This window comes from Stegodyphus dumicola, chromosome X2, assembly GCF_044657685.1.
Source record: "Stegodyphus dumicola isolate Sdum_Otavi_A_Nest chromosome X2, ASM4465768v1".
Lineage (NCBI taxonomy): Eukaryota > Metazoa > Arthropoda > Arachnida > Araneae > Eresidae > Stegodyphus > Stegodyphus dumicola.
In genome coordinates, this window is record NC_140781.1 from 171,545,291 (window position 1) to 171,765,741 (window position 220,451).

General features: G+C 33.1%; 1 protein-coding gene across 2 annotated transcripts; it reads right to left on the minus strand.

Annotated features, from left to right (window-relative positions):
• Positions 1-35,571: 35,571 nt before the first annotated feature.
• Positions 35,572-160,764, minus strand: LOC118184938 (two pore calcium channel protein 1-like). 2 transcript variants are annotated; one of them, XM_085809102.1, is made up of 18 exons: positions 160,660-160,764; positions 102,713-102,795; positions 98,995-99,115; positions 98,527-98,778; positions 84,234-84,352; positions 81,181-81,282; positions 80,959-81,085; positions 71,954-72,155; positions 64,680-64,824; positions 63,918-64,082; positions 60,798-60,865; positions 49,452-49,533; positions 49,188-49,257; positions 48,866-49,088; positions 44,126-44,216; positions 38,139-38,252; positions 37,875-38,032; positions 35,572-37,352 (listed from the first exon to the last, which is right to left on the minus strand). In XM_085809102.1, exons 1-18 carry the CDS (start codon positions 160,747-160,749, stop codon positions 37,267-37,269), a joined length of 2,298 nt encoding a protein of 765 aa, XP_085665228.1. In that variant the 5' UTR covers positions 160,750-160,764; the 3' UTR covers positions 35,572-37,266. The 2 variants fall into 2 exon arrangements, with proteins under 2 accessions (XP_085665228.1, XP_035210578.2); XM_035354687.2 differs by lacking the exon at positions 160,660-160,764 and adding an exon at positions 118,608-119,176.
• Positions 160,765-220,451: the final 59,687 nt, after the last annotated feature.

Below are 220,451 nucleotides of genomic sequence, written 5' to 3' on the forward strand. Positions count from 1 at the left end.
AGAGTGACAATAATAGTGAAGTTGAAACAGAATTAGATGATGTGCCTGAAGATATAACGGTAGATAAACATGACGTCATATTATCCGATAATGAAAATTTTAATTTCGTAAGGTATGTCATTTTTTAAAAATAAACAGCGTTTAGAAACATGTAAAAATATAATTTTCTATGCTGATTTGTCCTTATTTGTAATCTATCATTTTTATATTCGGTGTATAACGTGCACCTGTAATTTTGTATCTTATTTTTTGCATTAAAAGTGCGCGTCATACGCCGGAATACTGCATATTAAACTGATTTCGTTAGCTTGTAGAAAATAATTATAATGAAACCTCTCATGTGTTATTTATACTGCTATTTGTGTTACACAGACACAGTACTTAATTACTTAATAATAATATTTATTAAATAACATAATTCATTAGTAGCCACGACACATTGGCCTTCATCCACGCAGCACATGGACTACAACTACTGCATATATACAATTATAGTTACAACCCAGTTAATTGTATTTTAATCTAGTATATGACACCACATACAGATGCTAATATCTTATGCTTTGTCAACAAATTGGCCAACTGTTGAGAAAAAATTTAATATTTCAAATACTACATCGCATCTCGGAATGCGATAATTCGTAAACATATCTATAACATCATCAAATTTGCTTATATCTTCCTCTGATTTCAATATATCCATACCTTCATCACCTTAACAAAATGGCTATCTTTATCGTATTCGGCTTGGTGTCTTCTGTTGTAATCAGATAGTTTTTAAGTATTTGTTCTCATTTTTTCCATGTTTCAGCTATGTTGCTGCATGTAAATTTGATTTCACTTAGAGGCCGAAATACTTTCATTAGTAAAAATCCCATGATGCAAATTAATGCTCAATTAATAACACGGGAAAATTAACCACACAGGCACAATAATTAATTACTAAATAATAATATTTACTTGATCACGCAATTACTCAACAGGCATGACACATTACCCTTCAGCCACACTGAATATGGCACAGTGCCCAATGCACAACAGAAACAACCGCTTTGTAGATAGTTACAATACAGTTAATTATACTAATTTAATTTATATTATAATCGCCTTTCTAAGACGATCACTGCCACAAAGCTTCGTAATCATGCTGAACGGTGGGCATGCCTTTAGAGAGGGTCAACTATACTTTCAACAGTTTTAACTACATACTCACAAACCTTCAACAGTTTTAATTACGTGCGTACGGGTTCATGATAGACTGGATGCAGACATGTCCGATGATAGGCTGATAAAATTAATTTTATCAAAGGAAATCTTCAAAGTTCTGGAACTTTCCACAAAAGTAGTTGTATAACTCTTCATAGCATCACAGAGTACAATCAGTAGTTACAGTTCAAACTATAAGGAACGTTAAACACAACGCAAAGCATAGCTAAAGTGCTAAGCTAACCTGGAGATGCAAAGCATAGCTAAAGTGCAAAGCATAGCTAAAGTGCTAAGCTAACCTGGAGATTCTCAGTACTCCGAACTCATTCTGAACTAGCAGCTAACAAGTGAGAGCAGATACTTACTCTCTTCGGCATTATAGAGTTTTCACTCGGCCGCTGAGAAATGTCTAGTATTTCTCGAAACTATAGAAGGCATATGAGGGCTGGATACGGTTACAGTTGCATATGAAGTCAATTACAGTTATTCAGTTATAATATCTATTACGGTGAGGCGTGACCTATATTATGACTATAGGACCAACTTGTTTGGTCAGGCGGGTCGGGCTGCTCCCACTTCTGGTATCGATTACGGTGATAGAGGGACTTTGGGGACATTTTTGGTCGACTCTTTTGGCGATTTCTCGCCGAATTTGGCGACAAAAATTAGTCTCCAAAACGGTTGCCAGCTTGGCGATATCTAGCTAAATAGCTCAATGATCAATAGAACTGCCCCTGTATTCTTATTTTTCCATCACAGCACGTTCTCTCGATATTTTAATGCTACATTATACGGAAAAAATGTAACAGTTTCACATATAATTTCACTAAAATTACCTATCTATGTACAAAATTCGCAACAATATATTTGTTATGCTTTTTATTTCTTTCAAAAGGCAGGAACGACAGGAAAGTAGAAATGGATATTATACTGCATGTATCTATTTATGTAAGATATAAAATATGAAAGCAAATTAATTTTTCAATAGCTCCTTTATTCTTCATTTTAATTTGGGTTCTCCCCTTTTTGTCCTAAAAATTGTAACTTTTCGTAACATATTAATTTAAAGTACGTCATTTCAAAATTAATCCGCATCATAGAATCTTACGTAACGCGCAGCAGTGCTGATATTTTCTATCCAAACAATGGATACATTTTCAGTTTGAGAACTGAAACTTTTTTAACATTTTCTCACGCCTCTTCTGAATGCGTCGTCCTTTTTCCTTCATTACCTCGCTCTTGCTAAAATGCGTCGCTCGTTTCTCTGTATCGTTCATTGTTTAATGATATCCTGCGAATCAGATATTATGTCTAAATAAGTTTCTTTATCCAGTAATAAAAATTATGAGGTGAATCTACGGCTACGTCTCTCTCTACAAGTGTTCATCTTTCCATCTACGCAGTAAATGAAACCTTACCAATACATCTACGCAATAAACCATCTCATTCTCCAATCTGTTACACACACACACACACACACACATATATATATATATAATAATTTATTTCCTAAACAGTATATATATATATATATATAATAATTTATTTCCTAAACAGTATTGATTAATTGATTATATTATCTCCTAAGTTTAATTAAAGTAGAATTATTTTAAAAGTGTGCATCCATACTGGTAAGTTATATTTTGAAAGATGTTTTGAAGTAATTTGAAAGCAAAATGTTAATAATGTTTTAACGGGGACTGGAGTTAAATCATCACGAAGAATAATATTACAATTGTAAAAGTAAAAATTAAAACATGTAATTATTGTCATTGATCGGAAATTAGTTGACTTTTCAAGGGGAACAAACCAACTCCCGTTCAATGATCAATAATTGATAAAAATACGTAAATATGAAAGTGTTTCGTCTTTACTCGAGTTATAAGTTAAAGCCAAACCGGCAATTCTAGTCAGGCCAAATATTTCCGCGAATAGTTGTTACTCAAAGAACTTATTCTCATGAAGCATTTTAGTCAATTCAATTTGGAGTAAAATTCAATTACTGTAGAGAAATCCTGTAAAACTCGAGTAATCGTCCCCGACACTATCATCTTTATGTATTTGAGTACTATATTATTTGTAGAAATTAAACATTGGAAATTGTCATCATGCAATCGAAATCAAAGTAAAGTTGAAATAAACATAGAAGATTATAAAAAAGATAAATAATGCAAACTTTGTAAAAACAAATCAAAGAGAACATAAAAATAATATAAAAATAATATAAAAATAAAATAGAAAATAATATAAATAAGATCAGTGAATGTACATGAAGATATAAAGGCCAGAAAGGTATTAAGTAACTTACATTCTTTCTAGTGGGGGAGTTGGCAATGTGTTCTCTTCGTGTCTGACTCAGAAGTGTAGGGTGTCCGAAAATTCCTAGCGGCAGAAGGGGCTTTGAATTATATCAGTCGGTAAGACTTGGGTGAAGAAATTTATGGTAGTGGGTGGGACTTGGAATTCTTGAGGGATGTATTTTGTGGAGTTCTTATCTGAGAGAGACCGTCTGTTAAGATTTTTTTAAAAATACTAGTGAATGGAAATTAATTAATTTCTGGCTAATTGTCGTGTCGCAATGATTAAGAATTTAAGAAAGGAAAAAGGCATTTTCGCTGTCCAAGAGCTAGTAGACAGTCTAAAGGCAGGAAATAGGCCCATTTTTTTAGTAACAGTATAGTAACAGTATATGTCTGAAGACAATAAGCTTTTTACAATATATACAATTGAGTAATTACACTATATACAAATCTTTCAACTGACAGTCATCCAACTTATACCGCCTTCTCAGGTTTAGGAATAAATTATCATATCCCTATCAGTTAAATGATTTAGAGTGAGTATTTAACGCCTGCTCTTTTAAGGCAATGGTTGATAAATTGAAAGGGAATTAGATTATTTTTGAGAATTTTGATAAGGATCAAAATTTCGCGTTGTAAATCTATTGTATTTGTGCATATAGTTTTAATTCGTTGTATTTGATTAATTATAGTATTGTTAATTACTTTTTTGGATATGTTGGAGTTCCAATTTATTAATTTGTTAGTATTGAAATTGAAGTTCCTTGTTTTGTCAAAAAGTAAAATTTTTTTGTAGTTAATGATTTGAAGATCTAGAAAGTCTATGCTATTTTGTGAATTATTAGTTTTATTAAGTTTAAGACAATTCGGATAAATGTCGGAGTTTTCAATTTTACCAAAATTATTAATTGTAATAAGGTCATCAATAAATCTGTAGGTGTGTTTGTAGTAATTTAACTCTTGTGGTTGTAGATTTTTTTGGAAGTTAAATTCTTTGACAAATAAAAAGATATTACAGATCGAGGTGCTGGAATGTAAGCCCATTGGCAATCCTCTGACTTGTTTATAAAGTTGATTTTGAAACTTGATGTAGTTATGAAAAAGTGTGCATTTTAGGTAGGTTTTCCATTTGTCAAGAGTCATGATATTGAGTATATTAGGGAAAAGTTTTGGTAGATCAAGTAGGCTGGTATAGATTTCTTCTAGAGGAAGTGAGGTATATAAGTTTTCAAAATCATAGCAGTTAATGTTTTGGATGTTAATGGTATGAATGGTATTAATGACAGGAGTGTTATTATGAATGATCCAGCAATAGTTATGATTAGTGTTACAATCATTGAAAATAAATTTACAGATTTTATTAAGTTGAATTGAAAAATAATAGTCTATATTTTTTTTGTAATTATTAGTTCCATTAGCTATAAATCTAAATTTTAATGGTGTTTTATGGAATTTGGGAATCGCATAAAGATTAGTAAATCTGTTGTAGTTTGCATTGAAAGTAATATTGAGTTTCTTATGAAAAGTTTTAATCCTGTTTATTATAGATGTTTCTGTAAGGTTGGCTGATTGATAAGTAGTTGCGTTGAGAAGTTCTTTATGAATAATCTCAGTGTAGAATTGTTTTCATATAATGCTAAAGTTATTAGTTGCTTTATCTATTTTTGTAATAGTAAAAAGCTGTTTTAATTTACTAATATCAGATGTAAGTTGCGACCAGTTCAGTGTACTTTTAAATTTGAGGTGACTGATTTTTGTGGATATGCGTTGAAGAATTTTAGCTTTCCATTTTAAGAAGGTATCTATGGGAAAATTCAGTTGATAGCTTGCTTTAACTATAAATTCGTTGATGTTGTTTTCGAAAGTCTTGTAACAGTAATTTGTAGTCATGTTTCTGACTGGTCTAAATTTTGTACCATAACTCATAAGTGTTTTTAGTTGATGGTTTTGTATGATATTCAGGTTGCCAGTAATTATGTGCTGGTGATGAGAATCTACGTAATTGCTGTAAATTGGTGTCTTACAATGTCATTCTGCAGTTTCATCTATTTCATGGTGGTTAGTAAGCAAGTTGCTTAAGGTCCTTTGATATTTAAATGGAATCATTGGTATAGTGTCAACTGCGGGGAAGTAATCTTTACAATCTCTGATGATTCTTGAGAAATGAATATTGTGAAACTGCGGATGCAGAAAATTGACTTTAAAATAAATTTTGCGTTGAGTGAGACTATTAGAGAGTCTGAAAAGACTAAAATCAAGAATCATGTCTTTAATGATTTGTATGTCGTCGTAGCTTTCTTGAATGAATTTTTTTAGTTGGATAAGGAATTTATTAGTACAGGAGTGTAACCGGTTGAGAAGTTTCTTGGGAAAGCAGTCTGAGTCAAAAAAATATTTCAATTGTTTTTTCAATGCAAGTGTATCCAAAGTGGATAAAAATCTCGCATTATTTTTTTATTTTGCTTCCTCTTTTTCCTCTCTGCGTTTTGATGCTGTAGAGTTTAAATTGGCTGAAAATAGACTTCTTAGAAGTATCTCTATGACTATGTATATAAGTGTTAAGTCCATATGGATAAAGTGAACGTTGTTTTAGTATATAGAGAGATTCCTGAAAAATTCGTGTTTTGTGATTGGGTATTATATCTAGTATCTGAAGTTGAATAGAGTTGAAGTCATGGTGTTTAAAGTGTTCTAATTCTGCTGTATTAAGTTGTGATGGTGTATTTATTTTAATGTTATTTTTTTGTGCGTTGAATTTTTTGATTTGAGCTCTATGGTTATTGATTCGAAAGTTAAGATTGTTTTTAGTCTGTCCTATATATTTAATATGTCAAGTACCGCATGTAATCATGTAAATACAGTTAAATGTTTTTCATAGAAATTGTTTTTTGGGTTTACCTGTAGCAGGCATGGCGTTAAATTTTCAAGTTTGTCATCTAGTGGAATGACATTTAGTGATTTCAATATGAGTTAAACTAGCAAGATATAAAAGTAAGGAGGCTGCTAACCTTCAATACAGTAAAGTTTTTGTATAAGAACTTTAAAACTTAAAAAGGTTAGAGATAATATATAAAGTGGGTACATTAGGTAAGAGATAAATAGCGCTAATAGCTGCTATTTAGCATATCAAATGTTGTATGAACTTAAATCCATTTAGTGTGAATACAAGTTATTATTACTTGCGCAATTGCTGCAAAGTTAGTTAATAATAATTTATTTCCTAAACAGTATTGATTAATTGATTATATTATCTCCTAAGTTTAATTAAAGTAGAATTATTTTAAAAGTGTGCATCCATACTGGTAAGTTATATTTTGAAAGATGTTTTGAAGTAATTTGAAAGCAAAATGTTAATAATGTTTTAACGGGGACTGGAGTTAAATCATCACGAAGAATAATATTACAATTGTAAAAGTAAAAATTAAAACATGTAATTATTGTCATTGATCGGAAATTAGTTGACTTTTCAAGGGGAACAAACCAACTCCCGTTCAATGATCAATAATTGATAAAAATACGTAAATATGAAAGTGTTTCGTCTTTACTCGAGTTATAAGTTAAAGCCAAACCGGCAATTCTAGTCAGGCCAAATATTTCCGCGAATAGTTGTTACTCAAAGAACTTATTCTCATGAAGCATTTTAGTCAATTCAATTTGGAGTAAAATTCAATTACTGTAGAGAAATCCTGTAAAACTCGAGTAATCGTCCCCGACACTATCATCTTTATGTATTTGAGTACAATATTATTTGTAGAAATTAAACATTGGAAATTGTCATTATGCAATCGAAATCAAAGTAAAGTTGAAATAAACATAGAAGATTATAAAAAAGATAAATAATGCAAACTTTGTAAAAACAAATCAAAGAGAACATAAAAATAATATAAAAATAAAATAGAAAATAATATAAATAAGATCAGTGAATGTACATGAAGATATAAAGGCCAGAAAGGTATTAAGTAACTTACATTCTTTCTAGTGGGGGAGTTGGCAATGTGTTCTCTTCGTGTCTGACTCAGAAGTGTAGGGTGTCCGAAAATTCTTAGCGGCAGTAGGGGCTTTGAATTATATCAGTCGGTAAGACTTGGGTGAAGAAATTTATGGTAGTGGGTGGGACTTGGAATTCTTGAGGGATGTATTTTGTGGAGTTCTTATCTGAGAGAGACCGTCTGTTAAGATTTTTTTAAAAATACTAGTGAATGGAAATTAATTAATTTCTGGCTAATTGTCGTGTCGCAATGATTAAGAATTTAAGAAAGGAAAAAGGCATTTTCGCTGTCCAAGAGCTAGTAGACAGTCTAAAGGCAGGAAATAGGCCCATTTTTTTAGTAACAGTATAGTAACAGTATATGTCTGAAGACAATAAGCTTTTTACAATATATACAATTGAGTAATTACACTATATACAAATCTTTCAACTGACAGTCATCCAACTTATACCGCCTTCTCAGGTTTAGGAATAAATTATCATATCCCTATCAGTTAAATGATTTAGAGTGAGTATTTAACGCCTGCTCTTTTAAGGCAATGGTTGATAAATTGAAAGGGAATTAGATTATTTTTGAGAATTTTGATAAGGATCAAAATTTCGCGTTGTAAATCTATTGTATCTGTGCATATAGTTTTAATTCGTTGTATTTGATTAATTATAGTATTGTTAATTACTTTTTTGGATATGTTGGAGTTCCAATTTATTAATTTGTTAGTATTGAAATTAAAGTTCCTTGTTTTGTCAAAAAGTAAAATTTTTTTGTAGTTAATGATTTGAAGATCTAGAAAGTCTATGCTATTTTGTGAATTATTAGTTTTATTAAGTTTAAGACAATTCGGATAAATGTCGGAGTTTTCAATTTTACCAAAATTATTAATTGTAATAAGGTCATCAATAAATCTGTAGGTGTGTTTGTAGTAATTTAACTCTTGTGGTTGTAGATTTTTTTGGAAGTTAAATTCTTTGACAAATAAAAAGATATTACAGATCGAGGTGCTGGAATGTAAGCCCATTGGCAATCCTCTGACTTGTTTATAAAGTTGATTTTGAAACTTGATGTAGTTATGAAAAAGTGTGCATTTTAGGTAGGTTTTCCATTTGTCAAGAGTCATGATATTGAGTATATTAGGGAAAAGTTTTGGTAGATCAAGTAGGCTGGTATAGATTTCTTCTAGAGGAAGTGAGGTATATAAGTTTTCAAAATCATAGCAGTTAATGTTTTGGATGTTAATGGTATGAATGGTATTAATGACAGGAGTGTTATTATGAATGATCCAGCAATAGTTATGATTAGTGTTACAATCATTGAAAATAAATTTACAGATTTTATTAAGTTGAATTGAAAAATAATAGTCTATATTTTTTTTGTAATTATTAGTTCCATTAGCTATAAATCTAAATTTTAATGGTGTTTTATGGAATTTGGGAATCGCATAAAGATTAGTAAATCTGTTGTAGTTTGCATTGAAAGTAATATTGAGTTTCTTATGAAAAGTTTTAATCCTGTTTATTATAGATGTTTCTGTAAGGTTGGCTGATTGATAAGTAGTTGCGTTGAGAAGTTCTTTATGAATAATCTCAGTGTAGAATTGTTTTCATATAATGCTAAAGTTATTAGTTGCTTTATCTATTTTTGTAATAGTAAAAAGCTGTTTTAATTTACTAATATCAGATGTAAGTTGCGACCAGTTCAGTGTACTTTTAAATTTGAGGTGACTGATTTCTGTGGATATGCGTTGAAGAATTTTAGCTTTCCATTTTAAGAAGGTATCTATGGGAAAATTCAGTTGATAGCTTGCTTTAACTATAAATTCGTTGATGTTGTTTTCGAAAGTCTTGTAACAGTAATTTGTAGTCATGTTTCTGACTGGTCTAAATTTTGTACCATAACTCATAAGTGTTTTTAGTTGATGGTTTTGTATGATATTCAGGTTGCCAGTAATTATGTGCTGGTGATGAGAATCTACGTAATTGCTGTAAATTGGTGTCTTACAATGTCATTCTGCAGTTTCATCTATTTCATGGTGGTTAGTAAGCAAGTTGCTTAAGGTCCTTTGATATTTAAATGCAATCATTGGTATAGTGTCAACTGCGGGGAAGTAATCTTTACAATCTCTGATGATTCTTGAGAAATGAATATTGTGAAACTGCGGATGCAGAAAATTGACTTTAAAATAAATTTTGCGTTGAGTGAGACTATTAGAGAGTCTGAAAAGACTAAAATCAAGAATCATGTCTTTAATGATTTGTATGTCGTCATAGCTTTCTTGAATGAATTTTTTTAGTTGGATAAGGAATTTATTAGTACAGGAGTGTAACCGGTTGAGAAGTTTCTTGGGAAAGCAGTCTGAGTCAAAAAAATATTTCAATTGTTTTTTCAATGCAAGTGTATCCAAAGTGGATAAAAATCTCGCATTATTTTTTTATTTTGCTTCCTCTTTTTCCTCTCTGCGTTTTGATGCTGTAGAGTTTAAATTGGCTGAAAATAGACTTCTTAGAAGTATCTCTATGACTATGTATATAAGTGTTAAGTCCATATGGATAAAGTGAACGTTGTTTTAGTATATAGAGAGATTCCTGAAAAATTCGTGTTTTGTGATTGGGTATTATATCTAGTATCTGAAGTTGAATAGAGTTGAAGTCATGGTGTTTAAAGTGTTCTAATTCTGCTGTATTAAGTTGTGATGGTGTACTTATTTTAATGTTATTTTTTTGTGCGTTGAATTTTTTGATTTGAGCTGTATGGTTATTGATTCGAAAGTTAAGATTGTTTTTAGTCTGTCCTATATATTTAATATGTCAAGTACGCATGTAATCATGTAAATACAGTTAAATGTTTTTCATAGAAATTGTTTTTTGGGTTTACCTGTAGCAGGCATGGCGTTAAATTTTCAAGTTTGTCATCTAGTGGAATGACATTTAGTGATTTCAATATGAGTTAAACTACCAAGATATAAAAGTAAGGAGGCTGCTAACCTTCAATACAGTAAAGTTTTTGTATAAGAACTTTAAAACTTAAAAAGGTTGGAGATAATATATAAAGTGGGTACATTAGGTAAGAGATAAATAGCGCTAATAGCTGCTATTTAGCATATCAAATGTTGTATGAACTTAAATCCATTTAGTGTGAATACAAGTTATTATTACTTGCGCAATTGCTGCAAAGTTAGTTAATAATAATTTATTTCCTAAACAGTATTGATTAATTGATTATATTATCTCCTAAGTTTAATTAAAGTAGAATTATTTTAAAAGTGTGCATCCATACTGGTAAGTTATATTTTGAAAGATGTTTTGAAGTAATTTGAAAGCAAAATGTTAATAATGTTTTAACGGGGACTGGAGTTAAATCATCACGAAGAATAATATTACAATTGTAAAAGTAAAAATTAAAACATGTAATTATTGTCATTGATCGGAAATTAGTTGACTTTTCAAGGGGAACAAACCAACTCCCGTTCAATGATCAATAATTGATAAAAATACGTAAATATGAAAGTGTTTCGTCTTTACTCGAGTTATAAGTTAAAGCCAAACCGGCAATTCTAGTCAGGCCAAATATTTCCGCGAATAGTTGTTACTCAAAGAACTTATTCTCATGAAGCATTTTAGTCAATTCAATTTGGAGTAAAATTCAATTACTGTAGAGAAATCCTGTAAAACTCGAGTAATCGTCCCCGACACTATCATCTTTATGTATTTGAGTACTATATTATTTGTAGAAATTAAACATTGGAAATTGTCATCATGCAATCGAAATCAAAGTAAAGTTGAAATAAACATAGAAGATTATAAAAAAGATAAATAATGCAAACTTTGTAAAAACAAATCAAAGAGAACATAAAAATAATATAAAAATAATATAAAAATAAAATAGAAAATAATATAAATAAGATCAGTGAATGTACATGAAGATATAAAGGCCAGAAAGGTATTAAGTAACTTACATTCTTTCTAGTGGGGGAGTTGGCAATGTGTTCTCTTCGTGTCTGACTCAGAAGTGTAGGGTGTCCGAAAATTCTTAGCGGCAGTAGGGGCTTTGAATTATATCAGTCGGTAAGACTTGGGTGAAGAAATTTATGGTAGTGGGTGGGACTTGGAATTCTTGAGGGATGTATTTTGTGGAGTTCTTATCTGAGAGAGACCGTCTGTTAAGATTTTTTTAAAAATACTAGTGAATGGAAATTAATTAATTTCTGGCTAATTGTCGTGTCGCAATGATTAAGAATTTAAGAAAGGAAAAAGGCATTTTCGCTGTCCAAGAGCTAGTAGACAGTCTAAAGGCAGGAAATAGGCCCATTTTTTTAGTAACAGTATATGTCTGAAGACAATTAGCTTTTTACAATATATACAATTGAGTAATTACACTATATACAAATCTTTCAACTGACAGTCATCCAACTTATACCGCCTTCTCAGGTTTAGGAATAAATTATTATATCCCTATCAGTTAAATGATTTAGAGTGAGTATTTAACGCCTGCTCTTTTAAGGCAATGGTTGATAAATTGAAAGGGAATTAGATTATTTTTGAGAATTTTGATAAGGATCAAAATTTCGCGTTGTAAATCTATTGTATCTGTGCATATAGTTTTAATTCGTTGTATTTGATTAATTATAGTATTGTTAATTACTTTTTTGGATATGTTGGAGTTCCAATTTATTAATTTGTTAGTATTGAAATTAAAGTTCCTTGTTTTGTCAAAAAGTAAAATTTTTTTGTAGTTAATGATTTGAAGATCTAGAAAGTCTATGCTATTTTGTGAATTATTAGTTTTATTAAGTTTAAGACAATTCGGATAAATGTCGGAGTTTTCAATTTTACCAAAATTATTAATTGTAATAAGGTCATCAATAAATCTGTAGGTGTGTTTGTAGTAATTTAACTCTTGTGGTTGTAGATTTTTTTGGAAGTTAAATTCTTTGACAAATAAAAAGATATTACAGATCGAGGTGCTGGAATGTAAGCCCATTGGCAATCCTCTGACTTGTTTATAAAGTTGATTTTGAAACTTGATGTAGTTATGAAAAAGTGTGCATTTTAGGTAGGTTTTCCATTTGTCAAGAGTCATGATATTGAGTATATTAGGGAAAAGTTTTGGTAGATCAAGTAGGCTGGTATAGATTTCTTCTAGAGGAAGTGAGGTATATAAGTTTTCAAAATCATAGCAGTTAATGTTTTGGATGTTAATGGTATGAATGGTATTAATGACAGGAGTGTTATTATGAATGATCCAGCAATAGTTATGATTAGTGTTACAATCATTGAAAATAAATTTACAGATTTTATTAAGTTGAATTGAAAAATAATAGTCTATATTTTTTTTGTAATTATTAGTTCCATTAGCTATAAATCTAAATTTTAATGGTGTTTTATGGAATTTGGGAATCGCATAAAGATTAGTAAATCTGTTGTAGTTTGCATTGAAAGTAATATTGAGTTTCTTATGAAAAGTTTTAATCCTGTTTATTATAGATGTTTCTGTAAGGTTGGCTGATTGATAAGTAGTTGCGTTGAGAAGTTCTTTATGAATAATCTCAGTGTAGAATTGTTTTCATATAATGCTAAAGTTATTAGTTGCTTTATCTATTTTTGTAATAGTAAAAAGCTGTTTTAATTTACTAATATCAGATGTAAGTTGCGACCAGTTCAGTGTACTTTTAAATTTGAGGTGACTGATTTTTGTGGATATGCGTTGAAGAATTTTAGCTTTCCATTTTAAGAAGGTATCTATGGGAAAATTCAGTTGATAGCTTGCTTTAACTATAAATTCGTTGATGTTGTTTTCGAAAGTCTTGTAACAGTAATTTGTAGTCATGTTTCTGACTGGTCTAAATTTTGTACCATAACTCATAAGTGTTTTTAGTTGATGGTTTTGTATGATATTCAGGTTGCCAGTAATTATGTGCTGGTGATGAGAATCTACGTAATTGCTGTAAATTGGTGTCTTACAATGTCATTCTGCAGTTTCATCTATTTCATGGTGGTTAGTAAGCAAGTTGCTTAAGGTCCTTTGATATTTAAATGCAATCATTGGTATAGTGTCAACTGCGGGGAAGTAATCTTTACAATCTCTGATGATTCTTGAGAAATGAATATTGTGAAACTGCGGATGCAGAAAATTGACTTTAAAATAAATTTTGCGTTGAGTGAGACTATTAGAGAGTCTGAAAAGACTAAAATCAAGAATCATGTCTTTAATGATTTGTATGTCGTCGTAGCTTTCTTGAATGAATTTTTTTAGTTGGATAAGGAATTTATTAGTACAGGAGTGTAACCGGTTGAGAAGTTTCTTGGGAAAGCAGTCTGAGTCAAAAAAATATTTCAATTGTTTTTTCAATGCAAGTGTATCCAAAGTGGATAAAAATCTCGCATTATTTTTTTATTTTGCTTCCTCTTTTTCCTCTCTGCGTTTTGATGCTGTAGAGTTTAAATTGGCTGAAAATAGACTTCTTAGAAGTATCTCTATGACTATGTATATAAGTGTTAAGTCCATATGGATAAAGTGAACGTTGTTTTAGTATATAGAGAGATTCCTGAAAAATTCGTGTTTTGTGATTGGGTATTATATCTAGTATCTGAAGTTGAATAGAGTTGAAGTCATGGTGTTTAAAGTGTTCTAATTCTGCTGTATTAAGTTGTGATGGTGTACTTATTTTAATGTTATTTTTTTGTGCGTTGAATTTTTTGATTTGAGCTCTATGGTTATTGATTCGAAAGTTAAGATTGTTTTTAGTCTGTCCTATATATTTAATATGTCAAGTACCGCATGTAATCATGTAAATACAGTTAAATGTTTTTCATAGAAATTGTTTTTTGGGTTTACCTGTAGCAGGCATGGCGTTAAATTTTCAAGTTTGTCATCTAGTGGAATGACATTTAGTGATTTCAATATGAGTTAAACTAGCAAGATATAAAAGTAAGGAGGCTGCTAACCTTCAATACAGTAAAGTTTTTGTATAAGAACTTTAAAACTTAAAAAGGTTGGAGATAATATATAAAGTGGGTACATTAGGTAAGAGATAAATAGCGCTAATAGCTGCTATTTAGCATATCAAATGTTGTATGAACTTAAATCCATTTAGTGTGAATACAAGTTATTATTACTTGCGCAATTGCTGCAAAGTTAGTTAATAATAATTTATTTCCTAAACAGTATTGATTAATTGATTATATTATCTCCTAAGTTTAATTAAAGTAGAATTATTTTAAAAGTGTGCATCCATACTGGTAAGTTATATTTTGAAAGATGTTTTGAAGTAATTTGAAAGCAAAATGTTAATAATGTTTTAACGGGGACTGGAGTTAAATCATCACGAAGAATAATATTACAATTGTAAAAGTAAAAATTAAAACATGTAATTATTGTCATTGATCGGAAATTAGTTGACTTTTCAAGGGGAACAAACCAACTCCCGTTCAATGATCAATAATTGATAAAAATACGTAAATATGAAAGTGTTTCGTCTTTACTCGAGTTATAAGTTAAAGCCAAACCGGCAATTCTAGTCAGGCCAAATATTTCCGCGAATAGTTGTTACTCAAAGAACTTATTCTCATGAAGCATTTTAGTCAATTCAATTTGGAGTAAAATTCAATTACTGTAGAGAAATCCTGTAAAACTCGAGTAATCGTCCCCGACACTATCATCTTTATGTATTTGAGTACAATATTATTTGTAGAAATTAAACATTGGAAATTGTCATTATGCAATCGAAATCAAAGTAAAGTTGAAATAAACATAGAAGATTATAAAAAAGATAAATAATGCAAACTTTGTAAAAACAAATCAAAGAGAACATAAAAATAATATAAAAATAAAATAGAAAATAATATAAATAAGATCAGTGAATGTACATGAAGATATAAAGGCCAGAAAGGTATTAAGTAACTTACATTCTTTCTAGTGGGGGAGTTGGCAATGTGTTCTCTTCGTGTCTGACTCAGAAGTGTAGGGTGTCCGAAAATTCTTAGCGGCAGTAGGGGCTTTGAATTATATCAGTCGGTAAGACTTGGGTGAAGAAATTTATGGTAGTGGGTGGGACTTGGAATTCTTGAGGGATGTATTTTGTGGAGTTCTTATCTGAGAGAGACCGTCTGTTAAGATTTTTTTAAAAATACTAGTGAATGGAAATTAATTAATTTCTGGCTAATTGTCGTGTCGCAATGATTAAGAATTTAAGAAAGGAAAAAGGCATTTTCGCTGTCCAAGAGCTAGTAGACAGTCTAAAGGCAGGAAATAGGCCCATTTTTTTAGTAACAGTATAGTAACAGTATATGTCTGAAGACAATTAGCTTTTTACAATATATACAATTGAGTAATTACACTATATACAAATCTTTCAACTGACAGTCATCCAACTTATACCGCCTTCTCAGGTTTAGGAATAAATTATCATATCCCTATCAGTTAAATGATTTAGAGTGAGTATTTAACGCCTGCTCTTTTAAGGCAATGGTTGATAAATTGAAAGGGAATTAGATTATTTTTGAGAATTTTGATAAGGATCAAAATTTCGCGTTGTAAATCTATTGTATCTGTGCATATAGTTTTAATTCGTTGTATTTGATTAATTATAGTATTGTTAATTACTTTTTTGGATATGTTGGAGTTCCAATTTATTAATTTGTTAGTATTGAAATTAAAGTTCCTTGTTTTGTCAAAAAGTAAAATTTTTTTGTAGTTAATGATTTGAAGATCTAGAAAGTCTATGCTATTTTGTGAATTATTAGTTTTATTAAGTTTAAGACAATTCGGATAAATGTCGGAGTTTTCAATTTTACCAAAATTATTAATTGTAATAAGGTCATCAATAAATCTGTAGGTGTGTTTGTAGTAATTTAACTCTTGTGGTTGTAGATTTTTTTGGAAGTTAAATTCTTTGACAAATAAAAAGATATTACAGATCGAGGTGCTGCAATGTAAGCCCATTGGCAATCCTCTGACTTGTTTAAAAAGTTGATTTTGAAACTTGATGTAGTTATGAAAAAGTGTGCATTTTAGGTAGGTTTTCCATTTGTCAAGAGTCATGATATTGAGTATATTAGGGAAAAGTTTTGGTATATCAGGTAGGCTGGTATAGATTTCTTCTAGAGGAAGTGAGGTATATAAGTTTTCAAAATCATAGCAGTTAATGTTTTGGATGTTAATGGTATGAATGGTATTAATGACAGGAGTGTTATTATGAATGATCCAGCAATAGTTATGATTAGTGTTACAATCATTGAAAATAAATTTACAGATTTTATTAAGTTGAATTGAAAAATAATAGTCTATATTTTTTTTGTAATTATTAGTTCCATTAGCTATAAATCTAAATTTTAATGGTGTTTTATGGAATTTGGGAATCGCATAAAGATTAGTAAATCTGTTGTAGTTTGCATTGAAAGTAATATTGAGTTTCTTATGAAAAGTTTTAATCCTGTTTATTATAGATGTTTATGTAAGTTTGGCTGATTGATAAGTAGTTGCGTTGAGAAGTTCTTTATGAATAATCTCAGTGTAGAATTGTTTTCATATAATGCTAAAGTTATTAGTTGCTTTATCTATTTTTGTAATAGTAAAAAGCTGTTTTAATTTACTAATATCAGATGTAAGTTGCGACCAGTTCAGTGTACTTTTAAATTTGAGGTGACTGATTTCTGTGGATATGCGTTGAAGAATTTTAGCTTTCCATTTTAAGAAGGTATCTATGGGAAAATTCAGTTGATAGCTTGCTTTAACTATAAATTCGTTGATGTTGTTTTCGAAAGTCTTGTAACAGTAATTTGTAGTCATGTTTCTGACTGGTCTAAATTTTGTACCATAACTCATAAGTGTTTTTAGTTGATGGTTTTGTATGATATTCAGGTTGCCAGTAATTATGTGCTGGTGATGAGAATCTACGTAATTGCTGTAAATTGGTGTCTTACAATGTCATTCTGCAGTTTCATCTATTTCATGGTGGTTAGTAAGCAAGTTGCTTAAGGTCCTTTGATATTTAAATGCAATCATTGGTATAGTGTCAACTGCGGGGAAGTAATCTTTACAATCTCTGATGATTCTTGAGAAATGAATATTGTGAAACTGCGGATGCAGAAAATTGACTTTAAAATAAATTTTGCGTTGAGTGAGACTATTAGAGAGTCTGAAAAGACTAAAATCAAGAATCATGTCTTTAATGATTTGTATGTCGTCATAGCTTTCTTGAATGAATTTTTTTAGTTGGATAAGGAATTTATTAGTACAGGAGTGTAACCGGTTGAGAAGTTTCTTGGGAAAGCAGTCTGAGTCAAAAAAATATTTCAATTGTTTTTTCAATGCAAGTGTATCCAAAGTGGATAAAAATCTCGCATTATTTTTTTATTTTGCTTCCTCTTTTTCCTCTCTGCGTTTTGATGCTGTAGAGTTTAAATTGGCTGAAAATAGACTTCTTAGAAGTATCTCTATGACTATGTATATAAGTGTTAAGTCCATATGGATAAAGTGAACGTTGTTTTAGTATATAGAGAGATTCCTGAAAAATTCGTGTTTTGTGATTGGGTATTATATCTAGTATCTGAAGTTGAATAGAGTTGAAGTCATGGTGTTTAAAGTGTTCTAATTCTGCTGTATTAAGTTGTGATGGTGTACTTATTTTAATGTTATTTTTTTGTGCGTTGAATTTTTTGATTTGAGCTCTATGGTTATTGATTCGAAAGTTAAGATTGTTTTTAGTCTGTCCTATATATTTAATATGTCATGATTTGGATGTTCGAAAGAGTAAAGTTTCTTGCCTTTTTCATTCCATCTGAGATGAAATGCAGCTTCCCGTACTTGATGAAATAAAGTAAAAATTAGGTTCTTTTTAATGTAAATCCACCTTTGACAGCCTTAATACATTTTACTTAGAGAGAAATTTTAATAAAATTTTACTTGGAAAGAACAAATATACAGTTCTTCACGTTAAAGAAAACTACTAGCACCATTTTTTATATCCCAAATCCTTAAAAACCTTTTAATATTGTCATTTCGTAATAACTGTTTTATCGTCTGCAAAGTCATTTTAATATTAAATTCACAGAACTATACAGTAAAAAGTAAGTGCGTAGATGCCAACGACTTCATATAACAGGTAGACGGCTCACCCACAGAGAATTCGTCTGCTAGGGTGTCTCCAACATATACCACGTGACTAATGCTCTTGATGCTCTTGGGGAGTTATAGCTTAGGCTGTTCATCGCCAGTTTGGCCCGCTTTTGATATGGCAGGTAGTGCTTTTTATTTCCGTCTGCTAGCAGTCAGCAGACAACGGCCTCAAATTAGGTTGTTCGATTTTTTACAATTATATTTAGATATAACTTAACCCCTTTTTTCCTGAATATTTTATCTATATCTTTAATAATCGCTTTAAATTATTTGCACCATTCTTTAAGATGTTTAGGTTAAATAATTTTAGGAAGAAAATCTAAAATAAATAATAAAAAATTGAGATGGAAACTTTAATTTTGAATAACGTTAAAAAATTAATTGCACTACTGTTATAATATTTGAGAAGGTAAAAAAAATCTCGTTTAATTTTAATGCATTGCAAAAAGAAAATCACATTGTATTATATGTACTTATGCCATTGATTGCCTCTCTTTTCTTGAGATTATATTACTGGAACAAATAATGCACTCTCTTTTCTTGAGATTATATTACTGGGACAAAATAATGCAATCTTAATTACTGATTTCCACACTCATGTGTATGTCATGGCGGGGATCAATACATCTTATTAAATATGACAAATATTTTATATTGAATATGTATCAAACGGTAACAAACTTCAACTCAGTATTTATTATTAGGATCAAAACGATATTACAGTTAAAAATTCTCTCACTCTCCTTTTTTTTTTAAATACTATTTAAAATATGGTAAGTTTTTCACATCACATTTTTTCAATTATAATAAATTTCTAACAGCATCGTAGATGAGACAGAATTATAATCCAGATTATTTTTATTTTAATTGATTTTATAGAAAATAATGATAAAGCATTGAGCTTTATAAAAGTAATCTGATTTTTAAAATAATGCTGTTTAACTGTTCATGTTCAATGTTGCATGAATCAAGATCTTCAGCTTTTTTTTTTTTTTTTTAACAAAGTAAACATATCGCACAATCTTTTCTCAATAATTTAATGCTAATAATAGCATTTTTCTTTTTTTTATCGCAGGCAGTAATTGTTTATGAAATCAAAACGCGTACGACTTGGCGAAAAAAGGTTAACGCCAATTGGCGCAGCTTTCTATTTCAACGGAATACACGGAAAAAACATATAAAATTCAATTATTTGTAAAGGGTGATTCCAGTAAATAGTGTCACAGTATTTAATACATTTTGATGCTAATAATACATGCTGAAAATGTCATATACAGCGGCAATTTTCTTATACAATATGGCTGAAACTTTCCAACCAATTCAACAGAGATAGTAAAATGACAAAAATACTGAAAATAAAATAATAAATCATGCAGTTTTAACTTACCTATGAAAGGTTACAAGTCCTCCTTTCACGATACTTTCTTTACATCCGTAGGCGCTGCAGCGAATAACCATTTTTACTTAAATTTTATGTGACCAAGCAGAGCAGCAGTCTTTCGTTCCATAGAAAGCAATGTAAAGTATTTCCGGACTTTCGGAATTCGCGCAGCAGTCACGTGACACTAATGTTGGAACCTCTACCAGTATACTATCTCGTTGGTAGATGCATAGAAAGGAGGGTTGCAGTCATGTCCGCTTTTAATTAATTTATTATTTTTATTTTCGTCGCCAACACAGATAAAATAGCGCAGTAAGCGCTTGTCTTAAAACTTTTATATGTTTGAAGAAGAAAGCAGCGAATAGCTAGCAAGAGAAGCAGAAAGCGAATGCAACAATGATTTAGCTTCGGTTTAGATGTATTTGGATTGATTTATTATTTAAGAACATAAAATTATAGCTGTTTAAAGCCTTTATGTAAGAGCTGCGTCATTAGCGTTATGCCAGAATCATTGACAGACCTAAGTTCTGAAAGGAAGCAATTTGATATACAATTACTATATTTAGGACAGAAAGGGGAAATAATCAACTGCATTTTGTACGCCCGAAATTCGCTATTCTGCTCCGCTAATTTGCCGAAAAAGAAAATTATTATAAAATATTAGAAATCATAAGATAAGCTAGGTGAAAGCAGTAAGGTCCACCTCGCCTACATTATTTCAGTTTATGAAGCTCTCTGTCTCAGAAAGCTGACTTTTCGAAGAGAAGATGAAACAAGAAGAGGGAATCGAGGGTGAACGATAGCGGACGATTCGGTATGGAATTGAACAAAGGATGACTGGACATAAAGAGGAATCTGTACAATGTAAGCCTCGAAGAAACATCGTTTCGGACTTGTATTTGTAACGGCTTCGTGGTTAATAAGGCACCCTTGACAAGACGAAACAGACCAAACAAACATTCAAGGCATATAATTTTACTCGGAGCGCTACATTGCTCCTACAACACACAAATTCGAGCACCTCACGCCTCCGAGGCGAATTCTAAATATGGCTCAACTCTTCTCAATATGGCAACACTAGTGTTTACATCCCAAAACAGCGGATTCGAACCTCGGACCGAACTACCAGTGTTCAGCAACTTTACCGCTCGGCCGCTGGTAGGCTCGGAGAACTTTCTAAGGGAAACTGTTTCATATACACGAGAAAAATCATTACTGGTGGAAGAGTCATTATAAAATCGGACGTGACTTCAGAGTGTGCGAACCCTGGAATTTTGAAACTAATGTGGTACTGATTTAGGGAGGGAATGCTTGGGAAGTAAATATTGTTGATTAATAACATAGCACCTCTGAAATTTCTGAAAAATGTTCAAACGAAATCATAAAATCATCAGTATCCATAAGCAGTACAAAAGTATTCAAATGTAGCAACTAATTTGGGACAGAAGGAGAATAATTGTTTGTTTCGTAAAATGCTATTTTATTAATAATGCAACAAATTTTTTTAATCACGTGATTAAAATCATGATTTAAATGGCTCAATTTTAAACAATTGTTTCAAATCAGATACACCCTATCTACATTAAACATATACAAGTTGTTATAAACAGAAAAAAAAAAAAAAAAAAAAAAAAAAACCCACTTATTATTACAAACTTTAAATGATGTGACTCAAGTAACTCAAATGATAATCTTCAGAAAGAAAAAAAAAGTGTGAAGTGTAAATACGTTTCGCGTATGCGAATATAAATTTTTTCGTTGCTTAAACGTTCTGTGGACGTTTTCACGAACAATCAGATACGAGCCAGTGTATCCGATTGTTTCGAGAAGAGCCGTTTAGTTGGCCCTGAAAAGGATCGTTGCATTGAAAATTTTTGAGACATTAGCGATGGAAAAATAGCCGGGAAAATCGCGTTTTTTTTCCACTCCTAGGGAAAGAGCGCATGTCCAAGAATTCTAATTTCTCTACTCCCCGATGAAAATAATAGAATCGCCCATCTCGTAGGCTGCCGTTTTGGGATGTAGACGCATATTATATGGCAACCCTCTCGGGAGAAAAGGTGAAACGCGCCAAGCGCACTTTGTTGATCGCCAAACAGTCGCCAGATACTAGAGTATTAAATTGTACTAAATTTGAAGGTAAACAAGGAACGTTTCTATCATTTCGCATCAACTTAACCCTTCAAAACTGGAAAAAATTCGCTCTTTTCACATATTGCGGAAGGGACAAGGCCCTTTTACCTGTGAATAAAATATTTTAGTTGCTGCAGTACACTAGACAACATGCACAGATTTCCTGTGAAGGGCAGGAAGAGAGATTGCATGGCAGTGCGCATCTCTTTTCATTTTTAATTTCTAACTCTAAAATCGATCATTTATAGACTAACCACATATTAAAAGTAGTTAATAAAAAGTCTGCTCAACAACTGAGGTTTTTTTTTTTTTTTTTTTTTTTTTAACAGTTTTAGATTTAAAGCATCAGAGCCGGAATGAGATCTCAGCACTTAAAAGAGGCCCTTAAAAGATAAAAAAGCACTTAAAAGATTGTGGTCCATCTACGTCAGGAGTGGGCAAAGTCGATCGCGATTGACCGATGGACCACAAGACAATTTGGGGGGACCACCTTTACTAACTCTATGACGCGCATACTAAAAGAAACATGTTTATCAGCTAGACTGGAGAATCGACTTTTCGCAGTCGATGCGCCTGTGTTTTACTAAGCAAATAATTCGATGAATGTGTAGACGACACATGTACTTTCATTGGAAGCGCACGATGACGCTTTACGTTCGTTACAGATTTATTGGTTCACGTATGTTCACTGCTCGCTGCATCGAATACGTCTACGCTGCACAGTCTAGTAGTCGCTGAAGTTCTTTAAACATTCAACTTGACAATTTTGCATTACTTGTGTTTTTGTAGTAAAAAGAGTAATCTGTTATATTTTAAAAGAGGAGTACAATGTCGAAAACAAGTGTTAAGAAAACAAACAATTTTAATACAGAATGGGAAGAACAGTTTTTCTTTACAATGGTGAATGCAAAATGTGTGTGCTATGTATGTCATGCAAGTGTGTGCTATGTATGTCATGCAAGTGTGTGCTATATATGTGTGTGCTTTGTATGTCATGTGGCACTTCCAAAAAATGGAAACTCTGAAAGGTATTTCAAAAGTATGCATGAAAGTTTTGATACAGACTTTCCGTTAAAACGCGAATTGCGTTAAATTGCGAATGGAAAAAAATTTAAATCACTATTAATCGTACAACAATCATTTTATTTTATTAAATCCAATACTATATCTAAGTATTGTATTGCAACAGTTGCACCTTTTCGTGTGCGTCATGTGTTAGCAAAACATAAGAAACCTTTCGCAAATGGCGAAATGATTAAAAAAAAAAAAAAAAAAAAAAAAAAAAAAGCGTTTTTGGAAGCCAGTGATTCATTATTTGATTAATTCAAGAACAAAAAATGAAATTGTTTCTGCAATTAAAGACGTAGAACTTTCGCGCCGTACAGAAATGAATTCTAATCTGGTTGATCAGCTGGCCGAAGACATTACAAACTGTACTTACTTTTCCTAGCAATTTGATGAATCTACGGGCATGGTTGATAATTTCTCAACTCTGCATTTTTATAAAAATTATTTTTAAGGATATGAGTGTAAAAGAAGAATTCTTAACAATATCACCTGTAAAGAAGAAAACAGGAAGTGAAGATGTTTACTGCGCCTTCAAGAAATACATCGAGGAGAAAAAATTTCCAGTTTATAAAGTTGTATGGATGACAACTGATGGGGCACTATCAATGACCGGCACAGTCAATGGATTTTTAACTATGTGTATCAGAGACGATGACTTACCGCATTTCCTTTCTTATCATTGCATGATTCACCAACAGGCCATTTGTTCTAAATATGCATCGTGTTATGGGAATCTGCATGAAAATTGTGAACTCAATTGGACGAAAAAGTTATTAGAGAAGAATGTTTTCGGGTCAAACTAGAAGAAAAAAAAAAAAAAAAAAAAAGACTGATTACAGGGAATTGTTATATCATGGAAATGTTCGTTGGTTAAGTCGGAGTATAATTTTGCAAAGATTCAGAGACCTACTACAAGAGGTAAAAGATTTTTTGGAATCAAATGATAAAGCATACGTTGAACTTGCTGATGAGGCTCAGACGGTGTAGTGGTTCGGGGAGTCTGTGATATCGAAGGGCCCAGGCTCGAATCCCGGAGAAGAAATGGATATAAAATTGTCTGTTCCTTCATAGGAGATAGCGGTGGCCGCCTATGAGGTGCCTTCACAATAAAATGGCCGCCATAACTTAGTGATGACGTTTGGTTGATGGACTTAGCTTTTGTTGTTGGTAATAACAAGCCATCTTAACGAATTTAATTTACAATTGCAAGGTTAAAATCAAACATTAGTAGAATTGATTGGATTTGTTAATATTTTCAAAACCAAGTCAAAGCTAATATCTTTCCAGTTGATAAAGAACGAAATAAATTTTAAAACAAAAATATTTCTGATGAGTTGTTTAAAAACGGAGGTACATTAAACAAAGAGAAATATTATGATGAAATAATAAAACTTCACTCCGAATTAGAGAGACGTTTTCAAGAATTCACTATACTAGATAGAACCAATTGTTACATTCATGTGTTTCCCATTTGGCAATGTTGATGTGGAAGAAGTAACTGAAAATATAAATGATATATTCTCTTTAGCTCTTGAGGAAAACATTCTCCTTCAAAATGATATAATTTTAAAAACACGCAGTTCAGAACCTAAGTATATCTTTCGGAATCTAATGGACGAAGTAAAGTAAAAAAGTTGCATTTCAATTAATAACCTTCTTTGGCTCAACCTACTGTGTGAATCTGCATTTTCAATGATGAATATAATTAAGACAACACATCGTTCCCGTCTCACAGACGACCACTTAGAATCCAATGTAATTAGCAGTTAGTAATTACATACTATAATATTTAAGTTTGGCGGACAGTATGCAGACTAAATCTTCTACAAACTATAACTACGAGAACTAACTTTAGATAAAAATGATTTATTTTTAATATATTTTGAATTGTTTCATAATAAATGCATCAATTGAAATTATTATATTTGTGGCTATTTTTATTATGTGTGTACTTTGCATTTTGCTTTAAACGCGGTTTTGAAAGAGTAATCTTTTTTAAAGGTAGGGTTAGATAGATAAGTATATATTCCGCATTTATTATTAAGTGATAATAAATACTGTAGATCTTTTTTTTAGCTCATCACACCTACGCCATTGGGTGGACCGCAACACCTTGAAAAAATTATAAGTAGCCCGTACCCTGGAAAAGTCTGCCCACTGTAACGTCTGATCACCCGTGATGGATGATGGAAAAAGAGCTGTTTTCTTTTAAATTTTTGTTTTTAAACTTAACAAGATTTCGTGAATTATAAAAAAAGTAAATAATCAAAACAGTACAGCCATAATACAAAAACCGTTCACTCAAGTCTTTCTCTGCATTAAGAAATCACACACAAAAGCCCCTTTCTTTCTTTCCTTTTAAGTTAAACGTCTTTGGGAACGCTTCAGAAGGGGAACGCTTCTTTTACGACAACCTTGGCCATTTAGCAGTACAGAAAATGACAGTTTCACCCGGAAACTGCCCAGGGGATTGCCTTAATTCATTTCCGCAGATACGTCTCTGTAAATTAGTCTCTGGACAAACAGGAAGTTCTCTAATTAAGTAAATGTTTATCCAGAGGTGTGAATATTGTTACAATCCCCTCCCCGATTTAGATCGATGCGGAACACTTTTGCACAACGTTATATTCGAAAAACGGTCTTGCTCTTAAATTTTATACATCACTGTGCACACACACACACACACACACACATATATATACAGGTATTCCAAAACGACCGCATAAACTCTGCTCAGCTAGATTCCTCGTTGGGAGTACATAAAAACTGCCCATAGAAGCGTTCCTGTACGATCCATAGTTTACGAGAAAAATACGAAAAACAAAGTATGACGTCACTGCCGGTACAAGACAAAAACACTTTATTGGACATATCAACAACAGTATTGGGATATCTTTTCCAGACGATAATGTTTAAAACGACAGCAGAAACATCAGGAACGTTGGTCTCTTAACGTGTGGGCCGGCATACTCGGGGATCGCCCGCTTGGACCATATCTGTTGCCTGAACGGCTCTCGGGACAGTCGTACTTGGTGTTTCTCAATGAGGTCTTAATCGAGTTCCTTGATGACATACCATTAACGGCAATACCGGGACTTTGGTTCCAGCATGATGGGGCTCCGGCGCATTTCTGTGCTCCTGTACGTAGTTGGCTGGATATGAAATACCACGGTCGCTGGATCGAACGTGGGGGTCCGGTTCTATGGCCGCCATGTTCACCAGATCTTACAACGTTGGATTTTTTTCCTATGGCGCCATCTCAAGGAACTGGTGTATCGAGACGTAGTGACAACACCAATGGACTTGGTTGCTCATCTGCATGCTGCTTGTACTTCGGTGGACCCCGCAATGCTGCAACGTGTGATGACAGCCATTCCACGGCGTGCTCAAGCCTGCCTCGACTTGCACTGCGGACACTTTGAACATCTGCTTTAAATTGTGCATGTACTGCTGTTGATATGTTCAATAAAGTGTTTTTTCTTGCACCGGCAGTGACGTCATACTTCGTTTTTCGTATTTTTCTCGTAAACTATGGATCGTACAGGAACGCTTCTTTGGGTAGTTTTTATGTACTGCCAACGAGGAATCTAGCTGTGCAGAGTTTATGCGGTCGTTTTGGGACACCCTGTACATACAGGACACTATATATACATACAGGTAGTAAGTATATATACATACAGTGGTGCCCAAAAGTTAAGCATAATTGATGTTTATGCGAATATTTAAGAAAATCTAAGTCAGAATGGCGGGACACTTGGTGTGCGAGTGTAATACAGTTATACCATAATAATAATAATAATAATAATAATAATAATAAAAACTTTTATTATCCAAAGAAACAGTTTGAAAGAAAACAGAGCAAACTAATAGTTTGTTCTGTAGTGAAAAAATTAAAATAAAAAGGTTATTTGCCGGTTTAATTAGGTGTATTGTCGCCACTGCAGTCACGCCTACTGCACAAGGATTGCCCATATGTGCTTTGAGAGTGTAGATAAGTTGTCGCCTCAAACAGTTTTAAGCATTGAGGAGTCCCAACAGGATTTGTTCAATAGGATTAAGATCAGGAGAGTGAATGGGCCACTGCATGCGCTGGATATTTTCACTTTCAAGAAGGTTGTCGACCAGGATCGCACGGTGACAAGGCGCGTTATCATTGAATTTTGTATATATGTAAATAATTTTAGTGACATTGTAGTAGCTTTTGTATAATGTAACATGAATGAAAAGGCGAAGTTTTGCCGGAAAAATAAGGTTACAGGGGAAAGTCTATTTAACTTTGAGGTAAAAGGCTTTCTCGCTAAATTGGCGAGATATCAAAAGCTAGTGATGGTTTTGGTGACTAACTATTGTCGTCAAATTTGGTGAGAAATCTCAATAAAAATTTTTAAATTGTTAATATAACAAAAATATTACTTTAGTACATACAAATTTTGCTTTTGAAAATGATTAGTGTTGATAAATTACGTAATAGTCCGACTGTGCCATAGAAAGCATAATAGTAAAGGACATCCTTATGTGGGGCCCATAAGTCTTGGTTTGCAGGGTTCACCAAAATTCCTTAAAACAACCCTTATGATGCTTATTTTAAAGATACATTTAAATCGGGCACTTATGAACTGCTGAATATTTCTTTCTAACATGTTTTAAAATAACAGTTGTGAAAGCCAAAGTAACACAGAAGCAGAAAATAGGTTTTATATAACAATTTAAGGTAATTTTTTTTTTCCATATTCTCAGTGAATTTCAATAGCGTACCCAGGGAATATGCAAACTGCCATATGCGCTGCTCCCCCTCTGAATTTTATCTGCCATTAAAAATTTATAAAAACTACAGACGGCATAATTAGTCCAAAGGGGCTTTGTCTCTGAAGGACTATTGTTTTCATTTTGCGATTTTGCGTTGAATCATTATAAATGTACGTTTCACTTTTCAAACTGTTGCCACCAAATTTTAGAGTCCTGCATTTTAAATAATGAAAAATCTGCATAAATGTATGTATATTTCTCGCATTGTGATAAAACAATGGTACATAGAGCCATCGAATTTTGAACGACGTAATCCTACTACGAATATGAGCATGTGGAAGACCAAATTTGAAATTTGCAATTTGTCTTATTATAGATTTAATATTTTGTAAAACTTTAACGAATTTTTGAGGAACAAACTGAATGATTTAAAAGCGAGCAATGGCAACACTCTACGGGGAAGGGGGAACTTTTTATCTCCAGCGCGTCGAACTGTGTATCGGAAATTCTAAAGATATGCTCATTTTAAAATTATTTTGCGACATTGCTATTGGACTGAATTTTATGGTTTAAGTGCAAAGGACATGATATTTAATAAATAAAGGTAACACACAAAACGTTAAAAAAAAACGCCCCTTTGGACGTAATTTAAAATCTGAAACCTTTCAGATTTTTTGTTCTTTTTTAGTTTCAATTATGTACATATTTCAATTATGTTATATTAATTTGTACAGGTCTCAATAATTTTCTCATTGGAAGAGGTCTCTTTAGATAGCCTTATCCTCTAGTTTCTCTGTTATTAGAAGAGATCACAAATACCTGTTTTTGTTGTGACTTATATCGCCGGTTCGAAATCAGACCAAGCCCACGAAATTCATCGTGGCAAGAAATCAAGACTGCGCCTATCATTGGAATAAAATGCCTTAATACAGGTGACAGTACGACTTTGCTCAGTTCCGCCCCAAATTATAAAGGAGAGCACCCGGGGTAACTGGACTGAGGGTCTCCCTTCCCTCTTTCCCTACCCTCGACCTCTCGAGAGGACTCGGCATATTTTTAGTGCTCCCATGCCGCACGTATACTATACATTTACAAACATCCATGCCTTCTCCGGGATTTGAACACGGGCCCTTCAGTATGGTAGTCACAATCACTAACCACTATCCCGATTGGGTGGGTCACATACATGTATTTTCTAACTTTGCTTATCCCTATTATTCACTAAACATGTAGTGATTGTTTGCAGAAACGAACAAATTCATTTTATTTTTTCTATAGTTAGTTTCGATTTAACTTACTTTTAAATCGAAACTAACTATTTACTTGCCTTTTTGCATTATTGTAGGTTGTATTTATTTTATATAATATTTTATTTATTATTTTTGAAATTTTTATGATGTTTAGAATTAGTTTTTTTTAGTTTAGTTTATTTTGTTTTGCATGCATAATTCGTGTCGGAGAAGTACCTATATAGGTTTGGGATTCTAAAATTACTCTGGCTATGTACTAAAATTTATTTAATTTATAATAATTTTTTCCTATAGCGGATTAGTTTTCTAAATTTCTGGAAAATTCCTTAAATTTTAAATTTCTCATTTTAACATATCACTACTTTTGGTTTTGTGTATTTCTTAACCTATACCTATATAGATGACGAAACACGAATTGAGTAATTGAAGAGTTAAGTTTGGGGGCAACTTCCCTTGAAAAGATCTGTCTCCTGCCTGCTCAACAATTATTCACTTTATGCAAATTAAAATTTTTTTTACAAAATTTTAAAGTTTTTAAGATAAAAATTTTAGGATTGTATTTTTTTTTTTTTTTTCTTGTACTTACATGCTTGCGCGTTTTTTGAATTTAATGATATTGCAAATTAGTTGGCAGCAACAATTTAACAATTTATTTTGTTAGCAATTGAATTTGCGGAATAAAATTTTAATTTACCTTATATGAATGACTTTATAATGTATTTATTAAATTCATATATACAGGATGCCCATTAAAGTCCGGTACCATCCGTTAACTTCCGAACGGCTAGAGTGGTGTCCATTCATAAAAGTGGTGTAGTAAATATAGTGTAGTAAATAGTGGTGTAGTGTAAATGTAGTGTAATGTAGTAAAGTGGTGTAGTAAATAGTAAAGTGGCTACGCGCTAGTACGTGAGATAGCTTTCAGCGCCACCTGATGGAAAACAGCGGAATTAGCGTCCCTATCTCGAAAACGATACGAGCTAGGAAGAAAAAGTGAATTACATAGTTGTAGAGCATCGTCGATTTAGTGCCAAAAGACACCTTGTGAATATGAATGCTAAAAACAAAACTCTGAAAACGATTGTTTCTTCACGATTTCCGAAACTTGAACGAAAGGAGAAAAAGATTATCTTTTGGGTGAAAAACATGTCTGTATCGCGTGACATTGATGTCGCTTGTAATTCACAGTCGAGAGGACCGTGGTTCAAACTGCACGGTGTGTGTCCTTGTACTGATTGTCTTTACAAAATGAGTAGACAACATACAGTTCGCGCATAATCGTGTCGCAAAAACGCATCAACTCAACGCAACTTGAGCTTGGTGTGCGAATTTATGCATTATGTAAATAGTATATCAAACGTCCCACCTGCTCACCTGAGACAGCTATAAAATGGATATTTCCTCGTGGTTGTATGTTGAAGCTCATGGTCATGAAGCGATTATCAAAAAATGATTATTGTGAGACGGTTCTACTTACGGTGAATGTGAGCGCAAGGAACGATCGGCAGCGCGGTTGCATTGGCAACGTTTTCCTGCAGGCCCGCATCCTTCATACAAAACCATCCTACAGGTTTTGAAACGTTTAAGAGCGAGAGGCTGCGTAACTAACCGACTTCGATCCGGCAGACCAGCTAAGGTAGGGCAGAAAGTGCAACCGGAAGATGTCTTATCATACTGCCTCACATATCCAAACAGCAGCACAACAGAGATAAGTGAAAAGTGTGGCCTATCAAAAAGTCGCTTTTGGAAAATACTAAATGAATTAATTGCTCATCCATACCGACCAATACCCAATCAGGTATTACCAAACGGGGATGCAGAAAGACGTTCTGCATGGTGCAACTTCCTCATGAACCAGATAGAGGTCCAGCCAACATTCTTGGCAGGTACAGTGTGGACGGATGAGGCACGCTTTTCGCGGAATGAAATGTTCGATAGGCAGGACACCCATTACTGGGCACTGGGAAAATCAATCATGTTCTGCCGAAGTTTGGCATCAAATACGGTTTTCGATTAGTGTTTGGTGTGGAATTTACAATAAAAGACTAATCAGCTCAATATTTTACCAAGGTCGCTAACGGCCGCATAATATTTAGAACTTCTTCGGATTTTGTGGAGAACCTGCCGTTGCTTCAACTCCCGAATGGATGGTTCCAACATGACGTCGCAAGTGAAGCAATACCTGATGGAGGAATTCGGAGAATAAAAAATCGAGTACGGTGGTTTCGAAGAATGGCTTCCACATTCACCTGACCTGATTCCAACAGAATTTTCCCGTGCGGATACCTCAAACATCAGATGTAAGCGACCCCTCCCCAAACATTGCAAGATCTTCGACGACGTATTACAGATGCTTGTGCAAACGTGCCACCCGCTATGCTACAGCGTGAAACATGAAGTTCTAACAAGGGTCCAGATGTGCATTTCAGCTGATGGAGAGAAGTTTAAAACATCGAAAATAAAGGTAGCTTGTGATAACTAGTTGTTTTTTTTTTCTTCCTAAGATCGTTTCGTGACGTCATAGTTTTGGAAATCGCGACCAAACAGATGTGCATTTACAGCATTCTATTCATGTCCGCGAAGTGTCTTTTCGTTTTCGTACTAAATCGACGATGCTGTACAACTGTGTAATTCCCTTTATCTTCCTATCTCGTATCGTTTTCGAGATAGAAAGGCTAACTCCGCTGTTTTCCACTAGGTAGCGCTGAAAGCTATCGCGCCTAGTAGCCCATAGCCACTTTACTGTACCTGGACACCACTTTTATAAACTATTAGCCGCACACGTTCGGCAGTTAAACGGGTGGTACCGGACTTTAGTGGGTATGCTGTATATACAAGGTGTCCATAATTAAACTTAAAATTTGCGACCAGTCTGTAGCAAAAACTATACAGCGGAATTGCATGAAAATTGTGTAATGGCAAAATGGAAATTTTATCGAGGAAATAAAAAACAATGAGTTTGAAAAACCACCCCTAGGTGGCGTATGATAGCTTTATTAAGAACATATAAACAATCTACAAAACTTTACAAAACATGCTCGATATGATGTTCACCATTGTCTGTTACCATCTGGAAGTGTAAAATCACATGTTCGACTGTTAAAAGCAGCATGAACTGGGGAATGTTATGCATATGGCATTCTATGCTTTCTTTAAGGTCGGATTGAGATGTCATGGCATCACGGTAGACCATGGCTTTCAGATATCTCCACAGCCAAAAGTCGCGAGACCTAGGAGGCCAAGCTATAGGAAATTGCCGGCTGATGATTCTGTCGTCATCGAAATGGCGGAGCACACGTTTTACAAAACGGGCGATGTGTTGAGGAGCACCAGCCTGCATAAACACTGTAGTTATATCACATCGTCTTCCCTGAAGAGCCGGAATAACGGATTGTTCTAACAATGCATCGTTGACCGATGGCGGTGCATGTCACAGGCCCTGCGGCACTGTGCTCTTTGAAAAAAAAACGGACCCACAGTCGCATCAAACCGTTATATGCGAAGAGTGTAATGGAATTTGTCGGAATTGATGTGAGTTTATGGTAGCCCAAATACAACAATTGTGCGTGTTAACTGCATCTTCCATATGAAAGTGGGCCTTGTCGGTCCACAAAATGTTCCATGGCCATTCATCCTGGAGCTCAACTCGCGCAAGAAACCGCAACGCAAAAGTGTGTCAACTATCCAGATCAACTGGTAAGAGCTGCTGCAATCGCAACAGTTTATAGGGATAGTAGCGTAAGACCTTTTGAAGAATCTTATGAACCGTCCAATGAGGTTGGTCAACCAGAGGTTGCAATACACCGAACACTAGTGCTGCCGATGGTTTGCGATCTGTCTTCCTCCACTTGCATCGCTACATCATCCACTACCTGTGCTGCAACACATTTTCGTCCCCTTCCTGGCTGAACCCCAGTGTTCTCGTTGCTTCAAATTTCCTAACCATGTTTGTTAGTCCTTGACCAGTGAGTGGACATTTTCATAACCGCTTCAAAGACCGAAATTTCCACAAAGCTTCTGTAGCAGAGTCTTCATTTTGGTGAAACAATTTCATCAGTAAAGCACATTCCTGGACCGTCAACGTCAACTTTCTTTCTTGGAAATGAGTACGACTGCGGTTCGCCTCTCATATCTTTATAGGGTTGCTGTGCGCGCACAGGATTACTATGGTTACGATATTTGCATATGCCAAAAGTTTACATTGCACAACGCCAGTGGTGGTGATTTTTGAAACTCATTTTTTTTCTTCTTCGATAAAATTCCCATTATTTCATTCTGCCATTACCCAATTTTCATGCAATTCTGCTGCAACTGCTCGCAAATTTCAAGTTTAATTACGGACACCCTGTATATACACGTTTGGCACAGCTAATTGCCGGAAAAAAAGGGAGCTGCACAACTAGATGTCATAGCAGTCTCATATACAAAATTTCAACGTCTACGGCTAACCTTTTTTGAGTTATGCGAGACATATACATACCTACGTACATACAAACGTCATTAAAAATATCCCTTTTAAATCCATTTTGGAGAAAGAAGCCCTTTATTCTGTCTGTATGCAGAGATGTCATGGAAAAAGAATTGTCCAAGTGGATTCGGGAACGGTCAGAATGGATATTTCTATTGAAATAATATAACTGAAATGCAATATTTCCTTTATTTCGTACCAGAGAGTAAAATAAGCATTCCTTATTATCCACTCAACAATATATTTTTTTAAATTTTGTTCTTTGCCACAAACATTCTATGGCTGATGATGCAACTGACATCACCAGATTTGATTCTGTGCAAATGAACGTAAATGATGACAGTATTGAATCTTATGAGAATGAAGGAAACTTTGCCAGTTCTTCAGATTTCGAAGAGGTGCAGAAGGTGATGTAGTTAAAAAAAAGAATTCTGCAGCAAAAAGGCAGTGCATATTTCACTCAAAACACAAAAGGAAATCGTAAATGCTTGTAATAATATTATTTTGGAAAAGATTGTTGAAAAGTGAATGCAAATAAATGTTTTTGAATCATAACTGATGAAACTACAAATATTTTTCAAAACAGCAAGTATATATTTGACAGATATGTGGAATAATGTGCAAGAAAAATATTTTAACAGAACTTTTTACAACTCATAGGTGTAACATCAACATGCAGAGAAGATTTGGCTACTGGTTTTAATAGATAAATTACCATCAATAGGTTTGCATCTGAAGTATATGAGACATTAAGGCCATGATGTTGCCACAGCCATGCCCAGTATATTCAAGGACATGCATGCTAAATATTTTCAGCCCTGCCCTCTATGTGCATCATGCTTTTCATTCCCTCAGTGTAGCAGTTTCTGATGAACGTCACATAAAAGTTATTTGCAACTGTATAGGAGTGATAGCAATAGAATGAGTGACAGCAGCCATTGTGCAAGATGTTATTCTTTTACTAAAAACTCCCAAAAAGAAATTGTTTTTCAAGAAAAGTATATCAGATTTGTACCTGTCTTCAAGAACAGAATCTCTGAACAAAATTTTGTTCCATCCATTTGAAAGACAGAGACAAATCTGTTATGGCTATGGTGGAAATTCTATCATATTTGGGCTCATCCACTGGATAAATAATAGAGAATTGGCATGATAACTAATAATCTCCTGAAGTTTAAATACTCTTGAATTCACTAAAATGTTCTGCTTTTGTGACTGCATTAATTGCAAAAATATATTCATGTATGTTGCCATTAAGTAGATTTTACAATGGATACTGATGGATGTTAGTGCACCATTTGATGTTAGTACACCATTCTCTTAGAATGTATGTGATGATATTCTAAGAGAACTGCAAGATATTCAGAGAAGCTCAGAAAATTTTTCCTCAGCAATTTATTCAGATGCAGGCACGTTCTGAAGCAAATAAATGAAGAACCGTTTGAAATTTCTCTCATGCAGCTGGTAAACTATCAACCATGAATCCATCAAATCCAGTTTTCAAATACCAATTGTTTTATCAGTTTTGGATGGCGCAATCTTGCACTTAAAAGACCATTTTATTACACATAAATATTAAATTTCTTTAATATTTTAGTTCCCCAAAAGAATAAATTCTCCCTTCCAATCCCAATATGAAGGAAAACTCAAAATTCTTTTAATATTCTTCTGATTTGTGGGCTTGTTATATCGGTATTTAAAATGTTGGAAATCAAGTTTAGCAAAGAAAATTGCATCCAGTGTGAATTACTTAATCTGCAATAAAAGTTTAAGAAAGAGATCTGCAATAAAGAGATATTTTTTCTAATATTTCCAACTTTTTGAGAATCTTAACATTATCAATAACCAATTACCTGTAGAAAGATAATTTTTTATGTTTAAATATCTAAAAAAATTGTTTACAAAATAATACACGTAAAGCAGCACGTTTAAAAGGATTATATTGTTGTATATATATATATATATGCATGTGTGCAAGATAAAAAGATATGTAAATCAGCTTTATATTTTAATTTTGTAATAGCATCTTAATTCTTCATTTTTAATTTGAGTATTTCCTCTCTGTATTCTAATAAGATTAATAACTTCTCTGGAATGCGTCATTTCTAGATCAGTCTATGTCATATGGCTTGCATAACGCTGATGACGTAGCTAATTCGGAACCTGAACTCAAAGTTGAGAATTGAAACCTTCTTTTAATAAGCAACCTAAACCAAAATCTTCTCTTGGTGAGTCTCCATATTGGATAATTGTGCACTTTTGCTTCAGCTCTCTTGCTAGTAAGATGCTACTTGCTCGCTGGCTTACTGCTCTTCTTGTCACAATAGTATAAAAAATGTAAATATTCTTGAATAGCCACAATTAGAATGCCAAGTAAATGTGTCTGCAAATGTCAATTAAAATAAAAATGAATATTTAATCTGCCTCGGACTTCCAAGTTTGCTGTTCATTATGGATTCAACATTCTACGTTCTATACTATCAGCATTACAAGCTACCTTCTACACTATCAGCATTAATAAGCTACATTTTACACTATCAGCATTACAAGTTCTTTTTCATCACATATAATACATATATAATAATACTTATAAATATACCTTAAAAGGTTTCACATATTCCTCAAAAAACAATATGCAAAATAAATGTTAAAACATGATATGGTTTAAATTAAAAACTGCTTTTAATGCAGGAATAACTGCAGGAATACTTTTGACCTGATAAAATAATGCATGTACTTTTGTATTGTTGATTGGTATTTTATTAAAATTTCAACATTAATAACATAATAATAATACAAATGCAATTGAATGAATTCAATGAATGTTAAATAACTTGACATAATTGTAGATAAATAATTTTAGATTAAAGTCAATTTTTAAATTTCAAAATTACAAATAAGAAAATTTGCACAACAGCAGTTTAGACAATATAATGGCGATTATACCGCCAAAAATTAAATTCAAAGTACGCCACTGAGGTGCTTCTGAGTTATTTAACTGAAATAAAGATAAATGTACATGGAGATTCTAATGCATTAAAACAGAAGTCACAAAAATGTGAACAACATAAAAAAGAGAATATGCTTGTAAAGTTCAATAATCGCGTATACATGTAAATCTCAAATTTAACAAGGAATGGTAACAATCTAAAATATATATTCGCTATTAAAATACTTTGTACTCTTACATTTTGATTTTAAATATAAGCTCTTTGGTAAATGAATATTTTGATCAAACAATTTTAGTATTTAGTCTAAAATAATTTTTTTTCTGAATTATATTTAAATAAATTCTGTCAAATGGACTAGAGAAAAAGGCCCAACATGAATCAAATCATAATTCATGTACAATAAATATCTTAATAATTTACACAATTTAAAATATAGATGGACAAATTTTCAGCTAAGTTGTAAATATTTGTATTAGCACAATTTTTTAAAAATATTTAACAGTATATATTTCTTTACAATTTCATGTTATATAAGCATCTGTTAAATATCTCCCAGACATTACATTCGGAACTTTTTGAAACAAAACTAAACTTGAAAAACTGAATTTAGTTATTTTGATCAAAACAGCACAGAAGATTGCACGGAATGCTTATTTTTCACATCTTCAAGATGTATCCTCTAGTACTCCATCATCATCTACGTCTAGTTCATTTTCAAACATTCTTTGAAGCAAGTTTTCAACATTTTTGCCTAAAATATTAAAATAAAGAATGTTAAAAACACAAGTTCATTCAACAAACATATATTATTTTACATATGCCCCATTTGTGATATCATGGCCACAATAAATTACCAAAACTGAAATTAAAACTGCATGTATGTGGTGTGACAAAATATTTATTATGGACATAATTTGTACCAAAATGTCAGAAACTTGCTTTTTGATAAAAACTGAATAATGGTCTTTCATGATATATCAGGATACAAATTTTTATTGTCCAAATTTCAGTATAAAATCTTAAAATTTAAAATTAAACAAATTTCTGCAGCACATGTATTATGTCATATTTTTAAGACACTGCAAGAAAACAAATATATTTATGTTCCAGTAAAGTTCATTCATTCAACAGCCATATATTATTTATATATGTCTTAACTCATGATTAAAATGAATTTCCGAAATTGAAGCAAAAGAATATACGAATTTATTATGACTGAAAAAAATTACTGTCATACACATCATAAAGTAGCAATAAAATAACACAAACTTACTTTTCGTTAAATGAAATCGAATATCGGTTTTTCCTGATAAATCGGGATAAACAGCCTCATTTTTATTTTCCACGTTTTCATCATCAGATTCAATCATATCCTCTGAATCAACAACCAGCCGATCATCATCTGTACCTTTAGTATGCTGCGAAGGTCTCCTGAAAAGCGAAAAAAACGTAAATATGAATAAAAATACAGGCTTTTGATATATTCAAGTATTTCAGTTCAGCATTCATCAAGAAGTTAAAGCAAGTAAACACTGACCTCCCTAACTGAAGTCCCATTTCAATAATCTTTTTCTCCATTGCACTTTCTAATTTGCTTTTACAAAAAGAATACTCCAAAATGAAAGCTTCAAGGACGAAGGCCGTGAAAATGCTAAAATCAAAATTAAATAAATAAGTAAGTATCTTTTACATTTACAAAATTTCTACTTCAAAGCTAACAAATACAATAATATTTGAAATATAAAAATTAAACTTGATCTGTAATAGAAGCATTCCGATAAGGGTGTTTATTTTAAATGGTCTAAAAATTTATTTCATTACTTTTGACTGTGAAATAATAATGGTAATTAGTAATGTACTAGCAGTTAAAAAAATTAATAAACTTAGGTCCTAATTTATGAAGAGAATAATTAAATATTCTTTCACATAAACAAATCTTCACTTACACTGAAGGATTTCATTTCGCAAGATCCATAAACATATTATTATGCATTAAAATTTATAACGAATACAAATACCACGATGCTAACTGCAATATTTTAATATTATATATGCAAATACGCACATAATTCTACTGCTAAATTAATCTATTAATGAATAACAGTGGCAGCATAACCATGGGAGGTTCTTACATAAACGTTATATATCCTGTTATGTTCATTCATCTGTAAAGATATTAAGTATTTTTGGAAAGCAGGAAAGACGAAAAATTAGCAGTGCCCTCGCCGGCACTCGAACCACGGAGCTCTCAAATACGTGCCGAGTGTGCTGAATACTACACCACGAAGGCATACTAAGAAGGCGGAAGAAATACCTTATAAATCTCTCTCTATATATATTGTTTCATAAGAATAAATTGAATTTAATTAAAAATTAAATTTAAATACAAATTTAATTAAAAATTAAAATAAATTAAAATTTAATTTTTAACAAACATGTATAAAAGTAAAAAAGCAAATTTAAATCCTAAAAAAAGCTAAAATAATTTTTAAAAAAATTTAAAAAAAAAAAAGTGCAAACATATAAAAGATTTAATTCTCGAACTAATCTACAATATCATTTAAATTCAGAAGCATAAGCAAATCAAGTGCAAAATCAATCCATGAAAATAAATTCATTAATTTAGCAAATTAAAATTAAACTAAATTTTTTTTTAAAATGCATAAGTGAATGACATAAGTAGGCAGGAGACAGACTTATCAAGGGGAAGTTGCCTCCAAACCTAACTCTCCAATCATTCAATTCGTGTTTCGTCATTCATGTAGGCAAGGGTAAAAGTCAAAACCAAAAGTAATACCAATAAAGTGGTATCCTTAGAAATTAACATTTAAGAATTAAATTTAAGAAAAGTTTTAAAAGGAAAATACTAATGAAGTCTTTTGAGAAACTAGCAAGTAAAGTCAAGTCTCTCTCTCTATATATCTATATATCTCTCTATACATACACACGCTTGTGTGCAAAATTAAGAGAATTTGCATATTATGTTGAATTTCTGAAAAACTATAATGAAATTTGGTATGAATGTACTTTTTTAACAGAGAAAGAGCTGTACCATTCAAAAGTCATTTCATATGCACATGATTATCAGTGAAGCTCATAATGCACGAATGTCCAAAATCCACATTGTGATAATCTGAAAATGAGTCGAATATGGGGTATGATTCCCTCTCACAGCCAGACAAGACACACAGCATGACGGCATACTAGATAGGAGTTAGTTGAGGAGTTCTTGTCGATCCCATTCCTAGAGCAATGGAGTTTCCAACTTCGGGATGGTTCTCAGAGTGGGATGGTGAGATGAAATTACCCTCCTAAGAGCTTCTCAGATGTGCTCTGTATGGTTAAAATCAGAAGATCTGGCTGGCCAATCCGTGCGGGGAATATCCTCACTTTCCGGGGAATCGTCGACCAGCTGAACCCTACGTGGACGACTGTTGTCGTCCATTAACAGAAAACCAAGACCAACTGTTCCCACGAAACATTGAACGCAGGCTCTACAATCTCCTCGCTGTATCTCATAGCAGTCAGGAAGCCTTTGCTAAACACATGTAGGGGGTGGTGGGGCTGTCCAACATAATGCCCGCCCAAACACCTCCACATTGTAATGATCCTCTTCCCTGATGAGGGAGGGATGGTATCTTATTCCAAATTCTCCTCATATAGGTACGCCCGGAATCAGTGTCCAGGCTGAATATCAACTCCTCTGAAATAAGCACAGCCCTCACTAAAGTCCACTGGTGCAAGGTGCATACTGCACTATGCTAAATTCGCTATCTTGTGTACTGCAGTGAATGAGACGCGAACAGCTGGTCTTCTGACATACAGTTCTATCTCATGAGGTTCGGGCAACTGTAGATTGTGAAACATAAGTTCCAGTTGCAGCATACAGCTTAGTAGTCCCGTATCGCCACGATAAAGTGCCAAATAACGAACTTCATTCGTCGTTGTGGATCTTAGTCGACCTTGTCCAAGTCTTCTCGATATAGATCCAGTGTCTTGAAACTGTTTCCACGAATTGCAGACGACAATGGGCATTATATTGAGCTCTGTAGCCACCTACACTTTTCATTGGGCTGCCTCTAATCTACCGACAATTCTCCATCTCATTCAGTCCTCCTTACGTTCATGGCTACTCATCTTACCTGATATATTATAAAATTTACCTAACTCCTGCAAGAAATGCGGCAAATGTTCTGAAGGAGTATGAGCACACAAATCGCCGAAAATACCTAGTGCGCTTATATCTGCTCTACAATCACAGATCCACAGACATGCATATGAACGCTCCCGTATTCGACTCTGAATAGTTGCATAATTCTTCGGCGGCATAATTAGTACCTTCAACTCAATACTTTTCGTAAAAATGGACATAATTTGCAAATTCTCTTAATTTTGCACCCAAGTGCGTATACACAAACACACGCAGACAAATAAAATGAAATATTTTAAGTCAAAATCATCTCAACTTTTTAATCCATGACTTTTCCCTACTTAATCACTTTACTTTCACATACTTTTCTTAACGTGCCATTCCCCGAATCCACTTCCTACCCAGAAAATTACATAACACTTGCCTACATATTCATGGAGTAATTTCCATAATACTAATCCTACAATTATTTCTAATTTATAAAAACTGTTGAGTCGAATTTTCTGCTTAGACACAATTAATTTATGGCATCCAAATTACCAAGCATGTGTATATGTAAGTATCAGGAAGGCAGCAGCACAACACGACTGACCAGAAAAAGCGAGGTAAGAGGCATGATACTATATAGAAGAGAGAAAGTATGAATGACGAAATACTTAATTACATTAAATTAATTATTTTAATTAAATAATTAAATAACTTAGTGTTAGCTGTGTACTCATCACCTAGAAATCAAGTCACACGGGCGCTAGGCAGGTTTTTTCTCATGTAAATAAATTATTTAATCTTGGTCATTGATTGAGAGTTAATTTAAGAAACTTTTTAACTGAATGTCAATGAAATATTACTGAACTGCTATTATGTTTTTTTTAAAAAAAATTTTACTGTGCTACTGCAAACGAAAAACACGTTCTCGGAAACTAGTTTAACTAGTTCTTCATGTATTCTTGGAATTTGTTCTTATGCCTGTTTTGCTTTCGAAATATTTAAATCCCGTTGATGTACACTCTAAATGATATACCAAATATAGTTAGATCTTTAAAATCTTCATCAACCAAAGCAGTTAAGTTACTACAAAAATTTGTGTTTGATAAGAAAGGTGACCGCGCAAATCGCAAACTACTTCGTGAATTCACTGGACTAGATGGTTCTTTTCAATCCCCAGAAACTATTCATTTTTCTAGATCTATCTTAATGTCTTAGATTTAGATTGTTCCACTTCCGCTGAAGAATGTTATAATACAGTCGTGAACGCTTTAATTTCGATCAGAAACTACTATTTCTGATTCTTATTCCAATAGTGAATTAGAAAACCTATAACAACACATAATACTCGAAAATAAAATGCCTTTTAAAATCAGTTACATCGTAAGCGCGCAGTAAAGAAATTTTTCGAATTTGGCAGCTATCCAAATTCAGTGGCTTGTTTACATAAACATCAAATAAACAATACGAATGGAAATTAATCGGTTGGGAACAAAAATATTGGTTTAATATTTCCTTTAATATTACAGTTCCAAGTCTCTTCCCAACAGATTTCAGCTGGAACCATGCACAGAGGATTGGCATGCATAGTCGGGTGCCTGTGAGAAAACCACTCATTTCTGCTCAACATGCAAGAATTCGTTTGCAGTGATGTGTCAGGAAAGATGACACTGGACATCTGAAGGATTAGAAATGGGTAATGTGGCCAGATGAATCATGCTACACCGTATTTTGTACTGATGGAAGACGTTGAATAAGGCGAGAACCCTATGAAGGCATGAAACCCATCTTGCCTTATTCACACTGTGCAAGGATCTGGTGGGAGTATTATGATATGGGACATGTCCTGCTGGCATGGATGTGGTGCCCTGGTGTTCCTTGAGGGTAAACAAACAGCCATGAGATACCTAGATATATTGGAAGATCAAGTGCACCCTGCAATGCTGCATTTTTACCCTGATGGCGACAAATATTTTATGAACTATAAGGCAATATACATAGTGCCAGAAGTATTCAAAATTGGTTCGCTGAACATTACTCTGACTTCCAACACCTTACCCTGGCCATCGCATAGCTCGGATCTTAACCCCACAGAAAATGTATGGGATATGGTGGAAAGATGCATCCGACAGCACTCCCCTCTTCCATCTAATTTACAAGATCTAAAATGCTGCATAGCCAATGCATGGTATTCTCTGGATGTAAACACACTTTAGAAGCATGTAGACTTGATGCCCAAATGAATCGGAGCGGTTATCCGTGCAAAAGGTGGTCCAATAAAATACTGATAATGGTTTTCTAATTCATTGGCCAGTCTGTGTATATTCAATGAATCATTATCAACACAGTCAAAAAATAATCATTGTTAATGCATATTTAGTACACAGCCATGTTGTCCAACACAGCGACATGGAGGAAATGAATATTTGAGATATGAGTGCTGGGATATTTTTGCTGCTGACTGCTGGATATTTTTAATTAATTAAATCTTTATAAAGACAAATGTTTTACAATACACATACTTGACATTTTAGTACTTTAAAACATTGTATCCTTTCTGGATGCATGTGTTTTGTTTTTAGATATTTAAATGCTTAAATGGACTGAGTTTTTAATATTACCCCTTTCAATAATTTGCTCTACTTGTAACAAAAATCTTTCCATGCATGCGAGTTTGATTCTAAAAGGGTTCTCAATCAACAATAACGAAAGAGGGGGAAAAAATGAAAAACCAACATTTCATGCAAAGCTCTAAGTTACAAACATAATGGCCATTATATTAACCATCTCTCACACATATCAGATGAGTGGGTTTACTAGTATGCAAATATTATTAGCTCTGAGAAGTTATTTTTAAGATAAAAACTGATTAAAAATTAACCAAGATTTATGCATAAGTATTATTTAGTTGCATTTATGAAATTTCATCATACTGTGTGTGAAAGTGAATATAGAAATAGGGATGCTTTTATAATGATGCCTGGTCATAGAAGTGATAGCATGTTTACATCTTTATGCAGGTTGACCACCATTCACTAAGGCAGCAGCCTTCCATAGGTGCCAGCAATAAAAGTACCCACACTCTTATGAGGTTGATTCCTATTTGAAAAGGCAAAACAAGCTACTGCTATGCCACTGTTCATGATGCTTACAGAAATAATTCTACTGCATGACTGCATTATGAATTTTCTAAATTCTGCTAGCATAAAAGATGTGCACATTGCCCAACTTCAGAGTTATTTAAAATCGTCTCCAGTACATTTCTTATCAATCAATTCTTACAAATTTAAGTTTTCAACTTTTTTTACTGAAATTTTAATTAAAAAACATTTTTAAAGTTTAAAACATCTTATTTAAAAATTAAACTAGGAAGAAATAAAGATACTTACTTCAGAACAATGATAACACAGATCAAGTGAAAAGCAAAAAAGTACAGTCTTGCTACTTTACTGGTGACTAATACAAAACCATTGGCTATCAGTACAAAAGTTAAGAAACAATTCTTAATGGAATGCATTTTATGTTACAACAAAGACAATATACTGGCCATCAAAATTAAAGGATAATGACATAAATAAAACCTAACTGAAACTTCATGAAATACTATTAATAAAAATTTGTACAGAAGCATCAGTTAACATAATTACAATGATTGACAGTTGATTATTTGCAAAATATTGGATTTAAAACAAAATTTAAGGAAATTGGAAAATGAAGAAAAAATTAAGTCACCTCTTACAGAAAACACTTCGGACAGATATGCATACCTGATGTCTTGATTTCATAGACTTACCAAAGAGTTGATCAAATCTTGTGGAATTGCCCGCCACTTTTCTAAATGTGCACTTTTCAGCTCTTGGAGGGTCTGGGGCTGAAATTCCGCACCCTAAGGCATCTCTAACATGCTCAGTCAGGTGTGTAAGGCGGCCGATCCATTCGAATATCTTCTGTTCGCAAGTATTCTGACACCACATATACTCGATGAGGCCGAGCATAGTCAACCATTAGCAAAAACTCTGGCCAACAGCACTCCTAACAGTCTAACATGGAGTTCCAATATCTCGTCTACATATCTCCGAGCGCTTACACAACCTCCTTGAAAGCTATGCAGCTTGGTGCGGCCATTTTCACGATTCCTTCCCAAACCACGGATGCGGAAATGTGATATTTCATGGACACGGGAAGGCAAGCAGCATATTCCTTCCTTTCTCCAGGCCAAAACACCTCTAGCATCATTGTTCAGACTATATCTGGATTCATCAGTAAACAATACTCGGGCCCAGTCATCTTGAAGCCATCAGACATGACGACGGCACCAGTTTAAATGGGCCCCTCTGGAAATTGGAGTGAGGACGGACACAACCATCGATTTTCTCGCATACAGTCCAGCCTCGTTAAGCATTCGTGCAGCAGAACACCCAGACCTACCAAGCTCAAGGCTGCCTTAACACGATTTATTATTGGCTCAACCTCCAGAGATGATCCGATGTAGCACCACCACCCAAGGTCAATCCAGAGGGATTTTAAATGTTTCACTCGCTATCAAAGTACTGTGGGGGATGGCTAGCAACCATCTAAAATAAAGTCACAAGGTTGACATCGCCGTTCCCTCTGTACTGACCGAGGGGAGTCCATCCCACCTCGAATAGAACGGCTAATTCGAGTTCCTCTGACTGCCTGAAAGTCTAAAATCAAATCTCTTGTAGTCGTTTCGCGGTTACTTCGAGCCGCCAACAACAGAAAACGGTGTTCTGATGCAGTTGTTGCTCTTTGTCGTTCTTGACCAGGCTGTCTGTCAACTGATCCAGTGCTCCAAACGCGGCTCCAAATTCTTGATATCACTCTTTGAGCGATATTCAAATCTTTAGCTAGCTCCATTTGTGTTTGACCTCCCTCGATTCTACCAATTATTCGCCACTTTTGACCTTCACTTAAATGATGGCTTTGAGCAAGAACTACTGAATACTATCACTCTCAGAAACCACATTCACTATAAACAATACTAAAAGACCGGAATTCCAACATGTGTCCATTGCGCACAAATATCGTCAATCACTGAATTTGCATGTTTCCGGAGCAAATTTAGCGCGAAAGTGAAATTTTGTGTTCAATTGTAATTTAAACAACATGAATAATTACAGCATTGGTTGCAACATTAACGTAGTCAGAATATTTTTCTCATTATCCTTTAATTTTGATGATCATTGTATATATTAATCTGAATGATCCAGAATTACAAAAAACCAGCATGCTTATAAAGAATTTAAAAACAAAATAATTTTACGATTTAGAAAAGCTTTTCTTGAAAAGTTGCATAAATATTAACATAATGTGAAAAGAAATGATCATATATATTAAAAAAATATATATATTATTTGCATTTTTGCACTAAGTTACTTTTTTTATTTAGTATACATAAAAAATTAGGAATTAAACTGCAAAAAGTGATGAAACAAAATGATAAATTTGTTGGAGCTATTTATAATGGATCTAGCCCAGACAAGGGAGGGATAATACCATGGGCTTAATATTTTATACTCAGCCAATTATTAATTAATAATATAGTACTTAATACTGCAAGCTAAAATATTTTATAATCAGCCAATTATTAACTATAATTTCCTAATCTAGCAATTATCAATGAGAAACTTAATAACAAGTTGAAATTTTAAATTATTTTTCATTAATGAGTTATAAAATTCCATCATTTTTCAAGTTAAGTATACTAATTTGCTAAGCAAATGCTGAACGAATTGGTTAACTTTTTTAAATATTAGAGTTTTAAAAATTCCTCAAAGTAATGGCATTTACTTTTTTTAAAATAAGTATTTGCGAATTCAGAGAAATTATTAGATTTCACCATAATGCCTTTAGGTCAGTAAAAGTTCCTCATGAACTCTATATCATTTCATGCAGCTAAATTCGGAAAGGAGAGAAAAGTACTATGGAACATAAAATTCACACACTACAGGCTTTCAATCATAACAGAATTCCTCAAAATTCCTACTCCTACAACAATTTGTATTTTTTTTCTGTTTTACAATACTTTAATAATGCACTGTTTTATTCAGTTAATAACAATAACAATATTACACACATATAATATCCCAGTACAGGACCACCGTTCCTAGGCCATTAGCTGCCCGCATACTTTCCTAAAATTGCCTCACCCAAATTTAGAAAAAATTACTCAGTGATTAATAAAATTTTTATTTCATACTCAGTAATACTTACACATAACAAATTGTATAAAAAGTAGTTACATATGACAAGTACTCAAAATGAATTAAAAATATTTAGGCATGGTATAGCGAGAGTCCTGCCGCCCCTCGATTTTGTCTGCCCCCGTACTTTTATGCGTTGCACCTCTGCTAGGAACGGCCCTGTTTTAATATGCACCAAATGTCCAGCATACATATTAATGCTGAAGATAGAAGGGGAAAAAAAGCTAGTAAATGGGGATATAATGTATAGGTTATAGCATATTGATTTAATGGTTTTATTTGATTATGGAAAGCACACAAGGGTTATCTGTCTAAGGGAAGGGATGCCTTTGTTGAGTACGTTTTAAGAGGAGTGGATTGTATTCACATTACACAAGAGAAAAACAATGAAAATGTGCAGGCAGCCACCCCGTTCGCCTGGAATCAAATCTAGGTAAAACTACCAGTATTGAGCGATTTTGCCGTTTGGCTGCTAGTTTGCTATAGCACATTGAACATTAATGAAAAAAAATTCAGAGGTTAGCAGCCTTCTCCATTCTGAGGTTTTCATGATTAAAATGTGTGAGGTTTTTCATTGAGTATTAATTTAATGCTAATACTCTGATAAGCTACCAAACTTCATGCACAGCTTCATTTTGGAACATTTTTAATGGCAAGAAGGAAAAATTACATTAGACATCAAAATAAACAACTGAAATGTCATCAGCCCTATGCAAGCATCACACTGTTGCTTTTGAATAACTTCTTAATATGCTGATGGTATTTGTTTATAGAAGCAACTGGATAAGCATAAATGTCAGCTTTCAATTATCTTCATACAGTATAATCCAATGGCTTCAAATCAAGAGATACGACAAGCCACTAAATGGAGCCACTACATCTAAAACACCTTTTGCTATACATGTAGAGATGCCTGAAAACCCCATGCAAAATGGACTGATACTTTATCTTGCATAAACCATGTGCTTCAAACCCAGAAATAAAAAGAAAATAAGAGTCATTATGAGAACCCTCACTATATAACTGGTTGAAGCCTTTCCATTGAAAAGGTTTCCTACCCTGCTCATTTTTATCAGCCCAATCAGGCTGCTGTTTGCACCCTACAAATAATCGTACAAGTTGTTTTTCTGTTTTAAACATGCCAAGTTTATTCAAAATTTCCGAAGATATATGTGAATTTATTATATTGGCACGTTTTTAAATTTGGCATATTTGTTTAAAATGATAATATCATCGTATGTGGTTTAGGCACTTTGTTAAAATTATTTGAAAGTAGAAACGATGTGACTTTTTTCCCGCTTATGCACAATGTAAAAAGCTAGGAACACTGTGACTTTTTTCCTGCTCCTCCACAATGACTGGGAAATAGGTTGTCATATATTAAGAAGTTCGCCAAGTAAATTATTCTTGGTGCAAACTGAAAAAAGTACACCAAATTAAATTTTTAAATTTCTCTGTAAATTTTACAAAATTTAATATTTAAGCATAATTTAAGTTGTAGAATCAAAATATGGAAAAAAATTGGTATGTTATTCCAGAAAAAGTTCCATTTTGTGTAAAAATACCTATGTTAGAACAATGCTATATATAAATATAATCTATATCCTATGTCGCACTTTTGAGATATGAAAAACTCAATTTGAATTTCATCATTAGGCCCAGTAGAACGGGAGATATGGAACTGCTCTCCCTTTTTCTTGCACAGTGTATTTAGTGAGTATGAAATAAAAATTTTACTAATCATTAAGCATTTTTTTTTTTGGTTTAATTTGGAGGCGGCAATCTTAGGAAAATATGCGGGCAACTAATAGCCTAAAAACGGCCCTAACCCTATATCCAACCTATATATATATACATTAGTATAAGAGAAATGAGAAAATGATTATCCATATCACTAAAGGATATCATGCCACTGATTAACAACCATGAGTTCAAATAACACGACCAGTGTATTCAAGATGTTATTAAAATTGTTGCTGCAGTATTGGCTTTGATAGAAAACTGATCCATTTAATAACATATTACCACAATACAGATCAGACATGTTATTCCCATTCTGGTATCCGTAGTACTTTATTTTGTTATGAAAAATTTCCATGCCTATTATTGCAAAGACATAATATACAACCTGGAAAGAAAATTTTAAAATATTAATGAATTGTAAAAGAGTAACATAACAATTAACACTTGCAGCAAAAATAAGTTTTTCAAATTTGATGAAACTCACTAAAAGGACACCTCCATAAGTTAAGATTGAAGGCCCAAGATTCATGATTGTTGTAACAATAACCTGAAATCTATTAAAAAAAGTATATTTTTCAAAAAAAAAAAAAAAAAAAAAAAAAAAAAAAAAAAAAAAAACATGATCTTTGAACTTAGGATATACTTATTACAGAAAATAAATAGACAAAATTAAATCATATAACATATAATCAAAGTTTATTCTAATTTTAACCTAGCGGAAATACACTAAAAATATATATCTAGTTACCTTTCGATTCCGCCAATAATTTTAACAAGTCTAAGCACTCTCAATACAAGCAAGATATCCAAAGTACGTGTTTTGTCATCAACTACGCAAAGAGAAAAACAGCATTACACTATAGAAGAGTAAAGAAAGATTAAGGTCCAAGAATTCTGAAAGTCAACTTTATCAACAAAACCAGATCACATTATCAACAAAATTCAAATTTACAATAATTTAAAAAAAAATTTATATCCAAATTAAATATGTTTTATTATTGATTAAAATGCACAGTGAAAAATTTGCTGCAGTCTAATTAATATCTTAAATTATACAACCAAAGTATTATACTTAGAACTTCATATTTATGATAATTTAAAATGCTTGAACAGTAAAATAACATATTACACACAAGAAAAAATTTGCTTATATACACATTTTTCAAACACTTTTCTTTTTTCTTTTTAAAGAAGCAGTAACATATCCACATTATAGTATAATTATTCTTTAGTCATGATGATTAGGAAAACATATTTCAGATACTATATTAAAGACATTTTAATGCATCTAAAGATCTCCCATTAACTTGGATATACACCATGTTCCATGGTTTATCAGCAGTTTTACTGTTATACAAGATAATTTCAAAGCAAAGCATACCCACGGTACAAAATAATTCTTATTTAAGAAATCAAACATGTCTTTAGCACATGTTTGATTTAATTAATAAATTATTAAATATAAAAAATATTGCCAAGAGCACATAAAATATTAATAAAAGTTTTTAGATAGATACAATTAATGAAAATATTATCAACAATAAGATAAAAATATTAAATGCGCTTGGATATGGATACAGGTTCAAGATACTTGTCTATGAAAAAAATCAATTATCTACTAAAAGTAATGACTGCTTCTTGAATGATGGTCAAATTACAGTTATTGAATTTGTTTATCTCCAAACCAGTCTCGAGAGTACGTGGAGTTCCAAGAACGACCAAGCAGAGTTGGGAGCTATACTCGAGTGCTTTACAGTGAGGCTGTCTCCACCATTATTGCCTGACAGTGTGAAGGCTGTGTCGCTGAATGTGTCAGCGTGTTTATAACAGTTCGACGACAGTAAAAGTGATTTTGGAGCTATCTGATTAATATTTTGTAAATAAAGTGTGTTTTGATACTTCGTCAAGTGTCGTCGTTATTCACTCTAAATCTACGAACCCCATACAAACGTGAAGGAAGAAAATAACATAACAATATAAAGAAAATGTTTTGTGAGTCTAAATTAGTAAAAGCGTGTTAGTACGAAATAAAACATTTAGTTTAGGACTATAAGAATATTTTTTGTTCCTTCTCTTGAGAAGTTGCAAATTAAGTGGACTCCGTGATAGAATTTGAAGTAACTGCAAAATAAGCATGGTACAATTTGAATTTAAACGTTAAATATTTGTGCTTTATTTTACTCATAAGCTATGATATTATGGTGCTTTAAAGTTAGAACTTTACGTACAACATTTAGGAATACATCAAAGCTATTGCCGAAGAAATTACAAAAACGAAAAAAAATATTTCCAGACTTCACGAATTGAATTCACAGTTACATGATAAATTCCAGCGGCTAGAAAGTATTTAACATGCAATTTCTGAATTATTGCTTGATGAGGGCTACGTAAAACAAGAAAAGGGGGATGTTAAGGATTTCAGCAAAGCTGAAAATCATAGAGAACAGCATTTTAAGTAAAAGGTTGAAATTTTTGAAAAAAAAAAAAAAAAAAAAAAAAAAACCTGATGATGAGATCAATTCAGTCGCCATGTAACCAAAAACTATGGGTTGCCAAATTTAGAGATTCAGAGATTTAATGGAGATATGAAAGCCTTTTTGGGATTTTGGGGATTTAGTGTTACTGCGGTTGATACTCTTCCTTGGCGAGCAAGATCACCAGACCTTTCACCAATCGAACATGTCTGAGACATGATAGGCCACCAGATTCGGGCACCACAAAATATCGCAGATCTGGAGCAACAACTGATGAATGCCTAGCAGAATGTGCCGCAGAATGACATCAGGAACCTCTAGAACTTCTTGCCTCACAAATTCACGAATTCATTGCCGCCAGGGGCAGTTCGACCAACTACTAATTTGAACACTCAATGGGTGATTGTGAGCCGTGAACAGGTACTATGAACTTGATTTTTTAATCATTTTATTATCTGTGTATGAGCTATACACATATTCAATTTCATCAAAAACAACCATTTCCTTCATGGTGCTTTGATTTTTTTTCCCCTAAGAGTGTATTTGCAAATAATCGGGTAATCCCGATGAACCGGCCTACTACACTCTACCTAGAATGAAACTTCTTGGAACTGCCATTGTGTCACTATTAACAAAGTCTATTTTGGAAAATATAAATTTACCATTAAAAACGTATTTTTGGACAGATTCTCTGGTGATGCTGGCATGTACAGCTAAGAAGGAGGCCTGCAATAACTTTGTTGGTAACAGAGTTAAAGAAAATCGACAGCTGGAGAAATCTATCTGGTGAACTTAATCCAGCCGATTTACCATCTCGATCTTGTACTTGGCACACATTGCTGAAAACGAGATGGTGGGAGGCTCCTTCATGGTTAAAGAAACCTGGAATTCCGTGTCCTGTAATGAACATAGTTCGCTCAGAAGATTTACAAGAGCGAATAAAACCGTATCGTGTGCCTCAAGTATTCAAGGAACTGAAAAATTTAGTTATAAATTGGTGTATTTACCGAAAAATTCTAAACCAGCGATTCTCAACCGGTGGTATGCAAGAGAAAAATAGGTGATACGCAAAGAAAAAAGGTATTTTTAACTTTTAAATTAAAAAAATTAAATACCCTAACATCCTGTTTAAATTTTTTCTCTAACGCTCGAAATGTTATGTGATCTGAGCTTTGTTTACGTCAATAGGTGCTCACAGACATTAGCAAAATCATCCCGTTTTTATTTTCACAAATATTTTTTTACCCATAGACATAACAAAATTTGTCATAAATGATGTTTTTAAAAGGATTAATAGAAATACATGTTGTATTTAATAGGAAATAAGTTCCTATAAAATGATAATAGTATCTTATAATTCTTTTATAGTTAATCGATTTATTAACATGTTTACATTTCATGTCGAAAACATTTCCGGGCTCATAGTGCTCTATTTTCAATTAGAATCATTTTTAAGGTCGATTTGCTGTTTCTAACAGCAGGTATTTTGAATTCTTGTTGCTCTGTATTCCTTACTTTTCTAAGTGGTTTGAAAATAGCGTTGTTTGTTTTTGAAGAACTCGTAATATATTGTGCATTTAAATATTTGTGAAAAAAATAATAAAACAAACCTAGATTTTCAAAATGGAAAAATGGCTAGGACTGCCTAAGTGGAAAAGTGATGATTCACAAGTGATGGATGCAGGACAATGTACTAGCACTAAGAATATTGAAAAGAAAAGAAAAATTGTTTATAGAAAATATAATAAAAGTTCTTTATCAGTTTTGCTTTACTTGGAATGGAGATGAAATGGACCCTCAACTACAATATGTTGTTTGTGCTGAACTGTTGTCCAATCAAAGTATGAAACCATCGTTTCCTAAAAGACATCTTGAATCTAAGCATGCCAATTTAAAGGATAAATCTTAAGAATATTTTAAGAGAAAATTATCGGAGTTCAAAAATAGTAAACAAGTAATGAAAGGTTTGGTTATTTCAAGATAAAAAGTTTTGGAAGCTATTTAACTTGTCAGCCTACAAACTGCCAAGACTGGCAGGCTCACACCTATTGGTGAAAACCTTATATAACCAGCAGGTGAAGATATCGTTTAAACATAATTCAGCGAAAAGGCGGCTAATGAACTTAATAAAATTCTGTTATCAAATGATACAGTAAGTCAACGAATTCATGAAATTGTAAATTCCATGAGACACTTATTCACAAGTAAAACACAATGAGTATTTCTCATTGCAACTGAATGAAAGTACTTTGTTCAATTATTACTTTATCATTGCAATTGGATGAAAGTACTTTGTTCAATTATTACTTTACATACATTTCCAAGAAGATAAACGGATCATCAAAGAGTATTTATTTTGTGAACCTTTTCGTGATAGATCAACTGCAAACAAATGAAATTTTCAAATTAGCAATTTTACGTCTGAAAATCACATTCCTTGGAATAAGTGTATTCCCGTATGCAGCGACGGGATCGGGCTTTAATAGGAAAATATTCCAAGATTATTTCTCAAATAAAGAAATTTCACACCTGTAACTAAATTTACTCATTGCTCTATTGTGTCTGCCGAAAACATAGTGGCAAAAATATCGTGGACGAAAATGTAGTGGAGAAAACATCGTGTAACAAAAGATCATCGGTGAAAATAAAGCTAAAAGAAAATATAGCAGTTCTAAAACATTGTGGTACAAAATATCGCCGTCGAAAATAAAGTGTTTAAAAAACTTCACAGTTTAAAAACATCGTCGTAAAAAATAAAGTACCTACAAATCATCGCATGCCGATAACATAGCAGACATGCATTTTTTCCGGCTTTAATAATGGTAAAAGGATACTCGCATAATGATTAGTGAGCGCAAGATGGAAAGGAGGATAATTTTTACTTTTATATTTTTATTAACTAATAAATATTTGTTGAAAATGTAAAATGGAAACTTAAGTACAGAAGATTAAAGCAACTTATAACACTTAATAGATTTTTCAACTCACATAGTTAAATAACAAAGGTCATTAATAAATTATTTTTTATAAAGTTTTACTGGTAACTTTTCATGAAATGTATAATCTAAAAAAGAATAGAAAAAGGAAGATAAGTAACTGCATGACTTTATCTATAAAAAAATTGCTAAGTTTATTACGAGATTATTTTCTTCACTTTTGTTAACCTGATACTCTTATAGTGAAAATTATTTCTTGTTCTGTTTTTTAAAAATGTATTAGTTAATAAAAATATGAAAGTAAAAATTATCCTTCTTAGGATCCTGCCCTCACAAATCATTATGGGAATATCCATTTACAATTATTAAAGGTCTGAAAAATGCAAGTCTGCGATGTTATCGCCAAGTGATGATTTGTAGGCACTTTATTTTTTACTACGATATTTCCGACGACGATATCTTGTACCACAATGTTTTAGAACTGCAATGTTTTCTCTTTGCTTTACTTTCTCCCATGATGTTTTGTTCCACAACGTTTTTGCCTTGCATTGTTTTCTCCGTGACGTTTTCATCTGTGATGTTTTCGGTTGTAACCGCTCCATACATCGTGAAGCTTTAGTAGCCAAAACAATTTCTGAAAGCCTGAAAATCGTTTTAAACCAAGCTATGAAAATTGTTAATTTTATTAAAAGCTAAGCCTTAAATTCAAGAAAATTTACAGTTTTATGTCAAGAGATGGACAGTGAACATGAAACGCTTTTGTTACATTCAGAAGTAAGGTGGTTATCCGGTTTTAGATCGTCCTTTTCCAACTTGGGTCAGAAATTCAAATTTTTGCTCTGTGATTCAAAATTTGAATTGCAAAAATGTTTATTTAGTGAATTATGGTTGGAGTAGAATATTTAGCTGATATTTTTGGAAAGTTAAATGAATTAAATTTTAGATTACATGGACAAAGCGTAAATTTGTTTACCATTACAGATAAAATAAATGCAATGATAAAAATACTTGAGCTCATAATCAGAGAATTGGATAATATTTTAAGCTTTTTATCATTATTAGAAAGTTTTTCTAACCGAAAATAATTTGAAAATAAAGGAATTAGCATATGACATTAGAAATCATTGTTTCCATTGATAAATAATTTCAATATGTTTTTTCCCCAGGATTAAGAAAAAGAAAATTGGATTAGAAATCTATTTTGTTCAAATGCACCTGAAATTTTTATCCGGAAGAAAAAGAACAATTGATAGACACTTCCTGTGATCAAACTCTTAACTAAAAATTTAAAAAATAATGCACTTGACTTTGGCTGAACTGAAAAAAAGAATACAAAGTCATTTCAATAAGCCCCTTTATTCACAATACAATAAGCACAGAATAGCCCCTTTTCAAGTTGCAGATGAGGATCTAGCTGGTCCTATTTTTCTTTGAAGAGGGGCGAAGACCTAGATCGCCCTATTCATCTGTGCTGTGTATCATGCAGTGCATTCGGAGTTAATAACTGCATTGACCAAAGAAACTTTTATTCTGTTTATGCAAAGATTTATGGCTAGAATAATCAGAGTTTCGATCATCTACACTGATAATGGAACAAACTTCATGGGCACATCAAAGTCAAACAATAGATTGAAATGCCATTCAAGAAGAAAGTGCACTAAAGAAGACAAAATGGAATTTTAATTCACCAACTGCACTGTGGTTCAGTGGATGATGGGAGCATAAGATACACAGTATGAAAGATCTAACTGAAAAAAATTCTTGGCACATCTAGTCTAAATTACAAGATATGTCAACAGTTTTATGTGATTGCAAGAATACAATCAATAAGAGACTATTAACTTATTTGTCAGAGAATCCAGAAGAACCATTACCATTAACACCGGAACATTTCCTATGTGAAACTCCAAATTCTACTAATTGTGATACTTTGAATTTGACACAAATGATGGAAGTCATTTGAAGAAAAGGTTATGATACTTACAAAGTGTTCCAGATTGTTTTTGACAGAGATTCTGAAAAGAATATTTGTCTGAGCTTGTAAGGAATTTGACCATTATGGCAGGAAATAATATTCAAGTAGGAAATGTGCTTGTGGGATCTGATAGCTCCAAAAGAATTAACTGGCCTTTCTTTAGAATGATGGGACTACTTACAGGATAAAATGGTAAACTGCGACTGACATTAACAAATGTAAAAATTATTAGTCCCCTTCAGTAATTATATCCTTTAGAGATTGCATTATCAGACTTAATCCTTCAGGATAAAGCTGGAAGCTCAATTACACCCTCAAAGAAATGGAGGAGATTTGTCACCCAGTTGTGATGATTCAAAACTGCATTCTTCAGGCTTTACTATATGCAAAGACAGAATTACTTCTGGAATCTGATAGCTCCAAAACAATTAACTGGCCTTTTCCTAGAATGATGAAATTATTTACAGGATGAAATGGTAAACAGCGACTGAAATTGGCAAATGTAGAAACTATTCGTCCCCTTCAGTGATTATATCTCTTAGAGATTGCATCATCAGATTTAACCCTTCAGGAGAAAGCTGGAAGCTCAAGCCCCAGATTACACCCTCAAAGAAATGGAGGAGATTTGTTACCCAGTTATGATGATTCAAAACCGCATCTTTCAGGCTTTATTATTTGCTGTGACAGAATTGTTTCAAGGTCATGAAATAATACATACTCGAAGGGGATGATAGGTAAAGCTACCTAAAAAATTGAATTTATTAGTTACATTTATGAACATTGACTAAAATGTCTATGTTAAATTGCAGTTTTTAAGGAATACATTAGTTTTATCTTGTAATATTTAGATGCACAAAACAAAAGGTGCGAGGATGTTGCATACTGATATTCATTGTTATCGGTTTTAAAATTGGGTTTTTATTTTGATTGAATCCATAACAATGGGTTATAATATACAGAAAATGTTTTGTGAGAAACTTGCATAAGGTTTCTAAGTTAGTAAAAGTGTCTTAGTAGGAAATGAAATATTTAGTTTACAACTATAAGAATGTTCTTTGTTCCTTCTCTTGGGGAGTTATAACACACAACTACCAGTATGAAACTCTAATTCGCACCTATCTTCAACTTTGAAAATCTGCTAAAAGACAATGTTAAGTGTTCAGAATGTTGAAAATTACTCTCAAATTTATATGAAGCTTTTTATTCACATCTATTCCAAATTCAAGTCTTTTACAAAATTTGTCTCCATCAAAAGTTTCACTTGTATAGACGTAAGATCATAAAATATTTGACTCGGAAATTTTTAAAAATATACAGGTAATAGCATATTCTAAATATTGTATTACTTTGGGGGGGGGATACAATGTTTCTCCGGTAGTCTCATCCATCACTAAATGTAACACACTTAATACAGAAACATGACATGTTATGGAAATGGCTCATGACACTTGGATGACAAGACATCTAGCTGATTCAGACTTTTAGCCAATATGTTCATTTAGCTGACACACGCATTCAGCTGATACCGACATTTAGTCAACATGACATTTAGCCAACATGGACATTTAACCAAGAGGACATTTAGCTGACTAGACTTTTAGCCAATAGCATGTTTAGCTGACAGCACATTTAACTGAAAATGAGTACATTTAGGCAAAAATGTGACAATGCTTTAGTAAAATTTGTCCATATTTATCCGACAACTATTTAATCTTTATTAATTACAAATATTCTCATAGTCTCCATAAATTCAACCTTTATTAACTCAAGTTTCTCATCTACTAGAAAAATTCACTGTTTGATTCTTAAAGCTTCATCTTTGATTTTAATTCTTGTAGAATTTCAGCATATCACGTCAAAGTGGTTTGGCATATAAAGGGCAAACTGAAAGAGAATTGAATTTGTCATGAAACATGAACTGCATGTTCAAAAAAGAGAAATAATCAAATTTTTTGCTAATCTCAATTAGACAATCATAATTTTAACAGTGAATTTATAAAAATTATTCATAAAGCTTCCTCATTTTGAAAACCGGATTTCTTTGAACCTTTTTACATTAAAAATATTTTTCTTTAGTTAATGAGACTAATTTTCCAATCTAGCTCTTTTCAACATTTTCAAAATTCTAACAGTTTAGCTGTTTTACATTTCAGTACTCTCTGCCTTGACAAATGACACTAGATTAATTTTTCATCCCTTTCTTGAAATAGACAGACCTATGACTGATCACTCACAAAATTTATTTTAAAATCTGTGCCAACCTAAGGTTGCTTTTCTGTCCAATTTTAAAAAGTACGCTCAGCATAACTTTAAAAAGACAAAAATGTGGCACTTGTAAACCCCGTAGTATACCAGATTAATGGCCTTTTATAGGAAAAATATGGACAAATTTTATTAAAACATTGTGGCATGTTTTTCTAAATATACATGCAGTTAGGTTAACATGCTGTTGGAGTTTGTATTGTTGGCTATGTATCCTGTTGTCTAAACTACCATATTGGCTACATGTTCTGTTGGCTAAATGTATATGTTACCTAAATGTATGTGTCAGTTAAATGTTCATGCTAGCTAATGCTCTGTTCGCAAAGTTTCTGTCAGCTAAGTATCAATGACCAGTGTGAAATAGATAGTTTACAATGTCTCACCCTTTCCCCCCAAAAAAATCCCAGAAATGTCCCCACCGACAACTGGATACTTTGAAATGAGATGCTTCATATTATCACAGCCTTTTTTCAATTATGTCCTCATTAACAGTTCAAATTGTTTCTTTCTCTCCTAACTAGCAAAGATTATTTTTAAAAGGATAATATTAAAAGTTACCCCTATAAGAAAACCTTTGTGTTTTCAAGTAAAATACACTTTTGATTAATTTTAGCAGATTACGATAATACATTACACAACACATATTAAACATATTATTCAGATTTTGAAAATTCTACTTGAAAGATTGCTGGCCACCTAAAGACCAGCTTTAAATATTTAAATTTAAAAAAAACCTTAAATTTTAAAAAGAGTCTACATTAAATAAAAAAGTGCTTTTTAAAAAACATTGGGGTATCTGCCCCAATTAAATTATTTCAATTAAATTATTCACATTCAATTAAATTATTTGAAATCAATGTATTTATATTATTCAAACAAAAATTAATACAATTAATTTAAAAGTTAGCAATATCAGTGTTTGAGAGTCAAACAGAGAAAAAACTAAATTGGTTACAATTAAAAAAGAGTTTGACTTTATAACTTTTGAACTTAAAGAACAACTTCAAGAGCACCATCTTAAATAACATATACATATTATCTTACATACACCATAAAAGAAATTATAAGATTTATAACAAGAAATTAAAACTTCAGTTAATGTATTTTAATAAATTTATGGCTCTCATAGTTCATGATCAGTAATAGAAATTCAAAAATATAAGCTAAAGTCAATAGGTTTCAGATGGAGCCTAAATAAATAAATAACTGAATATTAGCCTGCAGCTAGTTTGGTTAACCCTTTAACTGTCAAGTTATTTTGATGATTTGGGTACACAAATTGTCAAATTTTTTTATTGGAAAAACCAAATGTAGACGAAATAAATATCTCCCGATATATATTCGGGTATGACAATACGATGCACTCAAAAAAAAACATTACCCCGAGAAATACTCGGGCGTGACATTTTCGAACACCAATGCTGTGCCCGAGATAATCTCGGGCATGACAGTTAAAAGGTTAAAAACATATGATTTGCATTCAGGTTTTAAAAAAATTGCTACTATGAAATAACTTAAATCACTAAAACAGTTGAAGAAAACAGAAACAGCTTTTACCAATGTAATTTCATGAAAAGAGAAATCCGCCTTGTTTCTATCAATACTTAACACTAGCAACACTTAAAATAAAATAGAACACTGAAAATGTATTTCTGTTTTGTAAATTTTAATTTCAACTGACGTAGCTACATATATAAAAGTTATCCCCAATGTAAATTTTGTTAGATACCATTTAAGCTAATACAGCTAGTATTAGACTAAGTTATAGATTCCTATATTTTTCTCTATTGCATTTGAAGACTGCCTTTATTCAGATTTCTCTTTTCTGGAAGTGAGAGAAATATTTACCACTTAATGTTTTGGTTCTCTTCACAAGGATGCTTATGTTTTCCCCATTTAGCTTATTACTCTTCATAAATAATTTGTTTTGAAAGAACAGATTATAATCACAACAAAATTTGCTTCTAATATACTGCAATTATCAGGAGTCATTCAGAAAGGAATTAAAATTTTTTTGCCTTGTAAGATTTTGGCATGCATAAAATGCTTATTGTTAAAATTAAAACAATCCATAATTTCAAATAGAATGATTTAAAAAAAGGTAGAAGTTAGTTAATTAAAACTACTGAAATTATATATTGATGAATTTCTGCTATTGAGAAATGAATCCAGGATAACATAAAATGTTTCACAGTTTTAATTACTTGGCAACTACTGAAATAATAAAAATTATAGGTAAATACTTATAACACTGGGTAAAGAAAAATTTAGTTCAACAGACATATGATACAGCCATAATTAATAAAATTTTAAGTGGATATAGATACAAGAAACGAATGAAAAATAAATTTCAGTCATAATATATTGCGTAAAATTATTTGTATACTTAAGTCAAAGCACAGGTAAAAATATCTGATGTTTGCAGCATGTGCCTGGAAAAAACATACCATCTGAATCCATGAATGTCTCAATAATAGTTCCAACAATAGCCCCTCCTATCACTATGAAGTCGAAGCTTAAAAAGGAAAAGTTAAATATTAAATAAACAGCTGCATTCATAAATATAAGGCACTTAGAATAAAAAAAAAATAATTTATTGTTTTTAAGTGATAATATCACTCAAACACTGCTTAACTCTTAAAAGAAAGCATTTTTCATTTATAATTAGTTGATCAGAATTTGAGCTAGGCTGCTTCAAAGCAAAATTAGTAACTGCTGTTCTGCTTTCAAACACTGGTTATAGTATTCTGAAATCAATAACCGGGTTCTGCGACACTGTGCACTTACCCCTTTTAAAACTTAAGCCCTGATATTAGTATAACTACAGTTTAGCTTGCTCTTACGAATATATAATAAAGATATTTACATTCCTGAGATGCATACTGCATTGGTCTAACATTAACAAGGTTGATAAGAAAATCTCTAAATAACTGAGAGCAGAGCTTGCAACACCAGGAAATCTAATATCTACCTACAGTAAAGCATCCATTCCTATACAGAGAGATTAAATGCAGCACCCCTGCCTGCAGAATTCAGAATTTATCAATTGTGTATGAGCGAGTCGCTAACCAATGAAATCTCAGACATGCTCAAGGGATGACATATCAGGGGAATAAGCATGTAGCGTCTGGAGAATAAGCATTAATTGCATGTAGTAAACTAAAACTTTTTATGAGATTCTTAATTTGTCTGCTAATTATACTAAACTTATTCGTGTTGTAAGTTTCATTTTCTGGTTTATCCATAATTACAAGATTCCCAAAGTAAGGAGGTATGGAGTACCATCTTTACAAGAGATAAAAACAGCTGAGGTGTGGATTTTATTAGAGGCCCAAAAAAGTGAGTTTGGAAAAGAAATAAATCAGCTAAGAAGGCGTAAGCATGTTCATCCGTCAATCTCTTTCACGATAACATGGGACTAATTAGAGTGGGCTGTAATACGATTGTTCCATTTGGACTACCTGCTAATAACAAAACACCCTGTTGTTTTACCAGGTAAGCACAATTCAACAATTAATGGCTGAGTTGCCCAAAAAGAACGTTACACCATCATACCCATTTAACACCACTGGTGTTGATTTCTGCGGCCCATTTGCTATAAAGTTTAAGAATCAATGTATGGGAATTTTGAACAAAATGAATGTCATAGTATGCATATGTATGAGTAGAAAAGCCACACTTTGTAACAGACCAAACTAGCCAATATTTTATTTGTAAGCTTAAACGTTTTTTTCTCTAGAAGGGGAAAATATTCTACAATAATGAGTGATAATTCTAAAACTTTTATGGGAACTAATACAGAAATAAAAAAATTGCAAAAATTGGTTGCCTGTCCAAATGAGAATTTAGCAAATTTTATATACCACTAAAGATATGGAGTGTAATTCATTTCTCCCAGGTCACCAAATTTCAGCAGAATTTCGAAAACCAAGGTTAAATTATTAAAGAGTCATTTGAAAAGAGTTGCTGGTAATCAGCGCTAAACTTTAGAAGAATTCTTAACTATTTTAACAGAAATTGAAGGAGTACTGAACTCAAGACCTCTCACTCCGATTTCAGCTGATTACAACAATTTTGAAACTTTGACTCCAGGTCACTTTTTAGTTGGCAGACCACTCACAACTCTTTCTGAGGCAGATTTATCCAACATGAATGAAAACAGACTTCCTAAATGGCAAATAATTACTAAGTACACTCAGAAAATTTGGAAATTATGGAAACGTGATAATCTTAATAATTTACAAGAATGTCACAAGTGGAAATTTTTAAAAGAAGACATTTAGTTGGGAACTGTTGTATAAATAAAAGATGAAAATTGACCTTCAACCAAATGGTTAGTGGGGAGAATAGCTGAGGTTTTTCATGATAGGAGTAACAAGGCAAGAGCAGTAACTGTAATATTGTTTCTCAAATTTTCTTAAAACAAAATGTTCGAGATATTTTTCTACTTCCAGTAGAATGATTTTGTATATCTCTACTATAAACACTTATTTATTGCTAAAATTTGAGTAAATGTTAACAGATAATCACTGAAAATCTTTACTGAAATGATCTAAATATATATTCTTCAGTATTATAATTTGTTCTTGTTAGTATTTTATTGTAGTGTCTTTATATTTAGTCCTTTGTAATAATAGTTTTGAAACTGTTAATTTCAAAGACAGGAGTACCATGAAGTAGCAGACAAAAATACTGTCACCAGTCTGTCTCAGAGAGAGGAGAATGTTTAGGAGCGGCACATGCAAGTTAATTGTAAGCGACGCTGTTCATCTGTGAAAAACTGTTCTTTTTTTTGTTTAATTTCTGTAACATATCTTTTTAATTTTATTATAGTATTTGTATTAAATATGTGGCAACAATTTGATAATTCATCAGATAATGTATTTTACTGTGCATTCTTTTTCTGTAATGGTAAAATTGAGATGTTAGATTTTTGAGAGTAACATATGAGTGTTGCTATGGTAAATAAACAGTAAATTTCAAAGAGTGATTGCATTTATTCTAATAATTCGTTCATGTGTATATCTATCGACACAGCGAATTCAATCACTTACAGACAAACAGATTTCCCCCCTTTATCCTGTATAAAGATATATACATTGGACTCTGTGTACAATCATACCAGAGATATAAAAATGGATAATGAGCATCTATTTCAGACTCCACCCAACACACACACACACACAAACAAAAAAAAAAAAAACAAAAAAAAAAAAAAAAAAAAGTAGGAAGCTTAAAATGCTGGAACACTTCTAAGATTTAATTTGGTATAATATCTCAACAATGTTCTTGGATTTTGATTGAATTCGGTCATTTAATATGCCAAAGCATTTAGTGCCACCTGATGCGCAAGACCACTGTAATGGACCACGTTTTTTTGGAGCACAGAAGAGAATAAACTCTCTCTCTCTCAAATGTGTGTATGTCAAATGCATGCATGCAGACACACACACACAAGAGAGACAGAGTCTTACAGTTTCACAATTAACAAAAGAGCTAATATAGTTACTTTGAATACATGGCCTTAAAATTCAACTATAAAAATTGTTAAAGATAGATTCACTTACATATTCCAAAATCTTCTGAAGAAATACAGCAGACCAAATGTATACATCTTCATTAAAATTTCTGCAGTAAAGAGCACCAAAAAGGCCCATTCAGCATCACCAATATCAAGGGCAATTAAAAAAGCATTCAGAAGTATCATAAGGTCAAAGAAATAACGGAAGTACCTAACACATAAAAAATTGAAATTAGTATACCTAGAACTAAAATTATTTAAGCCAGTTTAGTGTACTTCCTCAAAACAACATTACATAACTTACATGATTAAAATATCTGATTAGATTTAGCATTTGTTTAAGACATATTATTTAAAAGTAAACTGCCTTAAGAGAGAGGCATCTTAAGAAAGGAGAAGGGAGATGCTCCTTGAAAAGGGAAGGGGAAAAAAAGAGAATGGTCTAAAATTGTTTCTCAGACAGAAAGGAAAAGAAACTTTTGATCCATTTTGATTTTCTCTTTCTTCCTTCCCCTCCCTTCAGATTTTAGGGAAGACAGGCTCATAGTACATCACATGTAAGGGACATAAAAATACTCAAGCAGCTTACTGATTCAAACTAACAGTTAAATTATCAGTTTTTAATGGCTTTAATCATTTTATGAGGAAATCAGATTTATTAATGACATTCAAGAAATTTACTTGCAGGAACATATTTTACATTAGCTTTCAACTAAATACAAAATTCTGATTTGATTGTGCAATTCCAGATATTTTACTTAGAGTAAAATTACAATGTTATGCTTGATTAATGACATTACATACATACTTATGAGCAACAGCTTTCCGAAACATTTTTGATGGTTTACTTTGATAACAATCTGGCAGTAAACGATCAAATACACTCCGTCTATCTTTAATTTCTGATACAGTGACATTTAGTAAATCAGCAAGCTGTAAGAAGTCAGCTTTTCCTGAAATAGAAAAAGAGTTCAGAAATTAAAATAAAACAGTACAGAATTACTATAGTATTATAACCAAGACTCATTCACAGATACAGATATATGAACCTAATTTAGTGGCAACAGAGAATTAAGAAAAGAAATTAAGTTAAAATATACTAACTTGTGAAAAACAATAATATATGGGGCTTAGCATAATGAGTCTCACAATTCGTAACATTACTGGACAAGCATTTAAAATAAATGTTATGCATGTAATTTTAATCTTAACCATTAGAAGCTCTAATTATACCCACATATATAACATATACTACTACTTTCATTTCTTATGTTTTTCTGCATGTATATTACTGTTGATGTGTGCTCGCATATTTTTAGACTTGGTAATATTTTACTGAGTAAATAACTTTTTTTATCCTTACACATCTAATTTTTTACTTACTTCAACTATGCAAGTTTAACAACATACGTAACACTGAAACTGCTAATAATTGTACTGCTTTCAGCTGTGAAAGTTAGTTTGAATTCTATTTCTCTTAATACTAAATCTACCAATGAGGAAACTGCACATTTCAACTAAATGTGGAAAATTGGCCATTTTCCCCCTTGAATACTAACATTCTGACAGGACTACAATAAGTAAATTTTTTCCCCAATTTCCTCTAAAATCACATGATATAAAGCTTGTCCCATTAAATCTTGACTCCTTACTTATAAAGAACAATATTCTTATTGAATGGCAACAGTATTGTGATAACTGTATTGATGAGCTGTATATTATTCTTACACTGCTTACTAACAGACCTTTCTACTTTTCAATCTGTGTGGTGCATGTTCAATCCAAAATGCAGAAATAATAGTTTTTTTATCTATTAATGTTTGTATATGTTTTCTGTAAATAAGTTAAAATTATTATGTGTAGTATTTCATCTCATACATTAAGAAATAATAATGTATTTTTTAATATTTTTTTTAAATTAAAGTTCATAATATCCCACTGCGTTTCAAACGGACAGAATTAAATCAAACTTATCCTTCTGTCACAGTCTGGGTTTGCAGCTGTTCCATTAAATTCAAAACAAACAATGTCAAATGGAAGTTTTATTTTGACACTAAATTGTTCTTTCTACAAGATAATTACAGTTTATTACACATATAACCAGTCCTCAGAAAAAATTCTCCAGCACTTATACGTTATGATTCAAAACTGTATAAATTTGCTTACTGGTTACTGCACAGCTGTAGCTACGGTTTTAGTACACTGGCAAAACTGAAGATTTCATGCCCCCTTTGGTTTGCCACAAATGGTAAACATTCAATCTAAAAATTTTTAACATCAATTTGGTGCCCCCTGGATGCTGCCATCGGAGACAGATGTCTCTCTTTGCTCCTCCCACCTATGAAGAAGTCTCAGTGGAGAAGAAAAAAATGTGTTAAATCTTAATGAGTGTTCAGTTGGAAAATATAAACTAATATTATAGTCATTTCTCAAAGTACATTTGTGCAGTGATAGGTTGGTTTTGATGTTACAATTCAAGAATAGTCTAATTACAAAAGATCAACATCTATAATTTATAGCGACGATGAAAATAATTTTGCAAGAGCAGCAGCTAGTATTTAAACCAGGGGTCGCCAAACTTTTTTGATCATCGCCCCCTATATAATTTTTCGAAATCTCCATAGACCCCCACAAAGGTAATTTTCAGGTAATTAAAATAAAACTATATATTAGTCTAAATATTTAATAAATCAGAAATAGTAAGTAAAGTAGCTACAGATTTTTTACTTTTTAATGAGTGTGCCTGGTGTTTCTTGGCAAGGTTCGCTATATTGGGTTCGAAATTAGTCAATTTTAACCGTAAATCCCCTCGAAGCTCCACATTTGATTTATTTCTGTTTTTAGTTAAAATTGAATTAACGTGACTGAAACCGGCTTCAACCATATACGAACTTGGAAACGCCAGCATAAATGGCTGAGCCATTTCTAAAGTTTCACATATTTTTGCTTTATATTTATATTAGTCCAAAATTTATGTATTGCCAATTTTTTAATAAGCATTTTTGCTTCAAGATCGGACAATAGTTCAGCAAGCTCATCTTGTATGTTGATGTCAACGTTATCAATTTGCGCCGAAAATGGCGCAATAATCCAATCAGGGATGTCGATGTTTTCCAAATCAACAAAGCGCAGTTTAAAATCGTCGCTTAATTTTTGAAGATGATTTGTATATATTTCCAAGTCTTCTTTTATTTTTAATTGTTGCAGATTTGAAAAATACTTATAATCCTTATGTAGCAATGAAGATCTAAATAAATTTAATTTTACTTGGAAGCCTAACAGTATTGTCTGAGCTTGGATAATTGTTACATCTTTTCCTTGCAGTTTTGTTTGAATGTCATTAAATTTTCCAAATAAGTCTGCTAAATAAAAAATATGGTTCTTATTGTTTTGGAGTACATTGCTTAGAACAGGATTTATTTCGTTCAGAAATTCTGTCGTGGAGTCAAATAAATTGACGAGCCGTTGCAAGCATACACCTCTAGACAACCATCTAACCTCAGTGTGCAGAAGTAATTGGTTAAATAACACATTGTTTTCCTCACAAAGTTTGGCAAATAATCTTGATTTAAGAGGTTGAGCTTTAATTTGATTAATAGATTTAATACAAAACTGTAAAGCTTCATGTAACTCTGAACTCAGATATTTTGCTACTAAGTTGTGTCTATGCAACACACAATGAATACAGTCAAAAGTCGTTAATCCGGACTCGTCGGGACTTCGGCGATTCCGGATTATAGATCATCAGTTTAAATCTGGTAAGATGGCATGCAGAAATTATAAAATTAAAAATATGAAACCGTAATTTTAGAATAAAGAACAATTATGATCTAAAGGGTATCAAAATTTACAAAAAAAAAAAAACAAAAAAAAAAAAAAAAAAAAAAAACTTAATATTTATTTGTTTACATTATTAAACATTTCTTTCAATGTAAGTTGTTTAAGTTGCTTTGTTTTATGTGATAATACTTTCTCTTTAATTCTATAAACAGACATAATTTCTTGTTCAGTTACAAAGTTCCGCTGTTCAAGTCCTGTAATTGCTGTGTTGAGAATACCAACTAATTTGTCAATCGAAATTATTTTGTTTTCAATAACCTCTGTGTCACTTTCTTCACTATCGGAAGCGAATTATAATGATGAGGAATTTGATTTAAATCATATCAAAGACGGAGTACATTGAGATGAAATACTACATTGAGTAAGGAATTATAAGCTGAATAAAATAAAAACATCTGCCCTGAAGATAAGGATAGTGCTGACAGATCAACTTCCAATTCATTGCGTGCCGCGGTAGTAAAAAACACTTAGACTGGCCACTAGCGAAAGTGATAGAGCTTATCCAGGGCTAGAACTAAGAGTAAAAAATTTCAGAAGTCAGAAAGAAAAATAACTTTTAGCTATTATTTTTGGATGTTCTAGATTTCATGAGCATATGTATGGCAAACATATCATGGTTGAAACTGATCATTGAGCATTAAAAAGCATAACTAAAAAACCTTTGTAAGGCACCTCAGCAATTAAAAAAAAATGTTAAACATACAAAAGTATGATCTAGATTTGAGATTCCAAACTCTTTTCTTGCATCAACTCCTTTTAAAAGAAAGATTTTTTTTTTCATGGTCCCTTTATATTTTTCTCTATGATATATAACATATTCATAATACAAATAAGTGCACATAAATGACTTAAAGATAACAAGCGGATTAAGAATGTGAATGAAAGTTTTGAAGCAAAAAATAGCTTATTAGATATATCTCTTATTACTATTTTTAATTTTACATATATTAAACAAATTTTCAGAAACAAAATCACAGCTTCTAATTGCACAAAACTTCAATTTTACTTAATAATAGCAGACATTTTAAGTAGAGGACGTATGAATACAACAGAAAAAGATAATAATGACTCAAACATTTATACTCTAATTCCAACCTCTAATTACAAAATTGAAGAATTGAGGGAAAAAAGAAAGATTAAACGTTATGTTCAAGGATAAACTACTGAACTTCATGAACTCAAAAATAGTGGACACAAAGTGGAAGGGTCAAAAAAGAAGTGGAAGGGTGCTTAAATAGCCGGCCAGATACTTGCAGATTATCTTTTAAATGCTTAAAAAAGGAAGACATAACATTTAGAATGTAATAACTTATGAATGGCAACTAATTAAACGCATGCAGAAAACTTAGCAGTTCTGTATCATGCTTTAAAACTATGCATACTGTCGCATGCATGCAGATTTGTAATGGATTGAATGCACACAGAACTGATGATAATTTGATAAATTTTACCAAATAAAATACTTCCCAGTTCTGGAACTTTCCACAAAAATAGTTGTACAATCCTTCACAGTATCAGAGAGTACAATCAGAAGTTACACTTCAAACTATTAAGAATGTTTAAACACAATGCAATCCAAAGCGGATCTAAAGAGCGATGCTAACCCAATTAGTACTCTGAACTCATACTAAACTAACAACCAAGAAACTCATGCTCTCCCTGATATTATATAATTCTCTCCCAGGGCGCTGAGAGGTTTTTACTATTTTCTGCTTCTTGAAATTACTGGATGGCATATGAAATCGATTACAGTTATTCAATTACAATAACTATTACGGTGATACAGGAACCGAACCAAAATGTCGCAGGTTTGGTGACTTTCACTGATTTATCGCCAAATTTGTCGATAAAAATTAGTAGCTAAAACCATCGCCACCTTGGCAATATCTCGCGAATTTAGGAAGATAGCCATTTACTCAATGTTAAATAGATTTGCACTTGCCTTAGTATTCTTATTTTGCCGACAGAACATTGTACCTTCAGATTTTTCATGTTACATTATACAGAAAAAAATGCTATTTCACACATAATTTAACCAAAATTATTTATCTATGTACAAAATTCGTAACAATATAAACAAATAAATTTAGATATTTTAAAGTGCATTTTTATTTTACAACTTATATCTATTAATTTAGCGACTGAATATTATGACTTGCAGGCTGGCTAGGATTCAATAGTTAAAATAAGAGAGATTTGTAGATGTAAGAACTGAATTTATCCATATATTCATCTAAATTGGCTTCCATAAATTCCAGAAAGGAAAAATCCATGCAATTTTAAGCATGGAATTCAGAAATACATGAAGCAATGCACATTGTGTAAAATGATCTATTGAATTAATCTGAATGCATTTAAAAGTAATTTACCACTCCCTGAAATACTAAAGAACTTGGACAGAATTTACAGCAGGGACGGTTTATGAAGTTATCTCATACATGTTCCTGTAAACCATATTGAATATCATTATAAATTGAGCTTGGATATGAAAAGTGAAGACAAAGTTCAGCTATTTGATTTTGATATGTCTTACCATTTATATAGGAAATGAAAGTTCCATGTGAAAGTTTCGGATACAGTACACAGAGTATCCATAAAAAGTAAGTGCACACTTACTTTTTATGGATAAATCCTTTATGGATATATCCTTTAACTATTTTCCCTAGGTCGGAAGTTACCGTGCCTCTCTAAATAAAGCAGAGAATTTTATGAGTCTTGTTTCAGCACTGGGAAGTGTTCAATATTTTTTAAAATATAAAAGTAAAGTTTTTATGTACTTCCCGTACGGTGAAAAAATTAATTTGCTGACTTTAGAGAATTACTTACTTATTTAACTAACTTAGTCTCTACTGATATTGTCAGACAACTTATTACCCCATCTATTAAAGCAAATTATAAAGCCAGAAGAAGGTTAAAACAAACCTTTTTGTTTAAAACTTAAATGTTAACAAATGCACAGCTTGTGCTTACAGAATCATCTTTGAAGCTTGCAGTATTCAGCTAAAACAAAATGAACTTAAATTTAAAGTAATTTAATTCTGGAAATTATAAACACCTAAATCCTATAAAACCATTGTCTTAACCTAATTTGTGGGAGTAACTCGGCTAGTAAAAGGCTACACAGAAGTCTAAAACAATTTTTTTACAGCTGGCTATGCAAAAAGCATAATGGTCAGCATCACTGCCACAGCTTTCTTTCTACCTTTCAAGAATTCTGTTCTGATACACACGTAAGTTAATTTGCAACCTAGTAAGGGATGATGAAAGTAGAAGCAATAGTATTGGTAAAATGATAAACTAGCAGGTTAATTAATATAAACCTTTGACCACCTTTCAATTTTCAGCTAAAACGAAATGTTCCTTTACATTTTCCTTAAATAATTAAGTTTTCCCCCAAACAGTTTTCCTACGCAGATGAAAACTACTTTTTAAACCAAGTGTTTTGTTGAGCCACTCAAACAAAGGAAATGAATGAAAACGCATTAGGTAAAACAGCACTAGCACTTTGCCCCTAGATATTATTAACTGCTTGTATCTCATTGAGTTTTGCACGCAAAAACAGCAAATTTTTTATATTTAACTTTTTTACAACACAACGAATATTTACAATCAAGGTTTTTGTTCTGCAGTGGTTATATAAAAAGTTAAAGTTTGGTAATTTTCATCAGGTTTTAAATTTGTTACTGCATTCATCAGATTTTATGTGACAAATATATCTAAAGCATAGAATAGAAATAGCAATACGAAAACAAAATTTTATATTTTAAACAATCAGCTTGATGAAATGCATAAAAAACTTTAATATAATCCTGGGATTCCTAGGAATCAGTTTAGTTATTAGATTATCCATGCAAACTTATACACTACACTTTTGAAAACTTATTTAAGGTACTAAACACTTGTTAGCATAAAAATTTTAATACTTCTAAAGTACACTGAATCTTGTTATATGAATGTTAAAATATAAAAAGGGAGAAACACTCAAAAGAGCTACAATACAATTCAGCGTACTTAAGTGAATTAATGATAAGTCGATATTTTCATGAAATCTACGCTGATAAAATTAAGATAAAATGCAATCTCTCTCTGTGGCAAATGAAATCAAATAGCTAAACCAAAAAAAACAGTAAAAAAAATTAACTGTTTTTCTATTTTTCACAACTTAAATGAATATTTCACCTTCTGTTACAAAATTATTAATTAAAAATCATAATGGTATAATAAGATATAATATTCAATCACCTATAGTGTTATCTCCATCACTGTCCAAAACATACCACAATATATTAACCATCATAGGACTCCGAACAGGAGGGATCATCTTGAGTAATACATTAAATCTTTTAAAATCCAGAATAAATTTGCCATCTATTTTAACTTTCAGCAGATCAAATGCTCTAGAAAGACTTTGCCTTTTCATGTAGACTAGTTTGCGCACTTCATTCTACAGCAAAACAAAATGCAATCAGCAACCACCATATGCAACTAATAACAATGCTGCAAATAATGAACAACAAAAAGCATGAAATTTTTTCTAGGAAAACAAAACACTGATGCAAATTACACATGCATTTTAATGAAGAAAGCATGCTGAAAAACAATGAATTAAAATCTATGCACACATTACTGCAGCAAACGAATACAAAAAATGCTAAAAAATAAAACAGACAGAAACATGCACTAAAATCCATAACACTAAAAACATCTCACCTAGTTAAAACCGGATCTGTATCTATCAAATAGTACATCCTATAAAAAAACACTTGCATTGTCAGAAGTATTAACACTAATGACAAGTAATGTACATAAAAGTGTAGGTCTAATTTTGAAACCTCTGAAAAGACGTAACATAGAACATATGAAATCATATAATGAACAATAAACTGCAAATAAACCTGATTTTTGTAACAAATAGAGTAACTTAAATATAAAAATTTTCTTATAACCTGAACGAATACTGGTTAACAGTTATCTTTAAGATTAAAACTGTATAAAATCTTAGATGACAAAAATTATAAAAAAATAATAATTGATTTACAGAAAGTATAGGATTGTTAAACTTAAAATCAGCCAGATCCTGTCTCTAGTACTTCTCAGCTTCTGAGTCAAACTGCAGTTTGAGAGGGAGCCTTAACCCTTTGCGGCACAGTGTGTCCGGTCTGGACACACCTAAAAATTTCTTTCTCTACGCACAGAAAAAGTGAATGAAAAAGGATTTATAGGTTACTCTGAACCTTCTTTATTTCTTTCAGCTCAACACAAACCAGTCCATATATTTTAGCCATGTTTAGTTTTTTAAGACCCTCATTTTTCAAAAAAATCTTCCAGATTTGTTTCAGGGTATAAAAGGAATTATTTGAAAAGAAATTTCTATGTTATTTTTTGGCTGTATGCTAATCTCCTTATTCTATATTAGTTTTAAATTTTGTCCTTGACATCTTGCTTAAAATCAAACGGCGAACCCTAGGTGTGCCCAGATCGGGCTCACCAATAACGTAGGACAACTGAGAGTCTGTATTCTTTGTTTCTCCGCATCTCATCAGTCAGTTCATTGACAACAATGCTCGTTTCAGCATTCTTTTCGAAGCTCTATTCAATCAGTGTGCCACTTTGGGCACACCCACAGAATTAAAACGATAAGTGCTATCTTCACAAAATTTTACTTGTGTTCTTCTCTAGGCCTAATTGGACTGCCTACCTTTTATTTTTTTTATCGAAACTCCGACGTTAAAAGGTAGCGTGCCGAAAAGGGTTAAACAAGATAAGGCTGGGTATTTTAAGTTATTATTTAACAATTTGTTATTAACTTATTACTTTATATTTCTTCACTTTAATTATATATTATTTTATTTACTTTTATTAATTAGCTTTGCTGCCACCTTCTTCAGGGATATGCCACTTCTAACATAAAAAATTAACCCTTGGTTACTGTAAGAAAGTTAAACTTTCATAAATAATCAAATGTGCTTTATCAAGATTTTATGTGGAATTATGTATTTTCAAACTTCTCTTCATTATAACATTCCCATTCAGGAGTTTAGAGTGTTGCATGATATGGCCAAAGGTACTGAGCTTCCAGCTGAATAGATATAAAACTTCTGGCACATTCCATAAGATACCAAACTGCATTATCAACACTGCAAAATAACTAAATATGATATTTCTGGTTTGCTGATTCTGGTTTTGTGCAGAAACAGTGTACTTAAAATTGGCTACATTACAGCTTGACCCAACATATCCAAGAAAGATATAAAAAATATTTACTTCCTAATTCATGTAATAAGAATTAATAGCAAATTTCAATAGTTCATGTATCATTTTATTTTGATGACCTTTATGAGATCTATAGATTCTTCAAGAATTTTACAAAAACAGTTAAGACATTCCATGCATTTGTTGCTAACAGATATAAAATACAAATATGTAATTTAAATAAAACTTGTAATCTTATTTTTCAAGGTCACACTTTTATTCCAGTAGAGTTTTCTCTTTATCCTAAATTCTCCCTAGCCCTTCTTAAAATTTTTTCATATAATGTTCTGTATCAGTTGTGCATTACTTTCACAAATGCTACAGCTGATATATGTTGAAAACACAGCAACTGCAAACATCTATTAAAATAGGCTACAAATACGGCTATTTCTTAATTAAATGAAGATTTTAAAAACAGCACTTTTTGGTGAGATGGTAAAGCACTGGCATTTAGAAATTCCTCATTTTCATCATGAAGTGGTCATTAGATATCTTTCATCTCTTAGAAGATTTGATGGCATGAGTCCCAGGCTGGCCACCAACATCCCTAGCTCATATATACACAAGCCTAAATGATCTTAAAAACGACATTGCTACTACCAAAAAGACAGTAACAAAGGATAGACTGAAAGATGAATAGCAAGTAATTACCATGTTGATGATCTTCTTGGAACTAAAGGTAGTCATACTTGTAAGTAAATCTTGGTCAGTGCTCCTTCTATTTAATTTATTACTTATTAATATATTTGTTAATTTTGAAAACAAAGCCATTTGAAATCGATTCAGTTACTTGGAATAACCTGGTGCATTATATAATAAATTATTCATTTCCCAGTAAGACGACATATTACAGGGAAAATAATACACAAAAAATTATAAGAAAAACAATTTTCAAGTACAAAAATTTCAATTTAAAATTCCACTAGCAGTACATTCATTAACAATCACAGTCTTATATAATACTTATTTTTATTAGGGCAAATTATATGAAAAATTTTAAAATATTTAAACATTCAAAATTTCTCTAACAATTAACAAATTAACAGATTAAAAAAGTTCTGATGAATACACATGTGCAATAATATTGTAGTATGCTTCTAACACTCAACTGTATTTTGTTTTGAAAGCAATCACCTTTTAATCAAAATACACTGGTTTCAAAATGTTAAGCAACAAACGGAAAAATAATGATAACTCAAAAAGTATGCAAGCAAAGTGGACGAAATTTGGTTCAAATATTTATTATGCCTTTCATAACTTAAAAACACAAGAAAATGCTACATACAATATTTACATTTTAGAATACCAACAGGAATATAAAATCTCCTAAATATAGACAAAAAAATTAAATAAAAAAACTTTCAATAGTGACTATAATCACAAACAGCAATACAGGCCTAGCAGAGATATCTCACGCTGTTTATGATGTTCTCAATAAATTGAATGGTAGCATTGCCCATTGATCAAGTAAAGTAATTCTAATCCCATTTAGGGTTTAGAGAGGAGGTTGAAAGCCCCCGATAGCATTCCACACATGATCAATGGGATTACGGTCAGGAAAGCATGCTGGCTTTCCATTTGGACTACAGAGTCTACAAGAATTTGGAGCATAAGGAGAGCAGTGTGACAGAGGATATTATCTGCTTGTAAAATGAAGGTATCGCCAATTGCAGCAGCATACGGATGAAAATACGATCCAGTATGTCATTTCTATACCTCAAAACATTCATAGTTCCGTACAGCAACACATCCAAGTCTGCATGCCAACTTAAAGATGTTCCTCTCCATACAAGAACACTACCTCCTGCATAAGTATCCCTTTCCCATATGTTAGGTGGAAGATATCAAGTGTTTGTTTTTCTTCATATGTAAACATGCCAAGAATCACTCTGTAAAGCAAAGCCGGACTAATTAGTGAACAGAATAGACTTACAGTGATATGCAGTCCAATTTACATAATTTCATCCCCAATTCATATGTTCCATCTGGTGGCAGAAAGTGGGATGTAAAGTGCCGGTCCCCTAGCATACAGACCTCCTTCATACAGCATTCTGTGCATTTTCATGGCTGATGCTGTCCTTGAAGATGCAGTTCTGTTGCGATATGCACAAAGTCACAAATATATGCATCTGCAGATGTCGTAACTCTTGGCTTACCTCTGTTATTTCTTCAAGAGAATGAACCAGTAAGTAGAAATTGGATCCATGACCAGCTTACCATGGTACAGTCAACATCTTCTTAAACACAAGCCTCCCTACTGAAGGCTCGTAGTTTAGTAACATCACAAACAGTTGGCTATCTCGATGGGGTGCGAAAAATAGCCCCTTTGGCCCAAGGCCATCCAGAAGGCACGAGCAAATTAGGGAAATCATGAGAGGATGCATTAATGAAACAAACCGTTTTTTAGTAGGTTTACTGTCTGCTTAATTTAAGTATTGATAATTTTTTTTCATTTTTCATTATGCCTTTAAAGTGTTGTGTGCCATTATACCAAGGATATTATAGTGATGGCCCTAAAGTGTCAGTATATACATTTCCTAAACAAAAAGATGTATACCATAAGAAAATTTTACCATTTCCAAAGTATTCTAGGATAAGTTAAGCCTAACTTGAAATTTAAATTTATTAAGGTATTTGTTTCCGTATTTATTTAAAAGAATGGATGCGGTAATATTAAGGAATTTCATTTGAATATACCATTGTGTATAATATTGTGTAAAGTAATCACGCAGTATTAATCACGTAGTATTATTTAGTATAATTATGTATCGAATTGTATGGTTAATAATTATGTATCGAATTGTATGCTAAATAGTCACTTCATTTTTAAAATCGCCAATTTTTTACTTTTTGATTAATTTTATAACTTGGAACTTATTACAGCAGAAAATTAAAGTATATAATTTAACATTTAATATATTTTTGTACTATAAGTTTTTGTAAAGAGACTGTGAAGGGAATAAATATGCTTATTTTTTTTTTAAATTGTAATATAAAGTACATAGTTTTTCATAAAATAAGTAATAAATTAAATTCTTTATACAGTACAAAGTGTGATATCCGGACGTCCATTATCCGGAATGATCTATAATCCGGACCTCAAAGCCACAAACTTACGCATGCGCGTTTAAAAAATGAAGCAACTTAAACAACTTACATTGAAAGAAATGGTTAATAAAGTAAAAAAATAAATATTAAGCTTTTTTTTTTTGGTAAATTTTGATACCCTTTAGATTATAATTGCTCTTTATTTCATATTTTTAATTGTATAATTTCTGCATGCCATCTTACCAGATTTAAATTGATGATCTATAATCCGGAAAAAACCTTAATCCGGAATCGCGATGAGTCCGGATTACGGACTTTGTACTGTACATGAAAATCGAAATATTATTAAATCTTATGCCACTAAGAATCCTTCCCCTCCCCCCCCCGAGTGGGAAATAAAGACACATATGCTTGATATTACCTGTTTTGTTAAAAAATAAATTGCATTACAAGAAATCTTACATTTATTACTTTATAAAATTAATTTAATTAGGCCTATTTTTACATTTTCCGGATTTAGGTCTGTGAATTACATTTCCATGAGAAAGATTTTCAGCATGTTTCTGAGAAATATGATGAAAAAAATGGGGAAGAAAATAGAAGTTCCATTAAAACAAGTATGATTGAAAGGAAATGCTGTTTCCTCAATATTCAGTGCTTGCCCCAAATATTTGTCTTCAACAAAATTATTTCATAAAGAACCGCTGAAGAGAGAAGGGAAAATGAGCAACTATTTTTATTTAATGTTAATTTATATGAAAAATCTACAATTTGAATGTAATAAAAAAAAGCACATTTTGAAAAATACTTGTTAAAATGACAGCAGAAGGGGAAAAAATGTGAATTTCATTAAGGGAGGAGGGAAGGATGGAGTGTTAATGCAAGCAGAAACGTGAAAAGCAGAAAACCTCAGGGTAAAATTTACTTCTAAATTCTCATTGAAAATTCAAGGGAAGTTTAAAGGAAGGAAGACACATTCAGAAAATTTTAGACGATAATTCCAAACTGAGATACTGAAGAGATATAGAAGTTTCAGCACTTTAGACAATCTGCCAAATTTTTCCATCACTATTGAAAAATAATTAAATGTGATATTTCTGGTTTCATTAAAGCCCTTCACATGGAAAAATATAATCTACATTAAAATTTTCTATATTTAAACGTGACTCAGTATTATATGATAATTATGATTATTACATCAGAATTCATGAAAGATGACAAAGAAATTGCACTTCTCTACAAAAAATGTTTCTGTCTTCTGATGATTACATGTATGCAGTGTAGACTCAATAATTTTATGAAATTAGCTAAAATATTCCATACATTTACTGCCAACAGGGTTAGAATATAAATATTTAATTTAAATAAAACTTATAATTTCATTCATCAGATCACAGACTTATGTTTTCTCTTCATTCTTAATGCTCTCTTATCTGAATGTTTAAGGAACAGAATTTATAGTCAGCTTTCTTAAAAACCTTGTATAGCTTTTTTATATCTTTAATTCCATGAAAGTTCTGAAGGGTCTTCATGACAGATTTTGTTACCTTTTCTAAATCTCACATTAAAAATCTGTGATGAGGTTTATTTTATATCATTCTAATCATAGCCTATTATGTAAACCACAGCATAAAATGCATTTTTAAGCACAAAATCTGCATACCAGTATTCTGAATTTAACGCAGTAGGATATTCAAATGCCTAATATTCAATTTATGGGGAATTAAAATACGATTAATTTTAGAAGATTTTAGACATTACAAACGTCCATTATCCGGAATGATCTAAAATCCGGACCTCAAAACTACCAACAACGTTTTCCTCACAGGCTTTACACATGTACATTTGATTCCCCCTCCACGCATAATAAAACATCCAGAAAGTCCCAATTCTTAATCTCACTTCGACACTAAATAAAATACCTTGTTATTGAAGAAATAATCATTTTCGCATAAATCTATACGATCAGTATTTTGGCTCCGTTGCTGCAGATCTGCTTTGACACACATCTCAAACCAAAACATTCCATATAGATACGTTGTTGATCTAATGCCAACCGAGCGAATCATTATTTATTATACTTTCCTTTCACAACTGCATGTTTATCAAAACATGACAATTTGAGTAATGATTCATGTAACAATGCCTAAACACTTTTTTTATGTTAGTAATTGAATAATAAAGGAGTATGGTAACCTTTTATGTTGACATTATGCTTGGCGATGATTACAGATTTAAGTTAAATGTGCTAAAAATGTTGACGAGGAAAATTTCTCCAAAAATTTCTTTCCGTATGCTAAAAATATATTTTGTTGATGATACCCATAGACCCAAAGCTTACATTTAGGCTATTTGAATTACGAATAACTGATTTGTTATTCACATAAACCCAGAACCAGCAAGCGCCAGGGCTCGTATGGCCACACCAAGTCGCAGAATTTAGGACCCACAGAGACTGCATCAGGCGAGAAGATATCTAGCGCCGGCCCTCAATAAGGCTTAAGTATATGTGGAAATTTATTTATTCAGAACTCTGATAAGCCTTAAGCATATGCAAGAAATAGACATAAGTATAATAAATAACTAAACTAACCAAATTCAGGCTTAATTGTCTCAGTGCGCGATAGAAGCAAGATAAAATTTAACAGAACAACTTGTCGTTAGTCACCAAGCTCATGATGCATAGCCAAATATGTAGTGAAGTATAGCTAATTTTAAAGTTTTTTTATGATGATAGACACTAATTTTAAAGGTTTTCATCAGATATCGCAAAACAAAGGTGAAATTTTTTAATTAATGGACTTTGTAAAGAAATATGGAGAAGAGGTAATAAATGAAGATGCTATAAAAGAAGTTTTTCATTGTGATAACAATGCTTCTCAATCATCAATGAATTAATGAATCGCGAAATCCGTAGTATGGTTCTAAATCCAGAAAATACCGCTACCAATAGTGAAAAAAGTGACAGAGAAGTTACTGTAAATGAGAAAATTTCGATTTACAAGTTAGTCGGAATTCTCGAAACAGCACTTACAGGACTTCAAAAAAGTAACTAAACAAAAGATTATGTCTGTCTACAGAAATAAAGAGAAAGCACAAAAAATGTAGCAACTTAAATAACTTAAATTGAAAGAAATGTTTAATAAGGTAAACAAACAAATATTAAGCTTTTTCTTTGTAAGTTTTGATACTCTTTAGATCATAAATACTTCATTATTTCATAAATCACGATTTCATATTTTTAATTTTATAATTTCTACATACCTACATATATAGATTTAAACTAATGATCTAATATCCAGAAAAATCCCAAATCCGAATCGCCTAAGTCCCGATGAGTCCGGATTTCGGACTTTGTACTGTAGTATGAGTAATGAGAAAATGCAAACTGTTTATCAAATAAATGAAAGGTTAGCATAAATTTACCACTACTTTTCTACTCAGTTGTTGAAAGTAATTATTTACAATATGTTTTATGGAATTATTTACAATACCTTTTGTCATGATACAGTGTTAATTTGAAAAACAATTCTGTACTGGAACTTTATTTCCTCCACAATACTCCCAGTGATAAAAGTGCACATACTATGGAGCTTAACCAGTAACATGTAATTTCTATTATGCTGATAAATATATGCATATCTAATGACATTTATGCATGACATTTACAATATTTGCATGCTAGCTATTTCAAATTTTAATGGAATATTAATAAAGAAACATTTCATTGGCATAAAATGAAAATTATTAAACTTTTTTTGAACAAATGCAGCAAAAACTTGAAGGAGGTAAAATTTAGCTTGCAGAATTGACATATATCAAAACTAATAACGTGGTAACAGTTGAATGTTCTGAACAAAATGCCATAACTTATTAAACTATAAACGTCCACATTTTATGAAATAAAGTTGAAAATATTTTACAAAGAAAACACTACGATTACATACTTTTAAATGCTTGCGGTAATTATTATATACAACAGCAAGGAAGATATTCATGAATATATACAGACAGATGATGAGATAGGCTATAAAAAACAATGCAAACCATCTGCTTGAATCATATGCTGGCATCCTAAAAAATATTTTTAATTAAGAAATATGCATTGGAGGTTACACCTTTCAAATAAAATTAAGACCCAAAATCAAAAACGAACCAAGAGTACTTACATAACATCTGGGTTATTAGCAGTTGTGACAAGCACATACAGCTGAAAATATATATCAAGATAATTAACAAAATATGGAGTATTATCAGGATACTTCAGAGACCTGAAAGAAAGAATAATATCCTAAATAAGCAAAAACTCTGAAGGGAAACATCTGTAGAATAAAAGCAGCATTTATTTCAACCATCATTTTAATTAAAACCATTGATAGGTTATCAGTTTAACAAAATATAATGTATTATTCAGAAGTATAAATACATAATATCCTAAATAAGCAAAAACTCTGAAGGGAAACATCTGTAGAATAAAAGCAGCATTTATTTCAACCATCATTTTAATTAAAACCATTGATAGGTTATCAGTTTAACAAAATATAATGTATTATTCAGAAGTATAAATACAGGGTGTTTCATACTGAATGGGACAAAAAGAATACCATAAAACAAATTCTGTAATTCATTTATTAAGCTGAAACAAATTAATTCTGAAAAATTACACAAGTTTTAGATTGCTGCTAGAAGCACTGCTAATCAAAATGGGGCCCTCCATGCAGAAGCAAACAATGTTTTGGAATATGCCAACACATCATTTTTATTGTCATTAAAAACATTTTTGCATGACATTTGGTAAAGTACCACCATATCATCATAACAGCAAATGGTGGGTGAAGTAGTTCTACAAAGAACTATGCTCTATTAAATAAAATTCTGTTCTCTGTGATGAAATATATTTCATTCTCTAAAGTTGTCTATTCTATGAACAACTATGTTCTATATCTTAGAATTCAGTGTTCTAGGAATATATTTCTATTCCCTGATATTCAACTCATTATAAGAATTAAGTTCTTTTTCCTGAAATTTTATGTCTAACTCCATGTTATATGAAGAGCTATGTTTTATTTCTGAAGTTCTATGTTCTATTCCCTGATGTTATATATTCTGTGAAGAACTATATTCTATTCCCTGATGTTATATATTCTGTGAAGAACTATGTTCTATACGTGGAAGTTCTGTGAAGAACTATGTTCCATTCCCTGAAGTTCTATGTTCTAGTTACTGAAGCTCAATGTTCTATGAAGAACTGTGTTCTATTCCTTGAAATTCTATGCTCTGGGTTCTACAAGGCATTATTCCTTTTTCAGGGTCATGTTCTATTGCTTTCATCTTAAAGTAAGGGACAAAATTTCAACAGCCTTCTCTATTACTGTGAGAAATAGAGGAACTGAAGACATGAAGAAAATCTTGGTGGACCAAAGGGTGCCCGATGAAAAAGTCACAGCAAAAACATCGTGGACGAAAATGTCGTGCAAAAAACAACGCAAGGAGAAAACATCATAGCACAAAGCATCGTCAGAGAAAAGAAAGCAAAGAGAAAACGTAGCAGTTCTAAAACATCGCCGTCGAAAATAAAGCGGTTCAGTAATTTCGCAGTTTAAAAACATCGCCATCGAAAATATCGTGGCAAAAAATAAAGCACTTACAAATAATCGCATGATGATAACATCGGAGACATGCGTTTTTTCAGACTTTACAAGTTGTAAATACATTCATATAATGATTTGTGAGCACAAGAATGAAAGAGGAACATTTTTATTTTTATATTTCAGAATTTTGAATTAACTAATAAAGTTTTGTTGAAAAGGGAAGAAAGAAACTTAACCTTTTAAAAGCTGAAAATGAGCGAAAAGTTAGTGCAATTTATAGCACTTAATAGAATTTTAAACTTGCATAATTAACTAATGAAGGTCAGAAGTAAAGTAAATTATTTTTTTGGCAAAGTTTTACTGATAAATTAACAAACGTGAAAGAAAATAATTTGATAATTCATTAAACAATTCTTATGTAATCTCATGCAGTTACTTATCTTCCTTTTTCTAAACTTTTTCAGGATATATTTTTCATGAAAAACTGTTAGTAAAACTTTATTAAGAAAAAGGTTAACTTATTTATATGCTTTATTAGTTAACTGTGTATTTTTAAAATTCTATTAAGTGCTAGAAGTTGCATCAAGTTTCTATTTATTTTCAGTTTTTAAATGCTAAGTTCTTTTTCAGCAAAACTTCGTTAGTTTAATTCAAAATTCTGAAATATAAAAATAAAAAATGTTCTCCTTTTCCTTCTTGCACTCACAAATCATTATGCGAATAACACCGCAGACCTGCGTTTTTCAGGCTTTACATTTACAGCATATGCCTGAAAAACGCAGACCTGCGGTGTTATTGTGCTTCAATGATCTGTAAAAGATTTACTTTTTACCACGATATTTTCGAAGACTATGGTTTTAAACTGTGAAGTTATTGTTTTATTTCCGGCGACGATATTTTATATCACGATGTTTTAGGAACAAGGATGTTTTCTCTTTGCTTTCTTTGATCCCACGATGTTTTGTACCGTGACGTTTTTGCCTTGCGTTGTTTACTCCGCGACGTTTTCGTCCGTGATGTTTTTGCAGTGACGTTTTCGACTGTAACCGGACCAAAGACTTAGTATGAAGAAGCTTACAGCCAAATGTGATAGAACACCCCAGAGACTGATAAAAACTTTAAAACGTTCCATTTGGGTTAAGCTGTGGGAGGATGTCACATCTAAAGTTTGAATTAACTCTACGTTTTAATGATTTTCTTTTCCTAGCAGTTTTTTTTACTTTGTGAGTGGTAATGTGTGTAATTTTACTTTTTTTTTTTTTTTTTTTTGCTTTATGTTTGAAAATAAAAGATTGGAATTCCTTTTGCTGTATGAAAAGGCTGTTTTTCTTTGAATTAAATACACTGCACGTTCATTTTCCGGAATCGCATGAATACTGGTATCATATTTTATTCCCTACGTTAACAACATGATTAGGATTTTCCGTATGAAATCCTCTATCTTAATCCCATTATAAAAGATTCTATATACACTGCCAGCTAAAAAAAGTATAAGGAAAAGGCATTACTTCTTTCCAACCCAATGTATCCCGAAACACTTCAGACTATGAGTACACACATAAATAATAAAAGGAAGAGCAAAATGCTTACTAATTCATTTGAAATTTTATAACTGAAAGAAAGCAATTAACCTTTTCTGAAACAATTTCTGTGCCATCAAGGAAAATAATGATATACTTAAGAAAAACAGTATTAGCACATTCAAAATGTCAGGAAGCGTCTTCCTTATATTCCTGAAAGCTCGTCGAACCTAAAAAGAAAGACCATGCTTAAATACTGAAGCTTTTCTATTACACAATAACATGTGCCAAACAATTTCCTCTAGGAAGATATATGTACAAATTTCATACTCAGTTTTGACAGAGATCAAATTTCCCTAAACATAAGAAATATATTTCTTTGGTAGTTGCTTCAATTAAAAAGAAAATAATAAGAATGAAATGGAATGACACACTTGAAAACCGTTTTATTGTCAGTTCTTACTCTGAAAACATGAGTAGTGTTAGAAGAGATTTGAACAACACATTTAATTTGAGGTAGTACATTGCAGCATTAGCACACATATCTTCCTCCCATAAAAGATCGTTTGGTGCATGTTGTCTTGTAACAGAAAAGATAAGATCAGTTAAATATTTTGTAAAGTACTTCGTAGGTTTTATATAGAAAATAAAACTGGGAACAAACCAATATCGGTACTTAAGTATTAACACAACCCCCTTAGCACAATTTGGTGCCATTTTAACAAAAATATTTTGCTGCACAGTTGAAACATTCCTGCGCCCATAAAAACGAAAGGAAAAATGAGCTCAGACAGATTATAATATTAATAAACATTTTAATTAAATAGATGGACATGGACAGCATATGCATAGGAGAGAAAACGAAGCATAACATACACACATCTATACATACAGCAGAAGAGAGAGAGATGGCATCATCACGGTATGCTTGATAAGGGTGAACTACACATGCATCAAGAGAATCCAATCTCTAAGCTAAATGGCTAAATAAAGATTAATCGTTTACAGTCATTCCAATTAATTTACAGCACGTAGAATGTTTTGAAGTAGTCAATATTTTTGTCAGTACATCAGCAGGTATTTTCCCTGTTGGCAGATATTTGACATCTATTTCATTTGTCTCATTAATCTCATGTATGAAGCGATGTCTAATATTTATATATTTAGTGAGTGGTAAACTGTACTTTTCATAAGCTTATGTGCACCTTGAACATGACAATATATAATGGTCAGGTAGTCAGCATTAAAATTTGATTCTTTGAGAAAACAATGTAAATAAATTACTTCTTTAACACTGTCTGAAAGACTGATATACTCTGCCTCAGTATTTGATAATGCAACAGTTTGTTACTTTCGTGATTCCAGGAAGTCTGAATAGATGAGCTGTATAGGATTTTCTAATATGAACATCAGCTGCCAAGTCGACATCCCCAGTATATCCAATAAATGTATTTCCAGTGTTTTGAAATTTCATACAATAATTCTTAGTTATTTTCAAGTATTTAATAACATGTTTTGCAGCCAAAAGTGTAATTTTCCAGGATTGTTATTAAAATGGCTCACGTGACTGATAGCATATGTAATATCCAACCTAGTAATTACGGAAAGATTCATAAATGAACGAATTAGATGGCGGTAAGGTACATTGTTCATTTCTTCTTTTCCACTTTTAGAAGCGCAATTTCTTTACTTAATTTTACACTAGGATCTAAAGGAGCTGTTATTGGTTCTGCATCTTGCATATTAAACCTTTGTAAAATGTTATGAACATATTTCTCCTGGGATAAACTGACAGAATTTTTATTTACGTCTTGATCAAATTCTATTCCAAGTCAATAATGAAGTTTGCCTAAGTCTTTAACATGAAATTTTTTAGAAAGATAATCTTTAAGTTCAGAATATAAATCACAGTTATTTGTTGCTATTATTAAGCCATCTATACACAAATTAGAATTGATTCACTTTGAGATGTTATCTTGCAAACACACTTATCTGATTGTAATGGTTGTAATCCAAAATTTTTGAGTTTTGGGTCTAATTTTTCATATCATTGTCTTCCACTTTGTTTCAAACCATAAAGAGACTTTTGCAGAGCATAATCATAGTCACAATTATTTTGGTCTTCAAAAACCTTTAGCTTGTTCTATGAAAATTTCTTCTTTTAAATCTCTGTTGACAATAGTATTACAAAATCTAGTTGACACAGAATAAGTTCTCCTTCAGCATTGTATGCAATCCCTGTTTTTATAGAGCTTGCTCTGGCTACTGGAGGAAAAGTTTCATTGAAGTCAACTCCAGGTTGTGTAAATCCTCTAGCAACAAATCGAGCTTTTCTCTTTTGAACTGTGCCATCTGCATTATATTTCACCCTAAGTATCCAACAACATCCTACTACCTTTTTGTTTTGTGGCCGTTTTACTAATTTCTATGTACCATTTTTAACAAATGCTTCATATTCATTTTGCATAACCTTATGCCTTCAGCATAATTTCCATTTAATATTAATCAATTATATATATGATTAATATAATATTAATCAACATTTTAATTAGATGGACATGGACAGCATATGCACATGAGAGAAAACAAAGCACACACACACACACACACACACACACATATGTAAAATATAAAATATCTATCTTTTAAATAATAATGGCTCTTTAAATCCTGTCTTCATTCTAAAAATAACAGAGCAAAATTTTTTCTAACTTAACTCCCTGCAATTCTTCTAATGTCATATTTGTACCATCTTCAATAATTTATGCTTCCTTATTTATGTTTATATTGGGTTGCTCCTTCTTTGGTCTTCTAGGATTCCCAGTCTTGATTTTCTCTGGACACCTCGTGCCCTTTTAATCTGCATTTGATGTATTGCTTCAAAATCAGAATCTTCATTATCAGATTACTCAGACGATGCTTCTGCCACATTCGAGAGGTCTTTTGTTATTTCATAAGCCTATATTTGCTCTAGATTCAAAGATTCTTCCTTCTTTATATCAGGAGTATTTTCAAGAAATAAAACTACTAAATCTTTATCAGAGATGGTATCGTTTTCAAATTCATCAAAGAGTCTAACATCTCAGCTTATAACGATTTTTCTGTAATTTTTATTCCACAGCCTGCAATGCTTTCCATTCATTTGACTGTCCTATAAAAATACATTCTTCTGATGGATCGAATTTCCCTTTAGAGCTTTTATTTCGTACGAAACTTTTCTAACTGAATACTTTGAAGTAAGATACAGTTGGCTTAATGCCCCAAAATAACTCTACTCCCATGTGTCGAGTCAGGCAAGGACTATGTATATAAACAGCAATGGTTAATTAAAGGTTTCAGCCGAAAAGGATTGTGGGAGATTATGGTGTAATAACAACAGACATTTGGCTATTTCAGTTAAAGTACTACTCACATTTTAACCGGTTTTGAGAGCTGAACGCATTATTCATGCTTTCAACTCGAATTCTGTTGCGGAGTCATGGATGAGAATTTTCGTTTAATCCCACATTCTTGAAGATATTTATCAAATTCTTCTCTGCGATATTCGAGACCGTTACCAGTATGAAAGATTTTTATTTTCTTTCCTAGACGATTTCCGACTGCAGCTTTGTATCTAATGAACACTTCTTTTACTTCGACTTGAGTTTTAAGAAAACTAACTTCGACATTACGTGACTTATCATCTACGAAGGTAGCAAAATAATGTGAATGTAGCATGGGATGGGACTCTCACTGATCCACGCAAATCTGAGAGAATAAAATTCAGTAATTCATCACTTTGAAATTTTGATTCCTTTGGAATTTAATTCCGGGACACATAGCACATTTCTGAGTGTGCGGGTAGTTGTCTCATTTCCATTAGGTAGGGATATAAGGACAGTCCCAATTCCTCTAAATGTTGCTGTTTTGTCAATTACTAGCTTTATCTGGGAATATGTTCGAGGATGAAATTCTGAAAATGACTTTCTGTCATTGTGCAAGTGAGATGTACAGCCACTATCTAAGTACCATGAGAAAGTCTGTTGAAAATCATAGTTTACTGTCAGACTAGTCAGTTCTTCATAACTGATAGCCATCATAGAATCTTGATTTCCCTTATTTGACTGCGCATCTTTTGTATCAGCTATTTTCTTTCTACATTCATATGCCTCGTGCCCAATTTTTGAACAATAATTACACTTCAAGTTGCGATAATTTTTTTTCAGGAGGAAAAATTTGTTTGAATTTACCCTCCATTTTTCTTATGTTTTTGACAGCTTCTTTTATTTTCAGCACAGAATGCATTTTGTGAATTTTGAGACGTTTTCCTTTTCTTGCTTTCCATTCTTCTAGCACTTTGATTTTCAAAGATTCGGGACTAGGTAATTCATCTCTTGATTCGATGGCACATTTAAAATTTTCATTAACACTATACTGCAGAAGAATCATCAGCTATGTCAATTTCCCTTTCATTAGCTTATCAGTTATTTCAAAGAAACTGCAAATATTCAGATATAATTTCAATTTAAAAAAAAAGCTGTTTTAATATGTTAGCCTTCTTCATGGGACCCTTCGATTCATACACAGCTTTGAGTTTATTCCCTGCAGCATTTGATGTCACACAAAGCTTTATATGACACAGTTCACTAGGATCAATGGCAAGAATTATTTCTATGTAAGTTTTTTTTTATCAGATTGGAGTTATTTCTTTTAATCTTCAGTTCCTTAGCAGGTTTCAGTTCTTTACCAGTCACATAATCTCTCACGTCATTTTCAACTAATATAGCTTCTATCTGTAGCTTCCGACAGTTAAAATTGTCTTTTCCAAACTTTTCTTTAGTATTAAAATGCGACATAATGTAATACAGTCTCACACAGTCGAGCGATTAAAAATAAAGCTTAACACAATGCTGATCAGTTCTTACCTTCAGTTAGGATTATCATTTCTTTCACTGGATTAGGCTTAAAAGTTCAAAGCACTGGATTAGGCTTAAGAGTTCAAAGCTCAAAACTTAAAAAATGTCCACTTTAAAGAAAATATTTTGCAGCACAGTTGAAATGTTCCTGGACCGATAAAAATTGAAGGTAAAATGAGCCCAGGTAGATTATAATATTAATCAACATTTTAATTAGATGGACATGGACAGCATATGCACATGAGAGAAAACGAAGCACACACACACACATATATGTAAAATATAAAATATCTATCTTTTAAATAATAATGGCTCTTTAAATCCTGTCTTCATTCTAAAAATAACAGAGCAAAATTTTTTCTAACTTAACTCCCTGCAATTCTGATGAGCACTTATTGATGAAACCTTAACCCAACATCTGGACATTAATTGTGGGGTGCATAGCGCACCCACAGTGATGATGTGCATTATCATGGAATAAAAATTATGTTTCCAAACGGCCACATACGGATGCTTTTAGGTTCATGCATCCATCTTTCGAACTATGCTGTAAAACCTATTCAACACCAATCGGTTGCAACTTTCTTCTACCAAATCATCTTATTACAATAATGGCACAGTCTTACTACATTATATATATATATATATATATATATATATATATATATATAAGACATAAAAAAATATGATAGCTGCCTTAAAAATAATTGGTGACCTCAAAATTAAAGATTCTAGATTTCTTGCTCTCCCCCCAAGTCCAAATGTTCTCCCAAATTCAAGATCTTTCTATGTTATGTAACAACCTAAGATTAACCAATCATAGCTTGTCTTTAAAGTTACATCAGACTTAGTATAAATACACTTGGCACAAAAAAACTACATTCCTTTCCTTAGCTTCCACATTGCTAATGTTATCTCCTACACTCTGCTTGTCCGTCTAAAACGATCTTGTCCCCGTTAACCTGCGTATATAAGAAATTATCGTAATTGTTATGATTAAAGAGTATGTTGTCTATGAGGAATTATTCTTGTGTTCCTGAAATAAAGATGATAACTGGCTAAACTGGGTTTTGTATCAACTTCTTCCTCACGACTGCCAGCTTTTAAAGTACCTGGATTCCTCCTACGCATTTAAATCATTACATATATACTTACTTAAATCATATATATAATTACTTATATATATATATATGTAGTATCCGTAAGTGCGACACAACCACCAGAGGGCCTCACCGATGCGCCAGCAGCGAGGTGAAAGAGGAGTATGACAGAGACTCTTCTGCTATCCCAAGTGAAGGTGGTGAGATGTCTGTCTGCACGTGAAGGTGTAGAATAAGGAACTGTAGCTTTCCATGCGAAGGTGGTAAATTGACTGTATAATACATCAGCAAGTGCGAGTAGGCACTAATCCGTTATGTGATAAGACTGGTAAAACTGTACAGAATCCTGTTTGTATCAAACGGCACTTGTATTTAATCTAATTTGTACCTTTTCCTGATTATCTTTATTAAATGTTCTGTGTTGTGGAAAACAACGTTGGAATTGTTATTTAGCATCTTCAACTCCCCCACTACAGAAAATCTGGGGGCCTGTCCGAGATATTTGGATAATTCATACTTGGATACTTCAGAGAAGGTACTGTGAAAACTTTGCTTTATTTCTTTCTTGAAGATAGTGATACTTTTGTTTCGTTTTTAAAATGAGTTTCCTAAATAATTTAAAGTAAAAGTGATTTAATAGTAATTGCGGAACAAATTGGACAGACTGTTCCAGAAAGTGCTAAAAAAGCTGACATTAAAAAAATTATTGAAAATTCTGATGTTTTCAAAACGAACGTTGAATTTGTTCGTGGCATCGTCAAGTCGATCACAGAGGACCGGACGCCTAAAACAAGTAATGAACACTATCTGTTAGAGATCGAACGTCTTAAATTAGCTCAACTTGAGAAGCAGATTGAATTAGAAAGTTTAAAATCACAATCATTATCGAGTGATAGAAGAAACGCGCAGACTAGTGTTGAAGATATTATTAAAAGCATCAAAACACTAACTATAGCTGTACCTCAGAAACCGGAAGCTATGCATTTGTTTTTTCAGTCACTTGAGAAAGCTTTTACTACTAAAAGTGTACCAGTGGAGTTAAAATCAGAAGTGTTGATTAATATATTAGGTGATAAATGTAATAATGTTCTAACGTCGGGTTGAACAAGAAATCGCGGATTATGATAAATTAAAAACTCTAATCTTGAAAGAATTTCAGCCCACACCGCATGAGTGTTTGAACAATTTTAAAAATGCGCAGAGATATTCATCTGAATCGCATGTTCAGTTCGCGTCTTGACTCAGTGCAACTTTCAATTATTATTGCAAGTTAAGAGAGGTAGATGACTTTAAGAAATTGTGTGATCTCATTGCATCTGATAAGTTGTATGAAACTCTGGATTCTAAAACAAAGGAACATATTAGTGGTCGGGAGGGTCATAGTTGGTACCCACCTAATCAATTGGGAAGAGAATGTGATTTATTTTATTCATCCAGGGGTAAATCTTTAGTTGATACCAGTAACACACGAATCGAAACTCCAGAAAATAAAAAGCTTAATTTTTCCAAAAACAATCTTAGAAAAGCTCAGAACAATCTCAAAGGTTCAGGGAAGCTTGTAAATCATAATAATCAGAATAGTAGTAAACCAGAATGTATTTGCTATGTTTGTGGGAGTAAAGGGGAATTACTTCACTTTGCGAGAAATTGTCCTAAACGGTTAGGAAAGGAGGAAAGTTTGTCTCCAAAAAAGGTATCTGGGTTAGAGATTGAATCGAATAATGCAGCTAGGAATAAGTTAGAATTTATTGAACTGTTGATTGATGGTAAGAAAGTTAAATGTTTAATAGATTCTGGAAGTGAATTGATAGTTGTAAAGAAATCCCTTTTTCTGAATAAATTATCAACTGGATGTATAGAACTCAAAAGTTCGTTTGGTCACTTGGTTAAAGCGGAAAAGACTAAGTTTATTTTTTCTTTATGCGAAAGCAAAAAACAAAAAGAGATAGGAGCAGCGATGGTTGATGAATTGATAACAGACTGTATTTCCCCCCCTTCCTGTCTAAAAATGATCTGTTGTGACCAGGTGATGATTACGCAATATGAAAATGATTCCGTCTCTTCGGAAAGGAATTTTTTGTCTTTTATTTCTGCAGCCATTCAGGCAGACAGCGAAACAGATTTATGGCATATTAAAGATGAAGGATTACGCAATACTGTTTCCACTCTTATAAATGAGTATAAACCGTTAGAAAAGCCACGCAGTACAGACTTAAAAATGAAAGTAATATTAAAAGATGATATTCCAGTTTCTCAGCATTCGAGGAGAATTCCTTTTGCTGATCAAAAAATTGTTGATAATCAAATAGATGAATGGTTAAAGGATGGGATTATAAAGCCGTCGTGTTCAGAATATGCTTCGCCAATTGTTTTGTGTAGCAAAAAATCGGGGAAGACACGGATTTGTGTTGACTTCAGGCAGTTAAATAAAAAAATAGTTAAGGATTCTTTTCCTATGGCATAAGTAGAAGAGGTTTTAGATCGTTTGGGTGAAGCAAAGGTTTTTTTCGACATTAGACTTAAAAAATGGTTTTTTCCATGTTCCAGTTGAGGAAAACTGCACTAAATATTTGGCATTTATTACTCAAGCAAGCTTGTACAAATTTCTAAAAGCACCTTTTGGTTTGTGCACGTCCCCTAGTGTATTCCAAAGATTTATTTATAATGTGTTTAGAGATTTAATTTGGGATGACACTATTGTTACTTACATGGACGATTTTATTATTCCAGCACGAAATGAGAAAGAAGGCATAGAAAAGTTGAAACGCGTTTTAGAAGTAGCCAAAGAATATGGTTTGGAGATTAATTTTAAGAAATGCCAATTTTTGAAAAGAAAAATAGAATTTCTCGGGTATGTTATTGAGGATGGTACAATTCGCCCCTCTACTGAAAAAACCAGGGCTGTTGAAAATTTCCTGGAACCCAAAAACCTTAAGCAGATTCAAAGTTTCTTGGGCCTTACTGGGTATTTTAGGAAATTTATTGCCAACTATTCAAAAATAGCGAAACCACTAAGTGATCTTCTTCGTAACGGAGCAGAATTCAAATTTGGGCCTGAGCAAAAAGATGCATTTAATAAATTGAAAGAACTTTTATCCACAAGTCCGGTTCTTCATATTTTTAAACAAGGAGCACTATTAGAATTGCATACAGACGCAAGCAGTCATGGTTTCGGCGCTGTATTGCTACAAAAGTCAGATGATGGACAGTTACACCCCATTTACTTCATGAGTAAAAAAACGAGTCTCCAACAAGAGAAGCTATTTAGTTATGAGCTTGAAGTTTTAGCTATAGTAGAAGCTCTAAAGAAATTCAGGAATTACCTTTTAGGATCTAAGTTCAGGATAGTTACGGATTGCGATGCTTTCCAGAAGACTATGTTTAAGAAAGATCTAACCCCTAAAGTGGCGAGATGGGCATTACTTCTAGAAGAATTTGACTATGAAATTGTTCACAGATCTGGGCAACAAATGGAGCACGTGGATTCATTAAGTAGAAACGCTGTTATGATGGTTACTTGGTCTCAGGGAGAAATTGCAGCTGCGCAAAGAAGTGATGAGCGTCTCCAGTTGCTAAAATCCTTAGTCGAGAAAGGACTAAAGAAAGATTTTTTAGTGAAAAATAGAGTATTATACAAGTTCGACAGTGATCGTGAGCTACTTGTGGTACCCGAAGCATTAGAGTTAGAAACCATACGTAGTATCCACATCAAGGGACATTTCACAGTGTCTAAAACAGAAGATCTGCTAAAAAACGACTTTTATATTCCTAACCTTAGAAAACGAATTGAACAAGTTATTTCAAATTGTGTAGAATGTATTTTGTGCGACAGAAAACGAGGTAAGAGCGAAGGATTGCTGAATCCCATACCAAAAGATAGTATCCCTTTGAGCACTTTTCCTATCGATTTTATAGGACCATTACTGTCGACAAATAAGAACTACAATCACATCTTAACCGTGGTTGATGCATTCACAAAGTTCGTGTGGCTCTATCCAGTAAAGTCTACATCAGCTCAAGAGGCATTGCAGAAGCTGAAACTGCAACAAGCAACTTTCGGTAGTCCTTTGAGAATTATAAGTGATAAAGGTACGGCATTTACCTCTAAAGATTTTGAAGATTACTGTAGTCAAGAGAAGATCCAGCACATATTTACAACTACAGGCGTTCCTAGAGGAAATGGGCAAGTGGAAAGAATTCATCTCACTCTGATTCCAGTCCTATCTAAATTATCCATAGATGATCCAACCAAGTGGTACAAATATGATGGAGATGTACAAAGGATCTTAAACAGTACTAAGAGCAGAAGCACAAAGAGTTCTCCATTTGAGCTTCTCACTGGTGTTAAAATGAGAAATCGAGAAGACTTAAAGATTATGAAAATTCTTGAAGAAGAAGAAAGAAATATTATGATGAAATATTTCTTTCTTTCTTCTTCGAGAAGATATGAGAGAGGAAGCAAGAAAAAACATTCTAAAAATTCAGGAAGAGAATAGAAAAACATACAACAAGAAGAGAAAAGAGGCACAAGTATACAATGTGAACGACCTAGTTGCCATACAAAGAACGCAATATGGAGGTGGACTAAAGTTAAGGCCAAAGTTCTTCGGCCCATATCGTGTAATAGCGAGGAAAGGCAAAGATCGTTACCAGGTGGAAACAGTGGGACACCATGAATGTCCTGGATGTACCACTACAGCAGCTGATCTCATGAAGCCGTGAACTTCTACTATATAGGACTATGTGTGGTTCTTCCACACTTCTTTCTTTTTTTTTTTTTTTCTTTTCTTTTGTTTTTTTAAAATTTATTTTCAGGTGCTGTCTTGATGTTCCAGTGTTGCTGATCCGTGTTTTCGTGGACGAAAAAGTGTCAGGATGGCCGAGTTGTAGTATCCGTAAGTGCGACACAACCACCAGAGGGCCTCACCAATGCGCCAGCAGCGAGGTGAAAGAGGAGTATGACAGAGACTCTTCTGCTATCCCAAGTGAAGGTGGTGAGATGTCTGTCTGCACGTGAAGGTGTAGAATAAGGAACTGTAGTTTTCCACGCGAAGGTGGTAAATTGACTGTATAATACATCAGCAAGTGTGAGTAGGCACTAATTCGTTATGTGATAAGACTGGTAAAACTATACAGAATCCTGTTTGTATCAAACGGCACTTGTATTTAATCTAATTTGTACCTTTTCCTGATTATCTTTATTAAATGTTCTGTGTTGTGGAAAACAACGTTGGAATTGTTATTTAGCATCTTCAACTCCCCCACTACATACATATATAAAAAAAATTATGAGTAATTTAGAAAGCTGAAGACGACTTGCACTTAAGCTGCCAAGTAATAAATCAATAATTTAAAATTAGAAAAGGCTTTTCATGTATTATCTCCAAGGAACAGAAATTTAATTAAAGTGATGAATTATTGGACTAAATTTTAGTCAATACTTTAAATATAAGTTATTTAGATTCCTATTGTAGTAAAACTTCTTTAAAACTATTGCAAAAACTGGAAAGAAATAATATTTTAAACCGTAAAAATTCTGCAAAGTAAAATTTAAATTTAAAGTACTGAAATCATTGACCACAGATTAATTGACTTATCAAGGGAAACAAACCATCCACTATCAATTAACAATAACCAAATTAAGTGAGAATGTTTTGTCTTTTTTCCAAGCAAGGATCAAATCAGTAATTTTGCTAGAGTTAAGTCATAAGCTACGAACAACTATATAAGCTACTTAAAGCTACTTAGAACATACAACATAAGCTACTTAAAACTTAGAAAGATATTAGTCTGCTTGAGCTGAAAGACTTGTCATACACAAAAACTAAAATAAAAAGGAGTAAGAAATTCTTAATTTAAGGCACTCGTTAAGAACAGAATTAAATTAGTAAAACAAGAACCTCACTTCAGAAAAAACATTCCCCGACACTTTCACAGCATTGTAAAAACAAAAAACTATTAAAACCTGTACAAATTAATATACACAAAAGAAGATGTTAGAAAACAATAGAAAAAAGTTCAAATTAATACATTATTTTAGATAAAATGTAGTCATTTAATACCAATTAATATATTCTTTTAGATCCAAATGCAAAATCAAAGTAAAGCTTTTAATAACAAATTTATACATTCTTTTACATTACTATGTTAAATCGAAAACAGTGATTTATATACAATTTTAGGTTTAATGCCAGAAACAAATTAAAATTAACTTACTTGTTTGCAAATTTTAAATGTAATGGCTGGACTGTAAATGTACTCAGTGATGGAATGTAATAGGGTTGTTATAATTAGTGTGAGAAACGCAAGTGGTTGGTGATGTGTTGTACTCTATTTAAGATATGATAGCCTAAAGTAGACGAGATAATCTTACTGTTAGTTAAAGTTGTCATCAGAGACTAGTTTCTTATTCAAAATTTTTTTATCAAACAGAAGAAATTAATATATTTCTGGCTAATTGTCTAAAAAGCAAAAAGAATAAGGAGGTACCTTCAATGATAAAGGGCTGTTTACCTGACTGAAAATATGAAATAGGAATGATGAAAATATGAATGAGTTAAATAAAAGAATAGTATGCCAGAAAAAACTTGTAAATTATATTATATACAAAAATTAATTACAAAGTTTACAAATCTTTAACTAACAGACATCCAACTTATTCTACCTTTTGAAGGTTTAGGAACAAATTATCATGACCTTATTAGTTAAGAGATTTAAACTGAGTATTTAACGCCTGCTTTTTTAAGACAGTAATTAATAAATTTATCTGGTGCCAAATCATTTTTAAGAGTTTGAATAAGTATTAATATCTCATTTTAATTACATTACTGCTCCTAGGAGATGATATCTGAAAATTTTCTAATAATAAATTATATATATATATATATATATATATATATATATACACACACACACACACACACATACAGTGGAACAGAGAGAAGGTGTCATCGCAGCATTCCCTAATAAGGGTGAACTCCTCATGCATCAGGAGAATTCAAACTCAAAGCTAAAAAACAGATATTATAATCCAACAATTTCCCTTTCGATGTTTTGCAGGAAAAAAAAAATCATTTACAGTCATTCCAATTAATTTACAGCACTTAAAAAGCTGCAAAGTACATGAGCAGGCATTTTCTCTCCTGTCTGTACACTCTCGATATCTAGCTATCTAATTAAAATACAGATTAATATTATAATCCATCTGGGATCATTTTCCTTCAAAAACATCAATGTATTTCCTCGTTGCTCCCTTTAGAAAATTTTCAGCGAAATTATGTATTCCTGCTCAATTTTGTGGAAGTTTACTACAATTTTCCCCATTGTTGGCAAATTTTACAAACTCATATTTTAAAATTAAGTTTAAAGGAAAAATTATCATGATTTGTTTATAAAAACTGTTGGAACTTGGAATACAACAAAAAAGAACGCATACGAAAATAGCAACATCGCTTGACTGAAGGATTGTTAAAAGCATGGTTTCCAGAGTTTAGCACATTCTGAAAACTTGGCAACTTCTACTAAAGTGGTTGCATTAATACCCCAATACCTGAACATTTGCTATTAAATTTCAAATATTAAAAATATAATATACATAAATCAAGCTTACTATAAACTTGATAATTATTATAAATCTGCTGCAGCTCATTCTTATGAGCACTGAATGAGCTAATTGCAGAAGCTTACAAGGTCTTTATATATAATGAGCATTAATAGAAGTTAAGTTTTAAACTGTTTTTTTACTTTGTATTTATTCAGATATATATCAGAAAAATACTGTTAAAATAGGTAACATTAATTCAGAAGTCAAATTAGGTAGGTCTTAATTAGGTAACATTAGTTAATTAAATTTAGTGGAACTCAAAATTCAATATTTATATAAGAATTTTTAATTAATTTTGATTACATAATGAATGACATTTAAAACCATGAAATTGTGTGAATCATTGTGCAATAAACATCAAGGAAGAAGGGTTTAGGAACTAACATGAGGGAGAGGTTAGAGAAATAAGTATAAATATTAATAGAACAGAAATACTAACACAAATTGAAAATAGTGTGCATAATCAGTACTGTTGGATCCAGTACAATTAGATAAGTTTCATTCTTATGAGCAACTTTAAAACACATAATCAATTATTTACAAAAAGGATTAATAAATTTCTTAAGATATTAATTAAGATAAATTCAAAATTTTCATTAAAATCATTAAAGATATCAAAATACATGCCATAATCTAGGTAAATAACAGTTCTTAGCATGAAAAGTAATGTTCCTAGGGCTAATATCATACCAGTTAAAGGCTAATACACTTAAAATAAAAAAACATATTGAAAAATGTCTCTTAGCAAATAATAAAATGGAAAATAATTAGGGGGAAGGTTAAAATTTAAGTAAAAAGCAACTAACCTGTTTATTTTCACTGAAGTTTACCATAAATATAGGTCTTAAAGGTCTTGACCATCGATAGGCAAACTTTTCATAACCTGTGTTTACTAATCCTATGTAACAAGCCATATCAACAGCTGTCAGTAGAATAGCAGCAAGCACAAGAATATGTTTCTTATCCCTAATAAATGTTTCAGGAGGTAAAAAAGAAGCACAATGTAAAAGTCGGAAAAGATAGAACAACATGCAGGCAAATTCGACAGACATGGTCACCTAAAAAATTAAATACTGCATTAACTTTCAAAATTATTAAAAACTTAATTTGATAAATTACCATTTAAATTTTACTTTAAGAATAGATGTTCAAACAAGGTGGAAAAATTTTCACATATTATGCAAATTTATATGCAAGAGAAGAAAAAAATTAAGTTAAACTTATCTTTCTTTATTCGAAAATAAAAAACAATGCAAAGACAGTTTCTTACTAACCCAATAAGGAAGAAGAAAGCCATCTACTGCTGGCTCCTCACAAATAGCTATCGCATGATGAATTATAATAAAGAAGTACAGCATATAACTCAGGCCCCAGTGATGATAAATAAGGTACAGTCTAAAGAAATAGAATTTATTATTAACATGGATCATGAAAATTTGAAACATTATTAAATTAATATTTAAATTACACATTTAGCACAGTTTAACAACTCGAAATGAAACTTAAAATGGAAGGGTTGCATTGTATACACTTGAAAATGATACTGAGCTCTCGTGATTAGCCACAGCAAATTTTTTTTTTAAATTTCCACCAGTATTACTTACTTTTCTGTATCATAGTAAGTAGTTTTAACTTAAGGAGTTAGTTTTAGCTTAAGGAACACTGGCAAAGAAGGGAAGTGAGAACAGCAAACGAAGAAAAAAAGGTAATACAAAAGTAATTGGTTTGATGCATTCAAAATGGCAACAAACAGATTATTCTCTCCAGTTCGTGCCTGCCATCATATAAATTTCTGATAAATAAGATAATACAACTGATGACGACTTGTAACCATGTTCCTGCTTATTCCTCCAATTCTGCTGATTTTCACATGCATTCCACTGTTTGCATGTGGATGCCAGTCTCGGGATCAAAAGTAACACTAAAATATGAAAAAAAAAAAAAGTTCTTCCCGCCCTCCTTTGTTTCCTTAAATGGCAGAGACAGAACATTAAGAAGGGAAGATTTTGAAAATGTTCATCTTTTTAGAAGAAACAGCTTCTAGAGTAGCCAAATTGCAAAAATCTAAATTACAGATGGTAATTTTGGTAACATGTGAATAGGTACCAGAAAACCTGCTTTTAAAACAAACAGCAATATTTACATATGCACACTTATCTCTGCTAGAATACTCAATAAAACTATTTTGTCTCAAAAGAACTATTGCAAGCTTTATAAGATTGAATTATACAGTTTTGGGCATACTTGTTGCTTGGAATCAAACTAAAAACACCTTTCAGAAACCTGTGCAAGCTATTAGTTAAGATTCTATCCATTAAAGTACATTAATTTTCATTAGATAATTGTTCAGAATATTCTCAACTATTTGCCAACTGCATTCATTCTGTCCATATTATTATGGTTTTAAAGTTAATTAGATTTGTGGATTTATTACCTAAATAGTAAACTCTGAATTTAAAATAATTTTGGTATTTTTCAGTTAAAAGGTGCTCATTGTAATTGTATGCCAAAGCACCAAATATGGTAACCTATTTATTTCACCTCGTGATATAATGAAATTTTTAAATAGGGAGAAGAAGGAACACTAATCCAATAATCTTCCAAGATTTTTCAATTGCTTTTTTGTGGAAATGCTTTTGTGTGTGTGTGTTTTCCTAAAGAATTAACGTGAATTATATAATTTGGCAGTTGCCGAATGATGAACAGTTACCATTAAATTATTTCAGCATAAAAAATATTATCCACATTAAAAAATGCTAAAAAAAAAAAAAAAAAAAAAAAAAAAAAAAAAAAAAACACCGCAGAATGAGATCGTATTTTTTTACTGTCAAAGAACCAAAATGGCATAGCAATGAAAGATCATAATTATATGTATTCTTACTTGTGAATTGATACATTTGTCTTTATATATATGTAATTTTTAAATTTAATTAAATAGCCATTCATTTCATGAAGCTGTTTATATCATTATAGGTCCTATTCTACATTTAATAAGATTTTGAAGCAACATTTACATTTGGCATCGAGCAAAAAGTACCCAATTTTTAAAGGTGTCTCCTCTTTTTTTTTTTTTTTTTTTTTTTTTTTTTTTTTTTTAAATTCAAAAGATTAAGCTTTTGCATATAATATCTATGTAAGTGAGGGATTCTACATTTTTCTCACAATAATGCAAAACATATCAGTTTTCACAAGAAACATGTTAAAGATTTTATTTATAAATATTTTCAATTTTTAACATTACATGATTAAACATGATCTGCAACAAAAGATCAACAGCTACAAATAATTCACGGGACAAATCTCAAACAAATTAAAATAAAAAAAATGGCAAGAAGACATACTGGAAAAATAAATACTGCAAATATATTACAGGCATGTTGACACTATTAGCATCATGTTTTATTATACTTCAAAATATTACACTTTAATTACTAACACAATAATAAAGAAATATACATCAGTTTCCATAAATTAGAGAGCAGGAAAATTGAAACAATTCATTTTGAATGATATTGAATAAAAATTCTTTCTATAATATGCTGATACACATTTCAAATAAAATTTAAAGCCATTCTTTAATACGGAGTAGATCTAACTTTCACCCCAATGGAAGATTACAGAGATATTTCATGTAACTAATAAGTTAGCTGGTAGTGAATCTTGTCTCTGCAACTTTCTCTAAATCCCTCCAGAGTTTTGAATATAAGACTGAAGGCAGGAATGTAACTTTCTACAGCAACACTTATATTCTTGATAATATAAATATCAGACTTTTTGAAAGGTCAGCCCGTACTTTCCACTACTCTAATAGATTATAAATGAGCAATATACTAAATCTAATATATGATAAATGAACATTACACTCTTGCAAGAGAAATGAATCTTCTAACGAACCTTCATAAATACAAACATAGGAAGTCAAAAATCTCATTTTTATACCTGCTTGCAGTTGTATATGGTTTGGGAAACAAAAGACTATGTCAAGGAAGCTACCACAAAATGCAAGATGCTACTTCCAAAATAACTGCCCATTTTATTAAAATTGAATACATTCTGTCTACACCCATTATTCTTTTTCAGTTATAATATCAAGGATCAGCTTTAAATAGCTCATATGAAATTAAGAGTATACAATAGAATGGCTTTCAAGCATGTGTGAAATGTTACCATTTTACTCAATTGGATATGAACGGTGCAATGAATTGCATATAATGATAACTACTTTCAATAATATAAACTCTTTCACAGAGCCTTTTTTTTTTTTTTTTTTTTTTTTTACACAGGGAAATTATGCGAATCACATCTTTTATTTTGCACACAGGAATCATTTAAAAAGATACTAAATGAGAAATAATTAATTGAGATAACTGTACTGTTACTGGTGGTACTTAAATTGTTCTAAGGAGAGATTTTAGCCAGGTTTACACTGCTGTTCCATTTATTTCAAGCAGATAATCTAAGGTGCTATAAATAAATTATAAGCACAGTATAACATTTCATAATGTACTGATATAATTGATTTTGCTTCCATTGCTTGTAATGCCTTAGTATTTCCTCCTCCATGGCTTTAAAGAATACTGAAATTGCTGATAAAATTCTGTAAATTACTGAATGGCAAACTCAGTAATCTAGTTACATTCACTTGACTTCTTGATCTGCTTTTAATGTAACAACAGCTTTCCACGAGTGTTCATCTAGAAACAATGTTTCATAACCATTTACAGCAAAATTTTTCTCTTGAAAGTAATTTTGCTCATTTTGGATGTGATCTAAAAGCAAATGAATAAGCCACTATTATATATATATATATAAAAAAAAAAAATTATTTGCACATACCAATAACTTTGCAGTACTTTTGCATGATATAAACTAACACAATATTTATTATATAGTAACTACAAATTTTTTGAATTAAAAAATAATTCAATTTTATTTGCTTTCTTAATTTATGGAAACTCTTTTTTAATGAAAGAAAACCACAAAAGATATTACCTAACACACTGATCATTTGGTATGAAATCAGAATGACGACCATTTTTAGCATCACACACTAGAGTAGAAGCTAACAAAAGTTTCTGTAACAGAAGTTTAACAATTATTTAAGTTCTAAGAAGATACTAGAAAAGACATTCTATAGTTTTAGTGCAAATTACATGATTTAGAAAATTTAATATTCAAATATCCAGACTAAAATAACATTTCCTTCCAGAAAATCTAAAAACATTTGCCCTGATAAAGAAAAGAAATGTACAGGTTACAATTCATTTGGGTTTCATTAAATTACATAAAATATACCTTCATTTTTCCCCTCTATCATCCACCTTTTCTTATTAAATTTAAAAGGCAGCTTTATACCTCTACTTTTAAAAATTTTATACAAAGCTTCATAAAAATATGTGACTTAAATAAGCATTAAATAAAAAAAAATCTTAAAAAAAGGTAACTTAACATAAAAAAATGTAAACATACATTCAGGCATTTTTAATGTTTTTCAGCAAAAATTTATTCTTCAGACTGCAATTTTTATCACTTGCAAAAGAACATAAAATCTTTTACTTATCAATTTAACTCAAATTGTGTATAATTATACAAGACCTTCAATTACATAGCTGCAGGCTCTTAAAGCACAATTCTTATAAATCATCGAGAAAATTGAGACTGTGGCACAAAGTTCATATTAAAACTCCCTATAGTTCCCAAAATTGCTTTATTTTTTTTATGTGATTATGTGTTTTCAAAACAAAAGTATAATATAGAAAACTGCAGGTTTATGCAAAGTTCTGAATGATACATGGTAAAGATTTTTATATATGTTAATAAACAGGGCACTTTCTTTGAGATATTAAATGAGAAACAATTAATTGAGATAATTGTTTATTCAACATGACTAATAATAGTTTTTTATGTTCTGAATATTTTTATAATAAATATCATCTAACAGTCATAAATTTCATGATAAATACTGGAAGTTAGAACAAAATAAATAATTTATTTTTTCTTAAAATTTTTGCATCATTCCCTTGAAATGCTTTTCATGGAGTAGTTTCCTTTCAATATAAAATAACAAACGAATTCAAAACACCAATAAAAAAAAAGGAACTATCAACACCAAAATTCTAACTTAAGATTTTTTTGTTAGCAGAGTCCAATGTATAATGAACTTAGGATAACAGAAGATGATTAGGTTAATTGATTGAGGCAAAGACCACTGAGAGCTATCATGGATGACTCATGACTTCATAGATGAGACGATTTGTTTCTCTGCTTTCCAGTTATCCTTTAAAAGGGGGAGTACATAAGGTCTTTCTCTTTCCTTGCTGCGTGCCCTCATGATGTAATTGAATAGCACGTATGGCTAGCCTCAGGGAAATCTGGTATTCAAATCCTGGCTAAGGCACTGCACAATTTTCATGCTCCAACTATGAAAAAAAAACTTTACTACTCTAGAACCATAAATGCAGCCCAGTGAAACTGACTCATAGGAAAACTATGAAAATTTCCAATTGTAAAAATGTGAATTGAACTAGCATTATTCAGTGATCCTATCTTTTGAACAATAGCTGAGTGTCTGGAAAATGGATTTAATTAATATATATGCCATTAACAACTTTAGTCTTGATTTTTACACTAATATTAGAGAGGTATGTGACAGGCATTAGCAAATATATTCAGATTAAAGTTCTCAGTAATTATGCACAGTTTAGTAAAACCAACGGGTCTAAGATTCTACACTGCTCTCATAAACTTAATTTAAAACAAAATTATTTACTGCTATACATTTTTATTTTCAGACACTGACTTCAAAGGGACAGAACTTTGATGAAATTATGAAAAGCAGAAATTAAACATAGCAAAAAGCTACAAGGTATATACAACTCATATTTCCTGAGACTACAATGGGTTACTGTTATTCAGTTAACAAATCTTCTATTACTATCATTTGAAGTAGATTCTCTAATAAGTTCTGGTAAACAATTACAAGAATTTATTTTGTACCTTGTTGGCAAATAGTCGAGTGCATCTGGCAGGTAATTGATGCACCAGCTGATCAAGAAGCTTGGTGTGATTATGTACAATTAACCTTTCCCACCTATATTAAATTATTATTTAAACTGCAAAGCAACCGATTTTGCTCTAAAAAATTGCTTTGTCATGATGAACAAGAGAAGTCTTGCTTTAAACCAGGGTTTCTTACACTTTTTTCCGTGACCCCTTTTTATCACTAGGATTTTTTCGTGACCCCCAGGTGCTCATAATATTTACAAAAATTTTGTGGGACCCCATAAGTATTGTGCAAATCCTACACACTCGTGAGTGAAACTGTCAATTCTTCACTTGCACTGTAATATGCTATTGCAGTTTTAAGTCATTAACTTAAATTTATAATTTTAAGACATACAACAATGGGGAAATTTTAAATAACTAACAGACAAAATGACAGCGCCTGTATTATCTTATCTTTATCTATTTTCAGATACATTGTGTAAAAATATTTGGTAATTGTAAAATTATTATAATAAGTTAAGAAATATCAAAACTGTTAAAATTTTTAGCAACTCCCTGCTGCAGGTCTGGGGGTAGCAACCCACAATTTAAGAAACCCTGCTTTAAACTAATGCCATGCTGTCAGTCCGAAAACTCTCTATATATGCTAGACTTAAAGCCTTGGATTTAAAACTAGGCTAAGCCATTATAAGGTGTTTTCTCCCTCCTAATTGCATGCCTTCATGGTGCAAATGGATAACATGCTAGCTACCATCAGAATGTCTAATGTTCAAATCCCACCCAGTGAGGGCAAACTGCACTATTTTCCTGTTTCCTGCTTTAACAAACAAAAAAAAAAAAAAAAAAGACTTTACAAGTGGTGATAGAACTAAAAAAAAAGTGGTGGGGACAATAATTCATCAGCACCAGGATTTGTACGATTTGGTTCTCTGCTTTCCAGTTACCCTTTAAAAGGGGAAGTACATAAGGTCTTTCTCTCTCCTTGCTGTGTGCTCTCAGGATGTAATTGAATAGTACATATGGCTAGCCTCGGGGAAATCTGGTACTCAAATCCTAGCTAAGGCACTGCACAATTTTCATGTCTCCAACTATGAAAAAAAAACTTTAATACTCTAGAACCATAAATGCAGCCCAATGCTATTATGCAACTACCTTAAGGCAGTACTGTCAACAAAACTCAAACCTGAACATAGTTCTGGCAAGACATCTACCAGGTTATAAATAAAAATACCAGTTCATAGATTTTATCTCATTACTCCATAAAAAGTTCATCCATTGAACAATGTTTAAGGATCTGTAGAGCTTTTAATGTGTGATATGTGGCTTCTCTGACCAGCTGTGTAACTGTGAAAACAAAAGAAACATTTAAAAAAAAAAAAAAAAAAAAAGAATTATTGTCAGACATAAATGTAATTTATAATTTTATTTAATGGTGCACTTCGCACTTCAACATTCCAGATTTGTCATTTTTATGGGCTTAACTACATTGATAGCTAGTGGTTCTTTGATGTTTACAGTTCCAAATAATATGTCCCAGTATATCATTCCCAATTCACTTGTATGGAAATAAAGTCAATGTAGAAACCTGATGGCTATATTATCAGGTTCCACTTTAATGAGCTCTTTGCATTACTCATTATGATGGCAAATCAACTGCATAATATTAATATATTTGTGATTTTACTTTAACAATGCTGATGAAATGAAGCTATATCACATGAGTGAGTCTGCTCAGAATTAAAGCATGCCTGATAACTTTACCTATGGCATACTTTTACATTGTTTTTTAATAGAAGAATTAATGGACTCAAATATGTTATTTATTCCTGAATTATTATTATTATTCTTACTAAATTATTCTTCATACCTATAAACCTTTTCCAATGAAATAAACAATGAAAAAATGAAAATTATCTATAAAGTTAGCCAAATTCTTTACAAGATTGTTTTTAAATACTTAAACCAGGGTAACTGAATTAAATTATGAGAATAAACAGTTATCTACCTTCTGAAAGAATGTTTTGAAAGTTTATAATTGTGGTGAACCTCATAACAGACAATTTACAATAAAGACCAAATTTTAAATCATGCCACTTTTTCTTTCAACAAGATTTTCTAAAATTTTTCATTTTGATTTCCAAAAATAAATATGTAAATATTATTGTTAACATTTTTAATAAATGTTTTTATTACAAGCTATTTTTTCCCCTTCATTTAAACAAATGAGATACGTAATAATAGTACAAGATTTAATTTCATTACAAAATTATTCATTAAAAACCTACTTGGTTTGGTTTGCTTTATTATTTATTGGTTATGCTAAAGCAGGGCTATCTGCCTAAGGAAAGAGGTGCCTTCGCAGAGCACCTTCTAAGAGAAATTTCCCTGTAGCCATGTTATAAATGGAAGAAACCATGAAAATGCCCATGCAGCCAGTCTGTTCACTATACTTGAACTAAGGTTGAACTGCCAGCATTCAGTGATTTTAGCAACCAGCTGCTGTTAAGACAAAAAAAAAAAAAAAAAAAAAAAAAAAAAAAAAAAAAAAAAAACTGGAACAAAACAAACTCAAAATTTGAGCAAATTGTGAACATCCAATTTCTTAAATACATTTTAATGAAGACTTTTTTTTTTTTTTTTTTTTTTTTCTCTTTTAAAGAACATTAGTGCTTTTGTGAGAGGCCTATAACATTATCAGCCACTGAACAACCATGCCAGATTTTGATAAACAAAAGATCCATGAGGGAAGCATTAGGACTTAGCACTAAATACTAAAGGGATTTGTTCTAGCCTTTAAATGCAAACTAACAGCCGAGTGGTAAAACTACTGAGCATTGGTAATTCGACCTGAGCTCAAATCTCGATGATTGGACTGCATGGGGATTTTCACGGTTTTTCCCATATAATGTGAACACAAGTCAGTTTCCTTTAAAAAGTCATCCATGAAGGCATTTGAACCCTTTAGGCAGATAAGCATCTTATGCTTTGAAATAATCAAAATAAACTAAAACCAATATTTCAGTATGGCTAATTTTCCCATTTTCCTTTTTGTCAGCATCACTACAATTTTTACTATTCTTTACATCTAATCTGCAAATGATTTCTTCAGTATTCAAAACTTAAAAACTTGGTTTCTTGTTTTCTATGTTTATCCATTCTGAAATGCCACTTTTAAATATGTCTATAAATTGAGGGCTAGTTAATGATGCTTTCATCTTTAATACACATCTTTTACTGAATGCTTACACAAGATGAAATCCATCAGTTATGATAACAGAATTTGCAAATACTGCGATTTTTGCTGTACTCTTTCTAACGTTATAATACAAATTTAATATCTACATTTTCACGATTTCTTTAAATTTATTGCCGGAACGGAGAGCAAAGATTTCAGAGGGAAAGTTAACAGAGCACTTGTCAGCAGCCAAAATGCACATTTAAGGGTAGGGGGAGGAAATCTTGTTAAATATAAAAGGGTACTTTTGTATTAATGCAACTATTATAGTAAAAGTCGCCAAATTTTCAGAATGTGACAAACTATGGTAAACATGAACATAACCTTCCTTCTGGCAATCATGCTCATAACAGTCCTTCAGTCAAGTAACGCCACCATTTAGGTATACATTCTTTTTTGTTGTATTCCAAGCTCCAATGATATTTTAATGATATTTTTTGCCTTAAACTTAGTCTTAAAATATCAGCTGGTGAAATTTTCCAGCAATGGAAGAAACTGCAGTAAAATTTCACAAAATGCAGCACTAATACAGAATTTTGCTGAAAATTTTCTAAAGGGAACAAGGTGGAAATGCATTTCCTAGATAGCCGCTGTTGCCGAGGTTAGCATGAAGCCGAGTCTCCAGAATACTGTGATGATTTTTAAGTGAAAACCGATCACTTTGTACTTTGGGAGAAGAATAGAGAAAAAAATATTACAGAACGATTTTAATAAAAATGTACATATTTTACTTTTTAATGTATCACATAACCCTTATTTAATAATTAAAATTTGTATTTTAAACTGCTAGAGTATTTTTTTTTCATATGAAAATAATATTTACCAACTAACTATAAATATCGATAGTTTGGGAATCTTTCTCTCTCTCTCTCTCTCTCTCTATATATATATATATAAAAAGGTGCAAAAATTACCAACTCGCACCAAGGTGATTTGGTTGCATGAACTTTTGCAAAGTTCCACTACAAGCCAATGAGATCTTACATTCTTGTAATAAAATTAACTCCTTTCTATCATTTTAAGCAGCTGTTAAGACTCTAAAGTAACGAAAAAAGAACAACAAATATACAAAATGTTGCATAATCCACATTCTTCTAAATGATATTGTTTCTCTTTTACCACTTCTTCAAATCAAAGAACTTTTGTTGACATTTTTCAGCAAATCCTTGGTGAGAATGAACTAAAAATATAGTCCTCCAACAAGTTGCAACCAGTTTCTTTGAATATAGGAGGGCAGACAATTATAAAAACAGTACTTTCTATTATCATCTGCACCATCCCAGAAAGTCACCAACCAACAGCAATTAATTTTTCACCAACCTAAGATGCAAACGACAACAGCCATTTCCAAAAATGGTGGTGCACTAAGAATTACATACAACAGTAACCAATTTACAAAATAAAAACATCCAAAATAAAAGACTTACAACTTACCTTTTTTTCAGAACAAAAGTACTGTTCTTCCTAGACATACATTGATCGATTTCACAGTGATTAAAAAACATCAGCGAATTGCACAAAGTTGGCATTACATAAAACCTGGCCCTGCTCACACTGTCGTTTTCCCAAGTACTTTCACTTAGAAGACAGAGAACTACATAAATTCTGACCCAAAAAAGTTGATTGCATAAGAATGTAAATTCATGGAACGTGAATTATTGCTATGTTAAACAAAATGCCGTATTTCTGAAGAAATGCGGCAATTTCTTTTTTATCAGTTGACAATCTATAGGCGGAAATCAACTTGTCTGCTGCACACACACATACCTGGGTTGCCACATAAATATATTTGAGGGACATCATGGATTGCCTGTTTTGATGACATAGATGACACTGATGACTTCATGAATACTTTTCAACAGGGTACAGATGATCAGAAGGAATGTAAAGAACTTGTGAAAAATCTGTTGCTTTCATACCAAGCACTAGGATGGAGCAAGTCACTCAAGATTTGCTTCCTTCACTCTCATTTGGATTTCTTTGCAGACAACTACATTGTGATGAGCATATAGAAAAGTTGATTAATCTTCGGATTATGGTAACTTGGTGATTTTTTGGCGAAAATTTGGCAACCAACCCTGCTACAGCAACCTGCTAGTTTTTTTTTTTTTTTTTTTGGACACCATTTTGTTTTCACGAAGGAAAGGAATTTTTTTTTTTATTCAAAATTTTTTTTCCAACATTATGATAATAATAAAAACAACGTTAAGAATAATTTGCCTTTTAAATTTTGTGCGCAAATTTTACCTCAGCTAAACAGCACATTACGTAGCCAGATACAGCAAAAAAAAAAAAAAAAAAGTTTTATAAAAAAAGCTACTGAAAGCTTCAGGCGATAAGTTTACTGCAAAGGGTTGAAGTAATTACTCAGCATTCTTATCGAGAAGTTTTTACACAAAAGAACACCTCGATTTTATACATTATGAGCAGAACTCAAACGTTCATACTTATAAAATTTCTGTATTACCTACTTAATCAAAGATAAAGCTTGACACAGAACAGACCAAAGCAGAACCGTCAAATGATAATAGCATTATACAAACAAAAATGTTGTGCTTCTAAACCCGTTCAATTATTGCACAAGTTACCAAATCAACCTCTCGGCCATTAGTAAAGGCTATGAAAGCTACAAATAGGAAAACCCTAAAAAGGCCTCAGTATAGGGAGAAAATCTAAACGAATTAAAATTATTAATATTCTTGTGCACACACACGTTACTTATACCCAGCTTAGAGATAATGCTTGATGCCAATAAGGTAGTTTTGGAGACAAAATATCAATAGTGATATTTTGATAAACATTATCTGTTTGCCTTTGTACTCCAACCACAGAAAATTACATCAGCTATATTTCTTTTCATTATTAATTAGGGTTAATCTTTGAATTATGGTAACTCAGCGAAAATTTGGCGACCAACCCTGCTACAGCAACCTGCTAGTTTTTATTTGGACGCCATTTTGTTTTCACAAAGTAACGGCATGTTTTTTTCTTTTTTTTTACTCAATATTTTTTTCCAACAATCTGCTAGCCGAATTATGCTTATGCTAGAACTTTTATGGAACAAAAAGAGCTTAATCATGACGAAGATTAGGTGCAAAATTGGGAGAAAGTGAAAAATCGCCCACTGCTTGCCGCGTTTTTAAGAATTGTACATACACAGTATCCATGTACACGTCGACCTATTTTCACTAAAAAAAACATATCAGAATTGCACACAAATGGCATTGCGCACACTCTTGACATTATCCATGTACACTGCTAAAGTCCTAGCAAGTAACCTTTATAGCCTTACCAAAATGTCGCCAAACTACCTGTTACCATATTCCAAAGATTAGCCAAAAAGTTTTATCATTTCAGTGTTTGAGAGGCCAGTCCAATGCAATTATGCTTGTGATGCAACTATGTTCGCAGATTACTGCTGGATGATAAGAGCACCATGCACAAAAAAAAAAAAAAAAAGGGACAGTTCTATTTCTCCCGTTCTACTAGACCCATTGTTGAAATCTAACTTGTGCTTATCATGTCTTCAAAACATGACTTAGGATATATATTAGACTTACATATAGCATTGTTTTAACGTAGGTATTTTGACACAAAAATTGGACTTTTCCTGAAATAACATACCAATTTTATTTTCCATATTTCAATTCTACGACTGAAATTATGTCAAAGTGTTAAGTTCTGCAAAAATCACACATGTAGTTTTTAAAAAATTAGCTCTTAAAATTTTAGCTCCTCTATGTTATATGAATTTGGTATATATTTATTAATATCTCTTTTTTCATTAAACTTATTTGATTCTTCCTTTCATATTTCGAAATTTAGGTTAATTCCAAATAAAATTTTCTCATGTTTTACGTTTTATTTTTAAAATTTGCATTTCTAAATAATTTTTATAAATTGAAATTAAAAAAAAATTGAATTATAACCTAGAAAATTTTTACCATCATCTTAAGCAGATGTATATTTAATCATACCTGCAAAAAATGAGAGTTATTTATAAAAAATTTTCTAAGATACATGTGAATTTACCTGGTACTTACATATTAACACCACCGCAGCTACATATTTGGCAATTTTTAAGTGCCGCCAATCTACACCTAAAATTTTTGCGACAAATAATAAATTAAAACACTTTATTTAAAATCAAAACACGTTATTTAAAATCAAAGTAGTCAATCGGATTTCGGTGGAAAATGGGTCGATTTAGAGTTTAACATATATTCAAAACAGTCTCTATTTTCTTTGACCTTAAGCTGTCGCCATATGAACTCTGCTAAATAAGATTTTAAATGTTGTCTCGTTGTCTCCCCCCCCCCCATCTCTTGTTTCTCCATTTAGCACTGCCCTGTGTATGAGCTCCTGTATCAGAAACAATAAAATTGTAATTACATTTCCAAAACGTACATTTACCAAAATAAATTTTCATATCATGCAAACTAGTACTTTTTTTTTTTTGGTAAAATATTTCGCTCCTGAAAAAATAAAATTGCATCTTCGTTTGTGTTTGGCAAATCCCAAAGACACATTTTCGCAACACTAAAAAATGGCATAAAAAATCTGCAAACAAGACAAAAAGGAATCCAAAAGATTAACTGCGTGCGAACAACAAGATTGCTCTTTATTGGTGCATCAGCACAACTTCTGCTGGGATGGCATTAATATGTAAGTACCATTTACATATTGGCATGTTTTGAAATATGGCATATTTGTTAATAGTGATAATAATGCCAAATGTGGTTTATGCACTTTGTTAAAAATATCTGAAAGCATGAATGAATACCTTTTTAACTGCTCATGTAAAATGAAAACCAGGAAAGGAAAATAGATTGCTATAAATTAAGAGGTTCAACAAATGAATTATTCTTGGCGCAACTTCATTTTGCTGCAGTGGTTTTCTTTGTTGGTTGGTTTGGTGGGCATTTTGAAATGTCTTATGTTGCAAAGAAAGACATTGTGGCAAAATTTCAGTCACGTGTTTTGGATTGTGTGCAAGTTAAATTTAGTATTAAAATGTACGATGTTGGAGTTGTTAATGAGTCTTTTGTTGATGGGTGTGTTTATGTGGATTTTATTCACAAATGTATGCTGGATTTTGTATGCTGTGTGTCTCAGAAGATAGGATGGAAGGATAAAGTGGTGGAAATTGATATTTCTGCTGTTTGAAGAAGCGTTCACAATGGTAAGCGCATTTTATTTCATTGTTCTTATTTCGTAGAATGTTACGTTCATTGTTTTTTTGCTATGAATTTCTTTCGCTCTTTTGAACTGTCTGTAATTCATTTTAGTTTATTTTGTTGATTTGTGCGCTATGCCTAGATTGTGCAATTTGCTGATGTTTTTCTTAAGTTAAAACAGAATGCTGTGTACATGGTATTGTTTGAAATTTATTGTTGTTATGTTAGTTTATTTTAGCAAGGTGTCCATAATTCCTAGATATGCTGCATAGATTGTGCAATTCTCTGATGTTTTTTTAAGTTAAAACAAATCCCAGTGCACGTGGATTCTTGTCAAATATTTTTGGTTAGAAACTTTGTTTTTGTTTCGGATTTTTGGCATAAACTGCTTGTTAAAAACATGGTTTTTACATGTGCAAAAACACCGTTTTTGCAGACATTTTAGGCTTAAAGTTCAAAATGTAGACAAAAAAATTAGGGTACTTATGTATTATCGTAACCAGGTTGACGCGATTTGTAAGTTTGAGAAAAAAAGTATGAATAGAAAGAAAATGTACATTTATTAATTACAGATAATTTTTAATACAGTTTTTTTATATTATTTTGTTTTAAAATATAAAATAGCAATTAAACCCTTCTGGTTTCGAATTTGAATAAGTTGCAGAATTACTTTTTCGGCGGAAATCTTTTGGCTATTGCTTTTAGCACTGATTGAAAACCGTCTTCGCCATTAACAGCTTGAGCTTGGCGCCATATAAATTCGATAAGGTATGAGTAAAGATGATAACGGGCTGTTCCTCTCTGTTTTTTGTTGCGCCATTTGGCTGAGCCCCACATGCGCTCTACATGTTGTGTGTGAACGCCCGTGTTGGGATCCACAAAGTTATATTTATGATCAACAGTTCCATGCAGAAATCCAGCATTTTCGAACTCACTTATATGGTATCCTTTCCAGCAATCCGAATAAATGATGCTTCCTTCCTTGATATTTTCACAAATTTTTTCCATGAGGGTAACGGCACTTCTGTTAGGTACAGTAACCAAAATAGTCTCTTTCTTTTCTCGGCAAATTCCGACGAAAACCCATTGCTGTGGTAGTACATGCCCAGTGTTATTTTTTCTTTTTACAAATAAACTTTCGTCTAAACAGGTAGGGTTGCCATAAGTAGGGTCGCCAAATTTGGCGATTTATGCGAATTTTGGCCTGGTTGCGTTAATTCGTAAGTACCAAATTTAGATAGTAATATAGTGCCGTGGAGTTTAAACATTTTTGGAGAGAAATTTGTCACCAACCAAGTGTATGTATAAGAGCAGATCCTGTAGTCAATTTGAATGATGGGAAAAGATTTGTAAGAGCGGCTCTACTCTTATATGCGCCCCAAGATCACCAAATGTGGCGATATGTGTTCTGCGTTGGTTTTTGGTGCGGTTGCCTGTTGTATGACAACCCTTTTGACGTTGAAAACTCTTTTGCTCGTTGGTTCGTGTCATGCATGTTTTGAAATGGCCTATGTTGCAATGATAGACGTGGTGGCAAGATTTCAGTCGCGTATTTTAGATTGTGTGGAAAAAAAACTTAGTATTAAAAGGTATGATGTTGGAGTTGTTAACGAGTCTTTTGTTCATGGGTGTGTTTATGAGGATCTAAGTGTATTTTTGGAATTTCTGTGGGACTTTTAAAACGGTGTTTGAAATGCAGAGCTGCTATGAGAACTTGGACAAAGAAGGGCATTTCTGATAGTTCTTGTGTAGATTTGCAGTCAAATCCTTGCTGGTAAAGTATGTGGCTGTCAGTGGAGTTTAAGATTTAGATCGTGGTTTTCATGTAGTAAGTTAACTTTCGGGGATGTTTTTATCGTTATTTTCGAAATTTTGAATTGCAGAAAGACATGTGATATAGCAAATCGAGGCACTTTTTGTTCACAGACGTTGTGTGACTGGCGAAATTTTATTAATGAATGTATTATGGTAAGTACATTTTATTTTACTGTTTTTATTTTGTAGAATGTTATGTTCATTGCTTTTTTATTATGAATTTCTGTTGTTATTGTTGTTTTTTGAACTGTTTATAATTTTAGTTATTTTAGCTTATTTTGTTGATTTGTGCGCAATGCCTGGATTGTGCAATTCGTAGATTTTTTTTTTAAGTTTAAACAGGATGGTGTGTACATGGTATTCTTTGAAATTTACTGTTGTTATGTTAATTTATTATTAAAGCAAGGTGCGCGTTGTTGATAAATTTCTTCGCTGCCTAGATTGTGCAATTCGTAGATTTTTTTTTTTTTTTAAAGTTAAAACATATCGCTGTGTACATAGATTCTTGTCAAATATTTTTGGTTAGAAACTTTATGTTTTTGCTATCTAAATTTCTTGTTTCTGTTTCGGATTTTTAGCTTAAATTGTGTGTTTGAAACGTGGTTTCTGCATGTGTGAAAACAGTGTTTTTGGAGACATTTCAGTCCTAAAGTTTGAAATGTAGACAAAAAATTTAGATAGTAATATGGCAGCGTGGAGTTTCTCACTAAAAATGTTTGGCGAGAAATTTGGCGACCTGAGGGCGCATATAAGAATAGTTCCGTAAGGGCTTGTGGTGTGTGTTGGTTAGGATGTTCGTTGCTTGTTTTGATGTTTAGACAGTAAAATGGCTGAAGGTAGTAAGAGAGCAATTTGAAGTTTCTGTACAATTTGGAATGAAAGGGGAAATAAGCATTAATTGATTGGTATGTAAATGAATGTTTACTTAGTAGCCATTATTAGTGTCCTTGTTTGTAGAAAGGAAATTTATATGATCGAACGTCGGAGGATACCGGCACTACGGAGGATATTTTTGACTCTTATCTCTGTGAATTTATGTGACAACTTCGGCATACGCATTCTAGTTCAGTTAATTTTAACAAGTTTTTGGATGCTGTTAAGGAATTTTGTTTGATTGAAATTCGTAAATAAGGTAAGTATATATTTCCTTCATGTAGTGCTAAGATGAATTTCCTTTTTTATGTTATTTTAGTGTTTGATTTAAAATGTAGTTTATTGAGATTATATATTTTTTGTCATCTGCTTCTTTGACCTTGTTAAGTGAATATAGATCGATGTATACATGGAAAAAGGGAGTGCACAATGCCTAATTTGTGCAATTCTCCGATTTTCTTTTAAAAGTGAAAATAGGTCGATGTGTACACGGATACCGAGTTTGTGCAATCCTTTGACATGTTATTTTGGATTTGTGTAGTGGCGATTTTTAGCGCAAAAATCACCGCTACACAAAGTCAAAATAATGAGTTGAAGAATTGCACAATTTCAGTGTCCATGTACCGCCAAGAATCGCCAATTATCGCTAAGGGGCACCCATAAATATATTTTTACCAAACAACATTATCAATTCTGCCTTTTCTCAATTACACATATTTATTCCATATACTTTTAGTTCCATACCGTAAAAGATATCCAAATTACTTAAAAGCATACTGGATTTCTAAAGTCATTCAAATAAATTAAAATATATCTAGCAATTATATATATTGAATTAAGCTCGAGTCTAAAACCCACTTCAGATTTGAAATTATAATCTCTAAACATTAATAAAAAAACTGGAAGAGTTGAAACCTTTAGGAGCCCTTTAAGAACCCAGTTATTCTTTCCAAGAGGTCTCATATTTTCAGCTACTATATTACTTTGCTATGAAACACTACTGAACAAACATTTCACAACTTAATCACAAAATAACTGGGTTACTCTTTGAATTATGGTAACTTGGCAATTTTTTGACGACCAACCCTGCTACAGCAACCTGCTAGTTTTTTTTGAAGCCATTTTGTTTTCACGAAGTAAAGGCTTTTTTTTTTTACTCAACATTTTTTACTAACAATCTGCTACCCGAATTAAGCTTATGCTAGAACTTTTATGGAACAAAAGTGCTTAATCATGACGATGATTAGGTGCGAAATTGGGAGAAAGTGAAGAATCACCCTCTGCTTGCCGCGTTTTTAAGAATTGACAATACACGGTATCATCCATGTACATGTCGACCTATTTTCACTTAAAAAAACATCCCAGAACTTCACAAAAATGGCATTGCGCACACTCTTGACTTTATCCATGTACACTGCTAAAGTCCTAGCTAGTAACCTTTATTGCCTTACCAAAATGTCGCCAAACTACCTGTTAACATATTCCAAAGATTAGCCAATAACTGTTGCCACACACAAATTAGTCATAAATGCTGTATATCTTGATAATCGCATATAGTTTGTCGCCAAAAAATATACTACAATACATTTGTAAGTGACTATATCTATGACTGGTTTATTGTAGTTCACTCTGAGACCTGGCTGGTCTCGATTCAGCAATTCATAATGAATAAATTTCAAATTCACAGTCCAATCAAAAACAGCCTTTTGATTTTGAAATGAAAATTTGATTTATACTATAAAGAGGGGGAAAAAGTGATTTTTATGGAAGAACTTAAGAAACGTCTTGCTTACTGAGCAGCTTACAAAACATATGCTGCACAACAAACTTTAATAAAATTCACTGTCTAAAAAATTGAGTATATGATAAGGAAAAAAGAAAGTTATCTACATCCAAAAAAACACAGAAATTAATACGCTTAAATATAGAGTTAAAATATCAAAATTTAAACAGACTTCATTTAGATTTCATATATACAATGTTTATTCAGACTACATTAATTTTCAAGTTGAACAATAAGAAGGTTCAGCTTGAAAATTAATGTAGTCTGATAACTTTAAAGTCTGTCAAATTGAAAATCAAGGTAGCCTTTTACAGGAAAAATAATTTTTTGGAGAACAGACGTTTTAATAATTATAAACAGAAATCCCAAATGAAAACTCTAAATCTTTACTTACTAAATAACATAGGATATAAATGTGAAGCAACAACCTGCGTTAGGCATAGATTTTTAACCCAGAAACTATCGATTTCGATGGCAAACAAAGTCCCTCTTCATCATGAGCAAAGAAATCTGCAACTGAAAAACCATATTATGGGTATAAATATATTTGTAACTTGGTTTTTGTGTTGCAAATTTCTTTGCTCCTGATGAAGAGGGATGTTGTTCGCCCTCGCAATCGATAGAATTTCTATGCTAAAAATCTATGCCTAACACAGATTGTTGCTTCACTTTTATATCTTATTTGAGGCATCTTTCTCTTATGAGCATAGGATATATTTCTTGAGCATAGGATATATTTCACTTCACTATTAATGTGGGGAATAAAGATAAAATCTTATTGAAATTACGTGTGTTTTTCTTTGAATGAAATTTAAAGTGTTTATTTCCCATTCTTAAACATATACAAATACACATAAAATATATATATGAATGAGAATAAAGAGAAGGGAAAACTTGAATGACCGAAAACCATTCATGATAAACAAATCATACTTACAAAAGGAATGTACAGTACACAATTTTAAGTTACGTTTATTCATAAACAAAATAAGTACTTACGGTTTGCGAAATAGAATCATCCGGACTATTAGCCGATTCATGATCAAGTTCAATAACTACATTATCAGATTCTTTCGAAAATGTTACGTATCTCTCTCTTATAACATTAGGGATTTCGTCAGTACAAGTTTTAAAATTATCCGAAAGATCTGATATATCTGAGTTTTTATTTTCCTTTAATTTAGCAGGTTCCTGCATTTCTGAGATCATCTACTATAATAGAATATTTTAATAGTCATGAAGGAAACACACCAACTGAACCGTCATAAAAGATATTTTATCAGAAACAAACTGACAGCAACTAGGTTTCTGTTTTTTCTGCTTTCTGTAACGGGCAATGATCGACATTCAAAATTACGGTGATGTTTATTAAAAGCATGCATTCAGAAAATTATCAGCTAGATATTATTCAAATTTTAAAATGTTGAGGAAAAATGGATGAGGAAAACAAGCTACACACGAAGGAACATCGCGAACACATCCGAAACCTTCGTGTTACTTTACAACCAGTATTTAGAGCAGACAGCAAGATGTTTTTACCCAACTCAAAAACGCCCCCGCCAAAATTCATCTTCTTAATAACAAAAGTTTCGCTTATTAATGGGCTGTGTCTTCAAATACTCAAAGATAATGATACAATTTTAATTTCCTGTGGTTAATGTTTTATCCTATTAACAAGAAATTTTCTTTACTTAAGATATTTATTTAGTCGTATTCCCATTCCTAAATATCACGGTGCATTTAGCTGACCATATGCATAATTAGGGTTCACTGACCACTCGGTACCATGCTGAACGGACAGTATTATATATTTTTTCGGACCGCTTCATGGATTTAATAAATATAATAGTTTTGCTCAATTTTTAATAAAAGCTATAAATATGGTTGTTGTTTCATAACCCATAGAATGTCTGATGGGTTCAGTTCATATTTTCTTTCTCAAAGATGTTAGTTACGTTCCTCGTTTCTGAAGAAAATTGTTCGAGTCAAAGCAACACCTTCAAACCAAAGCCAATTTAGTCAAAGCAACACCGTTGTTGTATCGGGGGCTTTTCCTTCGTGGTAGATTTCTTTGCTCCCAATGAAGAGGGACCTGTACATTTTGCCCTCGAAATCGATAGTCTTGACTAAAATCTACGCTAAACACAAAGTTGTTGCCTTGTCTAATGTTATGTTGTAATTTGGCATGTTTATCTTCTCTCATGGTTGGAGATGCTTGCATGGCATTACGGTAGTAGTTTTAAAGAAATCAATAATGTACATTTCAGACATATGGAAGCTGTTCTGAAATTTCATGAATAGAGATTATTATTCATTGTGTGGCTCGGTAAGAGGTTTAGAGCAGATTTCGGTATAGAAATAGGTGTTTTCTCACTCTTCACACTTTTCTAAGAGACATATCAGTTTTCAGAGAGTCGGAATAGGAAATTATAAAAATTAAGTATATGGCAGCTTTCGCCTCTTAACCAGTGCAGGATTTACATATAAGCTATACAAGCTATAGCTTAGGTCACCCCCCAAAACCTCTAGGTATCCGAAAATCATATTTGGCACTAACATATAATATCTGGACTTATAAAGGGTCCCGTATCTCAAATAGCTTAGGGCCTCATCAAGTCTAAATACAGCCTTGCTCTTAACCCGTCTGAAGATTACTTCATCTTAATTCTTTCTCAAGTGTTTTAAAAGCCGTAGAAATCTCAAGCTGAGAGGCATAGGCCACATGGAGGAAGGTTTAGAGACCCCCCATAGATTTTATTCGCGGCTTCCATAGCCTGTGCCCAGTGCCGGTGCAACTGGTGCCTCTGCACCGGGGCAACAAAAAGGCCTACTGCCGACTCTGCCTGTACCATATGTAGTCTGGGATTATCCTCGCGGATAAACTGGTCTCGCGAAGCAGTCGAAGCAATTTGTTTTTCACGAATTACTCTTCGCCAAACATTAGCATAATAATCTTCATTTGCAGATTTTTTCCTTTGGAATCGAACACGAAGGACCAGCGCTAGAGTCTTAACAAGCGAGGGACAACGGGGGGAGGAGAAAATGTTTAGAACCTAAGCATGGCTGAATTTAGAAGAGACAGAGATTGCAACGTGGAGGAACCCTAGAGCCGGACCTGATTCCATGTATATCAAAAAATTAAATTAACAGTAACATTTTGATGAACCAGATAACCTGAATTTCTTTGGAGAGGATGAGTCGCTGTATTGCCACACTCAGACTGCTAATTTTGAGTCATAAATGACTGAACTAGGACTCATCAAGAGTGATTATTCTATTCAGGAAATTAGGTATGTTTAACTGCACAATAAAGACTGGGCTTACTGAGTGACATAAAATTGTGTTCTTGACTCAGAGACTGTGACACTTGTCTTGCACAATCACGAGACATTTTAGGACCAAGGACCAAGGAAGGGTTCTATTACGGGGCTCTTAGACATGTAGCCTTTATCCCCACATAGTCAAAGAATTATCTTTATCGCCAAAAAGAGGGTTCCGCAAAGAGGTAAATTTAGTGCCAAAATGTTAATTTAACAAAAAGAGTAACTGCCTGCCACAGTGAAAAAAGGTAAAAACACTGAAGGAATAAATTTAGTAATTTTGGTGTCGAATAAGGGCCAGAATCAATATGGAGGGATTACATCGTGAATTTTGAAAAGCATTTATGTTTCCTTGATCAATGGTCATGTGGTGTTAACAACACGAGAGCGGAAACACTCGCGAAAAACTTCATGCCGCAAGGGCTTCGGGTGTAGGGGAGGGGAAAAGCGAGAACTCGTTAGGGGAGTTTGAATTAAAGAGACACGGCCAGCAATACCTCTGAGGAGAAACTTTTATAAATATAATAAGATTGCGTTAAATTTAAGTGTTATGATAACTAATGAAAAGCATTAAGTTTTCTTAAAGAGATTAAATTAAGTAATCCTTGCACTAGAACCCTTTTAAGAAGGGAACAAAGATGTGCTTAGAACCTGATAACAACCGCTTACGGTTGAAAGAAGTAAGATTGCCCAATTACGGGACAAAGAGAGAGTGACCCGCTTATTCACAAAGCCTACAGACCGTTTCTTCTGCTGTTTGCTCCGATTGGTTAAAAGAGGTAGGGTTACAGAATCTAGTGCTTGGCGACTCTTGGTTCATCGCCTTTACAATTTGTATCTGAGCGTCGTGTACCAAAAAGTGAGCATAACCCACCGGAGAAACCGCAGCCCAGTGGTAACGAGCGCGAGAATAATTATCAGACTTCTAGGTTGCCGATTCTATCCCCGCTCGTAACTTTCATAAACTCTGCTTTATACGGATTTATTTTTATTTTAACTTTATTCAATGACTTTGTCATTATTTGTCTTTTCGCCTTTGGGTACGGTGTTAAAAATTAAACGCCTTTATTTTCTCTATTTTTGTTAATGTTAATTTTTCTTATTTTTATTTACTGGTTTGTACTCTTTGTAGTAGGTACCAGTAAGCAAGATTACGATCCAAGATCCCGAAAAGCGTTTCAATAGATATAGCGCATAATGGAATAAAATATAATTTTAGTTATACTTACTAGTAAAAAGAATAGGTATCCGACACCCTTAAATGTTTACTGAATGTTTTCATTAGGTTAATTTTTTAATATTCCTTTATTTGTATAAATTAATGCGCTATGAAAATTTACACAATAGACTCTTCCTAAGTGAAATAACGGAAAAGTGCATATGCTGTCTCAATATAAACACCTTTTCTTGTAAAACAATTACGTACTTTTAAAAGTTTAAATTCAAATACAAATAAACTATTAATAAGATCAGTAGGTTATTTAAGATATATTCCCCACAATTCCTCTAAGCTTTCATTCATAAACTAAAAAAAATATTGAATGAAATAAACGCTGTTTCCGTTTGTTTGCTGTTAATTACCACTCCTACAGGGCGATAACTCGCCATTCCAAATATGACCGCCAAGCAGATGTTTCCTCCAATGAGAGCAGCCCGTAACGAAATTGTCTGTAGGTTTTGTGAATATGCGAGTGACCCTGAGGGAAGCTGAAAGATCAGCGAATTCACTCAGGCGGGGGGGGGGGAGAGAACGAGTGTATTTAAATTTTCGAGGCGCCTCGTCTCCATAGTAACACCTCTTGGGAAAGGAAGCGCATTATATGCGTTCTCCAGAATAGCTCTGGGTCTCTTTTTTGACGATGCAATTCCCGGATGATAAACAGGGAGGCTGTTGAGTACGGGGTTTCCGATCGAAGGAATCTTTTGGAAAAAACTATCCGAAAGTCGCTGTATAAAGCGATTTATGGGGAGAATTTTGGCTGCATTATGAATGTTCTCGTTCGTAACAAACCAAGGAGCTTTATAAATTTGCCGTAGCATAATGTTCTGAAAAATTTGGATATGTTTCCTGTTAGTAATTGCTGCTGCACCCCAAACCGGGCTAGCATATGTCAAAATTGGCCTTATCATTGATTTATAGAGCAAAATCCTGTTTTTCGTGTACAGGTCGCTATTTCTAGCGAAAAAAAGGCAGTTATTTGGTTTTGAAAACCTTCGCATTGGAAATTGTTTTTTGAATGGGAGGTTGCCAAGTTAATTTTGAATCAAGTATCACTCCTAGATACTTATAGGTAGGAACTCAGGGAACTGGTTCTCCGAAGAACTGTAAGTTAGGTAAATTTGGGAAAGTACTTCGGATAAATAAAGTGGCAGCACATTTAGCGACATTAATTTTGATCTTTTGAAAGATAATTCTGCAGTGCAGAAATTACCGTGGAGGTGTTGGAATGTTGGTTCATGATGGCTGTGTCGTCCGCATATAAAGCTAGATCGACATTAGGTGACTTAGGTATGTCATTTACGTAGATGTTGAACATTTGAGGTCCGAGCAAACTTCCTTGTGGGACCCCAGCACAGATCGGGCGGGGAGTTGAGTATTCATGGCGAACTGGCACCTGAAAGGATCTCTGAGTACGAGTTGATAGTTTTAATGAGTTGTGCCGAAAAATCAAGCCGCATGAACTTGTAAATAAGCCCATCATGCCTTTGATAGTCCTGTCAAAGGCCTTGGCAATGTCAAGATCCACAATTCCAGTTTTCTCTCGTTTACGAAAACCCTCGTGAATGAATTCCACTACACGGAGTAACTGGTGTACCGTGGAGTGTTCAGGCCGGAAGCCAAATTGTTCCGGGATTATTAAATTTCGATCACGGCAGAATTCATTCAGGCGTTTAAGTAAAACAAATTCATATATTTTTGAGAGAGATGATAAGAGGCTAATAGGCCTGTAGTTGACGGGGAGATTTAAATTTTGACCCGGTTTTGGAATAGGAATGACTGCGGCAATTTTCCAACAATCAAGGAAGTAACACCTTTTAAGCATAACGTTAATCAAGACCGTTATCCATACAATATACATAATGGGGAAGTTTTTAATCATGCGATTCGAAATTTGATCTATGCCAGGGGCCTTCTTCAGCTTCATTTTTTCGATGAACTCCAGCACTTCAGTTGGATCAGTCGGCCTGAGATCAGGCGTGATGGGTTGTGTTAAGAAATGTTTAACACGTGAGTGTATGCGCCCCTGTGTAACCGGACGGTTATAGTAGACGTCGCTATTTGGACTGAATTGTGTAGCAAGGCTGTCAGCAATAACTTCAGTCGTCAGTCGTTAGGGATTCAATGTAGTGTTTCCACTCCGCTTGTTTTTGCAAGCGGGTTTCAGACCTAATCTCGTTCTGTAGTCTGCGAAATTGAGCACGGATACTAGGATCACGTGTTATCTGCCAAATTTTTCGCAGGTAGTTGCGTCGCTTAATTTTGGATTTAGTATCCGGCGGGAGGCTAGCGCTCGGATGTGCGATAGGTTTCGAAGCCGCGGCTCTCGCTTCTTTCAGTAAAGACTCCATGTTTTCCATACACCTGTCAAAGTCCGCATTGCTGTAAATTTTGATAGGGGGTAGCTGTACGTTCCAAAATAAACCGAAAATCGTTCCAATTTGTTGAGACTTGCTCCTCTAATTTTGAGTATCAATTTTGAATATCTAGGGTAATCAAAACAGGGTAGTGATCAGAATCACTTTAATTTCATGCCGAAAGTAAACATTATAAAAAGCAGCCAGATCAAGAACTGCGGGGGACCCTCTTATAGGGTAGTAAGTCGGGGCAGTAGGAGCTATGATCTGTACACGAGAGCTCTCAACCCATGAATTTAGACTAATGCCAAACCTGTTCTTATTAGGACAGAACCAAGCGGTATGGCTTGAATTTAGATCACCAGCAATAATTAGGTGATTTGGGATTGTGAGAAGTTCATCAAAATCACTGACAGGAAAAACATACCTTCCACGAGCAGCTCCTTTTGGGGGAAAGTATGCCGAAACAATTGTAAGGGGGAAGAATTTTGTATAAAAATTTTGATAATAGTCGCTTCCACATGTTCCAGATTTGGGGGGGGGATATCTTGTGATGTTTAATCGAATGCTTCACATAGATACAGGTGCCACCACTTGCATGTCTGCCATATGACACCCTGTCAGTCGAGTATATGTCATAGTTCCCAATTCTGGAAATTCGCCCTGGGATAAAATGGGTCTCTTGGACCAACAGTACATCAAGATCTTGCTCTGCAATGAAATCTCTCACTTCATGGATTTTATTATAGATACCATTTGCATTCCAAGTGCAAATGGAGAGAGAGCTTTTTGTGACAGGTCTTATATCACGTTGGGAGTTGAATTTTAGGCCATAAATTGTAGGTTCTGCAAATATAACAGGAGACATAGGACGAAAGTTTAGCAGAATCAGTCTGAAAGTTCAATATAACTTTCATATATATAGAATGCTCTCATTAAGGCGTCAGCCTGCCTAAGTTTTGGCATAGCCTTTTTGAAAGCAAGAAGCAGAATATGCTTGTCTACCGCTGGGTCGCGGGAGATGTCAATCAAGCATTTTAGAGTGGAAGCGAAAATATCGTCTGCACTCTCTGCTGAAGAGACTGCTGGGGTTACAGCTTTAGGTTTTGCAGTAACCGGCAGTATTGGATGTCTGGAATCACATCCTGGCTCTATGGTAGCATTCCCTATTGCCGCTGCATAACTCAGCGGGTTAACACCACTGGGGGGATCATGGGCGGGATGTCTTGGTGGTTCGGCGTTTGCCGTAGTGCCCTGAGATAGAGCTGCCGAGGCAGCGGCCCTATTCATAGGCGTGGATTTGTTACCACGAGTCCGTTGATTGCCTGGAAAACGAGGGCAAGATCTAAAATTGGCCGGGTGATCTCCTCCGCAGTTGCAGCAAGTAGCAGGAATATCCATGGGGCTGGTACATTCAGAAGCCCAGTGTGGCCCAGAGCATCTCACACAACGGATTTGTAAGGTGCAAACTTCCAAAGAGTGGAAGAAACCCTGACACCGAAAGCATTGAGTAGGGCCCTTGCGGCCGCGATAACGCTCAGTGCTGACCTCTGTGCCTCACATGTCATGGGCAGCAAACAGATGGTCGATGAAGGGGTGTGAGAGTACTTGTAAATAAACAAGTGGCATTGAATGTTTGGAACGTGGCTGAGTAAACCGAACGCACCGATGCACTTTAAAGCACATCGCCTCCACTTCATCTTTCACGTCCTCGATTTCGGTTTCAACCGGGAGGCCTCTAATAACAATTTTGATCGGCCGGTCCTGCTGCAGGTCTAAAGTCTTATACTGGATTCCAGCCTTTTTCATCCAGCGGGTAACCTCCCGGAACTCAAGTTCGGTTTAAACGAACAATTTTAGATAAGGTCCAGTGAACTTGCTCTGAATATTGTGGGCAATCTCACGCAAAAAATTTGATTGCGTCTTCCACTGCTTGCTCGATTTAACGTGAATTGCCGGAATAGAAGGTTGCTGCGAAAGGGGGGGAACGCTCCTCACATGCTCGCTGGAACTTGTTTCTCCGCTTTCTACGTCCTGGCTGCCAGGAGTGGTAGAAACAGGAGTGGTACTAAAAAAGTACGCTGATCTTTCTTCGAGCCTAACAAAGATTCTTTGATAGCTTCATACTTGTTTTTTGTAAGGTTTACCTTTGACATTTTCTTGGTGACCATCGTAACCTCTGACCCTTCGGTTGAAATGTTGCTACAGCGCGCCATTTTGGCGGCCATATTGAATTTTGAAGCATTATCAGAATTATTTTCATTGCTAATTTCGTTTAATATTACATTTTCACTAGCCTTTGCACTTGATTTACTACTCTTATTGACTATAACATTAGAATTCGCATTAGATTCAATACATACAATTTCAACATCAAATAGTCACTTTCAGAATTTACGACGGGTTTACCTTGCTTACGAGAAATGGGGTTAATGAAATCGTCCTCATCAATACTTTGCCCTTTACGCTTACGCGCTAATTTGGACTTGCCTACGCTAATAGCTTTATTTAATTTCTCCTTATGGAGAGCTTCTTTCTCTTTAGCTTCGTTAATTTTATCTAGCTTCTTCTGCTCGATCATTTTCATAAAGTCATCCCTGGTCGGGGGAAGGTGGAAAATTTGTACGTCAAGGCTATTAGCAATTTCATTAATTTTTAGAAATAATGTTTTACCCGATCGGTCAAGTTGCTCGTATATATTAGAGTCCAGCGGCGTTGAAGATCGCTTCGTGAATCTCTTTTGCCGTTGAATTTCTTCATATTGCTGTATCAGCTCATAGAAAGTCACAATCAGCTTTGTTTTATTATCCATTTGCACAGGTGAAGTCTCCGCACAAGTATCCACACTGTTCACACTCACATTACTCTCAATATTCGATATATCCATGATATTATTCTCATTATTATCGCTAAAATCCCCAGAAATCGGCTGCGCTGACGCGGTCCTACCTCCTCGGCGTTCCTCCTCGGAATCCCGAGACATTTTAGCACTTCTTTATACAATGATATTTTGCTATACCAATATTATGTTTATGTGAGGATTAATGAACCGAACAATATGTACCTCTTCAGGGCCGATCTTGGCAGGGGACAAGATCAGTGGCGTAAATAAAGGTATGCAAAGAATGCCGTCGTATAGGAGCCCGAAGGCTTAGGGGGGCCTTGAATGTTCTGCTGAACTACATTCACATGATTAAGCTTAAAAGAAGACGCATTCTTTTATAAATACTATGACCAAGGGCAAGTTACCCCCAAAAAAGTTGAATTCATACCCGACATATACCAAAATATCGGGTATCATATTTCAACGGATATCCATTCCCAAATCCATTTGAACGGTCTTTTTTCGTGATGTCTGTACGTACGGATAGAATAAAAAGCTCTTCCTTTCAAAAAGGATTATGAAATGGGTTTAAAATGGATTCAAAAGGGATTTTCTTCGTGACATCTGTACGTTCGCATATACGTATATACGTATGTACACAGAGAGATAGAAATATATATCTCGCATAACTCAAAGACGATTACCCGTAGAGCGTTGAAATTTCGTATATGGGAGTGCTATAATAGCTAGTTGTGCATTTCACTTTTTTATTGCAATTGGCAGAATATGTATTCACCCCCTTACCCGACCTTTATTTTCGCAGTCGTTGGTCGTAGCCATAGCTTTCCATTCAGAAGTCTCCTAGGGCGAAAAATGTTTTGTCACTGTCAAATTAAAAAAAAAAAAAAAAAAAAAGGGGGAAAAGAAAAGAAACATAATTTTCGACGTATAACCAAATTTAAATTTTCCTCCGGTCTTATATTTGAGAAAGTGTTATACTCATGGAAAAAAATAAATTACAAGAAGTTTGACTTCTGTGCAACAAAAACTGACCGGGATATTTAGTTCAAAATTAAAAATTTTTCATGTTATTTTCTTCTTGCCTTCAGAGATCGATTCATTAAATTACATTCATTCAAGGAAGTAAGTTTCGATGAAGCGCAGCAGAAAATGTGTATAATTTGAGTTCCATATAAGATTTTTTAATTATTTTCTGATCATCATCAAAATCATCATTAAAATTTTGGCTCCTGGAATCATCGAATTTGTGTGAGGGGGAGAATACTGTAAATTTAATAGGGGGCTCAAAAAAATTTTTTTTCATAGGAGCCCAAGAGTTCTAGTTACGCCACTGGGCAAGATGGTGTACAGCACGTGAGCGCCGGTCTAGGATCAGCACTGTACCAAAATACATACTCTTTTTAACTTTACTCTGTACAGTTAAAAAGAGTGTACCCTTTTCAACAATGTCTCCGCTTTCGAAAAGCTTTTAATTGATTCTAGGAGTCAATGTTAAGTGAAAGCTTAAAAACAACTGCGCTATAATATAAAACTTCATTCCACCTAGCAGGTAATTTAATCACAGTTACTTGTTGACAGCCTATAGATTCTATTGCCCCCAAATACTGGTAGTGATTAACGTCAGTTTGTTTCAAGAATCCCGTATAAAAGTTGAAGGCTATTTTTAAGGAGGCAAATTGTCCCCACCAACGTTGTTCTCCGAACTTTACTCGTCATTTCTACTCTGGTTGTTGCTGAGTGAATGTTATTTTGTACTTCGTGTGATTTTCTGTGATATTTCGTTTTTCTCTACACGATGTCTATTAAGCGAACTTATTTCACATCTGCATCCAATTTAAGTATTTTTTTGGCTTCAATCCGATTTTTGTTTTAAAAATTCTCCCTGCATTAAATTTTTTACAGGTTATATTTAATACCTAAATTTAACAAAAACTGTCCACTGGTATATTTGAAACAATTTTAAAACTATTTTTTAAATCAAAATAAATTTTTACCATGAATATAGCATGAATCCACAAGTTTGCTAGACACATTAAATAAACAAATAGGAAAATCCACAAAGTAAAATTACGATTTTAAAAATGCCATTAAATGTACAGATGAAATTTAAGTATAAAGCTAATATTTAAAAGGAGAAAGATTTTGCAGTTTGTTGAGACAAAAATAACGACCTACCTGGTTCAGATTATCAGAAGAAAGACCTGCAATTTTGAAAGCTAGATGGCCTTCCAGTACGCCGATTTCTGGAAATGTGCAAATTCCTAGGGACACATTAGAGGAAATATGGCTCAAAAGCTATGACGATTTTCCCTGGCACTGTAGGTGGTGGTATCCTTATTCAAACGTGCCAAGGCATAAGCAATTGCAGTCCTTTGTAGTCGTATGAAATAAACAAAACGGACTTTCCATTCAGTCTCTCATGCGAGAGGTTACGGGTTTGAATCTCAGCTTTTTAAATTTATAGTAAAGGTATTGTTATTAAAATAAATAATGAGATTTTAAATTAAAAATAATTACAGATTAAATAATTCAAAATAATTACATATTAAATAACTAAAGATACTAAAGCAAAATTAATTAAAATTGATGTCATTCCGAATATGGGGTTCAAGAAGTCATTGCCACAGAAATAAAACTTGGAAAATATTGTTGCCACAAAATAAAACTATCATGCATGACGTTATTCAAATCCGTCTACGCCATTTCCGGGTGTCACATGATTCCAAGATGGCAGCAAATATGCCCCTTTTTCTGTGACGTCACTTCCCTCTCCGGGAATACGGCCGCTTACTACTCATGTATTTCTTTGGTCAAGAAGGCTTTAAGCTGTACGCTTTGGTAAGGGAAAGAAAGCCGAAGTAAAGATGCTACTTCATCTGACTGCGAAGAATGCTGTTCAATTTTTTTCTTTAATCCCTTGTATCATGTTTAGTTACTATTAATTTAATCACCTTTTATTTATTTTATCATTTTACTTGACTTTAAGTTATTTGATTTTAATTTATTATTAATTTATTTTCTATATATTTTAACATTTCATTTAACTTCTGTGGCACTTAAATATGTTATTTACTTATTTGCCGTTAATTTAATTTAATTTATTAATATTTTAATTTATAATTTTATGTTTCGTTTAATAGTAATGTTAATTATTGTTTTTTTTTAATTATTATTATTTTATTAGATAAAAAAGGGCTTTTAAGTCTCGAAACGCAATTTTTCTTTGTAAATTGAAACAGGATTTCGTCCTTTGTAAATGCTTTGTTTCACTTTTCATTCGAGTTTGTTGCCACCAGGAAAAATATACCTATCTTTCCAAATTTAATCTGTTACTTGATTAACAAGGCTCTTTAAAAACAAAAAATTTAATTTAATTTAATTAATAAAATTAAAATTTCTTAAAAAGAGTATTATTTTTAACTATTATTACTTATTATATTTACTTATATTATATTTACCATATAAACTTTAAGAGAGCCGTTTTCGGTGAATGTTAAAATCTGAAAAACCTTTCAGATTTTTTTAAACAACTTTTACTTATTTATTTAATTGCTTACCACTCCTGCCATCCAGCACCGGCACTTGTAATTTTAGAAAGTAAGCTCTGCTTTAAAGCAGAGAATATTTTAGCCGAAGAATTTAAAATGGATGAACAATATATAATCTCTCATTAATAAATTCTTTGTTTTATCTCTGCTGTAGACAGCGCCAAGATTTGAGAACAAAGAGTAAAAGTAATTAGTTGGGTTTTTCACCGCTAGATGGGGGAATGGTTCCTTAAATTTCTGAATCTTGTAAAGAGAGATGAGTGCATTGCGGTTTTCTGGTCTAATTGGTGTCAGGGTAAAATTATTCTTATGTAATGTCAATTAATTTTTTTTTTAATCTTCTGGGTCTGCATTTATAATATCATTTATAATTCACAGAAAATTTCATTTCATATTTGTAGTTATTTACCTAAATCAACATTTAAAAATTAAAATTAAAATAGAAATGAGTCAGTCATTCCTTAAAGGACAAAAGCTGAAAAATCAAAAAAAGAAAAAAAAAAAAAAAAAACTTTGCAGTTCAAATTATCTAATAAAAACTAATAAAACACATCCACATTTCTTTTATGAAATTTTCATATTTGTTATTTTTTGTCCACAGTGGCTGAGTGATTAAAAACTACTAGACTCTGGTAGTTCGACCTGCAATTGAATTTTGGAGAACAGGTTGTCTGTATGAATGTTGTTAGGGTTTTTCCTGTGCGTAATGTGATACTAGTGTTTTTCTTAGAATGTTCGTCATAAAAGTAGCCCTCAGCCTAGGCAGATAGCCTCGTGTGCTTTGCCGCATTCAATTAACCTAACCTACTTCTTTGTTTTTGTTTAGCATTAGCTACTGAATTATCATTTCACTACATTTTATCATTACTTTTATGGTTTAAGTTTTAAATTACCTTTTTCAGTTGTGTAAACGACATTGTTTATTTATTTGATTGTTATATGAGAGTATGTTAAAAACATATTCTTTAATTATTTTACTCATAAATTGTTTACTGCATTTTCCTCCAATTAACCTAACTTACTTCTTCGTTTTGGTTGCTTAAATACGATTTAGTCTTATGAGTGTTTTCACATTTCTAGGCATAAGTACTAACTGAGTAGAGTTACTATATCAATAGCTGAATTAAAAGCTCTTTTATATTGCACTTTAGCTGCAGGTACATGTAATATTTTTGAGACACGTTTCGCTCTCACTATAATAAAGCAGTCTTGCAATTCATCGTCTAGCCTCTTAAAGCTTTTATAAAAATTAGTTTCTTCTTCAATTTTATTATCCAAAGAGAAAAAAAGTGTTAGCTTGAAGTTTTATTTGCATCAAAAAATAACTTACCTTTTTCCTTTTAACTTGTATCTGATTGTAATCAGAGATGATGTTTCACCTTGTTTGTCTTGTGTAATATGTTGCAAGAATTTCAATCTTTGGTTTAGTATTGTTATTTCTTCGCATAATTGATAAAACAACCAGGTTGCGAAATGTTCATTTAATTAAATATCCGCAAGAAAGATTTTAAAAAGGCCTGTACGTACTGTGTCTTTGCGAATTGCTGTTTGGCTAAAACGTTTCACCCGAGATTTGAACAGTATATCACGAGAAGTTCGAAAATATATATGTTTTCAAACCGATTAAAATTTCGAACACTTGACAAAGAATTATTCAGCCAGTAGTCTTAATCGATTAAGTAGATGAGTTATCCGTCTCACCACTAATGTTAATTGTATAGTTATAGACAGCAGTAGTCACAAACTCAAATTGCATGCGGGCCGAATGTGCAAACTGAAAGCAGTTGAAGGACCTTTTTTTAAACAAAAAGAAAAAGTTTTTTTAAGAGAATAAAAAAAATTTTAAATAAATTTTGAATTATCAAATTATGTAATTTATCAGAACTTATGTAAACAATACTAATAATAACGTGAAAGGAAAAAATCAAATTTATATTTATCTTCTAGCTTAATTATAAATTTTGGTACCTGCAAGAAATTTATGTTAGTTACATTTTGTAACTGAAACTGATAACTTGTACTGACAGCTAAATATTAAATTTTCAAACTGACATTCATTTCAGATAATTGTAATGTATTCAAAACTAACTGCTAAGTAACTTACATTTAACTCGAGAATAAACAATGATAACCTAATTTCTATTTTTCTTCGACATATACAGAAAAGATACATATGATTATGTAGAGACATTAATTTTTTTTTTTTTTTTTTTTTTTTTTTTAAGCAGAAGATGTGAAAAATGAGCAATCCTCTCGCCGGTATTCGAACCACGGACTTCTCGAATTAGCGTCGAGCGTGCTGACCACTATAGCACGAAAGCATGCTAAGAAGGCGGGAGAAATACCTTATACACTCCCCCTTTTAAAGGGCGACTGGGGATTTGGGGACACGATTGCCAAATCCTGGGGGTGGAGAATCATCACCCACATCCCTTTTAGTTAGGGCGCCACTGTAGAGATATTAGGTATTTTTTAAAGGAGGAAAAATGAAAAATGAGCAGTTCCCTCGCCGGGACACGGACCTCTCGAATACGTGTCGAGCGTGCTTATATACTCTCCCCTTTTAAAGGGCGACTGGGGTTTAGGGGACCAAATCGCCAAATCCTGGTGGTGAATAATCATCATCCACCACCTTTTTTAGTTCGCGTGCCACTGTAGTGACATTAGGTATTTTTTTTATTTTATTTATTTATTTTTTTTAAGGAGATGTGAAAAATGAGCAATGCCCTCGCTGGAACTCAAACCACGGACCTCTCGAATTCGCGCCCAGGGTGCTGACCACTACATCACGAAGGCATGGTAAGAAGGCGGGAGAAATATCTTATAATTGTAGGTAAATAATTACAAACTTGATTTCTTGATTACAAATTGACATTGATTGATTACAAATTGACACTTAAATCGCACTTCAAATTCGTGTCATAATAATGCTATTTTTCTTGCACACTGAGAATTTTCTTCGAAATAATACGTCAGGATTTAGGATGTAGGAAATGTACAAAAGTTTCTTTATTTTAGTCGTATTTCTGATAACTGCGCTTTAACTTTAAAACTTTAATGCAATAATACAAGTCTATTCTTTCTTTGCAATTCTTTACTGATGATATTTAAATGGCCACTCAAGACAACAAGAAATATTAAATCACAGTCGCATGACCGAGCATACAAGCATTCTCAGCCAAAATCAAAACTTCAACCAGTTCATTTCATCGTTTTTCCTTCAATTGCAGAACACGATTGGTGTAGAATCTCAGTTCAAATGTATGGGCACCGCAATATTGAAATGCATTCTCGGGCAGTGTCAAATTGCTTCGGGGGCCGCCAGTTTGAGACCACTGGTTTATCCTAAGTTTTTAACAGTTATTTTTAAGTTAAAGCTCCTTTCCTATCCATCCTAATTGCAGCTTACAGTTTCTTACCAGAATGAGTTTTTAGAATCGCGTTTAATGCAAATGAGTAGGAGTAGTATTTAAATCGAAGTTCCACTGACTTGGAGAGAGAGAAACAGATTTTCTGACTAGCGCGTGTTTGCCTTTTGGCCACGTTTCTCTAAGCTGTTACTACGCTCGGCCGTATTATGGGCCCTTGATAGCTTCGCTAGCTAATTCGATATTTAGGGGCCAACTAGTTAGATTTGTGTTGGCTTCGGCTACATCTCTTTAGTTAAGCATTATTTAAGCTCTTACTTCTTTCACTTTTAAGCCCAAGTAGAGGCTTTGCTGTACGCCCTGAGAAAGGGGCCTACTGTATATCTTTATTTTCAGCAATAAAGGGAAATTAACCCTTCTTGAGCTTTATGTTTCTGTAACTGAACTTAAGCGCTTATTCGCTTAGCTGTTCAATAGGTTCTTCCACACTTAAGCTGTTAGATTAAAGAATGAAACCCCGCAAGCTCATAGGTGAAAATTAATTCCTTAAAAATATATGATATTTTATTCAAAAGATTAAACACTATGTCAAATAAAAATTTAAAAAAGTAATAATAAATAAAAACGAAATGCAAAAGTTAGAACTGCATATTATTCTTGCTTTTCTGCATTTCATCAATGATATCTACCAACTTCAAATTTTTAGTAAATTCCTTTTCTGTATGTTACAAGCCTAGAAGTTCTAAACCGTTTTTGAGTCATTGATATTTCCTGTTGGTTGAAATACGTTCCTATTAGTCTACGTTCCAAAAAACTGATTTTTGTATTTCGATGCGGATTTACTTAGCGCTTCCGACCACGTCCGCATCTATGAGCGGAGTTAAACTTATTAAATTATAACAAATTAAAACTTATTAAAAACTATCTGTGATTATTGATGAACCAATAGCGCTCTCGTGATTCTTTCAATCGAAAGTCAAATCGCACATCAAATTAATTATGACGATGCCACAGATTTATTTGAGAAACACAAGGCACACAAAGTAAAATTTAAATTTTTGTTATTAACTCCGTAATCTTTTAATTGCGTTAGAGAACCGCTAAGTACTTAAAATAGGAAGTATGAAGAAGACTAATGAAATAGGAAGTATGAAAACAAGATAGGAAGTACGTACCTTTTCCTTTCAGCGACAGCCAGCATTCTGTATGTAATGGCTCCACCAGCGGCCGAGAGGTAAAAGCCGTTGAACACTGGTAGTTCGGTCCGAGGTTCGATTCCCAGCTGCAGGGGCGTTTTCGTGGTTTTCCCCATGTGTAACGTGGGTACGAGCTAGTTGCTTTTAAAAAACTTCCACGAGGCGTCTCTCCCTTTACCTGTAGTGTTTAATGGCAGAACACATAATAAATAAATAAATGGCTCACCAGTGTGTAAGACAACAGAGTACTGGTAGTTCGACCTCGCTTAGGTTCAAACACAGACGAACAGGCTGGCTGCGTGGTTAGTTTCCGAGTTATTTCCCCCAAGTATGCGTGAAAATACGGGCCACTTTCTCTTAAAATGTCCTCCACAAATGCATTCCTTCTCTTAGGCAGATAGTTCTTGTGGCTTTGTCATATTCAAATAATCTAAAATAAACTACCCTGTATGCAATGAATAAGGAGTTGTGAGAAGCTTAGGATATAGCCGATTCCCCTACACGGGAAAAACGAGTGGTGGCGAGGACTGTTGGATTAGAAGCACTATTGCCTAATTATGTAAGTAAACTCACCAGGGAGGGACCCTAGAAAAGCTCGCGCGGGTTTTTAGTTATGTTACTTTTGATACATATTTGTCCTTTGTAGCAAAGAATGGTACAAAAAAAAATTCTTAGTATGAAGGGGATTTTATGTTTTATTTCAAATCCTATCCTACTTCTGGGTTTATTTAAAAAATTTCAAGCTTGTCAGAAAAATTTAAATGCGGACGAGTGAGGGCAGCAGTTTTAAGTTTCTGCCCAACTTGGGGAAAATCCAAGATCCAGTGCTGATTGTAACTAGCGATACTATAGTCGAACATATTAGGGATTTGCTCGAAGTGTTTTCGCTTCTAAACGAAGCAGAATTAAAAATAAATGCATCAAAATGTGAATTCGCGGCCAAGGAACTTCGTTACTTAAGCTGTAAGATATCTCAGAAAGGAATTCATGCAGAAGATTCCACAATAGTTGCAATAAAAAAAATCCCCTCCCCACATAACAGCAAAAATTTGTCTTCAGTTTTGGGCTGTGTTCTTATTGTAGGACTTTTACCAAAGATTTTACTAAAATAACTGACCCCCACTGTTAAAATTAAGAGTAAGAAAGCCAGATTTACTTGGTCGGCTGAAGAAAATACACCGTTTGAACAGCTTAAAAAAGCGTTGATTCAGCTTTGATTAAAATTTGCTGAAGGTGATGAGAACTTAGAAATCGAAGCATATGCCTGAGATTACGCGGTTGGCACCGCCCTGACTGAAAATGGACAGCTGATTGCATATTTCAGTAAACTCTTAATCCTATGCAGAGGATTTACATATGAATCTTTAATCCTAAGCAGAGGATACGAAAAAAACAGCTGGAAAAGAAACTTTATGGACTGGAGCATAGACTGGAGATGTTCTATTACGTAATGACTTCAAGGAAGACATCTTTTGACCGCACGAGTACGCCCGCTTACTACTGACTGATCAGTGACAAAATTACCTACTTTTTTTCACTTCTTCTAGAAGGGCGAAATTTCTTTTTGTTCTGTAAGTTACCTCTGTATTGGTAAAGATTTTTTGTGTCAAAAATTTATCCGTATGGCGAGCTGTAAAACTGAAGTGTTTTCCTTTGAAGATAAGGAAAAATTAATCGAAATATACAGAATGGATGTAGTTAAATCGATATGTGCAGGGAAGACAGTTTGTCCGAATCTACAGTTGGTACCATGTGGAAAAACTGTGTCATGATAAATTTTTATCTGAGGAAGTGCTTTAATGAGGACAGAGGCCGAGCATAAGGATGTTGATGAAGCATTGCTGAAATGGTTTGCCATTTAGAGAAGCTGCAATCTACCCTTGTCTGGAAAATGCTAACTATACAGGTATATTTTAGATGGAGATGTGTAATTGGAGAAACGAGTCTAAACCATGATTTTTATGCTATGTAATTTATGGGGTAAAATTATTAACGTATTATGAAACTGGAAAGCTATGGAAAAAGAAATTTAGTAATTGCACGTAATAATACCTGTAATTAAAATTTAATAAGTTTCTTAAATTATGAATATTGTTAACTTCTTTTGGGAGATATGGCAATGCTAATCAGTCTTTTTTGTAATTCATCAATCAGTTTTTATATTGTTTCGTGAGGTGATCTCTATCAGACCGAATGTAGCGAACCAAACTTTCGGTGTCATAAAGTTTGTTATAGCGAGGTTTGACTGCGATTGTTTACAGTTTTGAAATGGAAAAATCTAAGAAATAATACTTTTTTGATTTTCTTTGTCAAAATTTTTAAAAATGCACTGAAATAGAATATAAATAATATAAAAATATTTCTCTTTTCAAATTTATATTACAATTATTTGTGAATGTAACGAAGCAAAATCGCAAATAATTTTCTCAAATTATTTTTTCGTACTTTAACAACTTTTGATTATAGAGGAAATAATCATATCGGGCAGCTTTTCTTGGTGAAGTGAAACTTTCGATAAACTGCTTCTTCACCAGACGTTACAGCAATGGATAATGTGAGAACTATTTGCAACGCAGTTAAACTCATATTCGATGCATTATTATTATTTAATAAATATAACTTTTAGAAGGTTCATATTTATTACTGCTTTAATGCCTGGAGTAAATTGAAACTGCATGAATCATATTGCATATTGTAGAGTCATTAGATTATTTTAAGCAGGAGTGATGAAAAATGAGCAATACCCTCACCGGGACTCGAAGCTAGACTTCTCGAATGCACGCCGAGTGTGCTAACCGCTACATCACGAAGACATGCTAGAAGGAAGGAGAAAATACCTTATAATACTTCTGATGATATTTTTAGAACATTTACACGATTTGGACATCTAATAAAGTTGGACTCTGCTGCTTTTTTTATCGTGAAGTCCAATGACATAAAACTTTCATCAGACAAAAATTGAAAATTGGAAGGTATCTCGTTTAATTTCCATACCTATAATTATTGGTTAAGCGAATTAAACATTTATCAGTTTTTTTTTCTGCTATAAAAGAGCTATTCTCTGAAAAGCTAGCTCTTTTATCATTTGATTCTTGATAATCTAATTATCTTTATTTTCCACTACAGCAAAAATTTTGTTGATATATTTCCATGCGTAAAACTAAATTTTTAAACAAAATGACAATCCCAGGAAGCAAATCGATGTAGAGTTACGGATTTTGATAGCAAGCCTTTATTTGCTTTTCTGTTTCTTGCAGTTTTAGTTTCATGCAGATAACATGCATAAAAATTTAAAACTGATTTCTTTCAAGATGCTGTTATTCCAGCTCATTGCTATGATTTAGCAATTGATAACATATCTTTAAAGAACCGATACATTTCAGTTATCTCTAGGTTTAATTTTTTGATTAAGTTTGCATTTGATACGTCCGTACGAGCTTTTAATGCTAGTTTAAAAAGAGACACAAGCAAATTTCTTCTGTTTGTTGAAGTATAGGATTTAAAAAAATTATAGATCCTCTGTGAAATTAAAAATAGAAAAATTACCCTAGTTTAGTTCGTAAAAGCAATATTTTGTTATATCAAATATAAACAATAAGTAGAACATGAAATGTATTTGGAAATCAATAATTTTCGGCGAGCAATATAATATATAAGCTGCGCGATTTCAGAAAAGAAAAATTAGATAGCTTAATCAACCAAACATCTAATTGTGTCCCAGTCTGCAATTAACGTTATTCATATAGCATTATTTATTAGGAAGATAATAAGTATCGCATTCTTATGCTGTTATCTAGTTTAATTGACAAAGACACGTTTTAGTACTCGAAACTAGGCGAAAGCCTAATCCGTGGCAATAAGTCGTCGTTTAAGAAACTTAAATACCTCTCTTCTAATTAAAATAAAACATGGCAAGTTTATTACTGCCCTGTGGGCACTAAACACTCCTTAACACGGAAAATTTTTCAGATGGAGTAATAGTTGTAAGCTGTAATTTTGAAGCCCCGAAAAGCCTAAAACTATTCTGCTTAGCATCATAAAGAGATTCTAAAAGCTGATCAAACTACTTTTCCATAACTGTATGCCGTTCCGAGGCAAACAAAATATGGAAATATCTGGACATAGAATATAAAATTCAGTGGAACATTTATACAAAGTATGGAGCAAGAAATTGATTATATGATGCACTCCACTTCAAGACACCGCTCCAGATGGTATTTGTGTCTTTGGTCTTCTGAAAAGAATGATGGAGGTGGGCAATGGAAAACCATCGTCTTCGCTCAAAGAACGGCTATTGAATTTAGATTTAGATTATAGCAAAGAACTCTTAATTAACTACTTAGATTATGGCAAAGAAGTTATTTACTTAATGATAAGAATGCCTTCATGAAAGTCTTTTTAAGGAAAACTGGGTTGTATTCGCGTTGCCTATGAGGAAAACTATAGTCTTTGGATATCTTGTTTAGGTGAATGCAGTTAAGTTGGACTAGTCTTCACTTCAGTGTGCCTTTTTTCATAGGATCCTGAAGTAAAGAGTTACGTTCCAGACTAAGGCGAAACAAGTAAAGAATCAATCATACTGGTGGAGTTTGTTAGGTACTTTTTGTTTATGCTTCCTTACCATAACGTAAATCGATCTAACAATAAAATTTTCTTATTATAATTATTGCAAACCGATTATTTTTGAAAACGAACCACAATCTTCCTGAGTATAAACCAGAGTCATTAATTCAGCTTCCCTCAATTTATTTGGAGTTGTTTCTGATACAGAATTTCTCTTCATTTCTTTCATTTATTGTTTATTATGTTGAAACTAATCTGACCAGACGTGAAATGAGAAGTTATAGGTTAACAAGAAGATAACTGTAACAAAAGATTAATGAAAAACAGAAGGTCGCTCATCTAACATTGAAAGTGAAACAATTAAATATTTAATTAAAATTTAAAATTTAGCATCAAGAAATAAACTTACGTCCTAAAAGTGTTGGAAACTTAATCGCAATTTTAACTTCAGATATGGAAAAATTATCCATAAACCTTCTTCAGCTGGTATCGATTTCCTTGAGAGTTTTCGCATTCCAAAAATTTATCTTCTTTAGTAAATGACATTAACTCCGGTCCAGTCCTCCCTAATGCTTTTAAAATTCTTATTTCTTAATGTTTCTAGTTTCATTACTATTTTTCTCGACAGATGGCGTTACGTTCGTGTTCATTGTGCAACACCTATTGCTTTTGATTTAAATACATTCGTTGCTCCTCCCTTCTTTGCATATTTTTCGGATAATGCATTTATTTTCTACATTATTTTTATATAGTACTTGTATTACTTTATTTGTACTGAAATGCATACTTAGGACTTTGCTACTTTTGACGATTGCATAGCAGGAATCATATGACTATTTTTCTCGCTCCTGACTGGACTTCAGCTTATCTCACTCTCACCCGCCAGTGAGTTTTGCAGAGACAAAATGTCTCGTTTTATTAATCTGATGTGTTCGCATCTTTATGGTGAAACAATTATGAAGAGCCGTTATGCGTGAGGCCCCTAGCGGGATTCCGCGATAAGCTCTGGTAAGACAAGATAAATTCCTGCTGAACACCAGAAAAAGCAACCGGCCGATCATTCGAAGGTGTTCGGCATAATTCTCGTTTGCGTCTCGATTGAGTAAACATTTCATCTTGGCTATTCTCGCTTTTTTTTTTAGAACTTGTATTTTATCTGTTTCTGCTGTTAAGGTACTATAGTAGGTTGGTGCCTGAACTTCGGTTCTTGGAACTGTAAAAGGGCCTAGCATGCCTTAAGGGCTGCATTCTTCGATTGTTACTGCTAGTAACGTTGCTTACTTTTGGAATCTGCTATCATGGATTTTATCCGGAAATTATTTGCTGACTGCCAGAGGCTTAGCGAGCTTAGAAAAACCTTTGCACTGACTAAAGAAGACTCCTTCGCCTATCGGACCCTTAACTACATGATCTTGTTCAAGTTCTTGCTAAGGATTTTCCGCAAAAAATCAAGCATTTCTCTGGACTAACGGACTCGGTAAACAACGATCCCAGAAATGATGCCGCGCAAGCTATTTCCACCAATGCTATTATTGAGGACACTACTGATAATTCGATGGAAAACATGGATTTTCAGGAACAACGCAGCAAGCGTAAATTTCGTCCAGTTTCCTCTCCAGTTCCAGTAATCACAGCCAGCAACCGCTTCTCTGCACTGCAAGACGAAATCGAGGAGCCCAATCCTATCGATGATGAATTTTCCCCTCTGAAAGAGACTGTTCCTCGAAAAAGGATACAAAGCAGTAAGTCGAAAATTGCAAAATACATGGATCTACACCCACTACCACAAGAATTAATTTCTGTTGGCAACAAGCCGTGTAAAACACAGGAAGAAATCCCAACCCAACCAATCAACCTCCTCGGGGGGCTGTGCCCGCCCCCGAGGAGGAGCCAAGCACAGCCATCGCCCAGCCAGCCAGTCAGGAAGCTGCACAAGATTCGTGGGAATCACGTAATGACAACTTTGAATTTCCGAAGCAAAGCTCGAAGCTTCCTCCAGTTGTGATTAAGGATTCCACATTCATATGGAGTCAAATCTCAAGAATTGTAGATGATGCAAAGCTGCAAGACTTCAAAGCACAAATTAAAGCGGATAATGAGTTTCACTTCAACGTTTTCGCCATTACCGCTCATCGTCAAGTGACTGCCCTACTTGACAGTAAAGCAATTAAGTACCACACCTATCAACTATCTTGTGACAAAGATATTAAGGCCGTAATCAGAAGCCTACCCAGTTCCACCAATACAGTGGAAATTCAGGAAGAGCTGATATCGCTTGGTTATCAGGTAAACAAAGTCATCAGATCCGGTTATCAGGTAAACAAGGTCATCTTGGTTATCAGGTCCGGAAATATTCAAGATGTCGCTCTTTTTACTACTAAAACGAACTGAAAAATCGAGGGAGATATTTAATCTAGAATTTCTGGTGCGACTCAGGATCAAAGTCGAAAGATACAAAGGCAGACGGGGACCAATGCAATGTTTCCGCTGTCAAAAATTTTTCCATGCGCAGGCCAGCTGCAAACACACACCCCGTTGTGTTAAATGCGGAGGGGAACGTGATTCTAGGGGTTGTTTAAAACCTTCCTCGGAGCCCCCATGCTGCGCTAGCTGTGGAAAAGAAGCTTCAAAGGTTGTATGTCCTATCCGAAAATGCGATCTGACAAAGTCATCCCTGGGGTCACCTACACAGATAGAGTTATGCAGAACAGCACCATGCCCAAGCAAACTGTGACGTCTCCAGAAGTGACTGTGTTAACACAGAGACTGTATTAACACAGAAACTGGAAGAAAGCCGGGATCGTAATCGGTCAACTCACGGCGGCTTTAGCCATGCTAAAGGACATTATGCAAGCTCTTTCGATCTCTAAGCCAAAAGAAAATTCAGCCAAAAGCGTGACAATAAATCATGGATAATTGCACTAACTTCGTGTGCACCTCATTGAAAATTGTTCTGTGGAAAGCGAACAACCTCACCATAAACTTGCACGAGTTACACGATTTTGTAACTGTGCACGAGATGGACGTTTGCATGATCACGGAATCTCATGCTACGTTCTCACACAGCCTAAGACTAGCGAACTTTGCCTCATACAAAAGCGACAGACTTCATCATCGTGGTGGCGGTGCTCTGATGGATGTGAAACGAACTCTGGATGCTTGCTTTATTTCAGCGGACAATTCTAGTGGTTATGAAACCTTAAAAGGGTGTATTACTCTCCCTAGACTAGGACCCACCGTCTGCTGCACAATCTACAATCCCCTCTGGAAATGTTCTCGGTGCAACTCATATGGATACTCTTTTAAATTCTTCTATGCCAACAATTTTCGGCGGAGATATCAACGCTAAGCACTCTGACTGGGGTTGCTATAACACTAACAGAAACGGTCACATGATCCATCATAACGTCACCAGTTATCCAGTATTTCTCTACGTTCCTGATGAGCCTACTTATCGGCCGAATGTAAGAAACAGAAGGCATGATATTTTGGACTTCTTTATCACCACTGTAAATATTCTCATAGCTATCTCTGTTCATAATAAACTCTCATCTGACCATGTTCCGGTCACAGCATATCTGGGCATCCAGAATAGCAAGGATCTTCCTTCAATTAAAATCACGGACTGGGATTTGTTCTATAACACCGTAGCCACCGCCAAGTTCAACATTGGCTCCTTAAAGTCAGAAGCAGATATCGATGTAGCATATGCGATGTAACGATGCAGCAGATGTTTTGTAATTTCACGAACTTTCTTACTAAGTTCAGAGAGGAAGCTACCAGAACAGTTGACGGCAACCTCGAAGCTCCCGGCCCACAGCAAAGAAGTCATCAAATCTTGGAATAGGCTGCGCAAAGTGCTTAATAGGACATGGGACCCTTCAATTTAAACCTAAATCAATAGGCTAAACAGAAAAATCAAGACCCTTATTCAAGGACATAAAACGGCCACATGTAACGACAAAATCTTTAATATTAACTTGGACTCCGATTCTGTATGGGAAATCATTAAAAACTTGAAGAAGCCTTGAATCCAAAATCGGCCCCTCAAGGATGCACAAGGATTGGCGTGTTCAAACTCTGAGAAGGCAAATCTTTCTGCCAACCACCTATCCGAACAGTTCAAACCCAACACTCAGCAGTCTAATCTGGGATCGGAGAATGAAATTGCCGAATTTGTGGAAAAAGGGATTATATCGCCGGCTTCCCGCAATGCTCCCAAATTTGCTTCTCCACTGGCATTAAAAGTATTATTAGATCATTAAATTAGAAGAAAGCACACGAAATTGATTGCATTAATAACAAAATGCTGAGGAAGCTACCTGACAGTTGTATTAGTAAGATAACAAACACCCTGAATGACTGCCTGCAAAATTCGCATTTTCCCAATACATGGAAACACGCACTTATTTTCCTAACTCAAAAACCTGAAAAACCACATAACAACCTTGCAAGCTACCGACTCATAAGCATACTGTCTGCTCTCAGTAAAATCCTAGAAAGAATCATCTATAATCGCATTAAGGATTACCTCAGCGTAATAACTTCAAAACAGCATGGATTCTGCAATGGACTAGTGACAGGTGACGGAGGACGGGGACGCCTGGTGTCTAACATAGGTAAGCAGGCACGTGTCCTGCGTCCTCCCCTATTTAGAAGCTACGACTTCCTGGAGCCATAGTAGGCTCCACCGGGAGTTTATAATGATTTGAAACATAGAGGTTACAGTGTCATACTGGAGCAGTTTCAGCTTTACATTGGTGATAGAATAACATAATGCTGTGATTGTACATAGATGCATATAAATATAAATAAATATAGGAGAGTAACAGAGAGAGAAGGCAGGAGAAAGGATGACAAAAAAACACAAAAATCGTGCACTACACCGATGCGGTACTTACAGTACTTACAAGTGCACAAGACTGGAACAGATACACGATATTTACAGATACGCTGATGGTAGTTATTACAAGTACACAATTCCTACAATAGCAAATACGTAATACAATCGCTAACACACTAGTATACATGCGCAAATACATGATATTTACAAATATGCTGGCACTAATACTTACAACTGCATGATACAAGAAAAAAAAAAAAAAAAAGGGCAATTTCGCAATACAAAAGCAAGTAAGCAATTACACATATACAAATACTCTAATATAGATACATTAAAAGCAGATACACATTACAGTTACATCGATTGCATTATTGTAAAGAAATCGTAAATAGGGGAACAATACTTATGCATGTTGATATATAAATTGAAATATAAATTCCTATTATGTAAATAATAATGATACTATAGAAATGTTTGTGTTGTGGATTATTCTGGTAATACACCGATATAAGTGCTTGCAATACAATACTTACAGGTGTCAATACTGGAGTAAATGCATGATTTTTACAGATACACTGATATTAATATCTACAGGTACACAGTTGTGCGGAAACAAATACACAATACAATCGAGAATACGCAAAAACAAGATATTAACAAATGCGTTGTCACCAGCACTAACAGGTACATGATACAGAAACAGATTCGCATTATAAACGAAAATACGCAGTTACACATATACAAGTATGCAGTTACACATATACAAGTTTGCAGATACACATGCTCTTTATAAATCAATGGTCTAATCACAACAACATGACTTGTGAGAATCACAAAATTCATTGGGAGCGCGCTGCACAATAAAATGAGTACTGTCATCCTGATGCTAGACGTGGCCAAAGCTTTTGTCCCCGTTTGACATACAGGTCTTATTTACAAGCTCACTCAAATGGACTTCCTTCGCGAGACCATTCTCATATTCCGCTCTTTTCTGCAAAATCGTACCTTCTGTCCGGAAAGGAAACATCATCTCAAGTGGCAGAAACATCCTTTGCGGTGTTCCCCAGGGAAGCGTTATCAGTCCTATTTTGTACATTTTATACGTAAATGTTTTCCCAGACTTCAATGATCACAACACCTTGTTCGCCTGCTATGCAGACGACACGGCACTCCCGATACAGTGTCGTCGGCCGAACCACGCTCTTGTCAAGTTACTAGAAAAAATCCCTGTTATCGAGGACTGGTGCGCCAAATGGAAGACCCGCGTTCTTCCAGAGAAGTCGCAAGTCTTTATCAGAAAATTTCGTACCAGAGGCAACATCACTAATAGCATCACTCTCTTCAGACATCAAAGTTCCAAAAGTCACCCAAGCTGTCTACCTTGGAATCATATTAAATCGCTCATTCAAATGGTCTTCTCATATCAAACAAGTGCACAGCAAGGCGTGGAGAGTAGCCTTGAGATTATATCTCCTTCTAAAGGATCAGCTCCTGTCACTAGATCGTAAAAGGCAAATTTACGCCTCAGTCATCCGGCCTATTCTTACATATGCCTCGTCTACCTGGGCAAGAGCCAGCGTAAGTAACATCTATTCCTTACAAAAAATTCAAAACAAGATTCTCAGGATAATCACCGGAGCTCCATACTACGTTAGGAACAAAAATCTGCATGCTGACCTGAAACTGGAACTTATTTCTGATTTTCTGCCCAGAATAAATGTTAAATTTTTTGATAAAGCTACGTAAAACACTTCCGCCGGCTTTGCAGATATTCTCGCTCACGAAATACTGGCAGAAGAAAGGAATAATAGGCCATTTGCAGCTTTTCTCTTAGCGCAGAGACAAGATCAACATGTGTAACCTTCGTATTAACTTTAGTGCAAATTTTAGACATAAAAACTTTCAGTAGTTCAGCTGGAGTCATAGGACTGCCGCCACACCCCTGATAGGACAATGCTAGTCGTTTATCATCGCATCCTCACCCGCCAGTGAGATTTCAGAGACAATGCCTCTCACTGTTTTCTTATTTTTATTGTATTTTATCTTAAGATATACACGTTTATGGTGGAATAATTTGATGAGCCCTTATGTGTGAGGCACCTCGTGGGATTCCGTGATAAGCTCTGGTAAGAGAGGAATTAATTCCCGCTGAAAACCAGAATATGCAATCAAAGCATCCTTCTTTGCAGAATTATTTTTGCTCCTGAAGAAGGGGAATCTGCGTCTGATCCCTCTCGAAATCATCAGAGTTATAACTCTGTGCGAAAGTAAAAAAGCTGTTTTGCCAAATTTAAAATATTTTCTGTGACTTGAGATTATCTAGATTCCAAGACTGTCAGACAAATTGCATTTTGATCCAGCACTTTTTTCAAGTTATTGAATTTTCATCATTAAACATGTTATTGTAAATTAAGTGTTTGCTTTTAAGGAAAGAATTACAAATAAATACTTCAGAGTCCAGATAGGCAGAATTCTTGAATATGCTCATGGGAGATCATGACACCATTGAAAGGGTAGATAGTTTGTTTTGCCATGGGAGTGTAGACGTCGCATCAGACCAGGAAAACTGTAAATCTTTGTTTTATAATGATGTTAATCATTTTTAGTATTTCTTTAAGCTCTCTGTCTCGACCATATTTACTAATGCATCCCCCAAACACCCCTCTTATAAACCAATACGTATATCAGAGTAGATGAAATTATTAAATTTGATTAGAAATATTAAGCTCGAGTCCTTCTTTTGAGACTTTTAATTTGTCTTTGATAGACTAAAAATTTTTCTCTATCAAACAGATAAATTTAATTTAATTTTGCCTTAGTTCAAACAATCAATGCTTCAGTTAAAAAAACTGCGCACGTTTATTTCAGCATTGCATTTTTTATGCGGCAATCTAGTACATCGAAAAGCTTCAAAACTGATAAATGTAAATTATCTTCCTTCAAATGTAATAAGTTGTACGTGAAAACCCACAGTCTGACGCGGAAACCAACAAGATGGGAAAACCCATAACTGCCAGATAATATTTCTGATACCGGATACGGAGAAATGCATCACAAACTGAACTATTTTTCAACGGAAAATGAACTATTTTGTGCATTCAACCAACAAATTTTGTAAAAGATTTAATCTGAGCAAAATTTACAGTATACATTCATTTGAGGTAGGTGAGTATGACAGTTTTTGGCTTAATATACTAGAACGTTTGAGTTTCCTTCCTTCTTTGAATACTATATAATTATTCGGCTTTTGTTATTTATGAAATGCAGTTAATATTTCACACGTGTTACCTCATTTTTGATGTCACTTGATTTCAATTAATAGGACAATAATTAAAATCTTTTTGTTGTGATCAATTATTGAGCCTTAACTATGGTATAAAAGTAAAAAGAACCGTTATTCTTTGAAGAAATGATTAATTAACAGAGTATTTTATCGCTGAGAATGACACTACAAAATATTCTGCTAATTTATTCTTTCAAGGAAAGAAATGTTTCTCAAACATTTTGCTTCATTATACATCTCATCGATTATCTATGCATGGCTATCTACGGCATGTATTAACATTCTAAGAAACTTATTATTGTTATTTATGAATGATAAAGAATTAACAGATCATATAGTCGAAACCTGGAAGTTTTTAAATTGCTGAGAAGCGTTTTATAGCTGCAATTTCTACGATGACTATCTCTGAAAATGACTGGTATTTTTTTTAGAACAAGCTTAAATAACGGTACCGAATATCATTGATGGTGATATTCTATAAGGCAATCACCTCCACAAAGACAAAATACCTAGAACCGTAGGTGGTCATTCTAGAAAGGTTTCACAATATAACATTTTAAATTATTTAATAAAATATTTGCGAAATGAGTTTAATCAGGTAATTGATAAATGGAAGTAAATATAAACGCCAGATGATATTAGTTCGATGTTTTTTTACCTTAATATAATCTCCTTCATACTGATATTATCTAAATGTCTAACTACCTCAGGTGTTTAAAATTAAATTTCAACATTTACTTTGAATTCAAAACGCAATTATTTTCAGTTAAAAACTTTGCACTTTACGTTTCGAGCCTGTAATTTTAATAAATAAATAAATATTTATATATATATATATAATTAAAAAAAGTAATGATGCTACGTTGCTAATAAATCTTATGATTAAGCGTATTCAAATGGTTCTTAGAGCAAAATCCGTACTTCCTTTTGCGATCGATGGAAGAGCGACCTTCTAAATTTCCAGCATCCACTAAAATTATTACACTTTTCCCAAGGATCCTAGAAACGGTCGTTTCATTGTGTTTATTTTGGCGATTTTGAGTCCTTGCTCGTCATAACGACAGCGCGACCTTCCTTTGAGTTCCCCTTCTTTACTGGAGGTCCGTTCTTGAGGTTCAGCTATTGAGCGTCTGTCGCCGTTTCAAAGCAGTGAATAGCAGCGCACCGGCCTAGTTATTTGACCTAGTTTGGTCGCCGTATTCTATTTTACTGGGAAAAGGTACACAAAAAAGAATAATTGGCTCTAAATCGGAGGTAGAATAGCTTTTTTAAAGATTTAGATCTTTACTTATCTCAGAAATATTTTAATACTAGAGTCACTAGTCTCTTGTTCCGTTTCTGCAGTTTCGAGAAGCTGTAAACGATTTCGCTCATTTTCCATTTTAAATGAGGAGGATAATTTCCTTTTGAATGCCGAAATAAACTGTTCTATACATCCACGTCAGATGTATCACGTAGAAAACTCTGCTTCGAGATTAGTGATGACATAATAATTATTAAGTATTAAAAAAGTATTTAAAGACTTAGATGAAAATTAGTTTCGAGATTATTGCATTTTATTGTAATAGTTAATCAAGAATAAAACCAAGCTTTTACTGCTTTTTATTGCATCAGAGGTTCGTGCAGCAGCCCTATTCTTCTGCAAGATAAATCTGCTTTTATTTTTTTCCTTCCTATCTACCTTTCCCCTTCTATCATATACCGACTAATTTTCTCCTGAATTATGTGCTCATTATTTTATGTGAAATGTGTTAGCGAAGAAATAAGTAATAAATTCCATTTGTTTTATTTTATGTTATTCTGTTTGCAAAGATCTGGTATGCGGTATTTCTCCCGCCTTCTTAACGAGCCTTGGTGGTGTAGTGGTCTGCACGTTCAACGAGAACTTGAGAGGTCCGCGGTTCGATTCCCGGCGAAGGCTTTGCTAATTTTTCATCTTTCCTGCTTCCAAAAAATATCTAATGTCTCTACAGTGGCGCCCGAACTAAAAGGGTTTTGGATGATGATTCTCTTCACCCAGGATTTGGCGATTGGGTCCCCTAAAAACCCCAGTCGTCCTTTAAAAGGGGGAGTATATGGGTATTTCTCCCGCCTTCTTAACGGGCCTTCGTGGTGTAGCGGTCTGCACATTCAGCGTGTAATTGAGAGGTCCATGGTTTGATTCCCGGCGAAGGAGTTGCTAATTTTTTATCTTTCCTGCTTCCAAAAAAATACCCAATGTTTCTACACTGGAAGATTACGATAAAAGCCTGACATAGATAAAATCAGTCTACGAACATGCACAGCTATCTAAACATACGAAAGCGATACATGAATTCAGATACCTCTTTAAGTTTTATATTTATTTATTATTATTATTACTTTGAATAACTATCTGGTTTATCATTCCATATAACAAAGTCGATAAATGCATTTCCTATAGTTCGAAGTTAATACAACATTTTAATTAATTATAAGTCACGCGTACAGGTTGGCCAGTCTTTAGGCGATGTAGCTTATTTGCTAAAGAAATAAGCCAAATAAAACTTCAGAACTGAATACGGTGAAGACAGACATCTACTAGATTATCTCTTGCAGTGCATTGATAATTTTCGATTCAGATTAATGTCAAATTAAAATTTAACTCTGCTTCTTTGAAAAGAGAGCTAGAAGTTTATCTGCTGCCCTGTTCCACACTGGATTTATTTTTTCAGAATAATATCACTTTAAATGGCTATTAATCTACGAATAATTACTTTCGGTAATTTTAAATTCTAGAATCAACGAATCATTCAACAAGTGCTTATTTCGATTCTAACAAAATGCCCGTAGTAGTCTAAAATGAATGGGAACCTGAAAGTCGCATTTGATCAACTTTCGTGAACAAAAAATTGATGCATAGATCGAGAAAGGAAGCGTTTAGTGATATCATTTTTAATGCAATTATAAACCTGATGTAACTAAGAAAGTTAAATCTTTAATTATTATTCATTTCCTTATATTTTCTGAATACCATTACATCAGAAGAAATAGTATTTAGGTGAAGGTGGATTTACATCTTTCAAGTAACCGGTTGTCATGTTCTTTGTTTAAGAGGCATTTACTTATGTTTGCTGGATACAGCAGTATCAAAAGACTGAAATGAAAAAGCTAACCGTATTTGCTTAGAAGAGATAGCCATAATACGTAAACGGCAGATAAAGACAAATGCAGATTATCTTATGGCAATCCATCGAAAACGGAAAGCAAAACATCGTATTAAAATCATATTATGCTTCTCAGTTAGTTAAGGACTCTACAATGATTAACTTTAAAACTCAGCTGTTTTTTCTTTTTTAATTTAAAAGTGAATTTCATAGTGCTGTACCAGATAAATACTTATCATTATTATTTACCATTTTTGTTGCTATTATTGCTGACTATACCTTACTTGTGTTTTAATGTTTTTTTAAAAATTTACAGAATTGTAATAATACCATACTAAAATTTCATAAATAAGTTAACGTCAAAACTGTTCTTTACATTTGGATCCGTAATTTGGTCCTAAATTAGTTACATATTTGGGCCATAATTTTGAAACCTGAAATCTCAGAGCTATGCTGTGCCATTGTGCATAATAATGTTAAGTAGTCCTAAAATATCATATCAACAGGTAGGTCTAAAAGGCTGCGGTTATCTATTCTTAGGGTGTGAAAGTAGTATTATATATAATGGTGTCTGGTCAAATTATTAAATGAACTTGATACTTCGGTGGGATGATGGTCAGATATCAGCCTGCTGATCGTAACTGGTCTCGCAGCCTTTTCATTATGGCCTTCATATTATTCTTATCGGTTCAATAAATTTTATTCGTTTCTGGATTAAGCACGCTTCAAGAAGAAATCGAATCTGCTTACGGAGTTTACAAAATATATTTCATCCCATTTCCCTTACTGAAATTTGTGTGCAATAAAATAATCATTTCAAACATAATGTAAATTTCGTAACAAACCATTAATTTCGTAATAACCAACTCAAATGAAGTGTGATGCATTAGTTAGAAGACATATAATCAGAGATATGTGAAATTTAGAAGTTGATTTGATTTACGGAAGTTACTCAGTTTGCAAAATATAACAAGAGGGGATTACAAATCAGCCAAGATCAAATCAGCAAATCAGGCAAGAACTCAGAAATTCCAGAAATTCATTCTAAAACCAAATCTAAATAAATAATAGCCAAAGGCTGCGCAGAATAATTTAAACTTCAATAGGCAAAACACTCTCTGTCTAAACCTTCTCAAACACCTCACTTAAATACACGCGAGCTAATTTGCATTCTGGCAGCAAAACGGAAAGACAAAAGTGAAAGTGAGGGTTCTTAACGTAAAATAACTGGTTGAACAAATTAAATAAACTCTACGCAGTATTAAAAATAAATTAAAATACATTTCCATTGCTTTTAAACTGCTGAAATAAGTTAAGCTAAATAAATAGCTAAATAATTGATTTGAAAAGTAAATTAAAGAGCTTATTCCATATCTAATGTTTCAACGATAAATCAACGATAAATTAGATCTATACCAGATAGGATCAAACTGCGGCTTGCTATTGGCTGGAGGCTTTTTGGCCATTTAAATGCGTTACTCACCTGCATTAAATGTTATTTTTACTTCTGAAATACAGTTGCATTTTGAAACAGATGTCATGCAACGACATGATTTTTTATCAGTTAGTAATTTTATGAATTATCTTAAATTGCATGTGCATAATAATTTAATCGAATTTAAACTGCCCTAATCGTCAGAGTAACAAATAAAATGGAAAAATCCTTCTGTTTCTACAAGTTGCTACTGACTACTTGTTTTCAGAGCATGTAATAGTCATTGGAATAGCACAAAAGATAAATTCTCAGGTCATTTAAAAAATAATACCTTCTCCTTCCCCTCAGGTAGACAGCCTTTGTGTGTTTTGTCATATTCAACTAAACAGTCTTTCTTGAATAACAATTTCTCCATTGTGCACACTGTCTTGTTTCACTTATTTTATGATTTCCCGCATATAACGTGTAAGTTAAAGAAAATCGTGGAATCTGTTTTTCAAATTAGATGATTTAGTTCTCATGCAAATGAAAAGATTTCATCTTACTGTACTTGCAAAAATTATTATAATTCCTTCTTATGATTTCAGTCTACTACTGAAACCAGACAGCAGTTATCAACGAAAGGGAGTTTTTGTCTGAAAAAGAATGCTCGCTTGCATTTTATATCGAAAAAAGTATGAAATCTGTATATCGAAAGAAAAATTAATGTAGATTTCCTGACTACAGTAAGTAGGAGAATAAAACTTCCTATTTATATGTGACTATAGTAGTTACTTAAAAAACACAAAATTCTCTATTTATTTACTTCAAACACATCTTTTCATCAAAATCTATTTCATCACTTTAAATAAAATTTAAAAACGAAATTGCGGCTCTTGGTAAATCTACATCATACATCTCGAAACTTCCTGAATCTTAAATGCGGCTATTAACATCATGAAAGTTTGACCACTCCTGATCTGTAACACTTAAAATGGCAATGCTTTGCCAGGCACCATGAATAATAAATGCCATTGTAAGCAAAAGTAACTGAACCATAGTGCAAAAGTCGAAGACTAAACTATAAACACTTTAATGCTAGAGACAAATATTTCTAATATTGTTAAAAATGTAAAGCTTTTAATAAAATTAAACAGCATTAAGGGGGGAAAATTAAAATGCAAATAAAGCCTTAACATGAAATCTTTTTTTTTTTTTTTTTATTGTAACGATATTATTATGTGTTTCGAATTATTTACGCGTAATCATAAATTTTAAATAAATTTAAGTGATTATACACTAAGAAATTTTTTCTAAAACTTATCTAGAAAGGAAAGATAATGTAAAACCGAGGTACAAGTTAATATGCCTTCTCTCAATAATTCGGGTCCATTAATCCTATTCTTGGTGTAAACCCATTTTTACCAAATAAAAAAAAAAAAAAAAAAAAAAAAGAAAAGAAAAGAAACTTTACTTGCAAAAATTTTTATTAATTTATTTAAAATTTTCTTTTAATTTTTGGTTTCAAACTTATGTTTACTTTTCAATGAAACAGAAATCTTTTTAATAAGGCATTCTTAATAGGCGCATAAAGTTAAACGCTTGAATTATGGAATTTACATTCTAGAATTAACATGCTAAGTAAATCAGATAGAACTAATCCATATTTTAACATTATCCATACGACTGAAAAAACTTCCAGGTAGATTGCGACGAGGTATCAGTCGTACAAATTGAGTTAATTTCTGTGCGTACCTTTTTTATTGTTAAAGGGATATGCAAAGGGATAAGTTAAGATAAACGTGAAAAATTACCAATGCATAAAATTTTGAATTTAATAAGTGTTTTTATGATTTTTCGTAGCAACTTTCTTTTCTTGAGAATTCAGGCTCTTAGAAAGAGAGGAAAGGAAAAGCAAAGCCCCGCATTTCGTGGTTTTTTCGTTGTTCTGTTTGTTCACCTCAGCGTAACATGGAGATAGGAAAGGGACACATGGAGGTAGGACTTCCTACCTCCATGGTATATTAAGGGGGAAGATGGAAAAGTTGGCTATTGTTTGTTGGTGTCAGGGAGTTGGCATAGAGATAAGGCCCCCCTTCAATTAGATTTCGGTCACTTGGTCAACTACTTTTTTTTTTTTTTTTTTTTTCAGTAGTTTTTTTTGCGCATTTTCTGTTGTTACCTTGCTGAAAGCCGAAAATGTTGAAAGAGAAATAAAATTTTCAAAAAGATAAAGTTTCACACCCTTAACGGTGGAAGGTTATTTATTTCGATCACTTTTACGATTATTATTTGTGAATGTATAATTCGATCCCAAGGAGAGGTAAATGCAATATCCACCTCCTCCTGTGTACATTTATCAGGCTATTAATATTTCATTCTTTCTAATGGAGTGAGTAAAAATTATATTCGGATTTGCAAATGAGTGCGATCTAGAGGCGTCTGGGGTGATTTTTGAATTTACCGCCTGGTGTGGCACCAGAATTCGCCGTCTGTCTCGATACACAAGCAGACAGTTAAAAATGTTGAAGTAACGAAAATGGGAAATAAAATTAAAACCTAATATTTATTTTTGAAGTAGAATATTAATTCAAAAGTTTTAAAATTATATTACTATTTTGCTTGTTTTTCTTTTTGCAAAACCATCGCTCACATTGTAAAGGTCCACTTCACTGCTCCAGTTGCTGCTATGTAGACAGTATAGAGAGATATCTTAAATGCAAAATATTCACCTGTAGGTTTTAAACACTTCTTAAATATTTTTTATTTAGAAAATGCTTCTAACGGCTACCAAGACGTACTGTAACTGTGAATAAAATTCCCTCTAATATTACGATATTTGGTATTTTGTTCTGGAGATTGTATTTTGGAATAAACTGTAAAGTTGAAAAGGATTGTCTTTCCATTTTCCCTCAATTCCTTGTATTCAGTTTTCCCTAGTAATAACGGAAATAAAACTCTGAAATATTTATCTCTTAACGAGGAATTCTATTTCATTAATGTCATCGTGAACATAATGTATATTCGTATTTTTCATTCAAATTTTTCGACGAGTGTAGAAGGTATAACAAGAGTATATAGCTGTTAAAATCTCATACTAGTTTTATTAAATACTTTTTCTAGAGTAAAGATCAGTTGTTTTTTGTCATTCCTTATGGCAATTCAGAATCTCGTTATTCTTCATCTGCCTCGACGATCTACATGAAAAATGCTTTATAAAATAATTTCTCATCTAGAAAATGCCGCCCCCAAAATGTACCGTCTGGAGCAGTTCGCGCTCCTCTAGCTACGTCACTGGATGTTAGAGTCCTAACCTTTCGTAATTCAAGGGTCAACTGCAATGGAAATGATGAGGGAAACGTACAGAGGCGACACGGAAGTGGTGATGTACAAAAGCAATGCTTCTATTTTTAGCTAACTTTCTCATAGGAGGAGGACTAGGGACAATATTTTCCTCCCTCCCTCTTGACATTATATCTTTAAAACCAGAGAAATAACTGTCTTTTTTTCCCTATCCTAGGCTACAGGGGGTAGACGCAGTTATCCCATTTAAAAAAATTTTTTTTTTATTTTTATTTATTTTCTGACTCTCAATACTAGAGAAAATAACCGCTTTTCTGTAATTCATGTTAACAGAGACTTCTAGATCTAATATGATTTACGCTTCTGTTTTGCTTCTACAAATATACTTAGTTATAATTTTAAGCTTGAGAAAATTTACGAAACAAATTAAAAGGAACAGAAATACATTTTAGAAAAACTTTGGTGCGGATTTAAAAAAGATTTTTGAATACTTTTTGCACATCATAAAATTAGAACACATATCGGATTTGCAAAAAAAAATTTCTGGAGGTTTAGGCTGAACTTATATTCTTTAGATTTAAAAAAAAAAAAAAAAAAAAAAAAACTGTTTCAGATTTTAGACTCTGGAATCTAAAGATCAGACTGCAGTTTACTATTTATGGGTAAGAGTTTTCCACTCATTGTACTGCAAACAATTCCGTTTACTTGAATCAGCAAATTGACGGAGGCAAACAGGAATTTTGTTTCTGCCTAAATGGGCGAACCTATCTAAAATATCTTTGCCCACTACAGATATTTTTCCGCAATGGGAAGAGCAACTCGCATTTGTTTCAAATAAGGGAAACGCATGCCTTTGGATCTTCGAGCAATCAGCCAGCGCTGGATTATCTGTCTAGCTACATGGGACGGCCACCCAAGGCGCTAGGTACAATAAGGCTCAAAATGTGTCAGAAAATTAATTTGAACAAACTGTTCACATGTGTTAATACTACACTGGTTTCCAAAAGTTAAGCAACAAGTGGAAAACTGATGACAACTAAAAAAGTATGCAAGCAAATTTAAGGAAACTTGGTGATAATATTTATTATAGCATTTACAAGTTAAAAACACAAAATATTATAAACAGTATTTACTTTTAGAATATCAACATGAACATAAAATCTTCTAGATTCAGACAAAAAATTTTAAATACAAAAAAACTTCTCAATAGTGCTTATGATAAAACAGCAATACAGGTCTGACAGTGCCGTGTCATGCTGTTTATAATGCTCTCAATAAGTTGCATGGGTAACATTGCCCATTGATCAAGTAAAGCATTTCTAATCCCATCTAGGGTTTAGGAGGAGGCTGGAGGCCAGCAAAAGTCTCTCAGGAGCGTCTTATAGATGTTTAGAGGGATTAAGTTCGGGAAAGCGTGTTTGCCTTTACATTTGGATTTAAGTCTCTTCAAGAAATTGAAGCACGAGAAGAGTAGTGTCACAAGGATATTATCTGCTTGCAAAATGAAGGTATCGCCAAGTGCGGCAGCGTACAGGCGAAAGTAGTATCCAGTATGTCGTCTCTGTATCTCTGCGCATTCAAAAAACGAATTCCATGTAGCAACACATATAGTTCTGCATGCCCACATAAATATGCTCTTCTCCATACAAGAACACTACTTTCTGCATAGGTATAACAGACATCCACTGATTTGTAGTCCAGTTTACATGACCAGTTCAAAAGCTAAAGTTAAGCGGGACTCACAGTGCCGGTCGCCCAGCCATACAAACCTTTTCCGAACTACCGTGGCTGATACTGTTCTTTCTGCAGCAGAAATAAGCGAGGATCTAAGCTGAGATAGAGTTCAGTCCTGTTGTGACGTGTACTAAGTCGTCGCAAATACCAGTCATCTGCAGAAGTGATAATTCTTGGCCTACCTTCGTTAGGTCTTCGAGAGGCTGAATAAGTAGTCAGAAATTGGTTCTACAACCGGCTTGCCACGAAACGGTCGGCATTTTACCCATCTTGTAACGTCACAGTGTCACTGACTTGCTTCTAATCGGCTTATGGCTCTACAACGTAATTCTGTTCACAAATGTCGCTTCGAAATCATTTTTACGCTTTGGTTATCTCGAAATCGTTTAGTATACCGTCGTTCATTGAATAGCGATTCCCTCCTAAACACTTGGTTTTCAGTTATATAGCATTTACGTAAAGCGATGGAAGTGCTACACTTTTGTTTACTTTTATATGTAACATATCCATATTTCAAGAATTTTGAACTACTTTTAGCCGATGTATCGCGATTTTCCAATTTGTAGCTTGCCTTTTGTAAAGCAGTGTATATTAAACGACGCCTGAGACGCTTTGTGCCCAGTGCACGTAAATATCTTTGTGGGGCACTGTAATCAACTTGTATGTGAGAAAATATTTCCTGTCTTAAATGATACTCATCTAGTGGGCTAGGGCCAGTATCAAAGATAGTTCAAGCGGTACGGCTGCGGAATTTTGAGATAGCAAAATTTTTGGAATCTGGAGAAGGATAGCACTAAAATTTAGGAACAGGAACATTTTTATAACATAGAATTTTTATAACTAGAATAGGAAAGGCACTATGTAGCAGAACTTAGGGGCAGGAAAATATTTAGAATTTAGGGAAGCACTGGGCAGGAGAATCTAAGACACACAGAGATTGTATCAGGCAGCAAAATGCATAGCACCGGCCCTTAATAGCGTCAGTAAACGTTCTCTCAAATAATATACGCATTCAAAATCAGAAATTTTGCTATAAGAAATCCCGCATGCTTCAGCTGCACATTTTATAAGCAGCTGCTGACTGAAAGAATAAACATATGGTGCACCTGTGCATGTCATTAACGCGATTTATTTTGGATCCTCTACGTATAAATTATATGTAGACATTTTTATGGATGAGGAAGTGCAAACATTTTCTTTGATGTTTCTTTTAGGCTTATTGACATGTTCTTTGTTTTCCCTTCCCCCCTTTTTTTAAAGTAAGAGGAAACACAAATATTTCAGTTTCAAAATCTCGGCAAAGTTGAAAAGGTGGCAAAAGCTAACCCCAGTTACTCGTTTAAAAAGTTTAATTAAAATTTATTAAAATCCCATGTTAAATGAACCAACATTAAAAAGTACAAATAAAGATAATTCATCCCTATATTTGCCAAAATTTCATAAACACATACATAAAATTGTTTTTAAAGAATTTTAAAATTTCTTATAATAATTTCTTTAAAATTATATCCTCTGCAGCTCAAGCGCAGGAATTATTTAAATTATCTTTCTACTTTCTTAACCCAATGTGTGTATGTATATGTTACCGTGAAAGACCGAAATTGGAGAATGTAGACTTTCACCGGAGAATATCAACATTCACCAAATATGTCGGTGAAAGACCGAATATTTCACTACATTCTTGTATATTCGGACCCTCACCGGTGTATGTCGACAATCACAGATATGCTCTGGTGAAAGTCGAAAAGAGAGGTCATAAAGTGCCATAAAGTTTAAGTTGTTGCAATAAATAAGATTTGAATCACATAATTTAGTAAGTTTTTTATTACTGTTATTTTATTTTCTCATTTAGAACGTACTGTATAATTAAGTAAATTTTTAACTTCTATTATTTTCCTTTCTCATTTTGAATGTATTGTGTGTTTTAGGTTCTCATGTTCTTAAGTTCTTATTTCAAGTCTCAAGTGCGTTTATTCGCGACTGAATTACGGAGAAGAAAATATAATGTTATATGTTCAACATTCACCATTAATACATGGTGATTGTCGACATTGACCGGTGTAAGTCAGAAATAAGAGTAGTTGGAAAATATTTCGGACATACACCAAGAGACTATGTGAATGTTGACATTCACCGGTGAAAGTCGACATTCTCCAGATTTCGGTGTTTCACCGTAACATATATATATATATACGTAGGGTTTAATGTTTTCTAAGGGAAAAAAAAAAAAAATCAGCTTTATAATTTTAACTAACAATATAACACCTCACTACCAATTAAAACGAGGGAATATTAACAACCAAAACAATTTTCCCTAGGATGGAATAAGCTTTCTTCGGTCTGGGTTTCGAATTCTGGCGAACGGGCTGGCTGCATGGGCGTTTCGTGGTTTTCCCCATTGGTAACGTGTATACGAACCAGTTTTCATTAGAAAGACCTCCACGAAAGCATCCGTTCCCTTAGGCAGATAGTCCTCGTGTGTTTTGGCAGAATTAAATAAACCAAACCAATAAATTGAAAGAAAGCAAAATAAAGTGTTAGAAATTATAAATATTTTTATAGTAAAATTCAGTGTAATTTTCCTTTGAAAAAATATCATCTTCGATAAAGTGGACTGATTTTTCCATTATAGGACCACACGTGCCAAACAAATTCGTCCCGAAAAATTATGATCTGTAATTGCCTGTTTACAACAGTTAAATTAAATGTATTATTCTTATTTCTGAGAAGTATTCTGTTATAAGAAATAAGGATAATACATTAGTAATTTAATAATAATTAATATACGTGTAATTCAGTATAATAGTGATTTAACATAATAATGAAATAAATATAATAGAATAATTATGCAAAATAATTTTGTCCACGAATATTTTTTAAGGTTTCTTTCTTTTTTTAATTGAAATATTTAAACTAAGAGACATGTTTCTTACCATCAGAAGTCCGCCAGCATCTGAGTGGTAAAGTCCTTGAACGCTATTAATTGGCCCAGGTTCAAATCCCGGCAAATGGGCTGGTAGCATGGAAGATTTCGTGGTTTTCACTTTCTGTGATATGAATATGGTCCAGTTTCATCAAACATTGCTCCTTGAAGGCAATTCCATTCCTTAGGCTTTACGTCGTCATGTGCTTTACAATGATCCTAATCCTTACGCTAAAAAAACTTTTACGGCTTTAGAAATGAACCGATGACGAAATTATATTTTCCTCGAAGTCACGAGAAGTATCAAGTTCGCGCATATATTTTTCTGGAGAAAACTGTTGGCACTTTTTTCCCTATAATGGAAAAAATTCAAATGAACACTTCAGATAATTATCATTCATTCAGTGATAGTGGAGTACAGCAGATCCAGCTAATTTCCAATTTAGCCTTGGAAGTTTTATTCCAATTTAGAGGGAAAGATTCAGTAATTTTATTTCCAGTTCAGCCCGATCGAGAAATGTCTCCTCATTTCGTTTATAACACAGCTTTCAGATTCCTTTATTATATTATTAAGATTATTGCGGTTTATCTTGTTAGGATATGATGGCATATATAAACAATATATTGTGTAAATATTTTGCTTTCCGTTTTTTGTATGAATTGAAACATAAAACTTCATTTTACGAATTCCTAAAACATACCACAAGAAGGCAGTTTATTATGACTCTAAAAGCTTTTAGCCATTAGTAATATTTCAACATACAGTAAGACCCCGCTTAACGCGGGGGATACGTTCCATCGAAGTAGAGCGTAATGCGAAACAGCGCTAAGCGAGGCTATCTTAACATGTAAATAATGGGGTTAGGGGAGGACTGATAAAAAATGGTTAGGCATTAAATTTAATAATGTTTTTTTTAATAAAAATAAAATCAAACATTTATTTCTTACAAAAATAAAAACAATATAAACGCATATACTTTTAAAAACAAATAAAATTCTCAGTCAGATCATTCAGTCTATTCTGGGTTTCCAATTTTCTGCCTTTTTGTTAAGAAGGCATTATGATAGATTGGCTTAATGGCATATTGCGTTCAATTTCGTCGTCAATCCATATAGACAGTCGTTTTTCCATTTCCTCTATAATGTTATTTCTAGAACGGGTAATTCTAGTTGCAGAGCTTGACGTAGTTGCAGTTGCCGATGACAGTATTTTTTCTTTATTCTTAAGAATTGTCCTTATTGTTGAAGTTGCCAAAATCAATGCAGCGCTAATTTGAGATTGACGTTCACCAGAATCTAATCTTCTAATCACTTGCATTTGAGTTTCCAGTGAAATGCTTTTTCTGGTTGCTTTCTTTTCTTGTTTTTTATTATCACCCATGATAAAAACTAAAGATCATAATATTTGTCACTGTATTAATCGTTATAGTATTATACAAATTTAAACTTACAATAATGTCAGCAAATGTTTCAAATGATAAAAATGCGTCCACCAAGCAAGAAACACAACTGCACTGTTTCGGATATGTTATTTGGAAACCTAGCGCTGCGCACAATTTCGGAGAATCCCCGGGTTGAAATAAAAGAGCGTTAAACCGAAACAGCGCTAAACGAAACAGCGTTAAGCGGGGTCTTACTGTAGTTTTGAAGCTATAAAATAGCTAAGTTTAATTTCAAAATTAAAATTTCTTTTTCAAAATTAAAATGTCAAGTTTCTGGAATATTTCCGCGCTAAGTTCCACATTATTAGAAATCCACATTTAGGTCGCTATAACCTAAAAAGGACATTGTCCAAAAAAAAAAAAAAAAAAAAAAAAAAAAAATCCAATAGATGCACATCCTTTCTAATTTTTTTTTTTTTTTTTTCCATTTTTGTACATGCATCCGTTTTCGGGTCATTTACTTTCTCGTTTATATTTATGAGAATAATTCCATTTAAACTGTTAGATCGGCAAGTCCATTACTAATTTCCACTTTTAGATATGTTTCAGTCTAAAGCACTCTCATAGACTAGGGCTTTTCAGCCTTTCTGAGTTTCACTACAATCCATCATTTTTCCAAGTTTTTTTTTTCTTTATAACCAGTGTGCTACAAGCTAACGAATGAAAAAGAAGAGAGAGAACAACCTTGATACTTTGATACTTAGTTGGTAGACTGGACTGCAGGTAATAATTTTCTGTACTCTTAGCAGATACAGAGGGAGTCCCATTAGGGCCTGACTTGTGATGCGATCGTAAAGAAAATTCTCCGTAAGAGATAGGTACCTGACGAGATAAAATCTTACTTCTTGAAACTGGTTCTTAAGGAAATTCAAAAGCGAAGCTAGGTTATTACGAATAACGTAATTTATTTGATATAAAAATTGCAAAATGAAATACATAAACTCAATAATTTTATACTGGCAAGGGGATGGAAACTGAAGTCTGAAATGAGAGTGATACTTAAAGAATATTTCCGGTTCGAAGCTGATCTGGGAATAAAATTGTCACGGAAATTTTGGCAAAAGCCTCATTTGGGACAATACCGCCGAAAGTACAAGCTTCTTTTGGTTTGAATTGAAGTCTCAAACATGTTGCTTCTACTTTACAGCAGCCTGAACATTTTGTGAAACCTGAAAATTCACTTCGAACTTTACGTGCTCTTTCTTACACTCGGTGAAGTCATTGTCATGTTCATATGGTTGTTACCGGTCGATGTCAACTACACCGCGATCGTCGAGAAACGAGGTCACGGTTATAGCCGATAAGATCTTTGGAATGTGAGAACAGTAATTCCTGCAGATTTTCTACGTGCATTTTATTGAAGCTAATTCAGTGTGCTTATTTGCTGGCTAATCCTATAAGATCACTTGGGTGATAAGAAATAGCTCTTTAAGTAAAAGAGAAGCACTATTTGACGCAACTTGAATCGTGTTCAGTGAAATTCACCCTGTTTAAAAACAGATGTCGATTAGTAAAGCATGTTAATTCGAAAATAAATCGGTGTTGAGCAAAGGGTGATATTCAGTTGACGGCTGTTAGCAAGTCGAACTATAATATAAATGTTTATGAAGTAACACAAGCTGTGTTCAGCGTTTTCATTTAAATTTGAACTTATCTCGGATAGCTTCTGAATCAAATGAGCGATGCAGTTTCGAACGTTCTTTCAAGAAAAGCTTGACAATATAAATGCATCTTGTTTCACTACATTACTTCATGAGCTACACATTTTTCATTCGCTACTCAGTGTTAAAATCCTCTCAGCGTTACGGCCGGAAAATTCCGCATAGAAGGCTGCCTTCTATATTCATTATACATGAAAATTTCTGCTAGATTTTAATGCATCTGATTTCGGTTTGGATGTATATTGGAAGAAGGGAATCAAGGTACAAAAAGAGAGTCATTTTTTAATTAAAATCAAGAAAATACAGCTTATTCATGACACTTTGAGGAACTTTGAAATTTCAGGGATAAACCCGTAACGCTCGGAGGGAAACAAAAGCAGATAAACCACTAGAGGGAAGAAAGTTAAGAAATCGCTGAACTTTTTCTCATTGAGAATACCAAGTAGGTACTCGATTTTGTAAACAAGCCTTTTATTACATTCTTCAGTAAGAATGATCATAATTCATGCTACATTCCTGCAAGAAACAATTGTATCAATTTTTAAAAAGACCAAATGCACCTTTAATCTGCTCTTTGTGAATAAGCTAGTAAGACCGTTTAACCATAAATGAAAGTTCTTTATAAGGCAAAGTCTATTCATTCTTTAAAATTCTTAGACAGTTAAAGACTTTGCAGAGCCATTAGGGTTTTTTATTTATTTATTTATTTATTTATTTTATGCTGGAATCGTGAAAAACGTGCCCTACCCTCGCCAAGACTCGAACCATGGACTTCTCGAATACGTATCGAGTGTGCTTCCAGTTACAACACGAGGGCATGAGAAAAGGAGAGAGCAAATCCCTTATATACTCTCCCATTTTAAAGGGAGCCTGGGGATTAGAGATCCTAATTGCCAAATCCTAGTGGTGAAGAGTTATCGTCCACCATCTTTTAGTTCGGGCGAAACTGTAGAGTCATAAGGTTATTTTGAAGCAGGAGTAATGAAAAATGAGCAATGCTCCCATCGGCCCTCTAACCTGGACCTCTCGAATATTCACCGAGTGTGCTACCTTTACTCCACGAAGGTATTCTGGAAGGAGGGAGAAAATGCCTAATATACTCGCCCTTTTAAAGGCCAGTAGTATCAAAGTGACAGTTCACGGGCAGGAGGCGGTGCGCGGTGCATGCTTGCGGGCAGTGCGCGTAGGCGGAGCGCGGAGCAAGGCCACACGCGGAGGCGCAGCAGGTAAGAAGGAGGCTTTCGGGATTCATGATTTAACTGATAAGATGACGTCACACTTTGATAAGAGTTTAGCTTTGTTTGATTTTCCCAAAGTTTTTATTAATCGATGTTTAGCCTTTGTATTTCTTCTTCGTGTTCCAGCTATTTTAGGACGAATACAATGCTTATTTCCTTAACGGCGCTTATTTTCGAATTTAATGACTGATACAGAAGACCTTAACTTTAGATGTAAATTTTGAATTTTCTGTATATTTTAAGATTCAGTATTTCCTATAGACTCAAAATTTTACTTCATTTCTTAAATCTTCTGTTCATAATACCAGTTTTACTTTCCGTAATCTTAATTACATGACTCATTTTCATTATTAAATTCATTTTACCCAGAGTCTTTTCATAATTGTTAGCCAATACTTTTAACTTATTTCTTATATTTTACGACTGTAATTCCTAAATCACGCGTTTTTGTGCATTATATTATTCAAAGTTAATTTTAAACTATTTTCGTTCTTTTTAACGTTAGTGATCTTCTACATATTTTATATTTTAACTTCTTTCATGTATTTTCTGATCATATAGATGACCTTTACTTAATTTTAGATGTAAAATTTAGCTTATTTTATACATTTTAACCTTCATAATATTTAATATACTTTATAATTTTTAACTAATTTAACTATATTTTTACACTATATACATGACTTTTACTTGATTTCTTTCATACATTTTAGCCATCATAATTTCTATTATAGTCTTAATTTTAGCATAATTCCTATATTTTCAGATAATATTTCAGATAATACAATTTTGGAAGTAAATTTTAACTCCTTTTCAACTTTTTAACGTTTTTAGTTACCAATATACTCTGAATTTTAACTAATTTCATACGTTTTAGCGTTCATAATTTCAAACAGGCTCTTAAGTTTAGCTTAATTCCTATATTTTCTGACCATATATATGAGCTTTATTTAATCTTAGAGGTAATTTTTAACTTGTTTCGTACATTTCAAACCTTCATAATTTCTAAAGTACTCTAATTTTACCACAATTCCTATAATTTCCTACCATATACCTAACTTTTATTTAATTTTTTAGGTAAATTTTAACTTCTTTTCTATTTTTTTTAACGTTTCTAGTTTCCAACATACTCTGAATTTTAACTAATTTTCTATATTTTCGGAATATGTGCATAACTTTCATTTAATTTTTAACTACTTTAATACGTTTTAATCTTCGCAATTTTTAACATACTCCTAATTTTAACTTAATTCCTATATTTTCTGATCATATACAGGGTGTTTATTTAATTTTAGATGCTATTTTTAACTTGTTTCGTACTTAAAGTACTCTAATTTTGAACTTATCTATAACATTTTCCTACCGTATACATGCACTTTAATTAATTTTAGATGTAATTTTTATACTTTTCTGACACTTTTTCTTTCTAATTCCCAACATACTCTACATTTTAACTCTCTTTTTTTTTTCTTTTTTTTAATAATTTTCGACTGTAATCACGATTTAGATTTTACTATTTCAGCTAAATGTACATGTTTAAATGTCTTAAACATAGAGATAGTTTACAATTAAGCATTTTATTTTACAACAGTTAACTACTATTCACATCCAGTTTGTTGAATAACCCTTGCCTAGTCTATATTTTATAGTACAATTTTAAATTCCCAGTTCTACAATTTATCTTTTTATAGCAGTCTTACCATAACTGATTCTACTATTTTACTTCATTATTAATTTCATGGGCATATCTAAACTTTGTTATTTTCTGCATATTCAGATATTTTCATATACTTTTAATAGACTTTACATTTAAAAGCATGTTTTTAAACTCTTTGATGTTACCATTGTTTAGGGTTGAGCCCCAATTATTTTTAAGCTAGCTTAATAGATTCCGAATTTTGGAATGAAGTGCAAAATTTCATGTATAATTTTAGGACACATTTACTATTTCATGTCCTCATCCGAAAATCTTTCCCAGTATTTTTAACATATAATACCTTTTAGTTCAATACAGTTTGCCAATTGCATACACTCATGCCGTTATGTTTTAAATTTTAGGTGTCCTGAATATACTAATTTTTTCTTACTACTTTTTCCTTCGCTAGATAATTAAGAATATTTCTACCTTCATAGGAAACTCTCTGAAAAAGAAAAGCCCTTATTTACATTATATATCTAATGAAATAACTAAATACTAATGCTTTTAGAATTAGCCTTTTACTGTGGAAAATCTACTAAATACTATTAAATTCACAAGTATATCACATAAAAATGATTTAAAATTTCATGAGTGATATTTTTAGTAATGCTTCAGACTGCATAAAAGTCAGCATTCACTATCTTAATACATGTATCATCACTTATTTACATTAATCAATGTAATATCATCGTTCGATACATGCATATATTTTTTTGACTTCTTTTATTTTCAATTTAGTATTCTTACTTTACGTGAATAATTAACTATTTTAAGAAAAGGATCTATATGTGACCATATTTAGTTCACATTTACCACCCAGAGCCATTTTTAATAAACTCATCATAGCTCTTTTTTATTTTAACAGTAACAACTGCATACCATTTCAGACACCGATACGTTGCTACATTATCACTAAATCTGTCTACAAGTTGTGATTTTATGTACTCAAGAAACACATCTAGGTCTTGATCATTCTCTGTATTAGAGAAAATCGACTCAGTAGCGAACATATCCTTGAGACTTGTGATTTTACCACCCGAACATACACTGACAGGGTCAGCATTTCTTCGTTTTTCTATCCACTTGAATATGATGTAAAAGATCGCTTTTTCTTTTAAAAGCTTGTGAACATTGGGTGCAATTTCTAACATGAGAAGCTTCATGCTGTTCCAAAGCATCATTACTAGTGAAACTCTTTGAGCAACTATAGTTTTTTGAGCAACTATAGTTTCCATTTAAAAACAACTTCGTGTATTTTCATGTGTCTTCTTAAATCCCTTTGGTTCATAAAACCTTCCGAACATTCAATGCAAATTTTAAGATGGGAAACTTCATGCTGTTTTAAATTATCTAGTTCATCAAATACCTTTGAGCAGGATTTACACTTAAAAGTATCTATATGAAATTTCATATGTCTTCTTAAATCCCTCTGATTTGTAAAATCTTCCTAACATTTAGTACATCTTTTAAGATGGGAAGCTTCATGATGTTCCAAATGATCAAGTTCACTAAATTTCTTAGGGCATTTACTACATTTGTAGCTCCTTTCATGAGATTTCGGATGTCTATTCAAATCACTTGTTTTCTGGAAAACTTGTAAACATATCACACAAGTAAAATTTCGAAGATGAATCGCTTCATGAACTCTTAGATTATCAATGCGAGTGAATCGCTTGAAACACATACCACATTGAAGAGGTGTTTTTTCAGTATGTATTCCCATATGCCTATTTAAATCACTTTGTCGAGCAAAAAACATTTCACATTCTACACAATGAAAAAATTTCTCTCCGGAATGAATATTTAGATGTCGAGTTAAGTTCCTTTTTAAAGAGAATATTTTACCACAGGTGGGACATACCAAAGAGAAAACTCGTAAGTATTAGAACAGCTTAATACATATACATAAACTTATCTTATGCACAAACACTCGCATATCAAAAATGGAATTTATTAGAATACTAATAATATGTACTCATTTTTAGGCTGTAATGGCTGAATTCATCGTAAATCTTAAACATTAACACCATAATATTTTCATCTCAACCCATTTTTTTCACAGATTTAGTTTCATTTAGAACATCATGTCCCAATAACATAAACATTATGCGTGTAATAAACCTTAAACACGTTAAAATTATATTTCATAAAACATAGTAAAACCTACCTTTTTAGGTATAAATGCATCAGCAGTAGTATCATTGGAGATTGAAGAAACTGAAGTATTATCCATTTTAAACATAAAAATGGAAGCAAGAAAACAACGCACAATCGTAAAATTAGTTTACAAGGCACTGTAATATTAATTTCGGAAGATATGAATTTATATATGCTATAACTACGGATCTTGAAATCCCTTAAATCACCAATCAGATAATATGGATCAAAAATCAATATTGTTTAACAAATCAAATGCTTTCCATTTACTAATACATATGGAACATTCTAGAACATTCATTATCATGTGATTTCATCCTTCTGTAATTAGCTTATCAAATCTATTTGGATAACATCCTGTTTTCTGGATGACGTCAATCACCTTAGCAAAATTACTCAATTAAGATTAAACAAGCTAACGACACTTACTAAGATAATAAACACATAATTAAGCAAGGAATGGTCTTTCATTTAGAATTAAACATATGCATGTTATTAATCGCTAAGTTCTCAAACGGAAATTTAACGCGTTTTATAGCTTTAAACACTGTTTCAAAACAGAAAAGCACTCAAAAATATTTATACAAAATCACATTACCGCATATAGTCTTCAAAACTTTAACCCAATTCCTGTTAGCAGGTTTATCAACAACAGATTGTTTTAACCAATGAGGAAAGGTATTTTAACGTTTTCCTAAATTTACCACATTTACCCAGTTCCCTAATTTATAAAATAGTAAGAGTAGAAACATTACTATTTCAGAATTTTGGAAGAGATATTTAATAATGAGAGCGAAAATATACTGAACTTTATGCAAGATTTTTATCATTTCATAGCAAACATTTCACTGTTTCATCTATTCTTAGAATATATCTCAATTCTTTTTCAAAAAATATATACGATTTCGCATTGATTAGGGAGTGCCATGAGAGTTTAACTGCAGACGTTTACTGAATGACATTAAAACTTTCAAGAAAAAAATCAAATATTTTTCATCTTTCATAAAAATTTGCGAATAATATCGACATGTCATAAAGTTTGAAGACTTTACATGCTACGAAGCAGCTTCAAAAATATAAAAATATTTTCAAAATCTCAGTTCCCATAAAACATTTTAAGATATTCTCATATAAAATTATATTACTTCAGTCCAACTTGAAAACATGTTAACCAACCAGATTTATCACATGATTTGACACATTTTTACTACTTTTCCGAAAGGTGCGTGTGTTCACTATCGTTACTAGGATATGCATATATCCTAGTAACGATAGTTTATGGTAATAATGGTAGTTTTGCTACTAGTAACTAGTAATGGTAGTTTTGCAGGGCAGTAAGAATACTAACTTGAAAATAAAAAAAGTCAACAAAAATATATGCATGTATCGAATGATGATATTACATTGATGAATGTAAATAACTGATGATACATGTATTAAGATAGTGAATGCTGACTTTTATGCAGTCTGAAGCATTACTAAAAATATCATTCATGAAACTTTGAATTATTTTTATGTGATATACTTGTGAATTTAATAGTATTTAGTAGGTTTTACATAGTAAAAGGCTAATTCTAAAAGCATTAGTATTTAGTTATTTCATTAGATATATAATGTAAATAAGAGCTTTTTTTTCAGAGAGTTTCCTATGAAGGTAGAAATATTCTTAATTATCTAGCGTAGGAAAAAGTAGTAAGAAAAAATTAGTATATTCAGGACACCTAAAATTTAAAACATAACGGCATGAGTGTATGCAATTGTCAAACAATATTGAACTAAAAGGTATTATAAGTTAAAAATATTGGAAAGATTTTCGGATGAGGACGTGAAATAGTGAATGTGTCCTAAAATTACACATGAAATTTGGCACTTCATTCCAAAAATTCGGAATCTATCAAGCTAGCTTTAAAAATAATTGGGACTCAAACCTAAACAATGGTAACATCAAAGAGTTAAAAACATGCTTTTAAATGTAAGGACTATTAAAATTATATGAAAATACCTGAATATACAGAAAATAACAAAGGTTAGAAATGCCCATGAAATTAATAATGAAGTAAGATAGAAGAATCAGTTATGGTAAGACTACTATAAAAAGATAAATTGTAGAACTGGGAATTTAAAATTTTACTATAAAATATAGACTAAGCAAGGGTTATTCAACAAACTAGATGTGAATAGTAGTTAACTGTTGTAAAATAAAATGCTTAATTGTAAACTATCTCTATGTTTAAGACATTTAAACATGTAAATTTAGCTGAAATAGTAAAATTTAAATTGTGATTACAGTCGAAAATTATTTAAAAAAAAAAAAAAAGAGAGAGAGAGTTAAAATATAGAGTATGTTGGGAATTAGAAAGAAAAAGTGTCAGAAAAGTATAAAAATTACATCTAAAATTAATTAAAGTGCATGTATACGGTAGGAAAATGTTATAGATAAGTTCAAAATTAGAGTACTTTAAGTACGAAACAAGTTAAAAATAGCATCTAAAATTAAATAAACACCCTGTATATGATCAGAAAATATAGGAATTAAGTTAAAATTAGGAGTATGTTAAAAATTGCGAAGATTAAAACGTATTAAAGTAGTTAAAAATTAAATGAAAGTTATGCACATATTCCGAAAATATAGAAAATTAGTTAAAATTCAGAGTATGTTGGAAACTAGAAACGTTAAAAAAAATAGAAAAGAAGTTAAAATTTACCTAAAAAATTAAATAAAAGTTAGGTATATGGTAGGAAATTATAGGAATTGTGGTAAAATTAGAGTACTTTAGAAATTATGAAGGTTTGAAATGTACGAAACAAGTTAAAAATTACCTCTAAGATTAAATAAAGCTCATATATATGGTTAGAAAATAGAGGAATTAAAGCTTATAACTTAATAAACAGCTCTTAAGTTATAAGCTTTAATTCCTCTATTTTCTAACCATATATATGTAGAATCGGTACTTACTGTCTAGGAATATGATGTTCGTAAACTTACTTCCGATGTGGCTGTCTAGGGGCTAATAAACTAGTCCGATTTACAAATAACTTGAATATTTAATGAAACATGAATAGTTGCAACAAACTACAAAGTAATTACATACGTAGAAGGAAATAGGTGAGATTATTTACAGATGAAGAGAAGGAATCATCTTTACATTCAAACATCTTTTAATCGCGTCATCGTCTTAATGGCGGAATCGTCTGAATTCTCTCATCGGAAAAGTAAAAGATTTATTTTCACAGCTTGTCGCGTCATCTGATTATAATGAACGATGCCATCCCACAACTGCTCGTCCATCCTGATGGAATGCGGCCTCGCATCTAGGGATCTGAAAAATAAAACTAAACAAACAAAAAATAAATAAAAAAAATTAAAAAAATTAAAAAATAAATAAATAAATAAATAAAAATAAAAATAAAAAATAAAAAATAAAAAAAATAAAAATAAAAAAAAATAAAAATCGCGATTAAAAGATGTTTGAATGTAAAGATGATTCCTTCTCTTCATCTGTAAATAATCTCACCTATTTCCTTCTACGTATGTAATTACTTTGTAGTTTGTTGCAACTATTCATGTTTCATTAAATATTCAAGTTATTTGTAAATCGGACTAGTTTATTAGCCCCTAGACAGCCACATCGGAAGTAAGTTTACGAACATCATATTCCTAGACAGTAAGTACCGATTCTACAGATTTGGGCGCTTGGGCCGCGATGAGCCTAGGAAGAAGCATTATGAATATTACAAAATAAGAGAAGTAAGTTTTGTTTCGATTATTTCCACATTGTTACTTCTAAGAATAGTATTCTATGATACTGTGAATTAAGATGACTACCTTAAATTCTATTCCTAGAATTTCAAATTCTTTAAAGACTGGGCCTACTAAGTCAATTAAACTTTTACATCAAATTGTGTTTGGAACTTTGGGTGATCGAAAAAATAGAGCTAAATTGCGTAACTTTTGTGGTTTTCCATCTGATTTTAATATTGAAGAAACAACACAAAAATTACTTAAAACTCTTACTGCAAATGATTTTATTTCTGTGTGTAATTTGTTACATCTTAATTATGATTCAAATCCTGATAAAAACTGTGATTTAATATTGAATAGTCTTTGTGATTTTAAGCTTTTAAAATCCGAAAGTGATGACGATGATGAGTTATCTGAAAACGAAAGTGTTTATGATTCTGATAAAAATGATGATATTAATTCTGTTCGGTCAGAATCACCTCCGATAAATAACTCAATGAATGAAAACATTATAATGCCTAGCAATATTTCCTTACATTTTCGTGATATTTTAGAAACTGTTTCTGAATTTAATGGCACTGATACATATCCAGTTGAATCCTTCATTGGTGATTTAGAAGAATCTTTTAAATTATTTAAGTTATCGGAATTACAGAAAATTGTGTTTGCTAAAAAATTGCTTACTGGTTCTGCTAAAGTATTTATTAGGTCTTTGAAGGGTATAATATCATGGGACAAATTAAAAGAAAATCTTTTATCTGAATTTGGTTCTAAAATAAACAGTGCACAACTTCATAATTTGTTACAGAAACGACACTTAAAACCTGGTGAATCACTTTCCGAATATTTAATTGCCATGCGTGAAATAGCCAGTCGCGGTTCTGTTGATGATTCATCAATTCTTGATTACGTAATCAATGGGATACCAGATCAGAGTAGTAACAAAATTATTTTGTACGGTTGTAAAACTATTTCTGAATTCAAAGAGAAATTAAAAATTTATGAGAAAATTCGCGTTCCAGATACGAAAAATAAGGATTATTCAAGTACTAACACACAAAGTAAAACACACGCTATACCTAGTAAAATTAAAGAGCCAAGGTGTTATAATTTCGGAAGTTTAGGTCATAAATCGAATTCATGTCACAATAAGAGTAAAGGATTTAAGTGTTTTAAATGCGATTTATTTGGACACAAAGCCGCAGATTGTTCCAAAGCATCATTTAAAAATATCCAAGAGGCCAAAGTTGTTACTCTAATAACTCAGACTTGTCAGAAAAAAATGCATAAAACTGTTAATTTGGGTAATTTGCAAATTGATCCTTTAATAGATACTGGTAGTCAAGTAACACTAATCCGAGAAGATATACATAAGAAGATAGGTTCTCTTGAACTTAAGTCGGCAGATCTACAGTTAACGGAATTTGGCAACAAACCTATAGAGAGATTTGAAGGTAAATTCCAAATTGATGGTTCTTTATTTAAATCAAATATTTGCGTTATCGCAGAAAATAAGAAATCTGATAGTGATTCCGAAGGGCATAAAAATGCTAATTGCAATGGAAATGGATCCGAAGAAGGATATGGAAAAGTTGTTAATTATGCTTTTTTACTTCCAAAACCAGAAACTGATCCTGTTAGTATAGTTCCTGTTACAGTACAGAATGTGATCAAACTGGATACCTCATCCACAATCAAAGCAAGTGGCAATAATTTCCTGATTGTGAATTCTGACGACGTCAAGAGTGATGCAGATTCTGATATAAATGAAAACGATGCTATTAAAGATGAATTTGAATTAGTGCAAAAAGGAAACTCAAGCACTATACAATTAGCTTCGAAGCCAACGAGGAGAAACGCCACTGCAGAAGGAGATTCTGAAGAGAAGCATTTTCTCGAAGAAGAGTCAGTTGCTAAAGATGATGAATCAAATGCGAATTCCACTAGAACAATTTCAGTGCAATACCTTACAACAAAGAAGGAAAAGAAGCCGATGGAGATGAAGAATCTACAGAAACCAAAGAAGAGGAGAAGATTGAAAAGGAGAAGTCGATCAGAAAACCTGATGACAACGACGCTGATACAGAAAGCAAAGGCGGAACAAAAGAAACTGAAGAAGGTGAGAAAAAAGAAGAGAAAAAGCAGATTCAAAAGATCCAGGAAGAGAAGGAATCATCTTTACATTCAAACATCTTTTAATCGCGTCATCGTCTTAATGGCGGAATCGTCTGAATTTTCTCATCGGAAAAGTAAAAGATTTATTTTCACAGCTTGTCGCGTCATCTGATTATAATGAACGATGCCATCCCACATATATGAACTTTATTTAATCTTAGATCATAAATTAACTTAAGAGCCTGTTTGAAATTATGAACGTTAAAACGTATGAAATTAGTTACAATTTAGAGTATATTGGTAACTAAAAACGTTAAAAAGTAGAAAAGAAGTTAAAATTTACATCTAAAATTGAATAAAATTCAGGTATATTATCTGAAAATATAGGAATCATGTTAAAATTAAGACTATATTAGAAATTATGATGGCTAAAATGTATGAAAAAATCAAGTAAAAGTCATGTATATAGTGTAAAAATATAGTTAAATTAGTTAAAAATTAAAGTATATTAAATATTATGAAGGTTAAAATGTATAAAATAAGCTAAATTTCACATCTAAAATTAAGTAAAGGTCATCTATATGATCAGAAAATACATGAAATAATTTAAAATATAAAATATGTTGAAGATCACTAACGTTAAAAAGAACGAAAAAAGTTTAAAATTAACTTTGAATAATGTAATGCACAAAAACGCGTGATTTAGGAATTACAGTCGTAAAATATAAGAAATAAGTTAAAAGTATTGGCTAACAAGTATGAAAAGACTCTGGGTAAAATGAATTTAATAATGAAAATGAGTCATGTAATTAAGATTACAGAAAGTAAAACTGGTATTATGAACAGAAGATTTAAGGAATAAAGTAAAATTTTGAGTCTATAGGAAATACTGAAGCCTTAAAATATACAGACAAATTCAAAATTTACATCTAAAGTTAAGGTCTTCTGTATCAATCATTAAATTCGAAAATAAGCGCCGTTAAGGAAATAAGCATTGTATACGTCCTAAAATAGCTGGAACACGAAGAAGAAATACAAACATCGATCGAACATTTTGATTTAAACATCGATTAATAAAAACTTTGGGAAAATCAAACAAAGCTAATCTCTTATCAAAGTGTGACGTCATCTTATCAGTTAAATCATGAATCCCGAAAGCCTCCTTCTTACCTGCTGCGCCTCCACGTGTGGCCTTGCTCCGCGCTCCGCCTACGCGCACTGCCCGCAAGCATGCACCGCGCAACGCCTCCTGCCCGTGAACTGTCACTTTGCTACTACTGCCCTTTAAAAGGGCGAGTATATTAGGCATTTTCTCCCTCCTTCCAGAATACCTTCGTGGAGTAAAGGTAGCACACTCGGCGAATATTCGAGAGGTCCAGGTTAGAGGGCTGATGGGAGCATTGCTCATTTTCATTACTCCTGCTTCAAAATAACCTGATGACTTTACAGAGGCGAGAGAACTAAAAGATGTGGACGATAACTCTTCACCACTAGGATTTGGCAATTAGGATCTCTAATCCCCAGTCTCCCTTTAAAATGGGAGAGTATATAAGGGATTTGCTCTCTCCTTTTCTCATGCCCTCGTGTTGTAACTGGAAGCACACTCGACGCGTATTCGAGAAGTCCATTGTTCGAGTCTTGGCGAGGGTAGTGCACATTTTTCACGACTCCAGCATAAAAAAATTAATTAAAAAAAAAAAAACCCTAATGGCTCTGCTAAGCCATTAGGTCTGCTAAGCCATGCTAACTCTCTAAGAATTTAAAAGAATGAATAGACTTTGTCTTATAAAGAAGTTTCATTTAGGTTAAACGGTTTTAATAGCTTATTCACAAAGAGCAGATTAAAGGTGCATTTGATCTTTTTAAAAATTGATATAATTGTTTTGTTTTTTTAAAAAAATGATATTATTGCAGGAATGTAGCATGAATTATAGCCCCGTTCACATGCAACGCTCCTTCGCACAGCTGCCGTTAGCAAGGGGAGAAAAAGGAGACATGAAAGAGTTTCGTCTTTAGGACCCGTTCAGAAGACCACCGTCTTCCTTCCCCTTTACACCTAAAGCCTCTATGAACAATCACGTCTCCGAATTGGCAGATTTCTAATACTGTTCACACATTTTTAACGTGGTTTACCGTTGTTAATTTTGTAATTTGTATTTGTAATTTTATAATTTGTATTTCGTAACTGATACCTGAACTTTCGTAATGGTTCCTGAAAAATATATGCTTTTTAATTATTATTATTATTATATAAGCTATTATTTAGTTCACTCTTGGTGCTTGTCGCTATGGTTAAAAGATGGTAATGAATTTTTAAACTGCTTCCCGATATGATATAGAACTCAAACTTTGTACATACACTGCTTGTGGATGTGGTGTCACGCTTTTGATTTTTAGAGGATTAGATTTTTTTTCAAATTTAAAGTTGAAACGACTTTTTGCAAATATTAACAAATAAACTGAGAATCTCAGAATATTATAGTTTTCACCATAACACACTGTGAAAGAAAAAAAATTAAATGAAATTTTTAGCGTAATTTTTTTTTAAAATATTTTGGGAGAATTTTTGAAAATCGTTCATATTTTTAGACTTTTTGACGCCCATTAATTTTAAAATTTCATATCTAAAAATATATCGGTTACAAACTTCCGACATTTTCACAGTTTATAAAACAAACTTTTCGCATTAAAAAAAATGATAAAGGAAATTAAATGGATGATTTTGTACTTTTTTGAAAGATATGCAATGAAGCAGAATGGAAAATATTGGTTCTTCTTGGGCATCAATTCGAAACATCGGTTTCAAAGTAATAATCTCATTATACCACACTATTTTTATGACATTATTTACGCTATATAAGTTGTTATTGTTACCAGTTGTTAGTTCAGCGTGAGATTGGAGATATTTCTGAGTTAACTTTCTCTTAAGATGCGTTGTGTTTAACGTTCTTTAGATTGAAGCATAACTACTGATTATACTTAGTGATATGCTAAACACTTGTACGAGTATTTCTGTGGAAAATTCCAGAACTTTGAAGTGTTTATGTTGATAAAATAAAATTAATTAAGCTATCATCGGATTTGAGTGCAATGACAACTATTAAAAACTATTATCAATCTATTACAAACCCGTACGCACGCAGCAATATTACAAGTAATTAATGTATTAAAATTGTTTTGAACGTGTTTTACAAAACAAAAACAGGTAAAGAAAAATTCTGCTTGCGTTTTATGAGTTTTTGCAATTTTTCTGGCCACATAAGGTTTTAAAAAAAGGATTGTAATTTATGTTTATATTTACCAATTGAATAAATAGCACCAGGTTTGATTTATATACATGTGTGTATATTGAAATTCAGTAATAAAATTTTAAAGATTTGAAATGATTAAATGTCTATTTAGACAGTTTGAATTCTTTAAACTGCAAATGCAAACTGAGAAACTTTTGCACTTTTTCCAATAAATCCTTTTACTCCTAAAACATATACAGGTATGGATTAAATTTTTTATTATTTTTACTGCTTATATAAAATTATATACTTTATAGAAACAAGGATGGATTTTGCAAAATACTTTCGGAAAAAATTATTTGAAATGAAAATGTGACTGAGATCATATTTGTTTTAAAGATTTTAGATAAAAGTGTATTTTTCCCCCCTCAGAAACTAATTCATTAATTGCAAAATCATTCCTTGAAGTTATTAAGAACACTCTAATAAATACAATAAAAAACTGGGGGGGGGAGACACTGAAATTTGTAGGAGAAGAAAGACATTTTAATCGTAAAATTTTTCTTCAAAAATTTAAATTAAAAAAAATGCTAGCAAAAACTTTTTTTCAGCTCAAAATTATTTTGTCTCACAAAACCATTTAATAATATTCATAATTATTAAATGGATGATTCATAATTATTAAGTAGATGAAAATGCTTAAATTTAAAAAAAAAAATCATTCAAAAGGTACCGAGTCCCTTTTTGCGTTGAAGCCGATATGCACTTGTTTTAACTTTAGTTTTAATTTGAACGATATTTTTGGATTACCTAGCATCAGATAAACCTTGTCTGTATTTGCCTATAATTTCCGTATCTTGAACAGTTCTGTCTAATTTTTGGGGGGGGGGATGCTATCACATCCCCAGACATCTATCAGCGCGATTGTTTCGCTGACAGTCCAGCGAGCAGTAACTAAAATTAAGTGAACCGCGCAGTATAGTACGGGAAATCTCCCCATTTGCCCTGCTCCCGAGAGGTAAGAAACATTCAACCAAGTTCTACCTCCAATTCGGCGAGGCAGTTAATGCTTGTCCCATGTGAACGGGACACGTTGGAAGAACCGGTTTTCGCTACCGGTCGAATCTGCTCTTGTGAACGGGGCATTCTTACTGAAGAATGTGATAAAAGGCTTGTTTACAAAATCGGGTACCTACTTGGTATTCTCAATGAGAAGAAGTTCAGCGACTTCTAACTTTCTTCCCTCTAGTGGTTTATCTGCTTTTGTTTTTAACACTGAGTAGCGAATGAAAAATGTGTAGCTCATGAAGTAATGCAGTGCAACAAGATGCATTTATATTGTCAAGCTTTTTTTGAAATCACTTTCGAAACTGCATCGCTCGTTTGATTGAGGCTATCCGAGATAAGTTCAAATTTAAATGAAAACGCTTAACACAGCTTGTGTTACTTCATAAACATTTATATTATAGTTCGACTTGCTAACAGCCTTCAACTGAATATCACCCTTTGCTCATCACGGATTTTATTTTCGAATTAACATGCTTTATTAATCGTCATATGTTTTTAAACAAGGTGGTTTTCACTGAACACGATTCAAATTGCGTCAAATAGTGCTTCTCTTTTACTTAAAGAGCTATTTTTTGTCACGCAAATGATCCTATAGTATTAGCCAGCAAATAAGCACACTGAATTAGCTTCAATAAAATGCAAGTATAAAATCTGCAGGAATTACTGTTCTCACATTCCAAAGATCTTACCGGCTAAGGAGTTATAGAGCATTACTTTTTTTTTAACAGATTTCAATTTTTAATTGCATTTTAAATTTTATTACACTTATTTAGATTCTTAAATCATTAATAAATTTTTTTTTATATTCATTAAATTTAAGTCATAGTTTCTAATATTAGCTACGTGAATGCTCAAAAACACAATTTTTATACCCAAATACAAAATTACTTCATTCATCTTTTATATTTACCTCATTCTCAAAATAATTCAACAATTATTAAAAATCATAATTATTGTTGCATTTAATTTTAATAACTTTCCCTAATTTAAATATTTGAAAAAAATCAAAAATTTGTTACTAAATTTATTCGACATAATTATAAAAAACTGAATTTGTAATACCGTAAAATTTTAGTTTAAGTAATAATTTTCAAGAATCTCTTTCCTAACTAAAATGCTTAACAAATCTTAAAACTTGTTACTTAATTTGTTCAACATGAATACTGAAAATTAAATTTCCAACAGCCTAAAATTTCAATCGTATATATCTTTCATAAAAACAGCATTACATATCTAATTTTCAAAATGATTAGTATCATGAGCCATCAAATATTTGATGATTATAAAACTACTTTAGTGGCTCCTGTTAAACACTTCATTGCTCTGAGAAACTTTAAACATAACGCTGTTAAGAAGAGAATAAAATTAAATGAACAAAAAAAAAAAAAAAAAAAAAAAAAAAAAAAATTAATAATCATAAAATGAAAGTATCAGAATAGTTTCATAAATTTTTTTAAAACAATTTATATATTCAACCAAAATGATGGAACGCAAATTTTTAGAAATTTAAACAGAAGCACTTATCAATAAATTTAAACAGAAGCACTTATCAATAAATTTAAAACCTATTGCAGCAAGAGCAGTTTTGTTTCGCTGAAGTAGCTGTAATATGATACCCGTTGACTGAAAGAAAATAATTAAGAATAATGCCACGCCGTTAACCAAAACGTAGTCATCTGAAGGGCATTTCGTATACAGTTGAGCAAACTGCGAGGAATTTTTTTTCCCTGTTTCCGTAAGATTGACCTCTGGATTACCGGCATGTTGTAGTTTAATGACACACGAATACAGTACACGATGCGGCTCCGAACACGAGCGATATTTCATTATGCATGATGAGCAGAAGAAAATAAAGCCTATGGCGAGGGCGTATCTAAGCTTTCTCCAAACAGCATAACATGTTGGCTATATATATTATTTGCGTATAAACTTTGTTGAGTATTTCATAGCATATAAAATAATGAAACATACATGATAAAACTTTAAAATTTACCAATTTTAAGGACTGAAGTGGAAATATTTATAATATTTTAAAATTAGTTGAGATTGTTAACCGGGTTGTATTGTAATCTCAATTCGGTTTTGCTTGATTTACAAAGAGCGCCGTTAGGGTATACCTTCAGATATAATCAATTCAAGACAGTTAAAAAAGTTGTTCCATTGCTATAGCTGATACTGACAATGGCAGAATTAGTGAAGTAGACATTTCACTCAGAATGTTTTGGTATTTACCATCGTAATAATTAATGCATAGGTTCATTTTCTATTTGAAGGGAAAAATAATTTCGTAATACAGATTAATTGTAAGTTAATTCAATAATCGTTCGAAGTCCAATTTTCTCTAATTTTTTTTCGAAAACGTTTCAGGAAAATTAAATTTGCAGAAGAAAATTTCTCTTTATTTAGGAAGCTCACGAATTCAAATTTATTGCAAAAACCAGACTTTTCGCATTTCTGCTTGGACGTGTTAAAATTTCATAATACGGGTACCTGATTTCCGATTTTTCAATGCACATCCTTCTATTCCTTTAAAGAAAGAAGGTACCTTTACCATTGCGTACTAGCTGACCATGCATTTCGATCGAACAAACTGTGAAACAGCTTTTTTGTTTCTATGGTATTTATTCATAAAAACTTTTATATCATTCGGAACAGCCGGAAAAATCCGCTTAGTCTTTTTTCTTGCAATTCTGTGTGTCTTCGCTTCTAAATAGCATTGTTTTTCTAAGAAATTTCAGAACATAGCAGTGGATTTAAAAGTTCAATACTTTTTGGATTAGGATTACTCAATTATGACAAAGCACACGAGGGCTATCTACCTAAAGGAATGGATGCCTTCGTGGAGGACTTCCTAAGAGAAACTGGCTCGTATACACGTTACACATGGGGAAAACCAGGAAAACGCCCATGCAGCTAGCCCGTTCGCGGGATTCGAACCTCCGTTCAATACTTTTATTACTGCTGCTTTGCAAAGCATTTAAAAACGTATTTTCATTTACTGATTCAAATGATGATCTCTTCTAGTTCGGTCTTATGGGGAAAGCTATAAAATTCTTCTAATATAAAAGCAAGATTTGTCATGTTTTAAGATAGGTACTAATAGCACAATGAAGTTGCTAAATTCATCTTTGTGCTAAACAAATTATTCTGTTACTATCAAACAAGTGAGAAAACCAAAACAAAAACCTTTCTTTATCAACATAAACTACTAAATGGCTGTTCCCTCCCCCTTATGCAGTTTGACTTCTGCTCCTATTCAAGGTCATTATTCTTAATGCATTTTTTTTTTTTTTAAAATTCCAGAGAAATTTCGAAAGCTAAATATCTGTTGAAATGTGTCCTTCAGAAGCATGACAGTTTCATTTTCAGCAGCGATTCAAGTTTCCAGAAAAGATACTTATCCTACAGATCAGCGGTTCTCAACCTTTTGACTAACTCGCACCATCTAAAAATACATTGAAAACCTTTAGTATTATCATCACTACATTTTAACAATGATTATTTTTCAATTTCTGAATAGAAATATTAAAAAAAATCTGAAAGTTTTCAGATTTTATATTACGCCTAAAGGAGCGTTTTTTTAATGTTTGTGTGTCACCTTATAAGGTATTTCTCCCGCTTTCCTAGCGGGCCTTCGTGGTGTAGTGGTTCTTCATGCTGGGCCGGTATTTCAGAGGTCCGTGGTTCGATTCCCAGCGAAGGCGGTTGCTAATTTTTCATCTCTCCGGCTTCCAAAAAAATCCTAATGTTTCTACAGTGGCCCCCGAACTAAAAGGGTGTTGGATGATGATTCTCCTCACCCAGGATTTGGCGATTGGGTTCCCTAAAACCCCACTCGCCCTTTAAAAAGGGGAATATATAAGGTATTTCTCCCGCTTTCCTGGCGGGCCTTCGTGGTGTAGTGGTTCTGCACGCTGGGCCGGTATTCCAGAGGTCCGTGGTTCAATTCCCGGCAAAGGCGGTTGCTAATTTTTCATCTCTCCGGCTTCCAAAAAAATCCTAATGTCTCTACAACCTTTATTTATTAAATATCATGTTCTTCGCACTTAAACCATAAAATTCAATTCAACAGCAATATCACAAAGTATTTAAAAGAGCATACCTTTAGAATTTCCGATACACAGTCTCGCGTGATGGAGATAATTTTTTTTTTTTTTTTTTTATTTGTTCAGTGTTGCTATTGCTCGCTGTGAAATTGTTGAGTGTGTTCGTTAAAGTTGTGCAAAATTTGAAATAAACGATAAAAGAAATTCGAAATTCAAAATTCGGGCTTCCAAGTGGCCATGTTCGGTTGGAAGACTGGGTTATTCAAAATATGATGGCTATAGGTACCGTTGTTTTTTCACAGTGCGAGAAACATTCATGCATTCAAGCAAATTCTTCATTATTTATTTTCCTTAAATATAATGCATGGCGATAATATTTGGTGTCATCAGTTTGAAAAGCAAATTGACGCAAAATGCCGTTTTGAAAAAAATAGCCCTTTTGGGCTAAAAAATGTTTTGCCATTTGCACAACCTATTAGCTATTTGAATTAAATATGCACACATAAAAATATTAGATTAAAAATGGGTTATCATTTTAATTATTAGAATTTAAGTTATAATACTTTATTTCTAAAATTCAGTGTGAAATTTGGACCTGTTTAAGAGAAATCAATTTCTTTATGCCTGGTCTTATTTCACTTAGTTTTAAGCGTAAATTACAATCCATATTTAATTTTGTTCTGTATTTATTTTTTAAATATAACATGGAAGAAAATCATTGCTCACATATATAGGTTGTGTAAAAAAGCAATAAAAATTTAATAGCTTTATTTGACATGCTTCTAAATTCTTTTTTTCCGTTAAGCAAAGAGTTCACAAGTGTGTTATTTTTGAAATCTTCAGTTAGAGTTCGATCACAGGAAATTTCTATCAATTGTTCTTTTTCTTCGCGAGATAAAATTTCAGGTATATTTGAACAAAATGGATTTCTAATCCAATTTTCTTTTTCATAATCCTTGGGAAAATACATGTTGAAATTATTTATCAATCAAAAACAATGATTTTTAATGTCGGATGGTAATTCTTCTATTTTCAAATTGTTTTCGGGTAGAAAACTTTCTAAAAGTGGCAAAAAGCTTAAAATATTATCATCCAATTCTTTGATCATTAGCCCAGTTTTTTTTATCATTGCCATTATTTTATCTCTAGCGGTAAACAAATTAACATTTTGCCCTTATAATTCTAAATTTAATTCATTTAGCTTTCCAAAAATATCAGCTAAATATGCTAAACGCGCGAACCATAATTCATTAAATGAACATATTTGCAATTCAAATTTTGAATCACAGAGGAAATTTTGAATTTCTTAATCAAGTTCAAAAAGACGATTTAAAACTTTGCCTCTGAATAACCACCTTACTTCGGAATATAACAAAAGCGCACTGCTCATGTCTTGGCATAAAATCGTAAATATTCTTGAATTTAAAGCTCGGCTTTTAATAAAATTAACAATTTTCCTATCTTGGTTTAAAACGATTTTCAGGCTTTCAGAAATTGTTTTGGCTACTAAAGCTTCACGATGTATGGAGCAATGAGTAAATTTAGTTATAGGTGCGACTTTCTTTATTTGAGAAATCACTCCGGAATATTTTTCCTGTTATTTCCTTTCCTGAATATTAAAGCCCGAGCTCCGTCGCTGCATACGGCAATGCACTTATTCCAAGGAATATCATTATCAGACGTAAAATTGTCAATTACTTTGAAAACTTCACTTGCATTTGCTCGATCATGAAGAGATTCACAAAAAATTACTCTTCAACAATTCATTTATCTTCTAAACGCATGTAAACTAATAATTGAACAAATATTATTAAGTTCATTAGCTGCTTTTTCGTTGAATAATGTTAAAAAAATATCTTTAACTGCTGGTAATATAAGGTTTTCTCTAATAGTGTGAGCCTGCCCAGTCTTAGCAATTCTTAGGCTTACGAGGTAACTAGCTTCCAAAGCTTTTTCACTTGAAGTAACAAAAACCTTTCATTACTTGTCTACTATTTTTGAACTCTGATAATTTCCTCTAAACATATTCTTCAAATTTATCCCTTAAATTGGCATGCTTAGATTCAAGATGTCTTTTAAGAAACGATGGTTTCATACTTTGATTGGATGATTTCATACTTTGTTCACCGCAAACAACACATTGAGGTTGAGGGTCCATTTCATCTCCATTCCAGGTAAATCCAAATGATAAATAACTTTCATTATATTTTATAGAAACAATTTTTCTTTTCTTTTCAATATTCTTAGCGCTAGTAGATTGTCTTGGATCCATCACCTGGGAGTCGTCACTTTTCTGCTTAGTCAATCCTATCCATTTTTCTATTTTGAAAATCTAGGTTTGTTTTATTATTTTTTCATAAATATTTAAATGCAAAATATATTGCGAGTTCTTCAAAAACAGACGACGATATTCTCAAATCACAAGAAGACAAAATACCTGCTGTTATAGACAGCAAACCGACGGGGGGGGGAAAAACCGATTCTTATTGAAAATGGAGCTATTTCAGCCCGGAAATGGCGACATATAGTGCTGACATGCTAAAAAATTAATAAACCCTAAGACAAACGAGATACTATCATCTTTTTTATAGGAACTTATTTTTATTTCCTATTAAATACGGCGTTCATTTCTATCACTTTTTTTAAAAACATCAATTATGGCAAATTTTGTTATGTCTACGGCTAAGAGAATATTTCTGAAATGTACAACATGGAAGAACCACGAAAACTGCCATGCAGGCAGATCGTTTGCTTATAAGCGGCTATCTGTCTTGAACAAGCTCAGATCGGAAAAATTTACGAGTATTGGAGAAAATAACTCAATCAGGATGTTAGAGTTTTAATTTTTGAATTTAATAGCTAAAAATACTTTGCTTCGTTGCGTACCACTTATTTTTCACTTGCATATCATCAGTGGTACGCGTACCAGCGGTTGAGAACCCTTGCTATAGATAATATGCTCTGTCATATGCAACTTTGAAAAATCCATTCAGAAATAAGCCTTAAATTTAATACGATACAAGAAGTACACTGTAAACCTCAAAGCAGAAAATTCGCTTCTAGTGTACTGAAAAATAATAATCAGTTGTAGTAAATTTACAGGTAAACAACGAATATTCCTTCGCTGTAGCTGTAAGGCGACAACATGCAAGTGGTCCACTCTCTCACATTGTAGGAAAGAAGGAGAGGTAGGGAGTTCTTCTTTGTTCGTGTTATGGCAACACCTTAGAAATAGTTTTTTAGATAGTTTATCTTTCGAGACGGTGTTGGTTTTGAAGACTGAATGCGATGCCTTCTTCAGCATGCATTCTCCTCCCGTAGTGGAGAGAAACGGTACATGGCAGCCCTCAGCTCGTTTCGTTTTGAATTTCTGACTCTAAAATCGATGATTCAGTGCGTAACTATACATTAAACGCGATTAATGAATCTCTATGAATGAGTTGAAAAACAGTAATTCTTTTTCCCCCAGTTTTACATTTATAAGCATGTAGCGCATGCGCTGAGACGGCGCCCTTGTCTATAGGCATCGCGTTGAACAACTAAGTAGCTGCAGTTGAAAGCAAACACACTTATTTTAACTCCGTAGGCGAACTTTGCATTGTAGAGCTAAGCACATTAATAATCTAATTCTTTAGATAAAATTATCTTTGAAGCTTGAATTTCCCCACGGGCAGGAATCCCGAGTGCCATTGAAATGATTTAGATGTCAAACACGGAGATAATCACAGCCAGTTGAGCAATTCTTTTATTAGTGTCATCACATTTTTAATGTGGTTACAGATAAATTGGCATTAAAAAAGTTCTAATCTTTGAGGAATATGCACATTTCTAAAGCAAGGAAGAAAGGCGACGGCAGCAAAATGGTAAGGCCGAGCAGAGATCGAATGCGGGCGAGTATAAATTCAAAGTGATTTAATTTCGGTTAAACTTTATCCCTAACGGTTGCTAAAAATTTCGGTTTGCAAAATTTAAAATTATTATTGAGTAATGCGTTTTATAAGCAATTCTCAAGCGTCATTAGCGTTATGTAAGAATCGTGCGAAGAGGAGTAATTTTGAAATGACACAGTTTAGAGTAATTCACTATAAGGAGTAGCTATTTTTAGGATGGAAAGGAGAAAAAACAGAATTCAAATGTAGAGTTAAGGGACTATTGCAAACTAAAGTTAGTATTTCACCTCACGCATTTTTTAATCTTATGAAAACTTAAAAGCTACGGCTTGAAATTTCTCAAAGAAAAGTTTTGAATCCATTGATAACATTTACAGGATCTAATTTATGATTATTTTAAACATTATGAAAGAATAATATGAACGTTAGTACACAGTAGACTCCACTGAATGTTACCGCGATTAATGCTATCATTTGAATATTTTTTACTGAACTGTCGAAGTTCCGCTCGTCTGTATGCGAAAATATAGAAAATACTTCACCTATTGTAATCAACAGTTGGGTTAATATTATCAAAATATTATAAAATAATTATTTTTAAAACTGAAATGAAGTTCCGAAATAAAATCAAAATAGATCATAAATTTTTTCAAGTGACAGAAAAATGTCGCCGCGTAAGGGATTAAGCCAACAATTAGCTTGGTTTCGATTTTAACCCAAACTTTTAAATTAAGAAAAAGAAAAAGATTAGTTAAAAAAAGCTCTGAAAGTTTTCAGATTTTATATTATGCCAAAGGGGCTTTTATTTATCTTTATTTATTAACGTTTATCTTTATTTATTAAAGTTTAGTTTTATCTTTACTTATTAAGTGTTATCTTTATTTATTAAATATCATGTTCTTCGCACTTAAATCATCAAATTTGTTTCAACAGCAATATTACAAAATAAATGTGATTCTTGCATGAAGACCATGTTGTCCAAGTTTTTCTTATTTTTATTCACGACACATTTCATACATAAACATATCAGACTGAAATATAATCTAAGTATCATTAATCAGGTAATCCGAGAAAAAGAAAAATAATAAACTAACCTTGTAAGCAAAAAAACTAACCTTGTAAGCAAAAAATATAAGTTACATTCAGAATTCTAAACACTTGTTTACATCAACATTTATCGCAAGTCCTGCCGGGAAAAAGATGTCAGACGACTGCAAACGCACGATCGCCAGAGATCACATGATCATTTTATTTTCAGCAATTTCAAAAGTGAATCGACGCAAAATGCCAAAACTAAATTAGTAGCCTTTCTGGGTTGACGCCCTTTGGACTAAAAAAAAAAAAAAACAACCCTAGTTTTCCGTGGATTTTGAATAACTCTATAAGTTTTGAGGGCGGTAAGACACAGGTCCCTCTTCTTCAAGAGGAAAAAAAAATATCCTGCAGAATTTTTTTTTTTTCGTTGCTCCTGCAAAACAAAAATTCCCTGAAAACATATATGCCAAACAAAGGTTCCTTTTTTGCTTAATTTTTAGTTTCAGCTTGCATGTTTTCTTTCAATAAGCGATGCGCTTCAAGTATTTATTTTTGTATATTTTCTTTCAATGTGGTATGTCCTACAAGTATTAAGATTAAGATTAGCGTACGCCGTCGGTCAAATAATTTGCAGAAACATTAAGAACAGTTCATAAATGAATTTGGATTGAAGATATTATGAAAGGTTCATAAACAAATTTTCCTAATTAAAATGCTGTGAAAGTATCCACTTATAGGTCTCTGTTTATATTTATAGTACGAAATTAGTTAAATTCCATTGCTATTTTGAAGGATACTTTTCCCCATCATCATTTAATCATATCAAAATAGTCATGGATAAACGTGAGCACAGTAAGAGGCGCCTATTGTAATTCATTTTAACTTTAGTCCATACAAATTTTCCTTCAATATTTAATTCATATGCAAAATTTTTACAACATCAGGAAAATGAAAATAATGATTTCTAGTCTCAGCTAAATTTCCCGGTGTGTGTAGACTTTTTGTAGCAACCACTATAGGTTTTTCTCAGAATTCCACCCTTAGTTTTCATTAAGATCTTAAAAGAAAGGTAAAGACAAAGCCAGAATCCCTCAAGTCGCAATTTTTTAACCATATAACCTTTTAATGTGAAAGTAAATTTACTTTCAGCCAAAATATTTTTAGATTAGACAGAAAGCAAAGTTTCTCGAGGGATTTACCCTATAATTTATATCGTGAAGGAATCTGTGTACATTGCTTAGGCTGAATACGATCAACATGAAATTCCGAAGTTTTAATTTAATTGAGTTTCTTGAAACTACATGCGAAAGATGTTCATAATTTTACGACCGATTTTCGTCGACAGAAATATCAGAATAGTCATGAAATAAATATTTCAAGAGCTGGTTATTTTTTAACGCAATATGCACATAAAAAAAGAGGGAGAGAGATTTTAATGGGTCATCCTCTCGATGTGAAGCACACACTTCATGCATAATAAATCTTGTTCTGGAAAACATTAACAAGCTCCATTGCTGCATCTAGAAATATTTATGCAATTAAGATTTATATGTAAATAGAAAAAATGAGCCCAGTTGAGGATAGGAACTGATTTTTAAATTTATGGCAACACACCACTGGTTAAAAAAAAAAAAAAAAAAAGAAAAAAAAGAAAGAGAGGATGGAGAAACCGGCAAGGGAAATGAAGAAGCACGCCCGCGTGTGTAGGAGTGTATTCTGCGGGAGGGAGTGCTTCACTTACCGATCAAAAAGCTGGTGGGATGCCGTGTTTCTGCCAAATTTAATGGTCATATCTGGGTGCGATATGATTGAAAACTCTCCTTCCTAACCAAACTATATTGTTCAGTGGGTTGGCCTTATGACCCGTGGAGAAAATAATAAAAAATGCTGACCTGAACTGCACCTTGACACATGTATAGTGCACTACTTGGCTCTATCTATGTTGGAGTCTAAAACTTGTGCGTCTCACAAACGATTTTCATCCCCCCCCCTCAAAAAAAAAAAAAAAAAACTGAAATTTTTCAGATTTTAAATTACGTCCAAAGGGGCGTTTTTTTAACGTTTTGAGTGTTACCTTTATTTATTAAATATCATGTTCTTTGCACTTAAACCATAAAATTCAGTTCAAGAGCAATATCGCAAAATAATGTTAAATTAAGCATATCTTTAGAATTTCCGATATACACAGTCTCGCGAGCTGGAGATAAAAGTATTTTTTTTTCTATATAACGTTGCCATTTCTCGCTTTTAAAGCATTGAGTTTGTAAATGAAAATTCGTTAAAGTTTTACAAAATATAAAATCTAAAATAAAACAAATTCCAAATTTGGGATTTCAGATGCCCATATTCGCAGTAGGATTTCGTCATTCAAAATTCGATGGCTCTATGTACCATAGTTTTATCACAATGCGAGAAATAGACAATCATTTATGCAGATTTTTCATTATTTAATTTCTTCAAATATAATGCAGGACTCTAACATTTTGTGGCAACAGTTTGAAAAGTGAAGCGACGTTTATGAGTCCGACGCAAAATGCTAAAACGAAAGCAATAGTCCTTCGGGACTGAAATCCCTTTGGACTAAAAAAAACCTGAATTCATCATTACAAGGAAAATAAAAATGGCTGACGATTGTTACAGAATATGCAATTCGAAAAAGTTACAAGGAAACTGAATTTTTTTTTATAATCGCCGACTATCATTAGCTCCCGATTTACTTTACTGGGGTAATACAAAACAGGATATACGTTTAATCTGGAGGTAATTAAAAACAGAAGAAAAGGGAGTTATCCATATCCACAACTAACAGAAAAATATTATTAAGAATTTGCTTGTATTTTCATGCATTAATATAGGAAATATGACATTCGGTTACATAAACTATATCAGTATTCAAAGCAAAAAGCACACTATAAATAAGGGAAGAATTAATATATTTAGAAATGAAGAAATTAAGTTACAAATGACCATAAAGAACAATATTCACAAGAGTTATTAAACAACGTCATTGAGTTCCTACTCACATAAAAAAGCCGGCTAGGACATTTTGTTTTACATTATATAGTACTGATATGTTTTGGATTACGTATACAATTAAATAACGGGTTGTTATGGGATAGAATCTACTCTCAGATACTGTAGCATCATCTGCTAATCACTGCTACTATCTCCCGAATTTGTCTTTCCTATTTGCATTTTCCGTAAACGGTTTTGTTTTACGCTGGTAATTTGTGATAATTATTTCCATTGTTCCGCATTAAAGAAACTTTATTTTTTCTTTACAAAGGGTGTGCTTGATCCACTCTTGATTAATCAGGAGTTGAATGTACTTGATTTGTAAATCGTAGTAGCGATCAATAGTTGTCATTGTCCAAACTGTTGTGCCATCTGTCAGTGACAGCATAAATCATAAAAGCTCATTATTCGTTTGGAAATCAAACATCTGTGTTACACAGTATTTCATTTCAATAAATAAGATTTTGTACAACCATAGTTTTCAATGAGCTCAAAGAAAATTGGTTGTTTGGATAATAAATTACGACAAATCATGCTTGGCCTACCTATCTTATAAGACTTTGTGGAGGACTTGAACTGATTCGTACTCACTTTTGACATGGAATGAACTATAAATACCTCATACAGCATACTCGTTTTCCAGGAGCCAAATCGAGGATGAACTGCCATCAGCGTTCAAGTGTCTTACCCATTTGATGGTCTAAGCAGAAGAAATAATTTCTTTACGTTTATAGAAAAAAATTAGAAGCTAAACCTACGTTTTATTAATATTTTTTAACACGCATTTGCAGGCGACATAAGGAAGCGCAATCAAAATGCTGGCCGAAAATAAAATTTGCGAAATCCCACTATTTATGTATAGCCTGCATCAAAAATTACATGATTTTTTTTTTAAAAAGTTGAAAAAAATTTTTCCTGAATTCATGTCTAGAGTTCGGATTTCTTTTAAGCCAACGAAAAATTCTTTAAAAGTTCTATTCCAAAATTTCGGCGTTAGGCCGGCTGTGTTATCATTTTAACATTGCACTATTAATATGTGCTTCGGATGACTTTTAACGAAAAAAAAAAACCTGTTTAAATGCCTTATAATTACTTCATTGTATAATATTTTACACTACTAAGTACCCCCGAGGTTATATCACGTTCTGCAAACATGTTTCACAGTATTCATCGATACGTTGAACCTGTCAAGGCATACGGAAGCGACTTCATGATGTACAGCTCTTTTAATTATCCTAGGATTGAATGCCTGCGGGTGTATACCCGGGATTTCAAACAGACCCTTAACCAAACGTCCATGAGCATCAGGTCGTTTGAATGAGAACAGGCAACATAATATGAGATATTAATCTGTAGCTCGAGAATCGAAAGCAGGAAATGCTCTATAGGGAACGCTGCATGAGGAGGTTCACCTTCATGCATAAATGTGAAATTTTATGACGGGTGCCTTGAAACTATGCCCCATAACGAGTAACGGATGTTCTCTGGTTACGCGTATCATTTGGCTGCAGTTGATGCAGCTACGGTAGCATGTAAGCATACAAGTGAAAACACCTTACATTATTGCAACACAAATGAATTACATAGTCCCTCTAGATTTTTCCGAGCACTGCTAACAACACCATTCACTGATTGTGATATTATATTCGACTTCTTGGCTCAGGTAAAGCAGTTTACTAGTAATGGACTTTATCAACCAAACTCAACCTAAATTAACTTAAAAGTCCCCGAGCATGAACCAGTGCAAAAAAAATCACAGTTTTACGGATGGGCCGCTTTTTAAAACTATTCCCATTTTGCATACCTATATTTCCTATGGTGCAGCGTCGCCTATCGCTGAAATTTTGATTCCGTTCCTTTAAAAAAATCCCTAATTTATGAGATGAATATGACAAACTGCTCATATTCTATGAATAATATAATTACTTTTAGTGCTCCCCATATGTATGTGTATATACAAGGGTGGTCATAATTAAAATTACTCTATTTACACGTACGTAAAGCCCGTTCTGATAGACATATTTCTTTTAACTTTGGTATATGCGTTATATGGATCATGGGGTAAAGAAATCTGCAATAAAAATTAATAGTTCAAATTTTGACCTATAGATGGCTGTTTCCTGCGATGGAGAAAGGACGTTATTCAAATTTGGAGAATTTTAAAAAGCCAATATGTCAATGCTGTAAAAATTAGGATTCAATCCAGTATCGTATACTTCATGACTTAACCGGTGGCGGAGAGTTTGTTGTGGTTCGGTACCTAAGAATCTTAGATATGATTGTAGAATTTTTATTTCTGTCATTAATTGCTCATAAAATGTTGGCAGGCGGATCTTTGGTTCAAGCACGGTGCAAAACGTCCTTGGTTCAAGCATGGTACAAAATTCTGTTCTTATTTCTTCTTAATTTTATGGCTCACCAGCGGCCGAGCCGTAGAGACACTGAACACTGGTAGTTCGGTCCGAGGTTCGAATCTCGCGAACGGGCTGGCTGCACGGGCGTTTTCGTGGTTTTCCCCGTGTGTAACGTGTATAAGAGCCAGTTTCCCTCAGAAAGTCCTCCACGAGGGCATCCCTCCCTTTAGACAGACAGCCCTCGAGGCTTTGCCGTAATTAATTAAACAAAACCAAACCGTGCCCTTGAATGTAAAATTAAGATTATGGATTGGATTATTATGTCAAAGCACACGAAGGCTATCTGCCTAAAGGGAGGGGTTCCTTCGTGGAGGACTTTCTAAGGGAAACTGGCTCGTATACACGTTACACACGGGGAAAATCACGAAAACGCCCGTGCAGCCAGCCCGTTCGCGGGATTCGAACCTCGAACCGAACTACCAGTGTTCAGCGATTTTACCGCTCGGCAGCTGGTTGGCTCAAAGGAACGGAGTTTATGCAGTTGAATATTTTAACAAATAACTTTATCGGCTTTTTTTAAGAGCATACCGTGAAGAGTTATTTCATAGTCGAAAGTGGATCCCTGGAAAAAGATATTTTGCATATTTTTAATATCAGTTCATATTCTTTTCATACTAAATACTTTAATTTTATTCATCGCTTATTTTCACCTCGTGATTGTACCTAACTTTATCTCCTTATACAACACGCTATAGACTGCATCCTTCTTTAGTAGCAAAGTATGGAATATCGGAACTATCTCAGATTTGTGCGATTAAATTCCGTTGTTATAAACGATGTGTTTTATATACACATATAAAAATCGAAGATGTCAGCGAGAAGCAAAAGCCACTAAAACATAAACGTAAAGGAACTACATCAATCAGAAAAAGTACTCAGTGTATTAAAAAGAAGAAAACCGAAATTCTGTTTTAAATAAAATAAAAATTACATAATGAAAAATAACAAATTCCAGTAAAAGCTCATGCATTGCAATTCCATGAATATAATGAAATTGTAAACTATTTGTCTTTAGTTGGGATGCTCGTTTTCATTCTCTGATTTATAAAAATATTATTTTTAGGCCCAAAAGTAGCTGGGGTAGAACTCAGCGTCCTTAAATTTAACGGTGAAACTTCACGAAAAAATCAGCTTTATAATTTCTATTCATATGCAAATATCAAAACTTAAAAGTGAATTACTGGTAAGTGAATCGCATACTTACGAGCATTAGTACGGAAGTACAACGATTAAAATCCTTTTTTTATTTCGATCTTTGGTTGAAATACACTTTCGACTTCGGTGTTTGTATTAGATTATGGCAGACAAACAAATTATAAATAATTAACTAATCTCTTTCGCCATATAGTCGAAATAAATCCAATGATTTTGCTTAAAAAAATCAGAAATTGCGTTGTAAGGTATATCCTAATTTATAATAGTTATTTTAAGTTTATGAACCTTTCCTATCTCTTCTAGCTTCAGCTTACAATTCCTTTCTAGAATGAGTTTTTAGAATCAAGTTAAATGCAAGTGAGAAGTAGAAAGTATTTAAGTCAAAGTTCCACTGACTTAGAGAGAGAGAGAGAGAGTTATGATTCTTGAATAGCGCTCGTTTGTCTTTTCTCTAAGGCTGCGTTCAGACGGCGGCGTAGGCATAGAGGCGTAGTCATATGGGCATAAAATATGGGCATTCCGTTCACACTTGCGAGAACGGTGTGTAAGCCGTGGCCAATGGGAGAAGCTAAATTTGCGCATGCGTGGATGTACACAACTTTCCCGCACTCTTCTCCTGCTCGATTGATTTCCCGCGTTCGCTATGCTTGTTTTGTAACAGCGAAATCTTCTGTAGAACGCCGCTTTGTTTTAGCTTTGCTCTGATTGGTCGACGCTTATCCCAAACTCGGCGTAAAGTTGAAAACTTTGACCCCTATGCCACGAGCCCTAAACCAAATTTTGTGACGTAGCACAGATTGGTTGCCTTGGCAACGGAGCTCGACTTTAACCACTTATGCCCTTTACGCCCTCGTCTGAACGAAGCTTAACTGTTACTACGCTCGGCCATATTACGTGCCTTTTGATAGCTTCTCTGGCTAGTTTAATACTACGGGCCAACAAGGTTAGAATTTGTGTTAGCTTCGGCTAAATCTCTTTAGTTAGTCATTCCATAGTTCTTATTTCTTACATTTTAAGCCCAAGTGGAGGCTTTGTTGTACGCCCTGAGACAGGGGCTGATTGTATATTTTTATTTGGAGCAAATAAAGGGTAATTCATCCTTCTTGAGTTTACGTTTCTGTTTTTGGGCTTAAGCGATTATTCGCTTAGGTTCCTCAACACTGAGTTTAGTAGAATAAAAGGGAGGAACTCTACAACGTAAATACCTTACATAAACTTTATTTAAAACTTTTTTTTTTCCATTCTATCCGAACGTGCAAACAGTAAAATTCTGAGAGTTTTAGTTTGCTTATTAAATGAAAATATGTGCAAAAAATCGTTTTCAGCGCTAATTTAAAAAAGTCTAAAGCAAATTTTGGGAAAAAAAAAAAAAATAATATCGCGATAACGTGTCAGGAAGTAGTTTAAAACTCGATGACATACTTTTGACCATACTTGCAGACACCATAAATGAGCTTAACTAAAATTTATAAAAAGGAACCTTGAAGTACGGAATAATAATAATAATAATAATAATAATAATAAAAAAGCCTTAATCGGATATTAGATGAATATGCATTTAGACTAACATGGAACGTTACATATCTTCTGTATATTTGAAAAGCGAAAAAATATATAATGTTTTTAATTATAAATATCATGAATTAAATATTTTTACTTAAATTAAATAGATAAAAAAGTAAATATATATATATGTGTGTGTATGCAGCGATCTGTAATTTGTACCTTTTCACCAGGGCCTTTCATTTCCAACAACAGTTATCTCAAGTACAACGTTCACATTACATTAAGATTTACAGATGCATAGATGATATCGTTAAAAAAGCAATCAACAACTACAATAAATTAGAATACGATCACATTTTCCTTCATGTTTGAAACTGAAGAATACGATCACATTTTCCTTCATGTTTGAAATTCAAGAATACGATCAAATTTATCCTTCATGCTTGAAACTCGATAAAACTAACTTTAAACAAAGAGATATTAATTACCTAGATTTGAAAATTATCAGTTATAAAGATATCAAAATTTACTGCAAAAGAAGCGATTTTAATTTCCCTACTATAAAACTCATCTATTGGCACTCCAATATCTCTAAAAGAGTAATACTTAATACCATACATACTCAATTTAGATTTGAAAATTATCAGTTATAAAGATATCAAAATTTACTGCAAAAGAAGCGATTTTAATTTCCCTACTATAAAACTCATCTATTGGCACTCCAATATCTCTAAAAGAGTAATACTTAATACCATACATACTCAACTCCTTAGAGTAAAAAATATTTGCAACAAAGCCGAATACTTACAAAGAAATCAATAACTTAGTCAAAATTCTCTTAGAGAAAAACTGCTTTATTTAAAATTTCTATAAACAAAGCTGGTATTAACTACATTTCTTAAATTTCTCATCTAAAGTGATACGATAATTATTACTTAAACATTAATCGGAGGTAATAGTTGGATGACTACGATAAGAAATTTAATGTAAATATGTACAAAGATTTCTTTATCTTCCCTTTCAATTATTTATACTACCTTTCCCTTTCAATTTTGTAAATTTAATAACTGGCAAATCTTCTAGCTTTTATTAAAAAAAATGGGGTTCCTAGTTTCAAAGACGTATTGCACCCCAAATACGTGAAGACTTTTATCTTTTATAACGTACGTTTTTCCTTTTCCGCAACTTTAAGCCAGTAATGCTTTCGCGGTTTAAGATTTTACAGAAGACAGCATCTTTTAGAAGTTTCTTACACCGCCATTTCGGACTCGATGATCAACCTCCTCGTAGGTAATAAATTTTTATAGACAGCACCCAACGTTTGGCAACTCCTCACACTAAGATGAGCAGGATAGGACTTTCTGAACGGTGGCTTGGCAAATGCGGTCGAGAGCAGGAGACTGACGTTAATTACGGAAGGGGAAAGTAAACGGCTGTGTCAGGGATCATAAGGAGTGATATATTTAAAAAAAAAGTTTCTTTTGAACACATGGTAAAATACTTTAGACACTTTGAACCTTATCGCATACTTTTTCCAAGAACTACAATTGCTTGCTTCTCCAGAGCTTCTCCTTTGAATTCTACAGGGAATACAATTTGCTCGCCTAAAAATTCAATCAATTTTCATTTCAAAGGTCGTCCTAAGTTTTCAATACGTTTGCGTATTTTTAAAATTTTTTTTTTCTAATAGGTTTTCAGGTTTTAGCTGATTAAGGCTCAGATTTGATTTTATTAGCTAAAGAAATCTGTTTGAAAATTTTCCGTTTTTTTGTTTTAAAAGTTTAGCATTATCGGGTACCACCCAATTTTTGAGAGTTGTTTAAATGACAGTTTGGTTTAAAGATAATTTGTACTGCTTTTTATTTGTATTTGCTTTGAATTTTGGATTTGCATTTAATGTTTTTAGACCAATCTGGTTTTTATGGATGATCATTTTACATAATGTAAAGTTTTATGGTTTTTTGAGTCGTCAATTTGACACAATGTTCTGTTATATTCTTTTTTCTAAATGTTTCGAAGGCGTGTAAGGAAAAACTTGGTACATTTGAGATTTGATTTTTCGGTTTTATATGAATTTTCATGTCTTAATTTAAAATTTAATAGATTCTTTTTTCGGTTTTTGATCTCAAATGAATCAGGAGAACGAGACATATTAATCGACTTTTAAGAAACTTTAGTTCATTTTTCCCTGATGAGTTCTGAATTGGAGTTTCAGTAAAAAGAGATTAATTTTTAAATTGTATTATCTTGTATATTTTTTATTTCTATTAATCGAATTTTGTACTGCAACGAATTCTTATTTTAATTTTGATTTGTTTAGATATTGTGTTAAACCTCTTGTATACGGTTGCAGTTATTAATACTGTTGAGGAATTGCCTTGCTTTGACTCTTACTTACTTTTAACTTTAAATACTTCAAGTTTATTGTATATATATATAAATTTAAACCATCTATATTAATTAGTAAATTGGAATAAAAGCAAAGCAATTCCTCTATAATATAATAGTTGTAACCGTGTACAGGAGCTTTAATACAATATCAAAACTAACCCAATTAAAGAAAGAATTCATAGTAAAACAATCTCGAAAATGCGAAAGGGAAATATATAGAAAATTATACAAATAAAAATTAATCTCCTTTTATTGAAACTCCAATTCAGAACTCATCTGGGGAAAATGAATTCAAGTTTCATAAAAGTTGATTAATATGTTTCGAATATATTGAGTTCAATAATTCAATATATATATATTTCATTTAAATTTATTAACTTTAAATTTGCTTTTTACGAATAGAGAATGTTTGTTAAATTCCTTGCAGCAATGGCGCAAGATAATTATTTAAAATTCAATTTACTTTATTATTTTGAAACAATTATATATGTATATATATATGTGTGTGTGTGTGTGTGTGGTGCATTCCTAAGAACTGCATTTATTGCTTCTAAATAGATTGGTTTGTTAATCAATAACAGGCATTAAATTTGAAAGGTAAATTGGATCTTACATTTGGATTAGTCTTATCTTTTGCCGAATGGCGAGCGACTTGAATGAAAAGTGAAACTACGTATTTAAGTAAATCAACGCAAAATCGTGTTTCGAGACTTTTATGACCTTTTTAGATAGTAAAGTTCGCTTTCTTTCAAGTTTTGTGAGAAAACTCTCCAATAAACCGAAAATTGGGGGAGGGGGGAAAGAAAGAAAGAAACAAACAAAGGAAAATCTGCTTTTAAATGGTGACAATTTTCACAAGCGAAATCCGAGGAAAACCTTTTCTAAAATACTGATAACATTTATCCTAGATAAGCGGAAAGCAAAAATCTACGTAATCAAAGGTTTCTGTCTCCGAGAGTCAAAACTAGAATTAACAAGAAAATTTCAGCAACTTTAATTACTCATCCAATTAGCTGTTATGCATCTAGGGTCTGTAAATTAAATGAATTGAACAAGAACTGCATATTTATTATATATTTACTCAAGTTTGTCAGTGTTGTTGGATGTCTGTCATCAAACATTGATGTACAGAATATATTAAATTATAATGACCATAAAAATTTGCTAGATTAAGCGAGAATATATGGATCTTTTGGTTCAACCACACTTTAATTTTTTTTTACTGATTATTACAGGGAAACATAATACTTTAATTTTAAAAATAGTTCTTTCATGTCTTCTTTCTTGTTCTGTTTTGCTTAGTACGGAATTCTGCATTTGCCCTTTCACGGTCCACAGCAGCGTATTACATACGCTCTGACCTTCATGCTTTTGGAACGTAACATTTCCCCCAATTTTCTTTGGGGTCAAAAGCGATCTCGTACGCTTTTGTCAGTGAGGTTCTTTCTTTTGCCTAAATTTGTATTACCCTCGTGACATTTATGACCGCAGTCTTTATTGTTATTTCCTTTATTTTTATTTATTTATTTACTGAAACTTAGCTGTAACAGCATGACTTCGTTGTTTATTTCTTTCATTGAAATGATAGCAACTAGACCACGTGGAGATGTCACTTCCAGTTAATATTGGGACACTTTTTTTTTTTTTTTTTTTTAAATAAGTGTTGTTCATTTTTCTTTGGAAATATTCAGACATCAGTCAACAATAACTATCGAAAGCAGGCTAATTTCCTAACTTTTAGATTTAGATAAGAATAATTAATATTAAATATCTCTACGTGCCTTGCATTCGAAAGAATTGTTTGAAATCAAAGTGTTGAAATGCCAGTTTTCTAAAATAAATAAATAAGTAAAAAAGTCGGAATTTAATTTAATGCAATTAATGATTTAATATAACATAATGCTACGCAATGTGAGTCTACGGCTTCAGTCTACTGAGGGAGGGGGGAGAAGGTAAAGCGCCGTTCACAGGACTGTTCAAAAAGATAATAACTGAAAAATAGTAGAATCGAAATATTAGTTTTAGCATACTATATGAATAATTTTAGACATAAACATGTTAATACATTTATTACACAGCAGCTATTGTACAAATTCGATTTTATCATCCTGTATTTTATTTCTTTAAAATACTATCTATATGTACTATTTTCTTTAAAATCTGTTTATATATCAGGAGTTCAGAATTAAGAGAATTTTCTCTCCAGAGCTGATAGACAAATTTTAATTTAATTTCTCTTAAACATAGGTTGATATAACACCCAAAAAAAAAAAAATCTATACAACACTGATATTAGATGCTTGTGGTCATGTGGAAGGCTCATCAGCGCAGGAAAGTTTAAAACAGAGGTTGCATAATCTAACAAATAAAGGAGCCTAAAAGAGGGTATGATCCTCTCTAGCAATCACACAACTCTCACAATGAGATTTTATACTGGAAATAAGACCGCTTATGAGTCCCTGTGTAGTCGATCCCACTCCTGCAGCAATGATTCTTGCTGCTGCTGCGACACTCTAGCATCCTACTCCTGATGTTTTCAGGTCCTGGAGAATTCTGGTAGGAGGAGGATGAGTTGCATTTTCTCTTCTAAGAGCGTAGCAAACATGTTCTATAAGGATTAGGTCTGGAGACATAGCCGGCCAATCCATCCGGTTAATAATCTCATTTCCCAGAAAAATCATACACCAGATTTGCTTTATGTGGACTAGGGTTTTTGTTTATAAAAATGAATTGAGGGCCAAACGCATCCCTAAAAGGTTCTATCGAACATATGGCTCTAAGATCTCATCCCTATATTTCACAGTAATCACAGAAGTTTTGTCAAAGCCCGTCGAATCTGATACCTACTCAGACCATCAAAACTCTACTGCCACGCAGGTTCCTTTCTCGGATGTTGCAAGACAGATTAGCGGTTCTCTAGTTTTCTCTAAATGTCTAAATGAAGGTATGTCAAGAATCAGTGGTTAAGCTGATTCAGGACCTCATTTGTAAAACGAACAGTTTACTACTGATATTTGATTTTAAGTCGATGTTCTCTGGACCGTACTAAAGGGACTGTATTGCACTCAGCTGTGCTCATTGCACTCAACAGCAAGTTATCTTGGAAACAGACGAGAGGTTAGAGCCATATGTTTGCCTTTCAGGGGTGATGGCCCTTATTTTATTATTAAAGGCTCAATTCTCATCCACGTAGGGCTAATCTACTGCATGACGTTTTGGAAAGTGAGCATATAAACTGGATGGATTAGTCATACCAGATAACCTAATCTAAAGTTTATAGAACATGGTCTAGGGTGCTCTTGGAGGGGTAATCCAATCTCAGAGTCCTCCATGACCGCAAAACAGCTTTACTGCAGGAGTGGACCGATTGCCACAGGGACTCATAAACTACTTAATGTCCAACACAAAATCATAGTGTGGAGCTGTATGAATACTAGAAACACTGTGAATTCAGTTAGAAAGGATGATTAAAAGAGATGGGCAAAAATGTGCAATGCCCTCGCCGGAACTCGAACCTGGACCTTTCGAATACGCGCCGTTACACCACGAAGGCATACTGAAAGGAAGGAGAAAATACCTTATAAACTAAACAATCTTTTAAAGTGATATTATTTAGAAAAAATATCCATCTGTGGTAGACATTTGGCAACACGATAGAACTGTGCTTTTTTTTGGAAAAATATGCTAACTGCGCTTCTTTTTGTGAAATGAAATATCCCAGTTACCTTCTGTTTTACAAGTGACCATAGATGATACGAATAAGAAAAGCAGAAAAACTCTTGTTTGAGATGTACAGAAATGAGTATAGGGCTTGCTGGTAGTTGAATTTGGAGACATAAAGAAGGAAAAGAAAAAAAAGTCATTGCATCATTTAGTAGCTTAGAAAATAACTCGTAAAAAATTAATTTAGCCTTATTTTTAAAACAAGATTTATAAGGTATTTTCTCCCTCCTTTTCGCATGTCTCCGTGCTGTAATTGGAAGCATACTCGAAGCATATATTCGAGAGGTCCAGGATTCGAGTCCCGGCGAGGGCACTGCTCATTTTTCAGGTCTCTTGCTTTAAAAAAAAAAAAAAAAAAAAAAAAAAAACCTAATGATTCTAAAGGACATTAAATTAAATTCCTTAAACCATAAATTCGTATAACCGCCTTTATTATAGATAGGTTTGATTATATATGATTATTAAAAAAATCAGGTAAATTACACAAAATTTTCAGCAAAAAATAGTGCCCAAAAAATTTTCACCATGCCCCCCCTCCCCCAAGTAGAAACGCCCTCGTCATGAGACGGCTAATTAACCGATGGGTTCGGCCATTCCCGACCAATGCTTAATGAGTAAGTGTCTGGTCATTCGCCTTTCTCCCAAAAGTTTCTACAGTAGAATTGCTTTTAAATCTGGAGCATTATTTCTCAGCATCAGGTATTTATACGCAAGAGTAACAAATAGACACATGTTTAGATTCTAAAGACACTTAGATAGCAAACTTACTTTCAAACATAAATATTTTTCTTGTCTCACTTTCGCCCAATACGAAATTTGCAAGATAAAATTAGCTTAATTACAAACTGATATTATCAAGAAAACTGGTAAGTTGACTGAGGCACAAGCCAGATAGCTTCTAAAGGAAAGAATGCCTTCATGAAAGCCTTTTTGAAAGACTTTTTGTTCATGTTTTAGGGAAAACACGCAGGGAAAAACACGAGAACAATCCATGCAGGCAGCCATTTCACCGGGATTCGAACCCAGGCTGAGCTTCTAGTATTTAGCAGTCTATTCACTTGGCCATTAGTGGGTTTATCAAGAATTAATGTATCTTAAAATTAATGATAGTTAAGCACAACTAACGCTTCATAGGAAAAGTGTCAAGTATTCTTTTAAAGCAAAGAAGAAAACAATCTACACATTAAGAAACCGTAGTATGCAATTGCACCGAAGGTAAATCCTCTTGAGATCTAAATATGGTTAACCAGATCAATTCAATAGATTAGCGTATCTTCTACATATTTAACGTGAATTATTAAATTAGGGTATTTTCAGCAGATTAGTAGGTCTTTACTATATATCATCAATACGGTTTTAGTTCATATTTAGTTCCTAACTATCGTCTCATGAGTACCATGTTCGAACCCTATAATATACTAAAGCAGAGTACTTTAATTTATTTAATGATTTTAAAGTCTGGATTAACAACACACACCGTTGACATTATCAGAAAAGCAATGCAACGAATACTCATTAAATAGTGGTTGTGATAATACAATTTTGCGTATGTTGACAAAAATTTTAAAAAAGCGTGATTTTCAGCATATGTGAACAAAAATAAATTTTCAAACAAGAGGACTAAAAAGTAAGATTAAAAGAAACATAAATGACCTGCCTGGTGTGATATTTGACTACTTTGCAAGGGAATATTAGGTAAAGAGAAAACCCTACTATATAGTGTACAGACGCGAGAACACGTAATGAAAGTTTGGGCACAGTACAAGACACAGAAAAGTACAACATACTCTGAAACTTAATGTAAAAATTCTGTTATTGCTAGACTGTTTCTCACACTTATTTCACCCTCGTGCAGCTTCATCACGTAGGCGACGAGGAAACAAAATGCTCCTAACAGATACCTCTCTTCCTCTACCACCAACTTCTCAACAGGATTTCTCCTCGCCGTATATTTTAGTTCTCCTTTGTTTCACAAACACTATACACTTACAAATACGCCTTCGCTAGAGTTCGAATCCGAACTCTTCTTCAACAATCAGACTCATTAACCACTATCCTGTCTGAACACAACACAACACTTCCAAGTCTAGATGTAAACTGAGAAACTGTTCCTAGAATGAGCTGAAAGTTTAGCTTACAATAAGGTACGGAAGTACGGAATATACTATAAAACAATGTAAAATTACTGTACTGTAACACAGAAGCTGATATTTTCTATGAAAACCTGTGCAGAATCTTGTGGTCTCGATATGACATGAAGCTCTAACAAAGATTTTAAATACGCACATTTCAAGTTAAACTCAGAATTCGCAGTTCTGATTCTCTCACTGCTATTTACGCGGTGCTAACACCCTGGACATCGTTTGGCTTGGTTTACTTAATTATGGCAAAGCACAAGAGGGCTAGAACATCATGGAAACACCCATGCAGCCAACTCGTTTGGCTGGAATCGAACCCAGGTCGAATGACCAGTGTTTAGCGACTTTACCGCTTGACCGCTGGTGCGCCTATACCCTGAACTCTTTATACTTTCTATAAGGATTCGCTTCATCTTTTACTCTACTTAGCACTTTTTGCATGCCCTTACTTCTTTATACAGGTCTTTAACAAGCACGTTTTACACGTCTTACTCCTTTGTACAGGTCTTTACTTTACCTAGCACTTTTTACAGGTTAAATAGGTTCTTCAGTCTTGTTTCTTTCTGTGCTGTACAATAACTACTCTATCTAAATTGATCCAAAATACAAAATTTATTCACTTTTCCCTTATATTTTCTATTTTCATGCGTTTCTTGGAAAGAATAAAAATGTTTTCATACAGAATACTTCTTTAGTCTTTCATGCAACTCATTTTATTAACAAGAAGTCTTCACTTCATTCTTTCGAACCGTTCTGTTGTTAACCCTAGGTCTTTCAACACACAACCGTTTAGAGGACCACTTTATCGTGATCTTGAACTCGAAAGGCTGATTTCAAAATGTGTATTTCCTTTACCAGTTTACTTATCTTCTCACAGGAACAAGAAATCATAGTTATTAGGACATCTGTTTTCTACATCAGGTAGTGATGATAGAACTAAGCAATGATTCTGTGAATTAGTACTTACTTGCAGATTTAATAGCACAAGCTTCTTCATTCTTTCGCCCTAGTACTGATATTTGATTACCACTGTTTGAACATTTAGTAGTAATTTACGTAAATTTCAATGAAATTATAGTTAATTTTGCCTTTCCAATAAATGTTAAAAAAGTTTCTCCATCGAGTAAATGATTCTACAGGGGGATTCAATAAGTTGATTTTAATTTGCTGCCAAACTGTTATTTTTTGCAATATACATAAAATAAAGAATTTTTTATATTTAGAAGGAATATTTTACTAACTGGAATTTTTGTTTTAAGGGATCCATATAAAAACTTACGCTTTACACCTTCCCCCTCAAAGAGTTGGAACGATTTTCGTGACATTCTCTGCTTTGTTTTGAAAAACTTTGTAACTAGAAGTTCATATCTAGTATCAATGTTTAAGGAAACTAATTTTTCAGTTTTTAAGGGAAGCAGTTAATCAATACTTAAGGTATCATTTGATAAACGTATAATGTGAACCGTGTAATTTTGTCATGGAATGATTGGTTGATTGGCTAATAAATTCAGGCAAAGTACACGAGGATTACCTGCCTGAAGGACAGGTTGCCTTCGTGGAGGAATGAAACTATCTCGTACTTACTTTACACGATGAGAAAACCACGATAACTCCCATGCAGTCAGTCAGTTCCTCACGATTGAGCTTGTATCGAACTACCTGTATTTAGAGGTTTTACCGATCGGCCGCTAGTGGGCGTATGATGGAATGTTTGAAGCTTTAAAATATGCTTTTGTCACAGAAGATTTTTATCAAAATCTATTACCTCTAGTGGAAAAGCAATGAAAATTATATATATAAAAAATTTGGTTAGGAACACATATATGTCATGTAAACAAGCTTTTCTCAGTATAAATAGAAATGAAGAATTTTTTACTATAACTGATAAGTCAAGTAAAGCCCGTTCAGAGGAACATACATTCCTATGCGAGAGAAAGCACTGCTGAAAATCTAAAAGCATCCGCAAGAATCTCGTTAAGGAGTAAATTAGTAAGCAGTATGGTCTACTTGGCAAAATAAAAAGATGTATAAAATGTAATTAAATTTTGGAAGAGAAATTTGTAGGGAAGGAATTAGCTAAAAATTGATAAAGCGGGTTAACAGAATTGCTCTGCTAATTTCAAAGGTCCAGAATTTTTAATTTAGAATTACTGAGAAGGAAAGCGCAATCAGTAAGATGCAAATCAGCTGTCGGCGAATGAGCAGCTGAAGGAAAATATTCCTCAAGAAATTCAATAAATAATACATGGAACACATGAAAATACTGTTGAATGTGAACGCTTTTGTACAGCAATTAAAGGAAGTCGTATAGATCAGGTTTGGCCAACAAGTCGATCGCAACTCTGTATTTGGTCGATCTCAGACAACAAAGAGCAAACAAAACTTAGTCATGACTCATACACAAACGGCTGAGGCTACCTTTCACATCACAGTAGTCACACTGCAGCGTAAAAGTGTCCCTTTTTCTTAACACTACTGCTATGAGCATACGAATACACTTTCATGTATACATTTGCATTTTAATTCATGGTTCATTACTTAATTATATTAGATTAGAGCAATGCAGAATTTTAACACCTAAAGTTAAACTCTAAAACTGCAGTGCCTAAGTATATTTTCTTGCATTCACGACACATTTAATTTGTTATATAATTTAATTTTGTGCCCATCTCATTTTTATCGAGGCAAGTAATAGCGTTCAGCAGCGTTCTACATGTATGTATATATGCATATACGTGGGTGGCCGTGTCGTATCAAAGCACCGATTCTATGAACTTTGCGTTTGATTTCGTATCAACTTTTTTTCTAGAAAGAGCAGTTTGAAGAAAGTACAATGTTCTTCGGAGATGTGGTGAAAGTTATTCGAATTTCGCAACGAGATATATTGGGACAGAGAATATCGAAGGCAGTCTATTTAAAAAGAAAAAAGATATGAACTCTGATGTTTTTCAACAAAAAAGATATTTTCTTGCGTCACCGAGAACAAGGAAAATCGCATGGGAATTACTAGAGATTCGAACAGAGAATTACTCATTTTTCTTTGGCGATTAAGAAGATGGCGTAAGGCAAAAACCGCCATAGGCTGAACCATAGGTCTGAACATAGGCTGAACCATAGGTCTGAAACCATAGGTCTGAACATAGGTCTGAACCGCCGCTTTTTGGTCTGAACCTTCTGAAAAATGCAGCTAATCCTACCATAAACAAAAATTTTAGTCAGAAATAATTTCTAAAAAGGAATTGTTACAAAATCCTAATTTACAGGAAATCGCTTTCCCTCATATTCATAGGGAAGAAGAAATTGTGAATGTTTACTGATATCAACCCCTGTACCATGGGCTATGAAGAGAAAAAAAAATTCTTTGAAAAATGTTTTGCTATTCAGATGCAAATAATGTTTTTGGGATAATCTAATAAATGGCTAGTGGAAATGAACAATTCTTGCTGCAATAGACAGCATTTGATTCACATAACTTTAAAATTTACTTAATGAAGTGAAAACTTCTGCTTCAGTATTACTTCATTTATGTGTTGTGAATCTTCAATGAATCAAGTTCATTACAAAAAGACTCTTTATAGTTCATTTCATTAAATTCTTGCTCGATTATTGCAATCAAATTCATTACACCCGCAAAGCATCAGCAACAGGTATTTATTACGAAAGGTTAGGTAATTATTGAAGATAATATTATTAATCAGATTAATGAGAGAGACGTGAAAAATGAGCAATGCCATTGCCAGGACTCGAACCTGAACATCTCGAATACGCGCCGAGTGCGCTACTGTTACACCACGAAGGCATGCAGAAAGGAGAAAGAAAATACCTTATAATATAAGCTGCGTTTGGCTTTGCGTTATTCCACTGAAAAACGGCATTTCATATTCTCAAAAAGTACCGTCCAACAGTAGCTGTAGCACCTCATCAACACCTCAGCTTATCATCATTGTAAACCTTATGCATACTGGGAGTGATTAACAATTGAAACTGACGGCTCTCCAAACCGTGATTTCGCGTCGAGGTGTGAAGCACAATAATGGTAGAAAGATTTCGTTAAGAATGGCATCATCATTACAAATTTGCCAAATTAGTCGATTAGAAATTGCTTGCATTGATATCAGCTCACTGAAACCTTTCATGATACTTCGCTGAATTTTATAAGCCAATAAATTATGGCTTATAAAATTCCGCGAAGGGCCACTACTTTCATGAAGATTATGGGCAGCTACTTTCATGACGTCTGATCGATCGATCACATTTAACATCATAACTTTTGCTTTGCTTCACCACTCTCATTTGTGGATTCACACTGCCATTTTGCAAATAATTCCTCCAAAATCAAGCAGTGATGATTGTATCCCGCTAGAGATCTGTTATAACAAGATCCGAAGACCATCTAATACTTTGAAGGTAAGCGATTAAACATCTAGAAAACTTATTAGCTCGAAGAAAATGTTACAAGAGCTAACTCAAAGTCTTTTTATTCTGACGCAGAAAAGGGCAAGTAAAAGTAATTTTCATATTCTTGAGGCCCACCAGCGGCCGAGCGGTAACGTCGCTGAACACTGGTAGTTCGGTCCGAGGTTCGAATCCCGCGAACGGGCTGGCTGCATGGGTGTTTTAGTGGTTTTCCCCATGTGTAACGTGTATACGAACCAGTTTCCCTCAGAAAGTCCTCCACGAAGGCATCCCTCCTTTAAGGCAGATAGCCCTCGAGTGCTTTGCCGTAATCTAATAAACCAAATAAACCAATAATATTCTTGAGCAAGCCTTAAAAATTAGTTTAGCAGATTAAATTTTTTGCGCGTTTAAATAATGCCAGTAATGAAAACTCAAAAGCTACGCACAATTTATTTCTCTGTACATATCCCATAAAGCTGCAACAAGATTTTCCTGTTCTTGCTCAATGGAGAGTAATGTTTATTATAAAATTATTCCGTATTTCTCACACCATGCGAACATTCGACAAGAAATGACCGTAGCATTTTCATCTCAGCCTGTTATGGCTTGTGCTTTTATCTACGTTAACTTGGATTGTAATATGAATAAAATTTTTAAAAGAGTTTAATCTAAAACATTTTTTTAATTGCATTCAAGAGAGATGCAAAAACTTTTAAGTTACAGCTTTATTCAAATTTAAGATCTTTTTTAAGTTCAGGCATTATTTAAAGCCCTTCCAAAATATTTATTTTCATAAGTTTTAAAACAAAGAAGAAAATTTACCCACTACTACATCAGGAATGAGTTAATTATAAAAGAAATTCTGATTTTTATGTTTTGAGTTTGCCAACAACAATGTTAACTTGGATTAAACAGCAAATCCAGTCGTTGCTTTTCAATGGTAATCCCACATGAGAAACTCCGAGTTCGATTGAATTTATGAAATTCTCAACGGAATCACTATATTTTCTTATAAAGCACAAGGTTAGGGCATGCGGATGGTAAAAATTAAAAAACAAACCGACATTTATATGAATGGAATATTTGTAATAAAGCCATATGTTTTATATATATAAAAGAAAGAGTCTGTGTGTACGTACGTATGTGTCTTTCGCTCTTGCTGCGCGTAAGCTAATAGACCCAGGGCTACGAGATTTGGTACATAGGTGTATCTAGACAAAAGCCAATACACCTCGAAACGGTTTTTTTTTTTTTTTTTTTGTTTTTTTTTTTTTTCAAAATTCAAATGAGATTTTTTTTTTTTTTTTTTTTTTTTTTAATTTTAAGTTTTTTGATGAAATCGGATCAAATCGATAATTCTTTCTCATTATATCAGCAACAATGGCTGCGTGCCATTGTTGCTGATATAATGCGTGCTATGAAAAAAAATAAAGTTAGTATTTAACATTTTACAATCTATGGTGCTCGTTTTTATTAGAATTGTAAACACTCATTACAATTACACACTATTAGAATGGTGCTCATTTTTATTAGAATTGTAAAACATTCAACAACAACAACAATCTTGGCTGCCTCATCCCGTGAACTAAATCACATTACGGGTGCACTCCCCCTTTGAGCACTTCGTGGAGGTTCAACCTCCACTATTACCCTTCCAGGGTAGCAGCGCACCACCTGGATATGATACCAGGTAGCACTGGTTGTCAATTGCTCCTGCCAGTCGCATGGGCGAGCCCGTCGCAGTGGGCAGTTACCCAGCAAACCGAGGGGAACTAGCCCTCCGGCTACGGTTTCACACCACTCAGGACATGCCAGACCCCGAAGCCAGCCAATAAGTGACCTTTTTCAGGGCCTTCAGAACCACCAAGTTCATAAATTTTATACCCCGTGGCCGAGCCTGCCTAGGTACAGATCCTAGCCAGTAGCTTCTCAGAATTCTCTACGTCGATCCCCGGGGGGGGGGATGAGAATTGTAAAAATTTTAATTTTTTGCACAGCATCATGTATCTCCTATTGATGTCTATTGGAAGTTTTTTGTTGTTCATAAATCGTTAGCCCATGCCCAAACTCGTTCATGAAGTTCTGTCTCATAAATAAATTAGAATGCTTTGAGCATAGAAGCTTATAGTTATATTCACTCTGTACTTCCTTCTGTCTTTTCTTTCTTCTCTTTTTCTTCTTCCTCTTTTCTTTTTTTTTTTTTTCAAGTTCACACCGAAACTGTAAATTTTTTAAATAATTAAGCCTTTGCAAGAAATTACGTAAGCTCTCATTAATTACGTGTGATTATAGCTTTTTCTTTTGCAGAACATTAGAGAAGTTGGTCATCGCATTCGAACCAGCGATTCATGACGGCTCATTCAAATGAACAATTGGCCTGCGTTTTATTTGTAAAACCAAGTGCGTAAAAAATATCGCTGTTATTTTTTGTAAAAGGACCTCCATCATACCCGATTTCCTGCTCTACAAGACATCTTTTAAGATCTCTCAGGACCTAGCTATCACACATCATATATCACACACGTATTACAGCCATGATAATATTGACGTGTCAAGCAAACACCATACGACAAACTGCAAAGATAATTCAATTCAGCTTCGAAACCGATATGCAGATATCATCAGTGGCGTAGCTAGGGTGGGGCAAGGAGGGACATCTGTCCCCGGGCGCTGCATCCAAGGGGCGCCAAATTGTTGCTACGACATTTTTTGATGAAATGTTTCCCATTCTTGGCACACAGGAAGGGGCGCAAATTCTTCAGTTGTCCTCGGGCGCTGGAAACTCTAGCTACGCTCCTGGATATCATCTGTGAAAGTGTGTATGCATTTTTCTGACGAACCCTGAATATATTAAATTTATATTAGGAGATAATATAATCAGTATTTCTTTAGTAAATAAAATATTATTATCTTACTTTGCAGCTATAGCGCAAGTATTAGAAAAACTTGTTTTCGAACTAAGTGAATTTTAAATCATTCAACATATATATATATAATTTAAACAACAATTCAAATAAATTAAGGGGCTTCATTATGAAAATCTAACGCTTATACAACTGAGATTGATAAAATTTAATTTTTCAAAACAATACAACGCGGGATTATACAATTCGGGAAAGTAAGCGGGTATAAAAGACTGTTGTCACTAGTAATAAATTGCGAAAAAATGGAAATTAAAACTAAGCAATTAAAAACTACTTATACAAAATATTTTTTTAAATATTACAAAACAATTTAACAATTTTTTTAAAATATAAAATTAAAGACAAACTGTAATTTAATCATTCGTAGTTTAATATTTAAGATAGACACATTAGAAATTATTATTTCAAAAATTAAACTCGAACAATTAAGGAATTGTAGAGTTATTAGGGTATTTTGATGCTGGAGACATGAAAAATTAGCAATGCAATCGCCGGGACTCGAACCCGGACCCCTCGAATACGCGCCGAGTGTGATAACCGTTACACTACGAAGGCATGCAGAAAGGAGGCAGAAAATACCTCCCTTTTAAAGGGCGACTGGGGATTAGGAGACCCAATCGCCAATTTCTTGTGGTGATGAATCATCATCCACCACCTATTATTTCGGGCACTATTGTAGATATATTGGATGCTCCCTTTTAAAGGGCGACTGGGGACTAGGAGACCCAATCGCTGAATTCTTGTGGTGATGAATCATCATCCACCACCTATTATTTTGGGCGCTACTGTAGATATATTGGATGCTGGAAACATTAGAAATGTGCAGTGCCCTCGTCGGGACTCGAACCCGGACCTCTCGAATACGTACCGAGTGTGTTAACCGTTACACCACTTAGGCATGCACAAAGGAGGGAGAAAATATAGAGTTCTGAAAATGCGTATAGACCTTCATGATCATTTGAGTGAACTAAAAAATTACTAAATAAACTTATATATTAAAAACATTTTAAATATTCTCAAAGTGCCAAAATACCCCCAATGCGAATTCAAACGTCAGAAAGGAACAAAATTGAAAGGCCCATTTACTGCATTAAAGAAGTAAATTAAAAACAAAAGTTTTAGATTAAAATATTAATCACGTCAAATTTTGCAATTAATATTAAAAACGACCAAAAATAATTGTGAAAAGACTTATTTAAAAAAATCCCCATTTCCTCGAAAGTTAATTTTAAAAAGTTGACCAAACAGGCAAAAACATGTTTGTGAAAAAATGCACAAAGTGCTTTTTAGCAAAAATTATTGTTTCAAAGGAACGCTCGAGATTTCTAAGCTGGTACTGAAAGAAAAACATCGTGGTGTTGGCATAGTAAAATAAAAGCAATGTGCAATTCAATTTCCAATGTTTCACTGTACAAGAGGTGTAGATGAGACATAACAGCTTTTAATGCACATATATCGTAAAGTGAGATTATGACCAAGTAATGCTGAGCATTCAAAAAACACACTACATGAATAAAACCTTAGAAATACGCCGCAAATATCCCGTCCTCCTTCTGCAGTATGAATTAAAGGCTGCACATGCTGAGGCATCGACCGCATATTTAGAAAGCGGCCATGCCGCAACAACACTATACATTTACAAACATCCATCGGGATTCGAACCCAGGCCCTTCGTTCCGGCAAAAGGCTCCCTTAACCACTATACCGTCTGGGCGACTGCCGCGTGTCCTCGCGGTGTTATATGAAAGCGCATCAGGCTAGCAGTTGGGAGGTCCAGACTTCGAATCTCGGTGAAGGCATTGCACATCTTCCATGTTTCCTGCTTCGATAAAACCAAATGATCATACAAGGTTATTATACTACATGGATTTACTCTCGTATGAAGTCACTGTTTATACAATGACCTTGGGGAAAACCACGACAATGCCTAGCTAGACTATTTGCCGGAATCTGAACCATATGAACCTACGACTGAGTTAAATACTACCGTAATCATAGACACTGCTTAATTCAGCTGAAACGCAGCAAAGCATTTGCACAGGGTGAGTATTAATGTTCTGGCTTTCATGATTATTTAATTATTTAATTAAACTACAAACTGCATGAAAACTACTTATTATTAAATATTATTTTTCTCAACAGGAAAAGCCGTCGCTTTGCAAATGATGTTCGAAAAGATTCTGAAAAAAGTAGGCTATGACTGCTTTAACCCTTTCCGGCACGCTATCTTTTAAAGTCGGAGTTTTGATTAAAAAAAAAAAAAAAAAAAAAGGTAGGCAGTCTAATTTAGGCCTAGAGGAGTACACAAGTAAAATTTTGTGAAGATAGCACTTATCGTTTTAATTCCGTGGGTGTGCCCAAAGTGGCACACTGATTGAATAGAGCTTCAAAAAGAGTGCTGAAACGAGCATAGTTGTCAATGAACTGACCGATGAGATGCGGAGAAACTAAGAATACAGACTCTCAGTTGTCCTAGATTATCGGTGAGCCCGGTCTGGGCACACCTAGGGTTCCCCGCTTAATTTTAGGCAAGATTTCAAGGTAAAAATTTAAAACTAATATAGAATAAGGAGATTAGCATACGGCCAAAAAAAATAACAGAAATTTCTTTTAAAACAATTCCTTTTATACCCTAAAAAAAAATCTGGAAGATTTCTTTGAACAATGAGGGTCTTAAAAAACTAAACATGGCTAAAATATATGGACTGGTTTTTGTTGAGCTGCCATCTACTATAAATAAAGAAGGTTCAGAGTAAGCTATAGTAACCTATAAATCCTTTTTCATTCAATTTTCCTGTGCGTACAGAAGGAAATTTTTAGGTGTGTCCAGACCGGACACACTGTGCCGCAAAGGGTTAAAAGAAATTAAATGACGGTCAGAAATACTCGCTTTTTATCTGTTATCTTTCTCTATTTTAATTAAAATTTTAATTTTAAAATTTCTATACTTAATTAAACTATTATTTGTAAATTACATATTTCATTTGATTATCAGTTTCAGTACATATTTTATTTTATTATCAATTTTTAATCAGAACTTGATTCATTATAGCCAGTTATTAAGGCTCCGTCATCTATTATTTCAGAGATTATGCTCCATTTTTGAAGGTATTTTAGAAATATTTGACTCCTTTTGAAATTGTACAAGATCTGCGCTGCTTTGCTCTGAAATTCGACTCAAATTTCAGTTTTTTGGGAGATCTGGTCAAAATCTGTTCCAGCTAAGTATTCATACGCAATGCTTGCCCGCGTCTCGATGTTGCCTCAACTGCGGGTTGATAAACGAAAGCGGTAGCTTATGTACAGCCGCTTCATTTGCTACATCCCCTTCCTTTTCTAAGAGCAATGACTCCAGCCTATTCAACTCGCCGCGCGCACTAAGCTTTGGATAGTTACGCAAACAAGGTCGACTTGCTGCATTAACCACGCCAGGCTTCTGAATTAACGTTTTTTGCAGCACTATTTACGCCAAACGTTCATGCCAACGGTTATTCGTATCCTTTATGAGGGATTTATCGTTAAATGCAGCTGAAATACCCTTCTCATTTTTTGTGTTAGTCGTTAATACTAGTACTTCTTGTGTTGTTTTTGCTGCTGTGTTCTGCTAACTCATTCTGTTTCTCCAACAACAAGACTTTCTTTTTTTTTCTTTTCTTTATTAATCATACCTGTAGTAAACTGCAAATGAATGACTAACATATATTTTAAGTTTTCTGCAACTTCTAAAAATGGTTCTCCCGGAATATAACATGTTTTTAAAATTCTCTTATTTTCAAATTTATTGACTTCTGCTCTCCGCTAAGAACTATTAAACGTATATTGTAAATATTTTTAATATCATATATTACTGCTCTAGAATAGCAATTAAGTTCAACACTCTTTAATTGACGTACTGGAATTTTTTAATAATCTGAAGAGAAATTTATTGCTTAGTTTGTTTTCCTCGGATTCGCCACTCATCACCATTTATTCGCCACTCGGATCACCATTTTTTATCGATCAAATGTATTTATTAAAATACATTTGATCGATCACCATTTTGCAATAAAGTAAATAAGATATGAATAACTAATTTATTATACAAAGTTTTTGAAACCTTCTGCCTTAGACAGGGTGCTTTTTTGAAGGCTTTTTTCTGAGAAAATTGTTCGTATTTTATGTTACATGTAGGTCAAATAACAATTTCACCAATTCAGCCAACTTGTTTCGCGAATCGACACCAAGAATTAACTGGAATTGTTTCGTCTTTGTGTATTTTCTTTTTCACCATGACAAAAAGGGTTCATAGCATCTGTGATTAGTTTGCAGTCGCCGTTCTTCGTGGAAGTTATAAAAAATAACAGATGCAGGGGGGTCAGTTTCTTAATATCCAGAGTAATGTAAGTCTGATCTATTTATATGTTTTTTTTTTCTTTTTAATTTATTGTCAAATTTTTATTTTTATTTGTGTTTCCAAAACTGATCTCTTTATCCAGTTGCTCTAGATGAATTAATAATAAATGATAGATAAATTAATAATGAATGGAATGAACTAATGATAAATGGGTGAATTAATAATAAATAGAATTAATCACAAAATTTTAAAGTTAAATTTTAAAAGTTGAATTATTTAGGTCGTACAGAAATGAATGACACAAATGCTACCGCAGAGCGGAATACAATTTATTAACAAAAAACTGATAGTACATCAGTTAGAAATAATCCCCGTCGATCCACGCTGACCGTGATAATTACCTTCCATAATTGCTGTCCACGCTCTCAATGACGACGGCGAAAAGGACGGGCGCTGACTTCTCACGCTCCCTTATGTCTATTTCACTTGTTTTCCCATCGCATAGTTTCGTTGTGAGAGCTGTTGTGTCAATCATTTCTGTACGATCCAAGTATATCCAGAATCAGCTCTGCTTGAACTCTGGAAAAACAACCTGAGGAAAATGGTCAAATGCTCTTCTAAAAATTTTTTTGCTTTTTATACCTTACTTTATTGTACGTTTATTGTTCGCATATTAAACAGCTGTTGTGGAGTTTTGGAACTACACTGTATCTTCCATTACCTTATATACACACACACACACATATATATATATATATATACACTCATGTCCATATATATATATATATATATATATATATATATATATACACTCATGTCCATAAATTAAGGATAATTCGGAGTCATGCGGAAATCGAACTCTAAAATAAATATATCACCTGTAAAATCACTACACACATCTTCAAGAATCATATGCAAATTTCAGGAAGTAACCAGATGACACCGATGGTACGTCACAATGACGAGATTGTAAGAGAGTGATATATAAGGAATACAGGCAAAGAAGTAAAATTGTTCGCAGGCGCTTTATAAGCATTTCAGTGCAATAACCGAATAGTTATGACACAAAGGACGCATTTGGATGATTTTTTACGTGGTAGAATTATCGGCCGTCTGGAATGTGGGCGTACCCAACTGGAAGTATCAGACGAACTTGGAATTGCCCAGAGTGTCATCTCTAGGCTTTGGCAACGATTCCAAGATGATGGTAATGTGAGTAGACGTTACAGCACAGGTCGCCCCAGAGTTACAACGCCGAATGAGGACCGATATTTGGCAGTTACTGCCAAAGAAACAGGCGGAGCACAGCATCAGACCTGTCTCGTCAGCTCTCTTCAACCACTGGTACGACAATTTTAAGGCAGACCGTGTACAGACGCTTAGGGCAGATTGGTCTATATGCTCGTAGACCTGACAGATGCGTTCCACTTACTGCAACTCACTGTCGCCTGCGGTTAGTCTGGAGTAGAGAGCATGCATTGTGGACACTGCAACAGTGGGCTTGTGTGATGTTTTCCGACGAGTCCAGGTTTAGCCTGCAGTCTGATTCTCGCCGGACTTTCATATGGAGAGCTCCAGGTACCCGTTACCACGAAGAAAACAGCATTGAACGACACCGTTACGGTGTTGCAGGAGTGCTCGTTTGGGGTGGAATTATTCTGGGTTCCAAAACTGACCTGCATGTTCAAATTGGAACCATGGCAAGCCAAATCTATCGGAACGTCATTCTGGAACAACATGTACGTTTGTTTCGGGGCGCCATGGGCGCACAATTTGTGTTTATGGATTTCAACGCTCGTCCTCATCGTGCAAACATCGTAAGCGAATGCCTTCAATCGGAGGATATCATCCGTATGGACTGGCCAGCATTCTCGCCGGACTTGAATCCAGTAGAGCACGTGTGGGATATGCTTGGCCGACGAGTTGCAGCCCATCAACCTCCTCCTACATATCTACCGGAACTTCGGAGAGCATTGCTTTTTGAGCCCTCTATAAGTGTTTTTTTTTTTTTTAAGACGTGAAGGTAATGCAATGTAAATCTATCATAAGGCAAATGCAATATAAATGTAAATAGCACCATTTAATGAACTTAATAAGTAAATGCATACGAAAGCAGTGTATATGTTTTGTAAATGTCTGTTAAATGTCTTATTTATGAAAGCAACATAATTTCAATGTAATGCAAATGTAATATTAATGTAAACAACACAAGTAATGAATCTGTAAAGGTGGTGCACATAGGCAATCAGTAAACAATGTGCATAGCATGTACCCTCTATAAGTGTTTATTTTTAGACGTGAATGTAATGTAATGTAAATGTATCATAAGGTAAATGCAGTATAAATGTAAATAGCACCATTTAATGAACCTAATAAGTAAATGCATACGAAAGCAGTGTATATGATATAAATATCTTAAATTTGTATATAATGTATGTAAAATGTAACCAAATGTACTTAAATTTTCAATGTAATCTGTGTTCACAAACTCTGTAAAATGTGCATCCAAATGTATAATTATGCCCTTGTTTGGCCCTGTATTGCAACTAATTATTCTGCCCAAACTCTAGATAAAGGTGGACGTGGCGCTATACCAATTAACCAATTGGCAGAGGGATGGTGCCCACGTCCTCCGTCGCATGTCGCAAGATCAGATCGATAATTTGATACTCAGCATGCCTAGGCGTTGTACGGACTGTATTGCATCGTCTGGGAGACATACAATGTATTAACAATTATACCAACCATGTAATATTTTTTTTTTTTTTTTTTTTTTTTTGTAAATAGGTTTTATTTGTAATTTGCTCCAGGGAGAAAAAATCGCTAATTTTTTTTTTTTTAAATATCAAACATATAGCATCTTTTTTTGCTCTTTACCTTTTGTTTAATAAATAAGCTTTACAAATAAGTCAAATTTGTTTTGCTTCTAACTCTTCCTTTGCCTGGTTTTGCATTATCCTTAATTTATGGACATGAGTGTAAATCGCACAAACTTCTGGGAAAGGTAGGTCATTCAGAGATGAATCACGATCAGATGGTAATGCAGCGTCGGAAATACAATCGTAACGCGTTATAGGGAGTTGCTTGGGAAACCAGTAAAACGTCCGCACAGGAAAACCGCCATTAGACAACCGTTTGCGGAGGTATAGGTGCAGGTAGAAGCTAGGCCAGCATCTACGTAGTATCACTGGTGAATGAGGTATTTGCTAAATGTTAAGCTTCCCCCAGTTTTGAGGAAGAAAACTTAGAGGAGCGGTTCGAGATTCTTTCCTCCCTCTTCTCCTACCGTCAACCTCTCGAGAAGACTTTCATATCGCCATGTGTTTTGAATCTGCAGAGGTTTCACAGAACAGGAGGTTTCACAAATGCGGATTTAGCAGGCAGGCATCTAGCATATGGGGTTGCTGCTGTAACGGGCCAGTCGCTATTTTTCTGTACTAGAAATGCTACTCGATGAGGTGTATTCCGAACTATCAGACGTTTGCACGGCTGCATCAAAGATTGAAACTGTGATCGTGTTAGACGAAGCCGAGTGTGAAGGTTGTCTATCAGCAGCTCGTCGTTTCAACTGTGCGTATGGCGGCAATATTGAAGGAAGCTCAACAAAAGTCATTAAAGACGAAGATCCAAGGAATCCGTGGATATCAAATTTATTGCTGTACGACGTATATGAAAGTTTTTATGGAATTTTTAGTATTTCAACGAATTCACGCATCGTGTGAGCCTCGCACAACGTCTTTAATCAGCCGTCCAGTGGCCGACGCCTAAAGGATTGTCTTGATACTTATATCAATAGAAGCGCAACATCAGCAGGATCACCTTAAGCCCAAGTTCTACTCTGAGGAATAATTAAAACTCAAATTATCGGCTAATTAACTTATTTTCACGTGGAAATCTGACCTCTGTCCTTTTGCTTCGACTCGACCCACGTCCGGTTCAACTGCCCCCCCCCAGGGAAGTTACCTCCATGAGGGAAGCACAATAACATGAGAGGGAGAGCCAGCTAACAAAGGATATTGGTGAATTGTTTCAGAAGGCATTGCGGCTCTAATTATTACGCTACGATCACAGGACCATATGCATATTTCCTTACGAAATGTGCGAAGCATAAGTTACTAATTTTCAAAATAATCGGCCCAGTAGTACATTCTCTACATATTTTCGCTCGATTTTCCGGACTTAGAATTTTTCTCATGTATTTATAACAGCAAGCTTGTACGACATTTTAATTAAGCGTGTTACTAATTATTGACTTTTCTCAAGATTACGTGTTGACACTTCTACCACGTGTTTTAGTGATCAAGTGTGTGCTACAGTGTACAACTGTGTGCATTGTGTTGTGTTAGTGTTATAGTGATACGTTGTGATTTACATCTTTAATGATCGCCACTGCTAGTTGGATTTAAAACAGATGAAGAACAGAAGAACTGCGTCCAAGGTAGGACCTCACTCTGTCTCTTATTAACAGTCAATCTAGCATTT

What these genes read in the sequence shown, in the direction of transcription:
- LOC118184938 (XM_035354687.2), bottom strand. Translation starts at nt 118,817, where the DNA reads ATGATCTCAGAAATGCAGGAACCTGCTAAATTAAAGGAAAATAAAAAC. An exon ending in GACATTCATGGATTCAGATG is followed by an intron (nt 49,534 to 60,797) that starts GTATGTTTTTTC and finishes CTCTTTGCGTAG; the next exon opens with TTGATGACAAAACACGTACT. An exon ending in ATGGGACTTCAGTTAGGGAG is followed by an intron (nt 38,033 to 38,138) that starts GTCAGTGTTTAC and finishes TTCGCTTTTCAG; the next exon opens with GAGACCTTCGCAGCATACTA.